Source organism: Callithrix jacchus, chromosome X (genome assembly GCF_049354715.1).
Source record: "Callithrix jacchus isolate 240 chromosome X, calJac240_pri, whole genome shotgun sequence".
Taxonomy (NCBI): Eukaryota; Metazoa; Chordata; class Mammalia; order Primates; family Cebidae; genus Callithrix; species Callithrix jacchus.
This window is the reverse complement of record NC_133524.1, coordinates 81,616,951-81,905,308: the sequence shown is the minus strand read 5'-3', so window position 1 is coordinate 81,905,308 and position 288,358 is coordinate 81,616,951. Positions and strand designations below refer to the sequence as shown.

Genomic DNA, 288,358 nt, shown 5'->3' with positions numbered 1-288,358 from the left:
TTGTTTTCCTCAACAGCACCTCCACCCCATGGAGACCCCCAACACATCTTCCTTAACCACTATGTTATGCTGTTTCTTGCCAGGTGAATTAGAGATTATATATTTATTATCCTCAGAAAAGTTCCACAAGGCAAGTATTGAAACATACATTTTAAAGATGAGAAAAACAAAACCAAGGCTCAGGGATGTTTAGTTAATAATTTGAGGTCACACAGATAGGAGATGGTAGTATTTTGGTCTTCACTTGCACATTTTCAGTTCTAAAGTTCACACTCTCACCATGATGGTAATCCCTGTTGGTAATCAGAAGACCTGCTTTGCATCTAGGCTTTTGCTTCTACACACTGTGGTACCCTGGTCAAGTCACTTTGTAACTGTTAGAATGAGAAAGCTGGGCTGAATGATCTCTGACAATTTTCTAATTTTGAAAGTCTATAGGACTCATTAGGTCATCTTTGCACATACAGTAGTCTCCCTACTCTTCCTCAGGGGATATGTTCCAACACCCTCAATGGAGGCTTGAAACCATGGATAGTACAGAACCCTATATATACTATGTTATTTCCTATGCTGTAGATACAGGCCTATAATATAATTTAATTTATAAATTAGACAGTATTTTTGCGCTTGAGGCCATTATTAAGTAAAATAAAGTTTACTCTGACACAAGCACTGCTATACTGACTGGTTATCAGACAGTTGCCCCAGATGGATACTAACTGACTAATGTAATGTAATGTAATGTAACATAATATAATGTAAATGACATATGTAGTAAGCGTATACAGTGTGGATACACTTGAGGACTAAACTCTGATTTTTTTTTTACCTTGCCCAAATTCCTATCTAAGAAGTCTGGAGAGTCATGCCCTACAAACCAAAAATTCTCATCAGATGGGTTTTATTTAACCCTAAACATTGTGACTTACTTTCCAATCTGACTCTGGCATAACATTATGTGACAAAGAAGAAAGTCAAAATGTTATTACCCCAAAACATATTTATTTGCCATATCTTGAAATAGCCCTGCAAAGCTGTCCTTTGTGGGGGAAAATTTTCATCTTTAAAGAATCTCTATTAACATAGCTAGATTTTTTTCTTCCAGTATCTCCCAATTCTAAAGAGATTAATTAAGGGTCTAGAACCTTTTAAAGATCGGAATAGGAAACATTTGTCATCTATTGTCTCTTAGGGCAGCCACTATAAGACTTCAGAATTGTCAATGGGAAAATATTTAACTTTATTTATAGCCTGGATGCCTCGAGTAGTCATGCCTTTCTGGACCAAACCAATGTATTTCTTAAATGTATTTGATTGATGTCTTATGCCTCTAAAAAAATCTATAAAATCAAGCTGTGCCCCAAAAACTTTGGGCACATGTTCTCAGGACCTCCTGAGGACTGTGTCATGGACCCTAGTCACTCATATTTGACTCAGAATATATCTTTTCAAATATTTTACAGAGTTTGACTCTTTTCATTGAAACACTGAACAAAGTCATGATTCATATCCAGGGCAGGATGGAGCAGGACAGTGTGGGATAGTGAGAGATTTTAACCATACTACTCAGAATGGTACACAATTTAAAACTTACAAATTGTTTATTTTTGGAAGTTTCATTTAATATTTTTGGGCCATGGTTGACCTCAGATAACTGAAACCTTGGGACATAAAACTGTAGAGAAGGGGACTACTGTAATAAGCCCTTTGACATCCATGTTGAAACATAAGGTTTACAATTATTAAGTTTCTGCTCATTTTTCATGAATTTAGTGAAGAATATCCTATTTAGGTACTAATATTGTTCCATTTTCAGATAAGTAGCTATAAAGACTGAGAGAGTTTTAATGCATGTTAAGTTCTAAATATGTATATGGTTATAAATTTATTGAAAATGTGGTTATCTGTTCTATGATACCTCTTTTTATATAATGGTGAAGGCATTTCTGAGTTTAGTGGATCTTAGTGACTCATCAGATTGAAATTTAGTGAACCTTTTCTTGAATGCCTACACAGGTATCAATGTTTGTGTTCACCAATCCCATTCTCTGCAAGAATGTTGAAACTTCAAAAATTATTTTCCTTTTAGTTATCCAACCCTATACATAGGCATTTAGATCCCATGAGAATGCAATTCCTTTACTACTTCAAAGCCAATGGGTGATTTATTGAACTTTCAGCAGCATATAGAACAGGTTAGATATCATTATCTAAATTTTTCCCTTGTCTGACATTTTCAATCATACTGCTTGCTAACAGCCAGCGTAATAGGTGTTAGGTCTCTATATGCCAGCCTGATCCTGAAACTCTGAAGTCCTGCTTGCCTCAGCTGATCATTTCCCACCCTCAACCTGCGTTCGTCATTGTCCCTGATCACGCAGCAGAGCTTCCCCAGACAAGCCCCTCACGCAATCCTGCCATCTTAACTGTTCTTATGATAATGTGAATACCTCTTACCCACCCTACCATCTTAACTACTCTCACCCCACCCGCCATTGTAACTGAACTTATGGTAATGTATACTCCTTGCCTCTACTCCCACCACTGTAACTGATCTTACTCTGTAACTTTCCACTGCCCACCCCAAACCTATAAAACCAACTTCTATCCCACTGCCCTTTGCTAATGTCCTTTTTGGCCTTAGCCCACCTGTACCCAGGTGAATAAATAGCCATGTTGCTCACACAAAGCCTGTTTGGGGGGTCTCTTCATTCAAAGTGTGTGCTTTAATATTTGGTGCTGAAATCCAGGACGAGGGAACTCCTATGGGAGACCAAACCCCCATCCCTGTTCTTGTGCTCCCTCCATGAAGAGATCTACCTACTGACCTGGGGTCATCAGACCAGCCCAGGGGTCATCAGACCAGTTCACAGACGCACACCACCAGCTATTTTGATAAACAGTCTCTCTTTTTTGCTTTCCCATTCTTTTGTCTTTTCCCTTCCACTTCCTCCTCCTTTTGGTTTCATCCCTTTTCCACCACAAAGACAAGGAAAATCAGGTAAACCAGGTTCTTCCGTGTGGTTCAGTACTGGAAAAAATCCTACGTAGGTCACAGATCCGGGGACCCAGTTTTTCCTCAGGGGTTTGACTATCGTGGAGATGTTCACCCTAGTAACTCACCCACCAGGCTCATGGCCAATATTGGTGGCAAGTCAACATAGAGAATGCTCTCTTTTACCACTCACCAATGAGGAGGTTCAACCCAGGCTCAACTAGGGACACCTGTTAAGTGGCTGTGTTGCGTGCCTATTCTCCTTGTGTCTGCTGCCTTTCCAAAACCATCGACAATCATCCATTTTCTCTCCTTCCCTCCTCTCTGCTGGCCTGTGTTCTAAAAAACTTTAAGCCTCTTCAACTGTCACCTAACCTAAAATGCAAACGTCTTATCTTCTGTAACACTGCAAGGCCACAATACTAGTTAAACAACAGCTCCAATTGGCCCAAAAATGGCACATTTAACCTCTCCATTTTATAAAATTTAGACAATTTTGTCACAAAATGGGCAAATGGTCTGAAATTCCCTACATCTAGGCATGTTTTTACACACCAATCCCTCCCTAATCTCTACTCCTTCTCTTCCCTTCCATCTGCCCCTCCTTCCTCTGCCAGTAAGTCAAAATCCTCCTTGTCCATCAACCCTTCCAACATTTTCCTCCCCACCTGTCCAAACCAGCCCCCAATCCAGGACTTAACCCCACCCCCCAAAGCCTTCCTCCTCTTCCTCTGCCCACAACCCACCTCCTTATGCCCCTCCTGTCACCTCTCCACCTCGTACGCGACCCAGCTTACAGTTTAGTCCTGTGGCTACCTCATCTGCCCCTGCCCAACAATTCCCCCTTCAAGAGGTGGCTGGAGCCAAAGGCATAATTAGGATGTACATTCCTTTCCCTTTATCCAACCTTTCCCAAATCGGCCACCAATTAGGCTCCTTTTCATCAAATCCTCCAATACTTAAACCAGTCCTATAATGTCACCTGGAGTAACCTAAATATCATCCTTACTTCTACTCTCACACCTGAAAAACGCTTAATATGCATTTCATCACCCAATCAACCCCTGCATAACAAAAACTTACAAAAATTAAAAGCTAGCCTGCAAACCCCACAATGGGAGTTAAGCAACCTCACCTTCAAGGTGTCCAATAATAAGGAAAAATCTGCCCGGAGGCAGTGCATCTCAGAACTACAAATGTTTGCCTCTGCCATAAAACAAACCCCAGCCACACCACCAGCTCACAAAGACTTCAAAGTGCCCAGGCTGCAGCGCATCCAGCACCCCTCCCGAACGTTGCTTCAAGTATCAGAAACCTGGCCACTGGGCCAAGGAATGCCCACAGCCCAGAATTCCTCCTAAGCCCTGCTCCATCTGTGTGGGGCCCCCACAGAACGTCAACTGTCCAACTCACGTCGCTGCTCCCAGAGCTCCTAAAGCCCCAATCCTCGGCTTGGTGAATAAAAACTAATCCTGCCTGAGCATCTCAAAAGCCCCCTGGACCATCACGGACACCAGACTTTGGGTAACTGTTATGGTGGAGGGTAAGTCCATCCCCTTTTTAATCAACATGGAGGTCGCTCACTCCACATTGCCTTCTTTTCAAAGACCTGTCTGTTTGGCCTCCATAACTGTTGTGAGAATTAACAGCAATGCTTCCAGGCCCCTCAAAACTCCCCAAGTCTGGTGTCAATTAGGCCAGTACTCCTTTTCACAATCTTTCCTAATCATCCCTACTTGTCCAATTCCCCTGTTAGGCCAAGATATCCTAGAAAAATTGTCTGCCTCCTTAACTCTTTCTGGGCTACAGCCACACCTCATTGCCTCCCTCTTCCCTGAACCCGTATCTCCCTCAATAGCTTTCTTTGTGTTCCCCTACCTTAACCCCAGGGTGTGGAACACTGCCTTCCCATCCTTGCTACAAGTCACTCACCCGTCATCATCCTCTTAAAACCTAACCACCTTTACCCTTCCAAGCCCCAGTACCCCATCCCAAAACAGGCTTTAAAACGCATAAAGCCTGTTATCACACATCTGTTGCAACATGGCCTTTTAATTCAACCTCTTGCTTCTTCAGCATCTATACTCAAAGAGATATTGGGTATCCCCTTCCAAAGCCAAAATTTCTTCCCCCTCTGGTATAATCTTTCACCAGCATACATGCACTCTCCCTGCCAACCACATCCAGTTAATTTCCCAAACCCTAACCCCAGCCACCAAACAACAGCTTCTCTCCATCCTGGGTGTGGTTGCTACTTTCACCTCTGAATACCAGGTTTTGCTATTCTAACTAAGCCATGGTATGAATTCACTAAAGAAAACTTATCCAACCCTATTAATCCTAAATCCTTTCCTCACTCCTTTCACTCCTTAAAAACAGCTCCAAAAACTGCTCCCTCCCTAGTTCTCCCCAACTTGTCTCAACCCTTTTCATTATATACTGCTAAAATCCAGGGCTGTGCAGTCGGAATTCTTACACAGGAGCTAGGCCCACAGCCTATAGGCTTTTTATCCAAACAACTTAACCTAACAGTCTTGGGCTGGCCCTCATGACTATGCGCAGCAGCTGCTGCTGCCCTGATGCTCTTAAAAATCCCTCAAAATCGCAGGCTATGCCCCATTTACCCTCTAGCTCTCACAGCCTCCAAATTTTTCTCTTTACACCTCACACATTTTCAGCCCCTCACCTCCAGCATTATGCAGTTGCCCCTACTACTTAAACCACACCTCAAAAAGTCTGTTTCTATTATTTTCTGTCTAATTGTGCTCAAATTCACTATACTAATTTACTTTTACATGCCCTGCTTTTGTCTAAGTTGCTGGTTTACACTTTTCCTCCAGGCAATTACAGCTAATATTTCACTCTTAATCTGGCTCCCATTCTCTGCTCATACCCAATTTTGTTAATGAAAATGAATGGTTGCTTATAGATATCGCACATTTCCTCATACACCATGAAAACAAAAGCCCTCCCTCCACACAGTTACCCTACAAAGCCCAGATACAACCTTTAACAGTAGCAGCCATTGCTGGTTCCCGTGGCATTTGGGTCCAAAGCTCCAGAAAAATGTTGTTGTTATGTAAATCAGCCTGGCTTCATATATAATGCCATTAATAAATTAAAAGACAGAGCCCAAAAGCTCACTAATCGGGCAAATGGTTATTCTGGACCTGGCTGGACTGGCTGGACACTGTCTAACTGGTAGTCATGGCTTCTTCCAATCCTTACTCCTTTAATACCCATCTTTCTTCTTCTCCTATTCAGACCCTGTATCTTCCGCTCAGTCTCCCAATTCACACAAAACCACATCCAGGCTATCACAGATTGGCAAATGCAGCTCTGTACAACTGCACAACACTGCACATTGCCTCAAAGTCCCCAGCAGCTTAAGCATTTGAAAGGCAAAACATATTGCCCAGACCTTCCTTATTTGCATACTTGTCCTGTTCCCACTTCTACCCTGTCTCCCCAGCTAAAAAAAAATTATTTTAGGTGTACGCACAGTCCCCTGTCATGCACGAAGTAGCCTTGAGATCCAAAATTGACACCCTAATGTCAAAATTGAAAGAGCTGGAGGAGCAAGATCAAAAAAACTCAAAACATAGCAGAAGACAAGAAATAACTAAGATCAGAGCAGAACTGAAGGAGATAGAGACATGAAAAACCCTTCAAAAAATCAATAAATCCAAGAGCTGGTTTTTTGAAAAGATCAACACAATAGACCACTAGCCAGACTGATAAAAAGAAAAGAGAGAATAACCAAATAGATGCAATAAAAAACGATAAAGGGGAAATCACCACAGATTCCACAGAAATTCAAACCATCATCAGAAAATATTACAAACAACTCTATGCACATAAACTAGTAAACCTGGAAGAAATGGATAAATTCCTGGACACCTGTGTCCTCCCAAGCCTAAACCAGGAGGAAGCCGAAACTATGAATAGACCAATAACAAGGTCTGAAGTTGAGGCAGCAATTAAGAGCCTACCACACAAAAAAAGCCCAAGTCTAGATGGGTTCACAGCTGAAGTCTACCAGACACACAAAGAAGAACTGTTACCATTCCTTCTGAAACTATTTCAAATAATCCAAAAAGAGAGAATACTTCCCAAATCATTTTATGAGACCAACATCATCCTGATACCAAAACCCGGCAGAGACTCAACAAGGAAAGAAAACTTCAGGCCAATATCCATGATGAACATAGATGCAAAAATCTTCAATAAAATATTGGCAATCAGATTGCAACAGCACATCAAAAAGCTTATCCACCATGATCAAGTAGGATTCATCCCAGGGATGCAAGGCTGGTTCAACATACGCAAGTCTATAAATGTAATTCACCACATAGACAGAACCAAAAACAAAAACCACATGATTATCTCAATTGACGCAGAGAAGGCATTTGACAAAATTCCACAGCCCTTTATGCTAAAAAACCTCAATAAACGCGGTATTGATGGAACGTATTTCAAAATAATAAAAGCTATTTATGACAAACCAACATCCAATATCATACTGAATGGGCAAAAACTGGAAGCATTCCCTTTGAAATCTGGCACTAGACAAGGATGCCCTCTCTCACCACTCTTATTCAGTATAGTACTGGAAGTTCTAGCCAGAGCAATCAGGCAAGAAAAAGAAATAAAGGGTATTCAAATAGGAAAGGAGAAAGCCAAATTGTCTCTATTTACAGACGACATGATAGTATATCTAGAAGACCCCATCATCTCAGCCCAAAAACTCCTGAAACTGGTAAGCAAATTTAGCAAAGTCCCAGGATACAAAATCAATGTGCAAAAATCAAAAGCATTCATATACACCAGTAACAGACTGAAAGAGAGCCAAATCAATAACGAACTGCCATTCACAATTGCTAAAAAGAGAATAAAATACCTAGGAATACAACTAACAAGGAAAGTAAGGGACCTCTTCAAGGAGAACTACAAACCACTGCTCAACGAAATCAGAGAGGACACAAACAGATGGAGAAACATTTCATGTTCATGGTTAGGAAGAATCAATATTGTGAAAATGACCATACTGCCCAAAGTAATTTACAGACTCAACACTATCCCCATCGAGCTACCATTGACTTTCTTCACAGAACTGGAAAAAACCACCTTGAACTTCATATGGAACCAAAAGAGAGCCCTCACAGCCAAGTCAATTCTAAGCAAAAAGAACACAGCAGGAGGCATCACACTATTGGACTTCAAACTATACTACAAGGCTACAGTAATCAAAACAGCATGGTACTGGTAGCAAAACAGAGATATAGACCAATGGAACAAAACAAAGGCATTGGAGGCAACATAACATATCTACAACTATACAGTCTTTGATAAACCTGACAAAAACGAGTCATGTGGCAAGGAGTCCCTGTTTAATAAATGGTGTTGGGAAAACTGGCTAGCCATGTGCAGAAAGCAGAAACTGGACCCCTTCCTGACACCTTACACTAAAATTAACTCCAGATGTATTAAAGACTTAAACATAGACCTGGCACCATAAAAACCCTAGAAGAAAATCTAGGCAAAACAATTCAGGACATAGGAGTAGGCAAGGACTTCATGAACAAAACACCAAAAGCATTGGCAACAAAAGACAAAATAGACAAATGGGACCTAATCAAACTCCACAGCTTCTGCACGGCAAAAAAAAAAAAAAAAAAAGTCACTAGAGTGAATCAGCAACCAACAGAATGGGAAAAATTTTTGCAGTCTACCCATCTGACAAAGGGCTGATATCCAGAATTTACAAAGAACTCAAACAGATTTACAAGAAAAAAACAAAGAAGCCCATTCAAAAATGGGCAAAGGATATGAACAGACACTTTACAAAAGAAGACATATATGAGGCTAACAATCATATGAAAAAATGCTCATCGTCACTGGTCATTAGAGAGATTCAAATCAAAACCACATTGAGATACCATCTCACGCCAGTTAGAATGGTGATCATTAAAAAATCTGGAGACAACAGATGCTGGAGAGGATGTGGAGAAATAGGAACACTTTTACACTGTTGGTGGGAGTGTAAATTAGTTCAACCATTGTGGAAGACAGTGTGGCGATCCCTCAAGGACCTAGACATAGAAATTCCATTTGACCCAGCAATCCCATTACTGGGTATATATCCAAAGGACTATAAATCATTCTACTATAAGGACACGTGCACACGAATGTTCATTCCAGCACTGTTTACAATAGTAAAGACCTGGAACCAACCCAAATCCCCATCGATGATAGACTGGACTGGAAAAATGTGGCACATATACACCATGAAATATTATGCAGCCATCAAAAACAATGAGTTCATGTCCTTTGTAGGGACATGTATGAATCTGGAGAACATCATTCTCAGCAAACTGACACGAGAATAGAAAATGAAATACTGCATATTCTCACTCATAGGTGGGTGATGAACAATGACAACACATGGACTCAGGGAGGGGAGCACTACACACTGGGTCTATTGGGGAGAATAGGGGAGGGACACTGTGGAGGAGCTTGCGATGGATAACATAGCATGGGGAGAAATGCCAGATGTGGGTGAAGGGGAGGAAGACAGCAAATCACACTGCCACGTGTGTACCTATGCAACTATCTTGCATGTTCTGCACATGTACCCCAAAACCTAAAATGCAATAAAAAAATTATACAGGAAGCTTTGTCAAATAAAAAAATAAGAAAAGAAACTTTGCCCTTAGCCCCAGAAACCTGTCATCACCCCCCACTTCTCTAATTCTTTCTTTCTCTATTTAAAAACACAGGAATGTCAGGTCTCCATATGCAAGCCTGGAGCCTGAAAGTCTGAAGTCCTGCTTGCCTCAGCTGATCGTCTCCTGCACCCTGCCTGCATTCGCCATTGTCCCTGATCACCCAGCGGTGCTTCCCTGGACAAGCCCCTCACCCAACCCTGCCATCTTAACTGTTTTTATGATAATGTGAATACCTCTCACCCATTCCACCATCTTAACTACTCTATCCCACCCACTATTGTAACTGAACTTATGGTAATGTATACTCCTTGCCCCTACTCCCACCACTGTAACTGATCTTACTCTGCAACTTTCCACTGCCCACCCCAAACCTATAAAACCAACTCCTATCCCACTGCCCTTTCCTAATGCCCTTTTTGGCCTTAGCCCACCTGTACCCAGGTGAATAAACAGCCATGATGTTCACACAAAGTCTGTTTGGGGGGGTCTCTTCATTCCATTCAAAGCACACATTTTTAATACTAGGAACTCATCTTTACCAGGAACTCAAGGCCTCAGCTCATATTGTGAAGCAAATATACTAGAATGTTAGCCTCTAAATACATTTTAATGTTGTCTAGTTCATCCCCCTTATCTTAACCATGAGAAAACTTAGCACCAGAGAGAGTGTACCAAGAGTTATTGTAGAAATCAGCAAAGTGAAGTAACAACCCACAGAGTGGGAGAATATATTTGCAAACTTCTCAGCTGACAAGGGATTAATAATGAGAATGTAAAAAGAGCTCAAACAACTTCGTCGACAAAAGTTGTTGGCCAGGTATGGTGGCTCATGCATGTAATCCCAGAACTTTGGGAGGCTGAGGCAGATGGATTATGAGACCAGGAGTTTGAGACCAGCCTGACCAACATTGAGAAACCACGCCTCTACTAAAACTACAAAAAATTAGCTGGACGTGGTAGCATATGCCTATAATCCCAGCTACTCAGGATGCTGAGGCATAAGAATTGCTTGAACCTAGGATGCAGAGGTGCAGTAAGCCATGATCATGCCACTGCACTCCAGCCTGGGCAACTGAATGAGATTCTGCCTCAAAAAAAAAAAAAAAAAAAGGAAAGAAATTCATCTGATTAAAAATTGGTAAAAGATTTATACAGACATTTCTCAAGAGAAGATATACAAATGTTATAAGTAAAACTTTGATGCCACAAAAGAAATAGCACTCAAAGATAAATCCTCTCAGCAAGGCCGTTTACTTCTATAAAATGGTGCTGCACGTGGATGGCGCAATGGTGGCCTCACGCTTAAACAAGGGGGAAAGTGGTATTTATGCCTGACGGGGGTCATCCCTACTGCTGAGTCATTGCCTTAGTGGCTAGGGTTAGACTGCACAAACTAGACTAATCCCAACTGGCTATTTTAAAGAGAACAGGAGTCCAAGCTCGAGTGGCAGGGTGGGTGTTTTGGCGGGATGGATGGTTATGGGTGGGTCAAAGCAGTATGAATTCTAAGTCAAAGAAGCAGACCAGAGCAGTTGACTGGAGCAGGTTAACAGATGAGTTAGGATGGAGTGGGGGGCCGGGGGAACAGATGTGAGTTACTGATTAGAACTGGTGGAGAAGGCTCTTTACTGGAATTACAAGGAAGCTACACTTTAAAATAGAGAATTAAAGAATAAGAGAACTGACCATACTGGCATACAGATTATTTGAAGAGAATTTGGGGTTCACTATAACACAAATGGCAAACAGGCACATGAAAAAGTGCTCAACATTATTGATCATCAGAAAAATGCAAATCAAAACTACAATGAGATACCTTCTCACCTCAATTAAAATGACTTATATACAAAACATAAGCAGTAATAAATGGTGGAAGGGATGTGAAGAAAAGGGAAGACTTGTACGCTGTAGATGGGAATGTTAACTAATAAAACCACTATAGAAAACAGTTTGGAGGTTCCTCAAAAAAACTAAAAGTTGAGCTACCGTATGTTCCAGCAATCCCACTGCTGGGTATATATGCAAAAGAAATCAGTATATTGAAGAAATATCTGACCTTCCTATGTTTATTGCAGCATGATCCACAATAGCCAAGAATTGTAAGTAACCTAAATGTCCATCAACAGATGAATGGATAAAGAAAATGTGGCACTTATACACAATGGAGTACTATTCAGCCCTAAAAAAAATGAGATGCTGTTTTTTTCAACAACATGGATGGACCTGGAGGTCATTATGTTACATGAAATAAGTCAGGCACAGAAAAACAAACATCATATGTTCTCACTTATTTGTGGGATCTAAAAATCAAACAATTGAACTCATGGAGATTGAGAGAGAAGATTGATTACCAGAGGCTGGGACAGGCAGTTCGGACTGTGTGGGGGGTAGGTGTGGAAGTGGGGATGGTTAATGGACAGAAAAATAATATAAAGAATGAATAGGACTTTATATTTGATAGCAAAACAGGATGACTATAGTCAAAATAATTTAATTGTACACATTTAAATAATTAAAAGTGTATAATTTGATTGTTTGTAACACAAAGGATAAATGCTTAAGGGGATGGACACCCCCTTTTCCATGATGTGATTATTTCATACGGCATGCCTTTATCAAAATATCCTATGTATTCCATAAACATATACACCACTTATTTATAAAAATTAAAAATTAAGTTTTTTAAAAAATAAATGCAATAAATTATTTCAATAAATGAATTGAGTGGCTCACATCTTTAAAGTAAAATATCATAGAGCAGTAATTTATAGCTGCATTTAATTGGAAGTAGTAATAAACTGAATCAAAATTCATATTTTCAAGAGCCTAACCATAAATCTTCCAGACTACACAAGTAAAGATAAATAATTGCTCTCTCTCAAGCTTCCATATAAGTTAGATTGATCATGATTAACTTTTCTGTCAGAAAGGCTTTTTGTCTGTTTTTGTTGTTAGAGAGATATAATCCCTGTGAAAATATATTAAATGACACCTATTTATTTTAATCTAATTTTGGTTAAGTATATACAACAAAATGTTCATCTCTCTGCTAGGTACTATGGAGGAGAAAAAAAAAACTATTAAATACTCACCCTCATTTACATTGGTCTAGCATTTTATCATTTATAACATGCTGTAACACCTACTATCTTATGGGATCCTCTGATGATGTCTCTTATCCCAAGTTTTTAAGTTTAACAAAACAGGCTTTGCCTTTATTTTAGAGGTATAAAAAGGGAGCCTATGAGAAGAAATTAGATTAGAGTCCAATAGCATTGGATGTTTGTTTCCCAGGGATATTTTAGTTTCTTAGAGTTCTCAAGATATCCTAAAAACAAAACAAAACAAAACAAGAGGCAAGGCACAGGGGCTCCGGCCTTCAATCCCAGCACTTTGGGAGGCTGAGGCCGGTGGATCACCTGAGGTCAGAAGTTCAAGACTGAAGGCCTGTGTTAAAGAAACTTCTCTCCCCAGGTCCACTAAGGGAGGCGTTTCAAGTGCAGGAATTTCCCAGCACCCTGCCTCAGATGGCTGGGGCTCTTTGAGCACCTCCTTCACGTGGGCCAGGTAAAATTCTTTGTATGGGGCTGGGCGTGGTGGCTCACGCCTGTAATCCCAGCATTTTGAGAGGCCGAGGCGGGTGGATCACGAGGTCAAGAGATCGAGACTATCCCGGTCAATATGGTGAAACCCCATCTCTACTAAAAATACAAAAAAAAAAAATTAGCTGGGCATGGTGGTGCGTGCCTGTAATCCCAGCTACTCAGGAGGCTGGGGCAGGAGAATTGCCTGAACCCAGGATGCGGAGGTTTCAGTGAGCGGAGATCGCACCTTTGTACTCCAGCCTGGGTAACAAGAGCGAAACTCCCTTTCAAAAAAAAAATTCTTTGTCTGATCTTCCCACCTGTCGGAAAGCCAGGTGGGGCTCTTTCATCCCAAATTCCCTCTGAAAGCTCCGAGAAGAGGGGGCTCTGTAACTCGGGGTTGTAGAACAAGTAGCCAATCCGATATCAGAGTCAAAGATCAATCACTCCAGAGGAAGTTTGAAAGAATTCCTCTCATTGGATGAGAACATGAATGGGAAGGCAATAACTCAAGGGTTAAAACTTCAGCTGCACCCACCTGAAGGGATTTCCCTCTCTGGGTTGCCCTCCCACAAAAGCGTGCGAGCTGTCTTCTCTCTCTGTCTAATAATTTTTTTATTTTTTTTGAGACGGAGTTTCGCTGTTGTTACCCAGACTGGAGTGCAATGGCACGATCTCGGCTCACCACAACCTCTGCCTCCTGGGTTCAAGCAATTCTCCTGCCTCAGCCTCCCGAGTAGCTGGGACTACAGGCGTGCACCACCATGCCCAGCTAATTTTTGTATTTTTAGTAGAGACGAGGTTTCACCTTGTTGACCAGGATGGTCTCCATCTCTTGACCTCGTGATCCACCCGCCTCGGCCTCCCAAAGTGCTGGGATTATAGGCGTGAGACACCGCGCCCAGCCCTGTCTAATAAATTACTCTTCCACGATTCTATTCGGAAGATAAACTCACCGCACCTCCGGGGTCCCTTTCCCCATTCTTCAGTGTTAGAGAAGCCAAGAACCTACAAGCTGGGTACTACCTAGGTAACAAGACCAGCCTTGCCAACATGGTGAAACCCCATCTCTACTAAACATGGAAAAATTAGCATGGTGGCGGGAGCCTGTAATCCCAGCTACTTAGAAGGCTGAAGCAGGAGAATTGCTTGAACCACGGAAGTGGAGGTTGCAGTGGGCAAAGGTCATGCCACTGCACTCCAGCCTGGGCAATAGAGTGAGACTCCATCTCAAAAACAAAACAAAACAAAACAAAAAACTTTCCAGATCCTAAAGTATTAATCTCTAATGGTGTGACTTCCAGCTAACAGAAAAGACAGGTTTTGAGACAAAAGTTATCTTTAGATTGCCATACTTGGACCCAAGACCTAGCTTGACATCCCAACTATAAGAATCTTATGTGTCCTCACCTCAGACTCAAAGCTGCTCTCCTGTTGCCTTCCCTCTGTTTAGGGCCCCTTGTAATATACATTCTAGTTTAGCTTCTCTAAACTTTGTTTGCTCCCTTTTCCTACCTAATCAATATTGTTCTGTCCTATGTGTCCATGACCCAGTCTCTTAGGGCACTTTGTTTCTTGATAATGTATCTCTTTAAGGTGTTAAAGAATGCATTACTATCCCAGGGAAAGTAATTTTCATTTTAACTGGAGTGTTTTTTTTTTAGAGAACTGTGCTTTATACTGTTAATATCACTCCCTGGACAAAAATCTTCAAAGGCTCTTCATTGTTAATCAAGTTAATTCCAAATGCTTTGGTCCTGGAGAATAAGACCCCCACAATCTGATCCCATTCTAAACTTTCTAGGCCAATTCTCCCAGAAATCTACCCTGTGTGTTCACCGAATTGGACCATTCCCTTTGACCCATATGTTTCCACTTCAGATATTATCCTGTCTACTCCATAAATACTTTCCTAATCTCTGACCACTGTCCCACCTTCAGCATTTAAATCTTTATCAGCTAACCTTTGAAGATCTTTAGATTAGATGTTCCAGGATTGAGGGAGGAACTGTTTCAGAGAGAAGGGATTCAGCTTTGCCGATCTCATACTCTTGCCAGGTACTTTACCTGGAATTAGATGTCTAGTAGTCACTACTTGGAAAACTTTGTTTAGATTCACTTGACCCTGAAAAAAGTAGGCTCATGGGTATCAGCGTCAGGAATATAAAAAGTATGAATTATATCTCTAGAGCAAGGAAAACTAGAGTGGAAGTGACATGCTTAGAATCAAAGTGGCAGAATTGTCTCATAGTTGACTTCTCTTGAAGATCCCTATGGGAAGAACTTTGCCCTGTGGAGATATACCTTGTCTGTGTACTTAGACCTTTGCTCATGTAACCCCTGTCCCACATACTTTTGGTTTTTACCCATGCTCCCGAGTTTACCGTATAACTACCTCTTAATCATTCTACTGCCAGAAATTCTTTTAAAGCAGTATTCCCTTGCATGCAATAATGTCTTCTCAAATCAACTCCCTGATAGCAGGTAGTGCCACTTAAAACCCTTTTATTTATTGCTTTCCTGCACTGAGACATTTAGTGAGTCAGCTTTTTATTTTTGTCCTTACCTTCCAGGGCCCAGCGAAGTTATCAAGTTTTAGGAATATCATGTAGTAATTGAAGTTGACTAATCAATAGGTGACCTTGACTTAGAATTTCACATATCTTACATCTGTCTTCCAGTGCACCTTGTTCCTTTGCTTTTCAGGTTGTGAATTAGTGACTCTCATAATCACACCATCAGTTGAGGAGGTGGGTCTGTGCTACATTTGTCTTCCAGTGCATCTTCTTCCTTTGCTTTTCAGGTTGTGGATCAGTGACGCTCATAATCACACCATCAATTGGGGAGGTGGGTCTATGCATAGAGTGTTTGACAAACAGCCAATATAAGAGAATTAAAAACAATGAGATTTTGGATTCAGAAATTATTGAGCTTTATGATTTAATTTTACATAATGTGTACTGATTCTCTGCCTTGAAAGATGAGACAAATAGCATTCTTATACTTCCTATACTCTATTCCACCACTTCCTGATTTTTATGAGATATATATTATTCATATCCATTATGTTTTTATTGACACAAGTTTAATATTTATCTTTTATGTGCCCATTAACATAGATTTATGATTATTGCTTTATGCATTTGTCTCTCATATTGTATAAAAAACAAAAAGTGGAGTTATAGATCAAAAATATAATAATATTAGCTTTTATATTTACTGGCATAGTTACCTTTACCGGAAAACTTTATTTCTTTGTATGACTTTGAGTTACCATATAGTTTCCTTTCATTTCAGCCTAAAGGACTCGCCTTAGCATCTCTTGTAGGAGATATGTAGGGACAAAATCCCTTGCTTTCAATTATCTGGGATTGTCTTAATTTCTGCTTCATTTTTGAAGGATAGTCTTTCCAGGTGTGGCATTTTTGGTGACATATGACCCAGCAATTCTACCCCTGAAGTGAATTTAAAATAGGTATGTGACTTGCACAAAGCTAAGGAAATAAATTGAGAATGAAAACAACAACAAAAAAAACCTTACTATTTGAAAATGAATAAATTGGCAATAGCAAGGAATTGAGTAGAATTGCTTAAAATCAAATTAATAAAAGAGAGAAAAATTCTGAGATAATCACAGCAAATGCAGAGAATAAAGACAAATAAATTTGATTTGGGAGAAAATAATAAAGATGGATAACAAAGACGATCCAGCAAGGAGACTGCTAACAGAGAATAACCTCTTTTCTACAAATAGAATAAAGAAACTATTAGAAGGTGTAACAGCAGGAAAATTCCTTGAACTAATAATAGAACTAAATATCCAAATATAAAGACTATACTTTGTTTTTCAGTTGAATCTGATAGAGACTGAAATTAAGTCATATTCTTATTGTATCCTTAAACTTTAAGGATAAGGAAGGCAAGTCATGTACATGCAAAAAAATAACTGGCTTACATGATACTACTTCTCCTAAGAAACATGTAATGTCAGAAGACAATGGAAAAATATAATGTTCTAAAAGACAGTGAGATCCAAGAATACTAGGCAAGATTTAGATCAAATATGAAATTAACAGGCAGACATTCTAAAGCATTAAAAACTCAGAATATATGACAACCATAAGTTTCTTTGGGGGAAAAAACACTAAATAATACAGTATTTAATTTTTAAAAAAATTTTTTATTGCATTTTAGGTTTTGGGATACATGTGCAGAACATGCAAGACAGTTGCATAGGTACACACATGGCAGTGTGTTTTGCTTCCTTTCTCCCCTTCACCCACATGGCATTTCTCCCCAGGCTATCCCTCCCCAGCTCTCCCACCCCCCGCTGGCCCTCCCCTTTTCCCTCCAATAGACTCCAGTGTTTAGTACTCCCCTCCCTGTGTCCATGTGTTCTCATTTTTCATCACCCGCCTATGAGTGAGAATATGCGGTATTTCATTTTCTGTTCTTGTGTCAGTTTGCTGAGAATGATTTTCTCCAGATTCATCGATGTCCCTACAAACGACACGAACTCATCATTTCTGATTGCTGCATAATATTCCATGGTGTATATGTGCCACATTTTCCCAATCCAGTCTATCATCAGTGGGCATTTGGGTTGGTTCCAGGTCTTTGCTATTGTAAACAGTGCTGCAATGAACATTCGTGTGCATGTGTCCTTATAGTAGACCGATTTATAATCCTTTGGATATATACCCAGTAATGGGATTGCTGGGTCAAATGGAATTTCTATGTCTAGGTCCTTGAGGCACACTGTCTTCCACAATGGTTGAACTAACTTACACTACCACCAACATTGTAAAAGTGTTTCTATTTCTCCACAGCCTCTCCAGCATCTGTTGTCTCCAGATTTTTTAATGATCACCATTCTAACTGGCATGAGATGGTATCTCAATGTGGTTTTGATTTGCATCTCTCTAATGACCAGTGATGATGAGCATTTTTTCATATGATTGTTAGCCTCATATATGTCTTCTTTCATAAAGTGTCTGTTCATATCCTTTGCCCATTTTTGAATGGGCTTGTTGGTTTTTTTCCTGTAAATCTGTTTGAGTTCTTTGTAAATTCTGGATATCAGCCCTTTGTCAGATGGGTAGACTGCAAAAATTTTTTCCCATTCTGTTGGTTGCCGATTTACTCTAGCGACTGTTTCTTTTGCCGTGCAGAAGCTGTGGAGTTTGATTAGGTCCCATTTGTCTATTTTGGCTTTTGTTGACAATGCTTTTGGTGTTTTGTTCATGAAGTCCTTGCCTACTCCTATGTCCTGGATGGTTTTGCCTAGATTTTCTTCTAGGGTTTTTATGGTGCCAGGTCTTATGTTTAAATCTTTAATCCATCTGGTGTTAATTTTAGTGTAAGGTGTCAGGAAGGGGTCCAGTTTCTGCTTTCTGCACATGGCTAGCCAGTTTTCCCAACACCATTTATTAAACAGGGAATCCTTTCCCCATTGCTTGTTTTTGTCAAGTTTATCAAATATTGTATGGTTGTAGATATGTTATGTTGCCTCCGATGCCTTTGTTTTGTTCCATTGGTCTATATATCTGTTTTGGTACCAGTACCATGCTGTTTTCAGTATTTAATTTTTTTAAAAACTGTGGACCTGGTGCAGTGGCTCATGCCTGTAATCCTAGCACTTTGGGAGGCTGAGGCCGGTGAATCACTTGAGCTCAGAAGTTTGAGACCAGCCTGGGCAACATGGCTAAATACGATCTATACTAAAAATACCAAAGATAGCTGGGCATGGTGGCACATGCCTATTATTCCAGCTACTTGGGACCGAGGCACGTGAATCACTTGAACCCGGGAGGTGGAGGTTACAGTGAGCCAAGATTGTGCCACTGCATTCATTCCAACCTGGGAGGCAAAGTGAAGCTCTGTCTCAATCAATCAATCAATCAATAAAAAACTGTGGATGGTGAATGACTGACTAAAAAGAAGAATGGAGACATTGTAGAAAAACTATCAGTAGTAAATTTTTATCCCCTTCATCATAGCCTCAAGAATAAACTGGGGAGATTATGACTCTACAATGGAATATGAATATCATATATTCTGATAAGCTTTTAAATGTTATATATTGTGATTATTATATATTTACACAAAATAAATCTTGCCTCTCCAGTGTTCCATGTCTTTTTGGTATGTTAACTAAAGACATGAATTTCCCTTCTGAAATATTTCTCCCTGGAGTTAATTTATTATTTATGACACTGAAATTAATATACCAAGGCTTTCTTTACTTGAAAATCAAGCCTTGTTGAATTCTCCTCACTAGATTCAGAAGTGTTTTTCTACATTGTTATTGTTTGCCAGTTTGTGCAGAAATTGTCTTCTCCAGTCTTCCAAGAGAATGACTATTTTTTCCTAATAGATTCCTGAACTGAAAAGCTGCAGATTTCCCTCAGATCTTTAGTTTCCTGACAGAAATGCTATGCTTTTTTCTCCCATTGACTTAGTAACCCAAAATCTTATTGATGCTACATACGCCTACTTCTTCCCAACATCATTAAGAAAAAGCAATGTCATGATAGATCTCTTCCCATGTGATGTGAAGGAAATAATTGATGCCTGGTTTTGGGCTCTTATTTGCCATTTCAGCTACTACTAGAGATTTCAATATTCCTTTGACATTAAGCTCAGTATGTTAGAGCTAAAAGGTGCTTTGGAGATCAGTAGAACACCTTCATTTTTAAAGATATGGGAACTAAGGATCAATAGAATGTGGTAAAGCAACAGCATTTCATATTGGTTAAAAGTCTGATCTCTGGAGTCAGACAGACCTGAGGTTGAGTACCAGTCCTGACTCTTACAAATTGCTTGGACTTCAGTTTCGAAACTTGCATAGCCCTTTGGCTATGTACAATATTGGGCATATATTTTTACCCCCTCTGAGCTGCAGTCACCTAATCTATAAAGTGTTGATTATAATAGTTTCTACCTTGTAGGGATGTTTTAAAGGTTTTTGGGATATAAAGTACTCCTTAATTTCTTGGCTCATAGCAAATACACAATACACATTTACTATTGTTGTTGTTATTTTACTGGAAAAGGAGAGTAACTTATCTAAAGCTACACCATAATTAAATGAAATACCTGGGATTCAAATATATTTCTCAACTCATAGTTCAGTAATCTTTCCTTTACATTCAGCTGCTTCTCCATGAAGTGCTTATTTAAGAAATCTCTAAGCCCTCCACAACACAACTGAATTATAGTATTTTGTGTTTTATGTTGTTATTTAGAACATTCTGAATAGTCCTATCTTGCCATATAGTGCATAGAATACAGAAGAAATGTCCTTCATATCTCCATAGTCTACAATTAGAATAAAGAAAAACACCATTAAGAAACCAGAAAAACATAAGATGAGCAGAAAATTTTTTCTCAACATTTGGATTTGGTTTTGTTTCTGCTTAGTTTTTCCTGTCGAGTTGGTATTTATGGGATTACAAATGAGCTATGAGCCAAGGATACCGAAAGATCCAGGTTTAAAATGGTTTTAAAGAAATTATCCACACCTCTGCAAGGCCAACACATTTCAGGGAGCCAAAGAAAGGGCAATAAATTGGGTGGGGGCAGAGAGGAGAGAAACAATGTAAAACAGCCAATGGAAGAAGAACTGGAACGTGGAAAAGGCAGCAAACTTGGGAAAATAAAAAGAATGGGTTCAAGAAAGAGATAGGCCCCAGAAGTTGGTACTGATATGCAGGAGACTTCTAAGTGACTATTATTTTACACACAACAGGGACCAGATGAAAAAAGATAGGAGTGAGTCTACCATTTCTCTCCCTGTCTCTCTGATAATGGCAGAATGTGCCTATATAGGCTTTTTAATTTCTTTTAGGTGTGAGCCACACCTGTACAACCACACCCAGATAGTAGGTTAAAATTAAGCAGAAGCAAATAGCTGCTGCCCTCATATTAAAACTAATTAGACCTGTACATTTGAGATCCTTTTGACAACATTCAGACCTCTAAGTCTCTGGACCTTTCTTGCCTCCAGAACCAGGCTATGACTTAACTTAGGACTGTACATTTGTCCAGCAGTTTTTTTACTTCATGTAGCAGGGCGTATTAAAGAATTAGAACATTGTGGACTGGAAACAGAGCTTAAATTGAATCAAATCTAGGGGGTTTAGAGAAATAATGGTTGACTGGATAAATCCATGAGTATATTCATTTTTAAAAATTTTTTTTAGCTATTGCTTTTTCCAAGAACATATTTCATAGTCACATTAACAAGGTGAGGGCTAGTTATTTCCCAATCTAACATGCTTGGTTTCCTTCCTACCTTTCATTGTTTGCCTTCCAATTTTGTCCATTTCCCTGTAATCCTAGTGAGTCTTAGATAATTTCTCTCATTACACCTATGGAAACTGTTGTACAAACTGAGGCCTTAAAATCCTTAAAGGAAAAATAAAACTTCAGCTATGTAAACGTATTTATTCAAAGTAGTTAATTCAATATACAAGGAATGTTACTACAACTTTACATCCTTTTAATAGCTATGATTAAAGAGTTTGAAAATTTTGCCTGGCTGTTTTAATATGTGATTAGTGATTTATTCAATCAACCACCATTTATTGATGGCCTACTATATTCCAGGCTCTGTGCTGGGTAGGCACTGTGCCAATTACTACAAGGAAAAACTTAATGTGGGTATTATTATTGTTATTAATTTCAACAGCTTTTGGGGGAATGGTGGCTTTTGGTTACATGTATAAGGTCTCTAGTAATAATTTCTGAAATTTTGCTGTACCTGTCACCTGAACAGTGTACACTGGACCCAATATGCAGTCTTTTATCCCTTATCCCTCTCCCATCCTTCCTCCACTGTCCCCAAAGTCCATTATATCATTCTTATGCCTTTGCATCCTTATAGTTTGGCTCCCGCTTTTTTTTTTTTTTCAGATGGAGTTTCGCTCTTGTTACCCAGGCTGGAGTGCAATGGCGTGATCACCGCAACCTCCGCCTCCTGGGTTCAGGCAATTCTCCTGCCTCAGCCTCCTGAGTAGCTGGGATTACAGGCACGTACCACGACGCCCAGCTAATTTTTTGTATTTTTAGTAGAGATGTGGTTTCACCATGTTGACCAGGATGGTCTCGATCTCTTGACCTCGTGATCCACCCGCCTCGGCCTCCCAAAGTGCTGGGATTACAGGCGTGAGCCACCGCACCTGGCCCTGGCTCCCACTTGTAAGTGAGAACATGCGACATTTGGTTTTTCCATTCCTGAGTTACTCTACTTAGAATAATGGTCTCCAAGTCTATGCAAGTTGCTGCAAATGCCATTATTTCATTCTGTTTTATGGCTGAGTAGTTTGTTTTATATATACCACATTTTTTTATCCACTCATTGGTTGATGGACATTTAGGTTTTGTGGTGTGTGGGTATTATTTTAAATGGATCTACTTGAGAATAAATTTAGTTCTTTTCCTGTGATCCTCTTCACACAATCTATTGCAACCTCTGGTCACTATTTCATACCTTTAGCCTTTGGCACAGTATCTTGCTACAACTTGGGTTCTACTCTGCGAAATGTCCTGCTTTCATGGACAACCAGGGATGCTTATTGCTGTTTTTATGAATGAGAATTATGTTCTACATTGGATGTAGTCCCAAGAAACCTTTAGTAGGGATTGGCTTAGCATGGGAAGTTCTGCCAAGAGTTAATGTCTTTTTTCCTACAGTTCTTGTCCCCTCTGGCCAATTACATGTGGTGAGGAGTAGACTAACTATAGCAGACATCTTTAGTGGCATATTAATCCAAGTCCCGAGTTATATTCTGGGACAAATAAGCCTGAACTTGGAGTAAGTAATAAGGTAAATGAGCAAGAATCAGTAGAGAACATGAAGGGAGAAAGAGTGAACCATTTTCCCTAATAGCCATATCTCCAAGACAGAATATGAAATGAGATACCCCAATCTTCAAACCAGAATGGCAAACTCTATAGTCTATTCTGATACAGCATTTGCACGAATATTTAGTTAGATCCAGAAAAGTATTCCAGAATCCTGTACTTTGCTTAACTTCAGTTTTGATCCCTGTATAGTCTTACCGTCTTCTCCAAGTTTCTTGTTTTTCCAAACCAGGTGAGGTGTTAAAAATTGGAATTTTTGGCCTAAGAATTTCAGACATATGGCTTCTCTACTGTGGAGGCCTATTTGGGTGTATCAGAGATTAGGGTACTATTCTTAGGCTCAGTTTCTACCCTAAGTTTTCCCCATGTCTTATCTATAGACTCCACTTTTGTTCATGCTAGTTAGGATGTCAAGTTAACAAATTCTGCTTGCATGTTAGGGCCCTGCTTGGTATGTACTCTTGTGCCAAGTCTGAATTAAACTCACTGCTTATTTTAACTGTTCATGTCCTGTTCTCTCTGTTTTACTATAACACCTGAGTAATTGACCTTAGTTCATTCCTTTGGGTCCATTATACACTTGAGCTTCTCATTATGTAAAACTTCGTTTCTTCTTCTTCATTCTCCTCATGTTGCCTATAAGACTTAATCTCCAGAGTGTTCTTTATGCCTTACTGACACACACAGTTGTCTACTGGAATTGGGGAAGGTAGGTCCAGGGTCTGGACAGTGGGCACAAGACAGTAGCATCTTGATTTTTGAGGCTAAGTCCTTCCCTCAGTTAGAAAGCTGACATCTTAGATAGGGTTAAATTAGGCATGGCCAACAATTTGGGAGTTCTGACTTATGATTGGTGAGGACAGAGATTCCTGGAGTCTTGCTGCTCTCAGAAGGGTATAAATGAGTAGTACTGAATTGGAACCTTCAGAGGCAGTAGAGAGAAGACAGAGTGGCCATGATAGGCTCAGGAGCAAAGAACAGGTATCAGGTAAGATTTCTGATTGCTGTGGTATATAGACTGGCCTTAGTCTTCCATTAAGAGAGTGTGCATGTGTGTGTGTGTGTGTGTGTGTGAGAGAGAGAGAGAGTGTGTGTGTGTATGTGTGTGTGTGTGTGTGTGTATTCTGGGCACTGAAAGCTCATTGAGCAAGTCATAAGTCTCACTAAAATCACTGATTTCTCTGCTGGAGCTGTATATTGCTTTCTTTTCCTTTATTCCATGCATCACACCTAACACATGAGTATGTTGTGCCTGAAGAGTTAGTGTTTATAGAAAGGTGGAATCTTTTCTTGAGGAAGACTAGGCCTCTCTAGGAGAAATTAGAACCAATAAAGAAAACTTACATTCAGCAAGTCCCATTAAGGAGCAAGCTGGCAAAAGAAGGGAGGGTGAAAACTTCTGTTCCCAAGCCAGGTAGGGCTTGGAGGGAGCAACCAGAGAACTGAGAACCTTGTGCCAAAGCTGAAGAAGTTTTGAGGGTGATACCAGAAAGGTTAGTATGAAACCTTGGATAATAATCCCTTGTACTTCTACAGTGCTTCATGCTTTGCAAAGCACTTTTATATTCAATATTTCATTGAGTTATTGCAGCACATCTGTGAGATGGTTAGATGTGGTTAGAGGTAAAGGAACCTATGCAAAGTCGCAAAACAAGTTGGTTGCAGAGGTGAAACTAAAAAGCAGGGCTCCTGCTTTCTGGTCTTATGCCCTCCCACTGCAGCAGGCTGGCTAACTCTTGATGAAGGTGAAGGGCCAGCTTCTCTGTGGTGAGTAGTTTTTCAAAAATATTCTTAAAACAGGCATGAAAGCCCCAGAATGAAGGATTAATTTGTCACTGGTTATGCCTGGGGACTTGGGATACTTTGTCTCAGTACACTTGATGAGCTTTCCTGAATTCAACTTTGCTTTCTTTAACAACAAATTTACCCTTTCTTTCCTAACAGATTGCTGCTAGTTATTGGTTTCTTAAATAAGAAAATGTCCATTTCTGCTGTTCGAGTTGATAACCTTGCTAAACTCACACATTTTTCTTCTTGCAGAGTTTTGGCAATGAACAGAAGGGTCTCATCCCCTTGTGAGGGCCACTAGGCTGGTTTCTGATCATAGCCAGTCATTTGAAGCATGGTTGCAATTTCTAGGGGACACAAGGATTGACACTCAGAATCTGAGAGACTCAGATTGAGTTGATAATCTCTCTTCAAATAATTATCTTTAAGCTCTGCTCTGGTTGTTAAGGTGAGCTGTAAAATGGGCACTTTCTCTCTCCAAGTCAATGGGCAGAACTGTTCTTGGAATATAGCAAGTGGGACTGATCTCCCTGGAGTTCTAATTTTCAGGCACCCCTATGGGAGGATAGGGAGTGAGGAAGACATTTCATCAACCAATATTAAAAGACCCAAATCATATATGTATATATATATGCAAACACATAAACATCCCATTCTTTTTCTGAAGCCATGCCTATCCTCTGTTTCAAAGCAAAATCACCAGGGGTGGCCTTGTCTTTTATCTATTTCACATATGTACCATTAGGCTGACCCCTAAGTGATTCTTCTACTCTCAGGCTTTCCATGTTATTCCCTATAAACCAAATGTTGAGAGAGAGAGAGCACAGTAATTTATCCCAGATCCTCAACCTCCTAGAGATGAGGTGGCAACTTATCGAGAACAGACATACCTGGACAGACTCTATCTACCCACCTTTCCCCTTTATAGTGGTGATGTGGCCCTTCAGTTTACCCACAATTACGGGAGTAGCTCAGCTTCTCTCCAGAATCAAGCAACTACCTGACGATAGAAAGCGATTTGGCAATTGCCCTAACTTGGACTTTCTCTAGCTCCTAAGATATGCCACTATTGTGTAAAACTAAATGAGTGCATATTATCATACTACCTGAAAGAATAAGGAAAATTTCCTAAAATGCGTATCATGTATAGTCTGGTAGTGACTTATACTCCAGGGAAACTGATTACATTACTTTATCCAACATAGGCTTCATAGTTTAGTTAATAAAAACACTGAGTGCTATTAATTGATGATTTAGATATGTGCTTTATCAAAATGAGAATAAACCCAATCTTCATTTTGCAGACCTTAAATCTTTTAAAAGTTGCGCCTGGATGCTGCATAACCCAAGAGACTCTTCCAAAAGGATGATTTTCTGCCTTCCTTCATATATCAGTTTGTCAATGTCTTTCTTCAAATGTGCTCTCTCTTCCAGATATTCACACACTATATATGGTATATTCCATTAAGAAAAATGTGTACCAGTCTTATCTAGACACTGTAGTGTTTTAAATGGCATTGTCCTGGTTTTAAATTTTCGTCACTTTGCTTTTTGGTGATGTTTTTTTTTCGATTTTTGGATTTTGCTTTTCAGCAGCTACTTTTTATTACTTGTGTTATGTTCTTATGATCAACAAGAAAAGCTCCGGTGATTTCTTTATATATACTGTTGTTAAGACAGGTATCTTTGTATAGCTATTTTTTAAACTAAATGCAGATATTTTGTATTAATTACTTCTCAGAGTTCATGTGGCTAGATTTTATCCATCTTTTCAGATTGGCATCAGAGTTTCTCTCCCCTGTATTTGTGCCATTTGCCAATTTAAAAAATGATTCTTTTTCTACTTTTATTTGAGACTTTAATAGCAATGTGAGTAAAATTGGAGAGGCTTATAATTTTCTAATGTTGCCAACACAGAATTAATTTATATATTTGGTGAGAATGGGTAGTCACCTAACTATAAATTCTCCTATTCCCTCAAGCCACATTTTGTCTATCCTAACAAAAAGGAGATTACATTTTGTTCAATTCAGATATACTAGTGATGAGGCACTCATCTGATCTTTTAGGCTATTCGTGTTATCAAAAAAGGAAATGAACGTTTGGCCTGACTTAGTTGCTAATGTATTGAAGATGAAATGATCTCTGTGTTGACAGTTTAAGTTATCCGAATTTATCCAGGAGAAATTACATGTTATCACACTTCAGAGTACTTGTGCAACCATGATCATACCCAGAAGTGAAACTCAAATTTCAACAGACAGAGCTCATGTTTCATAAGCAGCCATTTTTTTTGCCACAAAACTGACCCAGAAGTCAGTATGATAGACAGAAACAAAAGCTGGAAAATTGAGAGAATATAACCTTACTCTGTTAAGAAAGAAAAGGAGATGGACAATAATTATATTAGTTTGTCCTTTTTTCCTATCCCTTTGGAATCATCTTGTTTCTTTCTTTCCTGAAGTTTGTTTTAGAGACCAGGCAGAAATTTAAAGAATGTGTTTTGACAGAATAACTGAAACAGTCTTAAAAAACAAAAGGAGGCAAAAGGACTTAAGGCAGCTGTGGTCTAGTTAAAAGAGAATAACTTGAGGTCAAGACTTGGGCTCAAATCTGAGCTCTAGCACATACTAGCTTAGTGATCTTGGGCAAATCGTTTAATTCTTATGGGCCTTGGTTTCTAGGTTTTTGCATGTTTTCTTCAGATGGATGATATCTCATGAAGTTGTGAAGGTTAAAATAGAATATGCCTTACTCTCAAATGCTTCCTTCACAACATATAAAAGCCAAGAGAAATTGCTCAACACGAACTCACTTTCCTGCTATTCCATCTTTGGACTCTGTCTTTTTGGGGGAGTCTTAGCTTGCCGTTTTATAAGGTTTCTTTAGTACAAGATGCCCATGTGACCCCAATCAAGTTTGTAGAAATATCCCCATTTTCTGAGTTGATGCCAAAGATTGAAAGATAGAGCATTATTAATGATAAATATATATATTTTACCTTAGAAATGTAACATATGCTTTTTTCCCTATAATCTAAATTTCTTATCACTAACACTTGGGTCAGGCAAATTAATATTGTTTTTCTGTGTTGCAAGTTTAAAAGCCAAGGCATAGCTAAATTGTTTAGTGATGTACATGAACTATGCAAAAACAAGCTATTGGAGTGTGGAAATAAAAATAGTATAAAACTATTGTTAGTTTTAACTTGTTTTTACATTTTCTAATTTTGCCTATAGATAGATAGATGTATTAGTATAATTGACCTACAAATTTGGGCGGTCCATACCCACTGTATATTGATGGATTACACAATATATAGCGATCACTGGTTTGAGGATGATAGAAACAAGATTAGAGAACTTTGGTTAGAAATTCGTCTTGCCTAAAATCAAATGACTTTGTTTCCCCTATGAATCTGTTCCTCCCCTTGATCTACGTATTTCTATCAATGATTTGATTGCTCTCTTAGTCACCCAAAGTAGGAACTTGGGAGTCATTTTTTTCCTTCTCCTCTCTCATATATCATATAAAATTAGTTGCCAAGTCTATTTCTAAAACATCTTCTATATCTGCCTCTTTCTGTCAAATTCTATTGCCATCACACTAGTTCATGTTTTAATCAGTTTTATTTAAACATCGGTTACTGCAATATTGTAACAGCCTTCTAACTACCTCCTGTCTTTTGACCCAGTTAACCTATCCATTATGTGTCATCCCTTCTATTAGAGTATGGGCTACATAAAGACAAGCAGGCATGGGCAGTTTCTTTTATCTCTTCCTCCATGGTGCCTTGCATATGGTAGGCATGCAAATATGTCTAAATGTATAAAATTGTATTAGGATTTGATTTTATGCCTAGAACTGAATGGGTTATAGCCTTGGAGTTTGAAACTCACATAACCCTTCGCAATTTATACAACCAAGAAAGGTTAAACTAGCAGTACAAAAAGCAATGTTTTCTAAGTTCATATTCAGATACTTACTTATTCTTGGTAGCTACTCTGAAAATCTCACTTTATCTGAGAAAAACATTTTATAAAGAAAATAGTGTACTATGGATGAAATGCTACTTCTCTCTCCTAATACATGCCAATAGGGAGCATTTGCTCTCATTCTTTGTCTTTATCTGGAGAGTCAGCATTGAATTCTTGACTATACTTTATTACTAACTGATGATTACCTGGCAGAATTGTTACAAATTATATACTTGTGGTGTTTATACAGAAATAATTCGGTTTTCCTTCCTTCTTAACCTTCTCCACTTTCCTCTAGCTGCTTCATAGGGATAGAAGACATATGATTCTACATCTGACATTACAGGAGTCTCAGAAGAAAACCTCTATAAATTCAGAGCAATGTGATGAAGCTGCCTTTTGGGAAGAAAACAACGAAAATATAATGTAACAGGTTCATTTCTGTATAACTATGAACTTTTGTTGTTAGTGTGTCCAAAGACCTTCAGAAATAGTGTATATTGAGTGGTCTCAAAGTAAAGAATTTATTAAATGAATATATAGTAATTCTTACATCCTTTCCCATTTATATTACAAGTAAAGTTGGTGAATTCTGAGAAGTACTTAATACAAAAATAATTTTCTCCTTCTTCTCCCATTTTCTTTCCCACTTATAATTTAAGGGAGCATCTGAGCCTCCCTTAAATTCACAATTATTCCAAATAACTATTACAAAAATATTCTTTATTGAACATTATCCCTCAACCTCTCTGGCCACAAGCTCTAGCATTTCCCTTTGAGTTCCTCTTAACAATTCCAATCCATTTCTGTATGTTATTTAGACTATAAACCCACGTTCATTCTATAAAACTCTCATTTTCATTTTAAGAACCAATTAACCAACATATTTTATATATATATATATATATATATATATATATATATATTCTTTATTTCTAGCTGTGTGTTGCAAGGCCTGAGAGGCTTCTTTCTAACAACGAAAAAGAAACCTGAGCTGAGTATATAATAATAATATATTGGCAGCAGCAGATGCTTTTTTTTTTTTTTTTCTTTTTGCTTCAGACTGATTATAGCCAACTCTTTTAGGTCAGCATGACAAAAAGGCTGCTGATATCATTACTGATTGCTCTGTTTTTCTCATGCCAAAGCAAACTGTTAAATCAGTGCAAAATTAATTTTTCCAACTTGAAGCTACAAGGATACAATTGCTTTCTAAGCTGCCACATCAGTCAGATATCTTAAAAATCGTTGGTGAACTTCGGTATAATGCATGAGTGTGCCCACCCATGTGATTAGATGATATATTCTATCTACATTCATTTTCCCTTGATGGTCATTTAATATGTGCAGAAATTATAACATGCTGTGTGGGCTACTTGATGTGGGTTACTTGTTGTGAATCATCTCAGAGCAGTTACTGTAGCAAATTTCCAAGCAATAATTAACTGTTGAAAGGAATACATTTTTGGTCATTTCAACCTGACAAAATCCCAGAGGCACTTCTTTTACCAGCTTCTAATTTGTGGGAATTGATTTGCCTTTGTTCTATTTCTTTTTATCCTCAGTTGAGTAAGGTATTCTCTGGAGTTGTGACAGTCTATATAGTTATTACCATTTCATTATATACTTGTGGTGTTTATACAGAATGAAAGTATTCCATTGAAGCTTATTATTTTAACAGGTTGCCTAAACTTTAACTCAGTCATATGTACTTCGACACAGAATTAGGTTAGCTAGGATGTATGAACAAATTTGTACAAGTGTTCTGTTTGTTAACAATTTTTAGGCCTTGGAGAGTACAAACAACTTCATAGTAGTAACACGGGATCTTGGTTTCTTTTCATTACTGAGATTTTATGAAACTTCTACGCATGTTGAAAATAGGAATTTTTGCTTTTTAGATATTTTCCTGTGTGAATAAAGAAGGAATCAGAAATATTCATATGATAGTAAACAAAACAAACTTTGAACAACTAGTGAGTGAAGTTAGTTTATTCCAAATTTTGGACCTCAAAGTATTACGAGAACAGAGCTAGCTTTTGTGGCTAGTTTTGGAAAACATTAAACAAACAAACAAACAAAACGAATGAAAGGCAAGTACACAAATTCGTTCTGATTGATACATTCTCCTGCTGGCTGCCTCATGGTTTCTGCATAGGTTATTAACAGCAGAGGACCAAATACAAGAGGATCAACACTACATATTATTTTAAGATCAAGTATACTCAATTCTGCAATGCTCACAAGGAGAGGGGATGTCTTAGTTCTACCCTTTCCTATCTCTTGTTTACAGTCAAGATAGGTCTCTTTTCTGATCCACACACTAGTAAAGGAATTAAATTTATAAAAATGACATATTACATGCAAGGTGTTTTCCTATAACCTATAGCCATTCATCCCCACTATAATCCCCATTTCACAACTGAGAGAAGTAAAGTTTACAGACATGAAGTCACTCAACTATGGTCACGAATTAGTAAAGGGCAGACTTGTTATTGCAGCCCCTACTCCTCTTGAATATAAATGATGAAAATGGAAGAATTTACCTTTACCTGGACACACACAGAAGTACCCAACAAGAAATTATCTCATAAGAGGGTGCAGTATTGCTCTCTATTTAATCAGAATAAGAAAACTGGTGTTTTTTGATTTATGTTATTGTTGTTATGGTGATCAACACATAAATAAAAAACCCTCAAATTAACCCAGTGTAAGTTTTTCATAACATTAAATCAGTTGCACAATATTATTACACTGATTTGTTTTTGGACTAGAAATATCCGAATAAGATGAAAACTTATCTATAATTGCCATGTTTTAGATTGTCACTAAGGACAATGATTTATTACCAGGATTTGTGAACCCTTTCTAGTTACCAAGATGATGTCTAGAAATGTATCTGTCCTTTTTCCAAAGCTATATACTTAATTATCTGTCTTATAAAAGTTTTTCTAAAATGTATTATTAAGAGACACCCATAAAGCAGGAGAGTGAGAGGAACTTGGAATCTGAAGGGCAGGTTTTTATGATCTACCTCTGTTGCTGTGATCTTATGTACATTTCTTAATCTATGGGAAACTAATCTTAAACTGATGAACAGAGATAATGTTTGTGAAAGTGCTTTGCAGACTGAGAAAGTATTATATAAAGTTTAGATACTAAGTGATATAGATACATCTGTTTATTTCGCTGTGTTAGAGTTTGTGCTTAATGGCAAAATCGTTTGTCCCTTGATCAAACTTTATTGGTTTGTTGTTATAGTTTCTTCTCAGTGAATTGTATGGTGATGATCAGACACAGTCATAGAATTCTTTTATCAGTTTGTTTGAAAGCTAATTGCTGGTAAACCAAATATGGCGAGGTTTTACCTCTTGTTTAAAATCAACCCTATATTCCTCATGTGTCATTCTCTCTTAATTTGCTAATGACTCTTTGGACAATTACCTTTATTTTGGCCAAATATAATTTAGAAATTTTCACATGTGTATTTAAATTAAATATGCACTTCAATTATTTTACCTTTTTAAAGTAAAATGGAATCTTTTAGTTTTCTTAAAGGCATATGATACTTTTCATGAATGTCAATAGAATATGGTCTTAGTACAATTTTTAATGACTATCACTATTCTAACTGACCAAACCCTTCAGTGTCACTTAGCAAGCTATCTGTTTTTAGCCTTAAGATAATTTGATGTTGTTTTACATTTAAAATCTTGGCTAAGTCGATATAATTCAGAACAGTGAAACTCAGTTTTTAAGGCTGATTTTGCTATTGGGTTGTTATAGTGTAATCAAGGAACTAATATATCATCTCCTGCTCTTTATTTTAGTGGTGTAGAACTATTAATTTTCCTAACATCCTTGTATAGATTATAACCATACTTTCTTTTTTTTTAACTATACTTTCTTTAAAAGATTTACTTCAAGTGTGACAATTTGGGGGCAATTAAATTCTCAATATTATGTCTTTTTTGCCTTCATGTGAAAAGCCATTGGTTCAATTACAGCTTTCAGGTGAAACATATTATATTTTGTCATTAATAGTCTGATCCTTCTTGTATGTTTTCTCCATTCCTATATATATGGGCAGTCAAAGGTCACTGAAGGAAGTTGAGATTCTTTGTAAACTTCTACCACATTTCCAAACAATTTCTAGTATCCTTTTCCTGTTTATAAAAAATAAGTGCAGCTCACTGCCAGCACTCATTTAATTTTACATAAACACCCTCTTTGAGGCTGAAACAAATCTGACTAATTTTCAATGTGAAAATAAAATGTAAAATGTCTCATTAGAGTTATTTCTAAACAGAACATCAGCATTGTCTGAATCATCAGAATTATCCATTATGGAAAAAAATAAGACTAATTAAATGAACCTTTGGCCAACAAATATTTGAGAATGATATTACATCATGTGTTAATAATGCTGTATTTTCTTGGATTTTTCATTTTTAGCTATTGAGAATTACTATATTGTGTAAATGGAAATATCGCCACTAAAAACACAATGATAGAAATAGAATGATGTCTTTTGTTTCTAAAGTCCATACACTAGAGTGGAGCAAAAATTATAATAAAAGTGAGATATTTTGTGACAAAGTTATCTCAGGGTAAATGATGCAGCTTCAAGCATTACCAGCATCTATTCTTGGGGCAAACGTAAAAAGAGTTAAGTCCCAAACTCCAACCTCATCCTTGCCATGTTTCCTCTAAGTAGTGTTTACATTGACATTGAGAAGTAGATGTTTGTATAAATGAGACATTTCAAGTTTTTCTTCTCTCCAATCAAATCTCTATAATTTCACCAGGTACCATTTCTACATTATTTTCTATGAAAGAAGTGTTATTTTTTTAATTACAATGCTAACTCATATACCATGTCCTTAATTTTACTCTAACTCTGCATTCACAAAAATTTTGCTTTATCTGTCGTCCATATCTATAAGCAGGACCAACTTTTGGCAAAATGACAAATGAAGTAAGCAAAGTTTTCTTTCTCTCTTTTTCATTTTAATATCATTTCCAGCTACAATCTTTCGCTAGGGGCACTTTCCAACATAGAATTAAGTTCTCTCAATTAGTGGTCATATTTGTGAATATATCTGATAAAGTACTACGTATTAATAACTAATGACTGTAAAAAGATCAGCCCTTGGCCCTCATCAGCAACAATTATATTTTAATTTAGGGCTAAGGGAAGGGTGGAAACCCACCAGCTTTGAAATTCTTAAATTAAGAAATCAGTAAGATGAGATTTCAACTATTAGTGAAGGATGTAGTTTGGGGGATGTGCCTTTCCCAATACCTCTTAAATCATAACACATAGGCAAGTGCCTATTTTGTCTACTTTAAAATGTCCCTTGTTTATCATTCATAATGTTAGTCTTGTCAAAGTTTGAGTGGGCATTCTCTAGAATTATTTGGTAGATGGTAAGTGTACACATGGTTAAATTTGAAGCAGTGCTGTCTAGTGCTGGCTTTTACAATATTACCAAGAAATGCTTTGCAGTAACTGGGTATTGGCATGAGCATCTTGTGTTAAAAATTCTACAACAATTCAGAGCTCAGTACTTTGAGATGGCTAGTGGGTTTGGATGTAAACTCTTGTTCAGATACTCTAGTAGGTAATATTAGAATAGTTGTCTGTTAAATAACTTTTTATTTTGTTGAAAGCACATTGTTTGAGCACTACACTATTTTGCTGTTTCCCAAATTTTTGTCCTAAATTCCAAAATCTTATAATCAAGTCCTCCCAATACTCAACTTGGAACAGTTGTAATCAGGATAGCTTTTATTTTGATTCTTCTAGAAATCCTTATTGGAAATTCCATGTGAATAATCTTTTAAACAGGTGATTTGTTTTTTCCTTCTGCCTAGCTCAGCTCCTTCCCTTTGAGGCTGGAGTTTGTGTAAAATCCCAATTTTAATTTAAAGAATTATGTGTTAGTTTGGTGCAAAAGTGATTGCGGTTTTTGCCATTAAAAGTATGGCAAAAAACTCAATTACTTTTGGACCAACCTATATGACTGGGGGAGAGCAGGCCCGTGTGCTCTGCATGGGGCTGTTTGCTTTGCCCTGGGGCTTTTCACATCAGGGTAACTAGAATCTGTGTTCCAGTTCACAATTAACCCTTGTTCAGACCCGAGGTAACATGCTTCCAGGAATCAGTTATATCTGAGACCATTCAGGAGCTGTGGAGATAACTTAAATGAAACAGCCCATTGAAGACTGTTATAGAGCTAGGAAGCAAAGCAAGATGGCCAATAGACCCAACCAGCAATAATCCTTCCCTTCTACCCCCATGGGAATACCAAATCAAAAAACGATCCATACCAGAAAGCACCTTCATGAGAACCAAAAATCAGGTGAGTGATCACAGTACCTGGATTTAAAATCATATCAAGGAAAGAGACACTGATGAGGGCAGGAGTCTTGAATTGCCAAGACCATCCCTCACTCACCCTCCAGCAGCAGCCAGCTCCTTGGGGCAAAGTGAGAATCTATGTACTTGTGAGACTTCTCATTGGAACTCAGTGCTTCCCTGTCCAGTGGAAAGCAACACAGGGCAGGATTCAGCTGGTGTCCCTGGAGGGAGCATTTAGAACAGTGATATCCAGAGGGGAATCATCTATCCCAGCAGTTGGGTTCCATCTAGTCTCACCAACACTAGCTAAAGAGTTATGGGGTTCTAAATAAATTTGAAAGGCAGTCTAAGTCACAAAGACTCCAGCCCCTTCTCAAGTCCTGGTGCTATGCTTGGCTCAGAGCCAGTGGACTTGGGGTGCACACAACCTAGTGAGACACCAGCCATGGTGGCCAAAGGAGTACTTGTGTCACCCATCCACCCATGCCAGGCAGCCTAGCTTACAGCTCTGAAAGAGACTCCTTTCCCTTGATGATAGGGGAGCGAGAAGTAAAGAGGACTTTGTCTTACAACCTGGATAACAGCTTAGCCACAATAAAATAAACCATCAAGCAGATTCCTGAAGCCCCCATGGCAGATCCTAACTCCAAGACAATATTTCTAGACCTGCCCTGGACCAGAAATGAACCACTGCCCTGAAGGGAAGGACCCAGTTCTAGCAGGATTCATTACCTGCTGTCTAAAGAGCCCTTGGGACTTGAATAAACATCAGTGGTAGGCAGACAGTACTCTCCACAGGCCTTGGGTGAAACCCAGTACTATGCTGGCTTCTGGTGTGACCCAGTGCATTCCCAGCCATGTTGACCATGGGGAGAGACTCCTGATTAAGAAAAAAAGAGGGAAGATTAGAAATGACTTTGTCTTGCAACTTGGGTGTCAGTGCAGTCACAGTAAAATTAAACACCCAGTAGGTTCCTAAAGTTTCTGTCTCCATGTCCTAGCTCCCAGGAAGCATTTCTAGACCCACTCCAGGCCAGAAGGGAGCACACTGTTCTGAAGGGAAAGACGCAAGCCTGGCTGGATTTACCACCTGCTGGCTAAATAGCCATTAGGCCTTGAATAAACATCAGTGGTAGCCAGGCAATAGTCATCATGGGCCTTGGGCAAGACCCGGTACTGTGCTGGCTTCAGATCTGACTCAACAGAGTCCTAGTGGTAGTGCCACAGGAATGTTTGCATTACCCCCAGAATTAGGTGGCTCGAGACAAAGAGAGAGACTTCATTTGTTTAGGGAAATGTGAGGGAAGGGTTCAAGAGACACTGCCCAGAAATTCAGAGAATTCTCCCAGTTCTTACCCAAGACCACCAAGTACCTCTACAAACCTGCAAGAGTCATAGAGTCATCAATAGGCTTGAGATGCTCCCTAATGCAGTTACAGCTGCAGTGACCAAAAATTTAAACCATAGCATTCATTTCCCTTTGAATACCTGGAAAGCCTTCTCAAGGAGGATGAGTACAAATGAGCCCAAACTGTGAAAATGACAATAAATACCTAACTATTCAATACTTAGACATCAACAAACACTCACAATCATTGAGACCATTCAGGAAAACATGATCTCACTTAATGAACTAAATATAGCAACAGGGGCCAATCCTGGAGAAATAGAGATGGATGACCTTTCAGATAGAGAATGTAAAATAGATGTGTTGAGGAAATTCAGCAAAAAATAAGATAACACAAAGAAGGAATTCAGAATTCTATTAGACAAATTTAACAAAGACATTGAAAGAATTTAAGGAATCAAACAGAAATTCTGGAGTTGAAAAATGCATTTGGCATATTGAAGAATTTGTCAGAGCAGAAGAAATAATTAGTCAGCTTGAAGATAAGCTATTTAAAAATACACGGGTAGAGGAGACAAAAGAAAAGAGAATGAAAAACAATGAAGCACACCTACAAGATCTAGAAAATAGCCTCAAAATGGCAAATCCAAGGGTTACTGGCCTTAAAGAGAAAATAGACAGAGATATAGGGATAGAAAGTTTATTCAAAGGATAATACCAGAAAACCTAGAGAAAGATAACAATATCCAAGTACAAGAAGGTTATACAACATCAAGCAGATTTAACCCAAAGAAGACTACCTCAAGGCATTTAATAATCAAACTCCAAAATGGCAAGGATAAAGAAAGGATCCTAAAAGCATCAAGAGAAAAGAAACGACTAAGATACAATGAAGCTCCAATACATCTGGCATCAAATTTTTCAGTATAAATCTTACAGGTCAGAAGAGAGTGGTATAACATATTTAAAGTGCTAAGGGAAAAAAACAACTTTTATCCCAGAATAAAATATCCTGTGAACATATCATTCAAACATTAAAGAGAAATAATAACTTTCCCAGACAAAAAAAAAGCTGAGGTATTTTATCAATACTAGATCTGTCCTATAAGAAATGATTAAGGGAATTCTTCAATCTGAAAGAAAAGAATTTTAACAAGAAATAAGATATTATCAGATTAGATTCACCAGGGTTGAAATAAAGGAGAAAATTCTAAGGGCAGGTAGAGAGAAAAGTCAGGTTACCCATAAAGGGAAGCCTATCAGACTCACAGCAGATCTCTCAGCTGCAACCCTATAAACTAGAAGAGAGTGGGGGTCAATATTCGATATCCTCAAAGAAAAGAATTTTCAACCCAGAATCTCATATCCAGCCAAAGTAAGCTTCATAAATGAAGGAAAAATAAAATTTTTCTTGAACAAGCAAGCACTCAGAGATTTCATCACCGCCAGGTCTGCTTTACAAGAGCTTCTGAAAGAAGCACTATACACAGAAAGGAACAAGCAGTATCAGTAGTCCCAAAAACTTACCAAAAGGTAAAGAATATCTCCATAATGAAGAATATGTCTCAACTAATGGGCAAAATAGCCAGCTAGCATTAAACGACAATATTAAACTCACAAATATCAATATTAATCCTAAATTTAAATGGATTAAATGCCCAATCAAAGACACAGACAGGCAAATTGAATAAAAAGTCAAAAGCTGTATCCAGATCCATCTTATAAGCAAGGACACACAAAGACTCAAAACAAAGTGTTGGTGGAAGACTTACCAATCAAATGGAGAGAAAAAAACAAAACAAAACAGGAGTTGTAACTTTCGTCTCTGATAAAATAGACTTTAATAGTAACAAAGACTAAAAGAAACAAAGAAGGACATTACATAATGGTAAAAGGATCCATGCATTAATAGGAGTCAATGATCATAAATATATATGTACCCAATATAGGAACACCCAGATACATAGGACAAGTTCTTAATGACTTATAGAGAGAATTGGACTCCCGCACAATAATAGCGGGAGACATTGACACCACATTGTTAATATTTGACGGATCAATGAGATAGAAAATTAACAGGGACATCTATGATTTCAACTCAGACTTGGAACAAGTAAACTCAGTGAATATTTATAGAATTCTTCACCCCAGGTCCACAGAACATACATTTTTCTCAGTATCACATTACACCTATTTTGAAAGTGACCACATAATTGGAAGTAAATCACTCTTCAGCATTTGCATAGCATTTCACAGACGTAAATGAAATATTGGTTGGCTGTTTGTTATTTTCTTCCCTTATTCCTGTCTCCACTGTTAAGCACAATTATTGGCATAAAAGAGGTTTTTAATACCTATTTTTAGATTGCATTCCAGCCTGGGCAATAGAGCAAGACTCCTGTTCTCTCTCCCCCTTTCTCTCTCTTTCTTTCTTTCTTTCTTTCTTTCTTTCTTTCTTTCTTTCTTTCTTTCTTTCTTTCTTTCTTTCAAAAAAAAGAAGTTTCCTCCCAAAGTAATATTCACAGAATTATAAATAATAGGCCAGTAATACAGCTAACTAATGGCAGATCTAGGACCAGAACTCAGGTCTTAATACCACTAAATCAGAATTCCGTCCACTGTTCCATGCCTCCTTACACAATAGAATTTGCTTAAATATTATTTCAAAATGTCTTCATTATAATAATTTTATTTATTTGTGTGTATCAGTGTTTCTTTGAACAATAAATATTTGACAAAGAATCTGGGGCCGGGCACGGTGGCTCAAGCCTGTAATCCCAGCATTTTGGGAGGCCGAGGCGGGTGGATCACGAGGTCATGAGATCGAGACCATCCTGGTCAAAATGGTGAAACCCCGTCTCTACTAAAGATACAAAAAATTAGCTGGGCATGGTGGCGTGTGCCTGTAATCCCAGCTACTTGGGAGGCTGAGGCAGGAGAATTGCCTGAACCCAGGAGGCGGAGGTTGCGGTGAGCCGAGATCACGCCATTGCACTCCAGCCTGGGTAACAAGAGTGAAACTCTGTCTCAAAAAAAAAAAAAAAAAAAAAAGAATCTGGAAAAAAAAAAAAAGAAATCATCAGAAGACACAAAATTCATTGTGAATAGTAAATACATAGAGAAGTGCAGAATATCATAACATTGTGATTGTGTGTAAACTACTCATATCATGAGTAGAAAGGCTAAAAGTTGAACCAATCAATAATAATAACCACAACTACTTTTCAAGATATGGACAGTATAAGATACATCTTATACTGGGTGTGGTGACCCATACCTATAATCCCAATACTTTGGGAGGCTGAGGCAGGAGGATGGCTTGAGCCCAGAAATTTGAGACCAGTCAGACCCCATCTCTACAAAAATAAGGAAACTAGCCAGGTATGGTGGCATGTGCCTGTGGTCCCAGCTACTTGGGAGGCTGAGGTGAGAGAATCACTTATGCCTGGGAGGTTGAGGCTGCAGTGAGCCATGACCATACGACTGCACTCCAACCGAGTTAACAGACCAAGACCTTGTCTCAAAAAAAAATTACTTAAGGTTATTTATTAACACTTGTGGATAGTGCTGTGATATCCATAATTTCTACTAATATGGGACACAACATTCTGTTTGTAGGCTTTAGGCTATCCTGTACTTTCCTCTTTCTGAACATAACCTTTAAATAAATACTTAAAACAGAGAATAACTAGAGTTTAAAATAGATTCATTGTGGTTTCTTTGGAATTATTTTCTTTATAATAGTTTTTTCTTTTTAAGTAGAAACAGGGTTTCAGTATGTTGCCCACACTGGTCTTGAACTCCTGGACTCAAACGATCTTCCCCCTTGGGCACCCAAAGTGCTGGGACTACAGGAATAAGCCAACATGCCTGGCCTTTGAATACTTCTAATACTTTACAAATGTTATCATATGTAGCTTTTGGAGAATTTTATCACTGGGATTCTTTCCAATAGAACTTTAGTATCCCTAAATAAGTTCATGGTAATATTAATATGGTTTTCCATTATGTCGAACATTTATAGATTATTTCTTTCACAGGAACTACTTGTTCTTTTCTTTTATCATTCCAAGCAGTAGCTCCATCTTCTGATTAATCAGCTTCAGTAGCTTCTTTATTTACTCTTTGGTTAAATCCCCATTCTTCTACAAACTCCTGTTTATAGCATTGATTTGTCACTGTAGTTAGCAAGTTTCCTTCTTCGGTGGCCTGCTGCCAACTGCAGTATTTTGTTCATTTTGTCTAATTTCCTGTTCTTAATAGGGATACAAACAGGGTATTGAGGGGAGTTGTGGGGATCCATCTTCTATTTTGCCATTTTCTAGTTGAGTAGCTTAATAAAAATAGCATAATTCCATTCCACTTGTCTATTTAATGTCAGTCCTGGGAAATGGTACTGGGTGATTGGGTGACTTGTATTTCACATACTTTTCTGAGACTATTGTTGTGGTGGCATGTGAACTTTTTTTGTGGTGCCTAATCACTGGATAGTAACACTTATTTCACTGTCAACAATGTGAGATTGACTTTTGATTAAGCAACAACTTTCACTTTTGCTTTGCCTCTTCTTATTTTGGTCACAGTAATCAAGACTTCCAACACATTAATTTTATTTCCTTGCTTTGGGGATTGTAAAATCATCTTAAATGCAATAAAATAGCAACCATACCATGATGAGGAGCCATGAGTATTTCACTAAAGTTTTGTGATAATTTCAGGAGTTCAGGGGAGTATGAGTTGCTATGTTAAATGAGTAGCTCCGTTCAACCGAACTGTTGCTTGTAGCTTCCCTCCACTGAGTAAGTGGCAGAGAGGAACATGTGACCGAGGAAACTGCCCTACATGTCAATCCTTCAACCGTTGATCTATGTGGCTTGCAGACTATCCAGGTAGGGCTTTGAAATCTAATGGTAGATCATTATCTAACTTTTGGGTCATGTGGTGAGGGAAGCTGACCTAGGCGAATTGAACTATAGGATGTCATATTTTGAGAAGATGATTATTATAAGTGTTATTATTAGCTTCATTAATGTGAAAGAACCCCATTAAGAAAGGAAAAGCAAAAGGAGAAAAGCCATAGGAAAATAAAATAGCATACTGACTCCTCCTGCTCTATTCCACCCACTGTTCTCTATAAGGGATTGTAAATGGTGATACAAGGTAAAAATATAATGGCCCCCCACCATAAAAGATGACTAAGATAATATCTCCAGAAATCTTTATCATCATTTTCCTAAAGAAAGGGTTCAGTCAAAACTTATACTGACAAAAACATATTAAAAATTATTAAAAAGATTGTCTTTGTTTTCTTATTTTTAAATTAGCTCTAATTTTAACCAAACCAGTTTGCCTAGATTGAACATGTCAGCAAAGGAGTCATAAAACTCTTGATTTAGTAAACCATTATAGCCTGAAATTACAGACTGGAAAATTGATTAAAACAATGGGATGGTCTTAAGAGTAGGAAAAAGCATAATAGGTGATAGAAGGAATTGTTGCAGAAATTGTAAGAATAAATATCATAAATTCCAACAACGAGGAAGAAAATAATGACCTATACAAGAAATAGAAGTAAAAATGTATTACCAGGAGAGTTAGAAATTTTTAATAGATAGATAGATAGATAGATAGATAGATAACCAAGAATAGAAAAAAAAGGAAACAAAATATTGATGCTTTCTATCTATCTTTACTCTTCAAAATATTTTTTTTTCTGGAATAAAATAAAAACATTCAAAAAGGGGAGAAAAAGGAAAAGAAACACCTTAAACCTCAAGAACTACAGGGTAGATTGCAAAGGGAGTTGAATGAGAAGACATTAAAATAAAAAGATTGTGGGGATGGGGGAAGATGTGAAAATGAAGGGACAGAGAATGGAGTGGATGGAAAGCAGTATGTTAGGTGACACCATCTGTGAAAAAGTTAGTGAGAAAGAATTTACAGCTTTGAAGTTACTGTTGGATAAGATGGATTATTGTAACATCTGAAATCTTTGGGCTGAATTTCAAACTTTATATTACAAAATAAATGTGATCAAAATCAACTACCTCTGATGTTTTTGAGGTCTTGGTTTGGATTCACAGAAAAATAAACTCAATTGCAATCTTATTTAATGGCAACTATCCACCTCAATCCAGTATTCACTTAGTGCAGCAGAGCAGAGCAAGCACTGAATATGGATTGAGTAGTTTAGGTTTTCTAATGATTCAACCCACTGTTAATGAAAATGTGTCCCTTTTTATGACTGCCTTAAGTGATGAATAATAGACTGCTTTATCTTCTGCCCTCTATACCTTCATATCTGGTTACAGTGAACTCAGCTTTTATGCACGTTCAGAAACAAGGGTTTCTGGTTTGTGGACAGCTTTATCCATAGATTCTTTTGTTATTACTGCTTTACAATTATGATCCCTCTGATTTTTTCTCCTACAGTTTTAGGGGATGGACCCCATTTGTAACTTGAGAAGACAAAGCCAGAGGAGCAAAATGGCAGTAATAAGGATTCAGCTTGGAGCTTGTGATTTCCTTTGAAAATTGACACTCTTATCAACAAGTGTTTAATGCAGATTGGACATGTAAAAGTATCTAATTAAGATGTGGAGCACTTCTTTGGCCACTTTTATAGAGCATGATGTAGTAGGTACAGTGTAGGTAAGTGATTTTCTTCTATCACTCTGCAAGTAGGGGAAAGGAGGTAGGAGGTAGGGAGTGTGTGAGAACCAGGTGTTTCTATTTTCAATCCAGTACTGCCTCTGAAACCTCTCTGCTTGTTACTTCAGAGTCCATTCTTAAGTCAGCCCAGGGACTGTAGTCATGAAAACAAAAAAATCTAGCTACCAATTAAAGATTATATCTAGCCCCAAACAAACTTTTTCTCCTAAAACTACAGCAGTTTCTGCCAGGCTGGATGGATGTCCAAAGCATCCAACTAAAATGAAAGCTGAACTTTATCCATTACCAAATAGAGAAGCCCTTGGAATACATGTTAATGTACTCAATGAGATTACTGGTATTAAAAATTGAGCCAGGCAATTTTTATGTTTTCTAATTTAATTGTCAAATCAGGGCTGATTGATTTTTTTTGTTTTTGTTTTTGTTTTTAAGATGAAGTCTCACTCTGTTACCCAGGCTGGAGTGCAGTGATACGATCTTGGTAAGCAACCTTTACCTTCGCTGGCTCAAGTGATCCTCCCACCTCAGCCTCCTCAGTAGCTGGGACCACAGGTGGGCTTCACCACATCCGGCTAGTTTTTTGTATTGTTGGTAGAGATGGGGTTTCACCATGTTGCCCCAGCTGGTCTTGAACTCCTGAGCTCAAGCGATTCACCTGCCTTTGCCTCCCAAAGTGCTTGGATTACAGGTGTGAGCCACTGTGCCTAACCAGATTTCTCATTTGATTGCAAATCTAAGAGATTTTGCCAATTGTGGGACTATTTCTTCAATAAAGACAGTAACATATACCTTCATGGCCATATCATAATCTTCCGCAGGAATGTTGATAGGTTATTAACTTTAAAGGAGGTGTTGTTTTAAATCAGTACATGCAGGCCAGGCGCGGTGGCTCACGCCCATAATCCCAGCACTTTGGGAGGCTGAGGCGGGTGGATCACGAGGTCAAGAGATCGAGACCATCCTGGTCAACATGGGTAAACCCCGTCTCTACTAAAAATACAAAAATTAGCTGGGCATGGTGGCACGTGCCTGTAGTCCCAGCTACTCAGGAGGCTGAGGCAGGAGAATTGTTTGAACCCAGGAGGTGGAGGTTGTGGTGAGCCGAGATCACACCATTGCACTCCAGCCTGGGTAACAAGAGCGAAACTCCGTCTCAAAAAAAAAAAAATCAGTACATGCATCAGTAAATGATTCCACATATTCGGAGTTAGTATATACCATTCAGAGGAGAAAAACATTACTCATGTGTGCATGAGCATTTTCATTTTCACTGCAGCAATGTATTATTTTTTTTTTCTGGGTTCTAAGAAATGCTGCTGCAAAATTCACCCCATATTTCACATAAAAATCCAATGGCTGGCTTGTAAGAAGCTGCTCATTAAATATGTATATCAGCTAAAATCCGAAGGAAACAGACTTCATGATCTCTGCCTATTTATTCACCCTCTCCTAAGAGAACTGATATCTTCTGTGACTCCTATGTGATTACTTACTGCAATTTCTGATGCAGTGCTTGGTCAGTAATTAGGCAGATGGGCAGGAAGAGTTCTAGCACTTCTAGCTGACTCAGATGACTCAGCAGCTGCAAAGAATAATCATTTAGTGTCTGACAATGTCGACTGTGAATGAATGTGTAGGTGTGACTATGAGGGAGCAAAGAGACCTAGAGACAGAAAGGGAAACTGAGAGATAATAGTGATTCATGGCAAGTATAAAAACAGAAGTACTTTTAAAAGGAATGGATGGCAGTCTATAAATAATTCCATTTAACTCATCACTCAGGAGAAATTGTTGTGTTTGATGCTACAAAATATTTTTCCTTCAAAAACCCTGTTTGGATGATATGTATGACTTTTCATTTTAGAGTTTCTATGACTAGTGCTATATCAATGAGATCTAAAGCTAGAAAAATATAAAGTGAGGTAATAAAAATTAAAAATAAATACAATTTTGTCCCATCCAGTATTTGAGTTAGCAACAGCAGAGAGAAAATGGATTTTCCTCCCTTGAAATAAACAAAAAGGGCTTTCAGAATTACTTTTATGGAAATAATTAAACATACTTTGAACCTTAGTACTTTTAATAGCACATTCGAAAATTTCTCAAATGGGTTTGGATTTATCAATGATTCAACATTTTAAAATGTTATGCCTAGAATGTATGTAAGTTGTGGAGTACAACCTAATGATCTGATTAGTATAACTGTGAGTGGATCTCTGCAAGGGTTGTGCAGAGGACTGGCAAGGCACATTCTCATTTGGCCTTTTGTTGCAATGCACATGCACTAATTGGGTATTGCCAGGAGTGTGGGCTTTAAAGGGAGCACTGAACCCAGAATGCCTATTTGCCCCTAAGTGCTAACCAACATGATCCTTTTACTGGTTTACTTATTCTTGCAGTTTATTTTTTTAAGTCCATTGCAGAGGCTCTTGAGTATATATACATAATAAATAATACAAGACTCTTTGTTCAGGCACTTAAGCACTTGGCCAAACAGGGAGAATCACATTATTAGGGAGGGGAAGAAAGGGAGGAGATGTCCTCAGGCAATATTTTATAAATTGTAAAGGTCCTTTTCTGTCACTGATCATATCTGACAGGGGATGGGGTTTGATAGGTAAAAATTAAAAGGGGAGAAAAATGAGAGTATGTGACTGCTATCAGTCTCTAACTGAAGCTCAGGAGATTCTGGCTGCTGCTGCCTGTGAGATGTAATTTAAGGGGTACTGGAGCAGACCCCACATTTATCTCTCAGAATCTTCCATAGTGCCTGAAAGTGTCACACTTTGGAGTTAAGAAGATGTGGAAGGCTTCTATCATGGTCCTTATTTGCTACCTCAGAAGAGAAACTCATTAGGTCATCATCATCTATTAATATTTTAGCCTGGAGTTATTTTCTTAGATCAGTTTCAATCACCTAGCAAGACCTTGGAGGAAAAAACACTGTAATTGAGTGTTAATAATGAGAAATAGGAGGAGAAAGGTCCAGATAATAGATGGTTCTGTCAGCTAAATTGGTTTGGGAGGGAAACCCGAGCATTTGGGAAGATAATACAAAGGCAATCTGGGCTTAGGCATCATAGAGGCACAGTCCAGATGAGAAAAGGGAGAGAAAGAAGACACATGTACAAGGCCAAAAAGCCTTTCTTCTTCATTTATAGCTTAGATAAGCACACTAGCTTAGCTAAGCACACAAGCTTATTTCCAATGTACTGTCCTCTTATTTATGAAATCTATTTTCTTCAGCGTTTGTTGAGCAGAGGGTGGCCATGATAGTAAAAGAGGACTTTTAACTACCACAGCTGCCGCCCCTCCCTTTTGAGTCCACTTCTTTTCAGGGTTACAGACAGGGAAGGAAGATAGAAAACAGCCTGGCTTACAGAAGGCAAAGATATTTGTCCTCCCCTGTGGGCACTAAATATAAATTAAAGGAGAAGTCTTGAGAATGAGTGGAGGAAAATATAAATTAATTGGAAACAATTTTTTCAATCTTTTTGGGTTAGCAGACTTCTGAGTTAGCAAACTGTTCAGTGAAAAGCCATCTGTAAGAGAGTTTATAAAGTTATGAGAAACTTTCGTCTCTGTGGTGTAGGTAGCTATGGAAATTGAGGGGAAAAATATCAATCTTAACCAAGTAGAATGAATCAACAGGATTAACTTGCAGAAATCTATTATTAATCTTTAAAATGTTGACTTTGCATGAAATCTGGCTATGAAAATGAGTGACATTGGTAAAGAGCTGGAAATTGTATACAATGAGTAATTCATTGGTGTTTTTTAACCCCTGAACACCTCATTTTCAGGCATGAACGAACAAGGAAAAAAGAACATTGCTTCTGTGTTGTCCTGAACAGAGGATTGGAAAAGACAAACGCATTCCTGATGTTTTGTTAAAATGCAGGTTCTCATCTTCTAAGTTAAATATGTCTTTTATTATTGTCAAATGGCTCCTTAGCTTATTTACTTATTAAAAATAGCGTTCTCTTTGGTTTAAGACTTGGAAAAACTGGAGGGACTTTCCTGAAAATGGACCCAAATACTCAACAAGAAGGAGATGAGCCCTAACACGATTAAGGCTATTCTCTCTGAGGAAGAGAAGGATAAGGAATTTCTGTCTACAAGAAAATGAAGGCAGTTTATGTGAAGAAAACGGAGATACTGAACACTTATCTTCTGCAATCATTGAAAATTTGTGGAGGGAAAAAAATCCTTAATTTTATAGCAAGACAGATCTTGGTTGGCCAAAAACAACTTTTAAACATTATGTTGAAAAAAAGACACCCATGGGAGTGAACACTATGTGGGAAAGGTTGTAGAGTCTTTAAGAGATTTTTTTTTCCCCCAAATGAAAATCACTGTTTATGCTAAGAGCCAGGAAAACCACAATTTGAATGAGTAACCACAAACAAGCTGACACCAGGAAAAATCAGATGTTGAAATTATCTGACAAGAATTTTAAAGTGGCCATCATAAATGAGATTCAAAAATCAATAACAAATTTATTTGAAACAAACAAAAAGTAGAAAACCTCAGTAAAAAAATAGAAGTTATTTTTAAAATGACCAAATTGAAGCTACACAACTGAAAAGTGCAATTAAAATTTAAAAAAATGCACAGGATGAACCCAATAGCAGAATACAGATGAGAGGATGAAAACCTGGAGCTGCTATGCATGGCCATGCACCACCTGCTGTAATGGAAGCAGTGTCCATGTTCCAGGCAGGGAGCCACCTGTGCAGGTGTCAGTGGCATCTCTGCCCATTCAAGTCTAAAATTATCATTCTTTACAATAGAACTGCATCACATTGCTTCCAAGAATTAATTCACTAATCATAGGATCTTATCCAAATCCGTTCATTTGAATATGTGAAAACTAGAATTCAAGGAGGGGAGCTGAGTTGCCTGGATTCCTACTATAGCACTGGGTCTAAGCCAACATTCCTCTATAATGTTCGCTTTCACACCCAATATGATTCCCCCGCAATTTCATATGCTAGTGCTTCTTATATATGAGACACTGTGACACAACTTTTTGGGAAGCAATGAAAAAGGTACTTGAGGTCTTAACATGGTAACACTCTGAAGTTAAATAGCTCAGTAGGATAATCAGATTTAGCTAAAATTTACCAGGATGCCCAGTTAATAAAGTTTGCCAGATAAAATACAAAATTCTCAGTTAAATTTAAATTTCATATAAAAATTATTTTAGTATAAATATGTCCAAAATATTTAGTGTTTGCATAGGATTTACTTATACTAAAAATTACTCATTTTATCTGAAATTCTAATTCAACTGGCAGCCTCTATTTTTAAAAATTTTTTTGCTTTTAATGAATTCATAGGAGTGTACATATTTATGGGGTACATGTGATATTTTGATACAAGCATACTACGTGTAATGAACATTTATTATCTTAATCATTTATTTGTTTGTGTTAAGAACATTCCAAATCCGCTCCTGTTATTTTGAAATATTCAGTAAATTATTGTTAACTATAATTGCCCTATTGTGCTACCAAACCACTAGATTATATTCCTTCTATTTAATTGTATTCTTGTACCCATTAACCATTCCCTCTTCATCCCCCCTCCTCAATATCCTTCCTAGCTTTTCTTTTCCTCCATGATTCAAATACTTTATCTCCCACATATGAGTGAGAACATGCAATATTTGTCTTTCTGTACTTGACTTATACTGTCTTCCAGTTCCATCTATGTTGTTGCAAATGATAGAATTTCATTATTTTTTATAGATCAATATTATTCCATTGTGCATATATACTATATTTTCTCTATCATTTCATCTGGTGATAGACATGTAAATTGATTCCGTATCTTGGCAACTGTGAATAGTGCTGCAATAAATATCGGAGTGCAGATATCTCTTCAATATACTGATTTCCCTTCTTTGGAATATATGTCTGGAAGTGGGATTGTTGAATTATATAGTAGTACTATTTTTAGTTTTTTGAGGAACCTTCATACTGTACTGTATGAAGTGACTACACATTGTGGCTTTACTAATTTACATTCCCACAAACAGTGTATGAAGCTTCCTCTTTCTCCACATCGTCACCAGCATCCATTATTATTTATTTTTTGATAAAAGACATTTTAACTGGGGTGAGATGATATCTCATTGTGGTTTTGATATGCATTTTTCTGATGATTAGTCATGTTGACCATTTTTCATATACCTATGGGCTGTTTGAATGTTGTCTTTGAGAAATGTCCATTCAGATTTTTGGCCTACTTAAATCAGATTATTTGTTTTTTATTATTAATTTTAGTTTCTTGTATATACTGGTTCATAATCCCTTGTCAGTTTAACAGTTTACAAATATTTTCTACCATTCTGTAGGTTGTTTTTTATTTATTGTTTCTTTGTTGTGAAAAGCTTTTTTAGCTTGATGTGATCCCATTTGTCCATTTTTGCTTTGACTGCCTGTGCTTTTGAAGTCTTACTCAAGAAGTCTTTGCCCAAACCAATGTCATAAAACATTTCTCAAAATTTTACTTTAAGAACTTCATAGTTTCAGTTCTTACATTGAAGTCTTTAACCCATCTTCATTTGATTTTTGTATACAGTGAGAGATAGGGGTCTAGTTTTATTCTTCCACATATGAATATCTAGTTTTCCCAGCACTCTTTATTAAAGAGACTGCCTTTTCCTCAAAGTATGTTCTTGGTGCTTTTGTCAAAAATAATTAGCAACCCTCTTCTTCAGGTTCTACCTCCTTTGTTCCTGATCCCTGGTAGCAGGATGACCAGCTGTACAGGAAGGTTTCCCTCACAAGTAACTTGCATTTGGCTTTTTCTTGTTGTTATTTTTTCTGTTGTTGTTGGGCTTAAATCAAGATGGCAGCAGGTTTGTCTTCCATTCTAGAAGCTCTAGAGGAGAACCAGTTCCCCTGTTTTTTCTAACATATAGAGGCCTCTGTAATCCTTGGTTCATGGCCCCTTCCCATCTTTAAAGCCAGTTACTGCAGGTTCAGTCTTTATCACATTGCATCTCTCTAACCTCCTCTTCTGACTTTCTCTTCCATTTTCTAAGAGTTCTCAAGAAGTAATAATTGTAGGATATACAGGAATTTGTTATAATATTTATCATAACTTTTCATCATGAATATATATATATAAATAATCTAAAATGAATAATGATGCCATTGTGGAATAATTTACTTTTAAAATTTATCTGTGTTTTCTGATAATCCTATAATGAGCACTATAATAATTAGATTAATAGGTGATTAAAATGTGTTAATGTTGAGAGATGAAGGAACAAATCTCTATTTTCCACAGATTGGATATTTCTACATCTTCCTACCAAAACCTTTTGATAACTTTCTCTAGTTTTTCTTTCTGCCTGCTTATTTTATTCTGATAAACCTTTAAAATGTTATTTTATAGCCCATTTTAAGTGTCAGTGTTGTACTGAATTAAGTGCATGCACACAAACATGACTAAAGCACAAGCCTCTACCTTCACATTACTTACAGTCTTATGGGGAACATAGATAAGTGAATAAAACAATTGGGTACTTATCAAAGCAAAGTTTTGAGTAGGCTATTACTGAAACTCAGAAGACTAAAGTCCTGGAGGGGTTCTTAATTTAAAGTCTTCAAGAAGATATCTGGGTGAGATGAGTAGGAGATGTCCTAGGTAACGAGGAAGAAAACAGGGCATTTCAGGCAGAGAGGCATTATTTGCAAAATCTCTACACTGTCTTGTGAAAATGCTGACCATCAAGGAGACGGTGAGAAGTTCAGTGAAGAAGAATAGTCAAAATGGACATGTAGGTTTCTGGGTTATGACAATGAGGTAGATGATAAGATCATTTACTTACAATATAAATAAAGTGGGAGGAGCAGTTCTGGCAATTTGGCCATATTTTCTATATCAATTCTATATTGATAGATAAATTGAATAAATTTGATAAATTTATTTTGGGATATGTTGATAAATTCAGTTTGGAATATGTGAAATGGAGTAGCCTGAGGGAAGTTTAAGTGGGAGCTATCTCATAGTTTAAAAGGGAGATCTGGGTCAGAGATTAAATTTGTGATTTATTAGCACATAGGAATAAGATTACATAAGGAAGAGAATGTAAAATGAAAAAAGTCAAGGACTGAGGTTAGAACACAAGAAACACCAACATTTAAAGGACTTTTGGGCCTGGTGCAGTGGCTTACACCTGTAATCTCAGCAATTTGGGAGGCCGAGGCAGGTGGGTCACTTGAGGTAAGGAGTTTGAGACCAGCCTAGCCAACATAGTGAAACCCCATCTCTACCAGAAAAATACAAAAAATATCCAGGCATTATGGCATGTGCCTGTAGTCACAGCTGCTTGGGAGGCTGAGGCAGGAGAATTGTTTGAACCCGGGAGACAGAGGTTGCAGTGAGCTGAGATGGCGCCACTACACTCCAGCTTGGGTGATAGAGTGAAACTCCACTTCAAAAACAAAAAAAAAAAAAAAAAAAAAAGAAAAAAAGAAAAAAAAACGACTATTGAAAGAAGCAGAGATTATTCCCCATACTCCCCCCAAAAAGACTAGGAAGCAGTAGCTACATAGATAGGAGGAAAGGCAGGATAGTGTCTTAGAAACCAAAAGAAGAAGAGATATTTCAGTAAGAGGGAGAGGTCCATGTGACCACTGGATATTACTGACTTTGGCAATTTCAGTGGCTCAATGGAGTAGATACAAAATTATAGTAAATTAACGAATAAATTATATGGGTGGATGCTGAAACAATTAGGATACACAACTCTTTAAAGAAACTTGGCTATTATGCATAAGCAAAGATTGTTGCAGTAACTAGAGTGGGCATCAGATCAAGTGGAGCCATGTTGTTTTTTTTTTTAAGTTAGAGAGTTAAGTTTGTTTCAGTGCTGCTGGAAAGATATAGTAGGGAGGGAAAGATCAAAGATACAGGAGAGAGGGAGAGAGAGAGAGAGAGAGAGAGAGAGCGAGAGCAGACATGCTTGGGGTGGGGGACTTGATGAAGTGGTGGCAATCTGAGACATCAGGAAACAATAAGATCAAGAGCATATGTGGAAGTATTAGCCTTATATTAAAGTAGATCACCTCTTCTATTGTGACAGAAAGGGAGGAATGGAAACTGAGTGCTGAGCAGAGATATTTATAAGTGGCATGGCAGAAAATTTGAAGGGTTCTCTTACGATGGTTTTTAATTTCTCCACATAGTAGTAGGTGAGGTTATCTGAAGGGACTGTGGGGCAGAGGGATAGTAGTAGTAGGAGAGTAGAGAAGGTTTGAAATAGCTGTTAAGAGAGAACAATAGGAAGATTACTGGGTAGCATTGGAAGCAAGTTGAGATTAAAGACCAAGAACTTGCAGTGGACTTATTTGTAATTTTCTCCAATAGCATTCAGGAGCTCAGCATAGTAGGGTCAGAGAGGAGGACATTTGGATTAATGCATAGCTTGGATTTTATCATATGGATGCCACATAAGGACAATGAAGAAGAATGGTGAGGAAATTGTCAAAAGGATAATTTAAGTATGTGATAGTGGGATTTAGGCTGGATAGAGAAGTTAAGACAGGAATAGTCTGTTCCGTTTTTCCCCTGATTGTATTTCCAAGGAAGTCATAGTTCAAGCAAGCAGGCAGAATTATGTAGTTTCTAGGTTCTTGAAACATGTCAAAACATCAGTTTTTATCACATGGCAGGGCTACCGGGCATGTTATACAGTCTTACAAGAAGGGCAAAGATGGAACTCATGGTTGGAAAGAAACAAACGTTAAATCTAAAATTTAGTTTAAATCCTTGAAATAAATATTTTAGTGGGAGAGAATTGGGAGAGAAAAATGGCCAATATGCAAGTATCTGGGATGACGGATCAAGCAGTAGAGCAAAAGCTTGAGATCTAAACTTGGTAAATTCTGGAGCCATACGGCAAAGTACTGGTACTAGCTTTGTATTTTGTTCCAGCTCTAACCTGACTAGGTCTGTCCAACTGACTTAAAGGCAGTGAGAAAGAATTTGATAGGACTTTGGGACTGACTTGATGTGACGAGTGAAGAAAAGAGATAAATCATAGAAGGGAGAATGTTACAAGTAATGGAGGTGACAGGGAAAAGATATTTATGTGGAAAATATGATTAGTTCTGCGTTGGACTTGACAAATATATACAAATAATAATCAAGTAAACATATTCAGCAGGAATTATGAGGCTGGAGGTAGCCTGAAGATTTAGCTTTAGCTGTTGTCAACACAGCTGTCAGAAGCCATTAAAATGAATGAAATTTCTAGGAAAAAGAATGAAAAAAGAGCAGGAGCATTGGAACCAGTCCACAGAAAGGTGTAAAAGGAAGAGTAACCAATGAAGTTAATAAGGAATAAGTACGTGGGGAGAAAGGAAAAGAATAAAGATAGATAGTGGTATGGAGGTCAATGAAACAAAATATCAAGGTGGAGGTAATGGACAACAACATGCCGTGAAGAGAGAATGTGGATTTAACAAGAAGGTCATTGGTAACCTCTGAGAAAGCAGTTGCTCTAGTGAGGTGGAGCAGAAATAAAACTGAAGTGGTATCTATAGGGAGAGGTTATATAGAAAGAGGAGTAAACTCATGTGGACTATTTTAGAAGTTTGACCATGAAACGAAAATAAAATAAGGTGGCAGCTAAAAGGAGTAATAAGATTAAATAATGGTTGTTTTTTGGGTTTGGCCAGACCTATGCCTCTAGGAGGTTGTTAAAGATTCAAATATTTGATTATTATTACATACATGCTTTGGCTGTAAAATTTTCTATTATTCACCAAAACCATCAAGCCACCAACCATTCTACAGAGCCAATTAAGAACTTTAGTCAGCTGTGTGTTTTTTCACGTATTTCTGAATGTAGAAATGCAAAAATCTTCAATTTTTATAAACACAATTAGTTTAGAAGCAGTTCAACTATGTAAATATACTTTGGCACTGAATAGAGAAACTATATTATTTTGTTTTATTGTTGGGGCAGAGTGGAAGAACAGTAAGGAAAGGAATGAGTAGCCACTTTTTTGGAAATTAGTTTGATTTTGTACCTCATTCTTCATTATGTTCTCCCTTTACCACCGTGGTGAGTAGTGATGAGGGCACAGCCTTAGGACTTAAACAGATTTCAATTCCAGTTTGACTTATGCCACTAATTAGTTGTGGGCACTTAATCTTTTTGAACTTCAGTTTTCTTATCTGAAAGATGTGAATGATGATATCTACTTTATAGACTTTTCAAGATTTAATTAAGTAACTTATGTGAAAAATCTAGCATATTACCTAGACAAGATTTCTTTTCCCTTCTTTTTGCATTTTATTCTTCAAAATCAACCACTCTTGTTTATAAAATTGGATGCTATTTTTATTGTTTTTATTCATATCAGCGACAATGCTTAAAGTCAGCTATTAACTCAGTCCAGGGTCATTAACAATCATGAGTTTGGTGTCTTGGTAATTGATTGTAACAGCTAATGTGAAAAAAATGTTTTCAAAGAGTACCTTTAAAAAATGAGAAAGACATCATTATACAGTAGTAATGACACTTAGCTCTAATGGAAAAACACTATTTTTTCTAGTATATTGAATTATATCACAATATTGGAGGGAGTTGAAAAAGAAAGAGATAGGGATACATTATTTTGATGGAGAAAAATGTCACAGATTCATTCCTTAGAATAAAGTCCTTTCAGAAATATGCCTTGCAATCCCCCTCATCAATAAATGTTACTTAAAAAGGATAAAAACTGTTTTTTAACCTAGTTATTTGAGGGCATTTAAATAAAAATAGAAATGATGCAAATATATTAGAACCATTCTTTTTAAAAATATTTGAATAAAATTATTTAAAAGTGATTGATAATTGGACACCTCCTATTCAATGTCAACTGCATTAAATTCTTTTTAGAATTAAGTATAAATTATGAATGAATAAAGTAATAATTAAATGTCAGGATTCAGCTGTCCTCTGTCCCACATATATCTAAGTGCTTAAGATTCCAAATTAACTTTGATTACATCTATACTATGGAAATTAAAATGCTAAGTATCTTCTCAATAGACAAATACTCTCCCCAAACCCTACATACTTTGATATAATCTATTTTTTTAGGTTTTATCACAAACTTACATGGATATGATAATATACTAGTTTATTATGACTGAATATGTATTGAATGCTGTCAATTGTGTTCACAGTCCAAGTTAATTACTCATGTTGATATTTGTAGCATCTAAATGTTGTATGATTAGGCACAATCTAATTATCAATAGATGAGACATGGCCAATTGGCTGGTGGCCCAGAAGGTCTGGGCTGAAGTGGAAGGATATATTTATGCTGATAACTGCCCAGGGATACAGACAGTTCCAAGATGGAAATACCAGGAATTTAAGTAAGAAAGTATAAGTGAACATCCCAGGAGAAAATAGAAGAAGAGGAAATAACTTGGCCTATTTTTTTTTTTGTATGCCTGAGGGATATATAAAGCCTACACTTTGTAAGGAGTGAAGGCTCATTTACCCTTTCTTCTGCATTATCTTCCTCTTGTTCAACAGAAAGAATTGCCTAAAGAGTTGCTGGGTAACTACTACATCCAGCATAGAGCTCTCTCTGCGCCCCCAGAGAGCAAGAGTTAAAGTGACATCTCCTATTCTGGGAACTTCTCTCCTCCCCTTCCTCATGTACTGAGTTGCCTTGTTTCCCAGCTTCATCACTGTTCTGACTGGAGTCACATTTTTTTCCAGGCTGTACTCCAGGGGGAAAACACTTACAGACAGCACCTAATTTGAGGTGCAATGAGTTCTAGAAGGACACATTGTAGAGCATCTGGTTGTAGGGCTGACTCCAATTTAAGCCTGTGCTATTGTGTTCCATTCTTTGAACATTAGCAAAGATCTGAGAATTAGGTAGGAGCATCAATAAACAAGGCTTTGAGTTGTATAAGGCAGTGAAGAAGGGGCAGGAATGTTGAATGTCCTAGTGTCATGACTGTATGCAGACTGACCAAATAGGTGTATCATGTTTGAGACTTTCTTTAAGGAATGTATACTGAAAGAATTCTGTCTTTGTCAGTATAAGGGTTTGGGGAAGTGAGATAAGATTGGGATGATAAACAAGTTTGACAAGTTGAAATGGGTAGAAACAATCAAGACAAAGTCAATTAAAAGTAAGCCCACTGAGGGAGGAATACCAGATTACAGAAATGAGTACAAGATGGTCCTGGATTCATTATATATAAATATAGCAAATAACTGCATTGGGCCTGTGGGAGTCATAAGCCAAAAAAAAAAAAAAAAGAAAAAAGAAAAAGAAAAAAAGCCAGTAATGGAATGCTGATGCAATGTCTTATGGTTGTAAATGTGAACATGATCTTATACATAGATATATTAATAGGAAAAAGAGGCTGAGATGAATCTTCTTAGTATATTCTGTATTAGTTAGGTTTTTGTCATGTCTTCCATGTGCAATAATGTATTCAGTTTTAGCATCTGTGGTCTAAGTGAGATGTGGAGTATTTTTTTTTTTTATTTTAAAAATTTCAACTTTGTTTAGATTCAGGGGGCATTTAGAGAAGGGCCAGGGTAAGCTAGGCAAAGTGAATCCTTTGAAAGTTTTAGAAAATTGCCCTTGTAAAAGAAGCCTAAGACAACTGAAGGGTTAGCTTAACCACAAATCTTCAAATAGTTGGAAAGGTATTAGGGGTAGAACGGGTGGTTCAGATAGCTGTTCAACATTTCCATCCAAATCAGACTAGATGCGATAAGCCTTAATTATAGTGAGGCAAGTCAGAAGGTTTTTTTTAAATGTAATATTTCTCCTTACTCTATAATACTGAAAAAGTAGAGGTATTTTAAAGTAAAAATAGGTTTAAAAAGTTTTCCCTTTGAAATTTCTCTGAATAACGCAAACAGCTATCTTTATGACCTTTATGAAATGACTTTATAAAGAGATTGGTTCTGTGTACAGCTAAGTGAGTCTATTAGAATTTTGCAAAATCTTGTAGGTAATAGAAGGTTGTGAAATAAGATTCATTCACCAGTTCAAAGGGGAAAATTGGACTCCTAAACATTCATTTTATTTCTCATAATTTTGATAGCATTTTCTCTCAGGGGTGTTTTCAAACAGTTTCATAGACGTTAAGATTTTCCAGACCCTCTTTTACATTTGTCAATATTTAACACCAACATTTTTTCCAGTTTTAAGTATGCCTATAAATTTGTTATTTGTTTATCTTGACTTTCTAGGCTGTGTTCTATCTAGCAAAATAAAATATGACATATGTGAGAATATTTCCAGCTAATAATCACATTTCAGATTTATTATTCTAGTTCTTACTAAGTTTTCTACCTCTAGGATCTTTCTCCATGTCCAAAGCAGATGTTCATGAAGATTAGTTGAAATAAAGTGAACTGCTAAGCTGGTCTCAAGTCATTTTTTATTCTGTACTGACATAAATGTTGACAATATAAACTTACTTTAGGAAGTAATATCATACATTTAAGAAAATATAGAATTTTGAATGTGCTACTAACTCTGAGTATATATGATTGAGCACTGTCGTAGGCATGCTAAATGGATGTTTATTCTTCTTTCTTCCAATTTCACCATAGTTATATTTCAATGCACTGAGGCTGGCTAATGAAACAACTAATGACTTCAGGCAATTAGCTACTTGTTTGAGCTTGCAGATACTCAACATTCATTTTTGACTATTTCTTTTCACTGAAATTTTCAGTGGCAATTTCACTCAATTAATTGCTTCATGTAAAGTAAACTGGATAATTAGAGCAATTATTCACATGATTTAACAAAAAGGTGACCTCTTTGGCCTCAATTATAGCACCTGGATATTTTAAGCAAAAGGCAAGTTTTGCTTGAAACCAGGAAAATATTGGTGTTAAATATTTACAAATGTAACATTTGTTCAGAAAACTGCCTAAATCCTCAATTTCTACATTGCCTGAACATTAACAGCCACAGTGCTAATTAATAAAATATATAATACACTGTAGATCCTTGAAAAAAAAGACATTGTTTGAAGACAATAGGCAATATTAAACTATCCTTGTGAAAGCAAGCTTATGAGGAATGAGGAAAAGGTGACAGAAATTCTAAGCTGACTTTTGTAGCTACTGGTGTAAAATGGTACTAAAAATCTGTAATAAGGAAAAAAGGGGCTCTAAAATTAACATTTGAAATGTCAGCAAGTCAAATAATACAGAGCATATGAAAAAGCAGCTACGAACAGTAGTGGCTGAATAATTAGAGGGGCTTTTTTCAAGTACAAACATGCATCTTTACTCCAACATTGGTTTATATTCCTTTGGGCATATACACAATAACGGAATTGCTGGGGCAAATCACATTTTTAGTTTTAGGTCTTTAAGGAATTGCCACACTGTCTTCCACAATGGTTGAGCTAATTTATATTCCCACCAATGTTGTATATGTGTTCCTTTTTCTCCTCAATCTCGACATTATCTGTTACTTTTTGACTTTTCACTAAGAGCCATTCTGACTGTTATGAGATTGTATCTCATTGTGGTTTTGATTTGCATTATTCTAATGATCAATGGACTAAAGACATAAATGTAAAACCCAAAACTATAAAAACACCAGAAGACAACCTAGACAATACCATTCTGAACATAATAGGCAAAGATTTCATGACCAAGATACCAAAAGCAATTGCAGCAATAGTAAAAATTGACAAGTGGAATCAAAGTAAACCAAAGAGCTTCTGCACAGCAAGAGAAACTATCAACAGAGTGAACAGGCAACTTACTGAATGGGAGAAAAAATTTGCAAACTATCCATCTGACAAAGGTCTAATATCCAGTATCTCTACGGAACTTCAAGAAATATACAAGAGGGGACTGACTCAAGATGGCACCGTGAGAACAACCCAGGATTGAAGCTCTCGGAGAACGCGCGGAGGGTGAGTCAGGGCCACATTTCCAGACGGATCTTTGTTGCCTACAGAACGGGGAAATTCCCAGGTATAAAAGAGATGCGGGACACCAGTGCAGCGGTTTTGGCTGGTGCAGCCGGCGGCCGGTGCAGCTGGCAGCTGGCGCTACAGTGCAGCAGCGCTCCACAGGGCTCTGCACAAAGCGCACTGGTCCGAGTGCCCTGTTTAACCGGCAATCTGAGACTTGAGAGGGCGGATTGGCATATCCATCTGATTGAATGGGACTTGGACAGTGAGCCAGGACAGGAGATTTCAGGGAAACGGCATTTGGGCCAGGACAGTGGGACAAACAAAACAGCGATTCCAAATGCTCTGGGTGGAGAGTTTCACTGAGGACATAGCAGAACCCAGGATAGTGCAGCTTGGTGGGGGAGGGGCATGCGCCATTACCAAGGCAATCCACCCCTACTGAGGTTACACTCCCATTGCTGATGCAGCCTGCCATTGCCGAGGCAACCCACCACAACAGAAAGACTCTGCCACAGGGCATAGCCCACGGCAGCAGGGTGGAGATGGCAGCACCAGGGCAGAGCCTGCAGCAACAGGGCGGGGCTCACACCAGCAGGGCAGAGGCTCGGCAGGCAAATAGTGACTAGATTGCCTCCTAGCTGGGCAGGACAGCGCAAGAGACACTCATAAAGAAAGCCCCAACCCCCGAGACAGAGCATCTGAGAAAAAAAGGGTTTTTTAATGAGTTCTGCTGCAGCAGAATTAAACGTAGCAGCCTAACAGCCCTGAATGAACAACAGAGCTCACAGCTCAGCACTTGAGCTCCTATAAAGTACAGACTGTCTCCTCAAGCAGCTCCCTGACCCCTCTATATCCAGAAGACTGACATTTGGCAGGCATCATTCTGGGACAAAGATAGCAGAAAAAGAAACTGGTAGCATCCCTCACTGTTCCGCAGCTGCTATACGTGCACCCCAGACAAGCAGGGCCTGGAGTGGACCTCAGCAGTCATACAGTGGAGGGGCTAGACTGGTAGAAAGAAAACCAAGTAACAGAAATACTTCATCATCAACAATCTGGGCGTCCACTCAGAGACCCAATCGAAAAGTCAGCAACTACTCAGACGACAGGTGGATAAATCCACAAAGATGGGAAGAAACCAGTGCCAAAAGGAGGAAAACACCCAAAACCAGAACACCTTGCCTCCTACAAAGGACAAAAACTCCTCACCAGCAAGGGAACAAAGCTGGACGGAGAATGACTGTGAGGAAATGATGGAATTAGACTTCAGAAGGTGGATAATGAGAAACTATTGTGAGCTAAAAGAACATGTTTTAAATCAATGCAAAGAAACGAAGAACCTTGAAAAAAGATATAAAAAAAGATTCAAGGAAATGATAACAAGAATGGATAACTTAGACAAGAATATGAATGAATTGATGGAGCTGAAAAACACAATGAGAGAACTTCGCGAAGCATGCACAAGTTTCAAAAGCCGGATTGACCAAGCAGAAGAAAGAATATCAGAAGTTGAAGATCAACTCAATGAAATAAAATGAGAAACCAAAATTAGAGAAAAAAGCACAATAAGGAATGAACAAAGTCTCCAAGAAATGTGGGACTATGTGAACAGACCTAACCTACATTTGACAGGTGTACCAGAATGTGATGAGGAGAATGAATCCAAGCTGGAAAATACTCTTCAGGATATTATCCAGGAAAGTTTCCCCCACCTAGCAAGGCAGGCCAACACTCAAATGCAGGAAATACAGAGAACACCTCAAAGATATTCCGCAAGAGGAGCAACCCAAAGGCACATAATCGTCAGATTCACCAGGGTTGAAATAAAAGAGAAAATACTAAGGGCAGCCAGAGAGAAAGGTCGGGTCACCCTCAAAGGGAAGCCCATCAGACTCACAGCAGATCTCTTGGCAGAAACTCTACAAGCCAGAAGAGAGTGGGGGCCAATATTCAACATCCTTAAAGAAAAGAACTTTCAACCTAGAATTTCATATCCAGCCAAACTGAGCTTCAGAAGTGAAGGAAAAATAAAATCCTTTGTGAACAAGCAAGTACTAAGAGATTTTGTCACCACCAGGCCTGCTTTACAAGAGCTCCTGAAAGAGGCACTACACATAGAAAGGAACAACCAGTACCAGCCATTTCAAAATCACACTAAATGCTAAAGAGTATCAACATAATGAAGAATCTACATCAACTAACGGGCAAAACAGCCACTTAGCATCAAAATGGCGGTATCAAATTCACACATAACAATATTAACCCTAAGTGTAAATAGACTAAATGCACCAATCAAAAGACACAGACTGGCAAATTGGATAAAAAAAACAAAACCGATCAGTGTGCCGTATCCAGGAAACCATCTCACATGTAAGGATACACAATGGCGCAAAATAAAGGGATGGAGGAAGATTTACCAAGCAAATGGAGAACAAAAAAAAGCAGGAGTTGCAATTCTCATCTCTGATAAAATAGACTTTAAAGGAAAAAAGATCGAAAGAGACAAAGAAGGCCATTACATAATAGTAAAAGGATCGACACAACAAGAAAAGCTAACAATCCTAAACATATATGGACCCAATACAGGAGCACCCAGATACATAAGGCAAGCTCTTAATGACTTACAAAGAGACTTAGACTCCCACACAATAATAGTGAGAGACTTTAACATTCCACTGTCAATATTAGACAGATCAACCAGACAGAAAATCAACAAGGATATCCAGGGCTTGAACTCAGACTTGGAACAAGCAAACCTGATAGACATTTACAGAACTCTCCACTCCAAATCCATAGAATATAAATTCTTCTCAGCACCACATCACACCTACTCTAAAATTGACCACATAATTGGAAATAAAGCACTCCTCAGCAAATGCAAAACAATGGAAATCATAACAAACAGTCTCTCAGACCATAGTGCAATCAAGATAGAACTCAGAATTCAGAAATCAACCCAGAACCAAACACCTTCATGGAAACTGAACAACTGGCTCTTGAATGTTGACTGGATAAACAATGAAATGAAGGCAGAAATAAAGAAGTTCTTCGAAACCAATGAGAATGAAGACACGACATGACAGAATCTCTGGGACACATTTAAAGCAGTCTCTAGAGGAAAATATATAGCAATAAGTGCCCACATGAGAATCAAGTAGTGATCCAAAATTGACACCCTATCATCAAAATTGAAAGAGCTAGTGGAGCAAGATCAAAAAAACTCAAAACCTAGCAGAAGAAAAGGAATAACTAAGATCAGAGCTGAACTGAAGGAGATAGAGACACGAAAAACCCTTCAATAAAACCAATAAATCCAAGAGCTGGTTTCTTGAAAAGATCAACAAAACAGACAAACCACTAGCCAGATTGATAAAAAAGAAAAGAGAGAACAATAAAATAGATGCAACAAAAAATGACAAAGGGAAAATCACCACAGATTCCACAGAAATTCAAACCATCATCAGAGAATATTACAAACAACTCTATGCACATAAACTAGTAAACCTGGAAGAAATGGATAAATTCCTGGACTCCTGTGTCCTCCCAAGCCTAAACCAGGATGAAGCTGAAACTACAAATAGACCAATAACAAGGTCAGAAGTCGAGGCAGCAATTAAGAGCCTACCACACAAAAAAAGCCCAGGTCCAGATGGGTTTACAACTGAATTCTACCAGACACACACAGAAAAGCTAATACCATTCCTTCTGAAACTATTCCAAATAATCCAAAAAGAGGGAATACTTCCCAAATCATTTTATGAGACCAACATCATCCTGATACCAAAACCTAGCAGAGACCCAACAAGAAAAGAAAACTTCAGGCCAATATCCATGATGAACATAGATGCAAAAATCTTCAATAAAATATTGGCAAGCCGATTGCAACAGCAAATCAAAAAGCTTATCAATCATGATGAAGTAGAATTCATCCCGAAGATGCAAGGCTGGTTCAACATATGCAAGTCTATAAATGTAATTCACCACATAAACAGAACCAAAAACAAAAACCACATGATTATCTCAATTGATGCACAGAAGGCATTCGACAAAATTCCACAGCCCTTTATGCTAAAAACCCTCAGTAAACTTGGTATCGAAGGAACGTATCTCAAAGTAATAAAAGCTATTTATGACAAACCAACAGCCAATATCATACTGAATGGGCAAAAACTGGAAGCATTCCCTTTGAAATCCAGCACTAGACAAGGATGCTCTCTTTCACCACTCCTATTCAATATAGTACTGGAAGTTCTAGCCAGAGCAATTAGGCAAGAAAAAGAAATAAAGGGTATTCAAATAGGAAAGCTGGAAGCCAAATTGTCTCTATTTGAAGACGACATGATAGTACACCTAAAAGACCCCATCGCCTCAGGCCAAAAACTCCTGAAACTGATAGGCAACTTTAGGAAAGTCTCAGGATATAAAATCAATATGCAAAAATCACCAGCATTCCTCTACACCAATAACAGACTTAAAGAAAGCCAAATCAAGAGCGAACTGCCATTCGCAATTGCTACAAAAAGAATAAAATACCTTGGAATACAACTCACAAAAAACGGAAGGGACCTCTTCAAGGAAAACTACAAACCACTGGTCAACGAAATCAGAGAGGACACAAACAGATGGAGAAACATTCCATGTTCATGGTTAGGAAGTATCATTATCGTGAAAATGGCTATAATGCCCAAAGTAATTTACAGAATCAATGCTATCCCCATCAAGCTACCATTGACTTTCTTCACAGAACTGGAGAAAACCACCATGAACTTCATATGGAACCAAAAGAGAGTCCGCATAGCCAAGTCAATTCTAAGCAAAAAGAACACAGCAGGGGGCATCGCACTATCGGATTTCAAACTATACTACAAAGCTACAGTAATCAAAACAGTATGGTACTGGTACCAAAACAGAGATATAGACCAGTGGAACAAAACAGAGGCATTGGAGGCATCACAACATATCTACCACCATACAATCTTTGATAAACCTGGCAAAAACAAGTAATGGGGAAAGGATTCCTGGTTTAATAAATGGTGTTGGGAAACCTGGCTAGCCATGTGCAGAAAGAAAAAACTGGACCCCTTCCTGACACCTTACACTAAAATTAACTCCAGATGGATTAAAGACTTAAACATAAGACCTGGCACCATAAGAACCCTAGAAGGAAATCTAGGCAAAACCATCCAGGACATAGGAGTAGGCAAGAACTTCATGACCAAAACACCAAAAGCATTGGCAACAAAAGCCAAAATAGACAAATGGGACCTAATGAAACTCCACAGCTTCTGCACGGCAAAAGAAACAGTCACTAGAGTGAATCGGCAACCAACAGAATGGGAAAAAATTTTTGCAGTTTACCCATCTGATAAAGGGTTGATATCCAGAATTTACAAAGAACTCAAACAGATTTGCAGGAAAAAAACAAACAAGCCCATTCAAAAATGGGCAAAGGATATGAACAGACACTTTACAAAAGAAGACATAGATGAGGCCAACAATCATTTGAAAAAATGCTCATCGTCACTGGTCATCAGAGAGATGCAAATCAAAACCACATTGAGATACCATCTCACGCCAGTTAGAATGGCGATCATTAAAAAATCTGGAGACAACAGATGCTGGAGAGGATGTGGAGAAAAAGGAACACTTTTACACTGTTGGTGGGAGTGCAAATTAGTTCAACCATTGTGGAAGACAGTGTGGCGATTCCTCAAGGCCTTAGAAATAGAAATTCCATTTGACCCAGCAATCCCATTACTGGGTATAAATCCAAAGGACTCTAAATTGTTCTACTGTAAGGACACATGCACACAAATGTTCATTGCAGCACTGTTTACAATAGCAAAGACCTGGAACAAACCCACATGCCCATTGATGATAGACTGGACTGGGAAAATGTGGCACATATACACTATGGAATATTATGCAGCAATCAGAAATGATGAGTTTGTGTCATTTGTAGGGACATGGATGAATCTGGAGAACATCATTCTCAGCAAACTGACACAAGAACAGAAAATGAAATACCACATATTCTCACTCATAGGCGGGTGATGAAAAATGAGAACACATGGACACAGGGAGGGGAGTACTAAACACTGGGGTCTATTGGGGGGAAAAGGGGAGGGCCAGCGGGCGGGGAGCTGGGTAGGGATAGCCTGGGGAGAAATGCCAAATGTGGGTGAAGGGGAGAAAGGAAGCAAAACACACTGCCATGTGTGTACCTATGCAACTGTCTTGCATGTTCTGCACATGTATTTCCAAACCTAAAATGCAATTAAAAAAAAAAAAGAAATATACAAGAAAAAAAACATTAAAAAGTGGGCAAAGGACTTGAACAGACCCTTTTCAAAGGAAGATATACTTGCGGCCAACAATCACATACATATAGAAGCTCAGCATCACTGATTATTAGAGAAATGAAATATCTTAATACTCGAAATTTTAAAACATTATCTCCAAGAAGAGTGCTGTACTGACAGAGGTTTACTAAAATTTACATCCGTCAGACTAGCACAGTACTCCTCAGTAGGGTAGTAGGGTCTAATTAGTATCAGGTATGCAGGAAAAGCTCAGGTGAACAGAGCAGAATCAAACTGATGCTGTTAAGGGTCTTTATACTCATGTACACTGCGGACATTGTGAAAGAAAGATCTCATAAACAATGGGACTAAAACAAGGCAGGTAGCAGTTAATCTACTGTTACACAGAATAACTATAGATGTAACAGGGGGATCTTTCAAGTGGAGTTGGCCCTAGGGTAGTCAAGAAAGAGAACAATTTAAATGAATAATCAAAAGTAATAGGCTTGATTGGGTCTGGTAGACTTTAGGTCTGGAGGGAACAGATAATAAAGAAACTCCTGTGGCAATAGGGTTTTCTCAGACGAAGTCGGCTGGAAGTGAAAGTGAAGGGATAGAAGGTGGGGTTTGGCAGAGATATCTTTGTTTGACTGAGGTTTTTGCAAAAAGAGCAGTTGATTCTGGACCAAATATTGCAATGAGGATATTTCTCAAATAGATTAGTTATGCTGAAAAAACTTTATAGCCAAATCTTGTGGGCAACAGGATGGCTAAGGTCCTTCCCTTGATACACTACACACCAAGTGAGCTGTTCTGGCTATAAAGAGTCCCAGAATTTGGGGACGAGGGTCTATGCCTTCCTTGGTCCAATAGTTCCTGCCTTGACCCTACTGTTAAATCCTATATAATGAAAAATGATTTTGAAAATTATGACAGGAACTGGACAATCGTCAAAGGAGGTGGAAGTTGTCATTTTGTTATCCTTTTGAGTCAAGCCAGACTCCTTGCAGGATCACATCTGAGCATTACACTAACAACTCAGGCTCATTGGGGAAAACTACTGACAATGTAAACAGAATTTTATATTCTGACATTTTAATCATAATTTTGTTTCTATATATTATGCCTTTTCATTTTAGTTAGTTCTAGAGCAGACTAAAGCAGGAAATGATTAAAAATGCATTAGCTATAAGCAAATTCTTCCTCCCAATTATTGAAAACAAACAAGACCTGCCAGATCATGCATCAGTGATAACACAGAGTTCATTTATATAATGGTTACAAAGTCAGGTTAAGTAAGTATTTTCTGGCAGCTTGATTTTTATCTCTGAAATCAAGATGAGATTATTTATTATGATGAATTAATGTTTCTAAGTCAGAATATTTACTCAAGTAAAAGGGGCACGCTATATACAATGGATCTAACTCTCAACTATTCACTGGGTGTGTAACTCAAAATGCAGATTATTTTAGAAGTACAAGTAGAAAAGTAAAAATAAAGTTTTGAAAATTGCAAGCATATTAGCTTCTATGCTAGCTTAAAATCATCTAATCTAAACAGAGTCCTGTGCTCCCGATAAAGGTTTGAGTGGTGGTTCTAATTAAGTTGAGATCAACAGTGCATTATTATCTTTCCATAGTGTACATGCAATAAATGGTGATATTAATCAAGCCCGAGTACATAGATAGCCATATCAGAATAAGACAATTAGGAGTGATACATATCATTACTTGAGAAGTTAACAGAGATGCAAGGGTTGAATTAATAAATTCTAATGACTCCATACAATATGTTCTAAATAATTCCTTAGCCATTTTATTAAACATATTTAGCTGTTCTAGCACCCCATGTTTATATGATATTCTATTGTAAGGGAAGTGGCAATCAGAACATATGATTATCACTGTTTATGTAAGAATGTGAACTTAGTCAAAAGCACCATTGGCTATATAACATGAGAGGTGAGTAGCTGGAGTTTAACATGCCCAGTAAACTGAGATGGCCACTTTGGAACAACCTTAGCTGCATATAATTAAAAATGCACTAGAAGGCAGGTAAAAATATCCAGAGGGCATAGTGGTAACTAGTAGGTGGTAATCAAAGTAATATTAGGGAGGTAATAGGTGAGTGTTCCCTAAAACAGAGGATAGACTAAAAGTAGAAGGGCTGGGAGACAGGAAGTCAGGGATGATATATGACATGAGTGAGAAGCGGGCAAAGAGATGGGGACTGGGTCTGGTATGAAGAGACTGAGGGTGTTAAGGAGAAAGTGCAGAGGAGGGAGAAGGGCAGTTTTATTGAGGGCACAGGAATGAGATAAGAGAGTCAGTAGGGAGTGCAGAGGGGCTAATGGAGCCTGAATCCAGAGTGGGGAGAGAAGAAAGTGAGAAGGCAAAAGTGGAAGGGAATTGGGAGAAGAATAAAGGGATTTTGAGGGAGGTGGGGCATTGCGAAGGCAACTAACTGGTTATTACGATTAGATGTACTCCATATAAAGAGAATGGATAGCATCTGTGAATAATTTAACTTCTATTAGTTTAAGTCATTTATTGAATGCCCATTTATTTGCTCCAGTGAATATAAACAATACAGTGACTCAAATTGTTTTTGGGTATAGGCAGGATAAATAAATTATATATGTAAAATATATTAATAAATAATTCTAACTCACTACTAACTTACCTTCCGAAAAGAGGAGGTATAATTAAGTTTAAGCAACAGGAAAACTTGCAATGGCATAAAGCCACCTGCTTGAGAGGGTTGTTAGTTACTTAACAGACTGGTATTATGGCTATCTTTTCTCTTTGAAGACGTTTAAAATGTTGTTTCTTTTTCTGAAACATGTTCATCTGCAATTTGTGATAATGTGAAAATGTAATACTGTGATAATCAGAGTAGGCCCAGGTGATCATAAGACACTTCAAAAAGCAGCATTTGAGAAGCAGCGTAATCTTTTAATTTAAGAAAATATTTTCAACATTAGTATTTGTTGTATATGTAAATACAACAGTATTTGTTGTTGTCTACATATACAACAAATACTATGTTCATTTCTATGATACTGAATGTGAATATTGCATTTTAAATATAATTATATTTCCCAAATATACTTTTTAACCACTTATATTTTAAACACATTCCAAATAAAAGGAAGCTAAGAGTACTCAAGTAATGATTTCCATTCCTCTTGCATATGTTAACTCAATGTGAGTAAAATGTATTTAAGAAATGTAAGTCATCTATGCCATTTAGTAAAGCAATCTAAGGTATATTGCAGCCACCTCCAAATAACACATATAGATATTAAAATTTGCAAATTTGCACATTTTTTTTCTGAGAGTATTGATCAAAGTCTGTTTAGGTGGAGCAATTTACAAGGTATAGCATATCAAGACAATCACTCTGGACTCCGCATTTTCACATGCTCTGCACTATTGCAGGGAATATTTTGCATAGATACTTCAGAAGGACAATAACTCCATATGTTAGAGGGAGAAAAAAATTAGGTGACATAATAGGCTATTGCTATTTGTACTTCTCTGCCTTCAACTCTTTTAACATTACCCTTCACTTTTGTCATAATTTGTGCATTTATGTGTGTGTGTTTCCATTCTTTGGCTTGTTTGATGTCCTACATTGTAAGTGACGTTTACTGAAGAATATTTTTTTGTAGAATAAAACACATTTTTAGGTTACAGTTATATGTTTTGATAAACGCATATAATCATGTAACCACAACCACAGAACATTTGTATCAACCCCCAAACCTGTGACCCTTTGAACAAAATCCTTGCCCTTTTTCTGCAACGCTTGGCAATCACTAATCTGTTTTCTGGCCCTTCAGTTTACATTTTCTAAGATGTTATACAAATGAAATCACAGAGTATGAAGCTTTTCAAGGCCATCTTTTTCACTTGAAATAATGTAATTGCAATTCATCCAATTAGTTGCAGATACCAGTAGTTTATTGTTTTTTATTACTGAATAGTATTCCTTTGAATGGATGTACCACACTTTGCTTATCCGTTCTATAGTTGAAGGATATTTCAGTGTTTTCCAGTTTTTGGAAATTATTATTAAAGCGTCTATAAACATTCATACCAAATTTATTGTGCGGATGTATATTTTCACATCCTCAGCTAAATATTTGTGAATGGTATGCTGGGTTATGTAAGTATGTGTTTAACTTTGGTAGGAAACAGCTGAACTGTTTTCCAAAGTGACTGCACCATTTTGCATTCCCACCAGCAAATTAAAGGAGTTCCAGCTGATACTGATTTTCTTCAATACTTAATATGTTCAGGTTTTTCCTAGTTGTTTGCCTTTTAGTCATTCTAATAGGTATATAGTGATATCCCATTGTGGTTTTAATGTGAATTTCTTAATAACTAATGGTGTTTAACCTTTTTTCACATGATTTATTCCCATTGATACATCTTCTTTGGTGGAGTGTCTTGTCAAATCATTTATATATTTTAAAAATTGTTTTTCTTTTAAGTATTAAATTTTGAGTTTTTTATCTATTCTAGATACAAGTTACTTTACAGATAAAAGACTTGAAAATATTTTTTTCTTTCTATGGCTTGTCTTTTCATTCTCTTCATGGTTTTTTGTAAGAGAAGGTATTTTGAATTTTGATGAAGTCCAGTTTTTGCTTGTATGAATCATGCTTTTAGTGTCAAATCTAAGAAACCGTTGCCCATCCAAGGAACACAAATTTTCCTTCTTATTTACATTATTTTTTTCTAGAAATGTTATAGATTTTAGGTTTTATACTTATGTTCATAATACATTTTGAGTTTTTCTTTGTATATATTACAAGCAATGGATCAAACTTCAGTTTCTTCCACATGGATATCCCAATTTTTCCAGCACCTTTCGTTGAAAAATCTATTATTTCTCCACTGAATTGTCTTTCCAATTCTGTAAAATCTCAGTTGGCCATGTACATTAAGGCCTATTTCTGAATGTATTCTAATCAGTTGACCTATTTGTCTATCTTTCAATGTTTTAAATTTAGTTTTTAAATAAATTGTATAAATTTAAGGAGTACAAGTGTAGTTTTGTTACATTGATGAATTGTGTAGCGGTCTGGGCTTATAGCATATCCACCACCCAAATAATGTACATTGTAGCAATTAAGTAATTTCTTGTCCCTCACCTCTATCCCACCTTACCACTCTAAGGAGTCTCCAATGTCTATCATTCCACACTATATGTCCATGGATACTCATTATTTAGCTCCCACTTATAAGTGAGAACATATGGTACATGACATTCTGTTTTCAAATTATTTCTCTTAAGATAATGGGCCTCTAGTTCCATCTATGTTGTTGCAAAAGACATAATTTCATTCTTTTTATGATTGACTAGTATTCCATTGTGCATATGTACCACAGTTTCTTTATCCAGTCACCTGTTGATGGACACATAAGTTGATTCCATATCTTTGCTCTTGTGAATATTGCTGTGGTAAACGTGAGTGAAGGTATCTTTATTATGTAATGATTTCTTTTCCTTTGGGTAGATATTCAGTAGTAGTGAGAGCTGGATAAAATGGTAGTTATATTTTTAATTCTTAAATAAATATTCATTCTGTTTTCTGTAGAGGTCTTACTAATTTACATTCATACCAACAGTGTATAAATGTTTCCCTTTCTGCACATCCTTGTCAACAACTGCTAGGTTTCTTTTTTTTTTTTTTTAATAATAGCCATTCTATTTGGCATCAGATGTTATCTCATAGGGGTTTTAATTTGTGTTTCTCTAATAATTATGTTGAACATTTTTTCATGTTTGCTGGACATTTGTATGTCTTCTTTTGAAAAATATCTACTCATGTCCTTTGCCCACTTTTCAATGGAGTTATTTGCTTTGTCTTTGTTATTGTTCTTGAGTTGCTTGAGTACATTTTAAATTCTGGATATTAGTATCCATCAGTTACATAGTTTGCAAGTATTTTCTCTCAGTCTGCAGGCTGTCTACACACTCTGTTGACTGTTTATTTGACTATGCAGAAGCTTTTTAGTTTAAGTTCGACTTGCTTATATTTGTACTTGTTGCCTGTGCTTATGAGATATTAGTCATGAATTCCTTGACTATAATAATATCCAGAGTTTTCTCTAAGTTTTTGTCTAGTATTTTACCAGTTTCAGTTACTTAAGTCTTTTTTTCTTCAACTTTTATTTTAAGTTCAGGGGTACATATGCACAATGTTCAGGTTTGTTGGAAAGGTAATTATGTGCCATGGTAGTTTGCTGCACAGATCATTCCATCATCTAGGTATTAAGCCCAGCATCCATAAGCTATTGTTTCTGAGGCTCTCCCTCCCCTCACTGACCCCCTTTAACAGGTCCCAGTGTCTGTTGTTCCATCCCATGTGTCCATATGTTCTCATTACTCAGCTCCCTTTTATAGGTGAGAAAATGCAGTGTTTGGTTTTCCGTTCCTGTGTTAGTTTGCTGAGGATGATGGCTTCAAATTCCATCCATGGCCATGCAAAGGACATATTCTCATTCCTTTTTCTGATTGCATAGCATTCCAAGCACTATGGAGAACAGCTTGGAGGTTCCAAAAAAAACTATATCATAGAGATACCATGCAATTTGGCAATTCCACTGCTGGGTATACACCCCAAGGAAAGAAAAATAGTATATTCAATAGATAACTGCACTCCCATATTTGCTGTAGGACTGTCCACCATAGCTAAGATTTGGAAGCAACCTAAGTGTCTCCCAACTGATGAATAAATAAAGAAAATGTGGTACTTATACACAATGGAATACTCTTCAGCTATGAAAAGAATGAGGTGCTGTGATCTGCAACAACACAGATGGAACTGGACATCATTACATTAAGTGAAATAATCCAGGCACACACACACAAACACACACACACAAACCAACGGCATTGCATGTTCTCAGTTAGGTGTGGGATCAGAATATCAAAACAGTTGAACTCATGGACGTAGAGAGCAGAATGATGGTTCTCATAGGCTGAAAATGGTAGTGGGGGCCACGGAGAAGTTGCAAATGGTTAATGGGTACAAAAAGATAGTTAGAAAGAATGAACAAGATCTTCTCTTTGATAGCACAAAAAGGTGATTACAGTAAATAACGACTGTACAAATGATTAAAAGTGCAACTGGGTTCTTTGTAACACTAAGAACAAATGCTTGAGGAGATGGATATCCTATTCTCCATGATGTGATTATTTCATATTTCATGCCTGCATTAAATCATGTCATGTATCCCATAAATATACACACCTACTATATTCCCACAAAAGGTAAAAAATAAAAATAAATTAAACATGTAAAGTGATCTCAAAGAAGCAGTCAAATGATGCACCTTACGGAACTAGAAAAGCAAGAACAAACTGAACACTAAATTAGTAGAAGGAAAGATACAATAAATATTTGAGGACAACTAAGATAAATAGTTTAAAAAATACAAAGGATCAATGACATGAAAAGATGGTTTCATGAAAAGATAAACAAAGTGGATGAACTACTAGCTAGATTAAAAAAGAAGAGAGAAGATCCCCTCAAATAAAATCAGTGGTGAAAAAGGAAACATTACAATTGATACTACAGAATACAAAGAATCACTAGAAACTATTATGACAACTATATGGTAAGAAATTGGTAAGCCTAGAGGAAATGGATAATTTTCTAGGCACATATAAACCTACCAAGATTTAATGAGGAAGAAATAGAAAAACCTGACCAGACCAATAACAAGTAGTAAGATTGAATTAGTAACAAAAAGTCTAGTGACAAAGGAAAACCCAGAACTGGTTGGCTTTACTAATGAATTTTATCAAGCATATAAAAAATAATTAACTCTGATTTTTCTAAAACTATTCCAAAAAATTAAAGAGGAGGGAATTTTCTAAACTCATACTATGAGGCCACCATTACTCTGCTATCAAAACCAGTTAATGATAAAATGATAATAACTATAATTTAAAAACTACAGATCAATATCCCTGATAAGCATAGGTACAAAAATAATCAGCAAACTGAATCCAAGAACAAATGAAAAAGATAATACACCATTATCAAGTGCTATTTACCTCAGGGATTCAAGGATTTTTTTTGACATATATAAATCAGTAAAAATGATACATCACATCAGCTGAATAATGGATATAAACTGTATGATCGTTTGCATTTTAGATGCAGAAAACTTATTTAATAAAATTCAATGTTAACTCATGGTAAAATCTTTCAACAAATTAGACATAGAAGGAACGTAAGATAACAAACGCCATATATGACAGACCCACAGCTAACATTGTACTGAATGTGGAAGAGCTGAAAGCCTTTTCTTTAAGAAATGTAACAAAATCAGGATGTCTACTTTCACCAGTCTTATTTGACATGGTACTAAAAGTCCTAGACAGAGCAATCAGGCAAGAGAAAGAAAGAAGGGGCATCAGAATTGGAGTATTATTAAGCCATAAAAAGAATAAAATATTGTCTTTTGCAACAACATGACAGAATTGGAAGTCATTATGTAAAGTGAAATAAGCCAAGCACAGAAAGACAAATCTGTTCTCAATCATATATGGGAACTAAAATTTTTATTTCAGAGGATGCAATGATGGTTTTCAGAAGCTGGAAGGGTGGCGGTGTGAAGGGGTGTTGGTTAATGGGTACAAATATGCGGTAAAGGGTGTAAGTTCTACTGTTCAATAGCACAATAATGAGACTGTGGTTAATAATTTGTTGTATACTTCAAAGTAGCTAGACGTGAAGATTTGAAATGTTCCTAATGCACAGAAACAATGAGTCTTTGAGGTGATGGATATCCTAATATGCCAATTTGATAATTACACATTTTATACATGTATCAAAATATCATATGTACTGCATAAATATGTACAATTGTTATGTATCAATTAAAGCAAGAAAACAGTTTTAAGATAAGTAATGTCTTTGTTGGACCTTCAATTAAGGGTAGGTTTTAATCTTGCTTTGATTACATTTTCATTCAATTATACTAGAACATACTCCAAAGACATAAATAGCAGACAAGTTAGGTAGAAGCTGTGTTGCCTTTTCATAAGTTTTACAATTATATACGATGTAGTTTGTTGAAAATATTAAGAGATTATAAGATTTTCAGTAACATTTATTTTTAAAACCTTTCAAACCTAGACTTTTGGTTGACTCACAAAATAATTTAGTTTAAAAATAACATCTATTTTAAAACCTTTCAAACCTAGACTTTAGTTTGACTCACAAAATAATTTAGTATCCAAATGAACTTTGAATCACTAAATGCAGAATGAAAATAATGAATGTAATTCTGAGTTTTGGTATGGAAAACCAACACTTGGTTTTAAACATCTCGTTTTGTATAAGGACTCTGCCATAGGCCTACTTGGAGAATATGTATACTCCTACATTGTTCCAAATTAGGCCAAAATATGTGCTCCTTTTATGTAATGGAGGTCGAAATGTGACTTGGGATATTAAAATAACCCTCCACTTTCTATTTTTCAGAAACTCAACTTTACATAAATGTGTGGGCAGCCTTTATATACAGAACCCTAGCAAGGGGAGGGACTCTTAAGTCCAAAAAAAGGCTCTCTTACTGAGACCAGGCTTAGACTCAAATCAAATTGTCTTCCAGGGAGCTATCCAGGGTACTAGACCATGTCTACTGAAGATGTTATGATATTCTGGGCAAAAACTCTGCCCATTTCAATGTCTACCTATTTTCCTAATTTCAACTTGCTTACTTCTGACCTGTTGACCACAGGTAACCTAGAAGTCTACCACCTGCCATATGTGTTCTCACTCTAAATGAATACTTTGCCTCTCTGTCTTCCTTTCTCTCTCTTTCTTTCTCTCTCTCTGATATGTGTGTATGTGGTGTGTGTGTGTGTGTGTGTGTGTGTGTGTGTGTATAATCTTCTGTAGACAACTTCAATTTTGCCCATTTTCATAGTTGAATTCCTTAACATGGAATCAGAATAAAAGTCACTTTAATTATGTTTAACTATATACACTAATAAGTTGTTATTAGCATGCAAACTTTTCTTTGTACATAATGAGGTCTTTTTTTTTTAATTTTTTATTGGATTTTAGGTTTTGGGGTACATGAGCAGAGCATGCAAGACAGTTGCGTAGGTACACACATGGCAGTGTGCTTTGCTTTTCTTCTCCCCTTCACCCACATTTGGCATTTCTCCCCAGGCTATCCCTCCCCACCTCCCCCTCCCACTGGCCCTCCCCTTTTCCCCCCAATAGACCCCACTGTTTAGTACTCCCCTTTCTGTGTCCATGTGTTCTCATTTTTCATCACCCACCTATGAGTGAGAATATGCGGTGTTTCATTTTCTGTTCTTGTGTCAGTTTGCTGAGGATGATGTTCTCCAGATTCATCCATGTCCCTACAAACGACACGAACTCATCATTTCGGATTGCTGCATAATATTCCATGGTGTATATGTGCCACATTCTTCCAATCCAGTCTATTATCAATGGGCATTTGGGTTGATTCCAGGTCTTTGCTATTGTAAACAGTGCTGCAATGAACATTCGTGTACATGTGTCCTTATAGTAGAACGATTTATAGTCTTTTGGATATATACCCAGTAATGGGATTGCTGGGTCCAATGGAATTTCTATTTCTAAGGCCTTGAGGAATTGCCACACTGTCTTCCACAATGGTTGAACTAATTTACACTCCCACCAACAGTGTAAAAGTGTTCCTTTTTCTCCACATCCTCTCCAGCATCTGTTGTCTCCAGATTTTTTAATGATCGCCATTCTAACTGGCGTGAGATGGTATCTCAATGTGGTTTTGATTTGCATCTCTCTGATGACCAGTGACGATGAGCATTTTTTCATATGATTGTTGGCCTCATATATGTCTTCTTCCGTAAAGTATCTGTTCATATCCTTTGCCCACTTTTGAATGGGTTTGTTTGTTTTTTTCCTGTAAATCTGTTTGAGTTCTTTGTAAATTCTGGATATCAGCCCTTTGTCAGATGGGTAGACTGCAAAAATTTTTTCCCATTCTGTTGGTTGCCGATCCACTCTAGTGACTGTTTCTTTTGCCGTGCAGAAGCTGTGGAGTTTCATTAGGTCCCAATGGTCTATTTTGGCTTTTGTTGCCAATGCTTTTGGTGTTTTGTTCATGAAGTCCTTGCCTACTCCTATGTCCTGGATGGTTTTGCCTAGATTTCCTTCTAGGGTTCTTATGGTGCCAGGTCTTATGTTTAAGTCTTTAATCCATCTGGAGTTAATTTTAGTTTAAGGTGTCAGGAAGGGGTCCAGTTTCTGCTTTCTGCACATGGCTAGCCAGTTTTCCCAACACCATTTGTTAAACAGGGAATCCTTTCCCCATTGCTTGTTTTTGTCGGGTTTATCAAAGATTGTATAGTTGTATGTATGTTGTGTTGCCTCCCGTCCCTCTGTTTTGTTCCATTGGTCTATATCTCTGTTTTGGTACCAGTAGCATGCTGTTTTGATTACTGTAGCCTTGTAGTATAGTTTGAAATCCGGTAGTGTGATGCCCCCTGCTGTGTTCTTTTTCCTTAGAATTGACTTGGCTATACGGGCTATCTTTTGGTTCCATATGAAGTTCATGGTGGTTTTTTCCAGTTCTGTGAAGAAAGTCAATGGTAGCTTGATGGGGATAGCGTTGATTCTGTAAATTACTTTGGGCAGTATAGCCATTTTCACAATGTTAATTCTTCCTAACCATGAACATGGAATGTTTCTCCATCTGTTTGTGTCCTCTCTGATTTCGTTGAGCAGTGGTTTGTAGTTCTCCTTGAAGAGGTCCCTTACGTTCCTTGTGAGTTGTATTCCAAGGAATTTTATTCTTTTTGTAGCAATTGCAAATGGCAGTTCGCTCTTGATTTGGCTTTCTTTAAGTCTGTTATTGGTGTAGACGAATGCTTGTGATTTTTGCACATTGATTTTATATCCTGAGACTTTGCTGAAGTTGCTTATCAGTTTCAGGAGTTTTTGGGATGAGGCAATGGGGTCTTCTAGGTATACTATCATGTCGTGTGCAAATAGAGACAATTTGGCTTCCACCTTTCCTATTTGAATAACCTTTATTTCTTTTTCTTGCCTGATTGCTCTGGCTAGAACTTCCAGTACTATATTGAATAGGAGTGGTGAGAGAGGGCATCCTTGTCTAGTGCCAGATTTTAAAGGGAATGCTTCCAGTTTTTGCCCATTCAGTATGATATTGGCTGTTGGTTTGTCATAAATAGCTTTTATTACTTTGAGATACGTTCCATCGATACCGAGTTTATTGAGGGTTTTTAGCATAAAGGGCTGTTGAATTTTGTCAAATGCCTTCTCTGCGTCAATTGAGATAATCATGTGGTTTTTGTTTTTGGTTCTGTTTATGTGGTGAATTACGTTGATAGACTTGCGTATGTTGAACCAGCCTTGCGTACCCGGGATGAATCCTACTTGATCATGATGAATAAGTTTTTTGATTTGCTGTTGCAATCGGCTTGCCAATATTTTATTGAAGATTTTTGCATCTATGTTCATCATGGATATTGGCCTGAAGTTTTCTTTTCTCGTTGGGTCTCTGCCGGGTTTTGGTATCAGGATGATGTTGGTCTCATAAAATGATTTGGGAAGGATTCCCTCTTTTTGGATTGTTTGAAATAGTTTTAGAAGGAATGGTACCAGCTCCTCCTTGTGTGTCTGGTAGAATTCAGCTGTGAACCCGTCTGGACCTGGGCTTTTTTTGTGTGGTAGGCTCTTAATTGCTGCCTCAAATTCTGACCTTGTTATTGGTCTATTCATAGTTTCAGCTTCCTCCTGGTTTAGGCTTGGGAGGACACAGGAGTCCAGGAATTTATCCATTTCTTCCAGGTTTACTAGTTTATGTGCATAGAGTTGTTTGTAATATTCTCTGATGATGGTTTGAATTTCTGTGGAATCTGTGGTGATTTCCCCTTTATCATTTTTTATTGCATCTATTTGGTTGTTCTCTCTTGTCTTTTTAATCAATCTGGCTAGTGATCTGTCTATTTTGTTGATCTTTTCAAAAAACCAGCTCTTGGATTTATTGATTTTTTGAAGGGTTTTTCGTGTCTCAATCTCCTTCAGCTCAGCTCTGATCTTAGTTATTTCTTGTCTTCTGCTGGGTTTTGAGTTTTTTTGATCTTGCTCCTCTAGCTCTTTCAATTTTGATGATAGGGTGTCAATTTTGGATCTCTCCATTCTCCTCATATGGGCACTTATTGCTATATACTTTCCTCTAGAGACTGCTTTAAATGTGTCCCAGAGGTTCTGGCACGTTGTGTCTTCGTTCTCATTGGTTTCGAAGAACTTCTTTATTTCTGCCTTCATTTCGTTGTTTACCCAGTCAACATTCAAGAGCCAGTTGTTCAGTTTCCATGAAGCTGTGCGGTTCTGGGTCAGTTTCTGAATTCTGAATTCTAACTTGATTGCACTATGGTCTGAGAGGCTGTTTGTTATGGTTTCAGTTGTTTTGCATTTGCTGAGCAGTGCTTTACTTCCAATTATGTGGTCAATTTTAGAGTAGGTGTGATGTGGTGCTGAGAAGAATGTGTATTCTGTGGATTTGGGGTGGAGAGTTCTGTAAATGTCTATCAGGTTTGCTTGCTCCAGGTCTGAGTTCAAGCCCTGGATATCCTTGTTGATTTTCTGTCTGGTTGATCTGTCTAGTATTGACAGTGGAGTGTTAAAGTCTCCCACTATTATTGGGTGGGAGTCTAAGTCCTTTTGTAAGTCATTTAGAACTTGCATTATGTATCTGAGTGCTCCTGCATTGGGTCCATATATGTTTAGGATCGTTAGCTCTTCTTGTTGTATTGATCCTTTTACCATTATGTAATGGCCTTCTTTGTCTCTTTTGATCTTTGTTGCTTTAAAGTCTACTTTATCAGTGATGAGAATTGCAACTCCTGCATTTTTTTGCTTTCCATTAGCTTGGTAAATCTTCCTCCATCCCTTTATTTTGAGCCTTTGTGTATCCTTGCATGTGAGATGGGTTTCCTGGATACAGCACACTGATGGGTTTTGGATTTTTATCCAATTTGCCAGTCTGTGTCTTTTGATTGGTGCATTTAGTCCATTTACATTTAGGGTTAATATTGTTATGTGTGAATTTGATACTGCCATTTTGATGCTAAGTGGCTGTTTTGCCTGTTAGTTGTTGTAGATTCTTCATTATGTTGAAGCTCTTTAGCATTCAGTGTGATTTTGGAATGGCTGGTACTGGTTGATCCTTTCTATGTGTAGTGCCTCTTTTAGGAGCTCTTGTAAAGCAGGCCTGGTGGTGACAAAATCTCTGAGTACTTGTTTGTTCGCAAAGGATTTTATTTTTCCTTCACTTCTGAAGCTCAGTTTGGCTGGATATGAAATTCTGGGTTGAAAGTTCTTTTCTTTAAGAATGTTGAATATTGGCCTGCACTCTCTTCTGGCTTGTAGTGTTTCTGCCGAGAGATCTGCTGTGAGTCTGATGGGCTTCCCTTTGTGGGTGACCCGACCTTTCTCTCTGGCTGCCCTTAGTATTCTCTCCTTTATTTCAACCCTGTTGAATCTGACGATTATGTGCCTTGGGGTTGCTCTTCTTGCGGAATATCTTTGTGGTGTTCTCTGTATTTCCTGCAATTGAGTGTTGGCCTGTCTTGCTAGGTGGGGGAAATTTTCCTGGATGATATCCTGAAGAGTATTTTCCAGCTTGGATTCATTCTCTTCGTCCTCTTCTGGTACACCTATCAAACGTAGGTTAGGTCTTTTCACATAGTCCCACATTTCTTGGAGACTTTATTCATTCCTTTTTGCGCTTTTTTCTCTGATCTTGGTTTCTCGTTTTATTTCATTGAGTTGGTCTTCGACTTCAGATATTCTTTCTTCTGCTTGGTCAATTCGGCTATTGAAACTTGTGTTTGCTTCGTGGATTTCTCGTATTGTGTTTTTCAGCTCCTTTAATTCATTCATATTCCTCTCTAAGTTATCCATTCTTGTTATCATTTCCTTGAATCTTTTTTCAAATCTTTTTTCAAGGTTCTTAGTTTCTTTGCATTGATTTAATACATGATCTTTTAGCTCACGAAAGTTTCTCATTATCCATCTTCTGAAGTCTAATTCCGTCATTTCGTCACAGTCATTCTCCGTCCAGGTTTGTTCCCTTGCTGGTGAGGAGTTTTGATCCTTTCTAGGAGGCGAGGTGTTCTGGTTTCGGGTGTTTTCCTCCTTTTTGTGCTGGTTTCTTCCCATCTTTGTGGATTTGTCCGCTGGTCGTTTGCGTAGTTGCTGACTTTTCGATTGGGTCTCTGAGTGGACACCCGGAATGTTGATGATGAAGTATTTCTGTTGCTTGGTTTTCCTTCTACCAGTCTAGCCCCTTCGCTGTACGACTGCTGAGGTCCGCTCCAGACCCTGCTTGTCTGGCGTGCACCCCTAGCAGCTGTCGCACAGCGAGGGATGCTACCAGTTTCTTTTTCTGCTATCTTTGTCCCAGGATGATGCCTGCCTAATGACAGTCTTTTGGATATAGAGGGGTCAGGGAGCTGCTTGAGGAGACAGTTTGTACTTTATACGGGTTTAATTACTGAGCTGTGCACTCTGTTGTTCATTCAGGGCTGTTAGGCTGCTATATTTGATTCTGCTGCAACAGAGCTTATTAAAAAACCCCTTTTTTTTTATGCTCTGTGTTGAGGGGTTTGGGCTTTATTTTTGGATGTTCAATGAGGTGTCCTGCCCAGCTAGAAGGCAGACTAGCCACTGTTTGGCTGCCGAGGCTCCGCCCTGCTGTTGTGTGATTCGCCCTGTTCCTGCAGGCTCTGCTGTGGTCTCCGCCACGCCCTGCGGTGGAGTCTCTTCGTTGTAGCGTGTTGCCTCAGCAACGTCAGGCTGCGTCAGCAGTGGGCGTGTATCTCAGTAGGGACGGGTTGCCTCGGCAACGGCTGGCTGCGTCAGCAGTGGGCGTGTATCTCAGTTGGGGCGGGTTGCCTCGGCAACGGCTGGCTGCGTCAGCAGTGGGCGTGTATCTCAGTTGGGGCATGGTGCCTCGGCAACGGCTGGCTGCATCAGCAGTGGGGGTGTATCTCAGTTGGGGGGGTTGCCTCGGTAGTGGTGGATGCCCCTCCCCCACACAGCATCTCGGACCGTCTGCTCGGGATAGTTTGAAATCGCGGTTTTGTTCGTCCCACTGGGTATCCCAAACGATCTGTCCCTGCAATCCCGTGGGCTGGGCTCCTGTCCAAGTCTCATTCAGTCTCAAGTCCAGGCCTCTCAATTCTCAGGTTGCCGGTTCAACAGGGCACCCGGACACGCGTGCCCTGTGGGTATTGCTGGGTAGGGCCAGCCGCCGCCGCCCCAGCTGCCAGCTTCACCAGGCAGACCTACTGCCTGGCGTCCCGTGTCTTTTTATACTTGGGAGTTTCCCCGTTCTGTGGGCAACAAAGATCAGTCTGTAAATGTAGCTCTGACTCACCGTTTGCGGATTCAACGCGAGCTCCAATCCTGGGTTGTTCTCACAGCGCCATCTTGAGTCCTCCATAATGAGGTCTTAAAGTAACATGCCCTAGAGACATTTTCCCCACTATCTTGGTGACTAACATTTGGATCCTCATTAATTATGCAAATTTATTAAGCCAGCTTGAAGTTCTCCTCGGAAAATTAGATTTACTTTTCTACTACATCATCAGGCTGCAAATTTCCCAAGCTTTCATGCTCTGCTTTTTTCAATGTTGAGTTCCAATTCCAAATCGTCTCTTTGTGAATGCATAAAACTAAATGCCTCTAAGGACACCCAAGTCACCTCTTGAACGCTTTGTTTCTTAGAAATTTCTTCCACCAGATACCCTAACTCATCTCTCTCAAGTTCAAAGTTCTACAGATCTCTAGGGTGGGGGCAAAATGCTACCAGTCTCTTTGTTAAAGCATAGCAAGAGTCACCTTTATTCCAATTCCCAACAAGTTACTCATTTCCATCTGAGACCACCTCAGCCTGGACTTCATTGTATCACTATCAGCATTTTGGTCAAAGCCATTTAACACATCTCCAGGAAGTTCCAAACATTCCTACATCTTCCTGTCTTCTTCTGAGCCATCCAAACTGTTCCAACCCCTGCCTGTTACACAGTTTCAAAGTTGCTTCCATAGTTTTTAGTATGTTTATAGCATCACCCCATTACCTTGGTACCTATTTATTGTATTTGTCCATTTTCATACTGTTATAAAGAACTGCCTAAGACTGGGTAGTTTATTTTTAAAAAGAGGTTTAATTGACTCACAGTTCAGCATGGCTGGGGAGCCTCAGGAAACTTACCATCAAGGCAAAGGGGAAGCAAGGCACATTCTTCGCATGGCAGCAGTGAAAAAAGAAGTACTGAATAAAGGAAGGAAGAGCATCTTATAAAACCATCAGATCTTGTGAGAATTCACTCACTATCATGAGAACAGCATGGGTGAAACCACCCCCATGATTCAATTACCTCCACCTGGTCTCTCCCTTGACACTTGGGGATTATGGAGATTACAACTCAAGATGAGATTTGGTTGGGGACACAAACCCTGACCATATCAGGTCTGGATGGGATATGGGGATATGGAAATACCTAGAATGCTGAAAAAGAAAGAGGGTGGGACTGAAACCTGAAGTTCCAACAGACAGAGATTGGGAAGATGAGGGATGATCCAGTAAAGGATACTGAGAAGATGTAGAAGAAAAACAATGATGTGGGAGAAAAAGAGACACTATTTTGTTCTGGAAGCCAACTAAAGAGAGTGTTTAAAGAAAGAGGAAGTCATGAACTTCCATCAAATGCAAGCGAGTGTTGAAGCAAGCTGTCAATAACATGTTTTTGCTGACGGGAGAGATCCAGTAGAGAGAGAAAAATAGATGTTGTTGGTGGAGAGTGGGTTACAGAACAAAGCCTTTGAGTAGGCAAGAGGGGATGAGACCTAGTGCTCAAAGGGTTGGCCCTAGTTAACACTGTCAGTTCAGCCAAATATGAGTTTATGTGTGTGCGTGTCGCACACACACACATTTTCACGATTTATAGCTCCACACACCCACTACTTTCAAAGCTTTGACTTTTACAAAACCCTGTTGGTTAAGCTCACTTTCTCCTCGAGAGTTTCAGCTGAGTAAGTGGGAGGACACTATCAGTTATCTTTGTTCGTAATTCAGTGCAATCTCTGTGGCCAGTTTTGCTTTATTAGCTTGTGAGACCAGATGAAATAAATGGAAATATAGTTCAGTGTTCTCGGGAGCACACCACAACAGCCCTAGGTGTAGAAGGGGGCAGGGGGTGGTGTGCCTTTTAAGAAGAAAGTTAGAAACCTCTCTAAGGTCCTGAGTTGCTTTAGCCACTGTTACAGTTGCTCTTTTGTCTTTGAAGTGACAAATGTGGAATAAATTTTTAACTTTCAGTTCTGAAGTGTTTTGATGAGAAGGATCTTGATTATTCCTCGGGTAAGATTGTACTTTACCTCTGTCATATCGCCAGCTCCCAGTACAGCGTGTGGCTTAGAGTAACGAAGTAGTAAAGCTCGCTTTGAAGAAGGTAGAAAAAACTATGATTATCATCACTACAGACCCAATATTCTCAGAGGGAGCTGGAGGATGGCCTAGCTTCAGAATCATGCCTTCTTTGCCACAAGTGGAGTTCATTAAGTGGCATATGTATTCGTGTGTGTGTGTGTGTGTGTGTGTGTGTGCATGTGCGAAGAAGAGAAACATTGTGTGTCATTAATAGTGTGAGGACAACCAGTGGAAGCATCCTGAGATGGACAAGTGAGGTGGGGGGTGGGGGGACAGGTATATTCATTTTTTTAATGGGGGTTATCCTGCCTTTACCTTCTAGGAGAATAATGTATGATGTACTAAAATACCCGCCCTAGTATTTGTCACTAAGTATCGAAATGGGCGTGGTTTGGCATATAAGACACCCGCTTTTCATGAGCTCTGCAAAGAGATACTCTTAGAGTCCTAACCTGACCCTGACTCCTCAAATGTTCGGGAGGGTCTCCCAGTTCTAGCATCCTTTTTGAGAATCCTACCGCGCGCCAGCAATGCTGCTCCGTGGACTTGAGAGGGCCTGCTGAGCATGTGTGAAGATCGCCGCGCATGCTCCGTGGAGTGGGCAGGTTGACCAAGGCGCTAGCAAGGGCTTTTACTACTCTTCACCCGCCTCCCCAGCCCAGCACGCACACCTCCTCTCTATCCCACCACCCACCACTCGGTCCCCCGCATCCACCCCGCCCCTCTATCCTGCCCCCTTCACCCCAGGCTGGGGAATCTCCATTGACGTTTGGGTGACGCCGCTGTGCCGCCGCCGTGGGTGGGGGGGGGCGTCCAGGCGCCGCACAGGTAACGCCGCCGCTGCCGCCATATTGACGGAGCAGGGAGCGGGGAGGGGACCCGAGGAAGCGGGGTGTTGGGGGGAGTCACCACCGAGCGGCCGTCGTGGTGGTGGCAGTGGTGAGCGCGAGCCGAGCGGCAGCTCTTGAAGAGGCAGCACAGAGTTGTGTTCTCTATGGGAATCACCGGGCGGCGGCGGCGGCGACCCCCCGCTACCAGCCTCTGAGAGACCCGGCGGCGAGCTCAGCGGTCGCTGAAGGCGGATCTGGGGATCGCGGCGGTAGCGGCAGCGGCGGCGGCGGCGGCGGCGGGCCAGCTCCTTAGACAGGATGCGCGGCCGCGCCAGCGGTAGGCGGCAGCTCCTGTTCAAGTGCTCCTGAAGGGGAGATGCTACCATTCACTCCTCAGGACGAGCCCTGGGACCGAGAAATGGAGGTGTTCAGCGGCGGCGGCGCGAGCAGCGGCGAGGTTAGTGTGGTGGCCGAGAGGGGCTGGAGCCAACCCCCGCCTCCTTCCCCTCAAGACCTTGGTTGGGGACCGAGAGAGGAGAGGCGTGGGGCCGGGAATCGGGCTCCCGGGCAAGCCCCCTTGATGCTGCCTCCACTGCCCTTTCGCTGGGGAGCGGGCTGGGATGAGACGGCGGGCTCGGGCATGCGGAGTGAGTGCAGCCTGGGCCCCGGCTCGGCCTTGGGCGGAGCGCCTGCCTGGCGGGCCATGCCAGAGTTGTTGTGACGAAGTTTCTTCACTTTCCGACCCGAAGGGGGACTGGGGGACTGGCGGGGTGCTGTGCCTGACTCCGCGCGTCCCTTTTTCTTCGCCGCGCCTAGTTTGCTTGCTGGGAACACTTTGGGGGACAGCTGCGGACTCCAGCTCGCTGTTGAACCCCGGGCGCTTTACGAACCCAGTGCAACAAACACACCAAGGTGACTAAGTAACTCTGGGGACATTTGCACATACGCACGATGTTCCCTGGTAACAGCTTTCTTGTTTCTCTTTGGCTTGTTATGGTTGCTTTTAATGACCCATGTCGAGATGCACTGGCGACCTATCTCCCGTCGCCAGGTTTCAGGTGATGTTCAACTGCTTCCTCTCAGGTCCCCTTGATTCTACTGCACTCTTGCTCCACCCCTTCTCCTTTCCACAACCGCTGTCCCCACCCGGTTGGTCTGTAAAAGAAGATGCAAAGCAAACCCCAGCCCTTATAAATAAGACGAGTCTTTGTTAAGAGTTAGCGAGGTTCAACCAAAATATTTTGGTTCACCTCTCTTCCCACTCTTCTTACCTCTGAAATTGTTCTGATTGGGCTTTGGTCTACTGTGCAGTGAGAACTTAGATATGCACAGGTGCTTTGTTTTTATTGTTGTTATAAAAGCGGGCAGCATTTAAACACAAAAACGTGTCTTTTGTGATAGAAAGTTGGATCCTTTTCTGATAACTTAATCGACTGGTACAACTCCGGTAGAGGCCACCATACACCTCCTAAAAATAGTTGGTGAAATTGATTCACAGTAGGATATTTTGAGGTAAGACTCTCAATCCTCAACATCTAAAGGTGCAACTTTGTCTTCAAGTACTTGCTCCATTTTTTAAAAATACACGTTGGGCTGTTGTATAATTACCTTGTTCTTTTTTCTTTTTTTTTATGATATGTACTGGGGTTGAGATTACATACTAGAATAACATGTAGTAAGGAATGTAGTGGAAATAAATTCAGAATTACCCTAAATCTGAATCCTCTATACTTATAGGAAATATTTTATTAGTAAACCAAGCAATTCCAATATACATTTTAATATTTTACATCTCTTAAGAACAAGATAAATGAATAGGCATTTCTTTCTTCTTGAAATGTGGGGATGCTAACTGCTTGCACAATTGTCTAGCAAGTCTATTGAAGGGGAGAGGAATTTTGTTTTATTCATGTATGTAACTTACCCAACTTATAGTCAGGCATTTCGTTTATAAAAATAGTTAAATGCTTTGATATAAAGATGGGATGGGAGGTGGGAAGGCTTTTGCATGCCTACTATTTTATTATTTTTGTTAACTTTGAATGTAGTATGTTTTAAATTGTAATTACCAAATGGTTTTTTTATTGTTTGCAGTATGTTTTAGGTATTGTAGAGATTTAACAATGGGTCTCTCTACCTCAGCAATTTGGAAAAATACTCGAGTGGAAATTGTTAATCCCTATGAAGTAAAACGAAAGGTGAAGGTAATGTGGTGAAGATAGTATTTCTGCCTTCTTTCTCTAAAACAGTTATGATTCGTTAGATTTAACCCTGCAAGTTACTTAATAAAAAATATTCTAGGTGAAAACTGAATGCTACATTTGAACAGACCCACTTAGTACTTAGAAGAGTTTGTTTTTAATTATATTCTTTTGATAAGAAGTAAACAAGTTTACTTTTGTTAATTTATATTTATTTTAATTATAAATTTGTTGATGTTGACTTTAGAAATGCTAATTTTGAGTACAAGCTCTACAACCCTCATTGTGATAATTTAGGAATAAGAGTGTTTTTGTTGTCGAATATATATTTTTAAAATGTAATGGAATCCTTAAAATGTAGGTGGGAATCTGTTAACTTTAATGTCAAAAAAAAAATTTCCATCCATTTCTGTGTGTGTTGAATCCTGGTAAGATTAAAGATTACAGACATTAACATATATTTTGGAGTCTTTTTGTATCTTTTACCTGTCTTGCTTGCATGGACAGTTGTTAACCTTTAAATTATCATTCAGAAGTGTGTAAATCGGTTGTTTGAGATTCTTAACATGTTTTCCCACAGGAAAAACTTATTAAGGGTACTTATATGTTTAGATGAGTACACAGTAGCAAGGTATAATGATGATGAGTCTAACCACTGTTTGTACGATTGTTCTATGGTGAAATGTGTTGAGGTTTCAACCAATGATTAGCTTGGTTCCAGTGAGAGGTAGAGAATGGGCCTGGGATCTTTTGGTTTCTAGGAAGAGAGTTCTTAGAAGAGGGAAGATAGGGTAAGCAAGAAAGTCTGCTTGTGAGAGCTCTTGCAGGCACTGTCTCAATTAGGTCTACTGGGAATAGGAACTTCAAAGGGTATCACCCCTCAGGCAGCCACAATTTTAGCTCTTGCCTGGATTCTGTCAGGATCAAAAAAGAGGTTTTACTTGAGGTGGAATGGCTATTGGTCCTTCCTGGGCAAGGATCATAAAGAACAACCGGTTTGACTAATGTGAACTTTTCATGAGTTAATGCCATGCATGTTACAGTTTGTTCACTTAGTTGTTTGTTTTTTGGTGAGGAACCAAGTGCTTTCTTATGGAGTTGATTATAGAGTTTTCACATCTCATATTATATTAAAGGTCTAATATTTTTATATTATTTCTTTAGCAGTGCTGCTTTTGTTTAAGCAAGTTAGGTTTTTTTTTTTGAGTCAGAGTCTTTCTATGTCATTGTCCAGGCTGGCCTTGTACTCCTGGACTCAAACAATCGTCATGCCTTAGTGTCCCAAGTAGCTGGGACTACAGGTGCTGACAACCATGCTTGCCTAAGCAAATTAGTTTTAAGAGTATATAGTTTACTGATAAAACCAATTGTGGAAAACTTCTAGTTTTAATTAATTTTTATGAGACCCTGTAGTAATAGAGGAAAGAACAGCTTTATAGGCAGATAAATCCGGTTTCTTGTCTGAATTACATGCCATACTCATGGTGTGACAAAAGGCACATTACTTAACCCCTCTGAACCTCACTTTCTTTATCTATAAATTGGAGAAAAACCATCTTCAAGAGTTGTTTTGTAAAGAAAATTCAGTGCTGAGTTTAATAAACTTGGCAAGATATTTTGTACATAGTCTCTAGTACACAATGGATCCTTCTTTTTTCCCCATAGTCATCATGCTTCTTTCCCTGCCCCTAAAGTCTGAACTATTGTCACCTATATTAAAATCCTGGAATTCAGATAACCATTACCATAGCCCCAGCCTTTCCTTTTATAAGCAGTTTTTCTTAAGGCCCCTTCCTAAATTTGATTATTTCATCTAAGTATAGTGGTGCTCTCACTCTGAACGTTTATAATCACAGGGTGATCCAGGGATAAAATACAGAGTTGTATTTAGAAACACTTGGAAGGATAAAGAGAGTCAAATAATTTCATTTATTAAATCTGGCTGATGAGGTGTTTCATTAAAATTATTATTATTATTTTTTAAAACTCTGAACTCTTGTCATGGTAGGATTCGGTTCAATTCATGAAGCATTTATTGACTAAGGCAATGCTGTACATAGTACTGTGATGTGAAATGACTAAAAATATACCACAGAGTCCCACCTTACCCCCACAGGTTTACTTTCAGGTAATAAGACAGGCATATGTGGAAATTGTTATTGTAAAAGGCACAAGATTATCAACAATGCATGGTGGTGGTGGTGGTGGTGGTTTAGGGATGGATCTGGTAAGGCTTTGTGAAGGAGGTGGAATTTGAGCAGGGCATTAGAAAGTGGTAATATTTTCACAGACAGATGAAAGGAGCATATTTCACATGGATGGCTACAATATTAGAAAAGGCATGGAGGTGTTCCAAAGGAGGAATCTGATACTGTTATAAGTCTGTGATGTGGGAGAGATATAGTGAGAGATAAGGTAGTGTATGTATTAGAGGTAGGCTAGGCCTAGGTTGAATGGGACTTTTTAAACTAATTTAAGCGTTCAGTTTTATCTCATAAATAGGAGCCACTGAGGGTTTTTGAGGACACGAGTGACATTATCAGATTTGTGCTTTTAAAAATAACTGATGGTAGTGAGAAATGGGAGAGATATGGAAGGTGGGGAATACCAGCTAGGAGGCTATTGTGTTACTGGAAGTAGTAGTGAGATTTTGAACTAGTATAGAAGGGGTAGAAAAGAGATGATTGATGGGAGAGATTTGGCAGAGATAGAATAGTTACAGTTTGGTAACTGATTAGATATTGGAGAGTAAGAAAAAAAACAACTGAGATTAGAAGTGTCCTGGTAGGAATTAATACAATGTAACAGGTATATAATGCATGCCTGTGAATATGTCTGTATATTAGCCACTAGGCTAACATAAAAATAAATAGATCATTGTAGTACAGGGAGATAGAAAGCTAAAGTGAACTCCTCCCTTTCTAATATTGTATTGAATAACAGCACTCCACTCTGAAGATTTCTGATCATGCATAGAATGCTTAAATCCTTTACTACTAAAAGTGAATGCACTTATTACTAGCTAAACTGTGTTTTTTTATGGGCCTTAGGCCTGTAATTCTTGTTTCACCAATGCTCATCTTAAATAGTCGGCAGCTGTGAGTACAGAGTCCTGTTCTGAAAACAGTGACCAGTACTTATTTCTGGAATGTGGAAAGAGAGCAGGAGCCTCTCTATTTTTTGTATGCTTTCACCAGGTTTATTTGGAATAGAGAAGCAGGGAGGAGTCAGAGGGCAGTAGCTCCTCCCTGCCACAGGTGCCATCTCAGTTCCTCCCTTTCTTTAAACCAGTCTGATCTGGAAATAATCAGGTCAGTTCCTTCAGGGCAGGGCCTGTATATTTCCCCACTTTGATTAGTTCATCAAGAGAGCTAATCATTACCTCCTTGTTCCATTGTAAGGCCTACTGATAGGGTAGTTGCTTTTCCGGACCATGTTGTTTTAGTACGTACCCTCTCATAGTCTCTCTCATCTAGAATTTTGATGAGGAAATGCAAGATTTTTTTCCCTTCTTGTAATTTCTTTCTTGGTGTTATCATTGCATTTAGCAGCAGTTTTTAAGATTTGATAAGCACTTGGAATCTTGAGGTGTAAGCCTAAAATAGAACACAAATAGAACACAAATAGTACTTTGTCAAAATTTGCTATGTAATGTTTATTCATTTATGTTATTTCCAAGGATTATTTACTGTTCCTGCCAATAATTTTTTTTGTTCTGTATTTTCTTTTATTTTTGTTTGTCTTTAGGTGGAAAAGGAGTTGATGGGAGAGAGATTTAGAGCTAAGCTAAATCTGGCTTTTGCAGATAAGAGATGTTTTCTAAATTGCCCTGGAGACATTCTGTAACTGATTTTACTGCTAGATTTTAATCTGTATCTCTACACTAGGAACAGGTCCTGCTGTAGTTTTAATTTATTTTATTGTGTGTGTGTGTGTGTGTGTGAGTGTGTGTGTGTGTGATTGATAGAGAGAGAGCGAGAAAGGGAGGATGGAGCAGAGTGCATGTGTGTTACCTCTTGATTTGCTTCATTTCACCAAGTATTTGAGATGGTTATGGGAAATATAATCTGATAACTATTTTGATATTCAGGATAAGGGAAAACAAAGTAGGAGATGTGGGAAAAGGGTGGAGGGTAGGGAATGAAGGGTAAAATAGAACACAAATAAATAGGCTGTAAGGGTCTACGACATGTTTAAAATATAGTTGAATTATACATTTGGCCTTGAGTTTTATTAGCTGGTTGTTCTCAACTCTGATTCTGTATTATATTTACCTAGGAGTTTAAAAAATTGTCCGTGTCAGTGTTCCCTTCAGAGATTTACATTTAACTAATCTAGAGGGGACCTGAGCATCTTTTCCCCAGATGCTTATGATGCACAGCCAGGGTTGAAGACCACACAGCTCTAGGCCAAAGTAAAAAGAGAGATAGTCACATGTTGTCATTATTCAATAGGAAAAAGCATATTAATTTTTAAACAAGCAATTAGCTTTATGGTAAATTATCTGAATTGTGATGTTTTTCTGTGTGTTTTATTTTGTTGTTGTTTTAAGATATGACTGGAGCCAAATGGAGTTGTTTGAACTGTCTTATATGTTCTTGCTGTTTAGTTTTGAGGAATTTGCTTTTTCATTAGCATTTAACAAAATTTTAGTGCCTTAGCTAGTTTTGATATAGCTTAGCCATGTAACTAAGAGGTTAAATTACTTGTTCATCCATTTTACTAGCTAAGTAAGGAGATAGTGACTGTTTTGAATGACAAATATCCCATCACATCTCTAACAAAAAATTTCCAAGGCCATGGGTAATTATTACTGTGAGACCCCTTTGACTCTCCTGTAAAGTGATTGAAGACAACCTTTAAGAGGAAATATAGCAATTTAAACACCTAGTTTTTTAAAACCTGGTAAGACGTTGGAATCCACTCCATTTAAATGTATCTAATCTTAAGGGAGAAAGAGATAATAGCATTTATTGGACATAAACTATGTGCCAGCTAGTACTAGATGCATCATAGAATATCTGTTTTATTCACTCTTGAAAACATCTTGGTAAGACAGGTGTGTCTTTTTAACAGATGAGAAAGATACATGCAAGTTAGTGGGAAGTATGTCTGGAATTTGAACCTAGATTATTTTAAATTCTGCTTTTTCCTCTATTCATTGTCATTTCCCCACAAGGACAATATTGAAAATAAGGAGAGAATATAGATAAGTTTTTAGCAACCATATTAGTTCAGCAGTCAGGTGTGCTGATTCAAAAGCCATGCATGTCTATTTAAGTTAAATAAAAGTCAACAAAAATCCCAGCAAGCCTGTTGTTTTCTTTTGTAAACAGACAAGCTTATTCTAAAATATATATGTAACATTACAGGACCTAGAAGCTCTAAAACAATTTTGAAAAAGAAGAATAAAATAAGAATCACTCTACTGGACATTAAGTTTTACTATGTAACTGTAATAAAGACAATGTGGTATTGGTGGAAGAATAGACACATAGATCAGTAGAATAGAATAGAGTACCCAGAAATAAAGCCACACAAATACACTCAACTGAATTTTGAGAAAAAATGCAAACAAATAAAAAAAGATCAAGGTCAGTTTTTAAAATCTGAGGAAATTTTAGGGGGAAATTTGCTACCTTTTTTCAAAAAAACAACTTAAAATTTGCACTTTTTTTCTGAGGATTCTGGATAAATTATTACATAAAACATTTTTGCTATTTTCAATTACTACAGTTGAAATTAGTCATTAAGATGTAAGTGAAAATGGAACATGAATTATCCTAAAAATCACAAGCTTGATGAGAGTTGAGATTTAGGGATTAACTGACTCAAAGGGTCAGAGTGGACAAAACTTCAGAAAACAAAGGAGAAAAACATCATATGAGGGGAAATGTGAACTGAATGTCAGGTTTCAAATGACTTTTATTTTTTCTTAAATATAGTATTATATGAGGGGTTTGGTGTATGTATTAAATAAATTGTACTAATTGAGAATAGTCAAAATTCAAAAATAAGGGAAATAGATAAACCATTAGGTTTGATTTGATAAAAATATTTTGCATTCATGAATGTTCACCTGGGGTAGATGCAGTGATAAATGAATGCTGCTGGAAACAATTCTGTTTCAAACTTACAAGGTCATATACAGAAAACCATATGTTGATTATAGAGACATATACAAGAATGACGTAACATATATAAAATAATTTGTATTTGATTTTGTACTTTATTTTAAAGATGGAGAACAGTAACTCTAGACCTTATGGCACATTCATAAAACATTGTGTTTATCATGTGTAGAGCAATTATGTTGGAATAAGTAAATACTTACAGAACCTCTTAAGGGAGGTCAGTCAATATGGGTTTTCAAAAAAGCCATGGTCATTCAGCAACTTCATATCTTTGAACAATATTAATTTGATTTTATTTGGTCTTTATTCATGATATTATGTGTATCAATACTTCTTTCTTTTTTATTGCTGTGCACTATTCTTTTATATACAACTGAATGTACCACAGTTGATTTGTTCATTAATAAGTTGAAGGACATTTGAATTTGGGTTGTTACCAGTGTTTTGTGATTATGAATAAAGCCATTATACACATTTGTGTGAAAATTTTGACTTGAACATAACTTTTCACTTATATTGGATAAACATTTAGGAGTGAGTTGCTTTATGAGAATTCCAGCTTCTCTGAATACTTGTCAGCACTTGGTGTTGTCAGATAATGTTTAAAAAAATTAGCCATTCTAATAGGAGTGTAGGGGTATCTCATTATGATTTTAACTTGCATTTCCCTAATGACAAATGTTGCTAAGCATATTTTCATATGCTTATTTGCCATCCGTATATATTCTCTGATGAGTCGTCTTTTCAGAATTTTTGAAATTGTTCAAATTGGGTTGTTTTCTTATTATTGAATTTTGAGAGTTCTCGATGTTCCAAATGCAAGTCCTTTATTAGATATTGATTTACAACTATTTTTCCCATTCTGTGGTCTTTTCATTCTTTTAACAAAGAATAGAGACTTTTCATCTTAGTGTAGTCCAGGCAGGTTTTTTTTCTTTTATGAATTATGTTTTTGGTGTTACAGCTAAGAAATCTTTGCCTAATCCAAAGTTACAAAAATTTTCCCTTATATTTTCTTCTAGAAGTTTTTTAGTTACATGTCTTAGTTTGTATTTGATCCATTTCTAGTTGATTTTTGAATATGGTGGGTAGTGTGGTTGAAGTCTACTTTTTTACATAGTTAGGTCCATTTGCTCTACCATTTGTTGAAAAGACTACCTGTTCTGCATTGAATTGCCTTTGCACTATATCAAAAAATCATTTTGTCACATATGTGTAGTTTACATAATAATTTTAATGAAGTAGTCCTGTGTGAGCATAGATATATGGTATTAAAAAATTCTTGAGGTCCTTTCTGTATTGGGTTTAGTTAAATATTCTTTATTAAAAATAATTTCTGTGGTGTATTTTCTTTACAGTCATTAATTTTCAAAACATTATATGACTGTTCTTAGACCCTTTTATAGATGAGAAACCTAATAGTGCTAGAAGTTTTTTTATTATATATATTTAAATTTCTATTTCACTTTCTTTCTTTATTTTTTTTGAGACTGAGTCTCGCTCTGTCACCAGGCTGGAGTGCAGTGGCGTGATCTCAACTCACTGCAACCTCCGCCTCCCACCTCCTGGGTTCAAGCAATTATCCTGCCTCAGCTTCCCAAGTAGCTGGGAGTACAGGCATCCACCACCATGCCTAGATAATTTTTGCATTGTTTTTTAGTAGAGATGGGGCCAGGATGGTCTCGATTTCTTGACCTCGTGATCTACCTGCCGTGGCCTCCCAAAGTGCTGGGATTACAGGTGTGAGCCACCATGCCCAGACAGTGCTAAGAGTTTTATGTGAACTTTCTCATTCTGCAGTGATACTTCTCTGCTTATATTCTCCCCCATATCTGTACATTACCCCTAACATTTTTTATGCAGCAGTTGGTGACCTGTTAGTTGCTTAGTACTAGACGTGAAAGCTACAAGACTAAATAAGCTTCCATTCATATTCTAGAAACGATCTATTTGCCAAGAAAATAGTAGCCTGGAATGTTGGAGCTTTGTTAACCACCATTAACATACATGTAGTTTTGCTCTTTTAAAATAAAATTATTTTGGCTTAGCATAGTGGCTTACACCTGTAATCCCAGCACTTTAGGAGGTGGCATGAGAAGAATATTTGAGCCCAGGAGTTTGAGAGCAGCCTGGGCAACATAGTGACACTCTGTCTCTAAAAAGAATAAAAAGTTAGCCGAGTGTGCTGGCGCATGCCTGTGGTCCCGGCTACATGTGGAACTGAGGTGGGAGGATCATTTGAGCCAGGAAAGTCAAGGCTGCTGTGAGCCATGATTGCCCTACTGCACTCCACCCTGGGTGACAGAGCGAGACATTGTCTCAAAAAAATTATTTTAGCTTTTAAAATTGACAAATAATAGTTGTATATACCTTTTGGTTTTAAGAGGAGAATGACAGTCATTCTTTGAGAAACACTTAACTACCTTGTTTAACCTTGGTTAATGATACCTATGTGAAAGAGGAAATATGAAAATAATGTAAGTTGGGGTTGTATTGAAAATATTGTGCTAATTAAGTTGACTGTCATTCTTAATCTTAAAGAAATATAAATAGTTAGCCATTGTAGATTCTTTAGAAATTCAGAATAGCATAGAAGATAAGAGCTGGTGCCTTAGAGCTAGAATGCCTGAGTTTAAATTCTGGCTCTCCATTTATTTACTGTGTGTCCTTGGACAAATTACTTAACTTCTCTGTACTTTATTTGGTTGCTCTATCTGTTAAATGGGGATAGCAGTAACATTTAATATTTGTAAAGCACTTAGAAGAATGGCCTTTACATTGTAAGCACTTGGTAAATGTTAGTTATTACTATTTTTAATGTATCACATCCACAATATGAGTTATGAAGATTAACAGGCTTACAAATTTAAAAAATCAACTATTGCATAATGATATTGAAATATCATATATAATTATGCAGTTATTAGTATATCTTCTTATTTAAAGGTATTTGTATACAAATACACATTTCTCCTTTTTGACCATTTGCTTCTACATGTGGCTTGACTTTTGAAACATTTTATTCTTTCTTGATTAGCTGCAGTAAGGCTTTTTCTTTTTTTCTTACTCATTCCTCAAGAAGATGGTGCTGCTTTTACTGAGCTTCTATTTTCTGTATTCACTGAGCTTCTGTTCTCCATAGTCTATTGACTTGTGATTTTCTCTTTAACTAGTTTTTGACAGCAAACATGTATTAAAAGAATAAAACCCACACATATCAGGTAGAATTTGACCTCAAGCTAAGGTGTAATAGCTGTCTATTTTGATCTTTTTCAGCATAGAAACCCATTTTGTTTTTAATTTCTTTCCTTTATTCTTTGTTGTTTACAAAGTGATGAAAGAATAGAGTAATACGGTATAGGACGTTTAGGAACTGTCACTCACTGGGACAAACAAATTGCTTTATCTTGTCACTAGTTTGCTGTGTGTTTTTTTAGTAAATGTTATTTAATTAATTCTTCAGGTTCTTCACATATAAAATGGAAAATAACATGCTTATGATTACTTTTGAAGTAACACAATTGTACTTTGCATATAATGTTTGTCAAGAATAATAAAGTTCTTTTTCCTTTCAAAAAATAACTAAAAATTTAGATGTTCTAGACAAAGTACTTCTTTTATCCTGATATGTAACTCAATGGACAATTTAAACTTAATTTATACCCCAAAGGTAGTATTTTAATATAATTATGTAGACTTCATATCTCTAAGCGGTTACAGCAGTGAGAATTACTACCTAAGAATGTCATATGTGTATGCAGGTTGTATATATATGTGACTTCATTTATACCATATGAATACTTGTATTTTTTGAAAGTAAACTTCCCAAATGCATGTGTTGTAGCCCATATGAGACTGGCCAGACAGCCAGTGCCTTTGCATTGGGAACACTTTGGAGCTATTCAAAACTGAGGAAGTCATTAGCTCTGATTTCAACTAAGCAGAGTAAACAAATTCCTGCCTGAATAGAAACCAGGGAGCTGCTTTTCTGTCATTGTATCAAGGTTGTAAAAACTCAAATGTTCTGGAAATACCTTCTAACGTTTATGTAATATTAATGTACTTAGTTTAACTCAGTAGTAATAGTCGTTACTCAGTAACTCAGTAGTAATAGTAGTATTACAACTTCTACACTTTTTAAAGCATGATGATAGTCGGATTGGTTTTAATTGGTTCTAAATATTATTTTGCATGCACTCACCAAATTATGACTAAATATGTATAAAGTGCTGTGTTAGTTATTAGTCAGGGGTCATTTAGTTATTGATCTCAGTTACTGTCTTGATTACTAATTGAGTATCTACCCATTTTTCCATAATGCACAAGGAAATGTCTGAACAGAAGGACAACATATTATGTCAGAATTTTAAAATGATTTTGGGCATGAAGGTTTTAATTCCACACTCCTGTGGTATTATTCACAGATTCACAAATAGATCTTACCCACCGGTTTGCTTTTCTAAAATATTAATACCTGATTTCCTCCTACTCAAATAAGCTGTCAAGAAAGTAGAGCCTCAGTATGTATGGCAATTCAGTTTATGCCTTATTCTTGCTTTACGTAGCTCCCCTTACTCTTGGTTATGAAGTACCTAGCAATATAAATGCTACGTAAATAGCTGTTAATAGAAATAATTTAAAATATAAAAGAGGAGATATAACAGATAAATAATAGAGATAATTTAAAGTATAGAGGAGGATTGCATAGTTATATGCAAATGCTACATCATTTTATATAGAAAGCTTGAGCATCTGGATTTTGGCATCCACGAGAGGTCCTGGAACCAATTCCCCATGAATACTGAGGTGATTTCCATGCAAGATATGAAATACAAAGAATTTCTAAGATACTTTTTCTTGAAAACAATTTGATGACTAACTCAAGCAATATATTTTTAATGTGATTTTGAAAAAGCTGAATTCCTCTTTGCTGTTCTAATTTAAGAGTCAGAAATTGGAAGTAAAATGACTTACTGTAACTTCTTCATAAAATTATGTTTCAAAAATGGTTTTAAACATTTTGAGTAAGAAAACTAATAAAAATCTAAGGAAAAATAATGACAGTTGCTTATTATTGAAGTTATTTTATGAATTTTATTCGTTTAGATACCAGATTTTAGTCATTCCATTTTGTAAATATTTTTCCAGTGTCTATTATGTTTCAGATATTATGCTAGGTACTGGGGGTAACAAAGAGTAATATGATGTGATCCCTTTCATCTGGGAGTTTACAGTCTGATAGAGATATGGAACAGATACCTAACAAGTAACACAGTGTTTACTGATAGAAGTCTGCATAGGGTAAGGTGGGAGGAAAAACAGAAAGTATAACGTTGAGTCTAGATAAAGATGAGTTGACATTCAAAAGCACAGGTAATTCAAAATGGCAAATACTCCAAAGATCACTCATATTTAACTTTGAAATTGGTTTCATGCCTTAACTTGAACATGGATGTGTTTTATCAGCTAAATACTCTTACAGCAGAGCCACATGATTGCATTTAAATGCCTGACTAAAGTAATCACTGGGAGGCTATACACTCTTGTCCCATTCTGAGACTCTTTAAAAAAAATAACTCTTTTAAATTGATTTGAAACATAATTTCCCTTTCATAAGTCCTCCCTGAAGCAGTGACAATAATTAGGTGGGTATATTTCAAATCTATTCAGATACAACTACAGGAATCATGTATAATTAGAAAGCCAGATCGGATCAAACTAAATCATTTAAAATAAGTATTGTATTTGCGATCAGATTTCTCACGAGCAGTGTGTTGACTGTATGATTTAATCTGAAAGGTCAAAAAATGAAAGTATTTTGGGGAAATGACCATAAATATGAATAAAACTTTGAAAATATTTGGTAGTATAAAAGTCGGAGTACAAATTAAAGCTCCCCTGGTGAACGCAAAAAACAAACCAATTAAACCTTATTTTGGAAATGCCTTGCTTAAAAGACTGTTAGAGAAATTGATAAAGTGTGTTATAGTAAAAATATACAAATATACTTTTTAAAATTTCTCTCCAATTTGTGTTTCTTAGAGCAAGGAGTATGTCCATGAGTATGTATGTACCTTTATGGGTTGGTTTGGGAGATTCATTTCACGTTGACCAAAAGTGATTCTATCATTATTTTAAAAGTGATCTTTCCACAACAGTATGACATACCAAAACTACACTAGGGCTGGGCACTGTGGCTCATGACTGTAGTCCCTGTGTTTTGGGAAGCTGGGGCAGGAGGATTATTTGAGCCTAGGAATTCAAGGTTACAGTGAGCTGTGATCTCTCTGCTACTGCACTGCAGCCTGAGGCAACAGAGCAAGATCGTATCTCAAAAAATAAACAAAAAACAAAACTATTGAGTCAATACTATTATGGTAGTTTTGATTCACGATTTATTGTTCTGTATATAGGGAACATATTCACCTCTGATGAATTATTAGCCAAAATGTTTTTATATCTTTTTTTTTTCTGTATTCTGTTTTTGTCAGAAAACCATTCACATATCAGGCATTTATTGAGCACTTGTCAGACACTGTGCCAGCTGCTTTAGGAACATTGTATGAATCCTGACAATCCTATGTTGCTTATTTTACAGATGAAGAAATCACAACTAAGAAAGCTTAATAAACTTTGAAAAGGCAATAAAAGTTTGAATCTTGGTCTGCTTAACACTGAAGAATTGCTGTTTTCATCACATACTATACCTGCCTCATGAATGAAACACAGCATCAGTCCTCAAGGAGCTTGAAGTCTAGATGCACATGACAAGAAATTTATCTGATATGGTGTATTACTAATCTTATTTTTAGCATTACATTTTTAAATTGTTGTAGAAATAAAAGATAAAATTTGCCATCTTAACCATTTTAAAGAATACAGTTCAAAAGTGTTGAGTACATTCACATTATTGTGAAGCCAATCTCCAGGACTGTTTTTATCTTGCAAAACTGGAACTCTTTACACGTTATGCAAAGGCTTTCCCTTCTCCCCTCCCCACCAGCCCCAGCAACCAACTTTCTACTTTCCAACTCTATGAATCTGACTATTCTATAGTATTTGTCATTTTGTGACTGGCTTATTTCACTTCATATAATATCATCATGGATCATGTTGTAGCTTGCATTAGAATTTTCTTCCTTTTTAAGGTCGAATGATATTTCATTGTATGTATATACCACATTTTGTTTAACTTGTCATCTGTTGATAGATACTTGGGTTGCTTCTACCTTTGGCTATTTGTAAATAATGCTGCTATGAACATAGGTGTAGAAATATATTTTTGAGACCCTGCTTTCAATTTTTTGGTTCTGTACTCAGAAGTGGGATTGTTGGATCATATGGTAATTCTATTTAAATTTTTAAGTAATTACTATACTGGTTTTCATAGCAACTATACCATTTTACATCGTCACCAACAGTGCAGAGGTTCCAGTTTCTCTACATCCTTATGTATGGTGGAATTATTTTGAAAGGTATATTCCAAGATGTATTTTAGATTTAGTATGCATTGGACTTTTAAAAATCTTTCATCTTTTGTGGCAACAAAGCCATGCTGTTGATAATTCATGTTGAGAGGGTTAGCTCTTAAGACATTGAGATATCCTTGATTGTTAAAGGAATATGAAATCATGTTCTTGTAGTGATTCTTCAGGGATCTAGAACCAGAAATACCATTTGACCCAGCAATCCCGTTACTGGGTATATACCCAAAGGATTATATATCATTCTGCTATAAAGACACATGCACACATGTTTATTGCAGCACTATTTACAATAGCAAAGACTTGGAACTAACCCAAATGCCCATCACTGATAGAGTGGATAAAGAGTATGTGGCGCATGTAACACCATGGAATACTATGCAGCCATAAAAAAGAATGAGTTCATGTCCTTTGCAGGGACATGGATGAAGCTGGGAACCATCATCCTTAGCAGACTAACACAGCGACAGAAAACCAAACACTGCATGTTCTCACTCATAAGTAGGAGTTGAACAATGAGAACACATGGACACAAGATGGGAACATCACACACTGGGCCTGTCGGGGGGTGGTGGGGGGAAACGGGCAGGGAGAGCATTAAGACAAATAGCTAATGCATGTGAGGCTTAAAACCTAGATGACAAGTTGACAGGTACAAAAAATCACCATGGCACATGTATACCTGCATAACAAACCTGCACGTTCATAACATATATCACAAAACTTAAGTAAAAAAAGATTATGTTTTCTATACTGTGCTTAAGTTAGTGATTGATTGTTCAGAAAGCAGCATTAAAGGACAAAAATAGAACTGCTCAATTTTAAGTTTATTAAAACTAAAATTAAAAATTTGGCTCTACTTAATCATTTTTCCTAGGTCACTTACTAGTGTATACAGTTTTATGCTTACTAAATGAGAACAAATATGTGAGTTTAATAACTAAAGATCTATTTTAAAAGTATTAAACTGTAAAACTTGTCTCTGGAAAGTATGTTTTAGGGAAGAATTTTCAGTCATAGACACTTTTGATTGTATTACCTAGTGCTGCAAAAAAATTACCATAAATTTAGCAGCTTTAACCAAGACACATTTATTATCTCACAGTTTCTATGGATCCAGAAGCTGGGCATGGCTTAACCAGATCCTCTGCTTAGGGCTCCACAAAGCGATAATCAACAAGTGGGTCAGCTGGGTCCTCTGCTTAGAGTCCCACAGAAATTTAATCAAGACTTCAGCTGTTTTGCATTGTTATATGGAGGCTTAACTGGGGGAAGAATCTACTTTTCAACTCCTTCAGATTCTTGATAGAATTCCTTTCCTTGGGGTTGCAGGACTGAGGGCCCTGGCTTCTTGCTGAGTGTTGAGTGGAGGCTGCTTTCAACTCCTAGAGGGTGCCTGTAGTTCCTAGAGGATGGCCATAGTCCCTTGTTATATGGACTTTCTCAACATGGTCACTTAATTACCTCAATCAAGGCAGCAAACAGAACCTCTAGAGTCTTATATGACATAATGTAATCATATATGTAAAATCTCATTGCCTTTGCCATATTATATTGGTTGAAATTAAGCAATAGGCCATGTTCACATTCAAGGGCATGGGGATGATAGAAGGGCATTAACAGCAAGAGGTGAGGATCATGGAGGCCCACCTTAGAGTGTACAGCACATTGCTCAACTGGGCTTACTATACAGACATAGATTTTTTTTGTTTGAGCCAGAGCCTCACTGTGTCACCCAGGCAGGAATGCAGTGGCACGATCTTGGCTCACTGAAACTTTCACCTTCCGAGTTCAAGCAATTCTCCTGCCTCAGCCTCCTGGGTAGCTGGGGTTACAAGCGTACGCTGCTACACCTCGCTAATTTTTTTTTTTAATTAGAGATGGGCTTTCACTGTGTTGACCAGGCTGGTCTGGAACTCGTGACTTCAGGTGATCTACCCACTTTGGCATCCCAAAAGGTTGAGATTATAGGCATGAGCCACTACACCTGGCCAGATCTTTATTTTAGGTAGATGTGGACCCACCCTTATGTTTAGCTCTAATTTATTTCTGTTATCTAAATAAAGTAAAAAAATTGAATTGAAGAACTCTTCTTTACAAAAGCTGTCAGTGACTAATATGTAAATGTAAAGCTTATTTGATAGAGAAATTTTCTTTAGAATGTCACCTTCTTAAATATGTTTTTAACATTAGATACTAAATAAATATAATGGGTTTTTATTTGTTTTTGAAAAAGGAGTCTCATTGTCACCGAAGCTGGAGTGCTGTGGCACAATCTTGGCTCACTGCAACCTCCAACTCCTGTGTTTAAGCAATTTTCCTGCCTCAGCCTCCCACGTAGCTGGGATTACAGGCATGTGCCACCACGTCTGGCTAATTTTTATATTTTTAGTAGAGACCAAGTTTTACCATGTTGGCCAGTCTGGTCTCAAACTTCTCATCTCAGGTGATCCACCTGCCTTAGTCTCCTAAAGTGCTGGGATTACAGGCATGAGCCACTGCACCTGGCTGATTATTATTTTTTAAACTAGGTTGTGGGATCCTACAGACTACTTGAAAATATATAATACTGTCAAATTTATTGTGAAAACTAATGTCCTGTGTGTTTTGTTAATCATTTCATCACCCATATTTATTCTATCTAGTTCTTTCTTATTTTTGTATTTCTCTACTATCGTCTTCAAAAATGTGTATCTCTCTACTTCTTCAGAGGTGCACACAAATAAGGAATAAGTAGATTTTATTCTAGTTAGATTTGGACCTACCTCTAAGTTTCAGTATACCTTTCGGCACCAAGCTATAAGCTCTGTTAAATTACTCCGTTTGTGTAACATTGAGGAACAGGTTTATGTATTATCATAGATAACAGTAAGCTCTTTTACTAAACTATATATATTCTTATGTTCACTATCCCATACCACCTCCAATTCCAATGATCTGAAAGGGATTTTTAAAAAATTTCTCAGTTCAGTTTTCCTTGATGAGTCGCATTGGTCAATAGTAATAAGAAAGCAATCAGTTTGAAGTGACCTATGTGATTTTCTGAGATCAGATGAGTACAGCAGCTCAGTTTAATATTTCTGTTTGTCCAGCTTACTTGGAATTGATTTATTTAAGTCTTTTCTTAAAAAACGTGAAAAAAATTTTTGAAGTATTCTTCTCTAAGCCCTGATATGAGAGTCTGTTCTCTTGGATCTTGAAATATCTGAGTAAATTATTACTACCATTATTGTTGTTGATAAACATTCCAGAATCATATGTAGAATTTTTTTTCCTCCCATTTGGCACTTAATTGGGGAAAGCAGCATGCCTACTTATCTTTTCAAATTACAAATTGTATGTTTGAAATGAAGATTTATTGTGACAGAATTCAGGAAATATTTTTGTTTTTATATGGATGAAAATGATTTAAATTTTAGTAAGTATCAATGAATACAAACTGTGGTTCTCTGTAGGATGAATATTCTCATATTGAAAACCTGGAACCTCGAGGATAGATGAGATGGGAGTTATGGAGTGTTCTGTTTCTAAAGGCCATTTCTGGTGACTGAAATGATTTCCAGGATAGAGTGATCTTTTTGACTCATTCACATTCATTTTATTTCTAGTTCCTTCAGACCCACAGCTTCATGATAAATTAGTCATAAGATGGTATGAATAGGAAGTAACCAGTAACTAAGGTAACAGAGGAAAGCACTATTTCTCTTTTTTAAATGAATAATCCTTTTTCTATACATAATCATTTTTTTCTATGGATAATTCTGAGAGTCATTTTATATTAAAAATTTAATTATCAGGAATCGGTCTTAATATTCATTTCTGGACTGTTTTTCTGAATGCTCTTCTTTCTCTATGCTTACAATTAATCTGTGACAATTTTTTTCTTGTAATCCCACATAGTCTGATAGTCTGTTTTGTTGAGGTAAGATGGTAGATGGTGTTATCATTTAATGAAATGGGAAACCCTAAAGAAAGAGCAGATAAGAAGGAGGGGGTCAACAATTCCTTTTTATATTGGTTATTTTTGAGAGACATGTGATATAAACATGTGGAGATGTCATGTATGCAGTTGGATGTATGGATCAGGAACTCAGAGTTAGTCTCTGAGTAAACATGAGTCATGTCAGTAAATTAGCTGCCTGGGGAAAGAATGTGGAGTGGGATATGAAGGTATCCTAGTCCATTTGCTGAGGAATTACAGTATTGCAAGGATCTTGAAAAAAATAGTAAAAGAAATTGGAGTAAAATAAGATGAGAGTATGATATTACAGAAGCTAAAGACTTAAATAGAAGAGTGGTCACCTGTGATATGTTACAGAAAAATCAAATAAGATAATGACTGATGGGTCCATTGATTTCCATTTTTTCCTTCACTCCTTTTCATGTAGGATTCTGAGGTTAGACAAATGTATAGCGTTGTGTAACGACAACCACAATCAAGACAAGGAATAGTTTCATATCTCTCTCTCTCTCTCTGCCCCATGTGGTGCCTCTTTGTAGTCAACCTCTCCCCTCTCCCTAACTCCTTGCAACCACTAGTTTTTTCTCCATTCCTTTTAGTCTTATGTTTTCCAGGATAACATATAAATGGAATCCTGCAGAATGTAGCCTTTTGAATCTTGCCGCTTTTATTTGCAGTAATGTGTTTGGAATTCATCCATGTTGTTGAATGTATCAATATACTATCATTTTTTATTGCTGAGTGATATTTATTTTCCTCTACCCCCAATTCCTTGAACCAGTTCTCTCCCTACAGTTTTGCTTTATTCAGAGTATCTTACAATATTTATCCTTTAGGCTAAATCATACAATATTTAGCCTTTTGGATTTGGATTTGGCTTCTTTCAGTTAGCAGAAATGCTTTTAAGATTCATCGATGTTGTTATAAGTATCAACAGTTCTCTCCTTTTAACTGATGAGTAAAACGTAGTATTCTATTTATCTACTCATCAGTTGAAGGCCATCTTGATTGTTTCTAATTTATGACAATGATAAATAAAGCTGCTAGAAAAATGTAGGTACAGATTTGTGTTTTAATATGTTTCTACTGATCTCAGGTGAATGTTTTCTGTTTTCTGGTCTCCATTATTTCTTATGAGAAAATTGAAGTCATCCAGTTTGATGTTCCCCTTTATATAATATGTGTTTTTTTCTCTCACTTCTTTTAATATTTTTTCCCCATTTCTCTTTTGGTTTAATGTAGTTCAATTAAGACATGTCTTGGGGTGTTTTTTTAAAATTTTATTTTGTTTAGAGATTACTGAACTTTTGAAACTTTAAATTCATGCTTTTTCGAATTTGGGAAATGTTCTGCCATCATTTATCTTGAAAATACAGCTTTAGTGAGATATAATTCATATAATTCACCCATTTAAAATATACAATCCAGTAATTACTATATTCACACACATGTACAACTGTCACCACAGTGACTTTTAAAGTTTCTTCATCACATCAAAAAGGAATATTGTACCCTTTAGCTATGACCTTCATCTCTCAATACTGCAGCTCTAAGCAACCATTAGTGTGCTTTCTTTCTCTATATATTTTGCTATTTTTGTTATTTCCTATGAATGAGATTACTTTATTTCTTTAAGGGATTTTTTTCAGTACTACTCTGTTTTTTTATGGGATGTTAATGATAAGGATTTTATATGTCTCTGAAGTTCTGTTTATTTTTCATCATTTTCACTCTCTCTTTAGTATTGGATGATGTCTATTGATCTGTCTTAAAGTTTACTATTCCTTCAGCCACCTCCATTCTTTTAGTGAACCTATCCATTTTTAAAAATTTTCATATATTATTTTTTTTAGTTGTAGAATTACTTACATTTTTTTAATAGTTTCTATTTCTCTGTTGAGAACCTTTTATTATTTCATTCAGGTATGTTTATTTTTATCCACAAAAGCATAACCATCTCATGCCAGTTAGAATGGTGGTCATTAAAAAATCTGGAGACAACAGATGCTGGAGAAGATGTGGAGAGATAGGAACACTTTTACACTGTTGATGGGAGTGTTCAACCATTGTGGAAGACAGTGTGGCGATTCCTCAAGGACCTAGAAATAGAAATTCCATTTGACCCAGCAATCCCATTACTGACTATATTCCCAAAGGATTATAAATCATTCTATTATAAAGACACATGCACACATATGTTCATAGCGGCACTGTTTACAATAGCAAAGACCTGGAACCAACTCAAATGCCCATTGACAATAGACTGGACAAGGAAAATGTGGCAAATATACACCACGGAACACTATGCAGCCATAAAAAATGATGAGTTTGTGTCCTTTGTAGGGACATGGATGAATCTGTAAACCATCTTTCTCAGCAAACTGACACAAGGACAGAAAACCAAACACTGCATGTTCTCACTCATAGGCAGGTGTTGAACAATGAGAACACATGGACACGGGGGCAGCATCACACACTAGGGTCAGTTGGTGGGGAGCCAAGGGAGGGACAGCGGGAGTGGTGGGGAAGTTGGGGAGGGATAACATGGGGAGAAATGCCAGATGTAGGTGATGGGATGGAGGCAGCAAACCGCATTGCCATGTGTGTACCTATGCAACAATCCTGCATGATCTGCACATGAACCCTAGAACCTAAAGTACAATTTTTAAAAAAAGCATAGTTATAATAGCTGCTTTAAGATTCTTGTCAGACAGTTCACCATCCTGGAGTTGTTACTTGTTGATTTGTTTGTTTGATTCAGCAGGCAATCTACATAGTTAGGTTGACTCCGAAGTTCTGTCTTGCCCTCTCTGGATAATGGTTCTAATGTTAATTCAGTTTTCAGAGAGTTTGGGTCAGTACTCTGCATGTGCCACTCATTGGATGTGCTAAATCAGTGGTTAGTATGAGACTTGAGCAATGATTGATATTGTAGTTCTGTACTAAAAGACTTTGTTGTGTTTTTTTTAGTCCTTTCTGCACACATGCAGTTTGTTGTTGTGGCCAGAACTTGTGTTGTTTCATATACAGAATTAGGGGATCTGCTCTTTCCATTCTGTCCTCTCTGATTTCTTCCACAGTCTTAAATTCCCATGGGCCCTTTATTCTCTTCTGTTGGACAGAAATATGAGCTTCTTTCAGAGTCTTAGCCTTTTATGCTTTCACATAACTTTACACTATTGGAGCTGCCTTTTGGGTGAAGTAAAGAAGAGAGTGAAAAAAAATTAAGAGGGATTACCCTCACATTTTTATTATAGAGACCTCTTTTCCTGCTTTCTCTGGCCAGAGAGATGGATTTTTCTCTTGATCAGGGCTTGCCTTGCAGATGAACTCAACATCAAACAAGTGTGCATGGGGAATCTTGGATTCTCCTTATGTTTACAGGCTCAAAAGTACGTCTTTTCCTGGTCCTTTGTACAGAAAATGGGATTTTTCTTGGAATTTTTGTTGATGTTTACTGTGCTATCTCATGATTCAGTCTCTTCTCTGGTCAAATTCAGGAGATAAAGATGGAAAATAAACCTAGGGAATTCATCAGAGTTAATTTTCATATTTTGATTTTCCCTAATTCACTTGTTATTGTTTCATTTTCAGAGCCCTTGGGTAGGTTCTTTTTCTATTCTACCTAGGTATTTTAGTTTATAATCGGGGAGAGATAGGCTTAATGAGTTTATTTCATTTGACTGTCACAAGAAACTCTAATTTACTTTTTTTTTCTATTGACTTACAAATGGGCAGTGGTAAAAATCCTTTTTATCTAGGTTGTCTTTCTGTTGCCTGATTTTCAAACATCTCAGATCAGTGGTTGGCAGGCTGTAAGGGTTTACATAGGAAATATTTTAGCCTTTGCAGGCATAGGGTCTCTGTCACAACTGGTCATCTTGGCTGTTGTAGTGCAAAAGCAGCCATAGATAAGATGGAGACTAATGACTGTGACTGTGTTCTAATAAAGTTTTTACATAAACAGACAGGAAGTTAGATTTAGCTCATGGGTTATAGTTTGCAGACTGTTGATCTAAGCCCTCTACTTTATTTTTTCTTGAATTAGTGGTTAAAGAGTGAGTAGTATTGCCTACTGAGCTCTGCATGTTCATTATTTTGTTTACATGATCACTTACATCTTTATCCTATAGTTTATCCTTTCTTCTGTATGGTATCTCATGCAGTGTAATTGAACTGACTGAAAGAGGAATTCACAACAGTGCAATTATATAAAACTATTCTTATTCTAATTCGCTTTGAATATACCCCCATGGTAGATTTCTGTGGCATTTTTTTTTCCTTTTATAAATACTTGGTTGGGGGCAATTTAATGAAAATATTTAGGTTATATACTTAGTTATCTGTTATTGCAGAGCTCTAAACAATAAGAAATGAAGCATAAAGCTCTGGAAATCAAAGTTTCTCAAGGACAATCTGGGAATCATGTTAATAGTGTTCCTTTTCTAAGTATTTCTATGTGTCCTTTGTCCTTTTGTTTTTCAGTAAGTGTGGATCTTGTTAGATTGTGGAAGAAAATGCCTAGAGTTATGTTTTTCTTAGTTATCACTCTTTTTTTAATACTCTTGAACCTCAATTTTTGAATAATGTTTTTCAGGTAAATGGTCTTAAAATGGTTGATGAGCCAATGGAAGAGGGAGAAGCAGATTCTTGTCATGTAAGTATTTATGTTAATTTATTAAGCCACATTTTTAGCATGTAAGGAAAAAGAATAAAGGGAAAGGAGAAAGGCTCCTATCAAAACAAACATATTCAGGTAAGTTGGTCGTAAGCAAATGGAATTAGTAATAACTCAACTGCAGTTTAAAATACAGGACAGGTTTTCCTGACAGAAATACTTATGCATGCATTTTAAAAAAATAAATAGCTTTATTGAGACATAATTTACTTGCTTTTGAATTGACCCATTTTAAATGTAATGGTTAAAGTTTTCACTTGACAGTATATGAGTAACTGAATTATAATGCTTAAATATAGAATCCTTTGAGAAGATTATCTTCAACCTCAGGGTAGAAAGGGTATCTGACTTGAAAATATTGAACTATATCAGCATAACTTGAAATCATTTAATATCAATTTCCTGGCTTTTAGAAGGGATTACGTGTAAATTATTTCAGAAGTTTCTAACTAGTTTTAAAAATTGCTTAGCCATTAGACCATTCTATGTAATGCCTATATACTAGAATCTTATTTTACAAGGTCTAGTTTTACAGGGAGTGCTCTTAAGCTTTTTAGGAAGAGTCTGACTAAATCAACATCTCCATTTATGTTGTTCTTTTATGGTTGTTATTTCTATAGATAGTTTCATAGAGTTATAGATTTTTTAAGCTGGAAAGAACCTCAGAGATACTATATAATACTTCATTGTATGGATTACTCTACTGAAACCTGGAGAGTTTGTGATTTATACTAGGTGATAAAACTAGTAGCAGAATCAAGACGTAGGGTAGTGTGCTGCCTTTTAGGTCAGATATACTGTGTAGACCCAAAGAAATAAGAGATAAGGAGAACATTATCCTTTTTCTATTTGGTTGAGGGTAAAATCAACATTGATGCCCTCTCCACCAAAATTTGTTCATACATGGAATTAGCTCAGGTAGAAACCACCAGTGGGATTTAAATTGGGTTTGTCCAAAACTCTCCTTTGAAATGCTCTATGTAACTATTTCTGCAGATAGTAACCATGTTATGACACTTTTTATTTTGATTGACAAGTTGAGAGATACAATGTTGTCTTCGTAGCTTTTGCAGTTTACTTAATATTAATAATATATTTTAATTTGGAGTATAATTAAATGTAAATTATCAAGACCATTATCTAGAGATTTATCTACAGATCATATGGACTAATACACAGTAATATTAATGTTGCTAGTATTTAAAAGATAAGCAATATAAGGAACTATTAAAGGCAGCGGAGAAGGCTGCTTATTATATTGTAGCATTAATAAATTCACAAAGATATCATGCCTCACAACACAGGGGAGCAGTGTGTGTGGTGCATAAACTGAAGGACACATAACACAGGGTGATTGGCAAATATTTACCTTCATAATTTTAATAGAAGGTAAGTCAGGAAGTTCAGTTTTTAGTGGAAAGGCAATAAAAATATACATTGCTAGTTATTTATATGATCTATCTTATGCAATCAACTTCAGTGGCTACAAGGTAGGGTCTGAAATTTTGAAGACGAAAGGACCTAGAATCACTTCCAAGGATTTGATTAATCTGTGGCCTGAATTATCTGCACTTGAAACCATGTACTTTGGGCATGTGGTGGTTGAAGTACTCAATTTGTGTCAATAAAACTATATGAGTGATTGAAAACACCATATGTATTTGTCCCTTAAAAATTTTAAATATGTAGCTAGGATTTTTTTCTTCATGATTGCTGTGTGTTTTTTTGTGGTTAGCTTTTTCTTTTAATTATTTAAAAATAGTGTAGGATTGTAGAAACTGCTCTATGATGGTAAGTATTAGGTAATGGGCCACTGATAAACTATATCTGATACCATATTTCACCAACTAGTCTCCTACTTCTTTCAACAATGTCAAGGTTAGAAAAAGTATGTTATGATTTGTCTCCTTTAGTAGTTGGTTCATGTGAGTTAATTTTTTATTTGTTGTCAAAATAAGCATAACTATCTTATATTTGGTAGTTTATGATCGATTTGTATTTATTTTTAAAACTGTACCCAGCATCTGTTTTTCCTGAAATAAAATATGTATTTTTAATGCTATCAATATCTTAAAAATTTCAAAGAGGTTTCAGTTAGGAATTAGATTCTTTGTTGATTATATTACTGTAAGCTCAGCAACGTGTTTAGTCTCTAAAGTGAGTTATACTTTTATTATGCAGAGATATAAATGTCATACTTAATGGAAAATGTATATTTTGAAAAACAAAACTGATATTCTAATATTTTCAACCCTTAATTTCTTATTTTATAAAGCATTCTTCACATGTATCTAATAAGAATTCTTGAAAAAATACATTTTTACAATGTGTTTTACTAAGACTCATGTGGAACCACAGTTAGGTACTATTTCAAGCTGAGAATGCCTTCTTCCTAGATGGTGGATTTTTTTCTTCCTCTGTTTGTCTTCTCATTCTGATGTACATTTAGCCTTACTATGCTTCAGTATTTTTCTACTGCAATGCTGATGTTTACTTTTAATTTCTATTCAATTACTTAAAATATTGGAACCCTTGTCCTACAAATAAGCAAAACTTTCAGATGAATAATTATTGTTCAACTAAAAAATGTTGGTCAGCCACTATTAAATGGAGTTGTGCCACACCATCAGGTATGCAAAGATAAGTAGTACAGAGGGTCTTTAACGCAGGATGGTTCAACTTATGAGTTTCAACTTTATAGTGGTGCAAAAGTGATATTCAGTATGATCCTCAACAACATTATGTTTGGATAAACTCACTGTAAGTTGAAAGTGCGTTTTCAACTTACAATAGGTTTACTGGGGCATAACACTGTTGTAAGTCCAGGAGCATCTATACAAATAAGTTTAGTAACTTCAATTTTTATGGATGTTTTATGTTTTCCAAAGTTCTCAGTTGATCCTTGTAACTGAGATCTGAAATAAATAGAATAGGTATTATTGCCAGTTTGTAGATGAGGGAACTAAAGAGCTGACCCTCTAAGTAGAATAAACCAAACCAAGTGGTCACTAGTTTGCCACCATTCTTTGATTTTCAGTCATCAATGCAAACTTTTAGGCACCTATGTATTCTGCAGATACCTTCCATTGTATACATCATTTTGACATGCTTAGTTCACCTTCATGGCATTTGACATTTATATTGGTGTAATTTACCCTTAGCTTTCTTTCAGAGTATGCTAATATTTGACATGGTTTTCAGTGACCCCAGATTATTTACTGAATAAGAAGGGTATATCAAGCTGCTCTTTGCATATATGTTTCAACAGATCCAAAACTAAATGCCTCTTGAATTTTAGGGTGATATTTTCACCAAACTGGCCTGTATACCTATGAATAAAGCAAATGTTTGAATACGTGGATGTTTTATTGTTAAATAAAAACTAAAAAGTTTGGGCTTTAAAAATCCTTATTTTGTTTTGATTTGTTTTCTGGAGGTTAGTTCCACAGTCATATGAAAATTGTTGTAACTGAGTTATAGTATATTGCTATTAGGTTGTCATCAGCTTTTTCTCTTTTCAATTAACAGGTGATTTCATCTTCCTAAGCAAATCAGTTTTCAAATGAATGGAGCAATAGTAGCTTTGACAGTTCATTTTATACTTTAACAATCTGTTTTCCCAGTGTTACGGCACTGTTGACCCTCTGGATTAAAAAGATGATCACAGATTATAGAGGTCAGAGCATAATATTTTGGTTGTGGTTGAGCCTTCATACTTTTTCTGTATATCAGTGATTATGGTTGCAAACAAATAATACAACTTAACTCATAGTGATCCTGGCCTCAGATTCAGATTTGTTATTTAGTGTAGAAAGACTAGGGGTCCATATTTGGAGGTTATTAAATCTTCATTTCACAGTAAGAACTTTCTTTTCAAACATCAACTAAGATTATATACCATGTATAGCTTTGCTAGGGCTACCCTAACCGAATAATTGCAGATGGGTGGCTTAAACAGCAGAAATGTATTTTCTCAAGATTCTACATTCTGTAAGATTGAGATTAAGATGTTGGCAGGGTGGTTTTTCTGAAGCCTCTCTCCTTAGCTTATATATGAGTCTTCTCCCTGTGCCTTTATGTGGTCATTCCTCTGTGAGTATAGGTATTCTAATTTCACCCTCTTATAAAGATGTCAGTCATAATGGATTAGAACCCACCCATATGACCTCATTTTACCTTAATTAATTCTTTAAGGGCCCTATCCATAAATACAATCATGTTCTGAGGTTCTGAAAGTTAGGATTTTAGCATATTAACTTTGAGGGTACATAATTTGGCCCATAGCGATTTGTATCTTTGTTTCTTTAAAGGATGTGATGTTTCTGACACAGTTCTCTATCCTCAAATTCACAGTTTATTTCTGTATCCCCAGTGTGCAGCATAGTGTCTGATAATAGGATATGTGCTTAATGAATGTTAATTTTCTGGATGAATAATTAATAAGAGTATATATATATGGGAAGATAAGGTGATATAGCACAACTTTATCATACCAGGATAGGGAGGTTTTTCAAGGATGATTTGCCCTTAGGAAAAAAGAAATAGATCACTTATAAGTACATTATAACCTTATTTCAAGCTAGATTGTTAGTACTATCAAGCTTTTGGAATGGTGCAGAACCTGAAGAAAGTGAGGTGGAGGGAAGAAAGAGGGTTTCAGATGACAAGAAGGGACATTATAATAGTAAAAATCAATAAGCATAGCCTTGGGATGGCTGAGAAATTTTAGGCAATAGAAAAGAATGGGGTGGGGAGCAGATGGAGTAAGACAGAATAGGTATTGGAAATGGTGACACAGGAGGGTGTCAGATACTTTGAGAGTAAAAAAGAGCTAGTGGCGTAGAAATGATAAAACACCTTTGTGGTAAGTAGCTATGTATAAATACATGCACACATATATGTATATATGTATGTACATGCATGTCTGTACATATGTGTATACATTTGTGTGTATATTATATTTGTTTATCTATATAACTATAAATCTTAGACGCACCTAAATAGTGTTTTTCGATCCTGGACATGTGTCAGAATCAACTGGTGAGGCTTAAAATGCATGCTGACATCCTCCTGTAGTTCTACTGAACCACAATCTCTGAGGGTGGGACCCAAATAAGTGTAGTAAATTAATATTTCTTCTACAGCTGATTCTTATGGGCAACCAGGGCATTATGAACTGTCTACTTAAAGGCACACAGTCATAATTTGGTAATATGTAGTAGTTGTTTGCCTAGGAACATATGACTTTATTTATAAAGGCAAATGGCCATGCAGTAAATTAATATTCTGGGGTTATTTTATCCTTTATTTGTGTTGAATATAACAAATACTCAGCACAGTGTAATAAAAATACTGACCATGCATAATATGGAAAAAGTTTATATTCTTCACAGTATATGGGAAGATATGCTTATTTTATTTAGAAATATTGTTATTACAGATTTAGTTATAGTCAAAGCTAACACAGTTTCATTAGCCAGAATGAATCTCATTTACTTATTTTCTTTATTTTTAAAAAAGAAATTGTGGGTATATTTATTTTTTTGTTTTGTAGATGGCATTGAAGAATAATTTTGAGATTTCTTACTGTTTAATTTTACCTTTAAAATCTTTCTTTTCTATTGTGTATATTTAAGGTGTATAATGTGATGATTTCATATACATTGTAAAATGATTGTTATAGTTAAGCCAGTTAACAACCATCATCTCACAGTTGCCCTATTTTTTGGTGGTAAGCACTACCTTCCTTTTAAAAAGTATATATTTTTTCCTGTTTCTTTGATAAAATTGAGCAGATTTCTTTGTCTTTCTGCTCCCATGAAATCAAAAATTATTGTGCTAAGCATTAGGAATAAAGAGATGAATGTGGCATAATAACTGCAATTAAGAAGCTCACAGTCCAGTGGGAAAGAAAGATAATAAGTTGTTAGGACACAGTGTAACATTTTATGTTGATTGTCTCCTGGAAAAGTGGTCTTTCTCATCTAGTTGCATTTTCATATTGGGAGCTTTTTAGGGTACTGCTGCTGAAAATGGGCTTGTGTGGATTATTAATAAAGGGTAAAAGGGCACTGGACAAACATTTTCATTTGGAAAACTTGCTTAGGTTTGGTGAACCAACTAGTGTACAATTGTTTCCTAACTCTGAAGACTTCTAAAAAAAACTGATACCATTGTGATCCATGCTTATAATCATAATCTAAACCTAAGCAGGGACCTGAAGTGCCTTCTTGAACACAAAAACATTATATTGTGTTCAAAATAGAATCACAAACATTGAGGGGACCTTAGTGACCCATTTAACAAAACCCCTTTGTCATGTGAGAAAACTGAAAGAGAGTGGTTTGTGATTTAGCCAAGGTTTCTTAGCTTATGCATGCCATAGGTAGGCACAAAACTTCTCATGTATTGACTCTTCCTCTATTGTTCTTTTTACTAGAGAAAACTTCCAGAAATGTTCTATGTTTTGAAAACCATATTACATTCTTAATGTGTGGTGAAAACTCAGTTTTCCATAATAAGAATATACATTGATATAAATATATGCTGCAAATGTACATACAGATATATTATACTTTAATGTAGTCCCCAAATGTCAGCTACAAAGCATATATATTTGCATTACAAAAGGTTGTTGAGTTTTTTTTAAAAGAGCCCCTTTCAAATAGAGAAATTCACTTTCATAGCAGGATTGATTTTAATTTTTTATTTTCAAAAAAACATTTATAAATTACCATCATTATTTAAAAGGGTCTGGTGAAATACTATTTTGATGTATAAGAAATATCTGACATATTTTCAGAATGAGTTATTCTTCATTTCTGGTTGATTTACTGGTGGTTCCTAACACCAGTAAATCTCTGCTTAGGTACTCCTCTTGAGATAATGAATGTCTGACTACCTGTATGGCATGGAAGTTATTTTAGCTGCCATGAAGTCTAGCTCATTTGGGACCATACGCTTATTCACTTGGGCCACAGTCACCATTGACTAATTATTTAATTGAAGGGTGAATAATTGAGAACAGTCTTACCATCCAGACCAAAGTTAGTATGGTATAATGGAATGGTACCAAGCATTGTGATTAAGTAGTCATGTAAACTTAAATTCTGTGAGTCTTAATTTTCTTCTTTATATAGTCAGAGGTTTGGATAAGATACCCCTTCCAACTCAGTGTTATTTTGTGATAATGTAATATGTCTGACTTTTTTTTCCATCCTAGCTACTGTGCTTCTCTAGAGACTAGAATTACAGCTCACTTGAATGTAGTTATCACAGTTAAGTGGAGTCCTGCATCAAGGGGAAGAACCACTCATTGGGTGTCTTCTTTTCTGCTTCACCCAGGTGGCGTGAAATCTGGCATATAATTTACATATAAAATTTCAGTAAAAGGGCCATATCCTGTAAAGATTTGTTTGGGCTCTGCAGATTTTGTTGGTCTATGCCAGGTTCTTTTTTATTACTGTGGTTAGTTGACCATTTAAACATTTAAAATAGTATAGTGAAATACTGTTTAAAAGAGTTCTTGAAGTCACATTATTTAGTCATACCCCACAATTTACAAGGTTTTATTTTGAATTTTCCTGCTTCTGCCTCATTAGTCACACTCCAGTGAAGGGTCTTGAGACTGTTGTTAACAATTTTATTTTATTGCTTCCAAGTTGGAAGGGAAGGCTGAAGCATAGATTTCATTTTACATTTTATTTACGTGAAATTATATAGTAAGGAAGGTGGTGGTGCATCTGTATGTGCTGTATGTGTTAGAAAACAGGGAAATAAGGATACTGGTAGCCCATAAAACTCTCTATTAGATTGAGAGAGTTGGGTATATTATTTCTATTATGACTTATGATTTTAAATGGAACTAATCATAAGAGGTTGAAAGTGGATTCAAGTATTCTTTGAATTTCTTTTTTCAGGATGAAGGAGTGGTTAAAGAAATCCCTATTACTCATCATGTTAAGGAAGGATATGAGAAAGCAGATCCTGCACAGTTTGAGTTGCTCAAGGTGCTTGGTCAGGGGTCATTTGGAAAGGTAATAAATACTTTTTTCCCCATTTGTTTGTCTTCTAATCATTAGCAAAATAAGTGAACACATACATAGAAATCTGATGATTGTATCATTTATAAACTTCTGAAATGATGCACACCAAGGTAATTCTTTAATTTTATTTTTTTTATTTCTGTTGTACTTTTTTTTTTTTACTATTTCTTTATACTTCTCTGTAACAATCAAGGTTTCCAATCCTCTGGGCTTACTGATTTCTCTAGGGAAAAATATAGCCTACCCTTTATTAGCTGCCTAAATCAAATTAGCTTGATTTTTGTAAAAAATGGTATTTCTGTCTCCTTGTTTACAATGCTGGCATGAATACAGCTTGTTTTCTCCTGATGATTTAATCTACATTTCCTAGCTATGTCACAGAAATCAGAATTTATGTCTTAATTCATGTATGAATTCATGAAGTCGTCTATCACCTGTTAAAATAAAGTAGAACAAAGATAGTTACTGGGTAATATATGGTTTGTATGAAATTTAAGTCTTCAAGGAGCTTACATTCCAAGGCAGAAAGCAAAATTGAGTGGGATTAACTCTTATAGTCATTACTAGAATTGTTTCTTAAGCACTTAAGAACATGGTTTTAGAAAAGAAGTGTATAGATCTGGTTCCTGACCTTTATACATCTAACATCTAATATATGAAAATTATTGCATATACATAGTAACAGCCTTTAGAAAAACAGCACCAACAACAATTTAAGGGAAGAAAAATAAAGACAAAATACTAATTTCAAGTGGTTGAGATTTAGTTTTAAAGGAGAAAATAGGCAATTGAGCATAGATTATTTATAATGCTCTGACACATTTTAAAGGAAAGACATTTTTATTTTATTATTTTATTGGGTTTTAGAGATGGGGTCTTGCTCTGTCACACAGGATGTAGTGCAATAGCATGATCGTATTTCACTGTAGCCTTGAATTCCATGGCTCCAGTGATCCTCCATCCTCAGCTTCTCAAGGAGCTGAAACTACAGGCATGCACCACCATACCCAGCTAATTAAAAAAAAAATTTTGGACATAAGGATTTGCTGTGTTGCTCAGGCTGGTCTCGAACTCCTAGATGTAAGTGATCTTTCCCCTTTAGCCTCCCAAGGAAAAACATTTATTGAACACTCAGTGTGTGTACAACAGTAGTTTAAGCAGTATTAGTAACTATAAAGTAGATGTCTTAAAGTAGCCTGATATTTATACATTATCGAATATAGCATGAAATATAAAGAAACATTTTCAGGACACAAAAAGGACAATCTGAGATAAATTACAGCTTGGCAGCGAATTGGTACAGGAGCTGTATAAGACAAGGAGATAGGACTTGAACAGGGTTCTTAGGAGAGAAAAACTGGAAGGAACTGTTAATAGATTGGTGGTGGTGGTGGTGATGGTTGTGGGGACTGTTTATAGAACTGATGTGCAGAGTAGGCATGTACATTATATAGAACTTTATTTTAAAGTTTCTAAAAGTGCAATATTGTTTTAACTATTTTGCACTCTATAGCTATTTTTATGGTGTTAATTTTAGATGAACAGAGATAAAGTTATTTTATATTCCAAATGTATAAATGCTTAAATATTTGACTTAAATAAAATCTCATCAGGAAAACATTTCAAGCTATTAAAGTTACTTGCTTTGTCTTTTGATGTATGTATTTACTCACGTATACTTTTATCTCCAGCTTTGTTCCAAAAAGGATTTAAGGCTTTCACAGTTGAATACTAAATAAAATTAAAAATAACTAGTGAAGATTATGTAAACAGAAAATGCAGATTAGAAAACGCAGAAAGGATTAGATGAAGGTAGGAGTACACTATGTTGTTCACAAAAGCATGACATAAGGGTCTGTAAGTCCTTTTCTAATGGGTCAAAAATTAAGACTTAAGTTTTCTGGTAGCCATTATAAAGAATCTGATATATTTGAGTGTATTATAATTAACAGTATTGTAAAGGTAGAAACAGATCAAACAGACCAGATACATTTATCTCATGGGTTGTTGTAAAGAAAATACTTTATAACATAATGAAATATATTCAATAACATCTTCATGTTAAATATACCAACATGCTGATAAGTTGTCAATGTAGTCCTTAAATTCAGGGAAAACTCAACTTTGTCCATGCTGGGATTTTGTTTTAAGAAGAATATCATTGAAGCCTTCCTTTAATTCCTAATATTAAAATCCAAAATAGTGATTTTTATGTAGTACATCAACCAAAGAAATATTGAGGAGGTGACTTTTTTTTCCCTAGGATGTGAACATACTTGCTTGTCAGTATTACATCATTTGCGTAGGCAATGTGTAGGTGTGACTTGTTATATGCTGAACCTATTCAGGAATTTGGCCAAGGCTGTGATTCAGATAAGTGTAGGAGCAATTCCAAGAGGCTTTGAGCTGCAGAGACATACTTAAGTTTTTCTTCAAAAGTTCCTTTGTTAAAATGCAGTAAATGGGATTTTAGCCAATGTAAAGCCTTATAATATTAAATGTTTTTATTGTCCATTTAATAATAGGCAACCCTGCTAAAGTCAACTTAAAATTGTAGTTTAATATAGCATGCATTATTATCATGAGAGGTGCATATAAAATTCTGTCCTAAGCATACCAAGTATAATGCTATTAATGATCATTAATGTATGGGTTGACAGGTAAACTAAACTTACATTAATTATTTTAAAACACAATTAAACACATGAAAATACCTTTGAAATTGTCTGATTAGTCATCCCTATATATCATGTGCCAATTAATACTTATACAAAACGTACATTTTAACATTTGTTGATTATAAAAAAAATACTTTCCTGATAGTAAAGACTTTAACTATAGAACTTAAAAATGAATTTTTGAAAATATTGAATGCTTGTACTCTTAAAGTGATGAAGTCTCAAGTGATAGTTTTATAAAACGTATGCTGACATCTTAAAATTTCCTGAATTTGGTTCTTTCTCTTTAATCAGCATTTAAAAATGTGTGAGCTTCCAGTTCACTACAGTTATGAATATTCTTATAGAAATATATAAATGTCTTAAAAGTAGATTGGAATAATTCACCCCTTCTTCTGGACAATTTCCCATGATTGGATTAGGGTGACTGAAAAGAAGCCTCTTTTGTCAATATAGGTATGGTTTTAGGTATAGTAATTTGAAGCCATGCAACTACTTTTTAACTTTATTTCTTTGACCACCCTATCCACAAATGCACTCATGTTCTGAGGTACTTGGAGTTAGGACTTTAATGTCTTAACTTTCAGGGGACATAATTTAGCTCATAGCCTACGTGTATCTGTTTCTTTAAAGGATATGATGTTTCTGACAAAGTTCTCTATCCTAAAGGTCACAGTTTATTTCTGTATCCCTTAGTGTATAGCACAATTTCTGATGCAGAATATGTGCTTAATGAATGTTAATTTGTTGATTAAGCAACTAATGAGTACATATATGGGAAGATAAGGTGATATAGAACAACTTTATTATACCAGGATAGGAAAATTTTTCAAGGATAATTTATCTTATGAAAAAGAAATAGATTACTGATAAGTACATTATCACCTTATTTCAACTTATGTTATTATTACTGTCAAGCTTTTGGAATGGTGCAGAAACTGAAGAAAGTGAGGTGGAAGGAGAAAGGAGAGTTTCAGATGACAAAAAAAGGACATTATGATAGTACAAATCAACAAATATAACCTTGGGAAGGTTGAAAAATGTAAGGTAATAAGAATGGGGTGGAAAGAGAACTACTTTAATAGTTGATTTTGGGAATTGGGCAGTGAGATACAATATTTTCTTATGCTAGGAAACTTGCTCATAAGACCTAAAAAAATAGATCAGATGATAAACAAACAGTCACTTCTCTAGACTGCAAATTTTTGATTCTGTTAGGTGCCATTTTGGGATTCTAGTAAATGTTAGAAGAGCTAGGGAAAAAAAATGGCCCCTTTATGCAGCAGTGTGTTCGGAAAGCCTACACTATCTTTCTTCTTTGATTGCTTCTTCTTACTATTCATACTCCATTCTTTACAATCCCACTAAGGGTTATGATTTTTAAGAGTGGTTCTGAAATTGTGGTCTGCATACCCCTGAACAATCCTAAGACCTTTTCAGGGAGTCCTCAAGTCAAAGCTATTTCACAGTCATCCTAAGATATTATTTGTACAACTGCTGGCATATTGGCCCATCAAGGCAGTGACTTCAAATGGTACTAGTAGTCATTGTATTCTTCATTGTCTTACATATACAGTGTAAGAATGTCCTTGATGAGACATTAACAATTATTACATTTATTAAATCTCACCCTTGAATACCCTTCTTTTTAATAATCTGTGATTAAATGGGGAGTACACATCAAGCCCTTTAGCTGCAGAACAAAATAGAATAGTTGTCTCAAGGCATAGGACATGTGCAAATGTTTTGAGTTGTGAGCTGAACCAATCACTGTTTTCATGGATCACCACTTTTCCTTGAAAGAACAATAAACTATGGTTACCTAAATATGCTTATTTGGTAGGTATTTTCTCAAAAATTAATAGAGTGAGCCTATTCCTAGAAAAATAACTGATACTTTTTTTTTCAATGGTAGAATCTGAGCTTTCTGCCAAAAACATGAATTTTGGCAAATGTTTATTTGCCACATTGACTTTGTCATCTTCTTAATGCAGCTATATTTCTTTTTATTATGCTTCACTTCATTGTACTTCATAGGTATTATGTGTATATATATGTATATATGTATACGTGTATATGTATATATGTGTATATGTATATGTATATATGTATATGTATATATGTATGTATTTTATATATAGATATATATAAATTGAAATTTTGTGGTGACCCTGTGTTGTATAAGGCTTTGAGTGCCATTGTTCCACCAGCATCTGCTCACTTTCTGTCTGTGTCTCATATTTTGGTAATTCTTGCAGGGTTTCAAATGTTTTAATTACTATTATATCTGTAATGGTGATTTGTGATCTGTGATCTTTGATATTAGTATTGTCATTGTTTCAGGGTACCACAAACCATACACACATAAGACAGTGAACTCCATTGATAAACAGTGTGTGTGTGCTCTGGCTGTTTTACTGACCAACTGTTTCCCCATCTTTCTCTATCTCCTTGGGTCCCTCTCTTCCCTGACCTACAAGAATATTGAAATTGGGCTAAGTAATAACTCCACAGTGCCCTCAGAATGTTCAAGGGAAGGGAAGTGTTCCAAATTTCTCACTTTAAATAAAAAGCTAGAAATTATTAAGCTTGGTGAGGAAGGCATGTCAAAATCTGAGATAGGCTAAAAGCTGTGCCAAACAGATAGCCAAGTTGTGAATGCAAAAAAAGTTCTTGAAAGAAATTAAAACTGCTACTCCAGTGAACATACAAATAGTATGAAGGGGAAACAGGCTTATTGTTGATATGGAGGAAGTTTTAGTGGTCTAAATAGAAGATCAAACCAGCCACAACACTCTCTCAAGCCAAAACCTAATCTGGAGAAATTCCCTAGCTGTCTTTAATTCTGTAAAGGCTGAAAGATGTGAGGAAGCTACACAATAAAAGTTTGAAGCTAGCAGGGGTTGGCTCATGACATTTAAGGAAAGAAGCCATTTTGATAACATTAAAGTGCAAGGTAATGCTGCTGGTGCTGATAGAAAAGCTTTAGTAGGTTAACCAGAAGATCTAGATAATTGATGAAGGTGGTTACACTAAACAACAAATTTTAATTGTAGAAGAAACAGAAGAAATAGCCTTCTATTGAAAGAAGACGCCACCTAGATTTTCAAAGCTAGAGTGAAGTCAGTGCCTAGCTTTAAAGCTTCAAAGGACAGTCTGACTCTTTTGATAGAGGCTAGTGATCCTGGAACCTTTAAGTTGAAGCCATTGTTTATTTGCCGTTCCAAAAATTCTAGGGCCCTTAAAAATTATGTTAAATCTATGCCTATGCTCTATAAATAGAACAACAAAGCCTGAATGACAGCATATCTCTTTATAGCATGGTGTACTGCGTATTTTAAACCTACTGTTGAGACCTACTGTTCACAAAATAAAGATATTTTTCAAAATATTCTTATTGGCAATTCACCCAGTTACCCAAGAGCTCTGACAGAGATGTACAGGGAGATTAATATTGTTTTCATGCTTTCTATTACAACATCCATTCTGCAGCCCATGGAACAAGGAATAATTTTGATTTCAAGTCCTATTATTTAAGAAATGTATTTTGTAAGGCTATAGTTACCCTAGATGGTGATTGCTCTGATGAATCTGGGCAAAGCAAATTAAAACCTCTGGAAAGGATTCACTATTGTGTAGATGTCATTAAGAACATTTGTGATTCATGAGAGGAAGTCAAAATATGATCAACAGGAGTTTGGAAGAAGTTGATTCTAACCCTTGTGGATGACTTGGAGGGGTTCAAGACCTCATTGGAGGAAATCACTGAAGATGGGGTGGAAATAGCAAGATAACTATAATTAGAAGTGGAACTAAAGATGTGACTGAAATTCTGCAGTCTCATGATAGAACTTCAATGGATGAGGAGTTTCTCCTTGTGGATGAGCAAAGAAAATGGTTTTTTGAGATGCAATCGACTTCTGGTGAAGATGCTATGAACTTTGTTGAAATGACAATAAAGGCTTTAGAATATTACATAAACTTATTTAATAAAGCAGTGGTAGGATTTGAGAGGATTGAGTTCAATTTTGAAATAAACTCTGTATGTAAAATACTATCAAATAGCATCAAATTATACAGAAAAATCTCTCATGGAAGGAAATCAATCTGTGCAACAAACTTCATCATTGTCTTATATTAGGAAATTGCCACAGCCACCCTAACCTTCATCAGCCGCCACCCTGATCACTAAGAGCCATCAACATTGAGGCAAGACTGTCCATCAGCAATAATGAAGACTCAGATGATCCTTAGCATTATTTAGCAATAAAGTATATTTAATTAAGGTATATAGGGCCATAATGTTTGTTTGCTCCCTATTAAGTTAACAAAAATTGGGCTGGGTCTTAAAAGGAGGTATGTAGCTCAAATTTGTCTTTCATTATGTTATTTGTCTTTTACATCACCAAATTCTCAAAGTTCATGACCAGGCCATCTATTTCAAACCTTTTCCTTGTACTGTTTATATACATTATGGTTTATTAAATTAAGGGAAGTGAGAAAATAATAATGTAAATTATAGCATAATTTATAGGAGAAAGTAAAACTTTTTCATTTATTTGTTTTTTTTTTTAAGTTGACAAGTAGTTATACATATTCATGGGGTACCTAGTGAAGTTTCAATACATAATATGTATGGTGATCAGATCAGGGCAATTTTGCATCCTTCAACAAATCTCTCTCTCTCCCCCTTCCCTCTATGGGAAGGTATATGTTTATAAAATTAGAGATAATGCAAGGATATAGGTGTATGTTGGTGTGTATGTGTACAGCAAGAATAACTAGAAATGTGCATTTTCCTTTTTTTAAATTTCCTATTAGGTTTTTCTTGTTAGAAAGAAGACCGGTCCTGATGCTGGGCAGCTCTATGCAATGAAGGTGTTAAAAAAAGCCTCTTTAAAAGGTAGAAAATTCGAAAGTTTATTAAAGTAGAATTTGGCAAAGCGTATTTTAAGAAATATGCTGTATGTTGTTTGTATAAGGTCAATAGATGTAGCTATTTTTAACATTAGTATTTGTGGCGGTTTTTCTAGCCAGTATGTAATATTACTAGATTTGATATTGGCATATGCCTTAACTTAGTGAGAGTGCAGTAAAAATTTGATCCTAGAAAAAGCAACATACTTCATTTAATTTAAACTTATTAACTTAATTAGGCTATACACTTTTCTTTCAAGATTCTTGGTTTTTCCTTTTCGGTGTCAATATTGCATATTGAGAAAGTACAACCATTTGCACACACTGTCTTTTAGGGTGTGATAAAAACACCCCTTACGACCAGATCAGTTTTAATCAGTAAACTCATCTGAACAATTAAAGAGATTAACAGGCTGGGTGTGTTGGCTCACACCTGTAATCCCAGCACTTCGAGAGGCTGAGGCAGGCTGAACCCTTGAACCCAGCCCAGAAGTTCAAGATCAGCCTGAGTAACCTGGCAAAACCCTGTCTCTACAAAAAATACAAAAATGATCTGGGCGTGGTGGCACGCATCTGTAGTTCCAGCTAGTTGGGAAGCTAAGATGGGAGGATTGCTTGAGCCTGGGAGGTGGAGGTTGCATTGAGCTGAGATTGTGCCACTGCATTCCAGCCTGGGCAAGAGAGCAATACACTGTCTCAAAAAAAAAAGAGTACATATTAAATGCATATTAGCTACATACCTATTTATACCTATTTAACCTGTCTCTAGATGTAATGAAATTTTTTTGCTTTCAGAGAATATGGTCATTATTATCTGGGAGTATGTAAACTGCAAATTTATGAAGTTATATTTTATATTTTTGTATTTTTTGTTTGGTAAATTATTGATGGAATCTTAACTGAAATGATATGAGAGTAATATATTGTACCATTATGTAATTTTTAGTCCGAGACAGAGTTCGGACAAAGATGGAGAGGGATATACTGGTGGAAGTAAATCATCCATTTATTGTCAAATTGCACTATGGTATGTAATCTTAGTTTTATTCTTTTATTTTATTTTAATCCTTATTAATATGGAATTAGAGAATTATGATTTCCATTCAGATAATACTATAACAGGAAGTAAATAATTTAGACTTACTTAGTATATTCAACTATGTAAAATGTATTTGTCTGAAATAAATATCAATATCCTGTTTTTAGTTGTATATCCTTCATTTATCTAAGTTGGTTAACTTGTCTACAATAACAAGATAGTGTTTTTCACTTACCTGTCTGGTAGTATTTATGTACTCTGCTAGGATGTACCTTCAGTAATCTTAGACTTTATACTATTGTGATAATTTACATAAAACAGTTGCTTGTTCATAATGACCATATTGATCTATTTTCTACTTATATTCAAGAGGACCATGTAGTTATGTTAGTTTACTTGAGTTATTTTTTATACTTAATGGGAGAGAACTACGAGTAAGAAGCAGTAGATGTAGTAGAAAGAACATCAGCTTTGGAGTTAAACATTTCTGAATTTGACTCATGACTGCATTGCTAATTTAACATATGGATGAGATCTGTCTATCTCTCTCTCTATCTATCTATCTATCTATCTATCTATCTCTGACATAGTGTATTTTGTCACTTTCAATTTTCTATATTAAAAAAAGTAGCAGCTGTTGATTTTATTCTTAGTGTAACTTTGACAAAAAATACATTAAAATATATATGCAATTATTGCTATTAAAAACCCATAAGAAATTTTTACCCATTATTCTTTTACTTCTTATTATACTAACAGAATAAAAAAAATTGAAAGACCTTCCAGAATCTGTAGTATGTCAATCAGTAAACACTTATTGTGTGTAAAATTACCATATTAAATTCAGTGGGCTATAGAACTGAAACACTTTTTGACCTCAAGAAATTTACAACCTATAGAGAACACAGAGATGTAAACAAATTAATTGTACAAATTAAAATGGAATAAGTACCATTAAAAAGGTATAAATATGATGAGATCTCAAAAGTAGCAGCAAGTAATTTCACTGGATAAGAGGTCAAGGAAGCTGTGGAAAAATGTGAAAAGGGAGAAATCCTGGAGAGTTTAATAGAGGAAGTGGCATTTTTGTTTAGATATTTTATAGGATTCGTGGACTTTCAGTAGGTTTTATAGGCTAAATTTAGGCAATTGCAGTAGAATATGCTTCATTAATTTGGAAATTGTTGGTGGTAGAAGTTCTGTGCAAGCCACATTCAATTTTATTATGTTCTGGGAAGGGGTTGATAGCTATTTCAACACTGGATTAAATACTGGGTTTAATTTTGAGATGTTATCTGTTAATGGACCATGTGAGTAAATACTGTAAAATCCTAAACATATATTAATTAAAAAGCGTACTAAGCTTTTTAAGCCTTTGAGATTGTTCTGTTACTACATTCTAATTTTTAATTAGCCTTTCAGACTGAAGGGAAACTGTACTTAATACTGGATTTTCTCAGGGGAGGAGATGTTTTCACAAGATTATCCAAAGAGGTAAGTGTCTGTACATCTTTACTCTATGTTGTTGAAACAAAACTAAGAAGAATCCCTTTTGTTCTTTCTCTAATTACATTTTTCCTATTGAAATTTTAAATGGTAATTCCTCTGTTTATTTCGTTGCATAGTATTTGGTAATGTGCCTGTTAATGGCATTTTCTATCATCTCAATGTGCTACTTGTTATTTTCTTAGGCAAAAGAACAATATGAATAACTGAATAAAGTAGATATGGGCAAGCCTAGGACTTTGGCTATGCAAGCTACTTTAACACCTCTTGGAGTAGTGTTTATTCATTTTAAAATAGCTTTATGGAGGTATAATTGACATACAATAAACTGTACATATTAAAGTATACAATTTTATAAGTTTTTACATTTATATGTAACTGTGAAACTATCATTACAATAAGAATAATTAGCATATCTATCATCCCCCAAAGTTTTCTTGTGTCCCTTTGTGATACCATCCTCCTGCCTTAACCATACTGAATCTGCTTTCTGTCACTATTCGGTTTATATTTTCTAATTTATATAAATGGAATCATATTGTATATCCATTTTTTTGTCTGGCTTACTTAACATAATTATTTTGAGATTCATCTATGTTGTTTGTACTAATAGTTTATTCATTTTTATTGATGACATAGTATTACCGATTGTATGGATACATCATGATTTGTTTATCATTCACCTGTTGATGGATTTTTGGGTCACTGCAGTTTTGATATTACTAATAAAACTGCTATAAACATTCATATAGAAATGATTGTATCATACGTTTTCATTTCTCATGGGTAAATACCTAAGAGTATAATGACTGGGTTATGTAGTAGGTGTATGTTTAACCTTTAAAGACACTGCCAAACTGTTTTCCAAAGTGATTATATATTTTTTACATTCCCACCAGCAGTGTAAGAGAGCTTCAGTTACTCCACATCCTTGCCAACATTTGTGGTAATACTTTGCAACATTTGGTATAGTTAGTCTTAAAATTTTTTAAGATTAGTTTTTAGTGGTATCCCATTGTGGTTTTGAATTGTGTATCGCACTAATGACTAATGATGTTGAGCATCTTTTCTTGAGCTCATTTGCTATATATCCTCTTGGTAAAATGTCTGTTTACATTTTTAGCCTTTTTAAAAATTGGATTATATGTTTTCTTATTGAATTTTTAAGAGTTATTCATGTATTTTGGATGTAAGTCCTTGATCATATATGTTATTTTAAAATGTTTTCTTCTGGTCTATGGTTTGTCTTTTTATTCTCTTAACAGTGTTTATTGACAAGCAGAAGTTCTTAATTTTGATGAAGTCTGATTTATAGGACTTTTTCCCTTTTATTAATTATGTTTTTAGTGTCCTATATAAGGAATATCTGCCTAATCCCAGGTAAAGATTTTCTCTTTTATTTTATAGAGGTTTTGTAGTTTGAATTTTACATCTAGATTTAGGATTGGTTTTGAGTTCATTTTGGTATATGGTTATAGGTATGTGCAGAAGTCCTTTTTTTTTTGCACATAGGTATCCAGTTGTTCCAGCATCATTATTGGAAAAGTCTATCTTTTCTCCACTGAATTACCTAAAATTTTTCTTGAAAACCAATTGATCATATATATGAAGGCTTATTTCTGTATACTTTGTTCTGTTCATTGACCCATTCATCTGTCTTTCTGACACTGTCTGAATTACTGTACTTTGATAATATATCTTGAAGTCAGGTAGTGTAAATCCTTGCGCCTTGCTTTTCTTTTTCAGGGTGTGGCTCTTCTAGGTCCTTTACATTTCCATATCACTTTTAAAGTCAGCTTTTCCCTTTGTACAAAAATGCCCTGCTGGGATATTGGTTGGGATTTCATTGAATATATGTCAATTTGCAGATAAGTTACATTTTAGTAATATTGAGTCTTTCAATTCGTGAACATAGTATCTTCCTCAATTTATTTAGGTCGTCTTTAATTTCTCTCAGTATTATCTTGTTTTCAGTGTAAGTCTTTCACTTTTGTCAGATTTACCTCTAAGTAAATCCTGTTTTTAATGTTATTGTAAATAGAGTTGACTTCCTAACTTCAATTTTAAATTGGATAGAAACAAAACCAATTTTTTGTGTATTGAGCTTGTTTCCCACAGTCCAGCCAAACTTAATACTTCTAGCAGCTTTAAAAAATAGATGGCAAAGATTGAGAAAGTTCTCTTCTGTACTACTTTTTTTTAATTGTACTTTAAGTTCTGGGGTACATGAGCAGATCTTGCAGGATTGTTGCATAGGTACACACTTGCCATGGTGGTTTGCTGTCTCTATCCCTTGTCAACTACACCAGGCATTCTCCCATTGTTATCCCTCCCCATTCTACCTATCCACTGCTATCCCTCCCCTAGCCCCCCATGCCCCAACATACCCCAGTGTGTGATGTTCCCCTCCCTGTGCCCACGTGTTCTCATCATTCAATAACTGCCTATGAGTGAGAACATGCGGTGTTTGGTTTTCTGTTCTTCTGTCTATTAGCTGACAAAAATGGTTTCCAGATTCATCCATGTCCATACAAAGGATGTGAACTCATCATTTTTATGGCTGCATGGTATTCCATGGTGTATATGTGCCACATTTTCCTTGTCCAGTTTATCATCGATGGGCATATGGATTGGTTCCAGGTCTTTGCTATTGTAAACAGTGCCACAATGAACATACGTGTGTATGACTCTTTATAATAGAAGGATTTATAATCCTTTGGGTATATACCCAGTAATGGGATTGCTGGATCAAATGGAATTTCTATTTCTAGATCCTTCAGGAATTGCCACACTGTCTCCCACAATGGTTGAACTAATTTACACTCCCATCAACAGTGTAAAAGTGTTCCTATTTTTCCAATCCTCTCCAGCATCTGTTGTCTCCAGATTTTTTAATGATCACCATTCTAACTGGCATGAGATGGTATCTCAATGTGATTTTGATTTGCATTTCTCTAATGACCAGTGATGATGAGCATTTTTTTCATGTTTGTTGGCCTCACATATATCTTCTTTTGAAAAGCATCTGTTCATATCCTTTGCCCACTTTTGAATGGCTTTGTTGCTTTTTTTTTCTTGTAAATCTGCTTTAGTTCTTTGTAGATTCTGGATATCAGCCCTTTGTCAGATGGGTAGACTGCAAACATTTTGTCCGATTCTTTTGGTTACTGGTTCACTCTAATGGTTGTTTCTTTTGCTGTGCAGAAACTCTTAAGTTTAATTAGATCCCATTTTTCTGTTTTGCCTTTTGTTACCATTGCTTTTGGTGTTTTGGTCTTGAAGTCCTTGCTTATGCCTATGTCCTGAATGGCATTGCCTAGGTTATCTTCTTCTAGGTTTTTATGGTGTTAGGTCTTATGTTAAAGTCTTTAATCCATCTGGAGTTAATTTTAGTGAAAGTTGTAAAGAAGGGGTCCAGTGTCAGCTTTCTGTACATGGCTAGCCAGTTTTCCCAATGTCATTTATTAAACAAGGAATCCTTTCCCCATTGCTTGTTTTTGTCAGGTTTGTCAAAGATCAGATGGTTGTATGTGTGTCGCATTGCGTCCAAGGCCTCTGTTTTGTTACATTGGTCTATATCTCTGTTTTGATATTAGTACTGTGTTGTTTTGATTGCTGTATCCCTGTAGTATAGTTTGAAGTCAGGTAGATGCCTCTAACTTTGTTCTTTTTGCTTAGGATTATCTTGGCTATTCGGGCTCTCTTTTGGTTCCATATGAAGTTTAAAGTTTTTTTTCCAGTTCTGTGAAGAAGATCAATGGTAGCTTGATGGGTATAGCATTGAATCAATAAATTACTTTGGGCAGTATGGCCATTTTCATGATAGTGATTCTTCCTAACCATGAGTATGGAATTTTTTTCCATCAGTTTGTGTCCTCTCTTAAGAGTTTTATAAAAAAATCAGGAATCAATTTGAGATTTATTCAAATGCTTTTTCTTCATTTATTGATATGATCATTTTTTTAGTCTTACCGTAGTGAATTACATCAAGAGTCAAATGTTGAACCAACCTTCCATTTACGGATGAACCCCACTTAGTCTTGATGTATTCACCTTTTTATAAATTGTTGGATGATATTTGCTGAAAGTTTGTTAACAATTTTTGCATCTATTTTTATGAGGGATATTTGTGATTTTCTTGTATTATTTTGTCTGTTTTGGTATTAGAGTAATTCTGACTTCATAGAATGAGTTGGGTGTAGTTTTTGCCTCTTTAACTTTCTGGGAAAGTTTAGGTAGATTCAATGATAAATTGCTCTTAAATGATTGATTGAATTCACCAGTGAAGGCATCTGAACATGAAGTTTTTCTTTTTTTTATTGCATTTTGGGGTTTGGGATACATGTGCAGAACATGCAAGATGGTTGCATAGGTACACATGTGGCAGTGTGATTTGCTGCCTTCCTCCCCTTCACCCACATCTGGCATTTCTCTCCATGCTATCCTTCCCCAGCTCCCCCCCCACTGTCCCTCCCCTCTTCCCCCCAATAGACCCCAGTATTTGGTGCTCCCTTCCCTGTGTTCATGTGTTCTCATTTTTCATCACCCACCTATGAGTGAGAATATGCGGTATTTCATTTTCTGTTCTTGTGTCAGTTTGCTGAGAATGATGTTCTCCAGATTCATCCATGTTCCTACAAACAACACGAACTCATCATTTTTGATTGCTGCATAACATTCCATGGTGTATATGTGCCACATTTTCCCAATCCAGTCTATCATCAGTGGGCATTTGGGTTGGTTTCAGGTCTTTGCTATTGTAAACAGTGCTGCAATGAACATTCATGTGCATGTGTCCTTATAGTAGAATGATTTATAGTTCTTTGGATATATACCCAGTAATGGGATTGCTGGGTCAATTGGAATTTCTATTTCTAAGGCCTTGAGGAATCGCCACACTGTCTTCCACAATGGTTGAACTAATTTACACTCCCACCAGCAGTGTAAAAGTGTTCTGATTTCTCCACATCCTCTCCAGCATCTGTTGTCTCCAGATTTTTTAATGATCGCCATTCTAACTGGCATGAGATGGTATCTCAATGTAGTTTTGATTTGCATTTCTCTGATGACCAGTGATGATGAGCATTTCTTCATATGTTTGTTGGCCTCATGTATGTCTTCCTTTGTCAAGTATCTGTTCATATCCTTTGCCCATTTTTAAATGGGCTTGTTTGTTTAATTCTTGTAAATCTGTTTGAGTTCTTTGTAAATTCTGGCTATCAGCTCTTTGTCAGATGGGTAAACTGCACAAATTTTTTCCCATTCTGTTGGTTGCCAATTCACACTAATGACTGTTTCTTTTCCCGTGCAGAAGCTGTGCAGTTTGATTAGGTCTCATTTGTCTATTTTGGCTTTTGTTGCCAATGCTTTTGGTGTTTTGGTCATGAAGTCCTTGCCTACTCCTATGTCCTGATTGGTTTTGCCTAGATTTTCTTCTAGGGTTTTTATGGTGCCAGATTTTATGTTTAAGTCTTTAATCCATCTGGAGTTAATTTTAGTGTAAGGTGTCAGGAAGGGGTCCAGTTTCTGCTTTCTGCACATGGCTAACCAGTTTTCCCAACACCATTTATTAAACAGGGAATCCTTTCCCCCTTCCTTTTGTCAGGTTTATCAAAGATTGTATGGTAGTAGATATGTTGTGTTGCCTCCGATGCCTCTGTTCTGTTCCATTGGTCTATATGTCTGTTTTGGTACCAGTACCATGCTGTTTTGATTACTGTAGCCTTGTAGTATAGTTTGAAATCCGGTAGTGTGATGCCCCCCGCTGTGTTCTTTTTGCTTAGAATTGACTTGGCTATGCGGGCTCTCTTTTGGTTCCATATGAAGTTCATGGTGGTTTTTTCCAGTTCTGTGAAGAGTGTCAATAGTAGCTTGATGGGGATAGCATTGATTCTGTAAATTACTTTGGGCAGTATAGCAATTTTCACGATATTGATTCTTCCTAACCATGAACACTGAATGTTTCTCCATCTGTTTGTGTCCTCTCTTATTTCATTGAGCAGTGGTTTGTAGTTTTCCTTGAAGAGGTCCTTTACGTTCCTTGTTAGTTGTATTTCTATGTATTTTATTCTCTTTGTTGCAATTGTGAAAGGCAGTTCATTCTTGATTTGGCTCTCTTTAAGTCTGTTATTGGTGTATAGGAATGCTTGTGATTTTTGCACATTGATTTTGTATCCTGAGCCTTCGCTGAAGTTGCTTACCAGTTTCAGGAGTTTTTGGGCGGAGACGATGAGGTCTTCTAGATATACTATCATGTCGTCTGCAAGTAGAGACTATTTGGCTTCCTCCTTTCCTATTTGAATACCCTTTATTTCTTTTTCTTGCCTGATTGCTCTGGCTAGAACTTCCAGTACTATATTGAATAGGAGTGGCGAGAGAGGGCATCCTTGTCTAGTGCCGGATTTCAAAGGGAATGCTTCCAGTTTTTGCCCATTCAGTATGATATTGGCTGTTGGTTTGTCATAAATAGCTTTTATTATTTTGAGATACATTTAATCAATAACGAGGTTATTGAGGGTTTTTAGCATAAATGGCTGTTAAATTTTGTCAAAGGCCTTCTCTGCCTCAATTGAGATAATCATGTGGTTTTTGTTTTTGGTTCTGTTTATGTGGTGAATTACATGTATAGACTTGCATATGTTGAACCAGCCTTGCATCCCTGGGATGAATCCTACTTCATCATGGTGGATAAGCTTTTTGATGTGCTGTTGTTATCAGCTTGCCAGTATTTTATTGAAGATTTTTGCATCTATGTTCATCATGGATATTGGCATGAAGTTTTTTTTTCTTGTTGAGTCTCTGCTGGGTTTTGGTATCAGGATGATATTGGTCTCATAAAATGATTTTGGAAGGATTCCCTCTCTTTGAATTATTTGGAATAGTTTCAGAAGGAATCGTAGCAGTTCTTCTTTGTGTGTCTCGTCGAATTGTTTATCCAGTCAACATTCAAGAGCCAGTTGTTTATTTCCCATGAAGCTGTGCGGTTCTGAGTTAGTTTCTGAATTCTGAGTTCTAACTTGATTGCACTGTGGTCTGAGAGATTGTTTGTTATGATTTCAATTGTTTTGCATTAACTGAGGAGTGATTTACTTCTAATTATGTAGTCAATTTTAGAGTAGGTGTGATGTGCTGCTGAGAAGAATATATTCTGTGGATTTGGGGTGGAGAGTTCTGTAAATGTCTATCAGGTTTGCTTGTTCCAGGTCTGAGTTCAAGTCTCGGATATCCTTGTTAATTTTCTGTCTGGTCGATCTGTCCAGTATTGACAGTGGAGTGTTAAAGTCTCTCACTATTATTTTGTGGGAGTCTATGTCTCTTTGTAAGTCATTAAGAACTTGCCTTATATATCTGGGTGCTCCTGTATTGGGATCATATATATTTAGGATCGTTAGCTCTTCTTGTTGTATCGATCCTTATACCATTATATTATGTCCTTCATTGTCTCTTTTGATCTTTGTTGCTTTAAATTCTATTTTATCAGAGACGAGAATTGCAACTCCTCTTTTTTTTTTTTGCTCTCCATTTGCTTGGTAAATCTTCCTCCACCCCTTTATTTTGAGCCTTTGTGTATCCTTGCATGTGATATGGGTTTCCTGGATACAACACAATGATGGGTTTTGGCTTTTTATCCAATTTGCCTGTCTGTGTCTTTTGATTGGTGCATTTAGTCCATTTACATTTAGGGTTAATATTGTTATTTGTGAATTTGATACTGCCATTTTGATGCTAGCTGGCTGTTTTGCCCGTTAGTTGATGCAGATTCTTCATTATGTTGATGCTCTTTAGCATTTGCTATGTTTTTGGAATGGCTGGTACTGGTTCCTTTCTATGTGTAGAGCCTCTTTCAGGAGCTCTTGTAAAGCAGGCCTGGTGGTGACAAAATCTCTGAGTACTTGCTTGTTTGCAAAGGATTTTATTTTTCCTTCACTTATGCAGCTGAGTTTGGCTGGATATGAAATTCTGAGTTGAAAGTCCTTTTCTTTAAGGATGTTGAATATTGGCCCCCACTCTCTTCTGGCTTGTAGGTTTTCTGCCAAGAGATCTGCTGTGAGTCTGATGGGCTTCCCTTTGTGGGTGACCTGACCTTTCTCTCCGGCTGCCCTAGCATTTTCTCCTTCATTTCAATTCTGGTGAATCTGACGATTATGTGCCTTGGGGTTGCTCTACTTGTGGAATATCTTTGTGGTGTTCTCTGTATTTCCTGGACTTGAATAGTGGCCTGCCTTGCTAGGTGGGGGAAATTTTCCTGGATAATATCCTGAAGAGTATTTTCCAGCTTGGATTCATTCTCTTCGTCACCTTCAGGTACACCTATCAAACGTAGATTAGGTCTCTTCACAAAGTCCCACATTTCTTGGAGACTTTGTTCATTCCTTTTTGTGCTTTTTTCTCTAATCTTGCCTTCTCGTTTTATTTCATTGAGTTGATCTTCGACCTCTGATATGCTTTCTCCTGCTTGGTCAATTCGCCCTTTGAGACTTGTATATGCTTCACGAATTTCTCGTGTTGTGTTTTTCAGCTCCATCAATTCACTCACGTTCCTCTATAAGGTGTCCATTCTTGTTATCATTTCCTCAATTCTTTTTTAAGGTTCTTAGTTTCTTTGCATTGAGTTTCAATGTGTTCTTTTAGCCCACGGAAGTTTCTCATTACCCACCTTCTGCAGTCTGATTCTGTCATTTCATCACACTCATTCTCCGTCCAGCTTTGTTCCCTTGCTGGTGAGGAATTCTGGTCCCTTGTCGGAGGTGAGGTGTCCCAGTTTTGGGTGTTTTCCTCCTTTTTTTGCTGGTTTCTTCCCATCTTTGTGGATTTTTCCACCTGTCGTCTCAGTAGTTGCTGACTTTCTGATTGCGTCTCTGAGTGGACGTCCAGATTGTTGAAGATGAAGTATTTATGTTTCTTAGTTTTCCTTCTAACAGTCTAGCCCCTCTGCTGTACAACTGCTGAGGTCCACTCCAGGCCCTGCTTGCCTGGGGAACACTTGTAGCAGCTGCAGAACCGTGAGGGTTGCTACCAGTTTCTTCTTCTGCTATCTTTGTCTGAGAATGATGCCTGCCAAATGTCAGTCTGATGAGTCCTTTGTGAGGTGACTCTTTAAATATATGGGAGTTAGGGAGCTGCTTGAGGAGACAGTCTGTACTTTACTGGAGTTCAAGTGCTGAGCAGTGAGCTCCATTGTTCATTCAGGGCTGCTAGGCAGGTACGTTTAAGTCTACTGCAGCAGAACCCATAAAGCCCCTTCTTTTCCTCAGGTGCTCTGTCCTGGGGAGTTCAGGCTTTATTTATATGTATCTGTTGCACTGTCCTGCCCAGCAAGGTTGCAGTGTAGTCACTGCCTGCCTGCCGAGGCTGTGCTGAGCTACTCTGGGCTCTGCCCTGCTGCCATGGGCTCCGCCCTGCTACCATGTGTAATTCCCTGTAGTCCTGTTTATATGGGTGTGGTTAGTACTGCCGTGGCGATGGTTGCGCACCTCTGTAATGGCGGACTCTCTCTGTTATGGCAGGTTGCTTCGGCAATGGCAGGTTGCTTCAGCAATGGTAGGCTGCATCAGCAATGGCCGAGTACCTCTGTAGGGGTGGAGTGCCTCAGTATTGGCGGATGCCCCTCCCTCACAGAGCTGCATCATCCTGGGTTTAGCTGTGCTTGCTGTGAAACTCTCAACCCCGAGCATTTCCAGTTGCTGTTTTGTTTGTTTTTGTGGGGGTGGGACCTGCCGAGTCTGATCACCTGGCTCCCTGCCTCAGAGCCCTTTTATTTTTAAGTTGAATGGTTGACTCTCTCCCAGGTGTTTCAGTCGCCTGCTGAAAGGGCACTGGGTTCTGTGTGATTTCCCATGAAGCAACCCACTGGTCCAGCTGAAACAATGTCACTGCCTGGGAATCTCCTGGCCTGGCTTACTGTTTAAGTCCCGTTTAATCAGATGAATGTGCTAATCTGCCTTTCCAAATCTCAAATTGCCGGTTTAACAGGGCAATCAGACCAGTGTATTTTGTACGGAGTGCCACTGTGCTGCGGCGCCGGCCGAAACAGCTGCACTGGTGGCCCGTGGGGCTCCTACATCTGGGAATCTCCTGGTCAGTGGGCAATAAAGATCCATCTGGAAATGTGGCGTCCACTCACCCTCTGCACTTTCACTGGGAGCTGCAATCCTGAGTTGCTCCTATAGCTCCATCTTCTCCTCTCTCCCTGAAGTTTTTCTTATAGTAAAGTGTTTAACTACAAAATCAATTTATATAATAGACTTATGCTATTTCTTTTTGTGTGAACTTTGCTAACTTGTGTCTTTTAAGGAATTTGTTTATTCCATCAAAGTTATCAAGTTTATTGGCATGAAGTTGTTCATAATATTTCCTTATCATTCTTTTTATAGTTGTAGAATTGTCAGTGATGTCACTGCTCTCATTTTTGATGTTGATAATTCATGCTTTCTCTCTTTTTGTTCTGCCTAGCCTCACTAGAGATTTATCAATTTTGTTACTATCAAAGAAACAGCTTTTGGTTTTATTAATTTTTCTCTATTCTACTTCTGTTTTTTATTACATTGTTTTGTACTTCAATCTTTTTTCCTACTTGTGTTTTATTAGCTTTTCTTCTTCTGGTTTTTAAGATGGGAACTAAATTTGTTGATTGGAGACCTTTCTTCTTTTCTAATAATGTAGGTGTTTAGTATTATAAATTCCCCTCTGAATACTGCTTTAGAGTCATCCCACAAGTTTTGATCTGTGTCATTTTAAATTTCTCTCAGTTCAGTGTATCTTGTAATTTTCTTTTTATTTCTTTGATCCATTGGGTATTTAGAAGTATGCTTAATTTACAAATATTTGGGAATTCTTTCACATATCTTTCTAATATTGATTTCTACTCTAATGTCATTATGGCCATAAAGCATACTTTATATGACTTTAATTCTTTTTAACTTACTTATACTTGTTTTATGCTTCATAATATGGTTTATCTTGGTAAATATTCCATGCCCACTTGAGAAGAATGTGTATTCTGCTATTTTGGGGTGGTGGAAGTTTCTATAAATGTGGACTAGATTAAGTTGTTTGATAGTGATATTAAATTGCCTCTATTTTTGTTCTGGATTTTCTGCCTATCCTATACATTTTTGAGACAGACAGGTATTTACAGCTTTTACTTTAATTATGAATTTTTATATTTCTTCTTTAATTTCTGTCAGTTTTGTTTCATGTATTTCAAAGTTCTGTTATTAGGTACATAAACCTTTAGGGTTATTATTCCCTCTTGATGACTTTACTCCTTCATCATTATGAGATAACCTCACTGACTTTTTCCCTGGTAATGTTCTTTTCTTCAAAATCTAGTTTGATATTAATATGGTCACTCCTACATGCACATGCATGTTCATTACAGCACTGTTTATAATAGCAAGGACCTGGAACCAACCCAAATGCCCATTGGTGATAGACTGGACAAGGAAAATGTAACACGTATACACCATGGAACACTATGCAGCCATAAAACACAATGAGTTCATGTCCTTGGTAGGGACATGGATGAATCTGGAAATCACCATTCTCAGTAAATTGATACAAGAACAGAAAATCAAACACCGCATCTTCTCACTCATAGGCGAATGTTGAACAATGAGAACACATAGACACAGGGAGGGGAACATCCCATACTGAGGTCTGTTGGGGGGGACTAGGGGAGGGACAGCATGGGGTAGGGAGGTTGGGGAGGGATAACATGGGGAGAAATGCCAGATATAGGTGACAGGGGAATGGAGGCAGCAAACCACGTTGCCATGTATGTACCTATGCAACAATCCTGCGTGATCTGCACATGCACCCCAGAACCTAAAGTACATTTAAAAAAAAAGGACTGTTAGTTTGGTATATCTTTTTTCATATTTTAACTTTAGCCTATTTGTGTCTTTATATTAAATGTATGGTACTTAAGGAAGCATAGTTTCTTTGATTTTTGTCCAAGCTGAGAATCTGTGTCTTTTTATTGCAATGTTAGACCTGTTACATTTAATATGATTATTTATATAGTTGTATTTAGATCTACCATCTTGCTATGCTAGTTGGTTTTTTTTTTTTTGGTCCCATTTGTTCTTTTTTTGTCTTTCTTCTTTTCCTGGCTTCTTTTTAATTATTTCTGTTTTAAATTTATTTTTATTTCTGCTGTTGGCTTGTAAATATTATCTATAACACGTTGTTGTGTAATTTAATTGTTGCCTTAGGATTTGTAGTATGAGTTTTAACTCAGAGGTCAATAAACTATGGTCTTCAGGCTAAATTTGGTTAGTACTTTTCTTTGTAAATATAGTTTTATTGGAACACAGCCATACTCATTTGTTTAAATATTCTCTGTGCCTTGTTTTGTACTTCAATGGCATTATACTTGTGTAGTCATTTTTACTGGATAGTCGGCATTATGGATTTAATTTTCTTACATGCTAGATACTTTTATTTTCACATAAATAGTATTTAGCTTTTTTCCAGGATACTGTTGATTTTCTTATAAGCACTTTGATCTTTTTGAGTCTTGCTTTTAAGCTTTGTCAGGTAGGACCAGGGAAGTATTTAGTTTAGGATTAATTTATTCCCAGTATTGAAGCATGTCCTTTCTTAGTACTCTAACAAATATTCTTTGAATCATGAAGCTTTTTACTCTCACTTTTGGGAATAGGACCTATCTCAGTCCTTTGTGAGATAAGTGGGATTTTCTTCTAAGGTTTTTCTTTTCCTGGTTTTGAGCTTGGGTAGTCTCCTCAGATCCATAATTGACTCTATCCTTGTCTCTATCTCTATCTCTATCTCTATCTCTATCTCTATCTCTATTTCTATCTCTATCTCTATCTATCTCTATCATCATCTCTATTGCTATCTGTCTGTCTATCTATCTATCTATCTATCTAAGAAGGAGTCTCAGTCTGTTGCCCCAGCATGAGTGCAGTGGCGTGATCTCAGCTCACTGCAACCTCTGCCCCTGGGTTCAAGTGATTCTCTTGCCTCAACCTCCTGAGTAGCTGGGACTACAGGTGCACAACCAGCCCAGCTAATTCTTGTGTTTTTGGTAGAGATGGGCTTTTACTATGTTGGCCAGGCTGGTCTCACACTCCTGATCTCAGGTGACCTGCCCACCTCAGCCTCCCAAAATGCTGGAATTACAGGCATGAGCCTCTGTGCCCAGCCCATAATTGACAATTTTTTATTGGAAGGCAGACATTGTGACATTTACCTTGTTAAGGTGATGAACATTTTTGTATTTATGGAACTATTATTGAACTTTGTTCTGAGATATAAAACTAGTTTGGTCCTTATAGGTCTTATTTTTTAAAGTTTATTAGATTGGATCAACACAGCTTTCAGTCCAGGGTTAATTTTGTCCTACTACTGCAGCAAAATCTTTCTGATTACTTTATCTGCTGTCCTATGAATTATGAAATTTTCTGCTCTGGCTGAAGGCAACAGGAACTATTCCTGACCCATTTTGAGTTCATGGATTGGTTTCTCCTACCCTTCCTTCTTTTCCTGGTTTAGGGTAATATCCTCACTCACATGTGCTGAGTATTTCTCTGCTGAATACTTGAAGGAGACTGTCTGCATATCCACAGAGTTCTCTTTGTACAATTTTCTCTTATCTAGTACTTGATCCTGTGAATTTTGTCTCCTTCTCTGAGTCTCTCTGTTCTGGCTTATCTATTCAGGAAGTCTTTGAGGCTCCACCTGACTTAGCCCTCACTGTACTACCTCTTGGAAACTCTTTCCAGGTAGTAGGCTAGGGCAGTTGTGGGGCAAATGTCATCTGTTCCCTGCCTCTCAGTATTCATTGTCCTTTGTTGCCTGATGTCCAGTGTCTTGAAAAGTATCATTTCATATGTTGTGTCCTGTGATTTAGATTTTTCAGGCCTGAGATTAAGTCCTGTCTTTGTCTGCTTCATTTTGTCTTTAGTAATCTGGGAGTAGCATTTTATTTGGGTGGGAGTAGTTCAATGTCTCACTTCCAGAATTGACAATGTAGAGTGTGGGGGAGCTACTGTTGATTTCCAGAGCTCTGAAACTTGCTGTGATAAAGGAACAGTGTGTTTCTGGTATGCTAGGCAGTGCTTAAGTGGCTAAGATGTCTGGCTTATATCTGTCAATTTCCAGTGTAGAATGTGTGATGCATGAGCATAGAGTGTGTTATTGGTATATTATTCACTATAGAACATAATCCAGTATGTGATAGGGATTTTCTAGGACCCCTTCTAAGGAGGATCTTTAAAGGACCTTGTTAAAAACTGGTACCAAGGCATAGAAGGACCACAGTATAATAAGGCTCCATTATTCATGATTTCTTGCATTAGATTTTAGAAGTGTCACGAATATGTTTGAGAAATTCTTGTAGTCATTTCTCATTTTCTTTTAAACTCTTCAGACCTCCATTCTCGATGTGGGACTATCTAAACCCATACTAGCACAGAGATGCAGTCAGTAAGTTTTGATTCCTAAGTCTGGAATATTAGGTAAGAGCAAGCATTTTGAATGCATTACCCAAAAGATAATAAATTAGTACATTGATTGAGCAGTCTTTTACAAAATGATTCAATGGTTACTTCTGCAGATGGCTTTTAATAATTAGATATTTGTTGGTTATACTTCACTTGTGTGTACAAAAAATGTTAAATAATCCAAAATGAGGACATGTTTTTATGCCTTAGAAAAAGACTTTTAAAGTACATTGTTGTATGTGTTAAAGAATCTTATACTGTATGTCATTTGTATTTTAAAGGGAAAGATACCTACTGAGATTTTCCTTCCTCAAAATGTACATACACGTACACACACACACACACACACACACACACAGAAATACACAGATAAACATAATTCTTAAGCCATGCTCTATTTTGCTTATATTAAGAAAATGTAGTAGAATGTGTGGCTGATTATCGTAAAGCTGTCAATTCTTCTAAAATTAATGTATTGGCTTAACAAAATTCCAAATAAAGCTGAGATAGGGATTTTTGTTTCTTTGAAGTTGACAGAATTATTTTATGGTTTGCTTTGAAAAGTAAATACATGCAAAGAAATAACATTTTTTTGTTTGTTTTTGAGGCAGTATCTTGCTCTGTCACCAGGCTGGAGTACAGTGGCACTATCTTGACTTATTGCAGGCTCAACCTCCCAGGCTCAAGTGATCTTCATGCCTCAGGCTCCAGAGTAGCTGGAACTACAGAAGCATGCCCCACTATACCCGGTCATTTTTTTTTCAGTAGAGATGGGGTCTTACTATGTTGCCCAGGCTGGTCTCAATCTCCTGGGCTTGAGTGATCCTTACATATTGGCCTCCCTGAATCCTCTTGTTTAAAAATTTATAAAGCATGCATAAACAAAACATTATAGTATCAACACAAGATTGGGGAAATACTGTATAGCCCCAAAATATCCTGTTATATATGACTTACTATGTATCATTATGATAAAGGAAGAATCACAAATTGTGGCAAACAGATTGTTCTGTAAACCGTATTTGAGAAATCGCTTAAATATTTCAAAAATTCGTTTTAAAATGCCATCTCTACCACATACAAAAATAAAATTGTGCTTACATAAAAGAGCTAAATCTGGAAAAAAAGTTACCCTAAAATGAAATGCAACTAAATATTTTGTTGACCATTGGATGGAAAATATCTCTTTAAACATTAAGATAATGAAGGAAAATAATGCATAAATGATCTATACATTTGACTATGTAAAATTAAGGATTACTGAACATCAAAAACTAGCAGAAAATTGGATAAATATTTGCAGCTAATATGATGGAAAACTGACATTTTTAATATTTAACTGACTTGTACCAATTGACAAAACAGTAATAGAAAATAGCCACAAACATTACTGATAATTCACAAGAAAATAGACTACTAAACATGAAAAACAATGTTCAGCCTAAAAATCAAAACTTAAATTTAAAAAATGATGCCATTTTCACACATCAAATTTGAAAAGGCTTTTTTCAGGGCATATTCCATACTATCAAGGATGTGGTAAGACAAATGCTTTTATAAACTGCTGATGGGAGTGGAAATTACTACAACCTTTTAGGAAAATATTTTTGTTGTGTATGTCAGGAATCCTTGACTATTTATGCTCCTTAACCCAGTATTTCCTTTTTTTAAAAATTTCTTAATCCATTTTGAAGAAATAATCATAAATATCAGTAAGATGTACATATGCATGCATATTGTAGAATTATTTAAAATAATGAAAATCTGGAAATAACCTAAATGCCAAGAAGGGGAATGTTTAGGTAAATTATGGTGAATTGTTATGGTAATATTGTACAGCTATTGAAAACTTTATAAATAACTTTTACAGACATAGAAAAATGCTTATGATATAATATTAACTGGGAATAAAGGAGGCCACTAAATAGTACTTATATAGTAACATGATTTCAGTTGTATTAAAACGCACATTCATAGACACATTCACATGTAGATGTGCATAAATAATTTTAAAAACATATGGCAAAATATTAAAAGTGCTTAAATCAAGAGTGCTGGAGTTTAGGATAATATTCATTTTGTGGGGGAGTTTATGAGTAGGATGATTAGTGGGTTGGAAAGCATTATTGGTAGTGAACCTAAAATTTTTTTTAGAAAAGCAATCATTGCAGCATAGCATGTGGCAGAAGTGGCTTCTGGGGAAGAGTTCATTCTCACAGACAAGTATCCCTGAGTTTGTGTCTTAGGCCTCCTTCTTACGAGCTGTGTTATTTTGGGCAAGTTGCTTAATTACTCTGAGTTTCTTTCTCCATTTGCAAGATGTTCCTAATACCTACCTCATAGAGTTTGGAAGATATAATAACATAATGATTGTACAGTGCCTAGCACATAATTGCTACTTAGTAAGGTATTATTTGCATCTATCATTAGGCTTTCCACCAAAACAACTTCATGACAATGTGATAGACTTGCCATTAACTGTAACCTAGGCAAAGTTTTTTTTCCTAATTTAGTTTTAAATAGTTTTTATTTAGGGTTTTCTTATGTATTGACTTTCAGAGAACATTTCTGTCCTTGTTTAGATGTTGAATAGGCAACTATTGTTTTTATTCTTAATAAAAAGTCAAGTTAAAGTGATGTTTTTATACTTTCACTGTTATAATATTCAAATTAATGCTCCCAAAACTTAGATAATGAACAATCTTTGTTTTTCTATTGATCATTTAAAAAAGTAGTTGGCATATCAGAAGTTATTAACTACTCATTCTCTGCAATTTTGTTAGTAACCTGGATCTACATTGTGAAATGCAGTGGCCATAATTGTAAGTGGACAAGAAGGTTGTAAGCTATTATGACATGTAGTGTATGCAATTTTGAGCCTTCTTAACCCAGATGTTTCTTTATGAAAATCACCCATTTTTAGAAAAATATTTGATTTTGCCAATCTGGAGTTCTTGCTAAACCTTAAAAATTATATCTAATGGTTGATTAGTGTCCAATTCTATATGTAAATGAATATCACTGTGAATTAATTTATATGTAAACCTATAATATTAATACCTCATGGTTATATATATATATATATATATATATATATATTTAGTATTTTAAAGTTTACAAAGCTTTTTTTCCACATAAATTGATTTGTTTCCTATGACAACCTTGTTAGGTATATACAGCAGATATTGTCCTATTTTACAGATTTAGAAACTGAAGCCCAGGGGACTAAGAGACACTTCTTACATTACACTGCCAATGCTGTTTTCAAGTTCTTTACTCTTCACTTCATCATTGCAGCCCTATTTCCAGTCACAAAAGATTAAGTAATACAGTGCCATTACACTCATATACATTACTAACAGAAGAGGCTTGGATCCACTCCTTAGGTTAGAGATGAGTTCAGAATTATGTGTAAGATAAGAGTTACTAATTAAAAAGCTTCTGTCAGTGTAGTAAAAGCTTTGGTTTTGTAGAGCCTCTAATATTGAAAGTTCTGAGAAATGATAGTAGCCAGCAAAAGAGAGAATGGTAGAAATAGTGGAATTACCAGTGCTAAAACAAAATACCTTCTATATTTTAAATCTCCCAAGGGTGTTACTGTATTACAGCAAAATACTAAAATTAATATTGATGTTATGACACTGAGTCGCTTTAAAAAGGGTGAATCTTGTGCTGTGCATTTAGTGTGAGAAGATACACAAACAATATAATGTTTTAGAAAGATTTACATTAAAGTGGTTAATATTGAAGGTACACATGCAAAGAGTTTAGTTTCATCTATGTAGAAATCTTATTTCTTTGGTATTGCTAATAATTCTGCCAGTCAAATAAGAATTCACTATGCTTATTATCTTCTTATTTTCCTAGATTTGTCTGTCTACTCATTTTTAACGAAGTGTTTTTGAATATGCTGAATATTGAAAGAAAGATGAAATGATAGATCACTATTTTGTTCTAGGTTCTATTTACAGAGGAAGATGTGAAATTCTACCTTGCAGAACTGGCCCTTGCTTTGGATCATCTGCACCAATTAGGAATTGTTTATAGAGACCTGAAGCCAGAAAAGTAAAGCTGCATTATTCTTTTGTATTCATGTTGTCCATGTTTCTGGAACTACTTTTTGTTGTACTCTGTTAGGTCTTTTAAATATTATAGGGAATTCTATATGAATTGTATGAAATTTCTTTGTAAAAAGTAATCTTTGTAAGACATACATTGACTTTAAGTTAATCATTTAAAAAATAATATATTAAATACTGACCAATCTTAGTTTTATGATTTTTATGTAAATGTTTTATGTAAAATATTTTATTCCATCTTGTTGAATGTGAATTTTGATTTACAGCATTTTGCTTGATGAAATAGGACATATCAAATTAACAGGTAGGCAGATTTTCTTATTATATCCTTAGCCACTTGATTAATTTTTATTATTTTAATACAAATTTGTCTAAACCTTTTTTTTTTATCTTTCTGAATTTGATTTGCCATTTATTATCTGTTTGGTGAATTAAATTTTATTTAATGGTTAGATGCTCTCAGTATGTTCTAATTGTAATATGAAAAAATTATAAATTAGATACACTTATTAAGAAATGACATTTAGCTTTCTAGGTAACAATACATCCTCTTAGTTTGAGTCTAGACAGAAAAATGTATCACACATAGTCATCACGTTTGAAATATAGTGGCAACCTTCCCTCCACCTTCCCTAACTCCTGGCAACCACTTATATGTTCTACATCTCTATAATTTTGTTATTTTGAGAGTGATATAGAAATAGAATCATACAGTAGTCACACTCCTGAGCATTTATCCTAGAAAAATAAAAACCTATATATGAAAGCCTATATATGAATGTTCATAGCAACTCTATTTGTGATAGCCCAAGACTGGAAATTACCCAAATATCCTTCAAAAGGTGAATGGATAAATACAAACTATCAGACTCCTTGTGATGGCATACTACTCAGGAGTAAAAAGGAAGGGAAGACCTGTTGAGACATCCAACGACTTGGATGGATCTCAAGGGCATTGTGCTAAGTAAGCCAATCTCAAAATGTGTTTTCAATAGGTTGTCAATTCCGTATTTTGTTATTTGAATATTAGAACAGAGGTAAAATGAAGATGTGGTCTTTACTGATAATTTTAAATAGATACAGTTTAAAGGTAAGTTGCTTTAAATTCTTGTGTATACTGCATCAATGCAAAAATAAAGTATCAAACTGTTACCTCAAAAGTTGGCATAAATATGAAAAAGTTCAAATAAAGTTTAGTGACTCTTATGGATTCATAACCTGATTCTCTTTTGCATGTACAAAAGAAATGATGTGGGTTTGAAGATATTTAAAGAGGAAAAGAAAAGGAAAATAACAGTAGGGAACAGTAGAGTTTTGAGATTTTTATATAATATATAAATTTTTATTTTATAGCAATTTAAAAGATAATTAAAAATTAATTCTTCTTTTCATTTTTGCTTAATAAATTATACCTCTTTTGTCAGAGGTGAGACAGGGAGGTGGGAAAAAGAGTAGAAAAAAACTGACTTTTCTCTCTCTGCAACATTAAGGTTAATTAGGTAAATAATGATGCCAAGTTGATTTGTATTTAGTATTCTCATTTTAATTCTGCTTTTGATAGATTTTAGAGACTTAAACTGTCTGAGGAGGGAAGAATAGGTAGGATCAATATTAATTTATAAGCAAAAGACACAAAGCATGTAACAGGAAGAAATGTGATTTATAATTTTCTTTTTTTACAATTCAATTTATTTTTCCTACAATGACACGAACATTTCTTTTAAAGAATATATACAATAATGAATATTAGATAATTTACAGTTTTATGATTATAACCTAATTCAAGATTATATAATGAGTAGTACATTTATGGGTTTACTCTGTCAGTATTCCAATGAGGTTGGTTAAAGTATGACCATTCACAGCAAGTATTTTAACCCATTTATGCCTAAGGCTGCAATTTTTTGAATTTTTGCAATCAGACTTTGATGATGACCTTGAGCAGTAGGATATAAATAGTGTTCCAGTAGTGGAACACTAGGCATACGTTGGTTTAAGGGTTCTTTTACAACGTTTCTTTCAATTTGTATTCTTTATCTCTCTTTCTCTTTAATTTGTCTTTGCTTTCTTTCTTAACCTCCTGTGTATCTTTCCTCCCTCTTGTATGTCTCTATTTCCTTCTTTGCTTCCATTTTGAATACTACAGTAAAAAATACCAGATTGATTGCAATTTGCCATTGATACCAGGGGGCTGTGTAAAGGCTCCTGTGATTTTGGAATGTCTCACCTAGGGAGGGTCTTTGCTAGCATTCTGTTTTCCAACAATAATTGCAGGAGAATGGCAATACTTTTTTTTTTTAACCTATGTACTTTAAAAATTCTCCATACATAAGGAATGGGCCTAATATCTGGAATGACAGGCAACTCTGAAATTACAATGGGCTATAGAAAGGTTCCTGTTATAACTGTGCTTTGGGTCTGATTGGCTTCATTCTGAGATTATCATTGTTACAGCAGATCAGTAGAATGAGAGTGGATATCCCCAAATATCTACTTCCTTGCTAATATATTATTTACATTATTCATATTATAGATTATTATAAGACTTAATTTTTTTCTGAAATCCTTCATCCTTCCCATAGTCTATATAAAATTCCTCCTATAGCCTATATAAAAATACCTTTGTAATATTTATAATATGACTTGTCTATTTAGAAAAAAATATTTAATCATAACATCCTATTAAAAAGTATACCTTGAATACAGAATTTATTTGAACTGTGATTGCTATAATCTGTTGCATTTTTAAAATTTTACTTTTCTAAGAGACAGAGTCTTACTCTGTCACCCAGGCTGGAGGGCAGTGGCATGATCACAGCTTATTACAGCCTTGAACTCCTGGGCTCAAGCCATCCTCCCACTCCAGCCTTCAGGGTACCTGGGACTTCAGAAACATGCCACCACACCCAGCTATTTTGTGTGTGTGTGTATGTGTGGAGACGGAGTCTTGCTATATTCCCCAGGCTGGTCTTGAACTCCTGGCCTCAAGCAGTTTTCCTGCCATGGCTTCCCAAAGTGCTGGGGTAACAGGTGTGAGCCACTGTGCCCAGCCTATAATGTGTTATCTGAGAGACATAATTTAGAAGTAACTTCTATAAAGAGAGGAGAAGAAAAATGTACAGTAGTTAGAAATGTAAATAACATAGTACTTGAGCTGAGTAAGAAAAAAATGTGTACTTGAGAAAGTAATTCTATGTGGTTTTTATAGTTACTTGCAAATTAATCACTGAGATTATTTTTATTTATAGTAAATACTCATCAAAATATTGTATTCTGAGTGTGCTTTTAAAGTTTAAAGTCTTATAAAACGGGCACTTAAGATTACAAAGATGTGAAACGCTGGCCCTCAAATGTACCCCCCCAAATAACCCTTCCATTATATAGTTGAATTCTACATTTTGTTTTCAAATTAGTGATTAGGAAAAACCACTGTATAACAAATGGATTCTCTAATCTTATAGCTAGTTTTATATTTGTACAATTTTGGTCAGTTGATTGCTGAGCAAATTATAGTTGTTAAATAACAGTTTAGTCAGAAATAGTATGGCAAAGGAACTCTGTGGATTGGCATAAATGTCTGAAAGGTAACAGAAGAATAGGAAAATTATTTTCTCTCCCGCCTTCTCTCTGGAATGGCCAAAGGAACCAGTTTTCTTCTCTACAAGCTATATTATATTCAGCTGAACTGTCCTCAAAGACTATATGTTAATTACATTTACTTTTGTAAATGGAATGTGCAGAGTTTACAAGTTTCAGTATACAGAGAAAGTACATACTAGCACAGTGAAAAGATTTGCAAAAATTAAACAAAGTTAAAATACATTAAGCTATTATCTAAGGATATGTGATTTCTTAAAAATTGTACTTTGGATTCTGGGGTACATGCGCAGATCGTGCAAGATTGTTGCGTAGGTATATTCATGGCAAGGTGGTTTGTTGCCACCATCCCCCCATCACCTATAACTGACATTTCTCCCCACGTTATCCCTCCCCTTCCCTCCTTCCCACTATCCCTCCTGTAGCCCCCCAACAGACCCCAGTGTGTGATACTCCCCTCTTTGTGTCCAAGTATTCTCATTGCTCAACACCCGCCTATGAGTGAGAACATGCGGTGTTTGATTTTCTGTTCTTGTGTCAGTTTGCTGAGAATGATGGTTTCCAAGTTCATCCATGTCTCTATAAAGGGCACAAACTCATCAGATGAGTTTTAACATATGTAAATTATACTTTCATCTTAAAAAAAAAAGCTATAAGCTCTATATTGCTTGTTTACAATAAAATAATCATCATTAACATTTAAGGTCCTCTCAAAACTGATTTTCTAATTATGCTCAATATTTTCATTAAATTTAATAAATATAGGACTTATAGCTTTTTCATTTTTAAGATGAAAGTATAATTTACATATGTTAAAACTCATCCTTCTGATCTCTTTTAGTGATGAGACTATTCTTTCTTGACTGCATCAATGTCAGTGTCCTGGCTGTGATTATAGTACTATAGTTTTACAAGATGTTACCATGGGGGACACTGGGTAGACAGGATTTCTGTAGATTTTCATGTAGCAGCATGTGAATCTGCAATCATCTCAAAATATAAAGCTTAATTTTTTAAAACTAATTTTTTTGTGTATAGTTCTGCAAGTTTTGACAAATGCATACAATCTTGTAACTGTCACCAAAATAAAAGTATGGAACAGTTCCATAATAACACCCCACAAATTCTCCCATTATAAGTCAATCCTCCCTTTAACCCAAGCCAATCACCAGTCTACTTTCTGTCCCCATATATATGCCTTTTCCATAATGTAATTATGAACAGAGGCATACAGTATACAGTCTTTTGAGACTGGCTTCATTTAATTAGCATAGGCCACTTGAGATTCATCCATATTGTTGGCTATATCAATAATTTTTTAAATTGCTAATTAGTGTTTCATTTTATGGTGCTACCATGATGTTTATCCATTTCTTAATGAAGAGGCATTTGAGTTGTTTGCTGTTTTGGGCAGTGATGAATAAAACTACTATAAACCTTTATGTATAGGTTTTTTGACCATAAATGTTTATTTCACTTAAGTATATATATAAGGAGTGAGATAAGTTGATCTATTTAACTAACTGAGAAAACTTCAAACTGATTTCTAAAATGGTTGTAACATTTTGCATACTCACCAGCAATGTCCAGTGGATCTGTATGCTCACTAGCATTTTGTATTGTTGGTATTTTTTATTTTAGCTATTCTAATAGTCATTAAGTAGAATCATCATGGTTTTATTTTGTATTTCTCTAATAACTAATGACACTAAACATGTCTTCATGTATTTATTTCTTTGAAGAGGTGTCTATTCAGATCATTTGCCAATTAAAAAATTGGATTCTTTGCTTTTCTACCTAGAATTTTTTAATTTTTAATTTCATTTTTTGTGGGTACATACGTGTATATATTTATGTGTTATATGAGATATTTTGATATAGGCATATAATGCCTAATAATCACATCAGGGTAAATGGGGTATACATTACCTCAAGCATTTATCCTTTGTGTTACAAGCAGTACAATTATCACTTTTAGTTATTTTTAAATGTATAATTAAATAATATACTCATCCTATTGTGCTAGCTAGAATTAAGTCTTACTCTTTCTATTTTTGGCACCCATTATCCATCCTTCATCCCCTAAGTCCCCTCCCCCTGTACCCTTCCCAACCACTGGTAACCATCCTTCTACTTTCTATTTCTATGAGTTCACTTATTTTAATTTTCATCTTTCATAAATAAGCGAGAACGTAAGTTATTTTTTTGTGCCTGGCTTATTTCAGTTAACATAGTGACCCCCAATTCCCTCCATGATGCAGAAGACAAGTTCTTATTCTTTTTTATGGATGAATAGTACTCTGTTGTGTATAAGTGCCACATTTTCTTTATCCATTTTTCTATCAATAAGCATTTAGACTGCTTTCTTCTCTTGATTATTAAGAACAGTGCTGCAGCAAGCATGGGAGTACAGATATCTCTTCATTGTACTGATTTTCTTTATTTTACGTATATATCCAGCATTGGGAATAATGGATTTCATGGTAGCTCTACTTTTAGGTTTTTTTGAGAAATCTCCTAACTGTACTTCATAGTGTTTGTACTAATTTACATTCCCGCCAATAGCATATGAGGTTTCCTTTTTCTCCATATCCTCACCAGCATTTATTTATTGCCTGACTTTTGGATAAAAGCCTCATTTTAGGGAGAAATTATGTCTCATTGTAGTTCTTTTTTTTTAAATTTTTTATTGCATTTTAGGTTTGGGGGTACATGTGCAGAACATGCAAGACAGTTGCATAGGTACACACATGGCAGTGTGTTTTGCTTCCTTTCTCCCCTTCACCCACATTTGGCATTTCTCCCCAGGCTATCCCTGCCCAGCTCCCTTCCCCGCTGGCCCTCCCCTTTTCCCCCCAATAGACCCCAGTGTTTAGTACTCCCCTCCCTGTGTCCATGTGTTCTCATTTTTCATCACCCGCCTATGAGTGAGAATATGTGGTATTTCATTTTCTGTTCTTGTGTCAGTTTGCTGAGAATGATGTTCTCCAGATTCATCCATGTCCCTACAAATGAAATGAACTCATCATTTCTGATTGCTGCATAATAGTCCATGGTGTATATGTGCCACATTTTCCGAGTCCAGTCTATCATCAATGGGCATGTGGGTTGGTTCCAGGTCTTTGCTATTGTAAACAGTGCTGCAATGAACATATGTGCGCATGTGTCCTTATAGTAGAATGATTTATAGTCCTTTGGATATATACCCAGTAATGCGATTGCTGGGTCAAATGGAATTTCTATTTCTAAGGCCTTGAGAAATCGCCACACCGTCTTCCACAATGGTTGAACTAATTTACACTCCCACCAGCAATGTAAAAGTGTTCTGATTTCTCCACATCCTCTGCAGCATCTGTTATCTCCAGATTTTTTAATGATAGCCATTCGAACTGGCCTGAGATGGTATATCAATGTGGTTTTGATTTGCATCTCTCTAATAACCAGTGATGATGACCATTTTTTTCACATGATTGTTGGCCTCATCTATGTCTTCTTTTGTAAAGTGTCTGTTCATATCCTTTGCCCATTTTTGAATGGGTTTGTTTGTTTTTTTTTCCTGTAAATCTGTTTGAGTTCTTTGTAAATTCTGGATATCAACCCTTTGTCAGATGGGTAAACTGCAAACATTTTTTCCCATTCTGTTGGTTGCCAGTTCACTCTAGTGACTGTTTCTTTTGCTGTGCAGAAGCCGTGTAGTTTGATTAGGTCCCATTTGTCTATTTTGGCTTTTGTTGCCAATGCTTTTGGTGTTTTGTTCATGAAGTCCTTGCCTACTCCTATGTCCTCAATGGTTTTGCCTAGATTTTCTTCTAGGGTTTCTATGGTGCCAGGTCTTATGCTTAAGTCTTTAATCCATCTGGAGTTAATTTTAGTGTAAGGTGTCAGGAAGGGGTCCAGTTTCTGCTTTCTGCACATGGCTAGCCAGTTTTCCCAACACCATTTATTAAACAGGTACTCTTTTCCCTCTTGCTTGTTTTTGTCAGGTTTATCAAAGATTGTATGGTTGTAGATACATTGTGTTGCCTCTGATGCCTCTGTTCTGTTCCATTGGTCTATATCTCTGTTTTGGTACCAGTACCATGCTGTTTTGATTACTGTAGCCTTGTAGTATAGTTTGAAATCCGGTAGTGTGATGCCCCCCACTGTGTTCTTTTTGCTTAGAATTGACCTGGTTATGCAGGCTCTCTTTTGGTTCCATATGAAGTTCATGGTGGTTTTTTCCAGTTCTGTGAAGAAAGTCATGGTAGACTGATGGGGATAGCATTGATTCTGTAAATTACTTTGGGCAGTATAGCCATTTTCATGATTTTGATTCTTCCTAACAATGAACATGGAATGTTTCTCCATCTGTTTGTGTCCTTTCTTATTTCGTTGAGCAGTGGTTTGTAGTTTTCCTTGAAGAGGTCCCTTACGTTTTTTGTGAGTTGTATTCCTAGGTATTTTATTCTTTTTGTAGCAATTGTGAATGTCAGTTTGTTCTTGATTTGGCTTTCTTTAAGTCTGTTATTGGTGTAGAGGAATGCTTGTGATTTTTGCACATTGATTTTATATCCTGAGACTTTGCTGAAGTTGCTTATCAGTTTCAGGAGTTTTTGGGCTGAGGTGGTGGGGTCTTCTAAGTATACTATCATGTCATCTGAAAATAGAGACAATTTGGCTTCCACCTTTCCTGTTTGAATACCTTTTATTTCTTTTTCTTGCCTGATTGCTCTGGCTAGAACTTCCAGTACTATATTGAATAGGAATGGTGAAAGAGGGCATCCTTGTCTAGTGCCGGATTTCAAAGGGAATGCTTCCAGTTTTTGCCCATTCAGTATGATATTGGCTGTTGGTTTGTCATAAATAGCTTTTATTACTTTGAGATACGTTCCACCGATACCGAGTTTATGGAGGGCTTTTAGCATAAAGGGCTGGTGAATTTTGTCAAAGGTCTTCTCTCATCAATGGAGATAATCATGTGGTTTTTATTTTTGGTTCTGTTTATGTGGTGAATTACATTTATAGACTTGCATATGTTGAACCAGCCTTGCATTCCCGGGATTAATCCTACTTAATCATGATGGATAAGTTTTTTGATGTGCTGTTGCAATCTGCTTGCCAGTATTTTATTGAAGATTTTTGCATCTATGTTCATCATGGATATTGGCCTGAACTTTTCTTTTCTTGTTGGGTCTCTCCCTGGTTTTGGTAACAGGATGATGTTGGTCTCATAAAATGATTTGGGAAGGATTCCCTCTTTTTGGATTATTTGGAATAGTTTCAGAAGGAGTGGTACCAGCTCCTCTTTGTTTGTCTGGTAGAATTCGGCTTTGAACCCATCTGGACCTGGTCCTTTTTTGTGTGGTAGGCTCTTAATTGCTGCCTCGACTTCAGACCTTGTTATTGGTCTATTCATAGTTTCAGCTTCCTCCTGGTTTAGGCTTGTCCAGGAATTAATCCATTTCTTCCAGCTTTACTAGTTTATGTGCATAGAGTTGTTTTTAATATTATCTTATGATGGACTGAGTTTCTGTGGAATCTGTGGCGATTTCCCCTTTATCGTTTTTTATTGCATCTATTTGGTTGTTCTCTCTTTTCTTTTTTATTAGTCTGGCTAGTGTTCTGTCTAATTTGTTGATCTTTTCAAAAAACCAGCTCTTGGATTTATTGATTTTTTTGAAGGGTTTTTCGTGTCTCTATCTCCTTCAGTTCTGCTCTGATCTTAGTTTTTCTTGTCTTCTGCTAGGTTTTGAGTTTTTTGATCTTGCTCCACTAGCTCTTTCAATTTTGATGATAGGGTGTCAATTTTGGATCTCTCTACTCTTCTCATATGGGCACTTAGTGCTATATATTTTCCTCTAGAGGCTGCTTTAAATGTGTTCCAGAGATACTGGTATGTTTTGTCTTTGTTCTCGTTGGTTTGGAAGATCTTCTATATTTCTGCCTTCATTTCATTGTTTATCCAGTCAACATTCAGAGCCAGTTATTCAGTTTCCATGAAGCTGTGCAGTTCTCTGTTTGTTTCTGAATTGAGTTCTAACTTCATTGCACTATGGTCTGAGAGGCTGTTATGATTTTAGTTGTTTTGCATTTGTTGAGCAGTGCTTTACTTCCAATTATGTGGTCAATTTTAGAGTAGGTGTGATGTGGTGCTGAGAAGAATGTATATTCTGTGGATTTGGGGTGGAGAGTTCTGTAAATGTCTATCAGGTTTGCTTGTTCCAGGTCTGAGTTCAAGCCCTGGATATCCTTGTTGATTTTCTGTCTGGTTGATCTGTCTAATATTGACAGTAGAGTGTTAAAGTCTCCCACTATTATTGTGTGGGAGTCTAAGTCTCTTTGTAAGTCATTAAGAACTTGTCTTATATATTTGGGTGCTCCTGTATTGGGTCCATATATATTTAGGATCGTTAGCTCTTCTTGTTGTATCCATCCTTTTACTATCATGTAATGACCTTTTTTGTCTTTTCTGATCTTTGTTTCTTTAAAGTCTATTTTATCAGAGATGAGAATTGCAACTCCTGCTCTTTTTTGCTCTCCATTTGCTTGGTAAATCTTCCTCCATCCCTTTATTTTGAGCTTCTATGTATCCTTGCATGTGGATTGGGTTTACTGGATACAGCACACTGATGGGTTTTGTTTTTTTATCCAATTTGCTTGTCTGTGTCTTTTGATTGGTGCATTTAGCCCGTCTACATTTAGGGTTAATATTGTTATGTGTGAATTTGATACTGCCATTTTGATGCTAGCTGTCTCTTTTGCCCGTTAGTTGATGCGGATTCTTCATTTTGTTGATGCTCTTTAGCATTTGGTGTGATTTTGGAATGGCTGGTACTGGTTGTTCCTTTCTATGTGTAGTGCCTCTTTCTGGAGCTCTTGTAAAGCAGTCCTGGTGGTGACAAAATCTCTGAGTACTTGTTTGTTTGCAAAGGATTTTATTTTTCCTTCACTTATGAAGCTCAGTTTGGCTGGATAGGTAATTCTGGGTTGAAAGTTCTTTTCTTTAAGGATGTTGAACATTGGCCCCCACTCTCTTCTGGCTTGTAGGGTTTCTGCTGAGAGATCTGCTGTGAGTCTGATGGGCTTCCCTTTGTGGGTGACCTGACCTTTCTCTCTGGCTGCCCTTAGTATTCTCCTTCATTTCAACCCTAGTGAATCTGATGATTATGTTCCCTGGAGTTGCCCTTCTTGTGGAGTATCTTTGTGGTATTTCTCTGTATTTCCTGGATTTGAGTGTTGGCCTGCCTTGCTAGGTTGGGGAAATTTTCCTGGATAATATCCTGAAGAGTATTTTCCAGATTGAATTCGTTCTCTTTGTCCCCTTCTGGTACATCTATCAAATGTAGGTTAGGTCTATTCACATAGTCCCACATTTCTTGGAGGCTTTGTTCATTCCTTTTGCATTTTTTTCTCTAATCTTGGTTTCTCGTTTTATTTCATTGAGTTGATCTTCGACTTCTGATATTCTTTCTTCTGTTTGGTCAATTTGGCTGTTGAAACTTATGCATGCTTCACAAAGTTCTCATGTTGTGTTTTTCAGCTCCTTCAATTCATTCATATTCCTCTCTAGGTTATCCATTCTTGTTATCATTTCCTTGAATCTTTTTTCAAATCTTTTTTGAAGGTTCTTAGTTTTTTGCATTGATTTAGAACATGTTCTTTTAGGTCCCAGAAGTTTCTCATTACCCACCTTCTTAAGTCTGATTCCATCATTTCGTCACAGTCATTCTTTCTCCAGCTTTGTTCCCTTTCTGGTGAGGGGTTTTGGTCCTTTGTAGGAGGTGAGGTGTTATGGTTTCGGGTGTTTTTCTCCTTTTTGCTCTGGTTTCTTCCCATCTTTGTGGATCTATCCACCTGTTGTCTGAGTAGTTGCTGACTTTTCGATTGGGTCTCTGAGTGGATGCCCAGATTGTTGATGATGAGGTATTTCTGTTACTTTGTTTTCCTTCTACCAGTCTAGCCCCTCCGCTGTACGACTGCTGAGGTCTGCTCCAGGCCCTGCTTGTCTGGGGTACACCTGTAGCAGCTGCAGAACAGTGAGGGATGCTACCAGTTTCTTCTTCTGCTATATTTGTCCCAGAATGATGCCCGTCTAATGTCACTCTGATCAGTTCTATTTGAGGTGACTCTGGATATACAGGGGTCAGGGAGCTGTTGGAAGAGATGGTCTGTACTTTATAGGAGCTCAAGTGCTGAGCTATGAGTTCCGTTTTTCATTCAGGGCTGTTAGGCTGCTACTTTTATGTCTGCTGCAGCTGAACTCTTAAAGCCCCTTTTTTTCCTCAGATGCTCTGTCTTGGGGACTTGGGGCTTTCTTTATGAGTGTCCATTGCACTATCCTGCCCAGCTAGGAGGCAGTCTAGTTTCTATTTGCCTGCCGAGGCTCCACCCTGCTGATGTGGGGTCTGCCCTGCAGCCGCGGGCTCTGCCCTGCAGCAGAGTCTCTCTGTTATGGTGGGTTGCCTCAGCAACAGCAGGCTGCGTCAGCAATGGGAGTGTACCTCAGTAGGGGCGGATTGCCTTGGTAATGGTGGACACCCCTCCTCCACAGAGCTGCACTGTCCTGGGTTCAGCTGTGCCCGCAGTGAAACTCTCCACCCGGAGTGTTTCAAATTGCTGTTTTGTTTGTCCCTGTGGGGGTGAAACCCACTGAGCCTGCTCGCCTGGCTCCCTGCTTCAGAGCTCCTTTTTTTTTATTTTTATTTTTTTTAAGTTGAACAGATGGCTCTCTCTCAGGTGTTTTGGTTGCCCACTGTTAGGGCACCAGGATCTGTGTGATTTCCCATGAAGCGATTCACTGCGCTGGCTCGAATGCCAGTTCCCGGGAATCTCCTGGTCTGGCTCACTGTCCAAGTCCCGTTTAATCAGATGGATATGCTAATCTGCCATCCCAAATCTCAGATTGCCGGTTTTGCAGGGCACCGGGACCAGTGTGTTTTGTGCGGAGTGTTGTGGAGTGCTGCTGCACTGCGGCGCCGGCAGAAGTGGCCACAACAGCCAAAACAGCTGTGCTTGCATCCCGTGTCTCTCCTACACCTGGGAATTTCCCCGTTCTATGGGCAACAAAGATCCGTCTGGAAATGTGGCTTTGACTCACCCTCTGTGCATTCACTGAGAACTGCGATACTGAGTTGTTCTTACCGCGCCATCTTGAATCCTCCTGCTTTTTCATTTTCTTAATGCTACTTTCTGGAGAACAGTTTTATTTCTCTTAATGATGTCCAGTTTATCATTATTTTTCTTTTATGGATTATATGTTTGATGTATGTAAGAATTCCTTGTCGAATCCAAGATCGCAAAGTTTTTTTTGTAAATTTTACGGTTCTAGGTTTTACATGGCTTACATTCCTTTTTCAGTTATTTATTTATGAGTGTGAACTTTTTTGTATCTCTGCCCTACTTGTTCTTGTACCATTTGTTAAAAAGATTGCTTTTTCTCCATGGAATTGCTTTTGCACCTTTGACAGAAATTAAGTGACAGTGTAGAGCCAGTTCTGTTATAATGTGACATATGTGATCTAAATCACTAAAGCATGCATAAATGCATAGCATATAAACTACAGAACTTACAGGGAAAGTGAGATAAGGGGCATAACTTTAAAATGTTTAATGAGTGATATGTAAAAGAAAAGAAAGTAAAAGTAAAAGCATTGTTTTACATGTTCTAAATGATTACAAAATACATAAAGACTGCAATAAATATGGTTCCTTACCTTGGAAAAGATCTGAAGTTTGCTTCTGGAAGTAGGTGTAAGAAAAGTTACAGTTTGTAAGTTATAATGCTGTAGTGGAAGTTAGATTATCTGGAATTGGAAGGAAAATTTTAACACTAGAAGTGGACAGGAGTGGCTCATAACAAATAGAGTGAAGTAGCTGATAGATGATTGAGGTATGTACAAGTGTGCATTTTATGTATTTCTACTTTGCTAAGCTCAGCTAGTGCAGTTTTCCATGCTCACCTAACATTTCCTGCAGACAAAATCACCCATAAGCCAGTTTGAAATTCCTGTTATACTTAGATTATTTGCTAAGATATCAATTGCATTAGAACAAATTTACATTTTCAAAAAAAGCATTATAGCCAAACTAACTCCATATGTCAGTCTATTATTGGACACATTTCTTTAACATTGATATATATGTCTAACCTTTTTGTGGTACCCCATTGTCTTGATTAATGTAGCTTTATAATTAGTGTTGAAGTCAGGTGTAATATAAGTCCTTCAACTTTTTTCTTGCCTTTCAAAATTGTTTGGGCTATTTTATTTTCTTGGCTTTTTAAAAATACAAACTGCAGAATCAGCTTATTTATTTATACAAAAGAAATTTTGCTGGGATTTTATTGAAGTTTCATTGAATTGGTATCTCAGTTTTGGGAGAATTGACCTATTAACAACATTAAATATTCCAATTCATGAACATGGTATACTTTCCATTTATTTAGGTATACTTTGATTTCTTTCGTCAATGTTTCCAGTTGTCAGCATACAGTTCTTACATATATATTTTATAGCTGTATTTTTATATTTATACCTGTGGATTTCATGTTTGATATTTTTGGTGGTATTATTAATGGTACTTAAAAAATCTTACCTTCCAGTTGTTCATTACTAATACCAAGAAATAAGATTGATTTTTATATATTGATATTTTTATCTCTTTGAAAGCTTTGAACAAAAATGGAAGGTCACCAAGGCCAAAGCAAAATTAGCTTTTTCAATATTTTAAAAAGTATAAGTTACTATTTCTGTTTTGTCTTAGTCGGTTTTAAAACTTAGGTCATTATGGCAGTTTTGATTTACTTGTTGTTCCCTCAAAATATTTCCAGGATACTGTAGTGCAGACCTGAAAGCATATATTTTGGATGAGATTTAATGGAACAATCTTTAAATGACCTTTAAGTGTATTATTATGAAATACAGGCTGCTTTTTCTTATTGGTCTCACAGGAACTTTCTTTAGAGTAACTGTAGGCCATCCATAAATAATTTTAATGATTAATACATTATTTTGTTGTTTTTGATGTTTTCTATTTTCTGAAGTTTTTCAGACACATTTTTTGGTAATACTGTTATTATAGATTTTGGACTCAGCAAGGAGTCAGTAGATCAAGAAAAGAAGGCTTACTCATTTTGTGGTACAGTAGAGTATATGGCTCCTGAAGTAGTAAATAGGAGAGGCCATTCCCAGAGTGCTGATTGGTGGTCATATGGTGTTCTTATGGTAAGTAGCATTATTTGTTTTAATTATGCCAACCCGTGATTGATATTACTTATAATTTTATTTTATTTCAAAATTTGGGATTTATCAGGTCAGAAAGGGGTTCTGATAATTCATAATTAACATCCAAAACCTTGTGACTGGCTAGCTGTTATACAATAAAAATTAAAGTTTTGGTGTTCTGATTTCTTTCAAAGTAAAAGAAATAAATGCCAGTAAAAAGGTAAATGGCAACATTGTTACTATAAACTATTCACATTTTGATACTTATTAAAAGGTCTGTCAGATTCCATATTTCAAAATGATGAGTCTATCAGTTATATGGTATTTTAACTGTGTGTTACAGAATTTAGCACCTTGCCATATAGTGTCTTATTGTCAAATTGTTTCATGCATGCCCTAGAAAGGTTATAAACCTGTTGAGGAGACGAATCATGTGTTATACTACTTTCCAACTCCCATAGTACCAAGCATAGTAAGCATTTCAGTAGATGCTTAATACAGATTGATATGAAGGGATGAAGCATAGAATTTGTAGTAGTCAGTAGGGTGATAGATATATGGCTATTGAATTAGATGCAATTTGTTTTTCAGGTCTGATTCATTTTACTCATTTATCACTGAGTAGCCTACCATATGACAAATCAGCATGTTAAGTGCCTGTTATAAGCCTGACATATTGGGAGGTCTGTGGGATAGGGACTGATTCTGAGTACAATATTTGGTCTTTTGTTCAATTGGAGTAGCTAAATAAACTCTCAAGAAGTACCTTAGGAGTTCAGGGAAGATGTAATGTAAGCTGAGTAGGCAAGCTGGAAGTGGTGGAACTTAAGCCCCAAAGGATGGATAAAATTTAAATAGTTGTGTGTCAAGAAGGAGAGTATTGTGATAATATTAGCAAAGACTTGGAGAACCGGTTTGACTAGAGTAGTGGAGAAAGGGGGCAAAGGTGGAGGAAGTAAAGCTATAAACCTGTAAACATTTATACATGCTTCTCTGGGTAGGAGGAAACTTTTACATTCTTAAACTGGATGGAAATTACAGAAAATTGTATTTTAGGAAGACTAGCCTTGACATCATTATATAAGTGGATTGTGATGGAAGAAACTATAAATGGGAAGACAAAAAGGTCTTAAAAGACATTTGAAAGATTATAGAGATTTCAAAGTAAGAAATTACTACGTTGGTAGCAAATTAGATGACAGAGATGAATCGTTAAAGATAAAAATGTCTGTAAAATTTGTGAGGTTTAGGGTGGTTGAAAGAGTGGTAATTTAATAGAAGGGATAGCTGAGGAGGAAAGCTGGTTTTGGAAGCAGGAAAACATTATTTTTAACATGTAGCATAGGTTACTGTAGAGTAATGACTCAGCATTGGGTGGTGATAAACTAGGAAGGATAGGGTTGAGAGAATCAGAACCCTTTGGAGACTTTTATATGTGTATATCAACTACCCAAACTGTAGTTTCTTTGAGGGAAGATGTGAGTCCCATATACGATCCTTCCTTCTTTTCCCTGCAATTACCACCTCTACTCCTCCAGTCTTTGGCGGTGTACCATTATTTAATATTTAGGAAGGAAAGGTGGAGTTTGAGAGAGATTAAGGCTTGAACAGCAGATTTTGGGAGACATTAAGATACAGGGGAGACTTAAATATATAGTAGCAACTCACACTTAGATTCTAAATGAGTAGAAGACTAATGCCAAAGCCATTATTATATCTAAGTTTAAGATTTAAGTACTGAAGATATAAAAACTTATTTTTAATGTACTATAATCATTACTTTTAGACATAGTCTTTGTTATACCATTATTTAATGTTTTAGTTAGCTACATTCCAGTCAGTTCTCTTTAAGAAAATGTCCTTGTTCTGTGTACATCTAAGGTGTATGTTTCTTTTTTAAAGCTGTTGGCGTGTGTTGTAGGGTGGTGGTGGTGGTGATAGTGGTGGTGTGTTCTGCTTTTTCTGCCTCTTTTTTTGGTTCCTGTTTTGGGGGCAGTGAAGGGAATGAGAATGGTTAAATCTTTCTTGGGCATGTATGAATTTGAAATATTTTTCTGCTTATTTTTCCTTTTTCTTTATTATTAAACATTTGCTTCAAAAGAATATATTTGTTTTAAAAGAAAATGCATTGTATGTATTTTCAAGTTTCTTTGGCTTTGAGAACATAGCCAAATTAGGACTGAGGAAAAGTTTGTTGGTTTTACCTGCTACAGGTCACCATCAGTTGAGATATATGTAGAGAGAGAGAGAGAGAGAGAGAGACGGGGTGGGGGGCGGGTACCAGAAGTGTATTTCTTTAAGTGACCTAGTTTTCTGGTCCCATTTTGCCTGCTATTATGTAGATCCTACAATTTGGTGATTATATAGAAGTCTCAATTTTTTTTCTAAAAAATCTTATTATATATTCTAAGGTGTTCTAATTATATGTATTTTTTTTTTTTTTTAGTTTGAAATGCTTACTGGTACTCTGCCATTTCAAGGTAAAGACAGAAATGAAACCATGAATATGATATTAAAGTAAGTGTAAACAGTATGTTTTTGTTTTGGGAAAAAAATCTCTTGCTTTCAGTTTTGATAAATTTATTGTGGTTTTAAAATAACACAAAAGAACATTTTTCTCACTGTCCTTTTCCCTTCTACCATGTACAGGACTTTATTTACCCTTGTAAAAGCACTTCTAAAAATTATTTTTGAGATTTCTCAAATCAAAAGTGTGGCTACATTTAAGCGAAATTTTTTAAAATCCTCTGTTTCAGAGCAAAACTTGGAATGCCTCAATTTCTTAGTGCTGAAGCACAAAGTCTTTTAAGGATGTTATTCAAGAGGAATCCAGCAAATAGATTGGGTATTGTTTATTTTCTTAGCTTTTATAGAAGTAACTGCATGTTTCAGGAGGATAATTAAATCTTTATGTTTTCTTGTTTGATTTGAACACATTACTTCTATGTATCTATTCATAGAATTTTTCATTCTGTGTATGCATTTCACATGAAGTAAACTCTGTGATATCCAGGAGTTGGAAATGAAGTAATCTAGTTAATAAAACCTTCGACATATTATTAGGTATATAATATGGGTTACTTCTTTTGAAATAATAAAGCTCTCCCTTGTACAGGTTATCTTTTATATGTTAGAAGATAAATATTTTGCCCCTCCCAATATTTTTCAAAGTAAACATTATGGAAACATAACTACTTCTTTTTGACCCTTTCTAGTAGCCTTTCCCTGCATCCAGATGCAATGCTATTATTTATGTCCTTGTGTGAAAATTTCAATGTCACTCACTTTATTCCTTTATACCTTTTAATTTGGCATATAAATATGAGGTCAAAAGATAAATTAGTAATGAAAAAATATGTATTTTAATTATTATATTTAATATTATTTTGATTTGATTTGGGAGACACTTTAGTATTTCATGATACTCTTTGTAGTTCAATATGAGCATTAGATATTTTTTATCACAGTAAAATGAAAGTACCAGCTAATAAAATGCCAGATAAGAAATCATATACTTTTCATTTCAGAGAATGTATGAAATGTGTGTACTCCTGTTTACAGATAGCAGTCTGGAAGTCAGGAAGCAAGATTAAAAAAATGCATAGCAATAAAAAATTATTTCCTTTTTTATAGGTTCAGAAGGAGTTGAGGAAATCAAAAGACATCTGTTTTTTGCAAATATTGACTGGGATGTAAGTTAAGTAAAAAGCTTGTTATTGAATAACTTTATGGTAATATGACCAACACAGTAGATTAAAGGATCATTGCTTTTAATTTAAATGACAAATTAGTGCAGTGTTTACATATGTATTTATTTTTCTTTTTCTTAAAAAATAATTTTAATTTAGATCTGGGGGTGTATTTGTGGGTTTTTTATATGGATATATTGCATAATGATGGGTCTGGACTTCTAGTGTACCCATCACCCAAATAGTGACCATTAGGTAATTTTTCAACCCTCAACCCCCTTCTAACTTCTCCCCTTTTGGAGTCCTCAGTGTCTGTTATTTCCATCTTTATGTCCATGCATACCTATTGTGTAGTTCCTACTTGTAAGTGAGAACATGGGATATTTAGTTTTCTGAGTTATTTCATATAGGATAATAATCTCCACTTCCATCTATGTTGCTCCAAAGATAATGATCTTGTTCTTTCTTATGGCGTCATAGTATTCCTTGGTGTATATTTACTACATTCTCTTTATCCAATTAACTGTGGATGGACACTTAGGTTGATTCCATGACTGCTATTGTGAACAGTGCTGTGATAGACATACAAGTGCAGGTGTCCTTTCTATATAATGATTTATTTTCTTTTAGGTATATACCTATTAGTGGGATTGCTGGGTCAGATGTTTTTTAGATTATTAGTTCTTTGAGAAATCTTCATATGGTTTTCCATAGAGTTTGTGCTAATTTACATTCCCACCAACAGTGTATAAGCATACCCATTTTTCCCACATTCATGGTAACATCTGTTGTTTTCTAACTTTTTAATAATAGCCCTCCTGACTGATATAAAATCATATTTCATCGTGGTCTTAATTTGCATTTTTCTAATGATTAGATATTTAGCATTTTTTTTAACTTGTTGAGAATTATTTGAGTACCTTGTAGATTCTGGATATTAGTCTTTTGTCAGAGGCATAGTTTACAAATATTTTATCCCACTCTGTAGATCATCTTTTTACTCTACTGATTATTTCTTTGGCTGTGCAGGAACTTTTTAGTGTAATTAAGTCCTGTTTATCTCCTTTGATTTTGTTGCATTTACTTTTGGGGTCTTAGTCATAAATTCTTTGTGTAGGCCAATGTCCAGAAGAGTTTTCCCTAGGTTTTCTTCTAGGACCTTTATAGTTTCAGGTCTTACATTTAAGTCTTCAAACCATCTTGTGTTAATTTTTGTAAATAGTGAGAGATAAGTGTCCAATTTTATTCTTCTCTGTGTGCCTAGGCAATTTTTCCAACACAACTTATTGAATAGAGTGTTCTTTCTCTGGTGTTTAGTGTTGTTGATTTTGTAGAAAATCTGATGCCTATAGCTATGCAGCTTTATTTCTAGGTTCTCTATTTTGTTCCATTGATCTATGTGTCTATTTTTGTACAAGTACTATGCTGTTTTAGTTACTCTAGCCTTGTATAATTTGAAATTAGGAAATGTGATGCCTCTGGCTTTGTTAATTTTACTTAAGGTTGCTTTGGCTATTCAGTCTGTTTTTTGGTTCTATGTAAACATTAGGATTGTTATTTCTATCTCTGAAGAATGACATTCATAGTTTTATCAGAATTGTATTGAATGTATATATTGCTTTGGGCAATGTGGTCATTTTTTTTTTATTTGAGACAGCATATCTCTGTATTGCCCAGGCTGGAATGCAGTGGCATGATCACAGCACACTGCAGCTTTGACCTCTAGACTCAAGCAATCCTCCCGCTTCAGCCTCCTGAGTAGCTGGGGATACAGGTGTATGCCACCATGTCTGGCTAATTTTTTTTTTTGTAAAGATGAGGTCTTGTTAGGTTGACTAGGATGGTCTGGAACTTCTGGGTTCAAGCGATTCTCCTGCCTCAGCTTTCCAAAGTGCTGGGATTATTGGCATGAATAACCGTGCCTGGGCTGGTATGGTCATTTTAGTGATACTTATTCTTCCAATTTATGAGCCTGAGATGTTTCTCCATTTATCCATTTAATTTAGTTTCTTTCATTCATATTTTATAGTTCTCTTTATAGAACTCTTTTATGTTCTTGGTTAAATGTATTTGTAGGTATTTTACTTTTTGTGACTATTGTTAATGAGATTGTTAATGAGAACCTTCATTTGGTTTTCAGTTAGAATGTCATTGTTGTATAGAAAAGTTACTGATTTTTGTATGTTGATTTTATTTTTTGAAGCATTACTGAATTTGTTTTTTAAGTCTAGAGTCTTTTGCAGGAGTCTTCTAGGTTTTTTCAGTATCATATAATATAATCAATGAACAGAGGTAATTTGAGTTCCTCTTTTCCAATTTGGTTATCTTTTATTTCTTTCTCTGGCTTGATTGCTCTGGCTAGAACTTTCTGGTACTTTGTTAACTAGGAGTGGTGAAAGTGGACATCCTTGACCTGTTTCAGTTCTTGAAAGGAATGCTTTCAACTTTGCCACATTTGGTTTAACGTTGGCTGTGGGTTTGTCATATATGTTCCTTCTATGCCTATTATATGGAGAGTTTTTATAATCAAGTGATGTTGAATTGTCTCAAATGCTTTTTCTACATCTATTGAGATGATCACATATTTTTTAAATAATTTTGTTTATGTGGTGATTTATGTTTATTGACTGGTAAATGTTGAGCCATCATTACATCACTTGAATAAAATCCACTTGATTATGATTAACTAGTTTTTACATGTGCTGTTGGATTTGGTTTGGTAAAATTTTGTTGAGAATTTTTGTATCTACATCTATGTTCATCAGGGATACTGGCTGGCAGTTTTAATTTTTGGTTGTGTCCTTACCTGATTTTGCTCTCAGGATGATACTGGCTTTGTATAACTAATTAGGAAGGATTCCTAGCTTCTCAATTTTTTGGAACAGTTTTAGTAAGATTGGCACCAGCTCTTCTTTGCATGTCTGGAAAATTTTGTTTATATGCCTATGTGGTCATGGCTTTTTTTAATGGAACATATTTTATTACTGGCTCAGTTTCACTACTCCTTTGGTCTGTTTGTGATTTCTGTTTCATCCTGGTTCAATCTTGGGAAGCCATATGTTTCCAGGAATTTATCCATCATTTAGTTTTCCTAGTTTGTATGTATATACATGTTCATATTGATCACTGATTTTCTTTTATGTTTCTGGGGTATCCATTGAAATGTATACTCTTTTTCATTTCTGATTGTGCTTAGTAGAATCTTCTCTCTTTTCTTCTTGGTTAACCCATCTAGTGTTCCATCAACTTTGTTTATTATTTCAAAGATTCTCGTTTTGTTGCTCCTTTGTATCTTTTTTAAATCTCAGTCTCACTTAGTTCAGCTAAATGAGATTTAGTTAGTTTTTGTCTTCTCCTGGATTTGAGTTTGGCATTTCTTGTTATTCTAGTTTCACATAGTGTAACAATAGGTCATTGATTTGAGATCTTTCTATGTTTTTGATTTAGGAATTTAACACTAAAACCTTTCCTCTTAGCACTACTTTGGCTGTATCTCAGAGGTTTTGCTATGCTCTGTCTCTATTTTCATTCATTTCAATATTTTAATGCCTGCCTTGATTTTGTTGTTCACTTAAAAGTCATTTATGAGCAACTTGCTTCATTTTTGTGTACTTGTGTAGCTTTGAGAGTTCCCATTGGTATTGATTTCTAATTTTATTTTGCTGTGGTCCAGTAGGATACTTGATGTTATTTTGATTTTCTTGAGTTTATTGAAATTAGTCTTATTGTCAGTTTTGGAGAGTGTTATGTGTGCAGATGAGAAAAATGAATATTCTTTAGTTGTTAGTTAGAATATTCTGTAAATGTCCATTTGGTCTAGAGTCCAGTTTAAGTCCAGGGTTTCTTTTGCCTTGATGACCTGTCTACTGTTCTCACTTGGGATTGAGAACTATTATTGTATTGCCATCAATCTCTTTGCTTAGGTTTATTATTATTTGTTTTTGAATCTGATGGCTCTGGTGTTGGATACATATATATTTAGGATAATAAAATCTTTTGGTTTATTTGAGCCCTTATCATTATATAATGCCCTTCTTTGCCTTTTCTTACATTGCTGGTTTAAAGTCTGTTTTATCTGATAGAGAATTGCTACTTCTGATCTGTTTTGTTTTTTTATTTGCATGCTCTACCTTTGTTCATCCCTTGACTTTAAGTCTGTAGTTGTGCTTAGCTATTCTATGGATCTCTTTTTGACAGCAGATGGCTGGTTTTTGTCTGTTACCCAACTTGCTGGTCTATATATTTTGGATAGAACATTTATGACATTTATGTTCAAAGCTATATTGATATTTGAAGTTTTAATCCTGTCATAATGTTGATAGCTAGTTGTTTTGGATTCTCAATTGTATGATTGTTTTATAGGACCTTTAAGTTTTGTACTTATGCAGGCCTTTATGATGGTAAGTGTCATACTTCTGTTTCCATATTTAGAACTCCTTTGAGCATTTCTTGTGGGGCCTGTTTAGTGTGATAAATTCCTGTACTGTTTTCTTCTCTGTGAATGACTTTATGTCTTCTTCATTTATGAAGCTGATTTTGGCTGGATATAAAATTCTTAGCTGGCATTTTTTTAAGGAAGCTATAATTAGGTCCCTATTCTCTTCTGGCTTGTTAAAATTTCTGCTGAGAAGTCCACTGTCAGTTTGATGAGATTTCCTTTATTGGTGATTTAATGCTTTTCTCTAGCTTCTTTTATGATTTATTCTTTCACAATGAACTTGGATAGTCTGGTGACTATATTCCTAGGTGATGTTTGCATTCTATAGTGTCTCCAAATGTTCTCTGAATTGTTTATATCTGGATATCTTTGTCTTTAAGTAAATTGGGGATATTTTCCTGAATTAGTTCCTCAATTATGGTTTCTAAACTTTTTCTTTCTGCCTATAAGTTGTAAATAAGATCACTTTTACATTATCCCATATTTCTCAAAGATTTTATTCATTTTTTAAAAAATTATTTCTTCTTTATTTTTTATCTGACTGATTTAATTCAAAAGACTAGCCGTCAAGCTCAAAATTATTTTTTATGCATGGTCTAGTATGTTATTACAGTTTCCAACTGTGCTTTGAAATTTCTTTAGTCTTTTTTCACTTCTAGAATTAAAAAAAATATTTATTTATCTTTTATCTCTTGAACTGTTTTCTGATTTTTCCGTGTTTGTTTTTGACTTTCTTTTAGATTTTATTGAGCTTCCTTACAATTCACATGTCAAATGTTTTATCTGTCATTTCAAAATTTTCATTTGATTAGGATTCATTGCTAGGGAGCTACTGTGGTGTTTTGGGAATATTACAACATTATTTTTCTTTATAGTCCCGAAGTTATTATGCTGGTTCCTTCTTATCTGTAGAAGCTGTCACATATTACTTTTGAATTTCCTTTCATTTTGACATGGTTCACTTCCTGCCACTGCCCTTGTTGGGGGCTATAACTGTAGAGTGGGTTGGGAAACAGCCAAAAGTCTTTTGGCTTTGCTTCTATGGACCTATGCACTTCTTAGTCAGGTTTTATGTTGGGTTTTGCAGTTCAATCTACAGGGTAGTAGGTGGCAATTACCAGTACAAGCCAGCTGTGGCAAAAGCAGATCGGTATACACTTGATATTTGTTTATTGTGTGGTGCTGTCTGTTGTTTCAGATGATGGGCTGGACAGTGGAATGCCAGTTTCCCTGAACTTCTTGTCCCATGAAGGGTGAGGGGAAACAAAGCTAGGCAGTACTGGACTGCCTGGCTTGCCCACAAATACCCCAATGATGAGCTGGGGAACCAGCCCTGACAGGCATGGTTTGGGGAATACCTGCTGAACGGTGCCAAGGTCTCGGCAGAGGGTAGGGAGACTAGCTCCACATCCTAGACAGGTAGGAATATGTTCTATTTACCTATCACACCCCTGACTCAGAGCTCATGACTCTGTTCAGATGCACACCTGTCGTCTATCTCCAGACCACAGTATAGCTGATAGCCACAGAACATACCTTTCTTGCAATTCTCTATGGGAGTGGTTTCTGGGTGGAACCTCCTGATTCAGTCCAATTCACACAGCTTTGTGACTTACCTGTTTGCCATTGGGTAATGCTACTGCTTTCTATAGATATGAGATAGAGGGGCTCTACTTTTTAGCACACATAGTTGGGTATTAGCTGTGGTGGTGTCGTCTGGTTGGATCCATCTGAGCTCAGACCACAGGTTGGGGCATCGTCAGGTGCCAGCAGTGGTAGATAGGGCTAGGCAAATTTCCAGTTCCTTATCTTCCAGATTGCCCAATAGACAGCATGTATGAGTCCTATAGAGAGTAGACCAGGACCAGGCCAGTGGACTTGTTAATTCTGCTGCTGGCTATGATAGGGAGTAATGGGCTGGTTCTCAGAGTTACAGGCAGAACTGTCAAGCAGAGTACTCAGGCAGTGGGAGTCCTAGGGTACATCATGGGCCTCTTGAGGCTGGGATCTCAGAAGGGCCTACAAAATGCTTAGGCAGTTGCAGGATGCTCAGGCAGTTGGTGTATCATTGTGTATCGTAAATCTGTGGGGGCTAGGCTTTCAGGAGTGCCCATAGAATGCTCAGAGTATTGCAAAACACTCCGGTGCTTGGGTCCATGTGACTGATCACAGGCCTTTGGGAGCTAGTCTCTTAAATGGGCGCACAGGATGCTCAGATTGTGGCAGAACACTCTGGTGGTGTGATTCCCATGGCTGATCACATGCCTTGGGATCTAGGCTTTCAGAAAGTCCTGCATAATGCTTATGCAGTCAAAGTCCCAAGGCCCATCACAGGCCTATGGGGCCTGGGCTCTCAGAAGGCCTCCAGGTAACAGGTGAAATAGTCGGTTGGGAGCAGGGCAACTGGGCTGCTGGCCTTTCACTGTGGAAGGCAGATCCCTTCAGCTGCAGCAGTGCAGGTTGGCAGCTGTGGGGTGCTTGGCCCAACTGCACTTCCCTCCTGAATGAGCAGCAGTGGATTTTACTTTGAGGAGCACACAAAGGTGCCTAGTTTCCCCACTCTCTCCTTCGCCCAGAAATGGAAAGTATGATGGTGATGTTGGGTGTAACTGCTGAGGCAGCTGAAGAGCAGATCACCAGTCTCTGGGAGCTGGACTCTAAGAACACCAGGCTGTGGCCAGTATGTACATATGGGGCAGGGCAGCTGTGCTGTAGACCCAACATTGAAGAAAGAAGGCCGTCTTCCTCATTAGGGAACAGCTGAGACCAGCAGTCATTGCAGTGTGCATTCTGCTTCCTGCTATGTACTGCAGCTGCAGTATCTGTCTTTGAGGTGTGCACAAGTAGGCCTACCTGCTGCCTGCCTGGTGGGGTGGCAGCAGCCAATGCCATGCTTCTCAGGGATCAAAAGTCCATGGAATCCCACATGGGCTTGAGCAGTACCTCTGCACAGACTCTAGGCAGCTCCATGTATTAAACTGGAGGCCTAGGGGATTCAAGGGGGCTTACCTATGAATTAGCATTGTTAGTCTCTGGCAGAATTGTGGAATCCTGGGGGTCTCTCACTCAATTTTCCCTTCCCTGCACCAAAGATCTCCTGGCTCTACACCAGTCTCAGTTCAGCTGGTGGCATGGCTTCATTCTCTTCTTTCTGTGATTCCCAGTTCCATCACTTTTCTGATGAATTCCAGTGTGGCCTCCTAGACAATCTACTTGAAGTGTCAATGTTTACTTGCTATTTTGATTCCTCACTGTGAGATAGTCACCCACTAGCTGTTTCTAGTAAGCCATATTGAATCAGAAGTTGTATTTACATATTTAACTAAATAAAAATTATTTGAAAGTAATTCCCCATATATTTTCCACAACTGTGGGACTGTAAGCTTTATAAAAAGTAAGTTTCAAAAAAAGTGGCTTTTTACATATTATTAGAAATTTTCTATTGCATTCAAAAGTGTAGATTTTAGCAAGATAGATTGTTAGACAAGACCAAATTTTTTAATACTCTGATATAAGCCCAAACAGTACATTTAATGTATATTTTTATGTGAAAACAATATCTTAGATGAAATATGTACTTCTTAAAAATAGTCTATTGATTTTGAAAGGCTTGAGCATTTTAATTATTTCTGCATGTCAATATTGTGCTGTATTTGCATGGTTATATTAACAATGAGCATTCAAAAACTTATATTCAAAATTCAGCATTCCTTGTGAATTCAACTTGTGGCATCACAGCTCTGTTTCTTGGCCTTATTACCTTGAGCCGCTCTGTTTCTTGAGCATTATCTCTAAAAATTTTCGGATTTGGTTAACAGTTATGTGATACCTGTTGAAATTTATTTTATGAAATTGTTAGTCTTCTATTAGGAACTGTGAATATTATGTCCTGCTGTCTTTTACAAAGTATAATAATTTTTTAAAGTCTTAATATGTTTTGTGTTATATGGTTGCCTCTTCTAGAAACTGTATAAAAGAGAAGTTCAGCCTCCTTTCAAACCCGCTTCTGGAAAACCAGATGATACTTTTTGTTTTGATCCTGAATTTACCGCAAAAACACCTAAAGGTAATGCGTGCTTATCTGTAAAATCAGGGATTTTATTTTAGTAGATAGTTTACAAATAAACTGTCTTCTGAAGTAAAAATTGAAAGAATGGTAAATTTGCAGAGGGTTGGTTTTCCCAGGGGAAATGTGGATCCTATATACAGCGTTGCTTGGGAAGCTGACAAGGAGAGGTTTTAAATGAGAAATATTTATCAGGAAGGCATGAACTAGGTCAAAGAGTAGCAAGGTTTTTGTTTGTTTTATAAGTCCTTTGACATGCTAATGATTTACAGGATAGGGTAGGAGGTAAGACATGAGATATATTACTCTCTTACAGTTTCATACATAAATTTAAGAAATGTTGAATGCCTACTATGTACTAAGCAATGAGGATGCAGCAGTGAAAAGAACAGACAAAAAGTTCTGATAAAAATGGAGCATGTATACAGAAAGAAGACAGATAATATATAATAAATCAAATATATATATGTTAGATAGCAACATACAATGGTTTACTTTATAAAGAAATTGTGACACTTTATATTATAGAATTCTATGTGTAGTTATAATTAAATATAATTATTTGGACATTAGATTCTCCTGGTTTGCCAGCCAGTGCAAATGCTCATCAGCTCTTCAAAGGATTCAGCTTTGTTGCAACTTCTATTGCAGAAGAATATAAAATCACTCCTATCACAAGTGCAAATGTATTACCAATTGTTCAGGTAAATTCCATTTAATCACATTATTCAGTTTGGCATAACATTTTCTCTGTTATTGCTGATCTATTTTTAATATTTTTTAAAAAGTGATTTTTAACTACTTTATCTCTTGGTATAAATCATGAATTAAATATGGTCCTGTATATTTTGGAAAGGAGCAGACAGTAGTAACTTTTAATTATGTTTATGTGGCCTCTTTTAAATAAAATATAAGGGTGATGTGTAAGGCAGTTGATTTATTATATTGGCTGTAAGTATCAAGAAAAGATTGGTTCAGAATCTGTTTAAGCAATTTATAAATGTTGAAAAAATTTCTGTAGAATGAATTACTCTAGTTTTTTTAAGGTCAAAAGACAGAAAATGTGAAAATATTTCATTTTCCTTAGTATTTTACTTTTTAAAAATAAACAGATAAATGGAAACGCTGCACAATTTGGTGAAGTATATGAGTTGAAAGAGGATATTGGTGTTGGCTCCTATTCTGTTTGCAAACGATGCATACATGCAACTACCAACATGGAATTTGCAGTAAAGGTATTGTCTCTGAGCCTGTCTTTCTCATTTGTTTTATGTATGTAATTTAAATTATGAGTCAACTGGCATTTTCAGTGGAGTAAATGAAGTTAGGAAAGATAAGATGATAAGAAAGAACTCTGAGATTTAATATTTTAATCATTTTGAATTTCTTTTAAAGGCTTTATTTTGTAAGAACAGTGCATTTTATGAATCTTTGTATTTGAATAATTTCATCATAATGTATTATGCTAAGATTGAGCAATTGCAACAATTACAATCATAGCATCATTAGTATAGTTTCTGTGAAATAGGTGTTCTTTTTTTCTATTAAGTTTTACTTATAAGAAGTTTTTAAATGTTAAAATAATATGAGGTAAGCATTGTTCTTGTGTTTTTAAGTATTTCCTCAAAAATATAACCAAATTTTTAATATCCATTTTTAGAAAAAGTAATTTGTTTGTCTCAGATAGTTTTCTTTTTTTTCTTATTTCTTAGATCATTGACAAAAGTAAGCGAGATCCTTCAGAAGAGATTGAAATATTGATGCGCTATGGACAACACCCCAACATTATTACTTTAAAGGATGTAGGTATTTCAAATTCTAGGTATCAGCTAAACGAATGAAGTTATGAATTGGAACTTTATTTTTCTTATTGAAACTTAATATCTTTAGCATATTTAATTTCATTGCCTCAAAAATTTCAAGACTCTTAAATTGCCACTTTACTTTTTTTTCCATAATTCTATACTCTAGTCTTATGGAATATTAAAAAAAATATGGTGATTAGTAAATGGGAATGTCCTGATTAATTGAATATATTCTGACTGGTTAACTAGTTAACATTGTAGCTAACACCATTGGTTATTCTGTAGTGCTATCAGTACAAAAGATACAGGATATTGGGAATCTGCCAAATTCTTGAAGATTTTGCTTTCTTGATTGTGTGATAATTGGCTGTAGCATTATGGATTATTCTTTAAGTGAAATAGTATTAATATATAGTTTTGTACAATGAATATATAACTCATATTAATATGTTACTGAATGCTGACTTTTCACATAAGGAGATAATGTTCTTTTCTCTTTAGAGAAGACAGAACAATCAACTATCACCTTGATCAATTTGTGTCGGAAAATGATATGTACTTTGATTTGTAATCTTTAAACTACTGTGTGTGTGTGTGTGTGTCTGTGTGTGTGTGTATCTTACATGCCCAGAGTGAAAAGTGTATAAATACTTTTCTTATTTATTTTCCTTGATTGGAATTCAACAAATATTTAAGATACCACATCAGATAATGGACTGAGGGAAGGGTATATGAAATAAATGATATATTTACTTTCAGAAAGAAGCCTACGTTTAGGGCAGAGAAGTAGCTATAATACAGTAAAAAATGAGATAGATGTCATTTGAGAGGCATAGAGTTCTGTTTTTTAATTTATATTTTTTAAGGAACTGCAACCTACAATTTCAAAAGATAATAAAATTATGTGTTTAATATGGTTTCATGGAACTGTGAAGGTGGTTTTTAGCCAATTTAACTTTTACTACAGCCTGCAGTACATTAACAATAAAGGATTTTTTTTTTTAATGCTGGAGGGAGGTTTAGTAGAACAGTAAATATAATTAAAATATAATTTAAGCATTATAGAATTGTAATTATAAATAATATTTTAAAACTGCATTCTTTTGTAGGTCTTTGATGATGGTAGATATGTTTACCTTGTTACGGATTTAATGAAAGGCGGAGAGTTACTTGACCGTATTCTCAAACAGAAATGTTTCTCGGAACGGGAGGCTAGTGATATACTGTATGTAATAAGTAAGACAGTTGACTATCTTCATTGTCAAGGAGTAAGTTGTAGTTAAATTTTTTCTTCCTATTCTGGGACCTATATCTTCATAAAAATATAGGAGATGATGTACCTAAGATAAATTGCTTTTATTCATACATATTTTAATAGAGAATATCCTAATAGAACTCACAATGTAGTGAAAATTATGGATTTAGGAAATAATTATTTTCTCTCTGCCCATTGGGCCTGATTTAATAGCATATTCATTTTAAAAGTGGTTTGAATTATATAAATATACCTAACTTTGACACTGAAATTATGAAACTTATTTAGACTTAAAAGTTAAGCATAAAAGAATTAACCAAAGGCATATGGTGACTATTATTCAAGTTACCTAACATAAAAAGTTCAAGTTACCTAATATATAAAGTTCAAGTTATCTAACATATATATTGAACCTTGCCAGCTCCTCCCCTAAATACAATATGAAATGTGTATTCTAAACATTTGAAGTATTACTATATTAAATTTTGTGGTTAAGGGAAAGACTTACTATTTTGTTTCCTGTCCTTTCATAAAGAAGACAATTGAACTAAGTTATAAAAAAGGCAGCTTTTAATATATATAGCTATATAAAGAAACAAAATAACAAGTAATTCAAAAATTGAAGTTTGAATTGATTGTAATAGTGGATATATACCAACTTAATAAGCAAATTAAAAATGACAATTTAGAATTGACACAGTGAAAACTCTACATGAGCCCCTCTTATAATACATAAAAATAAACTAGTACTCAGTTATGTGTATGGTTTAATAAAGTGGATTGTCAGTATTTTGAAATATATAATACTAAAGCAGTAGCTTTTTTATAATTTAATTCTTTGATTGTCTTTAACAACACCCAATACTCTTTAAAGTAAAGCATGACAAAAATTTTTGAGAAAAGAATCATAGACATCTCTTTTTTATTATTGTATAAACCTTTACATCAATTAACTAAATTAATAAGACACATATTGAGAATTTCTACATGCCAGGCATTGTAAAAGGTGGTGTAGATCCAAACATGAGTGAGACCTGATCCCTGTCCTTAAAGAGCTTTTAGCATAGTAAACTCTGATTAAAAGTAAGGGTAACTTACATGAAGTAGATAGTACTAGCAGGAAACTTACCACTTGGGGAACTTTAGCATTTTTTCCAGTTCTGTATTTTGTTTGGTTCTTCTTCATTGTTTCTGTTTTTCTGCTTAGACTTCCTTTTCTTTTTTGCTGAGAACTTAATGCATTGAAAGCATGTTCTGTTTTACTTTATTGAGGATCATTATGATAGTCACTTTAAAATCCTTATCTGTTAGTTTTAGCTTGGTTCATCTTGGAATCAGAATTTATTGATTTTCTTAAGACCGTGTTCCATTTTCTTGGTTCTTTGAATATCAAATAATGCTGAATTACATCCTAAGCATTATGATAATCAGTTATAGAGATTTTTGTATTCCATTATTTTTCTCCAATGGTTATTATTATTTCATTTGTTTAAGCGGGCAATTTTTTTGGCTGGGCTTGAACTGAAAACTGGTTTTGGGGGCAGCAGCTCTGGTTTTTGTTCATATTAATTGACTTTATACAAACTGTTTTGATCCTGTTCCACATATTTTGATTCAAGGATCAGTTCCGGCTCTTTCCTTTATAATATTCCTCTGCTCAGCATTCAGTTTTCCAGCATCTCCTATCTAGTCCTCTAAGCCAGAAGGACTGGGTTTTTCCACATGTCTTTATGACCACTGCATGCCATAGGGACTACACTTAACCCCAGGCTAAAAATCACAGATATGGAAACCTCCTTGTATAGTTTCCTGTGTTCCCTCCTTTAACAAAGTATGTACTCCTTATCAGAGTTTATCTGCTTCTGTTCATTCTCCAGTGAGTTGATTTTTGTATTATATCTAGGTCTTATGTTTGTTTACTGTAAGAAGGTGGGTGTTGAGTAGGGCCTTAGTCCATTATGGACTCAGTCCAAACTTAGTTTAGTTTGTAAGTCAGGAGCTGTTCTTATATGTCATGCATAATGTTAAGTGATATAAATTATTGCATGTCCAAAATTGGATCTGAGAATTGAGCTTAGATATATTGAGATTAGAAAAGGTTAACAAAAAACTGGTGGCTTGAATAGAAACTGGAGCATCTATCTGACAAAGATAATTTCTTTTTTTTTTTTTTTTTTTTAATTTTTTATTGGATTATAGGTTTTGGGGTACATGAGCAGAGCATGCAAGACAGTTGTGTAGGTACACACATGGCAGTGTGCTTTGCTTTTCTTCTCCCCTTCACCCTCATTTGGCATTTCTCCCCAGGCTATGTATATTTTAGGCTCTTAAGCTTAAGCAAAATTTCATTTTCAAAATTTTGTAATTTGGAAAGTTTATTTTTCTGGAAATATAATGAAATGTTTTATTTCTCATATATTTAGTTTACTATACAGATATAATGCTTTTTTTCTTTATATTCAAGGTTGTTCACCGTGATCTTAAACCTAGTAATATTTTATATATGGATGAATCAGCCAGTGCAGATTCAATCAGGATATGTGATTTTGGGTTTGCAAAACAACTTCGAGGAGAAAATGGACTTCTCTTAACTCCATGCTACACTGCAAACTTTGTTGCACCTGAGGTATTCCTTAAAAACTTCAGCATTTGCCTTTCATTCTTTTCCTTTAGTTGAATCTATATGATGCTGTGTGTATGTTATGGTAGATAGATAAAAGCTATTATCTTATCCTTTTTCAGTTATAAAGTTCTTTAAATTAGTGATTTATCATAGCCCCTAATATAAATATTCACACTGGTAACTAGCATCTAAAACCAACCAGAATGTAATAATCAGGCTGTTCTATTCTGTTGGGTTATATACTAATTTCAGAATCATATCATTTTAGAGTTGGGAGGTATGGTAAAGATATTTACCATATTATGTATTCTAAGTGAGGAAACTGTGGCTTGAGGTACTTCAATGATTTATTCAAGACCCAGCATTCACTTAATAACAAAGCTAGGATAAATTCATCCGGTATGTTAAATTGTACTGAACATTAGGTAATTTAATTGATAAGCATTATAAATAACATATACGGGCAATGCAATCCTCGATTGTCTTTAGGAACTTATAACTCCCAGAGAAAATAGCCTAACAGTGGTTTTTGTAAGCCATTGAGATTTTTCTTGGAAAATAATATTTATACCAAATCATAGGGTTAAGGGTGAAGAAAAGTGATGCTCTTAGGGAAAAGAGTCAGGAAAGGTGAGGCTCTGGTACAGATTTCACATTTGGGAAGCTGTAAGTTTCATTGTAACCATGGGCATGGGAGCTTTGACAGTGGCAATTTCCATAGCAGTGAAAGTGAAATTGGTGAAAAATGAATCAAGAGATGGCATTGACCATGTAAGTTCTTTATCAGCTTTCTTTGTTGTTCTTATATGTTATGGATAATGCTAACTGACATGTTGTTGCATATTCAACAAAAATCAAAATACCTGAAACTCCTCAGATTTGAAAAACCTATATCAAATCAAAGGAGAAGCAGAGTAAAATAATTTGAGAAGAATTCCTATCTTCTATATATTTTATGATTTTACTCTTTTATCAAATGTTAGCTTTTTCAGGGAAATATTACATATCATATATATTAATAATAAATCATTTGTACTTTAATAAAAATCAATCTATATTTTAAAGCAGCTACTATAAAAATAACTTTTCTAATAATGAAAATAGAAATATAGAAAATACTACACGGATATTGAAGAATAGGCAGAACGTCTGCTTTATAGGCTTTATATGATTAGAGATTTGCCTAAAAAGAAATTATGTATATATCCAGATAATGTGATTTAATCTGTGTTTTAATAAAATTCATAGAATAATGTACAAGTTTTTATCTGTTACATGATATTGTACTGCCCTAAGGTGTATGAGATAATAGCCTGGACATAAAAAAATACTAGCCTTTTTAGGACATTGCAGTAGGTGTTTTTTTTTTTGTTTTGCTTTGTTTTGTTTTGAGAAACAAGTATTTTTATTTTTAAATTATCAAGTGCATTCACAAGACAGAAAAAAGAATCTTGTACAAGAGTAACTCAAGCTGGCTGGGCCCAGCTGTACCTGACACACAAACTTACGCATCCAGAACAATGAAAACTCAGTGCCATCAGAACAGACTTTTGGGCTGACGGCTGCAGGCTTCAGCAGTTACCAATGCCACTTCAGTAGGTTTATAGCATAGGAGGACAGAATATTTGAGATAGTGCTCTTCTGTTATATATAGCATATATGGTCATCACAGAGGTCATCATAAATATTGTAATAGATTTATGCAATAGACATAAGAGCAGAGTATAAAATCACCATTTTAATACTCAAATTTTTAATATTATCTTAATCTTATAGACCTAACCTACTTAGCATTATGAAAACTTCTCACTGGAAAAAGGTTAGAGCTGAATATGTCCCACATGAACATCTCAAAAACAGACATTAAAGTGAAAAATATATAACATGTCTGTGTTTAGATTAATGGTTAGGTAAACAGTTTTAAATTAATGGTTAGGTAAGCAATCCCAGAAAGTAAAATACAGCCCATTGATATTTTTTCCCCAACAGACATACACTGTAGTAAGACACTTTTACTATTGTAATAGTGAAGGTTTTCAGATGGGCATGTGGAGACCACTTCTCTGTAACTAGTGCTTAAACTGTCTTTGACTAATATTTGTATTTTCAAAATACTTTGAAAGTTTTATTTTTGAAGCCTATTCTAGAACTCAATAATTTATTTGTAAATTGTCATTAATGAACCAGAGAGTACTTTTAGGGAGGTTTGTTTCTAAAATTTCAAAAAGTATTAGTAAAATATAAAAATACATTCTTTTTAAAACTAGAATTGAAAAGATTCAAGTATTGGTGCAGGCATTTCAATAAAAAATGGCGCCGGGTGCGGTGGCTCAGGCCTGTAATCCCAGCACTTTGGGAGGCCGAGGCGGGTGGATCACGAGGTCAAGAGATCGAGACCATCCTGGTCAAAATGGTGAAGCCCTGTCTCTACTAAAAACAAAAAAATTAGCTGAGCATGGTGGTCCATGCCTGTAATCTTAGCTACTCAGGAGACTGAGGCAGGAGAATTGCCTGAACCCAGGAGGGGGAGGTTGCGGTGAGCCGAGATTGTGCCATTGCACTCCAGCCTGGGTAAAAAGAGCGAAACTCCATCTCAAAATAAAAAAAAAAAAAGGCATTTTGTGGGGTATACATTCACTATTTCACAGTGCATAAAGAGTTTTTTTTTGCTAAGAACTACACTGATTATTGCAATTTTAGCTTAACAATAAGAAAAGAATATTCTTTTAATTTTTAAATTATGCATCAGTTTAGCTATACCTTGTTATTTGTTAAGTATTTTATAGTTCCCTACTTGTATTATTTCCTTAAAACAATTATGTATTTTGATATGCTCTTTACTGTCTTACTTTTGTACATATGTGTATTTTTATAAATACACTAAGACTAGGAAAAAAACACATTTCAAATTTTAAGTTAGTTACTCATTATTCATGTTTGGCAGTTGTAAAAGCCAAACACTAACATTTTTAGCCTTTTATGGATGGGAAGTTCATGCTTGTGGTTATATAATCCCCTGCCTTAATGCATTAATAACATTTCTATTTTATTTCTATGCCTAGGGGCTTTAGCAGTGGGCTTGTTTTTCTGAATTAAAAGAAAATGGCCTCGTTTCATCTCTTTATTTTTCTAACGAACTCTATTAACTTGGTAGCTAAATCTCAGATGAATATGTAACAAACATATTATTTGATTTTTATTAACACTGGCCCCAAAAACCAGCTTCCTAAATTGTTGTATGAAAAATTAATGAAGCATTCAGTATATATCAAATGTGTACTTGTGGTCTAGTCGTATACTGCTCTTTTCAAGGCATTGGCCTTGTATGGTAAGACATAAATTCATTCTGCTTTTCTGAGATCATATATTATCTTGCTATATCTTGTATAGTAAAGAGTCAGTTATAGATGTTAAAAACACAGGCTCTATTAAGATTTTCTGTTCTACTACTTTTTAGTTTTGTAATGTTGGGTAAGTTACTTAATATTCACTTTAGTTTCCTCATCTTCAAAATTGGAATATTATCTACCTTATAGAATCAGTAACAGAATTAAAAGCCTCAGTACTATGTATAGTATACATTAAAATCTCTGTGCATACTAATCTTAAGCTTAGATTTCTCTATATTTGGTTTCCTAAGAGGAGGAGACAAAGCTCATTGAGGTGGTAGGGATTATGTCTTTACTACAAGTGCATAAAATGTTTGAAGTTTTTATATTATGAACTTTTATGAGATTATTAGAAGTAAAACAAATTCTTTGTGCGAAAATTTGGTTTATATTGAGTAACACCATATAATGAGTACTTCTTTCTTAGGTTCTTATGCAACAGGGATATGATGCTGCTTGTGATATTTGGAGTTTAGGAGTCCTTTTTTACACAATGTTGGCTGGGTAAGAATCTTATATATTCAAAAGCATTAATGTTATTTGAATTTCATCTGTATATCTTCATTTAGAAATGGAATAGGTGAAAATATCTTTAAGAAAAATGCCATTTACATTTCAAAATATTAATGCTGTTACTTATAAAATTTAAAAAAACATAAAGCAAAGTGTATAATGAGTCACTGTTAAGATATAATAATTTTAAAAGGCAGTTGTCAACCAGAACTAAAACTTTTAGAAATAAATTGCATTTCTATTTTGATCTTGAAAATATTTAATCATAAAATAATTTTATGTTCACCAACAACTTGCCCACTGAGCTTGTTAACATTGAGTTGATTTTTAAAAAATTTATTTACTATACTTTAAGTTCTGGGGTATGTGTATGGATCCTGAAGGTTTGTTACATAGGAATACACATGCCATGGTAGTGGTTTGCTGCATGGCATGTGTATAACCTATGTAACATAACTATTTTGGCACTAGAGATTTAGTAAGATTGTGCAAATCTAAATAGTAACAATACTAAACTGCAGAAATACACACAGTTACCATCCTTTGAAAGGATAAAGAAAAGCTCAAAACAAATATAAAACAATTGGACTATGTTAATGTCGATACTTTACAAATAATAAAAGTACTATTTTACTCTTAATATTTATGTAGTACTTTTATTTACAAGTGAACACTTATGGCTGTAGAAATTGTTCTAAGAGAGTTGTAGTAGAGAAAATGGCCAAGTTTAGCAAGTAATTATAGTGTACTTAGACATACTATTTTAAAGAGTAAGCATTTAGTATAACTTAAATATGCTTGATATACCAAGAGCTCTATAAATGTGTGATAGAAATGTTGACTCTAAATTGTTTAATGGCTTGGTGATAATTACATATGTCAGTGTATTTCATATACTTTTAGATATTACAAATTTATGTAAAATATTATAGACCACAGTAAAGACTGAAGTTTAGGTAGCTAAAGTTTGCATATTAAATGCAATTAATCTATATGGTTGATCTACATAATAAATGTAATGGCTATGGAGTTTTATGTTGATATTAATATTTAACCAAGTTTTCATAAATGTTAATAAATGTATTGATAACCATTTCCACTGATACTAATGATGGAATGTTATTTAATAAACCAAAACAAGGCAATAAATGCATTATGAATACATGAAATTAACGTTTTCTTCACACTAGGTGCATTTGTTTGCTCTAACCTATGCCTGTAATAGAAAACATGTATTTTTAGTGTTATCTAGTTTTAAGACTGAAGCTTTATATGAAAAGCCATCTTTCTTTTATTTTACATTGATTAGCTGATCAAAGATGAAAAACTATTGATGTTGGCAAGATTCTCTGTTTTATTAATTTATTAGGTTTAAATATATGCTTTGAAATACAAAATTTGACAGTAACAGTGAAAGCAAATGTGAGATGATAGTCTTACTCACTGAAGTAAATATTTGCATGTAGTAAATATTTGTATCTCCTTCATTATTGAATATGTTAGCCTGTAGTGTCTATTAAAATCTATTTTATTAATAGCTACACTCCATTTGCTAATGGTCCCAATGATACTCCTGAAGAGATATTGCTGCGTATAGGCAATGGAAAGTTCTCTTTGAGTGGTGGAAACTGGGACAATATTTCAGATGGAGCAAAGGTATAAATTATAATATGTTTTGTTTTGTCGCATTCATATTAAATTGCTAAAATCCTTAAGTTATAGCTTATTGTTTATTTGCAGAGTATCTAATGGTGTCATATGTAACTTTTGTTTTTATTTAACACATCTATGAGTGAATCAAACAAGGTACAAAAGATAACTTTTGATTTTGTCATGTTTCTGGGCCACCTTTCTTTCTGATCAATTCATGTATGTGCAGGGAATAGTTGCTGTATTAACCAAAAGCAAAAATTTAAATTTGGGGAACAGTATATATTTAAAGCCAATTAAAGTTTAATTCTAGATTTACCATATATGTCCATATCATTTTCTTTTAGCACATAAATTGACTTGATTATGTAGGCAATTTTTATAATGCTAACTTATTCTTAGAGAATGAATGTACTATGTATCTGTAGCACCTGGGTATTCATTACCGATGGCTTAGAGTGGTCTAATAGAAATATGATGCAATTCAAATACATATTTTAAAATTTCTAGTAGCCACATTAAAATGTTTTTAAGTAAAATTAAATTTAATAATATATGTTATGTAATCTGAAATATCCAAAATATTACTTCAACAACTAATCAATATAAAAATATTATTCTATATTTTTTCATATTGAGTCTTCAAAATGTAGTATGTATTTTATACTTATAGCCATGTGAATATGAACTACCCACATTTTATGTACTTAATAGCCACATGTGTCTAGTAGCTGCCATATTAGTGATGTTTCAGCGTAATTGGCCTTATTTATTTTGGGAAAAAAATAGTTGATTGAGGCTTGAAAACTCATTTCTTACATTTAAAATTTTTTAATTTTAAGTTTTAAAATGAAAACTCAACACTTGTCACCATGTGGCTTATAAGTCCCTAAAGTTTTTACACTACAATTTGAAATAGAACACATTTTATGACTAAAGCAATTGCTTATAGTTAATACGTGCTAATTATCTCAAGACTACTAGCCAATTTGTAGAATACATTGCAAAGTAAGTCCAGCATCCTGATCATTGTCAGAATAACTAAACCAGGGATTTGTCATTAACTTTTAAACATTAGAAAAACAGACAAGGGATTGTGTTGGGATCTTAACCTTAGTACGAATATGCTTTGTGGTGTAGTAGAAGGAACATTATGCTAGATGATATAGGAAATGCAAAAATAAATATGATATTTAAGGCTCCCTAAGTGTGAAGAACAAAAATGTACCCAAGTGAATATATAACCAGGCAGAATGTGATAAGTGCTTTAATAAAGTACATACAAAATAGTAATGGGAGCACAGTAGAGGAAAAGTAGAAGAAACAACAGATGCTGGTGAGGCTGTGGAAAAATAGGAATGCTTTTAAACTGTTGATGGGAATGTAAAGTAGTTCAACCATTGTAAAAAAAAAAAAAAAACAATGTGGTGATTCCTCAAGGATCTAGAACCAAAAAATACCAAGTCTCCAACTGATTGTGGTTCCAGAAAGAGATCGGGAGAATGAACTGAGATGAGGAGAATGAACCAAGTTGGAAAACACACTTCAGGATATTATCCAGTAGTATTTGTTCATCCTAGCAAGAAAGACCAACATTCAAATTTAGGAGATCCAGAGAACCCAAGTAATAGACTCCACTGGAAGATCAACCACAAGCCACATATCATCTAATTCTCTGAGGTTGAAATGAAAGATAAAATGTTAAGGGTACCCAGAGAGAAAAGGACAGGTCACCTACAAAAGAAAACTCATCAGACTAACAGAGGACCTCTCCATGGAAACCCTACAAGCCAAAAGAGCTTGAGCCCTAATATTTAACATTCTTAAGAAAAAGAATTTTCAACCCAGAATTTCATAAGCAAATGAAAAATAAGGTCACTTTCAAATGAGTAAAGGAATTCATCACCACCAGGCCTTCCTTGCAAGAGCTCCTGAAGGAAGCACTAAATATGGAAAGGAAAAACCGGTACCAGCCACTACAAAAACACATTTAAATACAAAGACCAGTTACACTGTGAATCGGCCACATAAACAATATGCCAAATAACCAACTAGCATCATAATGACAAGATCAAATTTACACATAAAAATATTAACCTTAAATGTAAATAGAATAAATTCCTCAACTAAAAGACACAGAATGGCAAGCTGGATAGTCAAGATCCATTAGCATGCAGGCTTTAAAAGACCCATCTCATCTGCAAAGACACACATAGACTCAAAAGGATGGAGGAAAATAGAAAACAGAAAAAATCAGGGGTTGCAATCCTAATTTCTGACAAATACACATAACAAAACAAAACCAAAAACCAAAAACAAAGATAAAAGGCAAAGAAGGGCATTACCAGAGTCGTAAAGCAAGTTATTAGAGACCTACAAAAAGACTTAGACTCCCACACAATAATAGTGAGAGACTTTAATACCCCTGTGACATATTATACAGATTATCAAGGCAGTTAACAGAAATATTTAGGACTTGGGCTCAGCTCTGTATCAAGCAGACCTGATAGGTATCTTTGGAACTCTTCTCCAAAAAACAACAGAATATGCATTCTTTTTATTGCCAGGTGGCCTTTACTTTAAAATTGATCACACAATTGGAAGTAAGCACTCCTCGGAAAATGCAAAAGAGAAAAAGAGAAAAGAAACAAAACCTGAAATCATAACAAACAATCCTCAGACCACAGCACAATCAAATTAGCACTCAAGATTAAGAAATTCACTCAAAACCACACAACTACATGGAAATTGAACAAACTGCTCTTGAATGACTCCAGGATAAGTGATGAAATTAAGGCAGAAATCAAGAAGTTCTTTGAAACTAATGAGAGCAAAGAGACAATGTAATGGAATCTCTGAGACTCAGCTAAAACAGTGTTGAGGGAAATTTATAGTACTAAATGTCCACATCAAAAGGCTGGAAAGAGCTCATATTAACAACCTAACATCACAACAGAAAGAACTAGAGAACCAAGAGCAAACACAAAGCTAGGAGAATACATGAAATAACCAAATCAGAGCTGAACTAAAGGATATAGAGACATGAAACCCTCAACAAAACCAGGGGCTGATTTTTTGAAAGTAAATAAACCACTAGCTAGATGGAAGAGAAAAGAATCAAATAGACAATAGACACAATCAGAAATGATAAGGGGGACATCAACACTGACCCCACAGAAGTAACAATCATCAGAGAATACTATAAACACCTCTGTGCACATAAACTAGAATATCTAGAAAAATGGATAAATTCCTGGAACATACACCATCCCATGACAACCAGGAAGAAATTGAGTCCCTAATAGACCAGTAATGAGTTCTGAAATTGAGGCAGTAATAGCCTACCAACCAAAAACAAGCCCAGGACCAGATGAATTCACAACTGAATTCTACCAGAGGTACAAGGAAGAGCTAGTGCCATTTCTCCTGAAACTGTTCCATAAAATTGAAAAGGAGGGACTCCTCCCTATCTCATTTTATGAGGCTAGATTCATCCTTGTACCAAAATCTGGGAGAAATATAATAACAACAGATAACTTCAGTTCAGTATCCCTGGTGAACATCAACAAAGAAATCCCTCAGTAAAAACTGGTAAACTCAATTCACCAGCACATCAAAAAGCTTATTGACCACAATCAAGTTGGTTTCATCCCCATATGCAAATCAGTAAATGTGATTCATCACATAAACAGAATTAAAGACAAAAACCACATGATAATCTCAATAGATGCAGAAAAGGTATTTGATAAAATTCAACATCCCTTCATGTTAAAAACTCTAAATAAGCTGGATACTGAAGGAGCATGCCACAAAATATTAAGATAATACTATGAGAAACCTACAGCCAATATCATACTGAATGGAAAAAAGCTGGAAGTATTCCACTTGAAAATAAACACAATTCAGAGATGCTCTCTCTCACTACTCTTATTCAGCATATTATTGGAAGTTCTGGTCAGAGCAGTCAGGCAAGAGAACAAAATAAATGGTACTAAATAGGAAGAGAAGAAGTCAATTTTTTTTTTTTTTTTTTTGCAGATGACTTGATCCTATATGTAGAAAACCCCGTAATCTCAGCCCAAAAGCTTCTTCAGCTGATAAACAGCTTCAGCAAATCTCAGGATACAAAAGCAATTTGCAAAAATTGCTAGCATTTCTATACCCCAACGACGGGCATGCAGAGAGACTAATCATAATGAACTCCCATTTACAATTGTTACAAAAAGAATAAAATACCTGGGAATACAGCTAACAAGGGGGTGAAGGAACACTTCAAGGAGAACTGCAACCCACTGCACAAGGAATTTAGAGAGGGCACAAACAAATGGAAAAGCATTCCATGCTCATTGATAGGAAGAGTCAATATCGTGAAAATGGCCATACTGACCAAAGCAATTTATAGATTCGAGGGTATTCTCATTAAACTACCATTGACATTCTTCACATAATTGGAGAAATTATTTAAAAAATTTATATGGAACCAAAAAAGAGCCCAAATATCTAAGACAGTCCTAAGCAAAAAGAACAAAACTGGAGACATCACACTACTCAACTTCAAACTGTACTACAAAGGTACAGTAACCAAAACATCATGGTACTTGTACAAAAACGGACCCATAGACCAATGGAGCAGAATAGAGAACTCAGAAATAAGACTGCACATCTACAACTATCTGATCTTTGGCAAACCTAACAAAAACAAGCAATAGGGAAAGGATTCCCTGTTTGATAAATAGTTATGGGGAACTGGCTAACCGTATGCAGAAAATTGAAACTGGACCCCTTCCTTATACCTTATACAAAAATTACCTCTAGATTGATTAAATACTTAAATGTTAAACCCAAAACTATAAACACCCTTTAAGAAAATCTAGGCAATACCATTTATGACATAGAAACAGGCAAAAATTTCATGACAGAAACACCAAAAACAATTGCAACAAAAGCAGAATAATAACAAATGTGATATAATTAAACTAAAGCACTTCTGTACAACAAAAGAAACTATCATCAGAGTGAACAGAGAAACCACAGAATGGGAGAAAGTTTTTTCAATCTATCCATCTGACATATATCTAGTATTTACAATCTATGAGGAACTTAAATTTACCAGAAAAAAAAAAAACATTAAAAAGTGGGCAAATGACAAGAACAGACGCTTCTCAAAAGAAGATATTCATGTAGCCAGAAACATAGGAAAAAAAGCTCAACATCACTGATTATTAGAGAAATGCAAATCAAAACCACAATGATATACCATCTCACACCAGTTAGAATGGCAATTATTAAAAAGTCAAGAAAAAACTATTGCTGGCAAGGCTGTGAAGAAATAGGAATTCTTTTCCATTGTTGGTTGGAAGGTAAATTAGTTCAGCCATTGTGGAAGACAGTGCGGTGATTCCTCAAAGACCTAGAACCAGAAATACCATTTGACCCAGCAATCCCATTACTGGGTATATACCTAAGGGAATATAAATAATTCTCTTATAAAGATACATGCATGCATATGTTCATTGCAGCACTATTCATAATAGGAAAGTCATGGAATCATTCCACATGCCCGTCAATGATGGACTGGATAAAGAAAATGTGGTACATAAATACCATGGAATATTATGCAGCCATAAAAATGATGTTCTTTGCAGGGGCATAGATGTAGCTGGAAGCCATTATTTTCAGCAAACTAACGTATGAACAGAAAGCCAGACACTGTGTGTTCTTACGTAAAAGGGAGCTGAACAATAAGAACACATGGAAACATGTCGGGGAACAACATACACTGGGACCTGTTGTGGGGTTCAGCGAGCGAGAGCCTCAGAATAAATAGCTAATGCATGCTGGGCATGCTGGGCTTAAAACCTAGATGATGGGTTAATCTGTGCAGCAAACCACCATGGCAGACGTTTACCTATGTAACAAAACTCCACATCATGCACATGTACCCCAGAACTTAAAATTTGAAGAAAAACAAAAATAGACCAACAGAACAGAAATAAAGTCAAGAAATGGAACAACTTAAAAAAATTGAAGTCCAGGATAGACTAAATTAATAATTTTTGGTAATAATGGTTTTCTTCCAATTAGGTCATCTAACTAAATGTCTAACTGATTATATGTAAGTGATCATTTTTGTCATAGCTCAGTATATTTCTTTTTTAACTGGCTAGCACTAACATCTATATCAAAAAAATGAAAAATTATTCATATGAAAATGACAAATTTTTATAAAATGTGGATTCATTTTTCTCTTAGTTACCAAGAAAATTCAGTGAATATTATTTAATACTTAATATAATAGTACTTTCTCTTTCAATTCTCATTCATCTTCTGCTTTTAGAGCTTGTTACATAATATTGAGGGATGTTAAAAATAAATATATTATTTACTGGTTTTTTTTGAGATAGTGTTTAACTCTTATTGCCTAGGCTGGAATGCAATGGTCTGATCTCAGCACTCTGCGACCTCCATCTTCCAGGTTTGAGCCATTCTCCTGTCTCAGCCTCCCAAGTAGCTTGGATACAGGGATGCACCAATATGTCTGGCTATTTTTTTTGTATTTAACAAAGACGGGTTTCACCATGTTAGTCAGGCTGGTTGCAGACTCCTGACCTCAGGTGATCCACCAGCCTTGGCCTCCCAAAGTGTTGGGATTACAGGTGTGTGCCACCATGCCCAGCCATACTATTAAAACTACTTTAGGTTCCACTAAAGAAAGTAGCAAAATGTTGATACTTTTGCTATGAAGTCATTTGATAACTTCAACATATTTTTAGTAATATATTTGAACTAATCAACATTCTGTTAACAATATCTTAGGAAACAGTGATTATAAAGTTTTGTTTTGTACTTATGATAGGGGCATATTTACTACATTTTCATTTTGAGCTACATATCAGACGAATCCACTTTGCTTTTGTTAATCCGTCTTTGTTTCCAAATATAAATTGACCATCTTTTAAGTAAATGTATGTTTAGAATATTTTTAAATATACCTTAGTCATATAACTTAGCTGAATTTTACTCCAAGAATAATTATATCCCTTTTGCTTTAACAAAATTAACCTTGTATCACAGTTTGCCAGGGACAGTCCTGGTTTATGCCTTTTGCTCTTGTGTGTCCCTAATTGAATCACAAATTATATGACCATCCTAGCATTAACTGAACTTAAGTTCATTTGGTGGATATATAATAAAATTTAACATTTTATGCTTCATCATGAAAAACTCATTTTTTGGGGGGGAACAGGGATTTTTATGTTTTCCAAGGATGCTGATTTAAGTCTACAAACATGGAGCACTTGCTGTGTCTGTGTGATAGTTATTACTTTAAAAAGAAAGTAGGCCGGGTGCGGTGGCTCAAGTCTGTAATCCCAGCACTTTGGGAGGCTGAGGCAGGTGGATCACGAGGTCAACAGATCGAGACCATCCTGGTCAACATGGTGAAACCCCGTCTCTACTAAAAATACAAAAAATTAGCTGGGTATAGTGGCGAGTGCCTGTAATCCCAGCTACTCAGGAGGCTGAGGCAGGAGAATTGCCTGAACCCAGGAGGCGGAGGTTGTGGTGAGCCGAGATTGCACCATTGCACTCCAGCCTGGGTAACAAGAGCGAAACTCTGTCTCAAAAAAAAAAAAAAAAAAAAAGTAATAATTATATAAAGTTCAGGCATCATATTTTATTTTAATGGGGGAAGAATGAGAACTGATACAGTTTAGCACTTAGGACCATGACTCAGGAGTCAGACTGCTGAGATATTTAGCCTGCCTCTGCTCCTTATGAGTCGTGTAAGCTGTGTGACCTTGGGAATTTTGATTAAGCCCTTTGTACCTTGGTTTCCACTTCTGTAAAGTGAAGATAGTATAGTACATACCTCAGTGTTGTTAGAAAGATTAAATAGCTTATATGTATTATATAAACATGTATGTGTATAAAAATAGACTATATATGTGATACATAGTAAGCGTTCAATAAGTGTTAAATTATATTAAAAATGTATAAAAATACTTGGACAATCAAATATTACTTTTTCTACTTCTCATTAGCAATAGCGAGCCCTAGGAGTAAAATTAAGAGATAGCAGTATGTGTTAATATTTGAAGAGACCCATCTCATAAAATTCTTCTTCATTCTCTCACTTCTATCACTAACTATACTTTTCAAGAATCCCTCAGAATTCCAGGCAAATAAGTAGAAAAGGTCAGATAAGGTTTAATGATGAGAAGGGAGGATCTCTTTGAGGACCCCCTATAATTCAGTCTCTATTTTTAATTATTATACATTAAGTTCTGGGATACCTGTGCAGAACATTCAGGTTTGTTACATAGCAATACATGTGCCATGGTGGTTTGCTGCACCCGTCAAACTGTTATCTACATTAGATACTTCCCCTACTGCTATCCCTCTCATAGCACCCCAACCCCTGACAGATGCCAGTATGTGATGTTCCCTTCCCTGTGTCCATGTATTCTCATTGTTCAACTCCCACTTATGAGTGAGAACATGCAGAGTTTGGTTTTCTGAGTTTGCTCAAAATGATGGTTTCCAGTTTCATCCATGTCCCTGCAAAGGACATGAACTCATCCTTTTTTATGGCTACATAGTATTTCATAGTGTATATGTGTCACTTTTTCTTTATTCAGTCTATCATTGATGGGCATTTCGGTTGGTTCCAAGTCTGCTGTTGTGAACAGTGCTGCAATAAACATAATGTGTCCATTTGTCTTTGTAGTAGAATTATTTATGATCCTTCGGGTATATACTCAGTAATAGGGTTGCTGGGTCAAATGGTATTTCTGACTCTACATACTTGAGGAATTGCCACACTGTCTTCCACAATGGTTGAACTAATTTATACTCCCCAACAGTGTAAAAGTGTTCCTGTTTCTCCACATTCTCTTCAGCATCTGTTGTTTCCGGACTTTTTGGTTTTTTTTTGAGACGGAGTTTCGCTCTTGTTACCCAAGCTGGAGTGCAGTGGCACAATCTTGGCTCACTGCAATCCGTGCCTCCTGCGTTCAGGCAATTCTCCTGCCTCAGCCTCCTGAGTAGCAGGGACTACAGGTGTGTGCCACCACGCCCAGCTAATTTTTTGTATTTTTAGTAGAGATGGGGTTTCACCATGTTGACCAGAATGGTCTTGATCTCTTGACCTCGTGATCCACCCACCTTGGCCTCCCAAAGTGCTGAGATTATAGGCATGAGCCACCACGCCTGGCTGTTTCCTGACCTTCTGATGATCTCTACTCTAACTGGCATGAGATGGTTTCTCATTGTCATTTCCATTTGTGTTTCTCTAGTGACCAGTGGTAAGCTTTTTAAAATATGTTTGTTGGCTGCATAAATGTCTTCTTTTGAGGAGTATCTGTTCATATCCTACACCCACTTTTTGATGGGATTTTTTTAAATTGTAAATTTGTTAAAGTTTCTTGTAGTCTCTCAATATTAGCCCCTTGTCAGATAGATAAATTGGAAAAGTTTTCTCCCATTCTGCAGATTGCTGGTTCACTTTGATGATAGTTTCTTTTGCTGTGCAGAAGCTCTTTAGTTTAATTAGATCCCATTTGTCAATTGTGTCTTTTGTTCCCATTGCTTTTGGTGTTTTAGTCCTGGAGTCTTTGCCCATGCCTATGTCATGAATGGTATTGCCTAGGTTTTCTTCTAGGGTTTTCATGGTTTTAGGTCTTACATCTAAGTCTTTAATCCATCTTGAGTTAATTTTTGTATAAAGTGTGAGTAAGGGATCCAGTTTCAGTTTGCTGCATATGGCTAGCCAGTTTTCCGAACACCATTCATTAAATGGGGAATTATTTCTCCATTGCTTGTTTTTGTCAAGTTTGTCCAAAATCAGGTAGTTGTAGATGTGTGGCATTATTTCTGAGGCCTCTGTTCCATTCCATTGGTCGGTGTCTCTTTTTTGGTACCAGTACCATGCTGTTTTGGTTACTGTAGCCTTGTAGTATAGTTTGAAGTCTGGTAGCATGATGCCTCCAGTTTTGTTCTTTTGCTTAGGATTGCCTTGGTTATATGTGCTATTTTTGGTTCCATGTGAAATTTAAAGTAGTTTTTTTTCTAATTCTGGGAATTAAGTAAATGATAGCTTGATGGGGATGGCATGGAATCTGTAAATTTCTTTGGGCAGTATAGCCATTTTCACAATACTGATTTTTCTTATCCATGAGAATGGATTGTTTTTCCATTTGTTTGTCTATCCTCTCTTATTTCCTTGAGCAGTGGTTTGTAGTTCTCCTTGGAAAGGTCCTTCACGTCCCTTGCAAGTTTTATTTCTGGGTATTTTATTCTTTTTGTAGCAATTGTGAATGAGAGTTTACTCATTATTTGGCTTTCTGTCTGTTATTGGTGTATAGGAATGTTTGTGATTTTTGCACATTATGTATCCTGAGACTTTGATGAATTTGCTTATCAGCTTAAGGAGTTTTTAGGCTGAGACGATGGGGTTTTCTAAATATAAAATTATGTCATATGTGAACAGAGAAAATTTGTCTTCCTCTTTCTGTTTGAATACTATTTATTTATTTATTTATTTATTTATTTATTTTTCTCTTGCTTAGTTGCCCTGGACAGAATTTCCAATACTGTGTTGAATAGGAGTGGTGAGAAAAGAAATCTTTGTCTTGTGCTGATATTCAAAGGGAATGCTTCCAGCTTTTTACCATTCAGTAGGATATTTGCTATGGGAAATATTATTTTGAGATATCTTCCATCAGTACCTGGTTTATTGAGACTTTTTAGTGTGAAGTGGTATTGAATTTTATCCTAGGCCTTTTCTGTATCTATTGAGATAATCCTGTGGCTTTTGTCATTGGTTCTGTTTATGTGATGGATTACATTTATTGATTCATGTATGTTAAACCAATCTTGCATCCCAGGGATGAACCTGACTTAATTCTGGTGAATAAGCTTTTTGATGTGCTGCTGAATTTGGTTTGCCAGTATTTTATTGAGAATTTTTGCATTGATATTCATCAGGGATATTGGCCTGAGATATCCTTTTGTTTCTTGTGTCTCTGCCAGGTTTTGGTATCAGGATGATGCTGGCCTCATAAAATGAGTTAGGGAGAAGTCCCACTTTTTCTGTTTTTGGAATACTTTCAAAAGTAATGGCACCAGCTCTTATTTGTACTTCCAGTAGAATTTGGCTGTGAATTCATCTTGTCCTGGACTTTTTTTGGTTGGTAGGCTATTAATTACTGCCTCAATTTCAGAACATTTTATCGGTCTATTCAGGGATTCAACTTCTTTCTGGTTTAGTCTTGGGAGAGTGTGTTTTCAGGAATTTATTCATTTCTTCTAGATTTTCTGGTTTATTTGCAAGAGTTGTTATAGTATTCTCTGGTGGCAGTTTGTATTTCTGTGAAATCAGTGGTGATCTTCCCTTTATCATTTTTATTGTCTCTATTTTATTCTTCTCTATTTTTTCTCTTTAATAGTCTGGCTAGCGGTCTACTATTTGGTTAATATTTTCAAAATTACAGCTCCTGGATTATTGATTTCTTTGAAGGGTTTTTTGTGTCTCTGTCTCCTTCAATTCTGCTCTTATCTTAGTTATTTCTTGTCTTCTGCTAGCTTTTGAATTTGTTTGTTCTTGCTTCTCTAGTTCTTTTAATTGTGATGTTATGGTGTTGATTTTAGATGTTTCCTGCTTTCTCCTGTGGTCATTTAGTGCTGTAAATTTTTTTCTAACCCTGCTTTAGCTGTGTCCCATACATTCTGATACATTTTGTCTTTATTCTCATTAGTTTCGAAGAACTTAATATTTCTGCCTTCATTTCATTACTTACCCATTAGTCATTCAGTAGCAGATTGTTCAGTTTTCATGTAGTTGTGCGGTTTGGAGTGAGTTTCTTAATCCTGAGTTCTAATTTGATTGCGTGGTGGTCTGAGAGACTCTTATGATTTCTGTTCTTTTGCATTTGCTGAGGAGTGTCTTACTACCAATTATGTGGTCAATTTAAAAATAAGTGCAATGTGCTGAGAAGAATGTATATTTTGTAGGTTTTGGGGCTTAGAGTTCTGTAGATTTCTATTAGGTCTGCTTGGTCCACAGCTGAGGTCAAGTTCTGAATATCTGTGTTAGTTTTCTGTCTCGTTGATCTAATATTAACAGTTGGGTGTTAAAATCTCCCACTATTATTGTGTGGGAGTCTAATTCTCTTTATAAGTTTCTAAGGATTTCCTTTATGAATCTGGGTGCTCCTGTGTTGGGTGCATATATATTTAGTATAGTTAGCTCTTCTTGTTGCATTGATCTCTTTACCATTATGTAATGTTCTTTTTTGTCTTTTTTTGTCTTTGTTGTTTGAAAGTCTGTTTTATCAGAGACTAAGATTGCAACCCATGCTATTTTTTTAATTTTGTTTTTCTTTTGCTTTATAAATATTCTCTCATTCCTTTATTTTGAACCTATGTGTGTCTTTGCATATGAGATGGGTCTCCTGAATGCAGCACTGATGGATCTTGACTATCCAATTTGCCAGTCTGTGTCTTCTAATTGGGGCATTTAGCCCATTTACATTTAAAGTTAATATAGCAATGTGTGAATTTGATGCTGTCATTTTGATGCTAACTCGTTACTTTGCCCATTAGTTGATGCAGTTTTTCATACCGTTGATGGTCTTTATACTCTGATATGTATTTGTGGTTGATACCAGTTTTTCCTTTCCATATTTAGTACTTCTTTCAGGAGCTCTTGTCAGGCAAGCCTAGTAGTGACAAAATCTCTCAGGATTTTCTTGTCTGTAAAAGATTTTATTTATTCTATGCTTATGAAGCTCAGTTTGACTGGATATGAAATTCTGAATTGAAAATTCTTTTTTTTAAAGGATATTTTTCAGCAATTTATCCATTTCTTCTAGAATATTGGCCTTCACTGTGTTCTGGCTTGTAGGGTTTCTGCACAGAGATCTGCTGTTAGTGTGATGAGCTTCTCTTTGTGGGTATCTTGACCTTTCTTTCTAGCTGCCCTTATCATTTTTTTCTTTCATTTCAACCTTGGTGAATCTGACAATCATGTGTCTTGGGGTTGCTCTCCTTAAGGAGTATTTTCGTGGTGTTCTCTGTACTTCCTGAATTTGAATGGTAGTCTGTCTTCCTACTTTAGGGGAGTTCTCCTCCATAATATCCTGAATAACCTTTTCCCAGCTTGGTTCAATTCTCCCTGTCACTTTCAGGTACACCAATCAAACATAGGTTTGGTCTTTTCACATAGTCCCATATTTCTTGAAGGCTTTGTTCGTTGCTTTTAATTCTTCTTTCTCTAATCTTGTATTCATGCTTTATTTTATTAAGTTGATCTTCAGTGTCTGATATCCTTTCTTCCAGCTGATCAATTCAGCTATTAATACTTGTGTATGCTTCACGAAGTTCTTGTACTGTGTTTTTCGGCTCCATCAGGTTATTTCTGTTCTTCTCTCAACTAGTTATTCTAGTTATCAATTCTTCTAATCGTCTTTCAATGTTCTTAGCTTCCTTGCATGGGGTTAGAACATGATCCTCTAACTCAGAGGAGTTTGTTATTACCCTTTCTGAAGCCTACTTCTGTCAATTTGTCAAACTCATTCTCCACCCAGTTTTGTTTCCTTGTTGGTGAGGAGTTGTGATCCTTTGTAGAAGTAGAAGCATTCTGGTTTTTTGAATGTTTGGCCTTTTTGCACTGGTTTTTCCTCATCTTCATGGATTTAACTACTTTTGTTCTTTGATGTTGGTGACCTTTGGATGGGGTTTTTGTGTGGGTGTCCTTTTTGTTGATGTTGTTGCTATTTCTTTCTGTTTGTTAGTTTTTCTTGTAACGGTCAGGCCCCTCTGCTACAGGTCTGCTTCAGTTTTCTGGGGGTCCACTCCAGACCCTGCTTGCCTGGGTATCACCAGCGGAGGCTGAAGAACAGCAAAGATTGCTGCCTGTTTCTTCCTCTGGAAGCTTCATCCTAGTGGGGCACCTACCAGATGCCAGCCAGAGCTCTACTCTATGAGGTGTTCGTCAAACCCTGCTGGGAAGTGTCTCCCAGTCAGTAGGCATGGGGGTCAGGGATCCAGTTGGGGAGGCAGTCTGTCCCTTAGTAGAGCTCAAGTGCTGTGCTGGGAGATCTGCCGCAATCTTCAGAGTTGGCAGGCAGGGACATTTAAGTCTGCTGAAGCTGTGCCCATAGCTGCCCCATTCGCCAGGTGTTCTGTCCCAGGGAGATGAGAGTTTTATCTATAAGTACTTGACCGGGGCTGCTGCCTTTCCTTCAGAGATGCCCTGCCTAGAGTGGAGGAATCTAGAGAGGCAGTCTGGCTATAGCAGCTTTGCAGAGCTGCAGTTGGCTCCGCCCAGTTCAGACTTCCCAGTGGCTTTGTTTACACTGTCATGGGAAAACAGCCTATGCAAGACTCAGTAATGGTGAATGACCAAGCTCCACCAAGCTCGAGTGTCCCAGGTTGACTTCAGACTGCAATGCTTGCAGAGAGAATTTCAAGCCAGTGGATTTCAACTTGCTGCACTCCATGCCAGAGGGCTCTGCTGAGCTAGACCACCACACCACTTGTCCCTTTGGCTTCACCCCTCTTTCCAGGGGAGTGAATGGTTCTGTTATGGTGGTGTTCCAGGCACCACTGGGGTATGAAGGAAAACTCCTGCAGCTAGTTCAATGTCTGCCCAAAAGTAGCCTCACAGTTTTGTGCTTGAAACCCAGGAAACTGGTGGTTTAGGCACCTGAGGGAAAAGTGTAATATCTGGGCCGGAATGCACCATTTCTTATGGCTCAGTCCCTCACAGCCTCACTTGGCTAGCAGAGGGAGTTCCTGGACGCCTTGTGCTTCCCAGGTGAGGTGACTCCCCAGCCCTCCGTGGGCTGAACCCACTGTGTAACCAGTCCCAAGATGCTGAGCTGGATACCTCAGTTAGAAATGCAGAAATCACATGCCTTATGCTTTTATCTCTCTGGGAGCTGCAGACTGGAGCTGTTCCTATTTGGTTATCTTAGCAGCCCTCAGGAACTTAGTCTTATATGCTAGACTGTTGAGTATTTTAAGCAACTATAGTGGGGTATAATTTATACAAAATGAAATGCATGTATTTAGAGTATATAATGTTATGATATGTATACACACCCATGAAACCATCATGAAAAACCAGATAGTGAACATATTCATTACCACAATACGTTTCCTCATGCTGTTTTGTAATTCCCTCTCTACTGACCAATATCTTCAATTTATAACCTTCCACCCCCTCATTCTCTGGCACACACAAATGTGCTGTCTGACACTACATGTTTATATATTTTTTGAAATGTTTGTAAGTCTATAGTCTTTTGATCTCTTTTATGTATAATTATTTTGAAATTTACATATGTTGAAGCATAGCAATAGTTAATTCCTTTTCATTGCTGAATAATATTTCTTGATATGGATGCATCATTTTTTATCTGTTCACCTATTGATGGACATATGTGTTGTTTCGTGTTGTTACCAATAAAGCTGCTATGAATATCTATGTGCCAGTGTTTTTATGTGTGTATATCTTTTTTTTGTATAAATACTTAGGAACAGAACGATTGAGTCATATGTTTAATGTTTTAAGGAACCACCCAGTTGTTTTTCAAATTACCTGAACTATTTTACATTTTCACCAGTAGCATATGAAAATTTTAGTTCTTCCACATTCTTGGCAACACTGGATTTTTTTTAATTAGGTATTTTAAAAGGCATGTAATACTATTTGAAAGTAGTTTTAGTTTACATTTCCCTAGTGACTACAGATGTTCAGCATTTTTTATGTGTTTATTTGCCATCCATTTATCTTTTCCCTTTGCCTTTTTTACTGGGTTTTTGAGTGTTCCTAAAATATTTTAAATGCAAGTTATCTGTCAGATCTATGCTTTGTAGTTACTTTCTTTTAATGGATTGTCTCTTAATTCTCTTAAATGTCTTTCAAAGAACAGTCTTTTCTACTTTTATAAAGATTATTACTTTTCTTTCATCTATCATGTTTTTGATAATTAGAGCTAACAAATTTCTACCTTACCCAAGATTTCAAATACAGAGGTTTCACAACTTATGATGGTTTGACTGATTTTTTTTTTAAACTTATGATAGAGTAAAACCAATATGCATTCAATAGAAATTTTACTTTGGACTTTTAATTTTTATTATTTCCTGGGCTAGCAGTGTGCATTAAAATACTTTTTGGCAATGCTGGGTTGTTGCAGCCATCCAAAGCTCCCAGTCAGCTATGTGATCATAATGGTAAACAACCAATAGTCTGCATTTTAAAGAGCATCTGTATTTTCCCCTGTGTTTCCTTTTAGAAGTTCTATCATTTTAGATTTTATCTTTAGGTCAGTGATCTATTTTGATTTAACATATATGTATATGGTATAATGTATGGTCAAAGTTTATTTTTCACATGTGAATATCCAGTTGTTCCAGTACCACTTTTTGGAAAATCACATCTTTTTTTAGCCAAATTGCATTTGTGTGTTTTATTAACTGTCCAAATATACATGGTTCTATTTGTACACTTTTTTATTATGTTCCATTTATCTACTTGTCTATCTTTACACTATTTCCATACTATTTTCATTAATATTGCTTTATAATTAAAGTTTGAAATCAGGTACGAGTGTTTCAACGTTTTTTCTTTTTCAGAGTTTTTTGAGTTTTGTTGTTGTTGTTGCTTTGCTATTCTGAGTCCTTTGCATTACCATATTAATTTTAGAATCAGCTTTTCAATTTCCATCAGAAAAATAGTTTGCTAGGATTTTCAATGAGTTAGTGATGAAGCTATAGATCAATTTGAGAAGAATTGACATTTTAACAGCATTGCCAGTATCTCTCTCCAATTAGTTATTTGCTTTCTCTCAACAGTGTTTTATATATTTAAATATACAGGTCTCAAACATATTTTATCACATATTTTCCCCAAGTATTTTGTTTTTACCAATGACATTAAAATTTTATTTTTTATTTTTTGTTGCTAGTTTGCAGAAATATGATTTTTATTATATTGATCTTATATGCTACAACCTTCTAAACTCACTTATGAGTTCTAGTAGGTTTTTTCTAGATTCCATAAATTTTTCTGCATAGGTAATAATATCATTTGTTATAAGGATGTTTTTAGTGCTTGATTTCTAATATGGATTTTTCTTCTTTATTTCAATGGCTAGAACTTCCAGTATAGTGTTGTAGAAGTGGAGAGAATGGACATTCTTATTTTGTTCCTGATTTTAAATGTAAGCATTTATTTTTCACCATTAAGGATGATGTTAGCTGTACGTTTTACATGGATGCTTCTAATTAGGTGAAGGAAGTTCCATTTTGTTTCTGGTTTGGTGAAAATTTGTATTGGACATGAATGTTGGATTTTGTCAAAGGTTTTTCCTGTGTCTTCTGTGATAATCACATGATTTTTTGTTACTGGTGTTAATACATCTGTGAATTACCTTGATTTTTCAAATGCTAAGCCAACCTTGCATTCTCATGGTAAGTACCATTTGATCATAATAGAATATATATATATTCTATTATATATATATTCTATTATATATATATATATAGCTAAATTTGATTTGCTAAAATTTTCTTTATAATTTTTGTATCTGTGTTTATGAGGGATGTGGATGTACTATTTTCTTGTAAATATCTTTGTCTGATTTTGATGTCAGTGTAATACTGGTCTTAAATGAATTGGGAAACATTCCCTCCTCTTCACATTTCTAAAAAAGTTATTTAGAATTAGAATTTATTTTTCTTAAATGTTCATTGGAATTATCAGTGAAGCCATCTGGATCTAGTTTCCTTTGTTGAAAATATTTAACTATAAATTCAATTTCTTAAATGGGTATATGGCTTTTAAGTTAGTTGTTTCTTCTTTAGTAAAAAATGGCAATTTTTATTTCAAGGGATTTGTCCATTGTCAAACACATTGGCATAAAGTTTTTTTAAATAATATTTTCTTACTAACTGGTAAATATCTGCAATTAACCACTGTAATCTATACTGATGTCTACTTTCTCATTTCAGCTATCATTTTGGATTTGTGTATTTCTCCTTGCACTTATAATGGCTTTTGCTTCATATATTTTGAGGCTTTGTTTTTGCATGAATAAATGTTTATAATATTTTTCTCTTGATTACTTGTCCCCTCTGTTATGAAATAACGTTCTTTATGCCTTGTAATATTTGCCATTATTTTTGAAAGATATGTTCACCAATATAAAATTCTCGGTGGAAATTTTTTTCAATGTGTTAATTATATTGCTCCACAGCATTCCAATTTGAATTTTTTTTCTGACAGGAAATCTGTTGTTATCCTTATCGTTGTTTCACATGTAACATGTTCTTTTTTTCTGTAGCTGCTTTTAATGTTTTCTGCATGTCTGGGGTGATTTGGTATTGATGTGCCTTGATGCAATTTTCTTGATATTTCTTGTACTGGATCTGTGAATTTATGGTTTTCATCAAATTTGGACATTTGGGGGCCATTATTTATTTAAATATTATTTCCTGCTCCTAATTTCCTTCTGGGACTTCAACTGCATATATATATATATATATGTGCATATATACACATATATATGAAGTTGTCTCACAGTTCACACAAACTGCTCTTGTTTTATACTCTTGTGTTTCTTTTTGGAAAGTAACTATCGTGTCTATTTGATTTAGTTTTATTGTTTGTTTATTATCTCACATTTTAGTTTTGTCTCTAGAAGTTTGAGTTTTTTTATATATCTTCTCTGTCTATACTTAATTTTTGAACATCAAGAATACAGTTGTAATAACTATTTAGTATTTTTGTCTGCTAATTCTGACATCTGTGTCAGTTCTGGGTCGGTTTTGATTGATTGTTTTCTCTCTCCTCATTTTTGTGCTTTTGGCCTGTCCACTAATTTTTGATAAGATACCAAACACAGTGAATTTTACCTTGGTGGGTGCTAGATACTTTTATATTCTTATAAATATTATATTTGCTTAATGTCAAATTTGTTTTTTCTTAAGTTTTATTTTTAATTAATGCATGAAAATTGTACATATTTATGGGGTACAGTGTGATGTTTCAATACATGTGTACCTTGTATGATGATCAAATCAGGGTAATTGACTTATCTATCATCTCAGACATATAGCATTTCTTTGTGGTGAGAACATTCAAAATCCTCTTTTTTTAGCTGTTTTGAAATATAGTATTGTTAATTATATTTACCCTACTATTGAATAGAACACCAGAATTTATTTCTCCTTTCTGTCTATAACTTTGTACCCATTTACTAATCATTTCTCCCCATCCCTCCCTCAACCCGAACCTCCTCATTCCCTAGTAACCATTGTTCTACTCTGTACTTCTATGAGATCAGCTTTTATAAATTCCATGAATGAGTCGATCATGTGGTATTTGTATTTCTGTGCCTGGCTTATTTTATTTAACATGTCTTCCAGGTTTATCTATAGTGCCACAAATGACAGCATTTATTTATGTCCAATATTATTCCATTGTGTATCTGTACCACATTTTTTAATCCAATATCTGTTGGTAGACACATAGGTTGCTTCCATATCTTGTCTATTGTGAATACTGCTGCAGTAAACATAGGAGTGCAGATATATTTTCAATATACTGTTCTCATTTTTTTGGGTAAAGAGCCAGTAGTGGGACTGCTGGATATCTTTGTCTGATTTTGATATCAGTTTAATACTGGTCTTAAATGAATTGGGAAACATTCCCTCCTCTTCACATTTCTAGAAAAGTTATTTAGAATTAGAATTTCTTATTCTTAAGTGTTTATTGGAATTAATCAGTGAAGCCATCTGTACCTACAGTTTCCTTTGTTGGAAATATTTAACTATAAATTCAGTTTCTTAAATAGGCATATGGCTATTTAGGTTAGTTGTTTCTTTTTCTTAAGTGAGCATTGGAATTTTTTTTATTTTGAAGAATTTATCCATTGTCAAACACATTGGCATCAAGTTTTTTAAATAATATTTCTTACTAACTGGTTAATATCTGCAATTAACCACTGTAATCTATACTGATGTCTACTTTCTCATTTCAGCTATCATGGATTTGTATATTTCTCTTTGCAGTTTATACTGGTTTTAGCTTCACGTATTTTGAAGCTTTCTTTTTACATGAATAAATGTTTATAATATTTTTCTCTTGAATGCTTATCCTCTCTGTTATGAAATGACCTACATATGATAATATGTTAGTTGTTTTAATTTTTTGAGTAAACTCCATACAGTTTTCCATAGTGGCTCTACTTTTTATTCCCAACAACAGTATATCACACTTCCCATTTTTTTTTATGTTCATGTCATCATTTGTCATTTTTATACTAGCCATTCTAATTTGGGTGAAATAATATCCTATTATGGTTTTGATTTGTATTTCTGTGATAATTAGTGATATTGAGCATTTTTCCATATACTTATTGGATATTTGTATTTATTCTTTTTGAAAAATGTCTATTTAGATTTTTTTGACCACTTTTTAATCAAATCATATATTTTTTTGCTATTAAGTTGTTTGAATGCTTTATATATTCTGGATATTAATCCCTTTTCAGATATATACTTTGCAAATATTATCTTCTATAGATTTTTTCATTCTTCTATAGAATTGATTATTTCCTTTGTTGTGCAGAAACTTTTCAGTTTGATGTAATCCCATTTGTCTATTTTTGCTTTTGTTACCTGTATTTTCGAATTCTTACCCCGAAATCCTTATGAAGGCCAATGTCACGAAGCATTTTCCCCATATCTTCTTCTAGTAGTTTTATAGTTTCATGTCTTACATTTAAGTCTTCAATTCATTTATTATTGCTTTTGATATATGGTAAGGGGTGGTGATCTAGTTTTATTATTCTGATGTTCAGTTTTCTTGGCACTATTTATTGTGCCTTTACCCAATGTGTGTTCCTGGTGACTTCATTGAAAATCAGTTGGTTGTAAGAGCATCAATACATTTCTGTGTTGTCTGTTGCGTTGCTTTGGTCTATATGTTTATTTTTATGCCAACATAATGCTGTTTTGGTTATTATAGCTTTATAAAATACTTTGAAGTCAGTGTTATGCCTCCAGCTTTGTTCTTTTTGCTCAAAATTGCTTTGGCTATTTGGAGTCTTTTAATTCTTCTATATAAATTTTACAGTTTTTTTCTACATGAAAAATGCCACTGATACCTTGATAGAGGTAAAAATTGCACTGAATCTGTAAATTGCTTTGGGTAGTATAGACATATCAAGAATATTAATTATTGCTATTCATGAAAATTGAGTATTTTTCCATTTGTATCCTCTTCAGTTTCTTCCATCAGTGTTTCATAGTTTTCATTTTAGAGCTCTTTCATGTCCTTGGTTAAATTTATTCCTGTATACTTTATTTTTTTGTAGCTCCTAAATGGAATTACTTTTTCTGTTTCTTTTTCAGAGAGTTCGCTATTGTCATATAGAAATGCTAATGTGATTTGTGCATGTTGCTTTTCTATCCTGCAACTGCACTGAATTTGTTTATGCTAACAGTTTTTTGAGGGAGTCTTCAGGGTTTTCTATAAATAAGATAATCTCGTCTGCAAACAGTAACAGTATTACTTTCTCCTCACCAATTTGCATGACCTTTATTTCTTTTGCCCAATTGTTCTAGCTAGGACTTCGAGTACTATACTAAATAAAACTGATAAAAATGGGCATATTTATCTTATTCCAGATCATAGAGGAAAGGCTTTCAATCTTTCCCTATTCAGTATGATGTTAGTTGTGGTTTTGTCATATGTGACCTTTATTATGTTGAGGTATGTTTCTTCTACACCTAATTTGTTTAATGTTTTTGTCATTAATGGATGTTGAATTTTATCAAATGCTTTTTCTGCATTTTAAATTTATCATATGGTGTTTGTCCTTAATTCTGTTGATGTGATGTGTTATGTGTATTGATTTGCATATGTTGAACTATCCTTGCATTCCTGAGATAAATTATACTTGATCATGTTGACTGATGTTTCTTTCTAATGTGCTGTTGAACTCAATTTGCTGGTATTTTGTTGGGGATTTTCACACCTATGTTCTTTAAGACTACTGACTCATAGTTTTTTTTGTTGTTGTTGCTGTGTTCTTGTCTGGTTTAGACAGTAGGGTTTATTTTGGTTTCTTATAATGAATTTGGAAGGATTCTCTCCTCTTCATTTTTTGGAATGGTTTGAAAAGGATTGCTATTTGTTCTTAAGAATTCAGCAGTAAAGGCATCAGATAATGGGATTTTCTTTGATGGGAGACTTTTTGTAACTGATTAAATCCTGTAATGGCTATTGGTCTGTTCAGATTTTCTATTTTGTCAATTCAATTTTGATATATTTTATATATCCAAGAAAATATCAATTTCTTCTAGGTGTTCCAATTTGTTGGCATATAGTTGTTCATAATAGTTTCATTACTCTTTGCATTTCTTGGGAATCAGTTGTAATGTCTTCTTTTCCATTGGATTTTATTTATTTCAATAATCTCTCTTTTTTCTTAGTCCCATTAAAGGTTTGTCAGTTGTGTTTATCTTTTCATAAAACCAACCGTTTTTCATTTGTCATTTGTATTTTTATTCTCTATTTTGTTTATTTCTTCTCTGATGTTTATTATTTATTTTCTTATAAGTATGCTTGAGTTTTATTCTGGGCAGAAGTTAATTTGCTGGAAACAATTTTATACTTTTGGGTCCTCCTTTTTAAGTTTTTTTAGGCAGGGCTAGATTATTATTTATTCTAGGGCTACTCACTATATAGGCAAGGTGCTTCTAAGTACTCAATGAAATACTTCATGAATTATGATTTCCATTTTTCATGGAAATCATGTGTCTAGATGGAAACAGGCTAGACACTTCAATTATTTGAGTTCTGATTTTCATTCAATCCTTTCAGATAGTTCTTTCCAAGGTCTTGGTTTGTTTGCTCACATTTGTTACCAGTAATAATTTGCTAGATACTTTACGCAGACCTTTTATAGAGCTTTATAATTGTCTCTCTCTGTTCCTCAAAACCTTCTCAGAGTCTGTCCTGCTAATTCTGTTTGCCTTGGTCTCCTCTGTGTCTCAGTTCTGTCTCCTCAGCTCCTTAGCTTTGCCTGAATTTCCCTTACCTGCACTACAGCTAGAAATCTCTCCCAAGTTAGTAAGCTGAAGCAATCACAATGTGAACCTGATTGTTTCCTGCTATTAGGAATTACTTTACTTTATTGCCTAACATCTGATATCCTGAAAAGTGTCAACTCATATGTTTTATGGTTTTTTTATAATTGTTTGTTTCAGGCAGATAGGTACATTCAGTCCTTGATATTTCATCTTGACCAGAAGCAGAAATCCTTGGACTATTGATATTTTATTTTTTCAATAACTGCTTAGATTTGTTTCATTGAAATAATTCATTATTATCTTCTTTTTAGTACTAATTGTTATTTATTTTTGTAAATTTTTTCCCAGTATGGTTTTGATTGGTTGCCCTAATCCCTTATATGATTTCAGCCAATTACATTATTTTTCAGAATCTGATAGTACTACTTAGAATCTTTAGTTTCACTGCTTCTGCTGTTGATAAAAAGCTTGCATACAATGATGTTGTTTTTATATGAGAACAGTTTTTTTTAAATTTTATTTTACTTTAAGTTGTGGGATACATGTACAGAATGTGCAGGTTTGTTATATAGGTATACATATGCCATGGAAGTTTGCTGCAACTATCAAACCATCTGGGTTTTATGCCCTGCATGCATTAGTTATTTGTCCTAATGCTCTCCATCGTCTTGCCTCTTAGCCTCCAACAGCCCCTGGTGTGTGATGTTCCCCTACCTGTGTCCATGTATTCTCATTGTTCAACTCCTACTGATGAGTGAGAATATGCAGTGTTTGGTTTCCTGTCCCTGTGTTAGTTTGCTGAGTATGATGATTTCCAGCTTCATCCATGTCCATGCAAAGGATAGCTCATTATTTTCGATGGATGTATAGTATTCCATGGTGTATATATGCTACATTTTCTTTATCTACTCTATTATTGGTGGACATTTGGGTTGCTTCCAAGTCTTTGCTATTGTAAATAGTGCTGCAGTAAACATACATGTGCATGTGTCTTTATACTAGAGTCATTTATAATCCTTTGGACATATACTCAGTAATGGAATTGCTGGGTCAAATGATATTTCTGGTTCTAGAACCTTGAGGAATCACTGCACTGTCTTCCTCAATGGTTGAATTAATTTACACTCCCACCAAGAGTGCAAAATCATTCCTATTTCTTCACATCCTCACCAGCATCTGTTGTTTTTTGACCATTCTAACTTGCATGAGATGATATCTCAATGTGGTTTTGATTTGCATTTCTCTAATGACAGTGATTGGCTTTTTTTAATGTTTGTTGGCCACATAAATGTCTTCTTTTTGAGAAGTGTCTGTTCATATTCTAGACCACTTTTTGATGAGGTCGGTTTTTTTTCTTGTAAATTTGTTTAAGTTCCTTGTAGATTCTGGACATTAGACCTTTCTCAGATGGATGGATTGCAAAAATTTTCTTCCTTTCTGTAGGTTGCCTGTTCACTCCAATGATAATTTCTTTTGCTGTGCAGAGGCTCTTTAATTTAATTAGATCCCATTTGTCAATTTTGGCTTTTGTTGCAATTGCTTTGGGTATCTTAGTCATGAAGTCTTTGCCCATGCCTGTGTCCTGAATGTTATAGCCCAGGGTTTCTTGGAGGGTTTCTGTGATTTTAGATTTTGTATTTAAATCAATAATCCACCTTGAATTAATTTTTGATAAGGTGTAAGGATGGGATCCAGTTTCTGTTTTCTACATGTGGCTAGCTAGTTTTCCCAGCACCATTTATTAAATAGGGAATCCTTTGCCTATTGCTTGCTTTCGTCAGTTTTGTCAAAAATCTAATGTGTGTTGACTTTTGGTGTTATTTCCAAGGCCTCTGTTCTGTTTCATTGGTCTATATATCCGTTTTGGCACCAGTACTATGCTGTTTTGGTTACTGTAGTTTTTTATTGTAATTTGAAGTAAAGTAGTGTAATGCCTCCAGCTTTGTTCTTTTTGTTTAGGATTGTCTTGGGTATATGGGCTAACTGGTTATTTTGCACATTAGTTTTTACAGTTTCTTCATAGTGTCACTGATCTTTATATTTTTGTTTTGCAGTAGCAGTTACCACTTTTCCATATTTAATGCTTTCTTCAGGAGCTTGTATAATGCAGGCCTGGTGGGGGCAAAATCCCTCAGCATTTTCATGTCTGTAACGGATTTTATTTCTTCTTGGCTTATAAGGCTTAGTTTGGCCATTTGTGAAATTCTGGGTTGAAAATTCTTCTTCTTCTTCTTTTTTTTTTAAAGAATATTGAATATTGGCCCCTACTCTATTCTGACTTGTAGCCTTTCTGCAGAGAGATACGCTGTTAATCTGATGGCTTCCCTTTGTAGGTTAACCCGACCTTTCTCTCTGGCTACTCTTAACATTTTTCCTTTGTTTAAAACTTGGAGAATCTGATGATTATGTCTCTTGGGGTTGCTCTTTTCAAGGAGTATTTTAGTTGTGTTCTCTGTATTTGTTGAATTTGAATGTTGTCCTGTCTTGCTAGGTTGGGGAAGTTCTCCTGGATGATACCATGAAGTGTGCTTTGCAATTTGATTCCATTCTCCCTGTCACTTTCAGGTTCACCAGTCCATCATAGATATGTTCTTTTCACATAGTCTCATATTTATTGGAGGCTTTGTTAGTTCTTTTTAATTATTTTTCCTCTAATCTTGTCTTCATGCTTTATTTCATTAAGTTGATCTTCAGTCTCTGATGTTTCTTCCACTTGATCAGTTCAACTATTGATACTTGTGTATGCTTCACGAAGTTCTTGTGCTGTGTTTTTTCATCTCCCATCAGGTCAGTTATGTTTCCCTCTAAAGTGGTTATTCTAGTTACCAATTCCTGTAACCTCATATCAAGGTCCTTAGCTTCCTCGCATTGGGTTAGAATATGCTTCTTTAGCTCAGATGAGTTTGTTATTACCAACCTTCTGAAGCCAACTTTTGTGAATTAATTAGTATCATTCTCTGTCCAGTTTTGTGCCCTTGCTGGAGATGAGTTTTGATGATTTGGAGAACAGGCATTCTGGTTTTTGGAATTTTCACCATTTTCCCACTTGTTTTTCCTCATGTTTGTGGGTTTTTCTACCTTTGATATTTGAGGCTGATGACTTTTGATTGGAGTTTCTATATAGGGATCTTTTGTTTATGTTGATGTTGATGTTGTTGCTTTCTGTTTGTTAGTTTTTCTTCCAACAGTCTGGCCCCTCTTCTGCAAGTCTGTTGCAGTTTGCTGGAGGTCCACTGCAGACCCTTTTTTACCTGGGTATCAGTAGTTGAGACTGCAAAGATTGCCTCCCACTTATTTCTCTGGAGGCTTCATTTTAGAGGGGCACCAGCCTGATGCCAGCTGGTGCTCTCCTGTATGAAGTGTCTGTTGACCCCTGTTGAGAGGTCTCTCCCAGTCAGGATGCACAGCTGTCAAGGACCCACTTTAGTAGGCAGACTGTTTATTAGCAGAGCTCCAGTGCTCTGCTAGGAGAATCTTCCTTGGCAGGATCAGCTGCTCTCTGCAGAGCCGGCAGGCAGGAAAGTTTAAGTTCGCTAAAGCTATGCCCACTGTTGCCCCTTCTCCCAGATACTCTGTCCTAGGGTAATAGGAGTTTCATCTGTAAGCCCCTGAATGGGGCTGCTGCCTTTCAGAGATTCCCTGTTCATAAAGGAGGAATCTAGAGAGGTAGTCTCATCACAGCCGCTTTTCTGGGCTGTGATGAATTCTGTTCATTCCAAGCCCTCCGACCTCCTTAGCACTGTCAGGGGAATACCACCTACTCAAGCCACAGTAATGGTAGACACCTCCCTGGCTACCAAGCTTGATTGTCCCAGGTTGACTTCAGACTGCTGTGCTGGCTGTGAGAATTTCAAGCCAGTGGTTCTTGGCTTGTTTGGCTCCATGTGAGTGGGTCCTGCTGAGCGAGACCACTTGGCTCCCTGGCTTTGGCCCCATTTCCAGGGGAGTGATGGCTCTCTCACTATTATTCCAGGCAGCACTGGGATGTGAAAAAAAACAACTGTAGCTAGCTCAGTGTTGGCCCAAACAGCCGTCCAGTTTTGTCCTTGAAACCCAGGTCCCTGGTGGTGTAGCACATGAGGGAATCTCCTGATCTATGGATTGCAAACCATGATAAAAGCCTAGTATCCCAGCTGGGTAACACAGTTCTTCACAGCTTCCCTTGGCTAGGGGAGGGAGGTCCCCCAGCTCCTTGCACTTCTCGTGTGAAGTGATGCCCCACCCTGCTTCTGCTAATCCTGTTGGTTGCACCCACTGCCTAACCAGTCCCAGTGAGATGAACTGGGTACCTCAGTTGGAATGCAGAAATCACCCGCCTTCTGCATTGGTTTTCCTGGGAGCTGCAGACCAGAGCTGTTCCTATTCAGCCATCTTGCCAAATCTTCCAAAAATGCTTGTTAAGGAGTTTACTTATCATTTTTCTAAAAGATAGTTGGGAGAGACAGTTTATTTAAAAGTATTACCTCTTGTAATATATTTAAAACTTTCAAGTAAGGTTATATTAAATTTACAACTTTTTCAAAATTAAAACAGAGGTAACATAAACAAATGCATAGTTACTCTGATGGAAAACTTACAGTGCTCTGAGCGTTACTATAGATAGAAGCCAGTTGCTAACATTGGATTTATGCTTTGCATTCTTAATATGGTATACAGTAAATCACCATTTATTGAATGGATTAACTACAAGAGGCTCTCCCTTCTATATATTGTCTGTGTACACATTCCCTTACACCTTGGGGCCCAACTAAACAGCAAAGTTCAATAGCTCCTGTCTCTTTCTGAACATTTTGCACATTCCAGGATAACTTCTGCCATTTTTCATTTTCCTCCTCCCTCACTAATAACACACCCAATTCCACAGATTTGGCACCTCCCAATTTAAAAGTGGCATATAAGGATTTAGTATATATTGAAAAATCTCTCTCAAGATTCTCTTGAGAGTTAACTGTACAGAGTATAGATTTTACTTTCCATAAGTGTAGGTAAAATAAATAAATTTCAAGGCTATTGATGCTGTCACATTTTCAGTAAATGTGAAATTACATATATGTATGTATACACATTTTTTTTTATTTTAATTTAGGATTTGCTTTCCCATATGCTTCATATGGACCCACATCAGCGGTACACTACTGAACAAATATTAAAGCACTCATGGATAACTCACAGAGACCAGTTGCCAAATGATCAGCCAAAGAGAAATGATATGTCACATGTTGTTAAGGTAAAACAACCATAATTTTATGTGCCTTCTAAATATCTGATACCCAATAAACCCATTTGCTGATGACCCTTAGATAATTCCTTAAAATATATTTATTTTTTAAAGATAGATTATTTTAAATTAACAACCATGTGATTTTCTTATTTATTTATTTTTATTTTTTATTGCATTTTAGGTTTTGGGGTACATATGTAGAACATGCAAGACAGTTGCATAAGTACACACATGGCAATGTGTTTTGCTTCCTTTCTCCCCTTCACCCACATTTGGCATTTCTCCCCAAGCTATCCCTCCCCAGCTCCCCCTCCCGCTGCCCCTCCCCTTTTCCCCCCAATAGACCAAGTACTAAACCATGTGATTTTCTTAGCTTACTTTACTACTACCTTTCAGGTGAAACAATAAAAATTTCTTGATTGTACCTGCCTTGTTTTTGAGAGATGCTGGAATTAGGATTGAGCTAAATCTAAGTTTCACATAGAAACAAAAGATTGCTATTTGGTCCTAAATTATAACGGTTCATGAAACCATTTCTATATCCATATATATTGAACTAAGGTTTTAAAGTTAGTATTTTAACAGTTTTTTTCGTAAAAAGCATAGTTATTGGAATGAAAAACATACAAGCAATACTCATCAAAGGAGCATCAGTTCACAGATCTAATATATTCAGTTATTTTCCTAGGAAACATTTTGTTCTAGATAAATGTCTCATGATATAATGTGAAAGTTTTTTTTTAACTCCAGAATTGTTACTTAGTTTGTGACATTTTCTCATTAATTTAGGGAGCAATGGTTGCAACATATTCTGCCCTGACTCAAAAGACTTTTCAACCAGTCCTAGAGCCTGTAGCTGCTTCAAGCTTAGCCCAGCGACGGAGCATGAAAAAGCGAACATCAACTGGCCTGTAAAATTTGTGGTGTTCCTTGGTTAAACTGGATGAAGATGAAATTAACTGTGTAGTTTTTTTTCCGAATCTTATCAAAGGCATCGTTTTCTGCTAAATTACTTGAATATTAAGTAATATTAAGTCCCCATTTTTAGGGGAAGTGAGGTTTAAAAAACCATGCACAGGTCCACAATATTTATATTATGTGTTTGCAGTAGTGTTCAAGTGTTCATTTAAGCATATAGTGGGTGTCCACCAGGTCATCACAACTTCTCTGCACATTAGTTTCTAAAATTCATTTTAAATAAAGTTAATTTAATTTTTTTCTTGTTTCATACAATTATTGTTTGGGGAATCACTACCAACAATCAGTATACATATATAATAGTACAATGACAAGCAATGTTAGTATTTTTTAACATCAGATCCTGAAGGATAGGCTTTTTTTAAAAAAGGAAAACAACAAAAACATATTGTAGAAGCTTGTTATTCTGTAAAACCAAAGGAGTCCATTTATTTGCCTCACTGTAGTTACTAAAATGTAAACATAGTGGTTTGGTGCCAGAGCAAAATACATTTGTGCTAATATATTAAATCTTGATATAGTTGGTGCCAAAGTTTTTATAGAAGAATTATCTCACAGATAATGTGTTCAGGCAGAACTGTATATTATCCATAAGTGGCCTCATTAGAAATAAAGGTTTTTATAAGGCTTCTGTAAATTTTACATCTAATAGAAATTTAATACAAGTGAAACTTTTTTTTTGCCAAAGGCTTTATACTGTTGGTGTAATCTTCTAAATGGGTCATAGTTAAGCCTTTGAAAATGAAGTATGTGGTGTTGACATTATCCTGGTGTTATATAAACTGACTTTCAAGTTAACCAATTGGATTTAATAATCATCTATCCCCTTTATAAATGAACTACACTGTTGTTATTCTGTCTTCAATATGCTTTGAAGTACAGTGTAGCATATTATTCTTCCTTGAATCCTATGGTAATACAGTTGACATCTTACTGTAGTGGACTTGTGCATATAGCACACATGCTATAGTATAATATATTACAGTAAGCTTTAGATAATGCTACTTAATAGTTTGACTTCATGAAGATACACTAACATTTTCAATATGAATAATATTAATGGTCTACATGAAATGTAAGCACACTTTAAAATCGTATTTATAAAAAATCTGGCCAAATTGGTCTTATTTAATGTATATTTCAGAACCACTGTGTAGTATGTATTCTTTTCTCTAAATGATGAAACGTTAAAGAATCATTTCATGTTGTTGAAGAAAATGCCATTGCTACAACAACAGCAGCTACTACTACTACTACTACTACTACTACTACTACTACTGCTACTACTACGGACAGAAAGAATTCATGAATGTAAACTGGAAGGTATTACAGTTTTCTTTAGTGAATATAAGTGAACTACTTGTGTGTGTTAGGTGTGCTGTTTGCTGTGTGTTTTACTTTGCTTCGTTCGAGAGAAAGTTGATTACTGAGTGCTGAAGTATACAATTTAGACTGGGAAACTTGTAACTTTGGTATTTAATAAAAGAAACTATACATATTCTCTTTGTAATGTAAATAATCTGTACCCCATGCACAAAGATCTGTTTCCTGGGTGTGATATATTAAAGTATGTATTCTTATTTTGAGGTATCTGTTTGAAGTAATTGAAAGAGATTAAAGAACAACTTATGCCACATGAAAAATAATTACCTAGAAGTAGTTAGGTGTCATGTCTTGTGGCTTTTTTATATTCCATTTTGGATTTTTCTTTTCTCATTTGCTTTATTACTATTATGTACTTGCATGTAAGAGTTTCTATGCATATATTCTGACTTATTTTCTTTCTGTCATTATCTTGTGCTGTTGGGCCTTCTTCCTATCAGAATTGATATGTCAAAATCAGAGGTGTGATTTTGGTGTTGAAGTTTTCAGGACAGATATACTATTTCTATGGATGCATTTCAAGTAATAAAATTAGGGGAAGTGAAATTGGAAAATGAAAAATGATTACAAAATAACTTTCAGGTTTTCTATAATCAATGGCTTTAAAAAGTGGATAGTCTTAATTTTGAATTAGCTTGCTCATAAAGTTCATGCCATACAGTCCTATTATGAAAGGAACACTGTAAGTATTAAGCAATGAACAGCGTGATTTCTGATCACCTAATGAGGATTGACAGTGTATAAAAGACACAGGTATGGTACGGGATGTGCCCAATAATTGCTTATGAGTTTTCTACTGGAAAACTCAAATATACTAGCTTAACAACTGTAGTAGGAGGCAAATTTATTAAATGGGAAAGCTTCAAACTATACTGTAATTTTGTAGAAGGAGCCCAGGTAAGGATGCCTAATCCTGTCCAGTTTGGCTAGAACTCTATAGCCAAAAATGCAGATTTGGATTGGATATTTTTTGATGGGGCTTCCGTAAATGCTTAACTAGTGAAAAACGCATTCTTTCTAAAAGACTTTAAAATACTGTGGTTTCTAATGGATTCTTTAATAATCATTTTGCATTGTGTTTTTCTAGTTAATGGTTTTTGGTAGTATTTAATGATAGCACAGTTTGGGGGGTTTATTACTGTTCTTGAAGGAAGAAGATATTGAATTTTTCTTAGAGAAAACATCAGGTTTGCTCAAATAGACTAACAATCTGTTGTCCTTAAGCACATATTACCATGAATAAACTCAGGAAACAGTTTTCAAGAAAATAAAAATGCAGTGCTGGTGATGGGGATTTTTGTGGAAAAAAAAAAACCAATGGTTTCAAGTTCTTTCACAAAGATCAAACTTCTGCCTATTTTGTTAGACTCAGCAATGTCTAAACATTGTTTTTTGTAATTTATTGTCATTGGTAATTAAACAGAATAAAACATTTTTGATAGCACCTTTGTTTGGCTCAAAGGGATTCCATATGTTTAGGCAACACACAGCCTTAAGAACAGATGCTTGATATTTATAATGTCTGCCCATTAGAACAACATGTTAAAACAGTACTGCCCAGAGAAACTTACATAAAGATCGATTAGTATTTTCTAGACAGAGGTCTTTAATATATGAAGAAGGAAAACAACCACACTTATCTCGGACCTAAGGCCCACAATAAAACTTATACTTTAAAGTAGGCAAAGTATATTTGTGGTATTCTGTACATTCTCTTTCTCCTGGCTTTCCAGCCCCTTCGTGCTATCTATCCTACTTGAGCACCTCACAGCAATATTCCACCAACGAAGTTTACCCTATCCCCAAAAGGATACAGTGTGGCCCTTATTCCTTGTTCCTTCCTCTTCTCCTTCTGCAGATAAGGATATCCATTTTCTCAGAACAGATAGTTCCAACTAAAAAGGTGAAAGGAAAGCTATCTCATTAAATTAATTTATATTTTTCTGTCAGTGGCTGATAGTTGATTGGCGTTTTTAAAGGAAGAGGTGCATTAATCAAGTTTCTAGTTGCTGGATCTTCAGGCAATCTAACGAGGTGAGAATAAGTTTAAATTCAGTTTTTATCAGGGAAGATATTTTGGGGGAAAGCAATAGTGTGTCCCAGGGTCAGATTGTCTATTAAACTGCTTCTTTTTTTGCACAATTTCTTTCCTACTTCCTTTCTACTTCTTATTGTATCTTTTATCTGAAAAAACTTTTCAGTTTTTTAATCACAATTAATGAACTTCTATGACAAATGATGTGGAGGTAGACAAAGATTGGCAGTTATTTCTTTATGTATATATTTTAGAATCCATAGTTTTTGTATTCTTGTTTCTCACAGTACATGACCTGCATAGCATGAGGACTTTTATTCTCTCCCCATCCCATTCCTGTTATAAAGGAAAAAAAAAAAGCACAGAAAGATTGAATGCAAACTACTCATGGAGTCTAAGTTTTTCCAGATCCTTTAAGACCTAGAAATCCTTTTAATCACCATGTTATTTCAAAGTAAAAATGCAAGTCATATTAAGTATGTATTGGCCAACTGCAATTAAACATCTTTAAAACATTTTTGTTTTACATTTCAAAGTTTATTCTGGAATTTTTGGCATGTACCTCAAGATCAATGATTGTTGAAATTAGAAGAATAAATCAGTAGTGGGCTATCTGCCTTTTTATGCGGGAATACAGTGGCATTGATAGTGACTATTCACAACATGCATTATATTCATGAATGCACTGTTCCTGGTTTTAGTCTTACAGTGTAGTGAACTCCATCATATAATTTAAATAAAATGACATGCTTGATCACCTAAAACTCAGTTTGGTTGCTAATACATAAGAGAAAAGGGAACTATACTTGAAGAATTAGACATAAGTTTTATTTGAAATATTTAGAAAAACATAAAAGTACTTTTAGAATATGGAAATCCAAGCTTACATTATATTGGCAAATTATTTGTTTCAATTATTCACTAAATAAACTTTAGCTAAATGCTTATAAATAAAAATATATGTAATTGCCAAGTTAGCATTTGCTTTGTATTCACATTTCTAAATGCTGGGCAATATAGCTTTTTAGGATGACTGTTTTGCTGTTATTCCAACGGTCTAGTTATGGGAACTAATTTATTCTTCAAAGGGTATTAAGCGTCTAATTTTAGGTGGACAATTATAGAGAATGTACTAAGTGCATTTGTTTCTTAAAATTGTCAAAATGGGACTACTTAAGTTATTTACTTTTATCTTTCCTATGAACTAATATTGCTCAGGTCACATTTTCTTTCTCTTTCCAAATTCATTATCTCTGAAATTGCTACCACTTATAAAAAAATGTACTTTTTGTATGTATGATAAAATTTTCTTAACAGCAGGAAGGCAGTCTATCAAGAAACAGCCTACCAGGCACGGTGACTCACACCTGTATTCCCAGCACTTTGGGAGGCCAAGGCGCCAGATCACCTGAGATTGGGAGTTTGAGACGAGCCTGACCAACATGGAGAAACTACATCTCTACTAAAAATACAAAATTAGCCAGGTGGGGTGGTGCATGCCTGTAATCCCAGGTAGTCAGGAGGCTAAGGCAGGGGAATCACTTGAACCCAGGTGGGCAGAGGTTGCAATGAGATGAGATCACACCATTGCACTCCAGCCTGGGTGACAAGAGAGAAACTCGGTCTCAAAAGAAAAAAAGCCATTTTAAAACCTCAAATATCCAAATGCCAGCATGGTTTGGGAGTTAGAATTTACTTTGCATTAAATTCCATGGTACAATAAAGAGAGAATGTGGTTTTTCTGTTTGATTAAAAACAAAAATGTACTGTTGATAGTCTGGAGTTACTTAGGCTTTATGCAGAGACGATAGTTTGCTATAGCCACATTTTTTAAAAAGTTGGTTTGCCAAAAGATCCTGAGAACTTGTGAATTCCTGAAGTTATTTCTGATGTATATATATATATATATATGCACGCACACACACACACACACACACACACATACATATGTTTACTGGCATTTCATTGCATTTCTGAAGACTGAAATGGCATTAAATAGAAATTGTGTGTAAATTTGATTTATATGTACTTATAAACTTAAAAGCTGCAGTTAAATGATCCCCAATGTTCAAATAACTGTATTTTATTTTTCTGACTATATTATGAACTTTGTTACCATTATTTTATTAATATTTTCTTTAAGCTATTGGTTTTTTTGAGGTTAAAGTTTTCATTTATTATACTAAATATTTTTATCATGTAAGACCAAATCCAGTAGTGCATTCTACAATATTTTTTCTCTCACGATGCTGCTAAAGAAATGGCTGTCATTTTGAGTTTCACACATGCCAAAGATAACATAGAATTTATATTTATTTTTGTTCTTGTTAAAACTCTGTGAGCAACAATTATCAAGATATGTTAAAGTACTGGCGTTCTCTGAGTACTAAATAAAAAGGCTGCAACTTTCTAACATTTTTACAGCTGACCTTGCTTGATCATTTTTTGGTTATAAAATTTTGTGTCTACTTTTATTAAACACATACAGCTAATTGCAGAATTCTTTGGAAGTAGTATACCTTGTTCAGGGGCCAGGTGTAACAAGTGTTTCAGGATATTGCTTTTTTATGCACATATATTGATATGTCCTAAACTGTAGCATTATTCCCACTTTAGGATTACTTTTCTAACGTTCTCATAAGGCAAGGAAATTCAGTGTAATGAACATTAAAACTTACAGTATTTTTAGGACTTATCAGGAAAATGGACTTGTTTGCAAGTTAGGTAAGGAGATAACTTTTTCTACATCAAAGAAAAATTAACATTTTAGTCTTTAAGGATTGGCAAAATTTTTTAAAGCTCAGAATCAAGTAGAATAACAAATTTACTTATAAAAGGAGTCATGCATATGTATGCCAAGTTAATTAATAACAGCTGTACATATATACAGAAACTGTATTTCATATGTGGGTTGAAAATGCATTTGGAGTCTGGTGATTAAAAGCTACATGTTCCTCGTCTGTTTCTCTCAATTAACTTCTTAAAGGTAAATAAAACTGAAACTAGGCCACCTTTGTTAAGTGTGCAAAAATTGCTTTCCCATTGGCTACCTCTTTTTAATCTCTTTTCTGCTTTTGATTTCATGTCTCCCAGTCTCCAAATCCCTTAGTAAAATATCTGATCAGCATTTATACATAATACTTTGAGAAACTTGTTCTTAAAAAATATTACTATATTCTGCAGTTTATTTTAAACATTAGCTTAAATAGGTAATACATTTTTTTGATCAGTGAGACCCTTAAATATTTTGGGCTTACCAGACTAAACATGTTATACTTTTCTTAGCTTAACTTTGAGGGTAGGGTGAGAGATAGAAGTATCAGACCAAAATTTGCTTTTCCCGTGATTCTCCAAGTATCCTCTTGAACAAACAGAATAACTGAAAATGCTGAGGGCATATTTCTGAAGATGGAGTTTACATTCTTTTACTATTGGCTTCTTTTAGAACCTAGAACCTACTCTACCCAAACACAAAGCAACATATTTTTAGATTTGTTATTTCCTCATCCCTCTGCCCTGCCTCCATGCCTAACCATAGGTTAGAACCCAGGTTTTGACTTTTTCTCTCCTTTTGCTTCAAGACTCTCAGATACATTTGGTATATTTTCTGAATGTAGGTACAGTGTTCTACAATTTTTGTTTGTTTGTTTGTTTTAAAGAAATTATTGTAAAATAAGCCACCATATTTGACATCTCTGTTCAGATTCTGACAGATATTTTGTTAATAGATGTATTTGTTTTACTGATCAACTGTGTATACTGTTTCTGTGCCAGACACTTATTGTGTGTCTTTCTAAAAGAAATTTAAAGTTGTTTATAGTAACATCCATATATATAGTAAGGATGCTAAAATGAAACATAAAATCATAAAAATTAGGGGAAAAAATATGCCAAGAGCCAGGGATAGTAAGGAATTTAGTTGAACATTAATTTTAGCTCTGAGCTTCCTGACAGGAAAGGCAAGAAGATAAATTTAGCAGGTTACATAATTATGTGAGAGGAAGGATGCTAATTCATCAACAGGTACTTTTTACTGATACTAAGATTTTTAAAGCATTTAACATAGAAGAACCTTACACAAGGGGCATGGAACTGGATAATGTCATTAACCATGGTTTTGCAGCAAATCCATTAGGACATTTTTTGGTTGCAAGTGCTAGTACCTAGCTCAAACTTGTTTAAAAATCAAAGGGGATTACTGGCTGGATTCATATCTTAGTCAAGGTTATGGGGACATTTTCTTCTTCACCTCTTGGAAATATTTTCAGTGCTGGCCCATTCTCAGGCATTACAATGGCAAGATGGCAACAGAAGGTCTAAACTTAACCTCCTCTCTCATGTGTAGGTCCTTAGAGTTGAGTCAATTCCATAAAAAATAATTGATCTGAAAGTGAGAAAATGGGGTGATTCTTCTGATGGAAAGTAATGCACTGTAACAAGAATAAGGGCAAATAGGTGGTGGATAGCAAACTACATTTCCGATTCTTCCTTTTGGTTACTTAGTATCCTTCCTATATATGCAATTTTTAAATGCCTATGCCTACATAAAATACATATACCACCATTACCCAAACAGAATACCTGAATTATCATCCGTTTATGTCATGTAACTTCATAACAAAGAATTCTAGGTGATTTTTACAGTTCCTTCAGAGAGGGATGATGGCTGACTTATAGATAAGTTGTTGTTGTAGTTTCTCTTGAGTGTCATTATGTTTTCCATTTCAAATTTACTTGGGTTTGTTTACATTTGATTTCAGTTTTAGTCTCACTTTTCTATTCTTACTGATTTAATTTTTTTGAATATGTAGAAGATATTAACATGTTTTCAAAAGTCAAAACCATACAGAAAGGTATACTCAGAGAGCTCACATCCTTCAGTATCTTCCCCACCCTATTTTCCCATATCCCTTGCAGGTAACCAACTTTACTGTTTTGGGGTTCATGCTTTATGTGTTAAGGCAAAAATAAGCAGATGTATATGTATACTTCCTTATACATTTTTACAGCTGCATAGTACTTCATTGTGTGTATGCACTATAGTTTATCCAACCAAACTCTTGTGCTTTGACAGATAGTTTCAAATATTTCACAATTACAAATAATGCTGTAATAAATAACCTTATGTGTATACATTTTTCTACTGTTTATATATCATTTTGGGAAATTTCTGAAATTGAGATTGCTCTATTGGAGGATAAGTACATGTGTTATTTTGTTAGATATTGCCAAAATCCCCTCCATAGGCATTATGCCATTTTATATTTTTCCCAACAGTGTATGAGAGCACCTATTTTTCCCTAGCCTCACCAACAGAGTGCATTAATAGGCTCTGATATTTTTGCCAAGTTGTGGAGTGAGAAATGGCACCTTATTGTAGTTTTAGTTTCTATTTTTCTTATTATGAGTGAGTTTGAATATATTTTTATATTTATGTGTCTATAGGATTTTGGTGTCTGTTCTCAACTTTCAAAAGTCATTTCTATAAATTAGGACTGGTAACGCTTTATCTGTGATATATGTTGCAAATTTGTTCTCCCATATTGTCATTTGTTTTTACTTTGCAGAATTTTTACATATTTTTACATGCAGAATTTTCAAACTTCTTACATATAATCAAAATTATATTTTTATTTTATTCTATCCAGATTTTTAGGTATATTTATAAAGCTTTTCCCAACATGTAAGTTACAGAATGACATTTTCTTCTAATATTTATCTAGTTTTATACTTTACATTTAGCTCTATCATCTATTTCAGTTTTTATTCTTGTGTGGTGTTAAGAATGTACCTAATTGTATCCTTTTCCAAATGGCTATTTAATTTTTTCCAGCACCAGTTATAAAAACACTAACTTTGCCAAAGTGATTAGGGAAATACTACCCTTCACATATACTACACTTTTATATATAGCTGGCTTTTTTTTTCCTTGAACTTATTCTGTCCTATTGATTTATCTTTACAATGTCCAATGCAATACTGTTTGACTTATAGGGGCTTTCTGGTAGAGTGTTTTAATATCTGATGGACTGAGCACTCCCCTGCCTCAAGACCTTCATTTTAAGTGTTTCCCTAGCCATTCTTCTGTGTTTATTTTTCTATATGAACTTTAGAATCAACTTATCTGTGCCTCATAGAAAAGTAGCTAAATTTTAGCCACCCCAAATGTAGCAGTGGAGAGAGATCAAAATATTGCAATAAAATTTCTCATTTGGATTATGAGACAGTGGGAAATAACACACTGTGGTCCTTAGTCCAAAAAACACGACACGTTTCTGGACTGGAATAGGATGTATTGCCCTAGCAATAGGAAAGAGGCCCTCAGTCACCTGATCTGTGAACCTCTAGTTTTGTTCCCTTGGAGTATGCTCATTGTCCTCCATGGCCACATCTGAGATAGGTATTTGGATTAACTTAATAAAGCTGCTCTCATTAGCAGCCTGCTTTCTCTCAGTGCCTCTAGGAACCAGAGATTGAGTTAGGCCACTGGTTCTCAGTGTGGCTTCTGGACAAGCAGCACCAGTATCATCTGGGAACTTATTAGAAATACAGACTCTTGAGCCTACTTCAGACCTACTGAATCAGAAACAATTTGGCTTCCTCTTTTCCTAATTGAATGCCTTTTTTTTTCTTTACTGATTGCTCTGGCTAGAACTTCCATTACTGTATTGAATTGGAATGGTGAGAGATGGCATCCTTGTCTAGTGCCAGTTTTCAAAGAAAATGCTTCCAGTTTTGACCTGTTCAGTATGATATTGGCTGTGGGTTTGTCATAAATAGCTTTTATTATTTTGAGATACATTCCATTGATACCTAGTTTATTGAGAGTTTTTAGCATAAGGGCTGTTGAATTTTGTTGAAGGCATTCTGTGCATCTATTGAGATAATCATGTAGTTTTTTTTCTTTTGTTCTGTTTATGTGATGGATTACGTTTATATATTTTAATATGTTGAACCAGACTTGCAACCCCATTATGAAGCCTACTTGATTGTTATAGATAAGCTTTTTGATGTGCTGTTGGATTTGGTTTGCCAGTATTTTACTGAAGATTTCTGGGTCAATGATCATCATGGATATTGGCCTGAAGTTTTCATTTTTAGTTTGATATCAGGGTGATGTTAGTCTCATAACATGATTTAGAGAGGATTCCCTCTTTTTGTATTTTTTGAAATAGCTTCAGATGGAATGGTACCAGCTCGTCTTTGTACATTTGGTAAAATTTGGCTGTAAACCCGTCTGGACCTAGTTTTTTTTTTTGGTTGGTAGGCTATTAATTGCTGCCTTAACTTCAGACCTTGTTATTGGTCTATTCAGGGATTCAAATTCTTCCTGGTTTAGGCTTGGGAGGGTGTAAGTGCTCAGGAATTTATCCATTTTCTTAGGTTTACTTGTTTATGTGGGTAGAGTTGTTGGTAGTAATCTCTGATGATAGTTTGTATTTTTATGGAATAGTTGGTGATATCCCCTTTATCATTTTTTATTGTATCTAAAATTTATTCTTCTCTTTTCATTTTTATTAATCTGGCTAGCAGCCTGTTGTTGACCTTTTCAAAAAACCAGCTTCTGGATTCATTCATTTTTTGAAGGGGTTTTTGTGTCTCTATCTCCTTCAGTTCTGCTCTGATCTATTTCTTATCTTCTGCTAGCTTTTGAATTTTTTTGATTTTGATTTTATCACTCTTTCAATTTTGATGAAATTTGGGTGTCAATTTTAAATATTTCCTCATGTCTCATGTGGGCATTTATTGCTATAAGTTTCCATCTAGACACTGCTTTAAATATGTCCCAGAGATTCTGGTATGTAGTGTCTTCATTCTCATTGGTTTTGAAGAACATCTTTATTTCTGCCTTCATTTAATTGTTTATCCAGTCAACATTCAGGAGCAGTTGTTCAGTTTCCACGTAGTTGAATGGTTTTGGGTGAGTTTCTTAATCCTGAGTTCTAATTTAATTGCACTATGATCTGAGAGTCTGTTTGTTATGATTTCCGTTCTTTTGCATTTGCTGAGTAGTGATTTACTTCCAATTATGTGGTCAATTTTAGAGTAAGTGCAATGTGTTGCTGAGAAGAATGTATATTCTGTGGCTTTGGGGTGGAAAATTCTGTAGATTTGCTTGGTCCAGATCTGCATTCAAGTCCTGGATATCCTTGTTAAATTTCTGCCTCATTGATCTGTCTGATAGTGACAGTGGAGGGTTAAGGTTTCCCACTATTATTGTGTGGGAGTCTAAGTCTATTTGTAGGTCATTAAGAACTTGATTTATCTATCTTGGTGCTTCTGTATTGGGGGCATATATATATATATATACAGGATATTAGCTCTTCTTGTTCCATTGATCCTTTTCCCATTATGTAATGCCCTTCATTGTCTCTTTTGATCTTTGTTGGTTTAAAGTCAGTTTTATCAGAGACTAAGATTGCAACCTTGCTTTTTTTTTAACTCTCCATTTGCTTGGCAAATCTTCCTCCAACCCTTTATTTTGAGTCTATGTGTGTTTTCATGTGAGATGGGTATCCTGAATACAGCACACTGATGGGTCTTGACTTTTTATCAAGTTTTCCAGTCTGTGTCTTTTGATTGGGGCATTTAGGCTATTTATATTTACCATTAACTTTGTTATGTGTGAATTTATCCTGTCACTTTGTTACTGGCTGGTTGTTTTGCCTGTTAGCTGACACAGTGTCTTCAATGCATCATTGGTCTTTACCATTTGGTATGTTTCTGGAGTGGCTGGTACTGGTTGTTCCTTTCCAGGTTTAGTGTTTCCTTCAGAAGCTCTTGTAAGGCAGGACTGGTGGTGATGAAATCTCTCAGCAATTGTTTGACCATAAAGGATTTTATTTCTTTTTCACTTATGAAGCTTAGTTTGGCTGAATATGAAATGTTAGTTTGAAAGTTCTTTTCTTTAAGGATGTTGAATATTGGCCCCCACTCTGTTCTGGCTTGTAGGGTTTCTGCCAAGAGATCCACTATGAATCTGATGGGCTTCCCTTTGTGGGTGACCCAACCTTTTTCTCTGGCTGCCCTTAGCAATTTTTCCTTCATTTCAACCCTGGTGAATCTGATGACTATGTGCCTTGGGGTTGCTCTTCTTGAGGAATATCTTTGTGGTGTTCTCTGTATTTCCTGTATTTGAATGTTGGCCTGCATTGCTAGGTTGGGGAAGTTTTCCTGGATAATATCCTGAAGAGTGTTTTCCAGCTTGGTTTATACTCCCCATCACTTTCAGGTATACCGATCAAGTGTAGCTTAGGTCTTTTTACATAATCTGATATTTCCTGGAGGCTTTTTTCATATCTTTTCATTCTTTTTTCTCTAATCTTGCCTTCTCATTTTATTTCATTGAGCTGATCTTCAATCTCTGATATTCTTTCTTCTGCTTGGTTGATTCAGCTATTGAAACTTGTGTATGCTTTGCAATGTTGTTTTTCTGTTTTTTTTTTTCTCCATCAAGTCATTTATGTTTTTCTCTAAGCTGGTTATTCTAGTTACCATTTCATCTACCATTTTTTTAAGGTTTGCAATTTTTTTGCATTGGTTTAGAACATGTTCCTTTAGCTCAGAGAAGTTTATTATCCACCTTCTGAAACCTGCTTCTGTCAATTTGTCAAACTCATTCTCCATCCAGTTTGCTCCCCTTGTTGGTGAGGAGTTGTGATCCCTTGAAGGAGGAAAGGTGTTCTGGCCTTTGATGATGTCATGCTTTTTGTGCTGATTTCTTCCCATCTTCGTGGATTTATCTACCTTAGATCTTTGAAGTTGGTGATTTCAGATAGGGTATCTGAATGGATGTCCTTTCTGTTGATGTTGAAGCTATTTCTTTTTGTTTTTCAGTTTTTCTTGTAACATTCAGGTCCCTCTGCTGTGGGACTGCTGGAGGTCAATTCCAGACCTTGCTTGCCTGGGAAGCACCCATGGGGGTTGCAAAACAGCAATGATTGCTGCTTGATCTTTCCTCTGGTACCTTTTCCCCAGATGAGTACCCGCCAGATGTCACCCAGAGATTTACTGTGTGAGACATCTTTTTTTGGTTATACAGGAGTCAGAGAGCCTCTTGAGAAGGCAGTCTGTTCCTTGTCTGCCTTCAGAGGCGCTACTGGGCTGTCATGGACTCAGTCCACCTGCTGTAAGCTTCCACTGGCTTTTGTTTACACAGGTAGGTTTAGATCTGCCTCAGCAATGGCAGACATCCTTTCCCCCACCAATCTCAATCATCCTGGGTAAAGCTCGAACTAATGTGCTGGCTGTGAAACTCTCAAGTGAAAGGGCTTCAGTTTGCTGGTCTTTGTGGGGGTGGGACCTGCCACATAGCATATTGGTTTCTATCACTTTTCCATGAGTCTACATAGGTCTTTATCAGTTCATGAATTTTTAATAAACATAATTGAATTAGGCTTTTAAAAATCTATTTCATCAATCTATATTTTTCAAACTGAGGATATAACTCATTTATGTTCAAACTTGACGTGAGATTTGGTTCTTGACATAATGTCAACTGTTATCTATTTGCTTTATATTCTTAATTGTATAACTGTTGTATAAGACTTGTGAATTTTATACTTTCATGTATTTTGATGATGGTGACTATTGATCTTTTACTTCCATGTTTAAAAGTCCTTGGATAATTTCTTACAAGTCTAGTGTTGTCAAATTTCTTTAGGGTTTGCATGTATGGGAAAGATTCTATGTTTTCTTCATTTAGGAAGCTTCATATAGCAGAAAAGAAAATTTGTGGTAGTTTTTTTAATGAAGACTAAAAATAGAACTACAAACTCTTCGGCCTTATAATGATTCTTTTGAGAAGTTTTCTGTTAATTTGATGTATTCTTTTATTTTATTTCTTTCTTTTTAAAAAAATTTATTTGGTATACTTTAAGTTCTGGGATACATGTGCAGATTGTGCAGGTTTGTTACATAGGTATACACATTCCATAGTGATGACTTGTTGCATCCATTGCCCCATCATCTACATTAGATATTTCTCCTAATGCTATCCCTCCCCAATAGCTCCACCCCCCAGGCCCTGGTATGTGATGTTCCCCTCTCCATGTCTGTGTGTTTTCACTGTTTCACACTCACTTATGAGTGAGAACATGTGGGGTTTGGGATGGTTCCAAGTATTTTCTATTGTGAACAGTGCTACTAAAAACATACATGTTCATGTGTCTTTATAATCTCTTGGGTATATATTACTATATACTACTACATATTAATATATATTGCTATAGACCCAAGGGATTATAAATCATTCTATTATAAAGAATGCTAGGTTAAATGGTATTTCTATTTCTAGATCCTTGAAGAAGGATTGCTGGGTCAAATGGTATTTCAATTTCTAGATCCTTGAAGAATTGCCACACTCTCTTCCACAATGGTTGAATTAATTTACACTCCAGCCAACAGTGTATAAGTATTTCCATTTCTCCACATCCTGTCCAGCACCTATTCTCTCCTGATTCTTTAGTGATTGCCATTCTAACTGGCATGAGGTGGTATCTCAATGTGGTTTTGATGTGCATTTCTCTAGTGACCAGTGAAGATTAGCTTTTTTTTCATATGTTTGTTGGCTGCATAAATGTCTTCTTTTGAAAAGTGTCTGTTCTTATTCTTTGCCCACTCTTTGATGTTTTTTTTTTTCTTGTAAATTTGTTTACATTACCCACAGATTCTAGATAATAGCCCTTTTTCAGATGGGTAGATTGCAAAAATATTTTCCCAGTCTGTTGGTTGTCAGTTCACTCTATTGATATCTTCTTTTGCTGTGCAGAAGCTCTTAAGTTTAATTAGATCACATTTGTCTATTTTGGCTTTTGTTGCCATTGTTTTGGTGTATTAGTCATGAAGTCCTTGTCCATGCTTATATCCTGAATGGTATTGCCTACGTTTTCTTCTAGACTTTTTATGGTGTTAGGACTCATGTTTAAATCTATAATCAATGTAGAGTCAATTTTTTAATAAGGTGTAAGGAAGGGATCCAGTTTCAGCATTCTGCATAGGGCTAGCCAGTATTCCCAACAACATTCATTAAATAGGGAATCCTTTTTCCATTACTCGTTTTTGTTATTTTTATCAAAGATTCGATGGTTATAGTTGTGTGGCATTATTTCTGAGGCCTTGTTTCATTGGTCTATATCTCTGTTTTGGTACCAGTACCATGCTGTTTTGATTACAGTAGCCTTGTTATATAGCTTGAATTTATATAGCATGATGCCTTCAGCTTAGTGTTTTTTTGTTTTTGTTTTGTTTTGCTTTGCTTTTGCTTAGGATTGCCTTGGCTGTGCAGGCTCTCTTTTGGTTCCATATAAAGTTTATGGCATTTTTCCAATTCTGTGAAGAAATTCATTGGTAGCTTGATCAGGATAGCATTGAATCTATAAATTACATTGGGCAATATGGCCATTTTCACAATAATAATTCTTCCTAACCATGAGCATGGAAAGTTTTTCCAATTTTGTGTCCTTTCTTACTTACTTCAGCAGTGGTTTGTGGTTGTCCTTGAAGAGGCCCTTCACATTCCTTGTTAGATGTATTCCTAGGTATTTTATTCTCTTTGCAGCAATTGTGAATGGGAGTTTACTCATGATTTGGCTCTCTGTTTGTCTATTATTGGTATTTAGGAGTGCTTGTGATTTTTACACATTGATTTTGTATCCTGAGACTTTGCTGATGTTGCTTATCAGTTTGAAGAGATTTTTGGCTGAGATAATTGAGTTTTCTAAGTATACAATTGTGTCATCTGCAAACAGGGACAATTTGACATCCCCTCTTCCTACCTGAATACCCTTTGATGCATTATTTTATAGATAATTGGATACTTTCTGTTGCTGTTTCTAAGATTTGTTTCCTTCATGAATACTTTAGATAGCCTGGTTACTATAGGTTTGGATGAAGTCCATCTTGCAGTATATCTTTCTGAAGTTCTCTGAACCACTTATATCACATGTTTAAATCTCCAATCAAGGCTAAGAAGTTTTCCTCAATTATGTGTTTAAATATTTTTTCCAAAAGTTTTCTCATTCTTCTCCCTCAGGAATACTTACAACTCTTATGTTTATGCATTTTATATAATCTACTTCTTGAAGGCTTTGTTTATTTATATTATTCTTTATTTTTGTCTGACTGGTTAATTTTAAAAATCTGCCTTCAAGCTCTGATTCTTTCTTCTGCTTAATCTAGTCAATTATCAAGGCTTTCAACCACTGTATTGTAATTTTTAAAATAAATTTGTTGGAGAAAAACCCAGGATTGAAGCTCTCACTGCATGCGTGGAGAGGGTGAGTCAGGGACGCATTTCCAGAGGGATCTTAGTTGCCCACAGAACGGGGAAATTCCCAGGTATAAAAGAGATGCAGGATGCCAGGAAGAGGTCTTGGCTGGTGTAGCCAGCAGCCGGTGCGGCTCCAGCCTGCTGGAGTGCAGAGGCGCTCCACAGCACGCCATAGAAAAGCGCACTGTTATAGGTGCCCTGATGAACCAGCAAACTGAGACCTAAGAGGGCTGAACTTGAGACTGAATGGGACTTGGACAGTGAGCCAGCCCAGGAAATCCCAGGGATGCAGCGTTTGGGTAGCGCAGTGCGACAAACGCTCCCGGTGAGGAGGATTTCTAAAAGCGCAGCTCCGCGGGGTTGGGGCGTCCACCATTACCGAGGCAATCAGCCCCTACTGAGGTACACGCCCATTGCTGATGCAGCCTGCTGTTGCCAAGGCAACCCGGTACAACAGAGAGACTCCGCCACAGGGCGTAGCCCGTGGCAACAGGGCGGAGACCACAGCAGAAGGGCAGAGCCTGCAGCAACAGGGCAAAGGTCACACCAGCAGAGTGGAGCCTCAGCAGGCAAATACTGACTTGACTGCCTCCTAGCTGGGCAAGACAGCGAGGCAGACACTCACAAGAAAAGTGCCAACCCCCCCCAGACAGAGCATCTGAGAAAAAAAGGATTTTTTTATGAGTTATGTTGCAGCAGAATTAAACATAGCAGCCTAACAGCCCTGAATGAACAACAGAGCTCACAGCTCAGCACTTGAGCTCCTACAAAGTACAGACTGTCTGCTCAAGCAGCTCCCTGACCCCTCGATATCCAAAAGACTGACATTTGGCAGGCATCATTCTGGGACAAAGATAGCAGAAAAAGAAACTGGTAGCATCTCTCGCTGTTCCGCAGCTGCTATGGGTGCACCCCAGACAAGCGGGGCCTGGAGTGGACCTCAGCAGTCATACAGCGAAGGGGCCAGACTGGTAGAAGGAAAACCAAGTAACAGAAATATTCATCATCAACAATCTGGGCGTCCACTCAGAGACCCAATCGAAAAGTCAGCAACTACGCAGACGACAGGTGGATAAATCCACAAAGATGGGAAGAAACCAGCGCAAAAAGGAGGAAAACACCCGAAACCAGAAGACCTCGCCACCTAGAAAGGACCAAAACTTCTCACCAGCAAGGGAACAAAACTGGATGGAGAATGACTGTGATGAAATGACGAAATTAGACTTAAGAAGGTGGATAATGAGAAACTTTTGTGATCTAAAAGAACATGTTTTAAATCAATGCAAAGAAACTAAGAACCTTGAAAAAAGATTTGAGGAAATGATAACAAGAATGGATACCTTAGAGAGGAATATGAATGAATTAAAGAAGCTGAAAAACAGTACGAGAACTTCGTGAAGCATGCACAAGTTTCAATAGCCGAATTGACCAAGCAGAAGAAAGAATATCAGAAGTCGAAGATCAACTCAATGAAATAAAATGAGAAACCAAGATCAGAGAAAAAAGCACAAAAAGGAATGAACAAATCTCCAAGAAATGTGGGACTATGTGACGAGACCTAACCTACGTTTGATAGGCGTACCAGAATGTGACGAACAGAATGAATCCAAGCTGGAAAATACTCTTCAGGACATTATCCAGGAAAATTTCCCCCACCTAGCAAGACAGGCCAACACTCAATTGCAGGAAATACAGAGAACACCACAAAGATATTCTGCAAGAAGAGCAACCCCAAGGCACATAATCGTCAGATTCAATAAGGTTGAAATAAAGGGGAAAATACTAAGGGCAGCAAGGGAGAAAGGTCGGGCCACCCACAAAGGGAAGCCCATCAGACTCACAGCAGATCTCTCAGCAGAAACTCTACAAGCCAGAAGAGAGTGGGGGCCAATATTCAACATCCTTAAAGAAAAGATCAACCCAGAATTTCATATCCAGCCAAACTGAGCTTCAGAAGTGAAGGAAAAATAAAATCCTTTGCAAACAAGCAAGTACTCAGAGATTTTGTCACCACCAGGCCTGCTTTACAAGAGCTCCTGAAAGAGGCACTTCACATAGAAAGGAACAACCAGTACCAGCCATTCCAAAATCACACTAAATGCTAAAGAGCATCAACATAATGAAGAATCTACAACAACTAACGGGCGATGTGGGGGCCCGGCATGTCTGCCGGGGTGCTTCCGACCAGCAGAGAGCCTCAGCCCCACTCAAGTGTTCTTAACCTGGAAGAGGGAGTGCACGGAAGAAAAGATAGATAGAGAGCAGGGTCTGGAGGACTGCCAGGCAATGCCGGAGCAAGAAATGCCAAGACAGCAAGTTTATTTGTGCAAACTACAGGTTATATACCTTTCAGTGTTTGAGGAGTGATGTACATTCCATTGTATCTTGAAATAAAGTCAAGAATACAAATCACAAGAAAAGGGGTACAGAAAGTATGACTCTTAATCAAAGGGTGTACAGCAAAGGGACAATAAAGTTTACAAAAAGGGGGTCATAAATCTAAACATGTGTTTTTCTAAAATCAGTTAAGCAAGCAAGTAAGATTGTTAACAAGGTACAGCTGGACCTTTCCAAATGTCATTCTAACCTTGCCTATTCATATAGGATCATATGCAAACAATATGATTGAGTTAGCAGAGGTAAATGAAGTCATACAGTTATTGTGCAGAGAAGGAACTAGGAGGCACACAATGTCTAACCACACAATGTCTCATTAGTCCACAAGGCCTGAGCTCAGCCATTCTGTTGCTAATGTCAGAGGCAAAGATTGATGTTTATAAAATCAGTGCAACTAGACTTCCTCCTTTCCCTTAGCTCAACAGCCTCCAGGAGAGGAGAAACGTGTATGGGCTCAAGCTCAAGATGGCGAGGGTCCTGTCAAGGGCCCTTCGCAGGAGCGATCTCCACATTTCCTCCATTTTTAGATTTTAAATGCAACTCAAATTTTAAGCTGCATCTTCTGGAGGAGAACACAAGGCGAAAGATGAAAGGTAGGCACACCATTAGTAAAAGAACGCAGCTACCAACTGCAATGATTGAAGAAAATGATGGCAGGTGGAAGCCCTGGGTCCAAGAAGACAGGGTGTTAATGATGTCACGAGCAATTGTGGCATCCTCAGGAAGTTCTCTGTGGGAAAAGTCAATAGCATGAATTTCTTGCTGCAATTTAAGAATATCTAATGACATATTATTATGACTCCATATATCTTGCAAGTGAGATTTAACTAAGGGCCATTTCCAATGAGTATCATTATAAGGAGTATTAGTAACACAAATATATTTAAAATCCACATGACAACGAAGGGTAAGACGATTTTGAATATTATACACATTATCTCCAATTATATCAACAGTTTCTTCTAAAGCATTAAGTTTAACCTCAATTTTCTTTTCAATGTCCATTTGAGTTCCCATAGTAACTGAAATATTTTTTGCCAAATGATTAACATAAGAAGCAGTTTGAACACTATGAGCAAGACTAACAGCTGCAGTGGCAGCAGTAGCCACAACAGAAACAATAGCTATAATACTAGCAATGAGAATACCAATAAATCGTTTGGGTCTTAACAGAAGTTCATGAATTTCATGAAAAATTTGTAAGGCTTTTTCATCATACCAATCACCAGAAATGTTAACAGGAAGCAAAACATAAGGAGGTTGATGGACAATCAATATTGTAGAAGTAGGAAACATAGAGGAGTCCATACAATTGGTGAGGGTACAATTAATGCAAAAATTGAATAATGTCCATTGTTTTCAGAAAAAGAAACATTACCAAGTAAAATAGCGTAGGGGGATGCAACACAAGATTGAATGTATACATGACCTTTACCTGGTTAGGCACGGCTACGAGAGCCAGCAAAATAATAACTGGGGTATACAGACAAAAACAATTTCCAAAGAGAGGTGTAAATTGTGCCCTTATTAGTTAGATTTCATAACGAGTTAGATCTTCACTTAAAGGGTTAGGGATGGACCAGTCATACAAAGTAAAACCAGAAGGCAGAGTATAATTCAGAGCTTGTTTTTGATTAGGATAACAAAATTGCCATGGGGGAGAAGGATTAAAGGGAGTGTTGCTAGAGTGACAAGGTTGTAGTTCCATGAAAGAAAAATTAGGAGAACAAATGTTAGGAAATTCCCGAATACTAGGATAAAATAATGTCCAATCTCTTTTAGAAACAGACTCACCGGGGAAGAGAGTGGAAGGGCCATTGTATGTTTTTAATTGCTTAACTCCTAGAGGAAAACAAAAGTCTCCAGGAATAGGCGGAGGAGGGGAAGGTTGTAAAGATACATAATCACTGTAAGAAAATTTATCATATATGAAAGAAGCATAAAAACACATAGGAGGAGCAATGGCCTGAGCTGTATATGTATAATTGGCAATTTGAGGAGTAATATGAGAGGAAGAAGGAAAACCAAGCATAGAGGTATCATTAATGTAAACAGGAAAAGCAGGATCATCCCAAGTAACAGGTCTTAAGACAGGTGGATCAGGAACATAAGCCCACAGAGTTTGATGGGTAGAGGGGGGAGAATGAGGCACAGGAAAGGCAGTAGCTTGTTCACAAGCCAAAATAGTAAGCATAGCAAGAAACAAGGTAACAGAATTTCTAGAATGTCCTTGTTGCCGAACAAGATTAGAGGCTTCAGCACTAAGATGGTGAAGTTGATTCCAGTAAGGTAGAGATACATCATGATATGATGAATTACGTTTGTTGTTCTGTCGGGACCGGCGTCTGGGACGAGCAGAAGTCGTCACTCGTAGTTGACGAAATTTCGGAATCAAGGAATTTGGACTTCGTTTGTTGTTTATGTTCATGCTTCACAAAGCATTCAGGAACCCAAATAGGTGAATCAGCAGACCTAGGAAAAACACAAACGTGTCCTCGTCCCCATATTAGGACTGGATCTGGGCCATGCCACTGATTAGAAAGGGCGTCTTTCCAGATAACTTCGGGGTGAGCCTTATGATTAGGATGCAAAAAGCGATCAGCAGCAGAACAGTTGTTGTCATCCAAAGTGAGAAAGTTTAGTACATAGAGTGCATGATGAAGCCAGTCATGCGGAGACTTGGAAAAAGACACAGTATTAGAATCATGTTTCAGTTTAGATAGCAGATTTTTGAGAACAGTATGAGAGCGTTCAACAATGCCTTGGCCTTGAGGGTTGTAAGGAATACCTGTACGATGGGAGATCTGAAATTGTGAACAAAATGACTGAAAACTTTTACTAGTATATGCAGGACCATTGTCAGTTTTTAAAATCTTAGGAGGTCCAATAATAGAGAAGACCAAGAGGCAATGAGAAATAACATTCTTAACTGCTTCTCTGGTGTGGGCCGAAGCTACAAGAAAGTGGGAAAAGGTATCAATGGTAACATGAATAAATTTAAGCTTGCCAAAAGGAATAAAATGTGTAACATCCATCTGGTAAACATGAGCAGGTTGCAAACCGCGCGGGTTAACTCCAAGATGAATGGTCTGTGGGAGAAAAGAAACACAGGCAGGCCATTGTTTAACTATTTGTCTTGCCTGTTCCCTGGTAATGTGAAACTGTAGTCGGAGGCTCCTTGCGTTTTGGTGATGTATAGCATGGGAAGACTCTGCCTGTTGTATAGGAGAAAGAGCAGGAAAAATATTTTGAGTTAGGGCATCAGCAGCAGAATTTCCAGTAGCCAAGGGTCCAGGTAGGTTAGAGTGGGCTCTGATATGCCCTATAAAGAAAGAATGGAAATGGTGTCTAAGAACCTGTTGGAGAGGTAAGAGCAAGGAAATTATGGAAGAAGAGTCTGAGAAAGATAATGGAGCTGTTTCAAGGTTCTGAACTAAGTTAACAACATATTGGCTATCAGAATATAAATTTAAAGGAAAATCCCAATTTGAAAGCACATGTTGAACAGCAAGTAATTCTACTCTTTGCGCAGAGCGTTCCTCAATCTGAAAAGAAAAGGATTGATCATTAACTACTCCAGCAGCAATGCCAGATGCTGATCCATCAGTAAAGGCTAAATAAGCAGAAGGCAACGGGGTTTTTACACAAACTTGTGGAAAAATAAGAGAGCATTGAGAATAAAATTGAAGAAATTTATCAGTAGGATAATGACATAAAATTTTACCAGGATATCCAGCAAAGGCAATCTGCCAAGAATCAGAAAATGTCCAAAGCAATTGTTGTTGTGAATTATTATAAGGAACAATAATTTCTGATGGTTCATAACCAAAGAGTGTTAGGGCTCTGGATCGGCCTCTGGTGACCAGAGTGACTACAAGGTCAAAATAAGGGGTGATGACTTTGATTCTACTAGCCGGCAGATGGAGGCACTCTAACACTCCCTGTTGCCAAAAAACTCCAGTGGGTGTGTACTGTGTGCGAAGTACACAATAACACCAAGAAGTTTTCACAGAAATTCTGGTAAGTTTTTGTTGTCTTAGAGACTCACTAACCAACTGTAGAGCCTGCTTAGCTGGTTCTGTCAGTTGTCTAGGAGACTTGGAATCAGAGGAACCCTTAAGAATATCAAACAGAGGTTTCAATTGACCAGTAGTTAATTTTAAACTACGGCGTATCCAATTAATGTCTCCAAGAAGCTTCTTAAAATCATGAAGAGTTTTTAAATGACTTGTAACCAATACAGGAGTTTTAAAGGACACCTGATGAGAATCAATAAGTCTGCCTAGATAATAATAAGGAGTAACTAGCTGAACCTTGTCAGTAGCAACAACAAGATTAGCACTTAATAAACATGCCTGCAAAGAGTTATAGATTTCAAAAAGAAGCCCTTCTATGGGTGCTGCTAAGAGTAAGTCATCCATGTAATGTAACAGTAAGGCCTCAGGAAACTGATGACGAAGTGGAGAGAGTACTTTAGCAACATAGGACTGACACAAAGTAGGACTATTTGCCATACCTTGAGGTAAGACAACCCATTCAAATCTTTCATAAGGTCTGTCATAATTGGTAGCTGGTATGCTAAAGGCAAAACGTTTACAATCCTGAGGAGCTAATGGAATGGAAAAGAAACAATCCTTTAAATCAATAACTAACATATGCCATTCCTATGGAACCACAACAGGGGAGGGCAGTCCAGGTTGAAGTGCCCCCATAACCACCATGGTGTCATTAACTTTTCTCAGGTCCTGCAACAATCTCCATTTGCCAGACTTTTTCTTGATAACAAAAATAGGAGAATTCCAAAGACTATTAGTGGGTCTGATATGGCCCGCTTCAAGTTGCTCCCGAACCAACTTGCGAGCTGCTAAATTTTTTTCAGAAGAAAGGGGCCACTGCTCTACCCATACGGGTGCATCAGATATCCAAGTGATGGAATCAGCATGAGTACCGGGAGTTACAGTGGCCCCCTCTAAAAACACCCAAGACCGGCACGGTCAGTTCTCACCTGTACAGACAGGGGCTCAGAAGAGCCCTGTAGATTTTTACCAAGACCTTTAGCCGGATGGAATCCTTGTTTAAGCATAATGTCTAAAGCAGGGCTGTGTGTAACTAGGTGCGTCCCCATAGCTTCCAAAATGTCTCTGTCCCACAAATTAATGGGAATGCCTGGGAGGACATAGGGGCGAAAAGTACCGGAATGACCATCAGAATCTGTCCAAGACAATAAAGTAGCAGACTGTTGGGGATTGGAACTCGTGCCAATACCTTGTAAAGAGGTTATTGCCACAGTAAGTGGCCAGGCAGAAGGCCAATGTATAGAAGAGATGACTGAAACATTGGCACCAGTATCTAAAAGTCCTTTAAAAGTTTAACCATTAATGTTAAGAGTCATCTCAGGTCTGTTAGCTGAGATGGACTGAATCCAATAAGCATAAGAAGAGGAACCAAAACCTTTAGATCCTCTAGTTTCCTTTGATAAAGGATGTCCAATTGATACATTAACAGGAACTAACAAGAGCTGAGCAAAAGGCTGAGCTGGGTCTATAGTGCAAACACCTAAAGGAGAGCAGGCAATAACTTTGATTTCTCCAGTATAGTCATTGTCAATAACCCCATGTATAATCTGTAAACCTCGAAGGGAGGAGGAACTACATCCAAAAATTAAACCTGCGTACCCAAAGGGGAGAGGGCCATAAATGCCAGTTGGTATTAAATGAACACCCGAGTTAGGTGTCAATACCTGTCGGGTGGAGGAACAGAGGTCAAGTCCTGCACTGTTGGATGTGGCACGGCAGAGGTCAGAAATGGATTTGTGGTGACTTTGTGAGGTTTGTACCAGAGGTGCCCCGATTTGTTGTGGGGGCCGAGGCTGCCCCCTCTGGGAGTTTCCCGAATGGGGCACCAAAGGATTACCTTGTGCATACCGTTTGGATCTGCACTCATTGGCCCAGTGGTTTCCGCGATGACAACGGGGACACTCGCCAGGAGGGCAAGTTTTAGGTTTCTCTGATGTGGGTGGTGCAGGGAGAGCTAAAAGTTGCATAGATGGTTGTGCAAGGGCAGGTAAAGCTAATTGTTGTCCAGCTGGGCATTTCTTTGCTACATGGCCAGGTAAACCACAGCGAAAACACTTGATATTAGAATTTTGAGACTGTCTCTTTAAAAAGGCAGCCACCGTCATGCCATTCTGAGCAGCAGCCATAGCCAAGCCGTTTTGATATGCTGTGCCAATATCTGCACACATCCTAATATAATCAGAAATAGTGGCACTTCGCCACGGTCTTATGGCAGCCTGACATGCAGCATTAGCATTCTCAAAAGCCAATTGTTTGGCCAGCATAGAGCTGGCTTCCTGATCGCCAACCTGATGAGTAATTGCCTCTAAGAGACAAGAAACAAATTCCTGATATGGTTCATCAGGTTCTTGGCGAATTTTAGATAGCTCTTCTGTTTTAGCTCCTTGGGATGGAAGTTGGCGCCATGCTTTTAGAGCTAATGTATTAATCTGTAACAAAGCTTCATCATAAAGGGCAATTTGATTTTGTAAAGTTTCAAAAGCACCTTTGCCTACAAGCATATCTTAAGTAACCTGGCTACTGGCACGCCGATTGCACTCAGACTGATTGAAAGCAGCCTCATCATAATAGGCTTTCCATAACAGAAAATCTCCACCAGAAAGACAAGCTCTAGTTAGTCTTATCCATTCAGCCGGTGGCAAGGCAGCTGTTGAAAAATTTTCTAAAATAGACAACGTGTAAGGTGCTATTGGGCCATAATGCGTGACGGCTTCCTTAAGATCTTTCAGGAACTTAGGAGGGATAGCTTCATAATGACGGGTCACATTGCCTGCATTATCAGTAACTTCTATAAGAGGATATAATGACGTGTTATCAGCGTCGACAAAACCTTTATGCATGGACATCATGGCTTGTGTTAAGGGGGAAATGGGAGCAGTGGGGGTGGATCTAATAACCAAAGAACTAGAAGGTACAGAAGATGGTGCTTGAGCAACAGGAAAGCAGTGTTGTTGTTGCAAGATGAGTGCTTTAGAGCAAAGAGAAAGTAAGCCTCTGATTTGATCAGAGAGGTCCGAGGGAAGGGTTAGAGTTACTGGGTTATGATCATGGCAAGGGGTGTTAGGTGGGGAGACATACCTGTCGGGCTCTTTTAAAACAGCCTCTGTCACAAGTTGGCAGCTATCCATGAGTGAATGTCTAGAAGAATAATGGTTAATACCACGCTCCATTTGATCGAGAGGATCAAGTTCAGACGCAGGAGGGGAGAAAGCAGAAGCAGGGAAAAAAATAGCATTGTGAGAGCAAGGGCGAGCAGGTTCCACTTGAGAGGAGCAGACACTGTCTTTAAGTTTAGACCAAACAGAAAGTAAAACCTCGGTTTGAGGTAAAGCTTCATTATGAAAGGCATATTGTTCAATTTTCTCACCAATTTCATCCCATGCAGTTTCCCCCAATATTCCTCCTTCTGGAACCCATGGGCAAATTTCACGAATAATGTGCACAAATTCCTCCACAGTTTTTAGCTTAATATCATGTTCATGTGACTTAATCATTTTTTGCAATAATTGTATAAACAAGTTACACTCCTTAGATTCCATATGCCCCATAATTTACTCCAGATGAAACTGAGAAATTCTGTTTACTTTGACTTGTATGTACAACAAAGAGAGAAAAAATTTGATTAATATTATACAAAATCAAAAGTAGAGGGCTTACTTCGAAAAAAGCCAAACGTACTGCTGCAGCCTCACTTTAATAACTTGAGCGTCACTCTGATCCCTCGTGTCCAGGGCCCCACATTGGGTGCCAGATGTGGGGGTCCGGCACGTCTGCCGGGGGTCTTCCGACCAGCGGAGAACCTCAGCCCCACTCAAGTGTTTTTAACCAGGAAGAGGGAGTGCGCGGAAGAAAAGATAGATAGATAGCGGGGTCTGGAGGACTGCCAGGCAATGCCGGAGCAAGAAGTGCCAAGACAGCAAGTTTATTTGTGCAAACTACAGGTTATATACCTTTCAGTGTTTGAGGAGTGACGTACATTCCATTGTATATTGAAATAAAGTCAAGAATATAAATCACAAGAAAAGGGGTACAGAAAGTATGACTCTTAATCAAAGGGTGTACAGCAAAGGGACAATAAAGTTTACAAAAAGGGGGTCATAAATCTAAACATGTGTTTTTCTAAAATCAGTTAAGCAAGCAAGTAAGATTGTTAACAAGGTACAGCTGGACCTTTCCAAATGTCATTCTAACCTTGCCTATTCATATAGGATCATATGCAAACAATATGATTGAGTTAGCAGAGGTAAATGAAGTCATACAGTTATTGTGCAAAGAAAGAACTAGGAGGCACACAATGTCTAACCACACAATGTCTCATTAGACCACAAGGCCTGAGCTCAGCCATTCTGTTGCTAATGTCAGAGGCAAAGATTGATGTTTATAAAATCAGTGCAACTAGATTTCCTCCTTTCCCTTAGCTCAACAGCCTCCAGGAGAGGAGAAACGTGTATGGGCTCAAGCTCAAGATGGCGAGGGTCCTGTCAAGGGCCCTTCGCAGGAGCGATCTCCACAGGGCAAAACAGCCAGCTAGTATCAAAATGGAAGTATCAAATTCGCACATAACAATATTAACCCTAAATGTAAATGGACTAAATGCACCAATCAAAAGACACAGACTGGCTAATTGGATAAAAAGCCAAAACCCATCAGTGTGCTGTATCCAGGAAACCCATCTCACATGCAAAGATACACAAAGGCTCAAAATAAAGAGATGGAGGGAGATTTACCAAGCAAATGGAGAGCAAAAGAAAGCAGAAGTTGCAATTCTCATCTCTGATAAAATACACTTTAAAGCAACAAAGATCAAAAGAGACAAAGAAGGCCATTACATAATGGTAAAAGGATCGATACAACAAGAAGAGCTAAAGATTCTAAACATATAGGGACCCAATACCGGAGCACCCAGATACATAAGGCAAGTTCTTAACGACTTACAAAGAGACTTAGACTCCCACACAATAATAGTGGGAGACTTTAACACTCCACTGTCAATATTAGACAGATCAACCAGACAGAAAATCAACAAGGATATCCAGGGCTTGAACTCAGACCTGGAACAAGCAAACCTGATAGACATTTACAGAACTCTCCACCCCAAATCCACAGAATATACATTCTTCTCAGCACCACATCACACCTACTCAAAAATTGAGCACATAATTGGAAGTAAAGCACTGCTCAGCAAATGCAAAACAACTGAAATCATAACAAACAGCCTCTCAGACCATAGTACGATCAAGTTAGAACTCAGAATTCAGAAACCAACCCAGAACCGCACAGCTTCATGGAAACTGAACAACTGGATCTTGAATGTTGACTGGATCAACAACGAAATGAAGGCAGAAATAAAGAAGTTTTTCGAAACCAATGAGAACGAAGACACAACATGCCAGAATCTCTGGGACACATTTAAAGCAGTCTCTAGAGGAAAGTATATAACAATAAGTGCCCATATGAGGAGAATGGAGAGATCCAAAATTGACACCCTATCATCAAAATTGAAAGAGCTAGAGGAGCAAGATCAAAAAAACTCAAAACCCAGCAGAAGACAAGAAATAACTAAGAGCAGAGCTGAACTGAACGAGATTGAGACAGGAAAAACCCTCCAAAAAACCAATAAATCCAAGAGCTGGTTTTTTGAAAAAATCAACAAAATAGACAGACCACTAGCCAGACTGATTAAAAAGAAAAGTGAGAACAACCAAATAGATGCAATAAAAAATGATAAAGGGGAAAGCACGACAGAGTCCACAGAAATTCAAACCATCATCAGAGAATATTACAAACAACTCTCTGCACATAAACTAGTAAACCTGGAAGAAATGAATAAATTCCTGGACTCCTGTGTCCTCCCAAGCCTAAAGGAGGAGGAAGCTGAAACTATGAATAGACCAATAACAAGGGCAGAAGTCGAGGCAGCAATTAAGAGCCTACCACACAAAAAAAGCACAGGTCCAGACGGGTTCACAGCCGAATTCTACCAGACACACAAAGAGGAGCTGGTACCATTTCTTCTGAAATTATTCCAAATAATCCAAAAAGAGGGAATCCTTCTCAATCATTTTATGATACCAATATCATCCTGATACCGAAACCCTGCAGAGATTCAACAAGAAAAGAAAACTTCAGGCCAATATCCATGATGAACATAGATGCAAAAATCTTCAATAAAATATTGGCAAGCCGATTGCAACAGCAAATCAAAAAGCTTATTCTTCATGATCAAGTAGGATTCATCCTGGGGATGCAAGGCTCGTTCAACATACAAAAGTCTATAAACGTAATTCACCACACAAACAGAACCAAAAACAAAAACCACATGATTATCTCAATTGATGCAGAGAAGGCATTTGACAAAATTCAACAGCCCTTTATGCTAAAAACCCTCAATAAACTCGGTATCAATGGGAACGTATCTCAAAGTAATAAAAGCTATTTATGACAAACCAACAGCCAATATCATACTTAATGGGCAAAAACTGGAAGCATTCCCTTTGATATCCGGCACTAGACAAGGATGCCCTCTGTCACCACTCCTATTCAATATAGTTCTGGAAGTTCTAGCCTCAGCAATCAGGCAAGAAAAAGAAATAAAGGGTATTCAAATAGGAAAGGTGGAAGCCACATTGTCTCCATTTGCAGATGACATGATAGTATACCTAGAAGACCCCATTGCCTCAGCCCAAAAACTCCGGAAACTGATAAGCAACTTCAGCAAAGTCTCAGGATATAAAATCAATGTGCAAAAATCACAAGCCTTCTTCCACACCAATAACAGACTTAAAGAGAGCCAAATCAAGAATGAACTGCCATTCACAATTGCTACAAAATGAATAAAATACCTTGGAATACAACTCACAAGGAACGTAAGAGACCTCTTCAAGGAGAACTACAAACTACTTCTCAATGAAATCAGAGAGGACACAAACAGATGGAGAAACATTCCATGTTCATGGTTAGGAAGAATTAATATAGTAAAAATGGCTATACTGCCCAAAGTAATTTACAGAATCAATGCTATCCCCATCAAGCTACCATTGACTGTCTTCACAGAACTGGAAAAAACCACCATGAACTTCATATGGAACCAAAAGAGAGCCCGCATAGCCAAGTCAATTCTAAGCAAAAAGAACACAGCGGGGGACATCACACTACCGGATTTCAAACTATACTACAAGGCTACAGTAATCAAAACAGCATGGTACCGGTACCAAAACAGAGATATAGACCAATGGAACAGAACAGAGGCATCAGAGGCAACACAACATAGCTACAACCATACAATCTTTGATAAAAACAAGGAATGGGGAAGGGATTCTCTGTTCAACAAATGGTGCTGTGAAAACTGGCTAGCCATGTGTAGAAAGCAGAAACTGTACCCCTTCCTGACACCTTACACCAAAATTAACTCCAGATGGATTAAAGACTTAAACATAAGACCTGGCCCCATAAAAAACCCTAGAAGGAAATCTAGGCAAAACCATCCAGGACATAGGAGTAGGCAAGGACTTCATGAACAAAACACCAAAAGCATTGGCAACAAAAGCCAAAATAGACACATGGGACCTAATGAAACTCCATAGCTTCAGCATAGCAAAAGAAACAGTCTCTAGTGTGAATCGGCAATTAACAGAATGGGAAAAAATTTTCGCAGTCTACCCATCTGACAAAGGGCTGATATCCAGAATTTACAAAGAACTCAAACGGATTTACAGGAAAAAAACAAACAAGCCCATTCAAAATTGGGCAAAGGATATGAACAGACACTTTACGAAAGAAGACATATATGAGGCCAACAATCATATGAAAAAACGCTCATTGTCACTGGTCATCAGAGAGATGCAAATCCAAACCACATTGAGATAGCATCTCACGCCAGTTAGAATGGCGATCATTAAAATATCTGGAGACAACAGATGCTGGAGAGGATGTGAAGAAAAAGGAACACTTTTACACTGTTGGTGGGAGTGTAAATTAGTCCAACCATTGTGGAAGACAGTGTGGCGATTCCTCAAGGCCTTAGAAATAGAAATTCCATTTGACCCAGCAATCCCATTACTGGGTGTATATCCAAAGGGCTATAAATCATTCTACTATAAGGACACATGCACACGAATGTTCATTGCAGCACTGTTTACAATAGCAAAGACCTGTAATCAACCCAAATGCCCGTTGATGATAGACTGGATTGGGAAAATGTGGCACATATACACCATGGAATATTATGCAGCAATCAGAAATGATGAGTTTGTGTCATTGTAGGGACATGGATGAATCTGGAGAACAGCATTCTCAGCAAACTGACACAAGAACAGAAAATGAAACACCGCATATTCTTACTCATATGCGGGTCATGAGAAATGAAAAAACATGGACACAGAGAGGGGAGTACTAAACACTGGGGTCTATTGGGTGGAAAAGGGGAGGGCCAGTGGGAGGGGGTGGTGGGGAGGGATAGCCTGGGGAGAAATGCCAAATGTGGGTGAAGGGGAGAAAGCAAACAAAACACACTGCCATGTGTGTACCTATGCAACTGTATTGCATGCTCTGCACATGTACCCCAAAGCCTAAAATGCAATAAAAAATAATAAAAAAAAGAAGAAAAGCAAGTTTTCTGAAAGTTGCCCAGACCGCAAGGAAAAAGCCATTCAATTGTAAATGAAAGTCTGATTCAGCTTTCAGCTGTGTATTTTCCTTTTAATAAAGAAAAGGCAATGATATCTTAAAAAATAAATAAATAAAAAATAAAATAAAATAAATTTGTTATTTTCAGGAGTACTGTTTGTTTTTAAAAATATATCTATGTCTTCAGTAAATGTTTCATTCATAAATTAAACTTTTTAATACTTTTTCATGCTAGTTTTAAACTTTTTTGGATCTTGTTGATTTTCTTTAAAATCAGTATTTGGAATTATTTATTTGGTATTTCAGAGATTTTACTTTAGTTAGAATTCATCGCTAGAGAGATTGTGTAATTCTTTGGTCATATTGTAACACTCTGTTATTTTAGTCTTCCAGAATTGTTTTATTGTTTGAATCAAGTGCCTCTTCTTATTTTTTTTGAATTTACTATTGTTTGTACTTGATATTTTTCTCCTTGAGAATATGACTATAATATATACTTTATGAAGTTGTTTGGCTTTGGGTTTGGGAGACTTCAGTGTCAAGGCTCTGTGTTTCTTGCTTATAGACAGCCTATGCATGGTGGCTTTCTCAAATGCAGATTGTAGAAGCAGTGTACTGAGTGTGGAAGCAGCCTCACTTTTATGTGTCACTTGGGTGGTGAATGTCTCAATGAGCTTACATTGTTTTCCAGTACTCTGTCGTTTTGTCAGCAGATTTAGTATTGAATTGCATATTTCAACCTTCAGGTCAGTACAAGGTGCTTGTGAGTAAAAGTTGTCTGTGATACAAGTAGATGGGTATATATTTAATCTTTGTATACCAAGAGAAGCTCTCCATTGTTTTAGGTTATGAACTGTTTTATTGAATGCATGGTATCTTGAGCTTCCTGCTCAGTTCCTGGTAGGTGACAAAACTGATAGAAACTCAACCATCAAGCTTACTTTTGCATACCTCATCATATGTAGAAGCACCAGCACTAGTGGTGGTGACAGGGGAAGTGATATATATGCCATATGATTTTATTGTTTATAAATAGCCTTAGTGTGTTGGCTTTCTCTTATAACAGTTGTAGTAGCAATGTATTGAACACTGAGATGGGTTGGTCACATAAAGAGGTCAGGGAAGGGTCAGGAAAGTATATGTTTAGACCATACAAAAATGGATGCACATGTTGGCTCCCACGCAGGTCAGAGGGCAGTTCTCTGGCTACTGGGGCAATGTTGCAGTGAATGTTGCCTCTGTCAAAACAAAAAAGCCCATATAGGTTCAGTGGGACCTGGCAGATGTTAGTGGAACCTGTCTAGCTCACATGCCCGTGACCTGACAAGTTTTCCACTGGCAGCAAGCCTCTGTCAACAAGCTAAAAGAGTACTCTGAATCTCAAGAAATATGTTTTAATTTCACAAAATTGCTCCAGGCCATGAGATCCCATGCTCAAGATGTAATATAGAGGTCCCAGGGCACATCCTTCCTGTTACAGTTTCACGAAGGGCAGAGTGACCAACTCCTATACCACAGCATGAATCCACACCAATTTCCTCTCAGTTATGAGCAAGGGAACTTCTCCCTCACTTGAACTTAGACTAAAAAAGTCTCAATGCTAGGCTCCTGGATGGAGTGTGAGACCTGGCACAACAGAATCAGGCCAGTGGACTTGTCCGCAGACCCACTGGGTTCAGGCACTGTGTGGGATAGGGAGAGTTCGGTTGGCCCTAAGCTGCCAGCATAATTTTTAGGCAGGGGCAACAGCAGCCACCCATTGGGTCTGACACCAGGAAGGGCAGCCCTTTTCAGCAGGAGCAGCTAGGAATGTAGATGAAGTGTGAGCAGGCAAGCGTGGGGCATGTTTGTTCATACCTTGGTCTCACTGAAGTTTGCACAAGTGGCAGTATTCAACTTTGAGTTGTTTGGAAGCACAAAGCCTCACCTATCCCTCCTTCGTCTGGTAGGTGGCACTGCAATGGCAGCCCTGGGGCAGGATGCATAGCTTTGAGGGATGCACTTTCATAAGGGCACCCTGCTGCATCTGCTCAAGGTCCAGAAATGTGTGAGACTTCATGTGAGCTTGAGCAACGCTTATACAAAGCCTCCAGGCAACTCCCTATGCCAATCTTGAGGCACACAAGTGTTTCAGGGCTTCCCATAGCTAGGATTGTAACAGTCCTTAATGGAAATGTAGAGTCCTAGGGTTATCTCATTTACCTCTTCTCTGGGTCTCAGAGCTTCTCCTCCCTCCCAGAAATCCTGGCCAAGCATTCAGCTTTTTTTTCCTCTCTTTACTTTTGGTGCCTCTTGTTGCTTCTCTGTTGAATTCCAGTGTTCTCTTTTAGATGATTTGCTTAAAATGTGAATAAGCATTTAATATTTTGGTTCCTCTAGTTGAAAGAGGTGTGTACTAGCTGCAACTTTTCAGCCATATTGAACCCCAGAGTTAAGTATTTAATTTATTTTTATTTAATTATGTGGGTTGTATAAAGTCACAGTCCAATGTTATTCTTCTGCATATGGATATCCATTTTTTCCAATACAGTTTTTTGAAGAGACTGTCCTTTCTCCAGTGTTTATTCTTAGTGCCATCATAAAACATTACTTAAGGGCCGGGCGCGGTGACTCAAGCCTGTAATCCCAGCACTTTGGGAAGCCTAGGCGGGTGGATCACGAGGTTAAGAGGTCGAGACCATCCTGGTCAACATGGTGAAACCCCGTCTCTACTAAAAATACAAAAAACTAGCTGGGCATGGTGGCGCGTGCCTGTAATCCCAGCTACTCGGGAGGCTGAGGCAGGAGAATTGCCTGAACCCAGGAGGCGGAGGTTGCGGTGAGCCGAGATCGCGCCATTGCACTCCAACCTGGGTAACAAGAGCGAAACTCCGTCTCAAAAAAAAAAAAAGAAAATTTCTTAAATCTCTTTTTTTTCCTTAAAATGTTTCCTTTATATTTTTACTTTTTTTTTGAGGTGTTTAAATGTTAGATTTTTAAATTTATTTATTATACTTAAAGTTATGGGATACATGTGCCCTCGTGTAGGTTACATAGGTATACATGTGCCATGGTGGTGGTTTGCTGCATCCATCACCCCGTCATCTATATTAGGTATTTCTCCTAATGCTATCCGTCCCCAATCCCCTTACCCCCTGTATTTCTTCACCTAGCCCGACACTTCCCAGCCCCCATTGTGTGATCTTCCCCTCCCTGTGTTTGTGTGTTCTCATTGTTCAAATCCACTTATGAGTGAGAACATGCGGTGTTTGGTTTTCTGTTCTTGTGTCAGTTTGCTGAGAATGATGGTTTCCAGTTTCTCTATGCATGGTTAAAAACAGTAACTCATCCAAACAATCCAGCTAGTTTTTTTAATAATAAATATTCTAATAAGAGTAATTTTTAAACTATAGAAATTAAACACAGACAAAAAACCCACAAAGAGCCTATGTTTTCTGCATTGTAAAAACAAGACTCAAATTAACCTCTCAATAAAATGACAAATGATTATTATAAGCCCCTAATTTAAAAAATACTTGAATAGCCTACTTTTTGCAATTTAAATTACCTCAGAATCTGGGAAAAAATGCTAAATAGTTGAGAAACAGGTCATTTTATGTTTCATTATAAACATAATTTTATTTTGAAAATTTATAATATTCTCTATAGATTTTTATTTTATATGAATAATTCTATTCCAGGCTACAAAATTTTTAAATCATTGAATAAGCTGTCCTAGAGAGTAGAAGTCAGATTTAATTTGTATTCTATAATAATAAATAGGTACTTAATACATGTTTAAGTCTTTTGACTTATCACTAGTTGATTCTGGGGAGATGCATACAGGATGTAGCAGTTAAAATTTCAGAGAAGTATGGCAAGTGGAATTCAATAGAAGTGAAGTCACTGTTTTTTCCTCTACAGGATCATAGGTATTTTTGGAAAAGCCAACATGACCAACTAGACAGAGTTAGGAAAAGATTCTCTCACTGAGAAATACCAGACTATCAAGCAAACTTGCACTTTCTGAGCAAGTTTTCAGAAAGAAGATATTGAAAGTGGTTAGAGAGAGGGCAAAAACCTTGCCTATAATGGAAGGAAGCTAGAAACCCTGCATGTTTTTGAGCAGTAGGGCTTATTCCTGACCCTGAACAGCTCTTGGGGAAGAGAGGGGTTAAGTAGGAGTGAAATGGCTTACTCTCATCATGGACTTCTGGGATCCCAGCTGTGTGAGACCCCATGACAGCCATGGACAACTGAACTGAAGCTTCCCAGAAGTTGGCAGACACAGAACTTAAGATTGAATGCAGCCCAAATGATTTGATGGCTGCAGTAGAGTAAGACCTAGAGTGTGAACCCTCCAAAGCTCTACATACTCTTCTAGGTGGCTTTAGACTTTGTTAGCTGTGGGAACTGGGCAGAGCAGAATTGTCCGGCCCATGGAATAGTACAAGTCTGACCCGAGCACCACCATGTCTATTGGATAATTCCAGGGATTCTACCTGGCAGTATTCACTTGCACCACAGCCTCAGCTGGCCAGCCAAAGTGCTTTCCTGTCACCAATTCCATAGCTCTTTCATTAACAGACCTCACTTACAGATTGAAGCACATTAGCAGACAGACCCCCTAACAGTGACACCTGCAACCAGCCTTCCCCTACCTTCATGCACTTGCTTGCAGGCTCCACTTCTGCCTTAATGGTGTGCACATGCATGTGGATAACCTTATGTTCCACTGGCACACTCTCAAAGGGGCAACTGCTGCTGCAACACTTGAGCACTTTTGTCAACAGCCACTGTTAGAGTGCTATTGAGAGCAGACTAAAAAAATTTTGGCTCTTCAAGTTCAATAGGTGCTTAGCCTTAAGGAACCAGAGAACAAAGCCATAGGCTTGGTCTCAGTCCACCAGTGTTATGGCATGAAGCTGAGAAATGCTGAGTTGACCCTTGAAATCATGAAAGCATGTAGAAATAAAGCCAATCAACTAACTCAACTTGTATCACAGGCAAATCCTCAAGGGCATCAAAGAGTATAAATGTAAAAAGTCAAATTCAAAAGACAGCTGCCTCAAAGATGAGAGAAGCATCAGCTCACACAGACGAGAAGGAACTAGTGCAAGAACTCCAGCAACTATAAAGCCCAGAGTGTCTTGTTACCTACAAATGACCATACTAGCTTCCCAGCAGTGGTTCTTAACCAGAATAAAATGGCTAAAAGAAATACATGGAATGTAAAATCTGGATGGCAAGGTAGCTCACTGATATAAAGGAGAAAGTTGAAAGCTAATCCAAGGAAAATAGTAAAATGGTCTGAGAGTTTAAAGGTGACATAACCATTTTAAGAAACAATAAAACTAAACTTTTAGAATTACAAAAAAATGCTACATGAATTTTAGATCACAATTGGAAGGATTAATAACAGAATAGACAAAGCTGAGAAAAGAATCTCAAAGCTAAAAATGTCTTCTTTGAATCAACAAAGGCAGACAAAAATAAAGATAATAAAATTTTTGTAAATGAAAAAAAGTCTGAGAAATATGGGATTGTGTAAATGAACCAAATCTATGACTCATTGGCATTCAAATTCAAGAAAAGGAGAGATAGAGAGAAAGAAACTTGGAAAACATATTTGAGGGTATGGTTCATATAAATTCTTCCAATGTTTTTGAAGAGATGACATGCAAATTTAGGAATTCAGAGAACACATGAGAGATACTGTAAGTATGGCCATACCCAAGGCAAACAGTCATCAGATACTCCAAGGTTAATGTGAAAAAAATTTTTAAGAAAGTGAGAATGAAGAGGAAGTCACCTACAGAGGGAATCTCATAAGACTAACAGCTAGGGACAAAGGGCACATCACCTACAAATGGAAGTCCACTAAAGTAACAGCAGACTTATCAGTAGAAACCCTACAAGCCAGAGCAAACTGAAGGCCTACATTCAACATTCTTAAAGAAAATAAATCCAAATGAGAATTTTATATATGGCCAAACTAAGCTTCATAAACAAAGGAGAAATAAGATATTTTTCAGACAATCATATGTTAAATGAATTTTCAACCACCAGATCTTTCTTATAAGATTGCATAAAAGAAGCACTGAATATGAAAGAAAAACACCACTAGTAGTCACTACAAAAAAATACTTCAATATGCAGACCAGTAACACTATAAAACAACCACACAATCAAGTCAGTAATAACAACCAGCTAATTGCAAAGTGACAGAATCAAGTCCACACGTATCAATACTAACATTAAGTTTAAATGGGCTAAATGCACCAAATGAAAGGCACAGAGTGGAAAGCTGAATAAATAAGCAAGACTCAAAGGTATGATGCCTTCAAGAGACCAATTCCAAGTGCAATGACACTCATAGGCTCAAAATAATGGGGTGGAGAAAAATCTACCAAACAAATGGAAATCAGAAAAAATACAGGGATTGCAATCCTAATTTCTGGAGAAAAAACTGGACTTTAAATGAACAAAGATCAAAATAGACAAAGAAAGTCAGTACAAAGTGGTAAAGTATTCAATTCAGCAAGAAGTCCTACCTTTTCTAAATATATATGCCCTCAACACAGGAGCACCAAGATTTATAAAGCAAGTTCTTAGAGACCTGCACAGAGTTTAGCTTCCAACACAATACAAGGAGATTTCAACATTCCACTGGCAGTATTAGACAGATCATCAAGTTTGAAAATAATGTTCAGAATGTAAAATCAACATTGGATCAAATGGATCTGACAGAGCACTATAGAATTCTCCAGAATTCTCTAGCCAAAACCAACAGAATACACATTCTTCTTGTTGCCAAATGGTACAAACTCTAAAATTAACTATATATTTGACAAAAAATCCTTAGTAAATGCAAAATAACTGAAATCATACCAACCACTCTCTCAGACTACAGAGTAATACAAATAGAATTCAAAACTAAAAAAAATTCATAAAATTATATGTAAATTAGACAACCTTCTCCTAAATAACTTCTAAGTAAATAATAAAACTAAGGCAGAGAGAAATCAAGAAGTTCTTTGAAACTATTGAGGACACAAACATAACATAATCTCCTGGACAAAGCAAAGGCATTGTTTAGAGAGAAAGTTATCACAGTAAATTCTGTCATCACAAAGTTAGAAAGATGGTGCATTAACAACCTAACATTATCACTGAATATCTAGAGAAGCAGGAGAATACCAAATTGGAAGCTAACAGATGAGAAATAAACAAAATTGTTGCTGAGCTGAAATGGAATAATACACAAAATTCATACAAACCTTAATGAAGCCAGAAGCTGTTGTTTCAAATATTAATAAGGTAGTTAGACTGATAGCTAGATTAATACTGAAGAAAAAGTGAAGTTCCAAATGAACAAAATTAGAAATGGCAAAGGGGGTATTACCAGTGTCCCTACAGAAATAACAATAAGGTACTATTATGCAAATGTTTGTGCAAATACTAGAAAATTTAGAAGAAATGAGTAAATTCCTGGACATATACAACCTTTGAAGATGGAACCAGAAAGGAATTGAGTCCCTGAATAGATAATGAGCTCTGAAATTTCATCTATAATATGTAGCCTAGCAATCAAACAAAGCCCAAGACCAACTGTATTCATGTTACATTCTACCATATTTACGAAAAAGAGCTGATACTATTCCTATGGATACTGTCTCAAAAATTTGAGAAAGAAGGACTTCTTTGAACTCATTCTATGAGGTCAGCATCCTCCTGATGCCAAAACCTGGCACACACACACACACACACACACACACACACACACACACCCCTTTAGGTCAATAACTTCGATAAACATTGATGCCAAAATTCTCAACACATTTCTAACTGACCAAATCCAGAAGCACATAGAAAGCCTTATCTACCAAAATAAAGTAGGGCTTTTTCTTGAGTTGCAAGGTTGGTTCAACATATGCAAACCGATAAATGTGATTCATCACATAAACAGAACTAAAGACAAAAAATTACATAATCATCTCATGTAGTTTTCAGAAAAAGTTTTTACTGAAATTCAACATTCCATTATTTTAAAAACACTCAATAACTCAGGAATTGAAGGAACATTCATTGTAATAATAGAAGCCGTCTATGACAAACTCTCAGCCAACATCATCCTGAATGAACAAAAGCTGGAAACATTCTTCTTGACAACTGGCCAACAACAGGAATGCACTCTCTTACTGCTCTTATTTCACATATTATTGGAAGACCTGGTCAGAGCAATCAGGCAAGATAAATGAATAAAAGTACCCAGATAGGAAGAGGGAAAGTATAATATCACTGTAGATGACATATTTCTATACATAGAAAACTCCATAGTACTGATCCAAAAGCTCCTTTAGCTAGTAGACAACTTAAGCAAAATTTCAGAATACAAAAATCAGTGTGTAAAAATTAATGGCATTCCTATACACCAAAAAAAGCCAAACAGAGAGCAAAATAAGGAACACAATGTCATTCACAATTGCCAATATATATATATAAAATGCATAGAAAGGAAGTTCCCAGTGAGAGCAACACAGGAGGCAAATGACCTCCACATCTCCAAGTGAGGTACCAGGTTCATCTCAATGGGATTGGGTGGACAGTGGGTGGAGCCCAAGGTGGGCAAACCAAGGCAGGGTGGGGTGTGGCCTCACCTGGGAAGTACAATGGGCCAGAGGATGCCCCCTCCTACCCAACGTTTGACCCAGCAATCCCATTACTGGGTATATACCCAAAGGATTATAAAACATTCTGCTATAAAGACACATGGGCATGTATGTTCATTGTGGCACTGTTTACAATAGCAAAGACTGGGAACCAACCCAAATGCCCATCAATGATAGACTGTATAAAGAAAATGTGGCACATATGCACCATGGAATACTATGTAGCCATAAAAAGGATGCGTTCATGTCCTTTGCAGGGACATGGATGAATCTGGAAACCATCATTCTCAGCAAACTGACACAATAACAGAAAACAGAACACCACATGTTCTCACTCATAAGTGGATGTTGAACAATGAGAACATATGGACACAGGGAGGGGAATATCTCACACTGGGGTCTGTTGGGATGTGGGGGACTAGGGGAGGGATAGCAGGGTGTAGGGAGATTGGGGAGGGATTACATTTAGGAGAAATACCTAATGTAGGCATGGCATGTGTATACCTACAGAACAATCCTTCAAGATCTGCACAACAAAACTTCAAGTTTAATAATAATAATAAAATACCTAGAAATACACCTAATGAGGGAGGTAAAAGATCATTGTAATGAGAAATACAAAACATATTTATTATTATAGTCCTCATTTTATTTATTTATTTATTTATTTATTTATTTATTTATTTATTTATTTATTTATTTATTGAGATAGAGTTTCACTCTTGTTGACCAGGCTGGAGTGCAATGTCATGATCTCTGCTCACTGACACCTCTGCCTCCCAGACTCAAGCAATTCTTCTGCCTCAGACTCCCGAGTAGCTGGGACTGCAGGTGCACACCACCACATCCAGCTAATTTGTGTATTTTTAGTAGAGACAGGCTACTAAAAAAGTGTGGTACATATATGCCATGGAATACTATACATCCATAAAGAATAGTTCATACTTTTTAAAAAAACATAAATGGAGCTGATTGCCATTATTCTTAACAAACTGATGCAGAAACAGAAAACAAAATGCCACATGTTTGCACTTATAAGTAAGAAATAAACAATGAAAATTGATGAATGCCAATTAAAAAAAACCAGACACTGGGACTTATCTGAGGTTGGAGGTTAGAAGGGAAGAGAGGAGCAGAAATAACAATTATATGGTATTAAGTTTAATACCTGGGTGACAGAATAGTCTGTACAACAAATCTGCACATGTACAGTTGAACCTAATATAAAAGTATTGTTTTACAACAACAATAACAACATAACACACCTTTGGAAAGTAGAGAAAGAAGAGCAAACGAACCCCAAAGGTAGCAGAAGAGAAGAAATAAACAAAATCAGTGCTTCACAGAATAAAACTGAGATGTAAAAATCCATACCAACAATCAACAAAACCAGTTTGTTTATTTAAAAGAATAAATAAAATCAATACACAGCTTACGTAATTAATAAGGAAAATCCAAGTAAATATGATCATAAATGAGAAATGTGACATAACACCGAACACACAGATACACAAAAAGCTCTTAGAGCCTATCAAACACTTTTATACACACAAACTATAAAACATAGAACAAATAAAGAAATTCCCAAAAGCATACAACCTCCTAATACTGAACCAGGAATAAATAAAAGTTCCAAATAGACCAATGATGAGTTATGTAATTGAATCAGTAATGAAATATATATATATATATTTTAATTTTTTATTGGATTATATGTTTTGGGGTACATGAGCAAAGCATGCAAGACAGTTGCGTAGGTACACACATGGCAGTGTGCTTTGCTTTTCTTCTCCCCTTCACCCACATTTGGCATTTCTCCCCAGGCTATCCCTCCCTGCCTCCCCCTCCCACTGGCCCTCCCCTTTTCGCCCCAATAGACTCCAGTGTTTAGTACTCCCCTTTCTGTGTCCATGTGTTCTCATTTTTCATCACCCACCTATGAGTGAGAATATGCAGTGTTTCATTTTCTGTTCTTGTGTCAGTTTGCTGAGGATGATGTTCTCCAGATTCATCCATGTCCCTACAAACGACACGAACTTATCATTTCTGATCGCTGCATAATATTCCATGGTGTATATATGCCACATTTTTCCAATCCAGTCTATTATCAATGGGCATTTGGGTTGATTCCAGGTCTTTGCTATTGTAAACAGTGCTGCAATGAACATTCGTGTACATGTGTCCTTATAGTAGAATGATTTATAGTCTTTTGGATATATACCCAGTAATGGGATTGCTGGGTCAAATGGAATTTCTATTTCTAAGGCCTTGAGGAATCGCCACACTGTCTTCCACAATGGTTGAACTAATTTACACTCCCACCAACAGTGTAAAAGTGTTCCTTTCTCTCCACATCCTCTCCAGCATCTGTTGTCTCCAGATTTTTTAATGATCGCCATTCTAACTGGTGTGAGATGGTATCTCAATGTGGTTTTGATTTGCATCTCTCTGATGACCAGTGACGATGAGCATTTTTTCATATGATTGTTGGCCTCATATATGTCTTCTTTCGTAAAGTATCTGTTCATATCCTTTGCCCACTTTTGAATCGGCTTGTTTGTTTTTTTCCTGTAAATCTGCTTGAGTTGTTTGTAAATTCTGGATATCAGCCCTTTGTCAGATGGGTAGACTGCGAAAATTTTTTCCCATTCTGTTGGTTGCCGATCCACTCTAGTGACTGTTTCTTTTGCTGTGCAGAAGCTGTGGAGTTTCATTAGGTCCCATTTGTCTATTTTGGCTTTTGTTGCCAATGCTTTTGGTGTTTTGTTCATGAAGTCCTTGCCTACTCCTATGTCCTGGATAGTTTTGCCTAGATTTCCTTCTAGGGTTTTTATGGTGCCAGGTCTTATGCTTAAGTCTTTAATCCATCCGGAGTTAATTTTAGTGTAAGGTGTCAGGAAGGGGTCCAGTTTCTGCTTTCTGCACATGGCTAGCCAGTTTTCCCAACACCAGTTGTTAAACAGGGAATCCTTGCCCCATTGCTTGTTTTTGTCAGGTTTATCAAAGATTGTATAGTTGTATGTATGTTGTGTTGCCTCTGGTGCCTCTGTTTTGTTCCATTGGTCTATATCTCTGTTTTGGTACCAGTACTATGCTGTTTTGATTACTGTAGCCTTGTAGTATAGTTTGAAATCCGGTAGTGTGATGCCCCCCGCTGTGTTCTTTTTGCTTAGAATTGACTTGGCTATGCGGGCTCTCTTTTGGTTCCATATGAAGTTCATGGTGGTTTTTTCCAGTTCTGTGAAGACAGTCAATGGTAGCTTGATGGGGATAGAGTTGATTCTGTAAATTACTTTGGGCAGTATAGCCATTTTCACGATATTAATTCTTCCTAACCATGAACATGGAATGTTTCTCCATCTGTTTGTGTCCTCTCTGATTTCGTTGAGCAGTAGTTTGTAGTTCTCCTTGAAGAGGTCCCTTACGTTCCTTGTGAGTTGTATTCCAAGGTATTTTATTCTTTTTGTAGCAATTGCGAATGGCAGTTTGCTCTTGATTTGGCTTTCTTTAAGTCTGTTATTGGTGTAGACGAATGCTTGTGATTTTTGCACATTGATTTTATATCCTGAGACTTTGCTGAAGTTGTTTATCAGTTTCAGGAGTTTTTGGGCTGAGGCAATGGGGTCTTCTAGGTATACTATCACGTCGTGTGCAAATAGAGACAATTTGGCTTCCACCTTTCCTATTTGAATACCCTTTATTTCTTTTTCTTGCCTGATTGCTCTGGCTAGAACTTCCAGTACTATATTGAATAGGAGTGGTGAGAGAGGACATCCTTGTCTAGTGCCAGATTTCAAAGGGAATGCTTCCAGTTTTTGCCCATTCAGTATGATATTGGCTGTTGGTTTGTCATAAATAGCTTTTATTACTTTGAGGTACGTTCCATCGATACCGAGTTTATTGAGGGTTTTTAGCATAAAGGGCTGTTGAATTTTGTCAAATGCCTTCTCTGCGTCAATTGAGATAATCATGTGGTTTTTGTTTTTGGTTCTGTTTATGTGGTGAATTACGTTGATAGACTTGCGTATGTTGAACCAGCCTTGCGTACCCAGGATGAATCCTACTTGACCATGATGAATAAGTTTTTTGATTTGCTGTTGCAATCGGCTTGCCAATATTTTATTGAAGATTTTTGCATCTATGTTCATCATGGATATTGGCCTGAAGTTTTCTTTTCTCGTTGGGTCTCTGCCGGGTTTTGGTATCAGGATGATGTTGGTCTCATAAAATGATTTGGGAAGGATTCCCTCTTTTTGGATTGTTTGAAATAGTTTTAGAAGGAATGGTACCAGCTCCTCCTTGTGTGTCTGGTAGAATTCGGCTGTGAAGCCGTCTGGACCTGGGCTTTTTTTGTGAGGTAGGCTCTTAATTGCTGCCTCGACTTCAGACCTTGTTATTGGTCTATTCATAGTTTCAGCTTCCTCCTGGTTTAGGCTTGGGAGGACACAGGAGTCCAGGAGTTTATCCATTTCTTCCAGGTTTACTCGTTTATGCGCATATAGTTGTTTGTAATATTCTCTGATGATGGTTTGAATTTCTGTGGAATCTGTGGTGATTTCCCCTTTATCATTTTTTATTGCATCTATTTGGTTGTTCTCTCTTTTATTTTTAATCAATCTGGCTAGTGGTCTGTCTAATTTTGTTGATCTTTTCAAAAAACCAGCTCTTGGATTTATTGATTTTTTGAAGGGTTTTTCGTGTCTCAATCTCCTTCAGCTCTGCTCTGATCTTAGTAATTTCTTGTCTTCTGCTGGGTTTTGAGTTTTTTTGATCTTGCTCCTCTAGCTCTTTCAATTTTGACGATAGGGTGTCAATTTTGGATCTCTCTATTCTCCTCATATGGGCACTTATTGCTATATAATTTCCTCTAGAGACTGCTTTAAATGTGTCCCAGAGGTTCTGGCACGTTGTGTCTTCGTTCTCATTGGTTTCGAAGAACTTCTTTATTTCTGCCACCGCCGCCTCGGCTGCCGGCTTCGCCAGGCAGACCTACTGCCTGGCGTCCCGTGTCTTTTTTATACTTGGGAGTTTCCCCGTTCTATGGGCAACAAAGATCAGTCTGGAAATGCCGCTCTGACTCACCGTTTGTGTATTCAATGAGAAGAGCTCCAATCCTGGGTTGTTCTCACAGCGCCATCTTGAGTCCTCCCCAGTAATGAAATATTTAACAACTGGAAAAAGCCCTGGATCAGACAGATTCACAGACAAATTCTATCAGACATATTAAGAAAAGCTAGTACCAATCCCACTACAAATATTACCACTTCCCAAGAAAAAAAATGACAAGAAGCTACTCCTTCCTAACTCATTTTATGTGGCTTGCATCATCTTGATACCAAAATCTGGCAATGACACAATGAAAAGGAAAACATCAGGCCAACATTCTTGAGAACATAGACACAAATAGCCTCAACAAATTACTAGCATGAATCTAGAACCACAAGAAAAAGCTAGTATGCCATGATCAAGTAGAATTTATTCCCTGAATGCAAGGTTGATTCAATCAATATATGTGATTTAACATGAAACATAACTGAAAACAAAAACTTCATGTTCATCTCAATATACACAGAATATACTTCTGATAAAATTCATCATCCCTTCATGTAAAAAACCCTCAACAAATTAGACATTGAAGAAACACACCTAAAAAGTAAGTTATCTATAAAAAACTTACAGTAAACATCATAATAAATGGGAAAAAGCTGGAAGCATTTTATTTGAGAATTTAACAAGACACTCCCATTCAACATAGTACTATAAGTCTTCATTCAAATCAATTTGGTAACAGAAAAAGTGAATAAATAGCATGCATCCAAATAGGCATAATGAAAGCCAAACTATATCTTTTTACAGAAAATATTATTAAATACCTAGAAAACCCCATAATGTCTACCCAAAGGTCCCTAGAACTAATAAACAACTTCCACAAAGTTTTGCACTGAAGTATCAGTTTACAAAAAATCATAGAATTTTTATGCACCAATGATGTCTAAACTGAGAGCCAAATCAGAATGCAATCTCATTCACTATAGCCAGAAAAAGAATAAGATATCTAGGAATATAGCTAACCAGGGAGGCAAAATATCTCAAAAATGAGAATTACAAAATACTGCTGAAAGAAATAGTAGATTTTGCAAGCAAATGGAAAACATTCCACGCTCATAGATAGAAGGAATCAATATTGTTAAAATGCCTGCATTTCCCAAAGCAATTTATAGATTCGCTAGCAAACTGCCAAGATAATTATTTACAGAATTTGAAAAAATAATTCTACATTTCATATGGATTCAAATAAGAGTGCAAATAGTCAAAGAGATCCCAAACAAAAAGAACAAAGGCAGAGGCTTTATACTACCTGACTTCAAACTATGCTAGAAGGGTAGAGTAACCAAACAACGTGGTACTGGTACAAAATGAAACACATAGGCTAATGGATCCGAATAGAGAGCACAGTAATGAAGCTGCACACCTACAACTATCTGAGCTGTTAGTAAGTTGACAAGAAAAAGAAAGCAAAAAGGAAGGAAAACCTATTCAGTCAATGGTGCAAGATAACTTGCTACCCATAAGCAGATTAAAACTGGATCTCTTCCTTTTACTATATAGAGAAAACATCTCAAAATTGATGAGAGACAATAATGTAAGATCTAAAATTTTGAAAACCCTAAAAGAAAACATAGGAAATATCATTGATAATATAGGCCTTTGTAAAGACTCCATGATCAATTCACCAAAAGCAATTGCAACAGAAACAAAAATTGACAAGTGGGATTTAGTTAATCCAAAGTAGTTCTGCACAGAAGAAGAAATTATTAGCAAAGTACACAGGCAGCCTATGAATAAAATAAAATATTTGCAAACCATGCATCTTGCAAAGCTGAATACCCAGAATTTACAAGGAACTTTAACAAACCATCAAGCAAAACAAACTGCATTAAAAATGAGCAAAGGATAGGAACAGATACTTCTCAAAGGAAGACTTACACACAGTCAACAAGTATATGAAAAATGCACATCGCTAATTATTAACAAAATGAAAATAAAACTGTGATAAGGTATCATCTCACATCAATTAGAATGGCTACAATTGAAAGGCAAAAAAAACCAGCTACTTATGAGGCTGTGGAGAATAAGGAACACTTATGCACTACTAATGGGAATGTATATTAGTTTAGCCACTATAGAAAGCAGCTTGGAGATTAAAAAAAAAAAAACTTAGAACTACCATTTTGTACAGCATTCTCTTTATTTCATGTATATCCAAAGAAATATAAGTCATTCTATCCAAAAGGTATATGTACTCATATGTTCTATTTACAATAGTATTCACACCACTATTCAAAATAGTGAAGACATGGAATCAACATATTTGTCCACCAATGGTATACTGGATAAAGGATATGTGGTACACATACAGCATGGAATGTTACAGAGCTATTAAACAAAATGAAATCATGTTTCTTTCTGAAACATGGATGGAGCTGGAGACCATTATCTTAAGCAAATTAGTGCAGAAACAGAAAACCAAATATTGCATGCTCACTTGTAAGTGGGAACTAAATATTGAGTACACATGGACACAAAGAGAGGAACAATAAGCACCATGGCCTACTTGAGGGTCAAGGGTTGGAAAAGGGTGTGGGTCAAGAAACTTCATATTGGCTACTATGTTCATTACCTGAGTGATGAAATCATTTTAACACCAAACATGTAACATACTTGCACATATATCCCCTGAAATTATAATACAAGTTGAAATTTTAAAAAGTAAAAATTAAAACATGAATAAAATAATAAAATAAAATAAGGGTTTATAAGTAAGTTAGTAGCCATCCAAGGAACATCCACTTTGAGCAGGTTCTGAATCATGAAGTTATAAATGAACATCTTGCCTGTTTAATAGGTCATCTAGTAGCTGTGACCCATTCTTAATTTGTATGTAACGATCTTCTTATATATTTGTATCTACTTTATTTTCCCTTGAAGCTTGCCAAATTGGTAGACTTCAGTTTGAACTGATGTCTCTTATATGCTGTTCCCTCTTATTAAAAATTGAATTATCTTTTCTTCCATCTAGATTGTCCTCAAAACATTTGTTTTTGCTGGACTTCCCACTCTTGGCCATAAGATGGTAGCATTACCTAACATATTGCAGTGCAATATTGATTCACTGTTATCATCAACAATTTAATTGCAAATAAAAATAATAATATGCAGCAGCTGATTGCTCAAGTTGTTTCTTAGCCTCTACTTTATTAAATCAGAAAAGTCAAAAGATTTTGAATCTATTTAAACTAGAACACTTTCTGAAATCACTCACAAATCAGATTTAAACTTTCAGTAAAGACTGAGTTTTTCCTTGAGGAAAAGACTCATATCCTCCTCCCTTCAAACTGCTCCTTAAGAGACATAATTAAATGTATTTTTTTTAGGATCTAGTCCCCTTGGTAAGACATAAACTAAACTGGTGATTGACTGTGTGTGTTTAATATGATCAACCATCCAAAGTGAGTTTATGTCTAGTTCCAAGACAGGAATGAGAGCAGATAATGTGATTTTTTCAGAAATATACTAAAAATAATAAAAATTCATTAAATATATATACTAACTTCTCTCACTTCCAAGGGAGAGATGCAATATCATGAATAAATATAGTTTGTTAATCCCCTAGTATTTGTTTAGAATCTACTTCTTATTCAAAAATGATTTTATTTCAGAGGTAACAATATTTATTTTTCTTATGTTAATGTATTTACATTAAAAATAATGTATTGATTTGCATTTTTCTAATATCAGTGATGTTGAGCTTTCTCTTATATGATAATTTCCTGCATTCGTGTCTTCTTTTGAAACCTGTCTGTTCATGTCCTTTGCTCACTTTTTTATGATTATTTATTTTTCTTGTAAATTTGCTTGTTTCTTAAAGATGCTGGATATTAGACCTTTGCCAGATGAATAGTTTGTAAAAATTTTATCTCATTTTTAAGGTTGCTTGTTCACTCTGTTGACAGTTTTCTTTCCTATGCAGAAGCTCTTTAGTTTTATTATATTCCATTTGTCAATTTTTGCTTTTCTTGCAATTGCTTTTGGCAACTTTGTCATGAAATATTTGCTCATTTTTTGTACAGAAATGATCTTGCCTAGATCGTCATCCAGAATTTTCATAGACTTGGATTTATGTATTTAATTTTTGTATTTAATCCACCTTGAGTTATTTTTTGTATATGGTGTAAGGAAGGGGTACAGTTCAATCTTCTGCATATGGCTAGCCAGTTATCTCAGCACCATTTATTGAATAGTGACTATTTTCCCCATTGTTTGCTTTTGTCAGGTTTGTCAAAGATTACATAGTTGCAGCTGTCTGGCTTTATTTCTGGGTTCTCTGTTTCATTCCATTGGTCTAGGTGTCTGTTTTTGTGCCAGTACCATGCTGTTTCAGTTACTGTATTCCTGTAGCATAGTTTGAAGTCAGGTAGCGTGATGCCTCCAGCTTGGTACTTTTTGCTTAAGATTGCATAGGCTATTCAGACTCTTTTATGGTTTCATATAAATTTTAAAATAGCTTCTTCTACCTATGTGAATAGTGTCCGTTGTAGTTTAATGGGAATAGCATTGAATCTATAAAACACTATGGCCATTACGGTAATTTTAACAATATTGATTCTTCTTATACATGAGTATGGAATGTTTTTCCATTTGTTTTTGACATCTCTGATTTATTTGAGCAGCATCTTGTAGTTCTTCTGAAAGTTGTCTTTTAATTCCTGGTTAGCTGTATTCTTAAGTATTTCATTATTTTTGTGGCAATTGTAAAGGGATTGCATTTCTTATTTGGCTGTCAGGTTGATTGTTGTTGTATAGCAATATTAGCAATTTTTACACATTGATTTTGGATTCTGGGACTTTGCTGAGGTTGTTTATCAGCTTGAAAAGCTTTAGGTACCATCTCATACTAATGGCTATTATTTAAAAGCCATAAATGACCAATGCTGGTGATGTTATGGAGAAGAAGGAAAAGTTATACACTGTGTAAAGTAGTTCATTCATTGTGGAAGACAGTGTGGCAATTCCTCAAAGACATAAAAAGAGAAATATTATTTGACCCAGTAGTATCATTACTGTGTATATACCCAAAATAACATAAACTGTTTTGTTATAGAGACACATACATGTGTATGTTTATTTCAGCAGTAGTCACAATAGCAAAGACCTGGAATCAATCTAAATGTGCATTATTAATTAACTGGATGAAGAAAATGTGGTACATATACTCCATGACACAAGTTTATCTAACAAGCCTACACATGTACTTTAGGATTTAGAACTTAAATAAAGTAATTGGGTGTGCTTATGAAAAATAGATAAATAAATAAATAAAACACACAATGTATAAAAGAAAAATGTAAACTCTCTTTTCTCAAATATCATTTTCTATACATATTTATTATTAATACTTGGAATATAGCCTGAGCAATAAAAATGTACATGTAGATTTGTTCTTTAAAAATGTTAAATCACATACATTATAATGCCTATATACAGGGTATCTGTTTGCATATACAAATATATTTTTGCAAGTTACAGTTTTATTTTTAAAGTTAAATATTATTTATTTGTGCCTTAATCATAGCTAAATGGTGTATCACTGAACATGTAATGTGAAAAGAAATACGTATACCTAGTCTATTAAATTTATGGGTCCTCATCCCAGCATTAATCTCATCTTTAAAACTATTTACTACTGTCTTTTACTTTTGGTTTTTATATTAGTCCATTCTCATGATGCTATAAAAATACCAGAGACTGGGTAATTTTTAAACAAAAGAGGTTAAATTGGCTCATGGTTCCACAGGCTATACAGGTTGCATGGCTCTGGAGGCCTCAGGAAACTTTCATCCACGGTGGAAGGCAAAGGGGAAACTGGTACATTCTACATTATGAAAGCAGGAGAAAAACAGAGAGAAGGGTGAAAGGCCATGCACTTTTAGATAACCACATCACATGAGATCTCACTATCACAAGAACAACAAGAAAAAAAATTGCCTCCATGATTTAATCACCTTCCACCAGGCCCCTTCTCCAACACTGAGGATTACAATCCCCATGAGATTTGGGAAGGGACACAAATCCAAACCATATCAGTCTCTAGAGTGTTTTACTTTAGTTTTCCTAAATTATGTTAGCTTTATTCATCCCTCTTGCCCTTCCCACTTAGGACTTCCTCAGGTAGGTGAGACCCTGATGCAGTCAGCTACCTTAGAATCTTAATACTTATTCTCTTACTTGGCTAATACCTTGGTCATAATAGTAATAGCATATTATAAAAGAGGAAGTTAGACATTCTGGTGAACCAATAATTGTAAGAGTTTCTGTGAAAAGTAGAGGAGAAAGGAGAACATACCATAAAGGGACATATGCATTTCTCCTCAAATAGCATAAATAATGGTGAAACTCATCACCATTACCTAGAAGTATACCTTGCCCTACTCTTCTGTGGTATTTATGAAAAGCTTGTGAGTAAATAAACAAAAAAATTGTGCAAGTGCAGCCTCAATTCTTTATAGACAAGCAGATTTATTTTCATTTTCCAAGTGACTTGAGAAGGTAAATTTATATTCTTCTAGTTGAGAAAAATGGTAGGTCTGTCTTTTTAGCAACCCAGTAGCTCTAGACAAGCTATTATGTATTCCTGTTACAATTGGATGTTATTATAGAAGCTGATATTGTTTCTTTCTGTGCCCCTACCCAAATCTCATTTTCAATTGTAGTTTTCAAGTTTGCATGGAGGGACCTGTAATCCCCACGTGTGCAGGGAGGGAGTTGATAAAATCATGGGGGAAGTTTCCTCCATTCTGTTCTTATGATAATGAGTGAGTTCTCACAAGATCCAATGGTTTAAAAGTGACAGTTTTCTCACTCTCTTTCCGGCCACCTTGTGAAAATGATACTTGCCTCCCCTTTACCTTCCCCCATGGTTGTAAGCTCCCTGAGGTCTCCCAAGCCATGGGGAACTGTGAGTCAATTAAACCTTTTTGTTTATAAGTTACCCAGTCTCAAGAAGTATATTTATAGCAGTGTGAAAACAAACTAATACAGGAGCATTGAAATTTTTATGAAAAAAGTGTGGTTTGTTTCTGTTTTATAAAGGCAGCAGTATAGGGTATCAATTAGAGGGAAGTGATACTGGATGCAGGAAATTGTTGCAATAGTTTATGAAGGAGAAGTCGAAGACCTGTACTAGGGCAGTGATGGTACAAATAGAAAGGATAGAATGTGTATCAGAGACATCATGAAGTTAACACCAACAAAGGAGTGGCACCACCATTTATGTTATCAACGAAGCAAAAATCTAGATATCATCTTTGTATCTCCCTCTCCTTAATTTTCGCATCCTGTCAACTAGTATTTCCTAAATTCCATCTTTTAAACATGATTTTAAATTCATAAATGTATGATTTCATTTCATGATTCATAAATTCTTTTGGAGACATTTAAAATAAATTGACCTAAGTGAAAAGGGTGTATCAATTACAGCTATTCTTTTACTCTGCCAGAAATAGGTACCATTCTCCTGCAACATCATAATTCCAAGATCTGTCAGAAAATAACATACAATGAATACATTTAGCATTTATGGCTAAAACCTCCAAAACCAGAGATATCAGATGTTTTCTTTCATTGTATCCATAATAAGTGATAAAAACACCATAAATATTTCACAAATGAATAAATGGATGGGTAGATGAATTATATTGCAAGAGAAGCCACTTTTTAATGTGAATCCCTGGTCAGTGAAATCCAAGATCTGAAGTTAGATAAAACTTCAGTTCCAATGTAACCAACATATTTTCTGACTATAACCAGTAAAATCTAAAGGGTATTCAGGATAGATTGTGGATTAAGTTTTTAGGGATCAGATCTAGTTACTAATTTGGCCCATCCTGTTAGATACACAGGTAAGCCAAATTAAACAGCAACTTTAGTATTTCTGGGAGCCCTTTTTCAGGAGATTTTTTTCCATGGAACTCTGGCAGAAGGTGGACTTGCCTATTCAAAAAAAAAAGTGATATAATTTACATGCCATAAAAATTACCTTTTAAAAGTATAAAACTCATCAATGTTCATCAGGGATATTGGCCTGAAATTTTCTTTTTTTGATGTGTCTCTGTCAGGTTTTGTTATCAGGATGATGCTGTCCTCATAAAATGAGGTAGGGTGGAGTTCCTCTTTTTCCATTGTTTGGAAAAGTTTCAGAAGGAATGGGACCAGCTCCTCTTTGTACCTCTGGTAAAATTTTGCTATGAATCTGTGTTTTCCTGCAATTTTTTTGGTTGGTTGGCTATTAATACTGCCTCACTTTCAGAACTTGTTATTAGTCTGTTCAGGGATTCGACTCCAGCAGCACATTAAAAAGCTAATCCAACATGATCAAGTCAGCTTCCTACCTAGAATGCAAGGTTGCTCAACTTATGCAAATCAATAAATGTAATCCATAACAAAAAGAGAACCAATGACAAAAACCACATGGTTATCTCAATATATGCAGAAAAGGCCTTCAATAAAATTCGACATCCCTTCGCTCTAAAAACTCTCAATAAACTAGGTGTTACTGAAACATATCTCAAAATAATAAGAGCTATTTATGACAAATCCATAGCCAATACCATACTGAATGGGCAAAAGATAGCTAGAAGCATTCCTTTAGAAAACCTGCATAGGAAAAGGATGTACTCTCTATCAACTTCCATTCAACATAGTACTAAAAGTTTTGGTTAGGGAAATTAGGCATGAGAAAGAAAAAAAAAGATATTTAAATAGAAAGAGAGGAAGTCAAATTATCTCTCTTTGCAGATGGCATAATTGTGTATTTAGAAAATCTCATTGTCTTAGCTTCGAAACTTCTTAAGCTGATAAGCAACTTCAGCAAAGTCTCAGGATACAAAATCAATGTACAAAAATCACAAACATTTCTGTACACCAGCAATAGACAAGCATAGATCCAAATTATGAGTGAACTTCCATTTGCAATTGTTACAAAGAGAATATAATACCTAGCAATATACCTTAAAGGAACATGAAGAACCTATTCAAGGAGAACTACAAACCACTGCTTAAGAAAATGAGAGAGAACACAACAAATAGAAAAAAATTCTATGCTCATAAATAGGAAGAATCAGTATCATGAGAATAGCTATATTTCCCAAAGAAATTTATAGATTCAATACGATTCCCATCAAGATAGCATTGACTTTCATCACAGAATTAGTAAAAACTACTTTAAATTTCATATAAAACAAAAAAAATCTTGTATAGCCAAGACAATCCTAAGCAAAAAGAACAAAGCTGGAGGCATCATGCTACCTGACTTCAAAATACACTACAAGGCTACAGTAACCAAAACAGCATTGTACTGGTACAAAACAGATCTACAGACCAATGGAACAGAACAGAGACCTCAGAAATAACACCACACATCTATAACCATCTAATCTTCCACAAACCTGATGAAAGTAAGCAATTGGGAAAAGTTACCTTATTTAATAAATGGTGCTGTGAAGACTGATTAGTCATATGCAGAAAACAGAAACTAAATCCCTTCCTTACACCTTAAACAAATGTTATCTCAAGGGGGCTTAAAATATAAATGTAAAAGTCAAAACCCTAAACCCTAGAAGAAAACCTAGGAAATATCATTCAGGATATAGGCATGGGCAAAGACTTCATCACTAAGGAAAAACCCAAAAGCAATTGCAACAAAAGCCAAAACTGACAAATAAAATCTAATCAAACTAAAGAGCTTCTGCACAGCAAAAGAAGCTGTCATCAGAGTGAATAGGCAACCTAGTAAATAGGAGAGAAGTTTTGCAATCTACACATCTGACAAAGGTCTAATATCCAGAATCTACAAGAGACATAAACAAGTTTATAAAAAGAAAAAGAAATCTTCATAAAAAAGGTGGGCAAAGAATATGGAAAGAGAATCTTAAGAGTCGTGAGGAAAAGCATCAGGTAACAAGATTAACAGCAGATTTCTCAGCAGAAGCCCTACAAGCTAGAAGAGATTAAGGTCCTATATTTAGCCTCCTTCAGAAAAATGATTATCAGCTAAGAATTTTGTATCCAGTGAAACTAAATTTCATAAATAAAGAAAAAAATACAGTCTTTCTCAGACAAAAAGGTGATAAAAGAATTCACCAGTACAAAGCCAGCACTACAAGAATGGCCGAAAGGAGCTATAAATTGTGAAGCAAATCCTCAAAATACACAAAAATGAGTCTCCTTAAAGCATCAATATCACAGGACCTATAAAACAACAACACACTGAATAAAAACCAAAGTATTGAGGCAACATGAAGTAGTACCTCATATCTTAATACTAACATTGAATGTAAATGACCTAAATTTACAGAATGGTAGAATAGATAAGAATTCTCCAACCAAGTATCTGGTGTCTTCAAGTGATTCATCTGACATTTGAAGACTCACATAAACTTAAGGTAAAGAAAGTATAAAAAGACATTCCATGCAAATGGACACCAAAAGTGAGCAGGAGTAGCTATTCTCATATCAGACAAAACAAACTTTAAAGTGATAGCAGTTAAAAAAAATAAAAAGGTGCATTATATAATGATAAAAAGACTAATACGACAGGAAAAATTACAACCCTACACACACACACACACACACACACACACACACACACACATGCATCTAACAGTGGTACTCCCAAATGTATAAAACAATTGCTAGTAGATGTGAGAAATGAGACAGACAGCAACCAATAGTATTGGGGGACTTACTCCGCTGACAGCACCAGACAGGTCATCAAGACAGAACGTCAATATTGAAACAATAGACTAAAACTATGCTCTAATACAAATGGACCTAACAGATATTTACCGAACATTCTACCCAATAAGTGCAGAATATACATGATATTCATCAGCACATGAAACATTCTCCACCATAGACCATATGATAGGCCACAAAATGAGTATAAGTAAATTTAAGATAATCAAAATTATAGCAAGTACTCTGCCAGACAACAGTGAAATAAAATTGGAAATCAACTCCAACAGGAACCTTCAAATCCATGCAAATACACGAAAATTAACTAACTTGCTCCTGAATAATTATTGGACCAATAGTGAAACAAAAATGAAAACTGAAAAAGAATTTGAACTGAACTATAATAGTGACACAACCTGTCAAAACCTCAAGGATACAGTAAAAAAGGTGCTAAAAGGGAGAATCATAGCACTAAATGCCTACATTGAAAAGTCTGAAAGAGCAGAAACAGCTGATCTAAGGTCACACCTCAAGAAGGTAGAGAAACAGGAAAAACAAAACACATATCCAACAGAGGAAAAGAAATCACTTTTAAAAATTCTACTGATTTTGGGTTTCATTAGCACCTGCTTTTATAGTTTTTTAAGATAAATCGTTAGGTTTTTTATTTCAAGGTTCTTTTTTGGTTAGGCACTTATAGCTAAAACTTATCTCTTAGCACTGCTTTTTCTGTATCTCATAGGTTTTGTTATATTGTGTTCCTCTTATCACTTATTTCAAAAAATTTATCAAGATTTTTCTTTTTTTATTGCAGTTTAGGTTTTGGGGTACATGCGTGGAACATGCAAGATAGTTGCATAGGTACACACATGGCACTGTGTTTTGATGCCGTCCTCTCCTTCACCCATTTTTGGCATTTCTCCCCAAGCTATTCCTCCCCATCTCCCCCCGCTGTCCCTCCCCTACTCCCCACAATAGACCCCAGTGTGTAGTACTCCCTTCCCTGTGTCCATGTGTTCTCACTTTTCATCACCCGCCTATGAGTGAGAATATGTGGTATTTCATTTTCTGTTCTTGTGTCAGTTTGCTGAGAATGATGTTCTCCAGATTCATCCATGTCCCTAGAAAGGACACGAACTCATCATTTCTGATTGCTGCATAATATTCCATGGTGTATATGTGCCACATTTTCCCAGTCCAGTCTGTCATCGATGGGCATTTGGGTTGGTTCCAGGTCTTTGCTATTGTAAACAGTGCTGCAATGAACATTCGTGTGCATGTGTCCTTATAGTAGAATGATTTATAGTCTTTTGGATATATACCCAGTAATGGGATTGCTGGGTCAAATGGAATTTCTTTTCCTAGGTCCTTAAGGAATCGCCACACTGGATTCCACAACGGTTGAACTACTTTATACTCCCACCAACAGTGTAAAAGTGTTCCTATTTCTCCAAATCCTCTCGAGAATCTGTTGTCTCCATATTTTTTAATGATCTTCATTCTAACTGGCGTGAGATGGTATCTCAATGTGGTTTTGATTTGCATCTCTCTAATGACCAGTGATGATGAGCATTTTTTCACAGGTTTGTTGGCCTCATGTATGTCTTCTTTTGGAAAGTGTCTATCATTTCCTTTGCCCATTTTTGAATGGGCTTGTTTGTTTTTTTCTGTAAATCTGTTTGAGTTCTTTGTAAATTCTGGATATCAGCCCTTTGTCAGACGGGTAAACTGCAAACATTTTTTTCCCATTCTGTTGGTTACCGATTCACTCTAGTGACTGTTTCTTTTGCTGGGCAGAAGCTGTGGAGTTTGATTAGGTCTCATTTGGCTATTTTGGCTTTTGTTGCCAATGCTTTTGGTGTTTTGGTCACGAAGTCCTTGCCTACTCCTATGTCCTGAATGGTTTTGCCTAGATTTTCTTCTAGTGTTTTTATGGTGCCCGGTCTTATGTTTAAGTCTTTAATCCATCCGGAGTTAATTTTAGTGTAAGGTGTCAGGAAGGGGTCCAGTTTCTGCTTTCTGCACATGGCTAGCCAGCTCTTCCAACACCATTTATTAAACAGGGAATCCTTTCCCCATTGCTTGCTTTTGTCAGGTTTATCAAAGACTGTATGGTTGTAGATATGTTGTGTTGCCTTTGATGCCTCTGTTTTGTTCCATTGGTCTATATCTCTGCTTTGGTACCAGTAACATGCTGTTTTGATTACTGTAGCCTTGTAGTATAGTTTGAAGTCCGGTAGTGCGATGCCTCCTGCTGTGTTCTTTTTGCTTAGAATTGACTTGGCTATGCGGCCTCTCTTTTGGTTCCATATGAAGTTCATGGTGTTTTTTTTTAGTTCTGTGAAGAAAGTCAATGGTAGCTTGATGAGGATAGCATTGATTCTGTAAATTACTTTGGGCAGTATAGCCATTTTCATGATATTAATTCTTCCTAACCATGAACATGGAATGTTTCTCCATTTGTTTGCATCCTCTCTTATTTCGTTGAGCAGTGGTTTGTAGTTTTCCTTGAAGAGGTCCCTTACTTTCCTTGTTAGATGTATTCCAAGGTATTTTATTCTTTTTGTAGCAATTGTGAATGGCAGTTCGTTCTTGATTTGGCTTTCTTTAAGTCTGTTATCGGTGTAGATGAATGCTTGTGATTTTTGCACATTGATTTTATATCCTGAGACTTTGCTGAAGCTGCTTATCAGTTTCCGGAGTTTTTGGGCTGAGGCGATGGCGTCTTCAAGGTATACTATCATGTTGTCTGCAAATAGAGACAGTTTGGCTTCCACCTTTCCTATTTGAATACCCTTTATTTCTTTTTCTTGCCTGATTGCTCTGGCTAGAACTTCCAGTACTATGTTGACTAGGAGTAGTGAAAGAGGGCATCCTTGTCTAGTGCCGGATATCAAAGGGAATGCTTCCAGTTTTTGCCCATTCAGTATGATATTGGCTGTTGGTTTGTCATAAATAGCTTTTATTACTTTGAGATACGTTCCATCGATACCGAGTTTATTGAGTGTTTTTAGCATAAAGGGCTGTTGAATTTTGTCAAAACCCTTCTCTGTGTCAATTGAGATAATCATGTGGTTTTTGTTTTTGGTTCTGTTTATGTGGTGAATTATGTGTATAGACTTGCGTATGTTGAACCAGCCTTGCATCCCCGGAATGAATTCTACTTCATCATGATAAATAAGTTTTTTGATTTGCTGTTGCAATCGGCTTGCCAGTATTTTATTGAAGATTTTCCTTCTATGTTCATCATGAATATTGGCCTGAAGTTTTCTTTTCTTGTTGAGTCTCTGCCGGATTTTGGTATCAGCATGATGTTGTTCTCATAAAATGATTTGGGAAAGATTCCCTCTTTTTTGATTATTTGGAATAGTTTCAGAAGGAATGGTATTAGCTCCTCTTCGTGTGTCTGGTAGAATTCAGCTGTGAACCCATCTGGACCTGGGCTTTTTTGTGTGGTAGGCTCTTAATTGCTGCCTCGACTTCAGACCTCGTTATTGGTCTATTCATAGTTTCAGCTTCCTCCTGCTTTAGGTTTGGGAGGACACAGGTGTCCACGAATTTATCCACCTCTTCCACGTTTCCTAGTTTATGTGCATAGAGTTGTTTGTAATATTCTCTGATGATGGTTTGAATTTCTGTAGAATCTGTGGTGATTTCCCCTTTATTGGTTTTTTTTTTTTTTTTTTTTTTTGCATCTATTTGGTTGCTCTCTTTTCTTTTTCATTAGTCTGGCTAGTGGTCTATCTATTTTGTTGATCTTTTCAAAAAACCAGCTCTTGGATTTATTGATTTTTTTGTAGGGTTTTTCATGTAGACCTAACCTAATCAGATGTAGGTTAGGTCTCTTCACATAGTCGCACATTTCTTGGAGCCTTTGTTCATTCATTTCTGTGCTTTTTTCTCTAATCGTGGTTTCTCGTTTTATTTCATTGAGTTGATCTTCGACTTCTGATATTCTTTCTTCTCCTTGGTCAATTCGGCTGTTGAAAACTCTCCTTCAGTTCTGCTCTGATCTTAGTTATTTCTTGTCTTCTTCTAGGTTTTGAGTTTTTTTGATCTTGCTCCTCCAGCTCTTACAGTTTTGACGATAGGGTGTCAATTTTGGATCTCTCCACTCTTTTCATGTGGGAACTTATTGCTATATATTTTCCTCTGGAGACTGCTTTAAATGTGTCCCAGAGATTCTGGTATGTTGTGTCTTCATTCTTGTTGGTTTTGAAGAACTTCTTTATTCCTGCCTTCATTTCATTGTTTATCCAGTCAACATTCAAGAGCCAGTTGCTCAGTTTCCATGAAGCTGTGCAGTTCTGAGTTAGTTTCTGAATTCTGAGTTCTAACTTGATTGCACTATGGTCTGAGAGACTGTTTGTTATGATGTCAGTTTTGCATTTGCTGAGGAGTGCTTTACTTCCAATTATGTGGTCAATTTTAGAGTAGGTGTGATGTGGTGCTGAGAAGAATGTATATTCTATGGATTTGGAGTGGAGAGTTCTGTAAATGTCTATCAGGTTTGCTTGTTCCAGGTCTGAGTTCAAGCCCTGGATATCCTTGTTAATTTTCTGTCTGGTTGATCTGTCTAATATCGACAGTGGAGTGTTAAATTCTCCCAGTATTATTTTGTGGGAGTCTAAGTCTCTTTGTAAGTCATTAAGAACTTGCCTTATATATCTGGGTGCTCCTGTATTGGGTCCATATATATTTAGGATCGTTAGCTCTTCTTGTTGTATCGATCCTTTTACCATTATGTAATGACTTTCTTTTTCTCTTTTGATCTTTGTACTTTTAAAGTCTATTTTATCAGAGACGAGAATTGCAACTCCTGCTTTTTTTTTTTTTTTTTTTTTGCTTTTCATTTGCTTGGTAAATCTTCCTCCATCCCTTTATTTTGAGCCTTTGTGTATCCTTGCATGTGAGATGGGTTTCCTGGATACAGGACACTGATGGGTTTTGGTTTTTTATCCAATTTGCTAGTCTGTGTCTTTTGTTTGGTGCATTTAGACCATTTACATTTAGGGTTAATATTGTTATGTGTGAATTTGATCCTGCCATTTTGGTGTTAGCTGACTGTTTTGCCCATTAGTTGATGCAGATTCTTCATTTTGTTGATGCTCTTTAGCATTTGGTGTGATTTTGGAATGGCTGGTACTGGTTGTTCCTTTCTATGTCTACTGCCTTTTTCAGGAGCTCTTGTAAAGCAGGCCTGGTGGTGACAAAATCTCTGAGTACTTGCTGGTTTGCAAAGGATTTTACTTTTCCTTCACTTGTGAAGCTCAGTTTGGCTGGATATGAAATTCTGGGTTGAAAGTTCTTTTCTTTAAGGATGTTGAATATTGGCCCCCACTCTCTTCTGGCTTGTAGGGTTTCTACCAAGAGATCTGCTGAGTCTGATGGGCTTCTCTTTGTGGGTGACCCGACATTTCTTTTCAGGTGCCCTTAGCATTTTCTCCATTTCAATTCTGGTGAATCTGACAATTATGTGCCTTGGGGTTGCTCTTCTTGTGGAATATCTTTGTGGTGTTTTCTGTATTTCCTGGACTTGAATATTGGCCTGCCTTGCTAGGTTGGGGAAATTTTTTTGGATAATATCCTGAAGAGTATTTTCCAGCTTGGATTCATTTTCTTCGTCTCATTCTGGTACACCTATCAGATGTAGGTTAGGTCTCTTCACATAGTCGCACATTTATTGGAGACTTTGTTCATTCCTTTCTGTGCTTTTTTCTCCGATCTTGGTTTCTCATTTTATTTCATTGAGTTGATCTTCGACTTCTGATATTCTTTCTTCTTCTTGGTCAATTCGGCTGTTGAAACTTGTGCATGCTTCACGAAGTTCTCGTGTTGTGTTTTTCAGCTCCTTTAATTCATTCATATTCCTCTCTAAGTTGTCCATTCTTGTTATCATTTCTTAGAATCTTTTTCCAAATCTTTTTTCAAGGTTCTTAGTTTCTTTGCATTGATTTAGAACATGTTGCCTTAGCTCACAGAAGTTTCTTATTACCCATCTTCTGAAGTCTGATTCCATCAATTTGTCACACTTATTCTCTGTCCAGCTTTGTTCCCTTGCTGGTGAGGAGTTTTGGTCTTTTCTAGGAGGTGAGGTGTTTTGGTTTTCGGTGTTTTCCTCTTTTTGCGCTGGTTTCTTCCCATCTTTGTGGATTTATTCACCTGTCGTGTGAGTAGTTGCTGACTTTTCTATTGGGTCTCTGTGTGGGTGCCCAGATTGTTGATGATGAAGTATTTCTGTTACCTAGTTTTCCTTCTAACAGTCTTGCCCCTCTGCTGTATGACTGCTGCAGTCCCCTCCAGGCCCTGCTTGTCTGGGATACACCTGTAGCAGCTGCAGAACAGTGAGGGATGCTCCTAGTTTCTTCTTCTGCTATCTTTGTCCCAGAATGATGCCCGCCAAATGTCAGTCTGATCAGTTTGTTTTGAGGAGACTCTTTAAATATACAGGTGTCAGGGAGCTGCGTTAGGAGATGGTCTGTACTTTATAGAAGCTCAAGTGCTGAGCTGTGAACTCCGTTGTTCATTTTGGGCTGTTAGGCAGGTATGTTTAAATCTGCTGCAGCAGAACTTATAAAACCTCCTTTTTTCCTCAGATGCTCTGTCTCGGGGAGTTAGGGCTTTCATTATGAGTATCTGTTGCATTGTCCTGCCCAGCTAGGAAGCAGTCTAGTCACTATTGGCTGGCCGAGGCTCTACCCTGTTGCCTTGATGTCTGCCCTGTTGCCATGGGTTCCGTCCTGCTGCTGTGGGCTCTGCCCTACTTCCGTGGGCTCTGCCCTGTTGCCATGGGCTTCACCCTGTTGTTGTGGGGTCTGCCCTGTTGCCATGAACTCTGCCCTGCTGCTGAGTTTAATTCCCTGTAGTCCTGATTATATGGGTGTGGTTAGAACTGCTCTGGTGATAGTGGCCCACCTCTGTATTGGCAGAGTGTCTCTCTTATGGTGGGTTGCCTTGGCAATGGCGTGCTGCATCAGCATTGGGAGTGTACCTCAATAGGGGTGGAATGCCTTGGTAATGGAGGACGCCCCTCCCCCAAGGAGCTGCACCATCCTGGGTTCAGCTTTGCCCACAGTGAAACTCCCAACCCCAAGCATTTTGAATCACTGTTTTGTTTGTCCCTTTGGGGTTGGGACCCGCTGAGCCTGATCACCTGGCTCCCTGCCTCAGAGCCCTTTTTTTTTTAAGTTGAATGGTTGACTCTCTCCCAGGTGTTTCAGTTGCCTCCTGATAGGGCACCAGGATCTGTGTGATTTCCCATGCAGCGACCCACTGCACTGACTCAAACGTCGCTTCCCGGGAATCTCCTGGTCTGGCTTACTGTTCAAGTTCCATTTAATCAGATGGATATGCTATTCTGCCCTCCCAAATCTCAGATTGCTGGTTTAAGAGGGCACCCAGACCAGTGTGTTTTGTGCGGAGTGCTGCTGTGCTGCGGCACCGGCCAAAATGGCCGCGCCAGCCAAAACAGCTGCACTGGCATCCCGTGTCTCTCCTACATCTGGGAATTTCCCTGTTCTGTGGGCAACAAAGATCCGCCTGGAAATGCCGCTTGCACTCACCCTCTGCGTCTTCACTGAGAGCTGCAATCCTGAGTTGCTCCTACTGAGCCATCTTCTTTTTCCACTCCCAAGATTTTTCTTAATTTCTTTATTTACCCAGTGGCCATTCAGAAGCATATTGTTTAATCTCCATGTATTTTTAAAATTTCCAAAATCTCTCTTGTTACTGAATTTTAATTTCTTTTCATTGTGGTTAGAGAAGATGCTTGATAATATTTCAATTTAGTTGAAAGTTTTAAGAGTTAGTTACTTTGTGACTTAACATATTTTCTATCCTTGAGAATAATCCATATGCTGAAGTAAAGAATGTATATCCAGCAATCTTTGGATGAAATGTTCTGTCAATGTCTATTCTATTTGATCTACAGTACAGATTAGGCCCGCTTTTTTTTTTTTCTTTATTTTATTTCTGGGAGATCTGTCCAATGTTTAAAGTGGTATGTTGAAGTATCCAGTTAATATTTTATGGGTGCCTACCTCTGTCTTTCACTCTGATAATATTCACATACATATATGAGTGCTTTTGTGTTGGATGCATATATATTTAAAATTTTCATATCCTTTTTTGAATTTACCCATTTTTGATTATATAGTGACCTTCATCATCTCTTACTGTATTTGTCTTATAATCTATCACGTCTAAGTTTAGATCATTTTTCCTTTTGGGGTTTCCATTGTCATTAAATATATTTATCAATCCCTTTATTTTCAGTCCACATGTGTCTTTATGTTGAAGTATGAGTTTTGTAGAAAACAGTCAATGAGTCTTTTTTTTTAAAAAAAAAAAAAACCCATGTAACCACTGTAAGCTTTTGAGTGTACAGTTTAGTGGATTTATATTCATTGTTATTATTGATAAGTAAGGAATTAATGTTGCCAAACTTTTTTTTCTGGTTGTTTTGTGGTATTATTTATTTTATTTTATTTTTTTTGACTGTCTTTTAATGAAGGTAAATCACCCTATCTCTGGTGATAGGGTTCAGCTTTCTCACTTTTTATTTTTTCCCTATCTATTGTATATTTATTGGTTTGATGTTACCATGAAGCTTGAAAATACTATCTTACAACCCATTATTTTAACCTTATAACTTAACACTGTTTGCATAAACAAACCAACAAACAAGCAAAAAGAAAAGTAACAAAAACTCTACACCTTAACTTCGTTGCCCTGCTTTTAAACTTTTTATTGTTTCTTTTTATATTTTACTGTAGTGTCTTTGTCTTGAAAAGTTGTTATCATTTTTTATTGATTAATCATTTAGTCTTTCCACTTAGGGTAAAAGTAGATTTTCACACCACTGTTAAAGTGTTATAATGTCCTATATTCTTCTGTGTACTTACTTTTTTTTTTGTCTGAGAACGCCTTTATTTCATCTTCAGGTCAGGTTTGCAGGAGATTTTTACTAGCTATGCTATTGTAGGGTATTTTTTTTTTCCTTTAGTGCTTTAAATACGTCCTACCAGTTTATCCTGGCCAGTAAGTCTTCCACTGAAAAGTCTACTGCCAGATGTATTGGAGTATGATTGTATGATATTTGTTTCTTTTCTCTTGCTGCTTTTAGGATTCTTTTGTGTTTTTGATTTTGGGGAATTCTATTATTACCAATATATCTTAGATTTGCCCTTTGAGGCTATTTTTTAGACCCTGCAGGCATGCTTTATAAGTTTTTTTTTTTAAGGCTATGTGCTTCTATTTTTTATTTTCTACATGTGAATTCTTGATTAGACATTTTATTGAGTTAGGAATGAGTGTATATACAGGAAGAAATTCTAAAATACTTGTTCATTAAGCCCAGTGACATAAAAATAACCACAAGATCAATTAAAATACAGAAAGTAGAGGGAGCTATAAGGTGTGCTATGAGTTTAAAAGACTACATCTAGAAAAAAAAGATTTTTTTAAGCACCAAAAATACAAATTGTTCTAGGAGTCTGTGCTCTTCAATAAAATTGGAGAGCTCAATTATACAAGAAATCCTTTTTATAGTGTTTTTTTTTTCATTGTGTTTTGAGTGAGAACACGCAGTGTTTGATTCTCTTTTCTTGTGTCAGTTTGCTGAGAATAATGTTCTCCAGGTTCATCCATGTCCCCAAAAAGGACACAAACTCATTGTTTTTTATGGCTGCATAGTATTCCATGGTGTATATGTGCCGCATTTTTTCTGTCCAATCTATCATCGATGGGCATTTGGGTTGGTTCCAAGTCTTTGCTATTATAAACATTGCCACAATGAACATTCGTGTGCATATGTCCTTATAATAGAACAATTTATAATCCTTTGGATATATACCCAGTAATGGGATTGCTCGGTCAAATGGAATTTCTATTTCTAGGTCTGTGAGGAATTGCCACACTGTCTTCCACAATGGTTGAACTAATTTACACTCCCACCAGCAGTGTAAAAGTGTTCCTATTTCTCCACATCCTCTCCAGCATCTGTTGTCTCCAGATTTTTTAATGATCACTATTCAAACTGGTGTGAGATGGTATCTCAATGTAGTTTTGATTTGCGTTTCTCTAACGACCAGTGATGATGACCATTTTTTTCCTGTATTTGTTGACCTCATATATGTCTTGTTTTTAAAGTGTCTGTTCATATTCTTCACCCACTTTTGAATGGGCTTGGTTGTTTTTTTCTTGTAAATCTGTTTGAGTTCTTTGTAGATTCTGGATATTAGCCCTTTGTCAGATGGGTAGATTGCGAAATTTTTTCCCATTCTGTTGGTGGCCAATTCACTCTAATCACTGTTTATTTTGCTATGCAGAAGCTGTGGAGTTTGATTAGTTCCCATTTGTCTATTTTGACTTTTGTTGCCAATGCTTTTGGTGTTTTTGTAATAAAGTCCTTGCCTATTCCTATGTCCTGAATGGTTTTGTCTAGATTTTCTTCTAGGGTTTTTAATGGTGTTAGGTCTTATGTTTAAATCTTTAATCCATCTGGAGTTAATTTTAAAGTAAGGTGTCAGGAAGGAGTCCAGTTTCTGCTTTCTGCACATGACTAGCCAGTTTTCCCAACACCATTTATTAAACAGGAAATCCTTTCCCCATTGCTTGTTTTTGTCAGATTTGTCAAAGATTGGATGGTTGTAGAAGTGTGGTGTTGCCTCCTATGCCTCTGTTCTGTTCCATTGGTCTATATCTCTGTTTTGGTGCTGGTACCATGCTGTTTTGATTACTATAGCATTGTAGTATAGTTTGAAGTCAGGTAGTGTAATGCCTCCACCTTTGTTCTTTTTGCTTAGAATTGACTTGGCTATATGGGCTCTCTTTTGGTTCCATATGAAGTTTAAGGTGTTTTTTTTCCAGTTCTCTGAAGAAGGTCATTGGTAGATTGATGGGGATATCATTGAATCTGTAAATTACTTTGGGCAGTATGGCCATATTTTACGATATTGATTCTTCCCAACCATGAGCATGGAATGTTTCTCCATCTGTTTATGTCCTCTCTTATTTCATTGAGCAGTGGTTTTTACTTCTCCTTGAAGAGGTCCTTATATTCTTTGTTAGTTGTATTTCTAGGTATTTTATTCTCTTTGTAGCAATTGTGAATGGAAGTTCGTTCTTGACTTGGCTCTCTTTAAGTCTGTTATTGATGTATAGAAATGCCTGTTATTTTTGCACATTGATTTTGTATCCTGACACTTTGCTGAAGTTGCTTATCAGTTTCAGGAGATTCAGGCTGAGACAATGGGGCCTTGTAAATATACAATCATGTTGTCTGCAAATAGAGACAATTTGACTTCCTCCTTTTCATAATTGAATACCCTTTATTTCTTGTTCTTGCCTGATTGTTCTGGCTAGAACTTCCAACAGTATATTGAATAGGAGTGGTGAGAGAGGGCATCCTTGTCTAGTGCTAGATTTCAAAGGGAATGCTTCCAGTTTTTGCCCATTTATTATGTTATTGGCTATGGTATTGTCATAAATAACTTTTATTATTTTGAGATACATTCCATCAATACATAGTTTATTTAGGGTTTTTACCATAAAGCCCTGTTGAATTTTGTCAAATGCCTTCTCTGGATCTATTGAGATAATCATGTGGTTTTTGTCTTTGGTTCTGTGTATGTGGTGAATTAGGTTTTTAGGCTTGCATATGTTGAACCAGACTTGCATCCCCAGGATGAATCCTACTTGATCATGGTGGATAAGCTTTCTGATGTGCTGTTGCAATTGGCTTGCCAGTATTTTATTAAAGATTCTTGCATCTATGTTCATCATGGATATTGGCATGAAGTTTTCTTTTCTTGTTGGGTCTCTCCTCGGTTTTGGTAGCAGGATGATGTTGGTCTCATAAAATGATTTGGGAAGGATTCCCTCTTTTTGGATTATTTGGAACAGTTTCAGAAGGAATGGTAGCAGCTCCTCTTTGTTTGTCTGGTAGAATTCGGCTATGAACCCATCTGGACCTGGGTTTTTTTTTGTGTGGTAGGCTCTTAATTGCTGCCTCAACTTCAGACCTTGTTATTGGTCTATTCACAGTTTTGGCTTCCTCCTGTTTCAGGCTTGGGAGGACACAAGTGCCCAGAAATTTATCCATTTCTTCCAGGTTTTCTAGTTTATGTGCACAGAGTTGTTTGTAATATTTTCTGATGATGGTTTGAATTTCTGTGGAATCTGTGGTGATTTCCCCTTTATCATTTTTTATTGCATCATTTTGGTTATTCTCTCTTTTCTTTTTTATCAGTCTGGTCTAGTAGTCTGTCTATTTTGTTGATCTTTTCCAAAAACCAGCTCTTGGGTTTATTGATTTTTTAAGGGCTTTTTGTGTCTCTCTCTCCTTCAGTTCTGCTCTGATCTTAGTTATTTCTTATCTTCCGCTAGGTTTTAAATTTTTTTGATCTTGCTCCTCTAGCTCTTTCAATTTTGACGATAGGGTGTCAATTTTGGATCTCTCCACTCTTCTCATGTGGGCAGTTATTGCTATATATTTTCCTCTGGAGACTGCTTTAAATGTGTCCCAGAGATTCTGGTATGTTGTGTCTTCATTCTTGTTGGTTTTGAAGAACTTCTTTATTTCTGCCTTCATTTCATTGTTTATCCAGTCAACATTCAAGAGCCAGTTGCTCAGTTTCCATGAAGCTGTGCAGTTCTGAGTTAGTTTCTGAATTCTGAGTTCTACCTTGATTGCACTGTGGTCTGAGAGACTGTTATAATGTCAGTTTTGCATTTGCTGAGGAGTGCTTTACTTCCAATTATGTGGTCAATTTTAGAGTAGGTGTGATGTGGTGCTGAGAAGAATGTATATTCTGTGGATTTTGGGTGGAGAGTTCTGTAAATGTCTATCAGGTTTGCTTGTTCCATATCTGAGTTCAGGCCCTGGATATCCTTGTTAATTTTCTGTCTGGATGATCTGTCTACCACTGGAGACAGTGGAGTGTTAAATTCTCTCAGTATTATTGTGTGGGAGTCTAAGTCTCTTTGTAAGTCATTAAGAACTTGCCTTATGTAACTGGGTGCTCCTGTATTGGGTCGTATATATTTAGGATCATTAGCTCTTCTTGTTGTATCAATCCTTTTAGCATTATGTAATGTCCTTCTTTGTCTCTTTTGATCTTTGTTCTTTTAAAGTGTATTTTATCAGAGATGATAATTGCAACTCCTGCTTTTTTTGCTTTCCATTTGCTTGGTAAATTTTCCTCCATCCCTTTATTTTGAACCTTTGTGTATCCTTGCCTGTTAGATGGGTTTCCTGGATACACCACCCTGTTGGGTTTTGGCTTTTTTTCCAAATTGCCAGCCTGTGTCATTTGATTGGTGCATTCAGCCCATTTACATTTAGGGTTAATATTGTTATGTGTGAATTTGATACTGTCATTTTGGTGTTAGCTGGCTATTTTGCCCATTAGTTGATGCAGATTCTTCATTTTGTTGAAGCTCTTTAGCACTTGGTATGTTTTTGGAATGGCTGGTACTGGTTCTTCCTTTCTATGTGTAGTGCCTCTTTTAGGAACTCTTGTAAAGCAGGCCTTGTGGTCACAAAACCTCTGAGTATTTGCTTGTTCTCAAAGGATTTTATTTTTCCTTCATTTATAAAGCTCAGTTTGGCTGGATATGGAATTCTGGGTTGCAAGTTCTTTTCTTTAAGGATGTTGAATATTGGCCCCCACACTCTTCTGGCTTGTATAGTTTCTGCCGAGAGATCTGCTGTGAGTCTGATGGGCTTCCCTTTGTGGGTGACCAGACATTTCTCTCCAGCTGATTTTAGTATTTTCTCCTTCATTTCAATTCTGGTGAATCGGACGATTATGTGCCTTGGGGTTGCTCTTCTTGCGGAATATCTTTGTGGTGTTCTCTGTATTTCCTGGACTTGAATATTGGCCTGCCTTGCTAGGTGGGGTAAATTTTCCTGGATAATATCTTGAAGGGTATTTTTCACCTTGAATTCATTCTCTTCATTACCTTCAGGGACACCTATCAAACATAGATTAGGTCTCTTCACATAGTCCCACATTTCTTGGAGGCTTTGTTTATTCCTTTTTGCGCTTTTTTCTCTCATCTTGGCTTCTCATTTTATTTCACTGAGTTGATCTTCGACTTCTGATATCCTTTCTTCTGCTTGGTCAATTCGGCTGTTGAAACTTGTGCATGCTTCTTGAAGTTGTCATGTTGTGTTTTTCAGCCTCTTCAATTCACTCCTATCCCTGTCTAAGTTCTCCATTCTTGTTATCATTTCCTCAAATCTTTTTTTAAGGTTCTTAGTTTCTTTGCATTGATTTAGAACATGTTCTTTTAGCTCATGGAAATTTCTCATTACCCACCTTCTGAAGTCTGATTTCATCATTTCATCACACTCATTCTTTGTCCAGCTTTGTTCCCTTGCTGGTGAGGCATTTGGGTCCTTTGTAGGAGGTGAGGTGTTCTGGTTTTGGGTGTTTTCCTCCTTTTTGTGCTGGTTTCTTCCAATCTTTGTGGATTTATCCACCTGCCTTCTGAGTGGTTGCTGATTTTTCGATTGGGTCTCTGAATGGACGTTGAAATTGTTGATGATGAAGCATTTCGGTTTCTTAGTTTTCCTTCTAACAGTCTGGCCCCACTGCTGTAAGACTGCTGAGGTCCACTCCAGGCTTTGCTTGCCTGGGCAACTCCTGTAGCAGCTGCAGAACTGTGAGGGTTGCTACCAGATTCTTCTTCTGCTATCTTTTTCCCTGAATGATGCCCACCAAATGTCAGTCTAATCAGTCCTTTTTGAGGTGACTCTTTGGATATACAGGGGTCAGGGAGCTGCTTGAACAGACAGTCTGTACTTTATAGGAGCTCAAGTGCTGAGCTGTGAGCTCCATTGTTCATTCAGGGCTGCTAGGCAGGTATGTTTAAGTCTACTGCAGCAGAACCCATAAAGCCCCCTTTTTCCCCAGGTGCTTTTTCCTGGGGAGTTAGGGCTTCATTTATGAGTATCCATTGCACTTTCCTGCCCAGCGGGGAGGCAATCTAGTCACTGCCTGCCCTTAGTGGCTATGATGAGCTGCTGTGGGCTCTGCCCTGTTGCAATGGGCTTTGCCCTGCTGTCATGTGCTCTGCCGTGCTGCTGTGTTTAATTTCCTGTAGTCCTGTTTATATGGGTGTGGTTAGAACTGCAGTGGTGATGGTGGCCCGCCTCTGTAGTGGTGGACTCTCTCTCTTATGGTGGGTTGCCTTGGCAATGGCAGGCTGCATCAGCAGTGGCTGAGTACCTCCATAGGGGTCACGTGCCTCAGTAGTGGTGGATGCCCCTCCCTCACTGAGCTGCACCATCCTGGGTTCGGCAGTGCTTACTGTGAATCTCTCAACCCCGAGCATTTCCAATTGCTGTTTTGCTTGTTTTTGTGGGGGTGGGACCCGCCGAGCCTGATCACCTGGCTCCCTGCCTCAGAGCCCCCCCCTTTTTTTTTTTTTTAAGAACGGTTGACTCTCTCCCAGGTGTTCCAGTCACCTGCTGCAAGGGTGCTGGGATCTGTGTGATTTCCTGTGCAGCGACCCACTGTGCTGGCTCAAACCATGTTGCTGCCTGGGAATCTCCTAGCCTGGTTCTCTGTCTAAGTCCTGTTTAATCAGATGAATGTGCTAATCTGCCTCTTCCAAAATCTTCAATTGCCAGTTTATTAGGGCAACCAAACCAGTGTATTTTGTACAGAGTGTCACTGCACTGTGGCCTTTGCCCAAACAGCAGTGCTGGCCCAAACAGCTGTGCCGGCCCAAACTGCCGTGCTGGTGGCCCATGGGGCTCTTACACCTGGGAATCTCCTAGTCTGTGGACAATAAAGATCTGTATGGAAATAAAGCATCCACTCACCCTCTGCAGATTCACTGGGAGCTGCAATCCTGAGTTGGTCCTACACCACCATCTTCCCTCTTCTCAGGTCTTTATTTTCTTTTGCCTCCCCAAAATATCACACTGGTGTGTCACATAGACATTTTGCTGATCAGACATAGTGAGTAAGAAGTAGCAACTACTCTAGACTTATTGGTATGACAATTGAGTGTCAGAGGGTGAAAAATAAATCTGACTAAAATTCAGAGACATTCCACCTCAGTGAAATTTCTATAAGTCCATTAATGTTGAATATAAGGAGATATTCCTTTTAAAAAGAAGGAGAAGTTGTTGCATCTGGCCCTTTCTATAACCAGGAAGAGGCACAATACCTGGTTGGCTTTTTTTTTTTAATTCTTAAGGCAACATATGCCACATTTATGGACCAGTTTATGGAGTAACCTAAAATCTCCTAGTTTAAAGTGAGGCCCAGAGTAAGAGAAGGTTCTACAACAGATTAAGCCTGTTGTGCCAGATATTCTGCCACTGGGGTCTTAATATACAATGTTATATATAACATTATATATAACTGCGATATATATAACATTATATATTACTATATATATAACATTATAATATATAATGTAATATATAAGGCAGATATAATGTTGCTTGCATAGTGTCATTAGCTAATATAGGTGTTGTTTGGAACCTTTGGAAGACCCCATAGGTGAATTATAGCACAGGATTTTAGGAATTTGAAGCCATGCCCTGCTGTCATCTTATAATAACTACCCTTCTTTAGAGTAACAGTTGTTGGCCTGCTACTGGGCTTTAGTAGAAACTGAATGCATAACCATGAACAATCATGTTACCAAGGGATCTGAGCTACAATCACAAACTGAGTGTTACATAATCCACCAAGCTATAAAGTTGAGTGTATGCAGCAACACTGCATCATCAAATGGAAGTGCCGTATACATGAATAGACCCAAGCATGCCCTTAAGGCATAATTAACTTACATAAAGAAGTGACCCAGATTCCCATTGTCCCCTACCCTGCTACACAGTTGTCTCTGTCCCATTCTGCACCTGTTGCTTTATGAGGATTTACCTGTAATTTGACAAAAGAAGAAATCTAGGGACTTTTTTTACAGATAGCTCAGATTGATATGCACATACCACCGGGAAGTTGATAGTGACAACACGATAGACCATTTTGGGGACAACATCCATTCATGAGAGAAAGCATCAAAAAACTGGGTATAGAAGGACTATATCTCAATGTATTAAAGGTCATATATGACAGACCCACAGCTAGTGTCATGAATAGACAAAAAGTGTAAGGCTTGCCTCTAAGATATGGAAAACTACAATGACACCCACTTTTACTTCTATTATTCAACATAGTGCTGAAAGTCCTTGACAAAACAATTAGACATGTGAAAAAAATAAAGGATATCCAAATTGAAAAGGAAAAAGTCAAATGATCTTTGTTTGCAGATGATTTTTTTTAATTTGGAAAAACCTAAAAATACTCCACAAAAAAATTACCAGAAGTGATAAATTCACTAAAATTTCAGGATACAAAATCAACATAAACAAATCAGTAGCAGCTCTATATGCCAACAAAGAATAAGCTGAAAAAGAAATAAAAAATATAACCCCACTTACAGTAGCCACACATAAAATTAAATATCTAGGAATTAACCAAAAAATAAAAGATCTCTATAATGAAAACTGTAGGACACTGCTGTAGGAAATTGAGGAGGACACCGAAAATGAAATGATATTCTATGATCATGGATTTGAAGAATCAATATTGTGAAAAATGTCCATACTACCCAAAGAAATCTACATATTCAATGCAATCTCTAACAAAATACAAATGTTAATTCTTCACATAAATGGAAAAAAAAATCCTAAACTTTATATGCAGCCACAAAATAGAAGAAACAATGCTATTGAGCAAAATGAAACTGGAAGACTCACATTATCTTTCTTCAAATTATACTACAGAGCCATAGTAACCAAAACAGCATGGTACTGGCATAGAAATACACATAGACCAATGGAACAGAATAGAGAACCTAGAAAAAATGTAGACACCTAAAGTGAACTTATTTTCGACAAGTGTGTCAAGAACATATATTGGGGAAAAGACAGTTTCTTCAATAAATGGTGCTGGGAAAACTGTATATCCATATGCAAAAGAATGAGATGAGACCCCTATTTCTTGTCATATACAGAAATAAAATTAAAATGAATTAAAGCATTAAATCTAATACACCAAACTATGAAACTACTGCAAAAAAAATTTCTAAGTAATACCCCACAAGCATGGGTAACAAAAGCATAAATGGACAAATAGAATCACATCATGTTAAAAAGCTCCTGCACAACAAACAACAAAACAATGGGAAAACCTAGAATGAGAGAAATAAACTACCCATCTGAAAAGGAATTAATAACCAGAATATATAAGAAGCTCAACATAATACTAGGAGTCTTAGTTAGAGCACCCAGCCGAGGAAGAGAAATAAAGTGGATCCAAAAAGGAAAAGAAGATGAAATTAATTCTGTTTGTGGATGATATAATTCAAAACTAGAAAACCCCGTAGTGTCTGTCCAAAGGCTTTTGGATCTGATAGATAACTCAGCAAGGTTTTAGGATTCAAAATAATCAGGTCAAGCACCAA

The 288,358-nt window shown here is 36.5% G+C and overlaps 1 protein-coding gene across 9 annotated transcripts; it reads left to right on the top strand.

Moving 5' to 3' along the window:
* Positions 1-84,931: 84,931 nt before the first annotated feature.
* RPS6KA6 (ribosomal protein S6 kinase A6) lies at positions 84,932-217,819 on the top strand. Of its 9 annotated transcripts, XM_078363078.1 has the most exons (25): positions 85,719-85,825; positions 86,315-86,425; positions 87,008-87,117; positions 109,291-109,350; positions 117,291-117,407; positions 124,916-124,997; positions 125,958-126,038; positions 127,465-127,544; positions 145,983-146,089; positions 146,370-146,407; positions 160,759-160,901; positions 163,348-163,418; positions 163,658-163,746; positions 164,535-164,593; positions 172,992-173,094; positions 173,668-173,798; positions 174,207-174,329; positions 174,807-174,896; positions 176,009-176,167; positions 178,619-178,780; positions 182,594-182,670; positions 184,218-184,335; positions 201,495-201,560; positions 212,525-212,665; positions 213,449-217,819. In XM_078363078.1, the coding sequence occupies exons 3-25, from the start codon at positions 87,037-87,039 to the stop codon at positions 213,572-213,574; spliced, it is 2,304 nt and encodes a 767-aa protein (XP_078219204.1). In that variant the 5' UTR covers positions 85,719-85,825; positions 86,315-86,425; positions 87,008-87,036; the 3' UTR covers positions 213,575-217,819. The 9 variants fall into 9 exon arrangements, with proteins under 9 accessions (XP_078219203.1, XP_078219211.1, XP_078219209.1 ...); XM_078363079.1 differs by lacking the exons at positions 85,719-85,825; positions 86,315-86,425 and adding an exon at positions 85,241-85,370; XM_078363077.1 differs by lacking the exons at positions 85,719-85,825; positions 86,315-86,425; positions 87,008-87,117 and adding an exon at positions 84,932-85,370.
* The last annotated feature ends 70,539 nt before the right edge of the window (positions 217,820-288,358 follow it).

Bases quoted from the DNA above. Each gene is read 5' to 3' on its own strand.
- RPS6KA6 (XM_078363076.1), top strand. From the start codon at position 86,986: ATGGTTTTTTTATTGTTTGCAGTATGTTTTAGGTATTGTAGAGATTTA. The intron at 182,671-184,217 runs GTAAGAATCTTA...TTTTATTAATAG, and splicing joins TTTTACACAATGTTGGCTGG to CTACACTCCATTTGCTAATG. The intron at 201,561-212,524 runs GTAAGCATTTAT...ATTTTAATTTAG, and splicing joins TTTTGTTCCTGATTTTAAAT to GATTTGCTTTCCCATATGCT.